At 38.6% G+C, this 283,122-nt stretch overlaps 7 protein-coding genes across 8 annotated transcripts; 4 read left to right on the top strand and 3 right to left on the bottom strand.

The window, feature by feature from the left end:
- Positions 1 to 1,007: 1,007 nt before the first annotated feature.
- On the bottom strand, positions 1,008 to 61,033 carry MEGF10 (multiple EGF like domains 10). Of its 2 annotated transcripts, XM_053473763.1 has the most exons (24): positions 60,827 to 61,033; positions 40,672 to 40,805; positions 39,345 to 39,446; positions 37,592 to 37,692; positions 32,887 to 32,979; positions 24,579 to 24,825; positions 23,898 to 24,018; positions 22,608 to 22,744; positions 21,016 to 21,228; positions 15,911 to 16,085; positions 14,575 to 14,695; positions 13,793 to 13,956; positions 13,403 to 13,505; positions 10,535 to 10,681; positions 9,973 to 10,107; positions 9,566 to 9,694; positions 9,008 to 9,136; positions 7,742 to 7,870; positions 6,801 to 6,929; positions 6,137 to 6,373; positions 5,519 to 5,646; positions 4,788 to 4,911; positions 3,591 to 3,797; positions 1,008 to 1,518 (listed from the first exon to the last, which is right to left on the bottom strand). In XM_053473763.1, the coding sequence occupies exons 2-24, from the start codon at positions 40,785 to 40,787 to the stop codon at positions 1,361 to 1,363; spliced, it is 3,345 nt and encodes a 1,114-aa protein (XP_053329738.1). In that variant the 5' UTR covers positions 40,788 to 40,805; positions 60,827 to 61,033; the 3' UTR covers positions 1,008 to 1,360. The 2 variants fall into 2 exon arrangements, with proteins under 2 accessions (XP_053329738.1, XP_053329746.1); XM_053473771.1 differs by lacking the exon at positions 60,827 to 61,033 and having other exon boundaries at positions 40,672 to 41,003.
- A 5,297-nt stretch (positions 61,034 to 66,330) lies between these two features.
- C1H5orf63 (chromosome 1 C5orf63 homolog) lies at positions 66,331 to 83,183 on the top strand. The gene is made up of 4 exons (XM_053457630.1): positions 66,331 to 66,367; positions 72,385 to 72,492; positions 74,785 to 74,841; positions 82,961 to 83,183. Exons 2-4 carry the CDS (start codon positions 72,385 to 72,387, stop codon positions 83,141 to 83,143), a joined length of 348 nt encoding a protein of 115 aa, XP_053313605.1. The 5' UTR covers positions 66,331 to 66,367; the 3' UTR covers positions 83,144 to 83,183.
- A 36,931-nt stretch (positions 83,184 to 120,114) lies between these two features.
- MARCHF3 (membrane associated ring-CH-type finger 3) lies at positions 120,115 to 206,854 on the top strand. The gene is made up of 5 exons (XM_053473856.1): positions 120,115 to 120,251; positions 171,612 to 171,852; positions 180,798 to 181,002; positions 204,893 to 205,102; positions 205,785 to 206,854. The coding sequence occupies exons 2-5, from the start codon at positions 171,668 to 171,670 to the stop codon at positions 205,941 to 205,943; spliced, it is 759 nt and encodes a 252-aa protein (XP_053329831.1). The 5' UTR covers positions 120,115 to 120,251; positions 171,612 to 171,667; the 3' UTR covers positions 205,944 to 206,854.
- A 4,177-nt stretch (positions 206,855 to 211,031) lies between these two features.
- On the bottom strand, positions 211,032 to 222,099 carry LMNB1 (lamin B1). Its single transcript, XM_053473784.1, has 11 exons — positions 221,694 to 222,099; positions 218,341 to 218,497; positions 215,169 to 215,294; positions 214,798 to 214,968; positions 213,685 to 213,810; positions 213,095 to 213,315; positions 212,608 to 212,833; positions 212,406 to 212,510; positions 212,132 to 212,251; positions 211,837 to 211,947; positions 211,032 to 211,619 (listed from the first exon to the last, which is right to left on the bottom strand). Exons 1-11 carry the CDS (start codon positions 222,050 to 222,052, stop codon positions 211,590 to 211,592), a joined length of 1,752 nt encoding a protein of 583 aa, XP_053329759.1. The 5' UTR covers positions 222,053 to 222,099; the 3' UTR covers positions 211,032 to 211,589.
- A 2,475-nt stretch (positions 222,100 to 224,574) lies between these two features.
- Positions 224,575 to 228,923, top strand: TEX43 (testis expressed 43). Its single transcript, XM_053473865.1, has 3 exons — positions 224,575 to 224,996; positions 226,193 to 226,301; positions 228,663 to 228,923. The coding sequence occupies exons 1-3, from the start codon at positions 224,881 to 224,883 to the stop codon at positions 228,882 to 228,884; spliced, it is 447 nt and encodes a 148-aa protein (XP_053329840.1). The 5' UTR covers positions 224,575 to 224,880; the 3' UTR covers positions 228,885 to 228,923.
- Positions 228,924 to 243,655: 14,732 nt separating this feature from the next.
- On the bottom strand, positions 243,656 to 250,590 carry PHAX (phosphorylated adaptor for RNA export). The gene is made up of 5 exons (XM_053473844.1): positions 250,439 to 250,590; positions 248,961 to 249,571; positions 246,242 to 246,362; positions 244,806 to 244,889; positions 243,656 to 244,045 (listed from the first exon to the last, which is right to left on the bottom strand). Exons 1-5 carry the CDS (start codon positions 250,553 to 250,555, stop codon positions 243,785 to 243,787), a joined length of 1,194 nt encoding a protein of 397 aa, XP_053329819.1. The 5' UTR covers positions 250,556 to 250,590; the 3' UTR covers positions 243,656 to 243,784.
- A 4,393-nt stretch (positions 250,591 to 254,983) lies between these two features.
- Positions 254,984 to 269,980, top strand: ALDH7A1 (aldehyde dehydrogenase 7 family member A1). The gene is made up of 18 exons (XM_053473796.1): positions 254,984 to 255,224; positions 258,187 to 258,240; positions 258,724 to 258,789; positions 259,422 to 259,502; positions 260,862 to 260,985; positions 261,351 to 261,483; positions 261,856 to 261,900; positions 263,761 to 263,838; positions 265,244 to 265,341; positions 265,537 to 265,578; positions 265,702 to 265,796; positions 266,404 to 266,488; positions 267,320 to 267,426; positions 267,636 to 267,752; positions 267,829 to 267,926; positions 268,522 to 268,595; positions 269,307 to 269,382; positions 269,867 to 269,980. The coding sequence occupies exons 1-18, from the start codon at positions 255,030 to 255,032 to the stop codon at positions 269,919 to 269,921; spliced, it is 1,623 nt and encodes a 540-aa protein (XP_053329771.1). The 5' UTR covers positions 254,984 to 255,029; the 3' UTR covers positions 269,922 to 269,980.
- The last annotated feature ends 13,142 nt before the right edge of the window (positions 269,981 to 283,122 follow it).

Consider the following 283,122-nt stretch of genomic DNA (forward strand, 5'->3'; position numbering starts at 1 on the left):
AGCATCAACTATTCTTTTACTAGGGGCACTTGAGATGGTATTCTAATTTTTCTCATCCCCCCCCTCTGGCAATTAAAGGGCTATTCTCACCACAACCACCTTTCAGTACACATCCACTCAACAAGCAATAAGAACAACAAAAAACCACATAATTTCTATACACAACAGTCACTGATATGCACCTAGCTTCCTAACAGACAAAAGAAATGAGGGAATCATGAAAAGCCTCACAAAGAGAATTTTGGCATCCTAAGAAATTGGGGGCTCACTGGCATGGTGGTCCCCTTCTTTACCAATTATTGCTCCATAAACTATTTTCTTTTTGATTACATTTCAACATCATTTAAAAAGAAAATTGCATTACCCAACAATGAAACTGATGTTATTTCCATTGAATTGGAATCTCAATTCTTTTTAGGCTATTAAATAGTAACCGAGAATACCATTGACAGTGGTCTCTGCCTCTTCTGCAGTGCCTGACTACAGAACCAAGAAGGGTACAAAAATCATCATCAGGCCTGGGTATTAATAACCAACTAGTCAATATTATTACATATATGCACATTCTTTTACAAATTGAAAATGTTTGACGGTGATAAAAGGAGGAAGAAAGAAATTCAAGGACAATCAGACGCACTTCTTTCAGGTGCTTGAGCTCGATGGGATTCACTGATGCCTAGCCAGAGAGATCCTCGATACAGCAGTAGGTCATTCTTGACTTCCAGAAGGCAAAATGCTTTATAAACATAACAAATTAAGCTGTACTATCAAACTGTCTAAAATGTCCCCAACCGCTTCCGCACAGTTCTGCGTATGTACAGATGTGAATGTATTGCATTAATACGGTGTTTGTAATTCTTGTTTAGTTATCTGGTAGAAATAAAATCAAAACCACAGGAATAGGTATACCCCTAGAATGCAATAACAGTCCTTTGCAGTCACATAAAAATCTCCTTGGTTTGTTCACCCACTCTAGACAACTAACTGGGTACGTGTTTTTTTAGGAATTTGGGTTTATCATCAAGAAAATTAATGGGAAAACGGATATCTCACACTTCAAGGTAAGTGTTATTGTGTTAAACATTTCAGTGACTGAGATTATGGCCACTAAAAAATAAAGCATAAAAAGGAGTATGTATATACTACATATTCAAGGGTCTCAATGGGTTTGGAGATTGTCTTCTTGAAAAAAGTCCACTTTTGCCCTCTGTCATTGGGCAAAGAACCTCTCTCCAAACACTCTGGTATAGTCAGTATAGAAACCAGTAGTCACCTCGATCATCCATTGAGTGAATTCCAGCATATCATTCCGTAGGAATCAGCTGAATATATGCTGTTCACTTTTTTTGGATTGCTCATGTCATTCGGCAGTGGAATCTTTATCCGTGGAGGAGCTGTCTCGGACAGGTAGCAAGTCATAGTGACATGGAATGTGACTGTTCTTTGGAAGGTCATAGAGATCCTGGCTGATTTTACCGTTGTTACCGAAAGCTCCTTGAACGACACTCACAGTGGGTTCTGCAAGAAGACAAAACGTATGAGTTGCTATTAACAAAATCGGTAAAATATCAATAGTAAAATGTTTTTCTAATAATGTAAGGCTGTATATATATATATATATATATATATAAATATATCATGCAGCTTGGCTTTACTCACATCTTGCAAAGACGGGGTTAACTGGGCTAATAGCATTTTGGAATACGTGACAAGCCCCATTCTGCACAGCAGGCAGAAAGTGCACTCATTATTTAGGCTAATTACAGAGGAAAGCCTGCCCATGTCTTGAATGTGTCCGTAATTAATTGAAAGTTCTCACACTCAGGTCTAGTCTTAAAGAAGCACACAGAAAGGTTACTGATGTTTTGGGAAATGGATGTGTGTTTTCTATTTTGCAAGCATCAATATGATCAATTCGGTTCATAAGTAGTAGATCGTTAACTTGATCCATCAAGCGCTGAGAGAAAATATACTAAGCCACAACTTTGAGCTCCAGAGGTTATTCTGAGGCAATTTATCAACCGTGGAGCCTTTTTAAGACCCCGACCAGTATATTCTTTTGTGATTCAAAATAATAATCCATACATCAAAATGGTTATTTTTTAATTTTTGATTCTAATTTGGAGAAATTCGGCATAAGCTTGCGCCAGTTGTTAAGAGAAAGGAAAAGAGAAAGAGTGGGCAAAAGACCGCAGCTATCCACTGAACAATGTCCCCTAATGTTCAGAAAAAGAAAAAAAAACAAATACAATATTTATCTGATGTGAGCAATGGTTCGCAGTACAGAAAGAGCAGGTACAGTCAACATAGTTTTAATAAAATAGTTTACAAACACTAACTACCTAACGCGTTTCGCCCAAATGTGAGTGTGTGGCAAATCCAGTGGGGTAAAAGAACAGTAACCTTGGCTAAAAAGAGGCCAGCACTAGTCCCTGAAAGGCAACCAATTTCTTTGCTGGTTGCAGAGGTATCTAATATCAAACTCATGTATTGTATAGCCTTGTGTCTTCCAAATCATCTTTATACCATGAGTTAAAGGTGCTCAATGAAGAGATGAGCCCTGATTGAAATGGGCCGTTATCGAGCTGCCATAGTCGGCAATCACTTCCGATGTAGCTGGAGAAAGTGTAGCAAGAAGCTCTCTCCCTGCTTATGACCCATTCCCAGGCTGTAATGGGCCTATAATATACAGTACTATACCTGCTCCTCTCTATTAATATCACACATAAGCATTCACATTCAGCCGCAGTCGTTTTACCATAAGTGTGGTAACACGCAAATAATTCACGCATTATACGTAGAAGACACCAGTAGTTTACGCCAAACGCCAATCTTATTGTGAAAACAAGTATGATAAAAGAAAAAAATAAATGAAGCAAAAGCTAAATTATAAAGCCCTTACACACACAGCAAAAGTGGTGTTTTTTTTCCTTACCGTTTGGGGAACCCTTTTTGAGAGTTAACAAGCTGCAATAAAACAATACAAAATATAACTGTACACAATAGTAAGTGCGGCCCAACGTTGTGTGCATGTATAACCATTTTTAGATGGGGAGAGTAGTCAGAGCTGGGAGAGACCCTGTTGTCAGCGTGAGTTGTTTTTAATTCCCAATCATTTTGAGATGTTTCATTTGACATGTTAATTTCGTTTCCTAGTATAAGAACATGGTGCTTTGGAACATAAAAGCTACATCATGTGTTGCCAGGATTGTGGGAGTTGTAGTCCACAGCAGCTAAAATGTCATTGGTCTACAACAATGTTTAGACGTGGATGGGTATTCCCAAGGGTATGTTTTCTGTAACATCCCTATGTGATATGATGTTAAGTAGAGGGAAGCTAGCCATCATCACATAATCCAGTTGGTTTAATCCATTGAGATACAAATTTAGACTATTTTATGAAAACCTTAGTAATTAGGGCACAGTTTTGTTTGTTTTAATCCGTTCAATCAGCATAGAGCCTAATGACACCTTTCAATTATAATAACGAGTCACTTGCCAATGATTGAACCCCCACATCAGCTAACGAATACTACAATATTCCGAACGGTCACATTTTGTTTTAGTTGACTTGCGTCTTAACCACTTACCAACTTCATAAACATTCTTGTTGGCCAAACTCGTATTACTGATCTCTGCATAGGCAGAATCTCTGCGAGCCGGAGACTTCATTTCCACATATCCGCACTCCGTGTTTTTTGGGAGAAGTACTGGGGGGTCCTTGATGGTAGCGTATGGATTTTCAGAACTACTTAATGAGCAAGTACTAACGCTGTATGATGAGTTTTTTAGTAACCCTGAAAATAAAAATAAAAACACATTGTTCACTTATTCTAGCACAAATTTTGTTATTCAGTTATATTGCATCTGTATGTTATATTTAGAAAGAGTAAGCTTACCTCCTAACCCAAGAATATGCAAAGAAAACTAAATAAGAAACTAAAGAACTAAATAACACAAACTAGCTTAAAGTTTTGATGATATATAATAGAGACTTCTTCTCAAAATTACATTCAATAAGGAGAAAAGGAAATAGCTCATCTTCTTGGGGTCTGCAGCAGAAAATGGCACTGGGCCTACAGAAAGAAATATAGGGTCAAATAAGCTTGCATGACCTCAGAAGTCTTTTTTTCCAGTGCAAACAAAAGACCTATGAGGTCCAGAAAGCTTATGTCTTTCTGTGTTGGCCAGTAAAATTTATCGCTTTCTCTTTGAAGGTGCTTTGCTTTTCGAAAACATTTCATTATCTTTACTTGCGCAGACAATATCCATACCTCACAAGCTATTCAATTGTCTCTTTGAGACCCAAATCCTTCTTTCCTCACCTGATGTTCCTTTTTTCTAGGATTTCTTTACCATGCCTCAGTACGTGGTTACCAAAAAGTCATAAAAGTCTTAGTAAAGCTACAAAGCACATTGGCCTTCTTCAAAATGTCATACCTTTATGGCATGAGTAATTGCTGTTTTGTGGAACACCTATCTTAACTGTTCTAGTAGACTGACCTACGTAACAACAACTTAGTTATTAACAAGATGTAGGTTTACACCATAGGTTAGTCCCCAGGCTCTTCTGCAGCAGACATCCCAAGTACCTTTTTATAATGCCACCAGGTACCTCTCTAGTGGACAATGTAATTTATGTCATTATATGAAGTATGGTTGGTAAAGGTTCACTCATAAGGTGGGCCTGAATAAATTATTCTCTCCACACGACTATCTAGATCTGTGGCTGGACTCAAATTCATTACTCACAACTCAAAAAAGTAGACAGCCATAAACATAATTACCATGCTCGTGGGGATATCCCCCTTGCTTCCAGCCTGCTGGTAGGGTACCGGTATAATCAATAGTGTGGGATCTCTTTCCCGGATCTATGTTTTTAAGATTCACAAAGAGCTGGCTGCTTTTTGACTGCATACAGAATGTAGGAAAGAAGAAAATGTTAATTTTTTTTTTTATCACACTAAATGTGAAAATAAAAGAACACATGAATTGTTAATTTCTGATGTTAACAGGGAACACCTATCCTAAAATCATGGTTAAGGGACGATATTCTGTTTTGTACACAGAAATAATTAGATGATGAAAAACTGGACAGTACTATAGAGTCTCTGGAGGACGGGGAAAACAATCTACTTAAGACCACAGTAGGATAACATCGAATAGGTCATACTGTATAATTGTGGAGCAGCGTCCATCCACCACCAGCAACCCAGCATTAAACACATGGTGCCCCTATTCAGCAGAGACCTTTGTCTTGCCATAGATTGCTATAATTTGCTTCTCTGTTATTACACAGCTTAATATAAATGTAAATATAAATGCAATATCACATTTATATAATGGTACTTTTCACAGTCAAGCAATGCAACAACCACAAGAACCTCTGATCCCTCATCAAAACAGGTGGCAGACAATGGATCTGCCTCCTTTTTTTCAGCGCTGGCCTAGGACAAATCGGCCCTGATAACCTCCTGAAACAAAGGTGCATGCAAAGCAATTTTATACATGATTTTACCTTTGAAACAATCATTCGATCCATGCTGTTGACGTGAGGCCCTGTTGTACATTGGGTCAATGTGTGATAGCTTGGGTTAGAAAAGTACTGACTGTTTGGGTTTCCGCCATTGCTGTGCGGAAGGGTATCTGAAAAGCAAAAATACAAAACACAAATTACAATACTGTGACTACACATTTTAAGCTTGATTTCAAGACGTGACTTAATTCATGTTAGATCTATCTGCTACGTTGGACCCCTTTATTTTATCAATTAGGCAATGTATATAAATACAAATATAATTTATGTCACAATATTAACGATTTTAGCTTTTGTCTCGTATACTTGCTTATTTATGCAATTTTATTCAAACAAGCAATATAAAAAAGCTAATTCAGGCAAGGTCCATTAAAATTGAACATTGTTGTCACTATTACACTTCCGTCTGAATGGACAGGGGATTCCTATTTAAGTTCCTTTACTTTTTTGTCTAACTTTGAGGAAGGGTAGGTCACATTCTAAATAATGTAATCAACAGTCCAATGAAAAAGTAGTAAAATAATAAATTGACGGAGGGATACATCTCACATGATGTCACATAAAACATGGATACAAATGGAAGACCCAAAGGCTTCTTACCAGCAATTGTATAGTCTGTACTCAGGACTCGCACCGCAGGAGCATAAGATACCACAGGCATCGCTGTCTCTTTGCCTTTTTGCTTGTGTCTATAGATGATGAAGAGTGCAAGCAGGAATAGGACAAGCAGGACCAAGATAATGATCCCAGCAATTGCACCAATCTGGTAAGAATCGGCAGGAATGGCAGTGCTAGTCCGGCTAAGGCTGTTTAAGTTTCCTACCACAATTGTTACGGCTACAAGGAAATACAAAAATGGGTTTAGGGAACAGGCACTGGATGCAAAGGGAACTGTCTGAGACATTTCAACTGAAACCGATCGACAATATTACTCGTTCTTACTCTCATAGTAACAGTGTGGCTATAGCGGTGATAGGTGTGACATTAATATTTCTAGGTAATCGTATTCACATTCACACTAGACTATCAATAATGCAACATTAGGTGTCCGTTTCATCATTACTAGTCATGTGGGCATGTGAGCTTTAATTGGCCAGGCTACTTTATGCTTCCATTGTGACCCTGGTGACACAGGAACTGGAACCGAATCACGTCCCAAGGAAATGTTCAGAGCAGAAACCGAGGACAGTGTCTTTTTTCTTTTTTTTTTAATTTTTTTCCAATTTGTGTTAGTTGTCAGCCTACATCAAACGCCAAATTGTACCTTGATCACATCTTGCACCTTTCCAACCGGGGTTACAGTAGCAGGTCCCTGTGATGTGGTCACATATGGAATTGTTAAGACAATCACACACTTGCCGACAGCCATATCCATAAGTTCCTGGGGTACATTCTGAAATAAAAAAGACAAATTCAGATATGTTCCATATTAATGGAACTTATTATATTTATCTTCTGTGGGTTTACTGCAGGGATATCTTGTCAAACTGACCTAATTTATTTTTGACTGGCTAGCTAAAATAAAAGATTAGGAAGGAGCAGTAGATGTAGCCTATCTGACACTGTCCCTCACAGAAGACTAAATTCTAGTGGGGTACCTAAAGGATCAGTACTGGGACCTAGACCTTTTTAATACTTTATTAGTGATATTACAGAAGGTCTTAAAGGTAAGGTATGCCTTTCTACAGACAATACTAAGGTCTAGTGGAATAAGCCAAATGGCTAATGATTTAACTAAGTTAGAAGAATTGTCTAGAGTGGGGCAATTGCAGATTAACACTAATATATGTAAAATCATGCATCTAGAATGTAAAAATCCAAAGGCAAAATATAGCATTTGGGGGTTCTGTCAGTGAGAACTGAAAAGATGGACTTATGTGTAATTATTTTGGAGAACTTAAAGCAGGCAATGCACAAAGCATAGGAAAAGGCAAGCAGGATGCCAAATCCAGAGAGTTCCCAGCTATGATGTATCCTTAAAAATGCTCTTAAAAAAAATCTTATGGATGTTTTACATTCACATTACATTCATTACATACATTACATTCACATTTAAGGTACTTAGAATGCACGTATGATTTGGCTTATAACTGCTCAGATATACTGTATATCCCACGAGTAACCAGCATGTACAAAGTAAATGAGGATTTATTGCTGGGTCCATAAGATTAAGGATAACATATAGTATGATGTTTGCATACTCACTCATTTCACAGTGCTTCCCCATGAATCCTGTGCGGCAGGTACACTGGCCACTAATATGATCGCAGTCAGCACCATTCTGGCACTGACATATTCGGGCACATTCTTTTCCAAAGTAACCTAAAGGACACCCTATGAAGAGTCAAGAAGGGGTCACCATTAGTTACCAAACTGCAAATACAGACAACTATGGGATGTTTCCAAGTCACGTTATTTAAATAGATTCGTAATTTATGTGGAGAAACATTACAGAATTCGGACACATGGAAGTGGAATCTTCTGACACATCTGAGATGGAATACCACCAATTTTCCATGAGATCTTTGTACCAAAGCTGGAAGCACTTTTCCTGGTTATTTTTTTTCATTTTTTATATAATTTTTTTCTTTCCCAATTTTGTAAACAGAATATGCAGATATATGTCTAATAAATCTATGCAACAGTATGTATTTTGTTATCATAGTAAACATTTATATTGTCCAATATTATAGATTATAATACTTTTTATAGATTAAACATTGTACTAATGTTGAAAATAAATGGTTTTATTTGAAGCAATATTAGCCAGATAAAGACCGTGTCCCCTCAGTACCTTAATTTCTAACTGACTTTTCATATGAATAATGAACCACTTCACCCAATACTGGCATCTTAACATACTTCTAGACAGTCTGCTTACAATCATGAACAAGCTTGGATTTTCCATTGAACAATGAGAACATATGCCTCCCAAGTGTCCCACTTTGCCTGAGGCAGTTCCAATTTTGCCACTGAGGTAGAGCTTGGTGGTACACATCCTGCGCATGCGCACAATTGTGAGCATTCACAGTACCGCTGCTAGTTTGAGTGTCATTGTACCTCCCAAGCTCTGGCCCCGATTCGCCAGGAGTAGAAGTATGATGGATCTGTTGGCTTCATCTAACAATATGTCCTGTTCTGATTATGTGTACTTTCCAACACCATTGAAGTTTTAGAATTTAGTGCTGATTGATTTTTTACATATAGCAGGGATCAGATAAGTTTATTCACTAAAGTGAGCTGAAACACTTCAACTCACCAACTTCATCATACAATAGAAAGGGCAGTTTGCCATCCAATAATGGTTAACTGATTTATTAAGGCTTTACACAGGGCTATCTTTACTCCTTTGCGTGTGTTTTAACACACCCACAATATCACAGCTTAGTGAATAAACTCCAGAAGTGAAAAGACCTTTAAAAGTATCTTGTCCAGAGTATGAACCATCCTACGGCTGCAATAAAAACTTACGTTGAGTACAGTAGAGTCCTGTCCAGCCAGGAGAACATTTGCACTCTCCATCATATGCGCTGCAGTGGGCTCCATTATGGCAGTTACAGGTGTGAATGCAGTTCGGCCCCCAATGGCCAGGAGGGCACGCTGAAACAAAGCAAGGAACTATTAGACTATGTTTCAGAATCATTTTGCAAATATAATACGAAATCAAATCCACAATGGAAAACGACAATAACAACCAAGGAACCCAAGTGAAAAGTTTCTGCTGATGGCTACACTCTTATTGGAATAGCATGTCAAATTACTTTCAGCAGATTTTAATAACCACGGAAATTCCAGCCATCAACTAAACTCCTTTGTGTTCTAATTTCTCGTTCCTCGTTAATTGCTTGCTATTCATTACTCCAAGTGACATCATCTTTTAGGCAGTACTAGTTTAATGATGTTTCTTCCTGTCACCAAGACAACACCAGACAAATACTGTTTGGTAATATGTCTTTTCTTGGCAAAATAGTCTTCCCGTCGTAAAGATTACAAAACATATATTTTAATATAAAAAAACAAAACACTTACGCTGTGAGCAATCGCTGCCAATCCAACCAGGGTAACACTGACAGGAGCCATCTATTGGGTTGCAGGTCCCATTATTGGTGCAAGTGCAAGTTCCAGCGCAGTTTTTCCCAAAGCGTCCACTGGGACAAACTAATTAGGGACATGGTATTATTGCATTTTATCTATACAGCCAACTGTTCTACCTCCTTAGGGCTAACATGCAAAAAGTATTTGGAAATACTAATTCTCTTATAGACTACCACGATACCGGAGATAGAACCCAATGATAGATTATTTCAGCTACTAAAATACAGGCCTTAAGACTGAAACAATAGCAGAGAGTGGGTTTATAACAACAGCCTTATGATCACATTTAGGTGTTTGCAAGGTTATTATTATTAATAACTCTCTGTAGTCAGTTTCCTTACCTTCATTGCAAAGTGACCCCATAAAGCCTGGCAGACAGTCACACTGGCCAGTGACATGATGGCATGGGCCATTGCTGTGGACACATTGAGGGCAAGCTTGGCTGCATCGATGACCATAGAACCCTTGGGAACACACTGAAAATACATATGGATAATCATTCTTTAGGGGTAATTCATTATTTATGCTGAATGGAATACTAATGCGCTCATAACAAATGAACCAATGTGTACCCTACAAAGGGTTTGGAAATCTGACCAATCTGACCATTCTTTACATTCAAAATGTCTTGTATTTAAGCTGTTGTATGTGTCACAGAAGCAAATCTTTGAGATGATTGCATTTGGTCATCTCCTCAATATACAAATGTAGTTGTACCTTACCTTGCCTTAGTAAGATAGGTATATATAAATGGATGCACTTGCCCCCTCTTCCCCCCAAAACATTCTAGCAGGGCCACCCTATTGTGCCCACCCCTGGTCCAGGGCTAATATTCTCCTCCCTACTACAGGAACAAATATTGTCGTTCAAAGATGGGATAATGGTGTACTAGTGGACGCTTACATCTTTGGCACGTAGTCCCTCGGTAGCCAGGAGCACATTCACAGACGCCATCATCTGGGGAGCAGGATGCTCCATTTTTACAGTTACAGGATAGTGAGCAGTTTGGTCCCCAGTGTCCTCCGGGACACACACTGTCACAATGCATACCTGTTAATATGACAAATTCATGTTATAATACAGAAAAATACAACACATCAGAAAAATCTTATATATTTACATATCATGTACTGAACATTGTATTGTTATCATTGTAACATGCTTCAAAGGTCATTCCATTTTTGTAATATAAAGGTTACCTAAATTGACATATAAATTATGCAGAAATGATGACACTAAGCTCTGTATTCACATCACGCTTTTAACCTCAAAATTGGCACCTTGCATAATCACTGCTGTGACCGGGGTGCAGTTGCCAGTTTAACTCAGTGAGATCCTAATACAGAAATTTAGCAATTAAGCAAACAAGAGAAACTGCTTAATTGTATCTGCCGAGTTTAGCCACTAGAACTTAGTAACTCGTCTTAATGAATACAATTCTTAAGAGCTAAAAAAAAAAAGGCAACATACCGACATTTAAGACACATCATATTTCTTCCCATGATATTGTGCAAAAAGTATAATATATATATAAGTTCCAAAAACTGAAGGACTATAGTAAGAGGAAGCCATTTTATTGACAATATTAACTGTAATGACATATATGAACTGCGTCACCATTAATTTCACCCAGATTCAGGTTTATATAGAATATCACAAGCAACCATATCTAGAATAATGAATTAATGAAATTACTTAAGCTGGCGTAGCTCGAGTGACTTCTAGTTTTCTAGTTATGTTATGTTTGCTTTAAGCTGCTTGAAAAATCTAAACGGATGGCCATAGAAACACTGCCAATTCCACTCGTCCACAGACATGAGAAATAGCACACCTTATTGGTGAGATTATTTAAACCCGACTCCCTCTTTAAAATCTTAAACCTAGTTTATAAATATATAAGCCTAGCTGTCCTGTTCTGGGATTTCTATTCAAGCAAGCAACTAATGCTGCCGTACCGTCTTCCGCAATATAAGCTGCTTTTCTTTTTACAGCTAAATTACTTCCTCTAGATAGACAGGGGTTAATTTCTAATTGGCACTGAGCAGATTACAGGTTAAGAACATAACAAATATAACAATACAGTGCCCACAAAAAGCTTGGAAATCCTGTCATCTGACCACCACAGAAGCTCATTCAAGGTCTCCCACCTGACCAGTAATACCTGAACAAGAAGAGGAACTAAAACCTAAACTTTTAATTGTTGATATCAACTTGCTTTTAAATATATTAATTTCAAATGGTGGTGCTTTTTAGCACTAGGGACAAGAACGGGGTAGAATGTAGATTGGACGACATAATGCCATATTCATAATATTAACAGTTAGCCTGCGCATCACATGCTAGCCAGCATCCCACATCGTATTGTGTCTCCTCCGCAATAGCAATCAAAGATGCCTGACAGCTGAATAGATCATTAGTTTCTTTTGTGTAAAAGAGAAATGTTGACAGATCCGCAAGTTTAGTAAATTACAGAAACCTGACAAAAAGCACAGAGTCTTTAAACATGTTTATTTATCGCATATACATCAATCTGCACGCAGGCGTCTTTCGCCTGTTATCTGAATTAAATTATTTCGGTAAGGTTTAGCTCCACTTCATCGAGAGGAAGGTTTTGTGACGAATTTTGGTCTGTTTTGATGTTGATAAGGAGATTGGTGCAGGAATGTTTTGCCAGGACTCGGGACAAAGAGGCCTTTGATGGTCAGCACAAGTTGCTAGGCAATTACTGAAGGCTCATGATAAAACTTCACTAAACAGCTCAAAAGAAATACTCATGTATTTAATGCCTGGCGCATTATTCCAGTGAACTTGTGTCATTATTATTTCCTCTCTATCCGGAGCTGAAGGAGTAAAACTTAAAGGGGAGCTCTCACCATTTTTATTACTAATATCACATTACAAACAAGTTAGAGAGTTGTGTTTTATAAGAATTCTAGTGTTCGCATAACATAATGGCTTAAGACAGCTGCATTTTTGTGATATATCTGTTTTTATGTCTGCTATCTTAGCCCAATATTCTAGAGAAACACACTAAGTCCTTAGTACGCTACCTTGCTGTAAACAACTGAATGTCATGGCCTTAATAACCCAAAGGGACCCTCTGACTCATAAAAGTCTATAGAGCAAGGGACTTTATTATTCTTGTCATCAACAACCTGTTTAGTGTGGTAGTTGTACAGCTATCTTATGACCACCTATAATGCTGACCTACATGGTGATTATTGGGGAAAAAAATAGATAAAATCCACTTTTCTTCCACGTTATAATACATTACTGAATATGGATTTATATTAGTTGCTCAAATAATAATATTAACCTTTTCACAGGACTTCCCTGTTAAAAAATGCTTACAGCCAGTAAATACATTTAAATAGATCCATAGATACGTTAAAGGGGATTAAAACAACCAAAATTGTTTTTGAGATCCCGTATGGAAGGAAGAAACAAGTACAACTAACATATCCCTTCCACTACATGTCCTGAAGATATCTCCCTTTCCTCACTCCACCCTTACAAAGGCTACCCAAAGTAATCATCAACAATCAGCAACTTAACAGCAGTAGAGCGATAACATAATTAGCAGGAATAATCATGCAAATCACAAGAAAAAACAACATTAAGATGGCTGCTTCCATCAAAATAACATCAAAATACGTTTATGTCCTTTTAGCATTGGCATGGATTAATGATGTCCTCCACAGCTGGCAGAAAGCTTCTATTGCTTTATCATGTAACTCTAACAAAGTTGGGAACCATAAAGCAAACACTTACCGGCCCAGCCTGCCAGGCATCGGCAGTAACCAGTAGCAGGGTGACAACCGTCGGCATGACTGCAGTCGCAGCGTTCAATGCAATTCATTCCATAGGTACCATCCTGGACAATAAATAGGTATACGTTAATCATGACAGCAGCAAACATTCGACCCATTTAGTCTGCCCATTTTTTCCTTTAAAGGCTGAAACCCCAATCAGTCCTTAGTCTTATCTTTAGATTTAGGAGCTTTATGCCTAGCCCATGTACATTCAAAAAAGTATAACATACCTGCAGTATCATGTACGGATATATTACTTCTTCCATAAAACACCCGATTAATGATTTTTATTATAGAATGACGTTCCCAAATTATCTCTCATAATGATATTAAATTAAGTTATTTTTACCTGGCAAGGAAGTTCACATTTGACCCCCCTCCAGCCAGGGGAGCAGGTACATGTCCCATCCAGTGCATTACAGGCTCCTCCGTTAAGGCACTGACACGTCAGATTACAGCCCAGACCCCAGTAACCTCTGGGGCAGTTAATGGAGCAATCTACGCCATGCCATCCTAGTCAAGGAGTGAGATAGGTTACACATTGTTTTTTTCATAAAAACTAGTTTTATCACTAAGTATTGGCTCCAGTAAAAACCTCTAATTTATTAAACTAATTTCAGTCATTTAAATATGAAATGCAATGAGTTAATCTTGTTCAATTTACAAAGTTAGATAAAATTATTCTAAAAGAAAAATTATATAAAAAAAGTATATAAATATTTTGTTGGCATAACATAAGCAGTTCTATATTTTAACAGGATATAATAAAAAAAAACAATATTTATAAAATAAATTAATTTATAAAGTTATTTATAAAAAATATTTATCAAACATTACACTGATAATAATAATAATAAAAATAATAAATAATAATACTAACTAATAAGGTGCAGTTCTCCTATGGGCAGTTTACCATAAAACATTTGACTAATCAGTCCCTGCTCAGCCAATCTGAGTCTTAACTGGGTGTTTCCGGTCATATTTTGTGAGTTTATATGTTACTTTCTTTGGAGATGATGTTCGGTCACACTTTATCTATGTGATATGTTTTTACATAGGGGATTGTACATACAAAACCTAATCATTTTGTAATGGAAAATATACTAGTCTAAATGAAAGTTCAAATCCTACCTGCTTTACAGGTGCAAGAACCATCCACCGCAGAGCAAACTGCATTGTTCTTACACACGCACACAGACGAACAGTTACTGCCATATGTCCCTAGTGGGCAAGGTTTGGCGCAATCCACACCCTGAAAATAATCAGTGTTTATGAGTTGATTAAAGTGAAAAGTAAGAGTATATGCACTGCCATTCAAAAGTTTGGGGTCACTAAGAAATGTCCTTGCTTTTGATAGAAAACCAAATTTTGTCTATTAAAATCTCATGAAATGTATCGGAAATACAGTGTAGATGTTGTAAATGACTATTGTAGCTCAAAATGGCAGATTTTTAATGGAACATCTCCATAGGCGTACAGAGGCCCTTTATCAACAACCATGACTCCTGTGTTCCAATGGCCAATTGTATCCCCTAATCCAAGTTTAAGTTTAAAAGGCTAATTGATCTTGATTCATAAGAGGTTGGGCAGACTTGATAGGCGAAATGGTTCTTATCTGCCGACACTTTATAGACACTCTATTAGAAAACCCCTTTGCAATTGTGTTACACAGCTAGAAATGTCTTTTTTTCCATGAGGACAGCTAAGTGACCACAAACCTTTGAACGATGTACATCTATACAGATCACTTATATACAGTTTTATATAAAACAGTTGCAGATTTTTTCTGTTAGTCTACATTTAGTTAAATTTTTTCTATGCAGAATCCTAGTGATTGACGATTTATCTTAGTAAATTTCAGAAAGCTACAAAAATAACAAAAAAATGAATAGAATTATGTCTTTAGTGATGACCAAGGCTTTACAGAGTCTTTGTATATATCTAACATTACAAGACTATATGTAAACACACAAAAATATTATCAAATATGTGAACAGGATTGTATTTTTCATTGGCTTAGCCATTTGTTACTAACTACGGTTAAAATCTGAACACTGAATAGTCTGGCACTATTTTCATTTTCTAAAATGATTATACATTTTTTAACAATTCACTGGTGCATCATCTACTTCATTGATTACATATTTATTGTATGTTTATGCTATATATTTTACTTTTGCATGGATATTGGCTTAGTAAATACAAAGCAACAGAAATGCAGCAGATAAAGAATACTTTCTAGGATCCAAGTTTTAGTTGCTTAGTCTAGGATAATAATAGTCACTTATGGGGCTTCTGTTTCAGTAATGAATTGGTTACGTTGGCCCCCTTTTTAGTGGATGATCAGCACATCTTTTAGCTTGTGATAGTCTAGCTCCAGTTATGATCCTCGCTTAGGATTCAGGCTATACCAACTAACCTATAAAACATAAGGATAGGAAATAAAAAGGCTTAAATCCTGATTTACCGTAAAACCCGGGGCACAGATGCATTTCCCAGTCACGCTATCACAGTCTGCCCCATTTTGGCAGCTGCAGACCTGCTGACAAGATTCTCCGTAGACGCCTGGAGAGCAGGTCTCGTTGCAGTATAGACCAGACCAGCCAGGCTTACAAGAACATTCTCCAGACATAGGATGACAGCTGAAAGGAGAGCATGAAAGAGATAAATGAACAAATGATTCAGAGTCTGCATATGACACCAAGGCTGAATTTATGTTTTCCCTAATCACTGTGCAAGGACAAAAGAAGTGGCCAAAGTATTGTCAAATTATCATACCTTTATAATCATTATAGCAACAATATTTCAAAGCTCAGAGGACTCAAATACGATACTGAATTAAAAGAGGCAATAATCATGGTCAATTTACAATCTACCAAGTTTCTGTGTGTGTGTGTGTCTGCCTGGTAAATCAAATGGTGTACTTTGTAGTAAAGAAGTGTACACTGTTCTCACACACCATCCAACTTTTAGAAGGTCTCAACTAGGTCTGTTGCTACCCTTCTGTGAGTTTATACTTCCCATATAGTGCATGGTAAAAATATATGTGTCCAGGAAAAAATGATTGATATGTCTGTCCTGGGCTGCTTTTGTGGTGGTTACTCTAGAAACAATGAAGAAGTAGCCTGGAATGGCAGACCACATCACATGTTAATGTGTGATATAGCCATGTGATAAGATTTAAGGAAAGCCTTGGTTATCTAGACATCCTGCATGGCTGAATCCCTTAGATTTCATGAGATCCATTCAGTCACCTAAGAAAAACTCCCCAAGTGCAGCTCTTCCTAAAACATATAATATGATGTTTAGGTGTCAATATCAGATAAACCCATAACTAGAAGGACCACTGTCATCTGCTGATAATGCATCTCTACCGGAAAAAAATCACCTAACCTGCTATCTCATTCTGTGTTTATCCAGCACTCATTCCCTTAAATGTGAAATTTATGAGAATAGCCTATTTTACTTTATGGAATGGTTTGTCTTTCTTTTCTGGTTTTGGTTTGTCATACTGTGTAAATAGGATTATATAAATAACTATAACAAGCTTTATAATTGTTGAAGAAATGCCCAACCCTCAAGCCTTCCTGTAGTCCTCAATAAATCAGGCTAATGCTTCCAACTTCTGTTAACCAGTGAAAAAGGTTGACCTTTGTATGGAAGTCCATAAACCTTCATCCCATACCTGGCAACCATCTGTTCCTACCTGCAACAGCAACTCCATTGAGACAACAGCCAAGGCAGCTGCTACGACTTACCAAACTGACATGGTCAGCTGTGCTAAGAGAGACATGTAAGAAGCCAACACAATAGGACCCTTGTACCAGTTTCTCTTGCAGAATCATTACACGCACTCCAACACAAGTTTAAAGAAGCAAACCAAATGTCCTGTCACTGAGAAGGTTGTTTTATGAGTGCTCTCTGTCATATTCCCCCAGTAAAGTCTTCATGTGGATATAGCAGAAAATTTAAACTGCATGAATGACCACAGGCAAAGAGCTCCATACACACCGTTATTTGTCCCCAAACTTAATAACATTGCCGAATATTCCAGACTTAGTACAAAACTGAACAGCCAAAAGCCCGACAATTCTGCTAAATGTAGTATAGTACCAGGTCTAACCTGGATACCATCACAAATCAGTCTTTCTGCCAAGATCAGATGAATTTTTACAAAGACTTTAAATGCATATATTTTTAAATGATAAAGACATAAAATAAAGAGTCATTACACAGTTTATGTGGACTCTGCATCTGCTCGTCTCACAGACTCCAGAACCTGAGGCTGTCTGACAAGTAAAATGTACCATGCAGTTGGGTTCGGTTCTGTACTGTGAGAATGCTTCTTAATCCTTATCAGATCCATTTACTAACCTAAGGAAGGGGCCAGGACGAAATACTAAATAGAGCAAATACATAATAATTTAGGGCTTACTGCCTTGTTAACATTTTTATCTCCAAAATTATTATTATTTTCTCACTGTCATGTGATCAATAACAACTCTGGATTAATAAAAAGTAACTCGTTATGTGAACTGAATGTCTCCTTATATTGACCTCATGGAAATACAGAAAAGTTGTTGCCACAACTAGATTTCTTCAATTTCATGTACAAAAAAAACAATATTCTAGCACACGTTATTAAAATGAAATGCAAACAAAACAAAAACATATTCACGAACGTCACAAAGAACGCCACTAAATGTCCTGAAAATAATCTGTATGACCGTATTCCTTTTGACCGTTTTAAAAATCAGAAGAAACGGAATCGCGCTCTTAATTTCAAGAAAATTGAGTTCCCTCTGGATTTATTGTCTAGCCAGCTTGCCGCCTCTTACAGCTGGCAAAGGCAGCAAAAGTGGGATGGGGTGATGCTTTGAGGTTTAACCCTTTGCCCTACTGAGTGTTACTCTTGGCCCTGAAGCTACTGAGTGAGAAATAATATATTTTGTTTCAATATAAACCATAGAAATAGAAAAAAATGATTTTTTTCCAGTAATTCTAAGTGCAAATTTGGTGTTTGAAGTACTTGCCAGTCTCTTTTTTAGAAACACCAAAGTAACAGTCATCCTGCTTACTTCCAACTAAGTCAATTAAACTTACATTTCAAATATTTCATATATGGTTGAAATTACAGCTCTAGATGTTGTGTCATCATTTTAAATACATAAATAAAAGTAATATATAAATACATAATCACTTTGTTTAGTGCAGGTTTAAATGTTTAAATCATGTTGAAAGAATAACTTGTAATACATAGCTTTATAGGGTATTCATTCTGGGTTTTTACATTGGAACACTTCATTATAATTTTATTTCGCTTTTCCATGTAAATCTTTTATTTCCACCCAAAAAAATGCAGGGAGGAAGTTTGTGATTATAAATTTTGGAGATTCCTCATATAACCATATTCCAAAATCAGTAGCTTCCGTACGAAATTACACATAATGCATTACATCAAATACCTTTTTGGGTAGGCTGTAAGTGTAATTAATACTGTACATAACTGGTGGTAGAACCTCAGACACTTTACCACTAGAAGTATTTGTGAAAGTGGTTTTCCAGCCATACTTAATATCCTTAATTACACAATGCGTTGGAACGTTGCAAGTGTGAGTATATTCAGCAATCCGACTAACAGAAGATAAAAAAAACAAGACCGACAGACCAATCTGGCGAGCTGTCACTACTGGCAGTGGGCATATGCATTTCAATGAACGCCATTCTTTTATTGACGCATCTCTGTTCACATCTCAGTGGGCGAGTTAGGTGAGATCAGATGGTCTTCTCAACTTGCCCATGATGCCCACTGATCACAAAAGCTGGACACTGATTTTTGGAGATTAGACAATATGGATCTTTGAATAAGACCCGTCATATGCATTAGTGACATATAGTAGTAGACCCAATACGTGCACATTGGCCCCTCTTACCACTGAGTCCTGATGCTTTATGTTTTTTCCACCCTACTTGACATAGCTCTAAACTAACATTGATACCAAGTGATTGTTTTGCATGTTACACCCTACCTCAACCCTAAAACAAAGCCCAGCTACTTTATTTGGCATGATAATTGAAGCGAATGCACTGAGATGGAAATCCAACAGTATAATACATTGTTATGACAGATCTGTCACAACTTCAGGCATACTACCAAACAGTTTTTTGTGAAGCATAACACACTTCATCCGACACATCTCTAAACCAGCACGGATAATTCCACACACTAAAATGCATTTGTCACTTAATTAAGGCACAATAGGCTCGTTATTCATGAGAATACACACTAAGTGTCAAAAAATGTAATTTCAGAATAAATCTAATAAACAACAGAAAAAACGAGCCGTAGAAAGCCTTTAATAATGTCTCCAAATTAATTTAACACTCAATTGACCATATGTGCCAGCCATATGCTCACTGAACGTGTTTATTCATAATTCCACACTTTGCTCTTTATGAACGGATGGAGGCATTTACTTTAAAAAGCAAATTTAACGGCACTAAGGATTTGGTTATGTAGTATTATTAAAGGTTCATGCCCAGTCTCAACATTATTATTTGTTATTGATGCACACTGGAGTCCATATTCCATGGACCGTGAAGAATTTTACTACATGCATTCTAGTTGAATGGCCCCACTGAAATCAAAGGGCATAGCAGCAGCCAATCATATGCATGCTAACTGAACATCAGAACAGGACTGCTACTGAGCATGTCCAGGGAGCATACTTAAGTATGCTTCCTGCTTTTAGTTGAGGTAACTGTGGGAGGAGTTAAATGATGCCTTTTAATTACCAAAATACCTTTTTTCCTCACTTTCCCAGATACTAAATGGTGCTGAAACATCTAACCATTTCGTGCTGGAGCTCAAGCGCCACGTGACTGAATCAACACCCATGGCATGACCGCTGCTTCCCATAATAAAGCAAAAAATGTATTACTTCTCATCCTGCAGGGACAGGCTTTTTCAAAAAAACCTCAGTGGCCTTACTTTGTATTGTGTTTGTTTTTTCATGCATAATATCTGGACGTTCAATTTTATTTTTTGAGGTGAACACTGCAGGGTTATTTTGTTTGAATTAGTCAGATCTATTCAAAGCTGAGATGAGCGAGCAGACCATTAACTCTTGTCCTCGCTATGATTAATCTCAGCTACTAAGTCAATAGTGCTAATGATTTTCACATCATGACAACTATTTACACCAAATTCCTTTTCTCCTAATTTTATGAATAAGACCAAGTCCTGGAAATGCTTTTAAAACTAAATGAATAAACAGGATTCAGAAAGAAAACATTTCCGCCTCCACTGAAATGAAACACTTTCCTGACTAAATATCCAACTATCTAACAGCTAATGCATTAAAAGAGAGTAAAACCAAAATGATTTTACTTAGAAACGGAGTATATTTTATGTGATTTTCATAACTGTTTTCAAGCTTAGAATTAAAACTAGACGTTACTCATACAGAATGTATAATACTGTTATAATATTATAATTATAATATTGTTTCTATTATTTATATTAAATACCGGCTTCCACATCCCATTCACTTTTGTCTCTTAATCACTCACCTCTGTGTGTTCTTGATATGACATGGGCACCTTTTATCACATTTCATCCCATAGAGCCCTTCCGGACACAGTCTTGTTTCACAATATTGTCCCGTATACCCAGGTTCACAGAGACATGCCCCGTTAATATGGTAACATTTCCCACCATTAACACACTGGCAGGTCTGTGCGCAGTTTATTCCATATGAGCCAACAGGACACTCATCTTGACACCTGGAAGTAGTTAAAAATACAAGGCATGTTACGCAGGCTTTCATATATTAACCCCAGAGGACAAGCATTGAGGAAGCCCTGTCTCGGTTTTATAATTATGAGTCTTGGTAAACTGAGACACTCTTTAAACCCCACGTTGTGTAGAACGTAAGTAATGTCAGATGAATATATCAGAATTGTGCAGCTTGTCTAAAAAAAAGGGGTCTATGATCTAACCATTTCAGAGAAATATAAGTAAGTTCCCCCGGTATACATCTAGACTTGGCAAGGATCCATGAGTGGCCCAAACTCTACCAAATGTAATGGATGTTTACTATAGATACCGTGTATAAACTTTGCCGCTTAGTATACAGACTACACCAGTATAGAATCTAAAAAGAATGTCTAGCTGATGTTACAAGCTAGAAGTAGGACTACAATGAAGTGGTTTGCTAAAGTATATTAAGTCTATGCTTTATTAAAAACAATGTGCAGCGCAGGAACCATATAAACACACTTGATAAAAAAAAGGCAAAAAATGAACTGATTGATACATATTTAATTAACAATTTACACATTGGCGATCAGCTGTCAAGAGCAATTTATTATCAGAAGCCCAGGCCTCAAGACGCCAAGTAAAGTGTGCAATAAATCAATGGCTTCACATAATTGAAACTTAATGTATCATAAAATAAACCTGGCGAACATACTCAAATCAAGTTTTCCCCTACTGGCCTATTTTTTTTTTTTAAAAAAAGTGTGCAATTCATTCTGGAGGGTTGATCTGACAATCTATTCTAATCATTCAATCACAATGTAGTGTTCCCTCAAAGGTGATCATTCTGGCACACTAGCACAAATTATTTGAGGGCTCCTTACCAGAAATGTTGCACATTGTTTAAAGATTTTCATACACAATAAATTCTCATTTTGTTTTACGCTCGATTGATCACATTTGAAAGGATGTTTATCAAATGTTTTAAAATACTTTTAACATGCTTTATAGATAGGGTGCAAAAATAACTATTATACATTTGTTAAGTGAAAAGGTTTGATAATTATTTAACTTGCAATATTTTAGAAGTCTAAAACTCTTTACAATAATTTATAACACTGTTATTGGCTATTGCTTACATTAAACACCAGCTCCACTCTCCCTTTAATAAGTCAAAAATACTAGGAATCTGTAAAGAAGAGCTTTCACAATGGTATAAAACTCACGTTTATGAAACGATAAAGGGAGGTTGCTTCATTCACAGGCTATTCCTTAAAACTGAATGTTAATCCTATGCTAAGGGTGTTTTTACAAAAGGCAATAAATACAATCTCCCATTCGGCTAGCACAAGACATTTTATTATATGCTAAAAGCAAGTCTTTCTGTCGTCTTTTGTGTTCTCACCGTTCTCCATTATATCCTGGGCTGCAATGGCATTGTCCTGTGGCAGAGTCACAAGTCCCACCGTTGTGACATTGGCATTCTTGAGTACAATTTCTCCCGTAGCGACCCTCGGGGCATGGCTGGCCACAGACTGTGCCCTAAATTGGAACAGAGTATGAGCATGTGTTTGGAAAGCTGAGTTGCTAGTTATTCTAAGCACCTGACACTATAACCTTTCAGCCAATATCTATACGGCAACAGCACAACACTGGTGTTTTAAAACATAAGATATATATCAGAATAACCATCTCAAATAACAAAAGAATAATAAACAGGCTCTCATTTTCAGTAATGATGAAAATTGTATCATAATTAGGAGATCATTCCCTCTAATCCATCCTTCAGTTGGAGGAAATGTCCTTTTCCCCAAAACACATACAAACTGAGAGTTATTGTTAACATCATATGACCCTGCTTCTAAGAGTTGTCCATCTCCATGAGACTGGGCAACATTGGCCCTTCATATACTTGAGTGAATATGGCAAACATATTTTCTCTGGTCTATTCTTGGTTAATAGACCATAGAAAATGTTCTATAGATCATCATTGTTCTGGGTATCATTCGGGCTAGTTGGAAAAAAACAATCTTTTAAACCACCTAGTGTGGCTTTCAGACTGATTCTGTGTCCTTAGCCCAAAGCAGGAACAAGTTGGCCTGAGTATAATGACATATGTTTGGCCCACCATATGCTCTGGGATCTTGAGTCTGTCTCATTGAAAGACTTTGACACATATATATATATATATATATATATATATATATAGTTATTCTTTGACACATATATATATATATATATGAAATCTGACTGCTGAGGAGTGCAGTCAGATTTCTTGTGTACTTATGTAAATATTTTGGGATTTTAGTATCAGGTGGTTGTGTAAGATCCAAATAGATACATAATAATGCGCTATTAATTTTAAAATATACCATCCTTTGATTTTTGTATCTGAGACGTAATAAACACAATTAAATACACTGTAAAAAAGACCATGAAAAGCACATATTTCAAAATGCCGCCTCCTAAGTTTTGGATTTAAATGCAATTATCCACTTCTCTGACATTACAAATCATTTCAAGGCCTTCCGGCAGTGAAGGGTCTTAGAAAGCACTCTGAACTATTGTGCCATCTAATTAATTACTATTTTTACAAAAGGTCATTGAGCATGATAGAAAAAGGGTATTGATTGAATTAGTTAATTATTTTTTATTGACTATAAACAAACTACCATAATTAGAGCATATGGCTTACCATCCACCCAGCAGGGCAGGAACATTCTCCAGTGACATGGTGACAAACGCCCCCATTCTGGCATGGACACCTTTCTTCACACTGGGAACCATGTTTTCCAGGGGGGCAGAGGTCTTCACAGCTAGAAGTATGTGAAAACATGATAAGCTTAATTATAATACAGTGCTATTTAGCTGGATCCATGCCATATTTGATATGCTGAGATGTCATAATTTATTTGCATGGGCAAGTTTGCACATGTGCTGTTTTTGTGTTAAGTCTGTTTTGTTATTTTCTAGTCCACTATGGAAGACTGATGTCATCAGTCCAGGGGCAGTTCACTTAATCCCTGGACCAACCATCATTACATTTAAAATAGTTACTAATTAATACTGTCCCTTTTCAATAATGAATCCAATCTACTCTGTCTGCCGTCAGTAGTTCACCGTTGCATTCCAAAATTATAAAAAGCCCTTACTTTATAGGATTTCCATTCTACGTGTCATCAATACCCAATTGCGATGGACACTGAGCTGACTATTGCGGCAAGCAAAGCTTTATTGGAACTTAGAACAAATTATGTTCTTGTTAAACAAAAAGTGCTGATAAGAATTATTCAGTTTTGTAGCATTCTATCTCACAATCTCACACTATACTCTCAGTGTAGCTCTGACATCGTATACGGTACATAGTGATACTTACAAAGCACCGGTGTAACCAGGAGGACATTTGCATTCTCCAGTCACGTGATCACATGTTGCTCCATTCTGACACTGGCATTTTTGCTGGCAATCGTTCCCATAAGTCCACTGGTCACAGCGTTCCTCGCAGCGCCATCCCTTGAATCCTGCAGCGCAGTGACAGGCGCCAGTAATGGGATTGCACAAGGCTCCATTTTTGCACTGACAGCGGCTACTGCAGTGAGGTCCCCAGTGATAAATATCACAAGCTGTATTAAAAAAGGATAGAATATAAAGTAATTAAGCTAATCAAAATTCCGCAGACCCCAACAGAAATTTGGATTTAAACCTTTTTAATCCAATACTGTCAAAATGTGGCACTGCTCGTACGTCTTTAGAAAAAAAGATCAATGCTTAATTTAAGAAACAAGGAGATGTGTTCCAAACAATTATAGTAAGTTTAGTATTAAACCACAGAATCCACACAAAGAGAATTGTTTCTACTACGTGCTTATTATCAATTAAAGTGATCAATTAAACTCTGAAAAAATGGATTTATCTGGTAAAATGCAGCTCTCAAGGAACTTTTTTCCTAGGGCTTTTTCACCACATATCATGGTTAATTGAAAACATAGCACCTCAACTCCATATTTAACCCAAATGCTTGAACCAACGTACCTCCTGAAATTAGTTCAACTGGGTTTAAGGAATTATCTAAGATTATGGTTCACTTTCCAACCAGATTGCTTTTCTAGTCCCCAGATTGTATTTTTTATGGACTTCTATATCATTGAAATCCTCACCTGGCTGCCTCCTAATGCAATCATTGAAGCAGTAGCCATTGAGATGTATGACATATAAAAACATTGGTGTTATTGACTAGAAATGGAGTTCTACTGAGCATGTGCAAGAAGCATATTGCGGTATGATCCCTGCTTTTTGTAGAGGCAGCTGGGGGAGGAGTTCCATGTTGGGCTGGACTACTCCTTTAATGACTTCACTTGCATGCTATCCTGTTGATGAACGTAAGGCTCTCTGGACAAATTACTTGTAATGTTATAATGAGCATGTAAGGTCTCACCTCTAAATGTGCTAAATATTTCTTTGCCAGGGACACTGTATCTGGGCTCTGACTCCAGCAATTAAAATGTTTGTGTTTCACTTGGAATGGGCATTAAACTCCAATAGAAAAATACATTTTTGCATTCAGTCATTTGGGCCGTGGAAAAAAAATGGACTGAATATCACACATGGAATAGCATCTAACTACAAGAGGAACATGACCCAAATGTTTTATAAGAGGTGCACCAAGCCAAGAAAAAGACAACACCCAACCAAGGAAAATATGACTTCTTAATAATGGAATTGTGCATGATGGCACAGCTGGCTCACATAATACAGCGATGAAAGATGTAACCTTTTGTAAATGTCACATTTGCAAAATTAGTCATTAAAAATAATTTAAGTTATTTGTGTTACGTCTATTTTATTTTCTAGTCTACTATGGAAGACTTTGGTCTACAAAAAAATTGAAGATTCTCTATTAGTATTTTTTCTAATTTTTATCTTTTTTCTATTTTATTGTTTAAAGCATTCTGGTGTGCTTAAGTATCACAAATCTTTAAATTTTCCAGCTTTGATCAGTCTTTCCTATTTTGGAGATAAAATCGATGATTCCAAAATGTCAAAGTTTGTCATTTATCTAATTATCAAGCTGAAACTTGATAATTTATTAAACAAATTATCAGCTATTTTTGCAAAAGAATGCATTGTTTGCTGCCTATTATTTTTTTTTCTGCTTTAAATTTAACTTTTACAACTTTTTTGTGATAAAGGGTCAGATGTTTAGATGGAATGTAAGGAAGTTTTAGTTTTCTGAGAAGATGGTAGATAAATGCAACAACCTCCCGGTGGTAGAGGCGAATACAGTAAGGGAATTTAAAAATGTATGGTATAGACATATGGATATCCTGAATCTGAGATGAGACCAAGGACTGATTAATGCTTGCTTCTTTACATCGAGAAATCAGGATCCTAGTGAAAAAAGGATCATTTCAAAATCGACTAGACAGCGGAGTTAATTTGATCCTTGTGCTAAATCAGTTTTTACAGGTCATGAAAAGCAGTATATATTCACGTTGCACAGCTGCATTTCTAGGACAGACAGATATTTTTGCGGACCTTCGTGACTTAATGGCTATGAAACCATCTTCCTTTAAACCGCTTGATTGATTCACATCAAAGCCACCACTTTAATTCCCTCTCATTCAATTTGCAACGACAGAATTCAAGACACAGGAAATCTCTTTCCGGCCAGCCCAGTTATAGGCATTAAAAGCCACCGCCAAGCAGAATAGTAAGTACTACGGTTTCAAGTAAAATATACAAAAAACATCAGTGGGAAGAAGATGAGTCAACTGTGGTTGCGTTTTTGTGAATGTACACAACCAGTATGGGTGTAGCATTTATTTGTACTGAACACCAACTGCATGGTTCAGCTACAGATGTTTACAGTCTTGTTCCAGGGTTTTGGAGACCCCTGAAGTCAGGTAATCATTATTTCAGGAACAACATGGTTTTAAATGCACAGATCTGTCAAAATATGTGTGATTTTTAATTATTTCCAATAAGTTCTAATATTCCCAAAGCTAAAATGACACACTTCTCATAAAATAATGGAATAAAGGCCGTAAATCCAAAAAGCAGCAGAAGCAGAACAGCTGTTTATCTGCATTAAAGGCTGGACTTAGGTTACATGGCGTCAGATGGAATCCACGCTGATTTGGGAGCAGAATCTGCTCAACAACTTCAAGTTCATAACAAGAAGACTGTTCCACGTGTACCTCTAACCTTATTCTCTAGCTAAAAGCCTATTTCATCAGTGGGCTCATTCAACCTCCTGGTGATTTAATATTCCCACAAGACATCTCCTGTTAACACTATGCTGAAAACACTCATAACTTCAATAGTCTGATTTAATACCGAAACATTTGCCATGCTCAGGGGCAGATCAAGATCAAGTGGGGCCCTGGGGAAACACAACCAAAAAATGCCTATAAAGATGGTCAACTACAAAATCAAATATATATATTTTATATATGATATTGATCATCAATATATTATATGTGGAAAGGAATGAAGAACTTCTGTTTTCTTGTTAAGAGTTTTTACATATTATGTCTAAATATCTAGACGTGTTGAAAATATGGGTGTACTATCATAGTATACCATTAAATTATTTCAGGAAAGTATATTGTTATGATGAAAATAAATGGTCGATTTGGAGTATTGTGAATTAAAGAGAAAATGAGTGGAACACGGAGTAGAGTATTGTTAAATAGTGGAAAAAATAATAAGGATAAAAAGAATAAATAACTAAAAATAGAGCGTTGGTTATCGTGGCAAACAATATAATCCACAGCATGACGTACCAAAGCTAATTACAAATGCTATGTGGTTAATTACAATCATGTAGTGTCCCCAGTACCATAGGGTATACATGCCAAAAGTCAGGGGCAATGTTCACAAAAGCAAGATCCAAGCACAACAAGAGCGACTTTTACTAGTGCTATCCATTAACCTCATCAATGCCAGAGCCATTGCACAGGGTTATAAAAATGGACTCTTGTATATATTGCGCAAGTTATTTTACCAAGACAGAAAAATATTATCGGCCCCACAGAAGCTAGTACAACTCGAAACACAGAGGAACACTAACAAATGTGTATTTGATTGAAAATCATTTGTTTTTCTGAGGTTCATTTACTTCGCTGTGGGTTTTCTAACCCCTATGGCAACTGTTCGCTCATGCACAATGTCCTGTCTGGAAGAAAGGATCCCTATTCAAGAGACTTGGCTATTTTGTCAATGCTTTTTGAGCCATGAAGGCTACATACAATAGAAATGTGCAGTGTTTTTTCTCACTCTCCCTTTGAAGGTCTAGGGTTCCTTGCCTTTAGAGTTCTCTCCAAAATCCTTTAATGTCAAGAACCACACTTTTCCTAAGGTAAAATATTATTCAGCTGCACATGTGTCGTTTTGTATTTTTTTGTATCCAGAACCGTATAATTGTAGTCTATCCTATTGGAATGTTAAAGATAACAAGCAAACTTTTTTGATAGAAGGTGGATTTGCAACATAAGATAAAAAAAAACTAGTATAACTGTCTCAGACAGGGTTTAAATACAATTCAGATAAATTCATGATAGGGATAGACAATTATAAATTATTTAAGTCATATAAAATAAATGATATAATTTATTTATAAATTATAAATAGACAAATAAAAGATCCTGAAAGTACAGTATATGATCCCCTAGAAACATTCTGCTGTTTGCGTAGCTTTTTTCGCCCAAGTGACGTCACTACAAAATATATGCACATAGATCAATCATATATTTTTCCAGTAAGGATAATAGCTTCCAGACTGCATAAGTAAGATAATGTATACACATGAGGTTTTACTGTGTATAAATGTACAACATGAAATGTATGTATGTGTAGTGACAAGATCCAGACTATGACAGCATAATTGGCCACCAAGACATGGCTTGGGTCACACTGGCAGCCATAGGCAATGGCAGCCAGTTGCTTAGAGGGCAGAAGGGACATGGCTAATATAGTTAAGTTAATTATGTACCCTCCAGTACTGTAGGAACTAAAAGAAAATTTTATACAGATGCAACACAGAGCATGTTAGATTCCTACTGTCTTGTTGACATCATTAGATACAATTCATCATTTCAACCAAAATCATCAATGTATTGTTGTTTACTTTAATACTTTATGGGAGAGCAATGAATGTTATGGAAATTAAAAAAAGATTGAGAGGCTGATGTGGGTGCAAATTTTATATCAGGATCATATGTCTACAAGGGTGCCTTTGATACACCAGGCCATGTCACAAAAGTTCTCTGTTTTGAATTTAAAGCCTAGTGGCCAACGTGGAGACATTCAGGCGGCACAGATCTGTAGGCAAGCCCTCAGCAAACTCATCAAGATGATCAAAGCAATGCCTCAACAGTGGAGTCAAACAGACTAAGCACTTTCCTTGTACTCAGCCTTGTAAGACCCTGGCGACTTAATGGACTGGCCATCAGGCATACCAAGCAAATGCCCAGTAAGCCGGTAGCCAACAGAATTTCTCATTTACCTTTCCCAGTCCCTCCATTTATTCAGAATGTGGCCACACACTGCACTAAAGTGTAGCTCGTAGCAACATGCAGGTGAGTTATTAACTCCTACCCAGGGATAGCGCTAGAGTTGAATGATTTCTTGTGACCAAGTTTTGTCCAATTCTACTTCAACAGTCACTTTAAATGAGCTTTCTATTAAACTCCATATGGTACAAGGAATCTAAATAGCGATAATCTCTCAATGGACTGCATGCAAACAATTCTCTAGTGTTTCCCGTTGGCAACAGCACTCTCACGGATCTGCCAAGGGAACAGGTGCTGAAGACCACAGCACCTCCACAAAGTGCCCTCAAACATTCAGGCTTCGCACTCCAAGTATAAATATGATTTAATGTGCAATAAAGCGCCGGTATACACGCATGAGAAAGAACATGCGTTTCTCTCATTAGACGGTGCTTACTCATAAGCTACTAGGCATCAACTATTCAAACTTAAACCTGCCCGTGCTCTGCCTACATTTAAATTTCAAGAAATTATGGTAATTAATGACTCTGCAAAACACACAGCGTTCACATAATTTAACATTGTTTTGGTTAGAAATTAATATTTCTAATCGTATTATGCTGACTTTTTAGGTCTGTTAAAACTTACACCACTTTCTGTTGTCTAATTGTTTTACTTTTGGGGACAGCTTGTCAGAGTGTTTACAAAACCCACAAGAAGGCACAATTCCTCGTCCAGCATTTGGCAGAGGGCACAGAATTTCCAGGTGTGGCCTAATTATAAGACCACAAATTGTTTTAAAATTCAATAAATTTTGTCTGGAGGGCATAATGAATTCTTGGGCCAGTCTGTTCTTCCTTCTGGCTGAAAGCCTGACCACAGTCAAGGACAGATGTCAAGGGCTCGGAACAGGGAAATAGTGCAACAAGAAAAGCTAAGTTAAACATTTAACTTTATCTCTAAGACATTATGCAGTTTTATAGAAGTATTGGCTAAACAAAGCACGCAGATTGCAGATTTTAGAATACTACTCTAAAGTAATATTTTATTTTCTTTCTGACATCACCGTTTGGCTTCAAATGCTAGACAAGAGTCAAAAACTTGCAATCTAATTCAATTTAATTAGCCAATAAATATACTTTTTTTTGCCAAATTACCTTTTAGTATAGCTTACAGTTAAACATATTCAGATTGTCATTATAAAACACAGAATACTGTATTATAGCTCTTATTTTATCTCAGTCCATTAAGATAAATGTATCCCAACCTTATTTTACTATACAGGAGTATACAAAAAAATTCTACGTTCATGAAACTCCCTGTAACTAAAAACAAACCCTCTTTTTATTATGACATCATTTTATATATACTCATCCCAGCTCTATCTCGACTGTATAAAAAGGTACAAAGTAGAACATATATTTCCAGCCTTTATTTCACGTCTACCTGGATATAACTCAAGCACTTACTGCACGGGAGAATAATTTTACAGAATAGCGCTCTAGAATAGCGTTAGCAACATATAGAAGGCTTTGATGTTTCATTTGTAAAGGATTTTGGCTTTCTGCTGCTGTTTGTTAACACAAACAAAAAGGACAGATCAATGTTTTAGTCTTGAGCGTCTCTACACCATGTTTTGCCAGTGATGCTGATCGTGTTTGATGGATGGGCTAACAGGGTAGCTGCGGGGTATAAGTGCAACCAGTCTGCTATCTAGTCAAATTACATTGACTTCGTTATTGTGTTTGCTCAATAAATCTTTATTGTACTAATTTAGTGTATAAGGATGTCAGTGCGTGCACCACAATAATAGCGCTTTATAATGGAAATCCTTATTTTGAAACCATGAATCATTCAGAAAAGACAACATATTATCACTTTTTAACCATTCAACATTTTAAGTGCTAATGATACAATGCACGCATTCCCCCTACATGGCACTCATTTAATTAACAGCGATTACACTGATCTACCCCAAAATAAACACGTCTTTTTTTACACAGTAAATGTGTATTGTAAATTTAGACTCGGAGTCTTCATCTAGAAGAAACAACTAGAAGAAACAACTAAAAAACAACAAAAAAAAGTATTTCTTTTTAAATAATTGTTACAGTATTTTGTCTTATCCGAATTGTATATCGTTGTAGTTGTTTCTCTGTTCATTTGGGTTCCCCCCCTACCCATCCACCCAATTCTACCTCATCTGCCCATCCCCCACTATTCCCAATTTATGGGGATTTTTTGGGTATGTGATAAACTTGCATCTGATAAATATTATAAAATACATGATTTCCCATTTCATTAGCAGTCGTGTCATTAGCAACAATTGCCATTACTGCCAGCATCAATGAGCACACTTTTGCCACAAAAAACCTCAGGGGCTGCTAAGTAAGTACAACGTACTGTGAATTAGATCCCTGCTATGAAGTTCTTCCCTATCTCCTTTCTCCTAACAAGCCAGCAGAGCCCTCTTCACCTTACTTAACAGTGTTATTCCATTTATTTAAGTTTGCTATGCCCTATGGACTATGTATAATGTATTCTCATTCACAGATAATAATAATAATAATAATAATAATAATAATAATACACAAACTAATTTATGTGCCCTTTCCTCTGGAATGCTCTCCCCGGCCTATCCGTCTTTCTCCGTGCCTTTATTCCTTCAAAAAATCCCTCAAGACCCACTTCTTTAAGGAGGCTTACAACATAGCACATTAACACCCTCCCATATTCCTTTACCTCACCTTTCCTAGTCCCTCTCCTGCAATACTTTTACTAGCGTGGCTGCTCCATCCCTAACAACGGCACTTTTACCTATTGACCCCAACTCCCTCTATTGTAAGATTGTAAGCTGGTTTCAGCAGAGCCCTCCTCACCTGTTGCTTCTGTAAGTCAATTTGTTATGTTATATACTACTTGTTATGTCCTGTCTACCCATTGTACAGCGCTACGGAATTTGATGGCGCTATATAAAACAACAAATAATAATGATACCGTAATAATAATAATAATAATAATCAATAGTTGAACCAAGCTGTACACATTCAACTGAAAAAAATAACTCTTGTCATGGAAAGCCATCATGATTACAGCAACAGCTACAAAACAGGCTATTTCTGTTTATTCTCAGACAGAACGGTCAAAACAGTAGAAGCATTTGGAGACAAGTAGCGGCAGCTGGATACTTACCACTGGAGCAGTTGGGTCCTCCCCATCCTGGCTCACACTGACAGGTGTTTGGAGCAATGCAACGGCCGTGGACACATTTTTCAGCACAGTGAGCTGTCACAGAGACATCAAAAAGAGTGTGGTAAGGAAAGCGCTTCTTGGTACAGCTGCCCCATGGGCTTAACTTTAATTCGTCAACATGTATATCAAGCACTGTAATATACTGGCCACGTCCTACACTTCATTTCTAGGTCTAGCAAATTTCCTTGAAGAACACCAAGAACTGGCTGGAAATCTCTGCAGGATTTGGCATGGTACATTTGTCAACACAGTGTTTTGTCATGTAATAATGGATCATTCAATTCAAGAAAACAGGAAAATGTAATTTCTTTACTGGAAAAATAAACACAAATATTTAATTTAATGTGTTTAAAGGTTCTGCTCCATTTATTAAAAACACCAATTGAGCTTTTCTCTCCACTTTATATGACAACAACCTATCAGTGCCTGATTTCTATCTCATCACAATTGAGCATTCCCTGAAAAATTATGAATGAGACAAAGTTGGATTTTGATTAAAGAGTTATTTCTGGAAGTTTGGACACTTGGCAGTACCATGAATGCTGCATGTTATTATAAAATTGTTACTTTTCATCAGAATGAGCAAAATAGCACCTTTAAGAACACAAGTATGCAACAACTGAAGCTATATTATATGTCTGTGTGATTTGGAAAGTATTGTATCCATTTACCCCATTTATAGTATTGTACAATAATTAACAGAGTCTATTTAATTATGGTGCTAGAAACCATATTATAAGAAAGCTGGATTGGAAAATAGGATAAGGAAAATATGTAATTTATTGCCCTATTCCTTATTGTCACAATCTCAAACTAGAGGGTCGGAGGCTTAGATGTAATGTAAGGGATGTAGGAAGGGAAGGTAGCAAGATAAAGTGGAACAGCTTTACCAGAAGTAGTGGAGACTACTACAGGGATAGACATACGGCTATCCTAAATCTAAGACGAGACCAAGGACTGATTAAGGTTTGAGTCTTTACAGCAGGAAAAATGTCCTCCCACTCCATAGTCATGACGTCATATCTTCAGTCCTTTCACTATGGAAGGCAAACCTACAGACTGATCCGCAGCTGATACTGATTACTTCGGAAAGGACGGATGACTTCGTAAAACGATGTACTAACTGAAGTGAGGTTGACCAATGTGTCCTACAAGATGCATTAAACTAATATCTTATGATATCAAACCCAAACTGCTACAATGGTGTATAAGTGGCAGTTTAACTTCAAGAGATAAGCCTGAGGATTCAGCTTTTATGAAATTCCCATACATCCAATTTATTATATTATAGATATAACTGTGGACAAAACAAAATATATATACAAATACAATATACAGTAAATGTAAATGCCGGGCAGAGAGGTGGTTCATTCTGTCCCTGTCTATTTGTTGTATTATCAGTACTTCCATAGTAATCTATAGGAGCATATGGAGATAGAACCTTATAAAATATATCCATTTATAGGTTTACAGAAAACTATACACTAAAACAGATCCCTTTTTTATCCTCATCTCCTAGATTAAGAACCTAACAAAGCGTGAAGCGTTGTGTTTGAACAGCTGCGAATGCCGTATTATTAACAATGCCACAGTCAGATTGAAGAAACATTTACTGAGAATTTGCTCTGAAACTGGAGCTGGAAATTTTGATCACCACATTAAGAGGAGTGATTTGCCTCATCTAACTCTCAAGGGTTAATCCTTAGCTTGTCTGTTACTATTACAATGTCTGAAGAAATGCTGACAAAGTCCTATTCTATCACCGGGGCCATGTAACATATTGTGTATTAGCTGCCAACATCAGCCTGGAGAAGGGTTATGAAGCAACAGCTGGTTAGAGACAGACTGAGACTGGTGCTTAAACATCTCATTTATTATGAGACTTACCTAATCACAGCTCATTAATTAAATAAAAAAAGTTGGATATATAAATTGTCTGCCATGGAGATTATATTATGCAACTTTGTACCTAAACTGCTGTATTTTATATGCATTCTTGGCTTGTGATTTCTTCTTATTCCACTAACATCATCATTGTCTTTGATATATAACCCAGTTCAACCATCATTTCAATCCTCCAGGCTGTCTCATCTACCCCATTTGTTCACATACATAGGAAGTTTGCCGCTTCTCCCCATCTATTTCTTTAAGTTCTGCAATTTTCCCCACCACCTTCTGGAAAGTAGTTTCCCAAATGACTCTTAGAGTACAACATTTTCATGGACATGCGAAGGAAAAGGAACTTGGTTATAACCCCCCAATCTCACCCAATTTTTCATCTATTTTGCCCTTGCAAGACTCCTGTCATACCTACAAAGCCTTCTGAGTTGTGGTAGATATAGTGGGGACTATTATAATTTTTTATAATTATCCTAAACCATTTTTATTAAAATCAGTTGTATAAAAAGGTAAACGTCAGCTAAAAAAACATTAAGAATTGATATAACTTCTCTGCCGATCCAAGATATACCCCCTGTGGATTTATTATATGGATTACATCTACTAAAGTATTTTACTAAAATATATTGTGAATTAAATCAGATTTGCTATATAAACAGGCTAACAAAAAAAAATAATATTTCTATACAAAATGTAAGTCATATATTACTAACACATATAATCTTTAACAGAAAATGTATAGCTATAGTAAATAATACACATCAAACAAATACATACCAGCTATAATTACAAAAATATCAAGTTACGTATTTTCTTTTGCAATTGAATGTGACCATTTTATAGAACTGCTAAGTAAATGTTTTCTAGACTGACATATTAAGCTTTGTCTGAATAAATTCTGTCTGGATACTGGCAGATTAGACCTTTTTTAGGATTGCTTTCTCAGGACATCTGTCCTTGTCAATCACACCATGTTCTTCAAAAAAAAATGTATTAGTGCCTCTTGGCATTTCTGAGATGATGGGATGTTGGGCCCATATATACTCAAGGTTTTTAAGTAAGTAGCTGTGTTTAAATCAAAAACTGTGTTTTTTTATTTTTTAACCAAGCAATGGCAAATGATGTAAAGAAACTTGCGGAATTAATGGCATTTACTCTGCTGACAACCACATCAGAAGATATGGACTTTTTTTAGCAGTGAGCAGGTAGTGTAGTGGAGTAGTGGGAAAGCTAGTAAGAGATACCGAGTTCAACATGGGCCACTAAAATTATACGTGCCTTTACTAACAAAACATAGCAGGAAGGACTTCCTAGAAGAACAAATGGAGAGGTTTTTGTTGGCTAGCGACTTATTTAGCAGAACTTGTCCAAAACAAAAACTCGGCTAGGTTCTAGTAAGTAGACGCTTACTAGAGCGCTAAAAAAGAAATGGAGCTTTGCATCTCCTTCACACTTATTAATATGGCAGATAAAAGTCTTCCAAATATAACAGTCATAAATCTGTCTTTGGTCATTTATTATAATTAAATAATTAATTGTTTAAAGCAACACATGCTACTTATGATAAATCAGAGGTATACAATAAAGGATATTCAAGAATCATATGGTCCAGTGGTCCATACAAGTCTTCTAAGTTCTCCAGGGCATTACCTACATTGAAGGATGATTCTTGCTAGTACCCATCACCCTTGTTTATTAATTTAAAGCCAATATATACACTTTAATGCAGAATCCTCCAATATGCGCTTGTCTTGTTCTCTGTCCTGTCCCCAACTACTAGCTTGTGGTAGATGTGTTCAGCTGAATAAATCGCGCGCTGTCTGCGACATGATTGTGTACGCCTTGCCAGTCAACATTCCTCATTGGGGAGGCTGCATGGGACACTTGAGTCCCTCTTTAAAACCAAGATTTGAAATCAAGAGCCAAACCCATGAAATTTGGCAGAAACATGTAGTCAATGAGTCATTGCGTGTTTCAAGGAAACCAGAAAACAAAACCAATAACCACAGTACAGTGCCTCACCCACTGGCACTAATGGGCAGTAATAACCACTGTAAATTGAGGAAACTAACAGAACCTCTTCCAGACCACAGAGTCCTTACGTTATCCTCATGAGCAATGAAACCTAACACGTTATTTATTTTTATTACTTTGGCATGATTCATCATTCTTTACACTGTTGCTATTTGTAAAGTATATAGTCTTCCTTAAGAGGTAAATAACCTATAACTCATTATATAATCACAGGGCATAGGGTTTCTATAAGGGAACATTATCAAGTTGGACGCAATGTAGGTGGTGCATGATTTTGTATCTGAAGATTTGTATTTGAAAAGATTTTCAGTTTCTTAATCTATTCTTTATAGTGTGAGAACAAAAGGAACTTAAGAAATTGTTAAGAATTCCAAGACATACAGTAAAATTAATAAAGGGCTAAGGTAGCAGATCCATGGCATATAAATATGGCTAATATGCAAACACCCCCCCAAACACTTTTTAAAAAAAAAACTTTAAAAAAAAAAAACTTAAAAAACCTAGGAATTTGCACCTGCAATTATCGACAAATGGTCAAACATGTGGTTTCAACCTTGAACAGATTTAATCTATAATATAAAGACTTTGAAATAAAGCTATATTATTGTTATTACTGCAGGTTGTGATTCTTATATAATCAAGAAAATTATAATGCTTAAATTTAGGAGTTATTTACAAAATGAAATATATATAAATGGAAAATTGTACTTACGAACACACATCTCTCTGCTTTCATAAAACCCAGGACAACACTGAGACTTTCGCCGATACATAGTTTTTTCTCCACGTCTGTATGCTGTACGATAACTGATTCTGTACAATAAAAACAGGAGTATTTTTGTGTTTATTACACAATAATTACAACATACAATATTTTTAAAACCCACTACAATTTGTTGTAGTTTTCATAGTTTTAATAAAACTCATGTATACATATATGTAGTCAAATAGTATACTCTAAAGGAGATATCAGTCATGCCATTCGGTGGCAATGCTTTACTTATTTAGCAACATGACCGGATGGCTTTTTTATGCTCATGTAGCATGTGGCTGTGCATATCAAGCAGGTGGAAAAAGAAATATTTTTCTTTATACCTCAAATACAGTATGGTATACAGTAATGTAGATTATGCGTGAAGAACACTTGTTTTCCTTTATTTTTGTTCTAAAAACTTCCTTTATCTGCAGACCTGGCGGCTGCCATTGTTGTCAGTCATGTGATATTTTTGGGACCCGCCAAAAAACTTGCGGGCGCGGGCGGTCTTGCTGGGGCTGCGGGCGGGAGCGGGCGGTCAGGCACTGTACCTGCGGGTCCCGGTAATCCCGCGCAGTCCGGCAAGGCTGCCTTCTTGCTGCTCCCTTACAGTGTCTCCTAGCTTGCTCCGCCCAGGAACAAAACGGAGTCACGTGATGTGACGTCACTTCCTGTGACTCTGCCTTGTTCCTGGGCGGAGCAAGAGAAGAGACGCCGTGAGGGAACAACTCGAGGGCAGCCGCGCGGGACTGCGTGGGAAATCAGGTAAGGAGGCGGGCATGATTGGCCACAAATGTGGCGGGAGCGGGCGAGAGCGGAACACCCACATTGTGGGAGCGGGCGGGAGCGGGATTAAAATCCGCGGGAGCGGGCTGGAGCGGGATTATAAAAGTAGTCCCGCGCAGGGCTCTACTACAAACACATACAAACGGCTAATATGCAGTCATTATACTGCTTTAAAACAGAAAACACTAAAATATTTTTTACAAACTCCTTATAATGTGTTACATGTAATGAAAAAAAAAACTACTGTGGGTTAATTTTTTTTTTTTTTTTAGAAATTGATTAAAATTTTCAAAGTTATACATATCAGTACATTCCTTCCATAATTGGCATTAGAAAAAGGAGAAATACATTTTCCATTTTACCATTTTGGGTTACCTTTTAAAGAAGTGGCAAATTGTAATTATCAAGTCAGAATTGCTGGTCAGCACACTTAAGACTTTTGTTAGCTGCCTCTGATGAAACTGATGGAAATAATGAGTGTGTGGGCTCAGGGGTAACTAACATAGCCTATATAGATTAATGAAATCATTACTAACACATCAATACATTATTAAAGTCTAGTCTCACATTTATCAGGGCAAAGATGGAACATTTTTTTCAACAATAATGCAAAATGTAGAATACTTTTGGAAAAAAATTAAGAATGCTTTTTGACAGACGTTTAAAATGCACACATTTGTATAAAATTTGCTTCAGTTTTGATTTGGCGGATACGATCCTCTAGTTTTACGCTCAACATAAAAGTTGGCTGTTAGCCTTATTTATGACATAACAAGCTAATTTAGTGGACTGCAATTCCCAAGAGGCTTCCATGATTGACAAAGAAATGACAAACAGGTCTTCTGTGTGTGGGAAAACGACATTTTCTGTGCCTCATCCGTGTATTTCAATTTAATTACCCAATTACCCAATTAATCAAACTCACCTGTGTCTGGTGCATTTAAACCAATTCAATATATCTGTGCAGCTGGTGTAGTAGATCTGGTCAAACGGGTGTGCATAGGATTCCTGTACTGTGACAGAATAGCTGAGAAAACATAATGGGAAAACATTAGCTAAATATGTTCACAGTTGACGTGCAGTGATCTTTTTCCAGTCTGTATACAGGCATCTATGGATAAAAGCCTTGTGTGTTTAGAAAAAAAATGGATTACGACGTAGAAAAGCTCTGCTAATTATTTCTCATGGTTTTCTGTTGAGTTTAAGCACAATTCTTGTTCAGATTAAGAGTGTAAAAAATATGTCCTAGAAAAAAGAGGGAAGAGCTCCCATTAAACTGAGTAGCCAATTCTTGTTGGCACTATATAAATAAAACATAATAATAATAATAATAATAATAATAATCATAATAATGCCATGCATGCTAGCTATACATCAGTGTATAGATAACATACATGTGATTGGCTGCTTATACTTCTATTGATTTCAATGGGAGCTTAGCTCCCATTGACTAGAATGTATGTTCTACTGAGCATGTGCAAAAAGTGAACACACACATGCTCTCTGCTCTCAGTAGAAGCAGCTGGGGGAGGAGTTACATAAAACAGAAGTCCAATATTCTAACTCTAGTAGCTAAACAACGCCTGCACCGATTTGCATGCAGTAAAATGCATTGGAGTCTATGCAAAATTGTACATGTACATGACATGAGCACTTTGCACCTAGTTATGTTTGTTCTCTCTGTTTCCACTCAGCCTGAAGAATTTACTAACTGTGCAGATCATTTGGATTTTCTTTTCAATTTTTGTCTAAGAAAATAGCTTACATTTTTTTCCCAGCTACAGTTTCACGAGGTTTTGCAGAGAACCACCCACTTGAAAATAATATAATACAGATTTTGACAGTAAAGATTATTTTATAGATTATAGGAGAACTTGAAACAAGTGTTATATTCCCACAGGTAATAAAGTTCAACCTGACCACTGGCAATGGATAGAGTACAGGGAAACGATGACCTAACACATGTTTGTATTTACTCACATTGTCACTCACATCAAACCAAGGGAATGTGCTAAACAGGTGGGAACTCAGAGACCATTCCCATACATTATTTATGGGTGGGACAATTGTGTTTGTTTTTTTTATGTGCTAACTTTAACTTTTATTTAGTAGATGGCTTTAAATCTAGCCATTATAAAAACAAAATGTGAAAGTATAAACAGGGGGGAACTTTATTTTTTATAATAATTTTAATTTCCCACAGTATTTTGTATATAACACAAAGATTTGATGTATGTTGTCAGAATTCCTACCTTTCCCAGTGACTGCACACATTTGGGTCCTCTAGATTCAGAGATGCCGCCATCCCAAGCCATTGGTAGACAATCAGTGGGAACAGGCCAAAGCCACAAAATGCTTTAGCCATCATGTTCAATTAAGCAGCCAGCTAGAAAGAACAATACATTTAATTGAGTTTAATTGTATATTAAACAAATTAGTATTTGTTGATACATTGAATACAGTAATGCTCAAACTGAACAATTTAAACTTGGTTTGTTAAGACACCATCTGGATGTTAAGCATAAGCATCTAATATAACTTACAACAGCCTTCACCCATCTGGAAACAAATGCAACACTATATATTAATGTGCAGTGGCTGCTTTTAGTCATTAATTCCAATTAAGTTAACAGTCATTGTGATTTGATCAATGATAATGTTTGGAGGTTAAAGGACCACACATGATGGAGAGAGAAAATGCAGAGTTCTCGCTTAATCAGCATTTCTCCTTGATGGGGGGCCCGCAAAAAACAATTCACCCTGCTCCCCACTAGGTAATATTAATACTACTTAATATTGTTTATTTGGCTCAAATATATGTTACTGTTTTATCTTATGTTACCAGAGACCTGTAACTGAACAAGTTGGGGACAGGACTCAGTGAAGTAGAGGAAGGGAGAGTACAGTGTGTGTGTACGTGTGTTATAATTGATTTATAATCAAGGTCATCTTTTATCCAGACCTAAGATCCACGGTACTGCCGCTCAGCCAACTAAGCCCTCACTCACTCACACAGTTGCACATTCTCACTCACTCTCTCATGCACTCTCAAACTGTGTCACTGTCTCATCCACTCTCCCACACTCGCTCTCAAACTCTCTTTCAATGTCTCCATATGTTCCTCCTCTACTGATTTTGTGTCTCGGTCTACTTTTACGCAGCTCTGCTTCTTCTCTTGACTCTTCTTGATCTTCTGTCTTCGATTTTCTTTCTTTGTTCACTTGTCCCTGGTTACCCAGTTACTTCTGCAAATGGGCAGAGGCTCAGTTGGAGGAGGAGGTAGGGAGACATTGACAGAGAGCATGAGAGAGTGTGAGGGAGAGACTAAAAGTGTGAGTGAGAGTGTGAGAGCAACAGAAGTAAAAACAGTGGTTTTAATTTCTATTATTTTTCTTTCCTTAAAATCTAAAATTTGAGGGTCATCAGGCTATAATCAGGGTCATCTTATAGTCGAGCAAATACTGTATATATATATATATAGCGTTAGAATAAGTGGGTGTGGGTTAGTATATTTGAATATGAGTGTATGGTATGTGTGTTACTTTATGTCATTAGCATAAGTGTGTATATCCACATATAGTGTTAGAGTGTGTATTGGCGTATAGGATTAGCATGTCTGTGCATGATCGTATGGTGTTAGCATGCGTGTGTTAGTGCGTGTTACTGTACATGTTTGTAAGCATATGATATGAGCATGTTGTGTCTGCTACTGTGTGGTGTTAGGGTGTGTAGGTGTATGTCAGTGTATGATGTTAAAATGAGTTTGTGTGTAAGCGTATGGTGTTTTGTGTCAGGGGTGAGTTTAGGGTTAGTGGTACCTCGAAGAAGAAGAAGAGAAGCAGGAGAAATAATGTGTATGTATGTATGCTTGTAAGTGTACGGTGTGAGAGCGAGTTTGTGTTTTAGTATCTATATATGCCTATTAGTTAGGGTGGCCCCTGCTATCATAAAGTGAGCTTCTAGGAGGATCTTATGGGAATGATAGTCTATAGTCAGCTGCTGTGAGACAGGTTGCACGCTCTTATTCTAGATCATAAACTAAAGATAGCAATGTCATCTCCCTCCATCTTTAGTATGTGTGCAATTTATAAATAACTGATAATAGTAATAATGCCAGTGACACCCATAGCTGTCCTAGTTACATTATCTTATTCATATGCTGATTAGTCTGCAAGATCTTCACAGCAGGGACCTTTAACTCCAATGGCACATTTGCATTGTGCACCCAGATGCTTTTTGTTTCTTAGAATATTTCTAAAAAAGTTCATGAGTAAAGCCAAGATAAAATGCACACAGATTTTGATATGTTTTGTACAGTAGGTTACAGTTACGATATGACAAACATTGGTTGTGTTATTCTCAGAAAATGTGTCTACCTGACAATGAAAATGCTCATTATTTTTGGTTCAAAAATAAACTCGGGAGCATATATTATGAAAAAAGTGAAAAATCTTAATATTTATTATATAAAAGGCTGCGTTTATAGGCCAGATATAATTCATTTTCTATTATCACCAGGATATGTATAAGCAGAGCCAGCCTTAGGCGTTGTGGCGCCCTGTGCGGACTACTCCTCTGGCGCCCCCCCTCACTACCCCCCCTAACTACCCCCCCCTCTATGCCCCCCTTCAAACTACCCCCCTCAAACTACCCCTCCCCTCTGCCCCTTCAAACTACCCCTCCTCTGCCCCTTCAAGCTATACCCCCCTCTGCCCCTTCAAGCTACCCCCCTCAAACTACCCCTCCCCTCTGCCCCTACAAACTACCCCCCTCTGCCCCTTCAAAATACCCCTCCTCTGCCCCTTCAAGCTACACCCCCCCTCTGCCCCTTCAAACTACCCCTCCCCTCTGCCCCTTCAAGCTACACCCCCCTCTGCCCCTTCAAACTACCCCCCTCAAACTACCCCTCCCCTCTGCCCCTTCAAACTACCCCCCCCTCTGCCCCTTCAAACTACCCCTTCTCTGCCCCTTCAAACTACCCCTCCTCTGCCCCTTCAAACTACCCCTCCTCTGCCCCTTCAAGCTACACCCCCCTCTGCCCCTTCAAACTACCCCCACTTACCTTGTTGCCGGAGTCCTGCGGTGAGAGCGGGAGGTGAGAGTCCGGCGCTCAACATGAGATGCCGGCACGGAGTCACGGAGAGTGAGGGGCGCCGAGCGGTTGCTGAGAACTTCACGAGCAACCGCTCGTCGCCCCTGCCCGGGACTTAGATTAAAGCATCGTTTTTTAATTGTTTTTTTTTAAAACGTTATTTAACATGAAACGATGTTTTAAGTTAAGTCCCGGGCAGGTGCCCCTGCTACCATGGCGCCCTGTGCAGTTGCACAGGTCGCACACCCCTAAGGCCGGCCCTGTGTATAAGGTGTCTGTGGAATACTTTATATTGCCTCTACAGTTCTAATGCATTTGCAAATAAATTCTTTAAAAATTCTACAATGTGATTTCCTGTATTCTTTCCCCCCATTCTGTCTCTCATAGTTGAAGTGTACCTATGGTGAAAATTACAGGCCTCTCTTATCTTTTTACGTGGGAGAACTTGCACAATTGGTGGCTGACTAAATACTTTTTTGCCCCACTGTATTAGTATGTAGTGTTGTATATACGTATTGGTTTGAGAGAGGAGAAGTATATACAACATGTAGTTGGTCCTCCCTTTGCAGCGATAACAGCTTCCACTCTTCTGAAAAGGCTTGAAATATGTAATCTAAATTTTGTTGTGATATGTTCCAGTATCTACATGACTGGTAATTGACAGTTTTTCATGGTTTTACAATGGAAAATTAACATTTCTGTCATCAGCCCCCTGGTGAAATATTTGATTGCATTTAAAAAAAATCAGATGAGTTATTAAAATTTTAAAATGCTTTCACCAATAATATCAGATATAAGGCAGTAGAATGCTGTGTTGTCATGAGCCTAATTAACTTATTCTGGAATGCAGGAATGGAGACTAAAAATGATACTATTTAAAAAATTGCAAGCAATATAGGTTTTATATATTTGAAACATCAGAGTTACTGGAATGTGACAAAGTCTGTAGAATGAACTGCTAATGAAGGGCCATCTGTTTTATTCCTTATCGACAATTTAAAATAAAGTTCTAGATAAGTTTTACAACAAAATCAGAAAACTTTTATTTTACAAACATCTCACAATAAACTGGTCATTTTAAGAAGACAATAAAAAATAAGGGCTCAATAACAAGAGGAACCTCAGCACAACCTTTGCAGAAGATAATATCTAAAATTTAACTGAGCCATTTAAATCTCTGTCACTTAAAGTCTAGAAGTCTGTACTCCTCTTTTATTGGCAGAGTAGATTTTTAAGGTCACAACAGACTAACCTTTTTGGCCCTGGTTAGCAAGGGCTTTTGAAGGCCACTGCTGTATTGCTATGCACAATATGGCTAATGCCTGACTGTGGAAATATTGTTGACCAGCCATAAATAACACACTGACTCAAGAACTGGATACAAATTGGCCACACAATTACTTAAGTGTAACATTTGTTGCAAAACACCAGAGGCATGCTAATAAACCAGTTAAATAACATTGGTTTTATAGCTATGACCTGGCAGTATTGACCACAACATCTGGTCCTTCTGGATCTCTACCAAGTTGAGGGACGTGACGCTTTTCTGTTGCCCACTATGTGCGGTTTGGCAAGACTAGTCCATGCACTGCTGTGACAAATGATATCCAAATATACATACACAAGGTAAGAAGTGTGCAGGACACTATCCATAAATTACACTTATTGAAAAGGGTTAGACACTAAACTCAGCAGATGAACCCCACACCACAACCTACTGGAATCTATAGGCACCCTAAATAAAAAAGTCTGTCTGACACTCTTCAAGATGCCGCAACACCTCCACAATGGGTTACTTCCTCTAACCCGCACTGAAAGTTATAGTTATACTTTCCGCAAAACTCATGTAAGAATGTAAACCACTCAGTGGTACAGTAATGAACAAAATGCAGTCTCCTCACATGGATACGATGAAAGTTAGTTCTGCCAATTAACCAGAAAAAATTATATTTTACAAAAATAAACATCACCTCCATAGTTCACTGCTGTAATATGTTTTAAAGAGGTCTAAACAGCTTGGGGTCTGAAACCTAATGATTTGAACCCACTGGATTTAGGAACCATAAAAATCCTTTGGAGAATCGTGTCCGGTTGCAGATGTTTGTTGATGCCTTGCACGAAGCATGATTGCTATGTAATTGTAACTAGTATAAGGCAATTAACAAGGCCTTCACTGAAATATTATTTTGCATTTGACTTATTTGTAACACCTGCTATATGCCACTTGACATTGATTGCTTTAAATGCCGACTGTCACCAAACAAAAGCTCCGTTATGGAGAAAGACTGTGACAAATGTACAAGTACTAACATTAGCTGCTCTAGGCGTTTATTTCCACACCAATCTTTTTATCTGGTACATCCAATGGGCGTATGAATTTGTGGATATCCAAGGGTTTCCACACCAGATTTTGGGTAACAAAGAGAATGGTGTCAGGTTTATTCCATCACCGAGACCTCCGCCCACATAGTTCAGCAAGAGCAACTGTGTTCTTATGTAACGGACACCACGGAAAAAGAACACTTTCTCTTGTTTACACAGAAGTTCTCTGCGTGAGACAATGCTTTTCATACTGTCTAAGATGGAGAGCTCCCATATCTCCGCACAAAGCAACTGGAATAGAGGTTATTATCCCCTTTATGACAATTTTTGAAAAATTAGGTCATTTGGAAACTAATACGTGATTCCTATCCAATTAGTCACAGATAAACGGGATCGCAGATCAGTCAGTTAGATTTCTGGGTTAGTGTCCCCATCATGACCGTGCAATAAAAATATATTTAAAAGGTGTGCATTCATTCTCTGCCCGATTCATAAGTAGCACATTCATTTTTAAGGTGGGCGATGTGCCAATAGGGTTCTGATGTAAATATATTGTATTGTAAAATAGATTTTCTGGGATCCTTATATAAAATGATTGGGTAACCTGTGGAAAATCCAGAGCTAACTCTAAAAAAACTAAAATCTAAAGTCAGATAACCCCATCACACTAACAGACATACACAACTGAGGGTTAAGCCAATCTAAAATGTAAAAAGTGTTTCCTTTGTGGACCGATGGACTAGCAGATAAAGGTCTATGCAGGTAGAAGGGATATGAAATCATAACCTCATTACTCAGCATCAGCAGTCAAAGCAAAAGAGTAAAAGAGCTTAGTTATGGACAAGGCTTGCCCAAGGGTTACGAGCTTCCTTGGCAATTTACTGCTTTTATGCACCATTTTCTGACCATGATACAATAGTGCTTGTCTCTGGTTTTGTGGCCCAACTTAATCATACTTTTGCAAAATTAATTCTATTTGGAATGTTAGTGCCTGATGTTATTTTATTCCATAACTGCTGACAACAAGTGATACCTCATCTCCAGGCCACAAACCAGATATAGTGTGCCGTTTGCTATGTTTTGTTTTACATCGTAAATACCAAGGGTGTACTGAGAAATATTTTGCTCTACGTCTTATTGTTCAGGCTACCACAATACTAAAGTCACAACATTGAAATATTGAAATTTTGATGTTAAAGTCACAATATACAGTTAACTAATAATATACTGCCACATCTAGTACCTCCGTTAATGTGATGGAACCTGTCACCTAACACCGTCTACATTGATTAGTAGAGCCAAAAAATACACATAACATACAATTCACAACATATTATCTTCTGTGATTCAGGCAGCCTGCAAAGAGGTTGAATGAAAGGGAGCACCGTTCCGCAATATAGGACACTGAGATATACAATCATATAAGGGCATTATGTACTTCGTAGCCCTACAAGGAAGCTAACCATGCCATAGGGGCACAGATCTTTAGCCCCTCCAATACAGACCCCCAAGATAAATACAAGATGAGGAAAGGAGTTTCTTTAGCAAGTATAATGGGGCTTGTAATAACTGGCTCTACCCAAGTACCAGCTACGATTTACTACATTAAAAACATGAGCATAAATATTCTCCTCTGTCATAAGGAGATGATCAAGAAAACTTCCAGAAATTCTGAGGGACAAAAGGTATCTCAACTTCAAGGAGGAGACATTAGGATCTACCAGGAAATATGGGTGTGTGAGAAAACTGTTGAATCAAATGTATTATTTCTAACAATTGCACAAAGCAAAATTAAAATGGAATATGCAAGTCATTGTAGGTCATTAGTGTTGGAACACAGCACTAGAATTACAATAAAATCTCATTATAAAAGGACATCCAGCAACAATCCTTGTTGAAGCTGCTCCTATTGCGCATATTGGACAACAAGCTGTTCTCCTGCCTCTTGGAATCCCAGTTAGTAAGAAGTTTGCTGTTACTTCAGCAGACCAATAACCTCAGAGACTGTTTTTCATGAAAGATACATCAGCTCCTCTATAGTTAATTAGATGTGTCTTAAATCTGCACCGTTCAGCTAAAATGAAACAAAGTTGACTATATCCCGAAGAAACCGAGATGCTAATTTTACATGTCAAGATAAATAACGGTGAACAGTTTGGGTTGTTCTGTTTTCCTTTATTATCATTCTAGGCTTTCTGTAGCTTGTCATATTACAATTCCTGCCATAATCCTAAATACGGGATCACGTCTGCCTGTCTGTATTTAATGATAAATGATAGATAGATAGATAGATAGATAGATAGATAGATAGATAGAAAGAAAGAAAGAAATCTTAAAGGTCGAATTCACCTGTACCGTCCAGTACTGCACGTTTCACATGCGGTTGATTAGCACATATAAAGATATGTAAATATAACATTTTAGATTTCCAGTAACTGGACACAAAGCCCACTAAAACATCTACTAATCTTCTTTCATGTTTTTTTTCCTCTCAGATACTTACATGGCTGTATACAGCCTCTTAAAAGCCTGACTCACAGTTGGCTTGGAAAGTAAAAAGGGATGCTTCTAACCCAATTCAAATCTTAAAGCCATTTCAAAGACAACAGACGCTTTGAAGAAATATTCGGCACATTAAACATGACCAAAAGCCACTTCAAATCAAAAGGGACTTCTTCCTTGGTTCAGCTGTCTTTGCCACAAATTCCATTAACACAGAGGTTCTAGTTCTAACAGAATAATTGATACAGGTATTCAGACACTTGGCAACACTTAAGTAATTAATTCCGATAGTACTAAATAGCACAATCCATGAACCTCTTGGTATTTATGTGTACATTTGTGCATTTATTTAAATTTTCCCCATATTTCCATATATCTGACTTGACATTGCTAGTACTTTAGAATGGCCCATTGTCATTCTTTATGTTAAAACCATCCTTAATTTTAAAATATGTGCCTAGGATATCCAGTGCTGGATATAGATGCACTAAGTTGCTAATACACAGCTTTCCAGTTTCTACCAATTCCCTGATTGTATACCAAATAACATGGAAACAATTGCAATGCCCGCAAATCCAAAAAAAAAACAACTCACACTTGAAGCAGCCAATCAGTGGCAGCAGAGCTTTCTGCACATGAGGGTCTCAATAGAAACCCACCCGAAAAATTCACAGAACCAGCACCAGAGTTGTCTGGACGTCCGAACACATCTACCGAACTGGAAATAGATGGGGAGTCCGGGAAAATGCATTGGGGAAATTTTGCAGAACCCCCACATACATCGGTAAGGGGAGCGCCATGTAAATTTAAAGGGACTTTCCAGCTATTATATGCATTAAAGGGCGCATGATGGCTGGAATGAGCAATTGACCTCTTTTCCAGGCTGTTTCTATACTGTAGCTTTCAGTATATCTATCCAGACTATGATGGCTTCAAGGAGGAACATCCATACTTGGCCTAACTGAATGGATGATTAATCTAGAAATAATGTAATTGGAAGCCTCAAGCTATGTACTTACCAGTATGTACAAGAAAATCTATGAGCCCTAAAGAGTATATTTTTCTTGCAGCTATAACACATACAAAGAAAGAGTGTGCCAGCCACCTAGGGGATCACAGACAAAGGGACATCATTCATGGCTTGCTGTCATGAAAAGTGTCAAAAAAGTGTGATCCTAGGAGGACATAGAGAAATGTTTACTTAAATCCTTTAATATTTACTTCAATGTTTATACCCCTTTGCTCTGAACAGTTGTCATTGGCAAACAGCATCCGAGGAGAAAAGCGAAGATTAAATGATCAAGTTTCTCTTTATTTCATAACAAGCCCTACAACAGCTGCCTCTACTGGTTTTAAGCAACTGTTCCTTATGTGGACAACAAGCTTTCTGTATAAGTGAAAAGCTGACGTGGGTCATCTGCAAATGGCGCGGGCAAAAATCACTGGAAAAGGGCCGTTCAGTACAATGGACCATTAATCGTTTTGCATGAACGGTCTGTAATGAAACTGCTTATTTGCTGGCACCTCATACTTTAAAGATTGTCTCAGCCTATTAGAATATTATATAACGGGTTAATATGCTAATCTTTAGTGAATAGTTTTTTGTTATATACACCCTTACTCGCCGCCATTACTAAACTTGCATTTACATATGCTTAGATTGTTGGTCTGTTTTAAGATATTCACGGGTTTGGGGTTTTTTTTCTTGTGTTTTTTTACAAGGCACTTGTTAGCAAGGAAAAAAAAAAAAAGAAAATGTGAAAGATCACCTATATTAAAAGAAAACACCAGTTTTAAGGGGCTTGAAGGCTGGACGTGCAGGAATCCCACAAGCCTGTTATTTTTAAGCAGCTTTTACCAGCAATTAACTAACTTTTGCATTAAAAAAAGAGGAAGAAAACGCTTAAGTAACTGGTAGTTAAAAAAAGAAAAGACAAACAAGCAGTAACCATTTTACACAAGGGGTCGGTGCCGACAGAATATAATTATATGGATAATTAAAATCCACTGCAGTAATTATTGTACTCAGAGGCATAATGAACATTCTTTCCTGCAGAGCTCTCCCAAGCATCCTTTGCACCATGACTTGAATAGAGCAGAGCTGTCTTCCTCCACCCTGTTTGGCACAGCGCAGGATCAAGCTGTTTTTAAGAAACGGAAAAGAAAAGTTGCCCTTGCTTGAGTTTTGGCTGAAGGAATACGTAAGGGTGTCTAACTGAGCTCCATGCCCCGTAAAAAGAAAATGTTACATTCTTAACTTATTTTGTATATGGCCAGTGAGCTTTAATGTCCGCTGTGAACGGTGGAAGGATGGTTGTTTTGTCCCAAGCCTTCCACACCATCTGCGAGTTATCAAAACTTAAGCCTCTTTAGTTTGTCACCCACGTCAGAAAATACCGTAACCTGGAGGAATGCATGGGAATGATGGCCGTGGAAAAATGACTTGCACGCAAAAAAAAATGATCATGTGCTGATAATCTTTAAAAGGCTCTGTAATTATAAATGTAATAAATAAAGCATGCTAAAAAGCAACTCATGGCAAACAACTACAGTAAATTATTAGGTACCCACTAAGAAATAAGGTATTTTTGGTCTTTAATTATGGGGTTAAATCAGTGGCGACTCTAGAAACAATATATAGGGGGGGCACACAAGATACCACAGTCAAACTGGGGGGGCATTAATAATTTCCACCATTAAATCATACCACTGAAAAAACACACATATACATATATATATATATATTAATTGCCAAAAGTAATGTGCTATGGAATGATACTTTTGTTATTGGACAATACAATACTTGATCATTCAACATGGGAAGCCTGAAGCCACAATTTAGTACAACTAATCCTTGAAATCCTTTAAACAACACAATACCTTAACTTTTGCACTAAATGATTTCAGGGCCTAATATTAGATCCTGCTGCCGATGTATATATATATTATCCCCTGCTGCCGATAGATATATATATATATATTACCCCCTGCTGCCCAAATATATTAATATTACCCCAGTTGCCGATATATATATTAATATTAGTCCCTGCTGTCGATATATATATAAATATTAGACCCTGCTGCTGATAGCAGGTATAGATCAACACATTAACACACAAACCCAGCTTTGCATGTATAGATCAATTGAAATTCACTTGTGATCTCAGCACCGAAGGTATATATCAAATAAACAGAATCAGACATACAAATGCTGTATTTGCAGGTATACAATAATAATAATATATGAAACGTAGCATCGCAGGTATAGATCAAATAAATACATGGAAACAGCATTGCAGGTATTAATCAACTGAACAAGACATACAAACCCTGTATTTGCAGGTATACATAAATAATGTATGGAAACATAGCATAGCAGATATGGATCTACAGAATAACACAGAAACCCAGCTTTGCAGGTAAAGATCAATTGGAATTCACATAAAAACACGGCATTAATAGTATATTTAAAACCCCCTAAATTACAGGGATAGATCACAGGTTGCACACCCAGATAACACACATACGATTTGCCATCTTTTTCCCATATACACCCTGCCTGTGCCATCTTGGTCCCCAAGGCTCAAACATCCTGCTAGTGCCATCTTTGCCCTTCCACAATTATACATCTATGATACGCACAATCACATTAACTCATGCTCTCCCTCATTCAGACAAATCATCCACATATTAACGCATGCTCTTCCTCATTCAGACAATTCATCCACATATTAACTCATGTTCTCCCTCATTCAGACAAATCATCCACATATTAACTCATGCTCTCCCTCATTCAGACAATTCATCCACATATTAACGCATGCTCTCCCTCATTCAGACAATTCATCCATTTTAAGAAACTACACCCCTTGGAGCTTCAAATGAGGGGCTACATGTATTTCTAGGACAAAAGTTGAGTGCACAAATAATGATGGAATATGTCGCTTTGGCTAGAAAATATGTTTTTTTCTATCCATAGCGACATGTTCATTTGTGTCTTGCGCACTCCAGGTGTGTACTAGAAACACATGCAGCCCCTCATTTGATGCGCCAAGGCGTGTAGTTCTTGCAAATGTGTACTTTTTGTGCCATAATTCAACTTCCTACGTGAGCAGTAATGCTATGTCAAGGCTTCAACCCTAATTACTGATCATTCACACGCCTTTCATATCTCCATTCACTCGCAGAAGCACACACCATACTTTAAATACATTCACTCACAGACGCACACACCATTCTTTCCCCTTACAATCCCAAAGAAATGATGGTAAAGGGAGAAAAAAAAATCACTTTTACAGCAAAAATATGTTTTGCAGTAAAAATGCAAGGCGCTCCAGCGATGAGATGGTTACTCACGTACCGCACAGGCTAAATGGCTGATTTTAATAATATTTGCAGTTCATCAGGATTTCAAAAATTGCCTCCCTCTACCGTTGGCTAAATTTAACCCCATGATCAAAGGGATCATAGGATTAAAAATTAGTATCGGCCATTTTTAAAAAGGGAATGTGACTTTTTATAGCTATATGATCGCTGTGGTAACATTGGCTACCACAGTGATCATTTAGCTAGAATACTTAAACTTTTTTTTTTTTTTAAAGTTAAACTACTTTATGTTTAAATAATTTAATTTGGGGGTCTCTAGGCAATTTTGATCTTTTTTATCTGCCTTTAGAGACCCCCAAATCATTTATTTTTCATTTTTTTAACTTAATATTTTTTATTATTTATTATTTTACAAGCTATATACCGTTGGAAAGGCGAGGCGATTACCTTTCCAATGGTATATGTTGGGGGTATGTAGCTGCTTAGATGCCTGAGATACAGGCATCTAAGCAGCATGCCCCCATACCTCTTTAACTGACAATTGTCAGTTGTTAATAAAGTTGCGCGGTGACGTCATCGCGTCATTGCGCGAGATGTCACCGGGAAGATCGGGTGGCTCCGGTGATGCCCTTCAGTTTGAGGGGCAGATCACCGGGGTAGGTGGTGATGGAGGCCCACAGACCTCCATCAAGGTAAGGTAGTGCTAGTGACGGCATGGTGCCGTCGTTAGCACCTGACTGGGACTGCTAGCGACGGCACCATGCCGTCGTTAGCAGTCAAGGGGTTACAAATTCAGCGGGGGGGCAACAGGGGGGGCAAGGAATAACCTAGGGGGGGCAATTGCCCCCCCTTGCCCCCCTGTAGCGACGCCACTGGGTTAAATATAGCAGCATAAATCCAACGGATCCATTTTATCAAATCTTGTAGCTAATAGGTCATTTTTCACATGGGAGATCTGCTGTAGGATACCTTCTGTGTTCCAAATGACAAACAAACCACAAGCTCCATAATAATTCAGATGTTTTACATTCATAAGCCACTGGCAATGCCTAATTCAATAATGTATTCTAGGCCAGTGAAGCGGTTATATTATTTGTGAACTATAACTCCCATGATCCTTCTCCGATGTGTGCCAAGCCAACTTAATGGTCAGAACTGCCACATCACCTACAGACTGGTATCCATAAGGCTTTTCATGGACAATGGAAAATTATTGCTGTTATTATTTTCTGCTGTAAACTAAGGTTTTGTCATATATGCTCCACTCTTCAGCTTTCCACAATGGGGCTTCATTCTGGTATTTTAAGATAAATGCAGATATTGGCACATTATCCGTGCAATGTCACCAGTGAAAATATATTAAATAATTTAATCATTAATTGAATACGGTAATTAATGAACGTTATAATAAATGTAATAATTAATAATTGAAATCCAGCCCTATTAAGTGGACTAGTGGTCAAGGGGTATTTAGTACCATGTATCTACTAAGCCACTAGTAAAATAAATTCTAATATTGTCAGGTAGAATAAAATTATTATATTTCATAGACTGGCTGATAATTGAAGAAATGTTGACAATATGAAGTTGTCGTAAATTTGTATTAATCTGGGACTTGATAGACTGAAATAGCAGAACCTCACTGCTTATTTACTGTATTAAGCCATCAGTCTTGACCTAAAAAGCAAGTAGGTCTATGGCAACGTATTAGCCTCCTGAGGAATACCACTTTCTCTTTTGCCAGCCACCCATACATAATGCACCCTTTGTATGTGTATCACATGAATAGTATTGTGCTACCGTTATTAGCACTTTAAGCACAGGGTGGAAGGAATGCTTTTAAGGAATGTATTTGTTCTTTATGATGGTCATAGTAGGCATTGCATTAATAAGCCTTGTAGTACGGAGGGCCAGATGCGCATTTCAGTGTCTACATATAATTTCATTACAAAACCTAGAAAGTCAGACACACATCCAAGTAGAGATCTGTAATAACTAGCCTGAAACTGAAACTGATGCGTAATTAATTCAATTCTGATTAAGCAAGTATCCACAAAGTTTATGGTAAACATAATCGTTTTTAATCAAATAGCACTTAAGACCATTAACCAGTTACACAGGGATAACTAATGGATACAGGCTGACCTGAAGATGACCAATATTTTAAAAGGCCATTTTTTTGCATCTCTAAAAACGTAATATGCAGCTCATTAAACTTGTCATTGGAAGTGGGGGACTTCTCTTGTAACTTTACCAATTATGAAGCATGGACATGTGTGCAGGTATGCTAATGCCTAATGATACCGGATATACACAGGACGTCTTCTTAAGGGCCATCACATGAATCCATGGCAGTATTGTATGAATGAATGGAAACAATATGGCTGTAAAGTTCTAAATGTTTTGTTATGTTTATAATTTACTCAGAGGTATCTGATTGAATAGAAAAAAGTGAAAGGGTTGTTTGACAGATTTAACAAAAATATCAGATTGATGTTTTTGTTCACACTTTATTGTTTATTGCTTATGCAATGTATGAGTGTGGCCTCTCATACCATGGTGGTATACTCGTTCCATATTAATGCTGCACTTCCTATAGTATTATGTGTGGTATGAGACTTACACTACTCATTGCTATAGAAAAGCAGATCAAAAACTATACTAGGACTTAGTCCAGGACTGAAAAGTTGGACCTATTGCTTGGTCACAGCCAAACATGTGCTTTACCACTAGACTGTATCAGTACATCAATTAGTTTTAACAGTAGGTACCAAACCTCCAAATGCTGTAAATGCTTTAAGGATGTGTTACACAATTTAACTTTCTAATCTAGCTTTCTGTGCCAGACAAAAGCAGTCACTAATCCGTTTAGGGGTTTCCTACCATGTAACATATCCAAATAATATATCTGAAAAGGATGGATCCCCTTCTTATATTACCTAAAACATAATATGGCATTGCATATAGCATAATATACCTACATCCAAAGTCAGGACAAACAAGAGACTTCACAGTCAGCTCCGCTTCTAGCTCTTTCCTCCAATGTAGGGAGAGAGTGTGATAGAGGCTCTGCTCTTTTGCGGAAGTTCGCCAGGAGGCCATGTCGGCAGAGAAGCAGATGAAAAAAGAAGACACAAGGCAGACGAACAAGAAAAATGCAGGATAAAAAGTGAAGCTGCACGGCAAGGACACCGGGACACAGAGTTGGTCAGCGGAGATGGTAGGGAGACATTAAGAAAGTGCGTGAGAGAAAGTGAATTAGAGTATAACACAACGTGAATGAGAGTGTGAGAAAGTGTGAAACAGCATGAAAGAGTGAATGAGGGTGAGCGACAATTCATTTTGTTTCTGAATGTAAAATGACCTCTGATATTCATCCGCACTGAAAGGGACCAAAAAGGAATTGAAAATGTTGTAGGAATTGTTTTTGGTCCATTTGCACAAGTTTACTGGGTACTCAAAAGGTGAAGGAATTCAAACGGGGTGAGGAATCAAACAGCAAAGCCTGAAAGCAGACTGTAGGTTGTGACACCAGAGAGCAGGATAATCAGAGGCCAAGACTAGACTAGACAATGTAAATGCAAGCTCAATACTAAGAAACCACATAACGGTAACAGGAATTGGTTGCATTATATCAAGTCAGATGGAAGTGACGTGTGAGCCTCAAATGCACCTGGGCAACTGGAAGTCATCAAGACGTCATCAGGAAGCCAGGTGATGGCATCAACCAATGTGTGCACCAGGGTGCTCTGAGTTCCACATGGATAAAACATTGAGTGATTATCATGTGGGGAAGGTTTAATAACTGAAAAAAGCTTTTAAGAAGCTTTTTCTTCTCCTTCGACAACAAAAAATCAACCAGCATTCTCCAAAATGGTCAGCAGTAGGTTGGTTACCATGAAACCTTCCCCTAAAAATCTGGTGCTGTGTGCATATGCTTAATTTACCTGCCGGGAAATCTCGGTCTGCTGTCAACATTAAAAATTATGGCTTATTATGCTAAACTAAGTTATAAAATGCAGAATATTCATCAAGGTAAGAGGAACAGAAATTTCAAAGGCAAAGTGAGAAAATTTTCAAACATCATTTATTTCCACAGCTTTCTCATCCGTGTAATTTCGAAGCTTGTTTTCTCTTTTTCAGTCTTTACATCTGACAGAAAGGCTGATCTCACTTATACTCTTTCAATGTGCCCCCTGACAAAGCAACTTTAAACTCACTTAGATGAGCCTACCATGCCCGGTTGCGTTTAAATGTCATGCTTCTGTAATTTTAAATGCAAAAATAGTGTGCGAGGCCTAGCCTCGGAAATCATGACTAATTTACTTGTAAAATGATCTAGATGGGGGAAGCATGATAGACTTCCCAATTATTAAATTCCATTTACTTCCAAAATTGAAAAGAACGACATTCTTTTGCAATTACATGCCAAGTAAATCAAGAGATTTGGCTGCTGACGTTTCCGTGCTAGAAAGTAACCATATATCTTCATGTATGAAAAACTGAATGCATAATACTGATTTATGCTTGTTTAGTTAAATACCACCAATACAAACTGTGACAGAGAGGATGTAGACTTATCATTAGAATATATTTTTTCAGTTACAGGGCAACATCTTCCACCGTATAAATATTGGGAGATGAATGAATGTCATTCTTTCGACTTTTATACCTACACAATGCTATCTCAGTTACCTAGAATAAATGTTTTGAACTTCTGATCATACATAGAACGATAGTGTCCAGCTTAAATGGATTTAAGCATGTGTTACATGGATGTTAAACGACTACAATGTAAATGTAAAGCACAAAAAGTGACCTATACATTATGCCAAATAAAATGTAAGTAAAAAGTAAATATTAAGAGAAGGGATTTTACATGTATGCCGTTCTTTATTTCTGGCAAACGAATTGCTAAAATGGAACATATTTGCACCTTTTACCACGTATCTGCCCATTTGACCATATTCAACCGTATTCCTGGAGCTGTAAACCTTGTTCTAATGGTGTTGACAAGCTTAGTCGATAGTACACTTTGCTTGTATAAACTTGTACACATTGTTTTTCAACCTTGTTTAAATACAATGTTACTTATAAAAATTACTCAGAATCAATAATTGACTCCTGAATCTGCCAAGACATTTAGGGGCCAACAAAAGAAGCGCCATCATTTTCCCTGAGCTTTATTGGATTATTTTTTGGATCTGATGCTTGCCAATGCCACAATAACTGAAAAAATGAATATGTGGTGTAGAGTGAGATACATGGATATTGCCAAGAAAATAAGGTATGGCTGCTGATACGAGTAGGTTATACATTCATTTGTATACTGGGCTCTCTACTCTCAAGAAAACAACCTCCAAGAACAAAGCAAAGCACTCATATATCATGAGTACTGGTGATGGCTGGCTAGAATGTTACGGTTCTGAATTACCAAGTCACAATTTGTCTATTTCATACACAACGTATTAGCATGCAAATGATGACAATACTGGCTAAAAATCACAATATAAACATTTTTCCTGGTTTCTCCTTATACATACTCTTGTGATTTATCCTACCAATGCAAAAACCTTAATCTAGACCAGATGTGGCACTGTCGGTATCCCTATAAAGAGAAGGACCAGCATGCGTGTATGAAGGAGGGTGACCTCCCTGCCACATCTCACCATTGTACAGTAAGAAAACTTTCCATTGGTATTCGATTAGCCATAATTGAAGAGTTTGGTTTACTAAATCTTGCCAATAGCTCAAAACTTAGTAGTATATAAAACCGCCAATATAGTTTCCCAAACCACTCTTAAGTATGACAGATGTATAGCTTCTCATTTGTTTTTCAGAGTAACTAGACCCAGCCCTTAAAGCAGTGCTTATGATATACATCATTGCCCTGCAAAATGCATTTTCTATTAGAGTCTTTGTTAAAAAGTAGATCTTATAATGTGATTCAGATGCTAACTGATGAGAAATAGCTTCACAAACCAGCTGTTCTAAGCAAATATTGTCATCTCATATTTGTGTTGCTTGGAAAGAGCTTTGTAATGATGAGACATATGAGCCTTTTCAGAGCCCTGGTTATTGTAAAAGGTAAAGGCTGGTGTCATTTAAATAAGGTCCTTTGATTTTTTTTCTGCACTCAAATAAAACAGTTCCACTTCAAAACAAAGGGTAAGGCACTATGGTAAGGCTTAACAAGAATCACATGCTAATTAAATGCAGGGCTAAATTAATGTCCTGATCCCCAAAGTAGACAAAGAAAACAAGTGTTCCTTACAACCCCCTACAAAATATTCAGTCCCAAAATACTGGATTAGAATATGACAATGACCATCTTGTTAGCTCCAGCTCTCCTGGCCACTGAGATTTATCTCAGCAACATTCCTCAGAACCATGGGCCCTGGTGATCTTGAATTTAAGTATTCAGTTTGAACACTGCTTGGTGGGGTCTGGCAGCATTTCCGATTCGGGTGACTTGTATCTGAGAAGAACTAGCTTGTGGTGAGCCAAGAGGGAATTTAGGGAGCCATCAGTTTACACAATCTTTTGCAACAGCAAAGTTGTTTTCATGGGTTTTTAAAATTATTTATGGAGTGATTTTGGTAACTTACAAGTTAACAACATAACACTTTGGAAAATTAAAATGACATCACAGACAAGTTTGGACATATCAATTTTTTGCACACCTATATAACCCACAAGCAGGCCAAACATGAATATTAGAAATTAGCTAACCTTATAAATGCAATCATAATCGTATTCCCTTTGAAACTAATATTTGCTTATGTATGTATGCAATCTAGGGCTTTTCAAGTGGTTACATCACTCTGTCTTGACAAAGACCTGACAGTCCCCATAATTTTATAGGATAAAGAAATGAAAGCTGACCTGGAAGTTTACCTTCTGGGCCTGGTTTATCTGAGTAAGACTTTGTAAAGCACTCCACAAAAAACTTAGTTTTAATTGTTTAAATGCCCCTTTCCCCTCCTCTCTAACCTAGACATTTACATTTGACTCAATTACATCTCTTCTAAGCATTAAGTGTTTTGTTTTTTTTTAAATCAACAACATGGCACTAATTACACTATTAATGTTTTCTACACCTGCCTGAGCACAGTGGGTGTCTTTAAATGATTTTCCATGTCTTTCCTGAAGAGTTCTCAGGTTTTTGGCATGAGAAAGTGTGTCCTGCTTCTGACTCAGTATGTGTTTCTGATGTCATCTCCAGCTGCTACCCAACAGGTGTAAACATAAACAAATCCAGTCCATAACCACTCCATCTTCTCCACTGAGCACTAAAGTTTTTAGAACTATTCCAAAAGTGCATAGCCCATACAAAATACAGAAAAAAAAAGCTGTATGATCAACTGCTGAGCTTGGGGACCCTCTATTCTCCTACCTTAACCCATTCCATGTCAGATGTATGACACATACTTTAAAAAGCTCTCTGGCATTGAACTGGTTAACTCAGAAGACAGTAGAATTATTAGCACATTGTTTAATAAACACAGATTTGATTAAACTATGCACCAACCTCTAGGTAGCCAAAACTGGAAATAATTGAGTATTTGTTTTTCTCTAATTCTAAACTTCTGCAATTTTAACTTCCCAAAGTCTTTTTTTCATTATTAATATATATTGTTAATATACACACACCTTGGTCATTCAAACAAGTACACTCATTGCAGAAAAGCATTGTTATAATCTGTAACAAGTTAAAGATACTTCTCATACTTCTCATATATATATATATATATATATATATATATATATATATATATATATATATGAAATGTGTTACGTTAAATTGGTTAATTTAGGGTTCTATGAATTAACATTGCATTTCAGTACATATGCCATAATATTTCATAATCAGATTATTCCCATCTGATGTGAAATATATTTATGCTTACAATATTATTCTAAATATCTTGTACACAACTTTGCCAAGATTCCACAGAAATTGTCTTAATGAACTATTAAATATGCAATTCAAACAACATATAACTGAGCATGATAGGAACTGTAGTCTACTGGATTTGGCTGATCTACATAGTGGTGCAGTTTTCCAAAATAAGGCATTTGTGCACAGTCCCATAATCACCCCATTTACATCATTTATACAGACTACTTTTTGATCACTTTGTTCTTGCCATAAAGAATCTTACCTCAATCTGGAACAGTGAAACTTCACTGGATCAGGAAAATCCTACTGGAACTGTAGTTGTAAAATGCATTAACCCTTCAGCAAAACCAGTAGGAAATGTGGTGGAAAAAATAAAGAAGAATAAGAAGATTGGATGTGTTGTGTTGCTGCTGCTCAGAGAGGAACTTGTGAGATCCTGTCCCTTGGCTGTACTGGGGCAGACTCCAGGGTTCAGCCTCACAGGGCACTGTGTGTGTGAGAGAGAGTGTTTTTTGGTGAGAGCTCCAGTGCCTGTTGTCATTTCTCATCACAGCCCCATTCAAAAGCTGTGAGACTGAAGGAGGAGGTGGAGTTACAATGAATTCTTCACAGGCTGCTTCATAGGTTTCTATTGTCAATTCTTGTGTGACCACTGATGGACTCTGGGGTCACCAAGAATGAGACACTTCTTCTGAATAGTGGACACATACACATTCTAGCAGGACGGTGCACTCAAAGGATACTTGTGTATTTTAACTAGTGCTTTGGTTAATACCCAAATGCTCACACAAACCTAAAGTTCTTAAGATAAGAATCCTTCAGAATAATGGTCTATTTTCTACCTTCTATAAGAGACACTAACTTTTTAGGTTTTTGTCCTTTTTTATGTGTCATTGTGCTTTTATCTTATATATATATATATCTTAATTGTAAGCCTTTTACCTTTTGTTTCTGTAAGTCCTAATTGTTCTGTGATGCTTTACTGATTGTGTGTCTTTACAGTACCCTCAGTGCTTCCAACCAAATCCCGCAATGTACAAACTTTCTTTACCATGTACCCCACAATTTAAATGTTTAGTCAATAATAACATGGAATTAAATGTGGCCCATGAAAACAAATTCCAAATCGGGCACTCAATGCAGGCTGAGAAACACATCAATGCATGCTAAATTCCCATTCAGTGCACTTTTTTTTTTTATTCCTGTGTCTCCCTCTCATCAGGAAAAAAGAAAAAAAACAAGGTTTTGTAATGCCTGTCACCAGAATACGGCATTAGAGAGCATCATTGTTCACAATGGTTTACAGAGATTAGTAATAAGGCGATAAAGTATAACTCAGCAATGGGAGCGAGAAACAACAGAATCAGTAAGAATTAGGATAGATTAGTGCTGGCATGGGGTGAAGTGGATTATTATCATTAGGTATTACTAAAGTGGCAGCTAGTTTTGTAGAGAGATCTGGAGATCAGTAATTTAAGGAGTGATTAAGGACTGTGAACTGGGTATTACAAAAAAAAAAGCCCAACATTGAAACATATTTTGAAATTGGGCCTAGGTAAAACCTACCAAATTACATTAGACAAATAGGCCCATTGTTCAGCACTGCGGAATATGATGGCGCCATGTAAAACAATAAATAATAATAATAAACAAATGCCATTGAATAGATTTCCTCAAGTCTTGCAAACCTTGTTCGTTGCATGTCAAATATGTACACATTTACTTGCAAATATACAGCAAGCTATGTATTACTCTAGTAATACGCATCATTCTCAAAAACAAATCTCCATTGTATACTTTGTCCAGACTTTTTAAGTACACATCAAATTCCCATCTCTCCCTTGCAAATTACATCCCAGAACGGTCGTTCTAGTGTCACCTGCTGGCTGTATGCAGTACTGCAAGCCCTGCGTTTTTCATAAATAAATGTAAATGCAATTTTAGTAACAGATCACCTTTATGTATGAACATATCGCTATCTTGTAACATTTCAAATTACCAATTTAGTTTTAGAATTGCGGTTAAGGCAGAACTTTAATAAGATAAGTTATGTGACTTTGTGATTTAGGGATACCTATTTATACACGTGTAGTAAAACGCAATTATAGCATAGGTACACAATTTAGATGATAAACACTCTTCCCGATGCTTGTGTACGTGCTATTGTTACACTTAGAGCTGTAAAACACTGTAATACACTGAGAAAATATTCTAAACTCCTAAAACAAAGGGATTTGGGTCCTAAAGAGGGTCATTTTAGAGATATACTTTATTACGCAAAACTGCACAAAGATCACCTAATCTAACAGCTTAATCTGAGTGATCTTGCAATATTTATCTCCTCAGTATGCCAGCAAAACATCTTTGTAACAAAGGAAGGGTTATTTCAGGCCCTCTGGCACATGGGCAAATGCCAGGGGGGCTGCTGGCCAACAGTGCCCCATACTCATCTGTTCTGCTGCTCCGGCAGCTGCACTGTGAGGCCACCGACTACACACTACGTGAGCATAAAAACATAACATGCAGCCACACATATCCAGCCTTCGGCCGCACTTATGTCATCAGGTGGCCGCAGGCCTTAAAGTGCCAGGGTCGCCTCCTCATCACCAGTCTGTTCCTGGTTAATAGACAAAATAGATCCATACATATAAAAAGTAAACAGAGAAAGCTCAATTATACCCTTATTCATCATGAATTTATATACGGCTATCTGAGGGTTCATCTGCTAAGATATCATCATTGCTTCCGGGCTATCAGTATTCACCAGAGTGCCTGAAAATATACCCTAGACCTATACAAGGTAAATGAAACACAAAAGAACATTTATCTGTTTACATAGTTTATGTGGTTTTATGTGTGTTGTTCTTTATATCTTCAGGTTCTTCTTATTGATTACTGACAATATGGTTTCCTGGGACTCCATATTGCTACAAACAGTCTTCCTGTGAGAAGTATACCTCTCATACCTGCTGCAGCTTTGGATGGATCCTCTCTTATATAGTTTATTTTTTATTTTTTTGTTATCATGAAATATACAGTTGGCAGATCCAGTTGAACTATTTTAACAGAATCTAAAAGAACTAGAAATTTACTAAGCCCTGAACTATGTGGTTTATTCACAGAACAGTTGTAGGTGACATCAATAGGTCCCAACAAATGGCCAGAGGGGTATAGATGGAGGTGTCATAGGGAGCAAGGCTTTAACAGGACTTTTCGTGTGACTTGTGACCTGCTGCTGGTTAGCAGTTATTCATGTAACTGATTCAGATATTTAAAACAGAAGAATATATATTGTATATTTTATGTAAACAATAACAACTGAACACATTTCTCCTATTTCAGGTGTAGAACTGTGTTTTTTATGGATGCAGAACATGATGAGAATCTCTTAACCAGCAATAATTCTAAACTCCTAGAAAAGAGCTTAAGTTTGAAGACAAACACTCTGTGGTTGGCCTTGAATCACACAAACTCATTGTATAGCAACAGTCACTCCTACCATGTTCAGATGGTCATTGTCCACCTGGGAATTCTGACACTGTCTATATCTGATGTATGTCCCTTTATGTGACATGTATTAATTCTCAGTTACCAGGTATAGATTTTAATGTTAGTTTGCTGACAAAGCACTTTCATGATACGAAAATATAAACATAGCTAAATGGGCACTCTTTAATATTTAAGTGAGAGAACACAATAGTGAGTTAAATAACAATCAAACTTCCAGAACATAATGGCGCACTCTCAGAGGGAGTTACGTGCGGTAAAAGCAGGAAAGGCTCTGGACAAGGTAAGGCTTTGTTTTGCTGTGTCCTGAGTGAGGTGTAAGGACTGATGTGTGTGTGTGTGGCGTGAGGTGTGATGTGTGCTATGTGAGAGAGTGAGGTATGATGGAGTGAGTATGTTTTAGTGCAACTGTGTAAAAGAAGGTGTATATGTGTAAGCGTGTGTAAGGGGTTGGTGTTATAGTGAGTGTGTGTAAGTGTGTGTGCAAGTGTGTAAGTTAGTTACTCTGAGGGCAAGTGGCCATTCAGCTGTACCTGGCTGTCTTGATAGAGAGTGCAAACCCACCCCTGTTAATTACATATCTATGCAATTTCTTTACACAATACTGTAGGACTGTGGACCAAGATATATTCATACCCAGCAAACATTCTGGGCTCCTACAAAAGAAGGACATCAATGGAGGAGTGAAGGACAGAGTCCCAAAGTGAGACTCTAATTCTTTAAGAGAGACACTTGGGAGGTATTCATAATATAATTCTGAAGACAATTGGGGTCCCCTGGACCCACAGACCATGGTTTGAGTGCCACTGTAATTGTCCACTGGAGCTTCTACATGTTAAAGTTAAACGCTAGCAGCGGAGCTAGTCCACATTTAGTATTCATACCCCTTTTAGTGATCAAATAAAAGCTTTGTAGAACTATAATGATTTCATCCAGACAGTCTTCTATTGAAACCCTTGGGTCCCATACATGTTTATGAATTGAGGTGGGAAGCACATGCCCATTTTATCACATGCTTTATAGGCAACTCACTCTAGATAATCTTTAGAGAAAAACACTGCAATAGAACAAATTACTTGTGGCAGGAGGAGGAGTAATTTGTTCTGCCCTAACTTTCCCAGCAGTTTATTTGTTTCTGATCACCCCCTGGCACACAGGAGTCAGCCAGGTAATTAAGAGGATGTTTGAATGTTGAGGTAGCTGTCCCTTGCACCCTGTGGTAAAGATGGCTCCTTTGTAATGGCCTTCTGTTCACATAATATTGAGATAAAGTCAATATTTCTCTTAAATACTGTTGTGCATACTTACCGTGGCAGATATTCACAATAGTGAAATCCTAAAGCCAGTGCTATCAAGTCTTTACTCCTCTCAGTGTGTCATTAAGCGGTGCAAATTATTTACGGCTGCAGCATCCATTTTAGTGCCGGTGGGCTTTCCGGACAGGGCAAGGAGGCTTATGTTTCGGTCCGCCTGATGTAGATTCACGTTACAGGGCATGGTTACCTGATCCATTTCCCCACACATAGACCATTAAGCAGCACTTTAAGGGAGGAAGTTGGGGTGCTTAGGGGCCCCCATTGTAAGTCTCACATAGGGGCACAGTTCCCCCAATTTCAGTTGCCCCTTCCCCCAGCCCACCCCTGTTTGGCTGAACACATCTCACTGCTCATGACATACTAACCTCCAGTCAGCTCCAGCTTTGTCTTGGTAAACAATGCGGGTGGGGGTCTTTTCACCCCACTGTGGGCATTCGCAGCAAGCAGTCTCATTGCTTTTCCTGCCATTGATTGGTTGCTTCAAGCATGGAGCTTTGGACCACAAAGGATGAGGATGGCGGCAGCAGCAGCAGCAGGGGTACACCTTATAGTTCAGGTAAGTGCTTTTTTCTATTTTTTTTTTTCATTTTGAGTGTATTTTAATATGCATTCTTCTTTCAATGGGTTATCAGGGACATATTGCTGTCCCTTTAACTTAGGCTGTCACAAATAAGTAAAAACTATAGTTGCCCTTATGTCTTGGCATTTCAGGGTGTATGGGTACAGTGTATTTTTGTCAAGCTATGACCACAGTTGGTTCTTAGGCTTAAAGGCACCGTTTTTTTATTGACCCATGAAGCTTCACCTTATGTTAAAGAAGAATTTTAACGTTTCAAGCTTAACAATGTCAGAATGCTGTCAAAAGTCAGTGTGTGTTGTTTACTTTTGGTACACTAGAGGGCAGTATAACTCTGTTTCATTCATATGGCAGGAAGTGCTTTCCCTACTTGTTCTGTGGCTACTTCCTGTAAAGAGACACGGTGGGTGCATCAGTGCAGTGTGGTGTCTTTCCTCTGTTGCTATGTTAGCTCTAGATTGTGCGGGACTTTTAATTGTTTGTGCTGCTGGTTACATGTACAGATTGCATTCATTGGGGAGCAGATAATTAATTTAAAATACTACTAGTACTGCTTAAGAAACGTATCTATATTCTTAGTGGAGGTCTTATTATTGTATTCTGAAATAAATTAATTGTTGTATTGCTCTTTGGGCATTCTGGAGGCTGCGCTGATGCGTCTTTAAGATTATTTACTCCTGGAGAGGGGGTGCACATATAGTATGTTGTATCTGACAGGTACCCTGAATAGTTTAACCCCTTAAGGACAATGGGCGGTCCCTAAACCCATTGAAAACAATGCATTTTGAGCCTGTACATGTACGGGCTTTGTCATTAAGGGGTTAAATGCATGTAGCAAATTAGTTTACATTATTACTAATGTTTACTTTACTAGTCATTAGTCTAGTCAGCTGTGAAGAAACTGAACAACTTTTTATAGCGTGAAGTTTGTTTAAAAAGGTGACCCCCCCATTTGCAATAATCAGAAATAATTTTTTTTTCATGCCCCAGCTTTGTGTCATCTTCAAGTGTATTGAGTCCAAAAGTTGTAGATTAGAGCTGTAGCATTGCTGTTATACAGGCCGGGGTATATGGGTTCCTACATTTTTCTTTGTTAGAATATATATATATAATATATATATATATATCGTGTATGTGTTAGTTGTCCTTGAGGACTGATTGAACATGTTATTAATGAGATTCCAGGTATATATAAAAAACAATTGGTGGGTGGACTAAGCAATATATGGCTGTATAGAGAGACGAAATTACCAAAGTTGTGTTATTTGAATGATATTCGCTGCGTATGCCTAGAAATCTTGCTTGTTTTGTACTTGAGGGTTAACCACTAGTTATCATTTGGGGTTCTCAAATTATCTTCATGGCTCTGTGCACAGGAAAGTAGTGGGCAGAGCATGATGCAACTTTATTTTTTAAATTATTTTGATGCGTTTTGTATTTTAATATTAGAAACGCTGTGTTTATATGTATGCATATGATTTCAAAAGAAATAGCTGCTTGTCCTGAAAGCCCATTATGTATACCAAAACGAGGAGCAGGAAAATGAAGGTTAAAGAAAAATAGCTTTGCCCTTTAATGGCGTGAGAAGCACTGCTCTTATGTACAACTTCCATTATGTTGTTACTCCCAAAAATGTAATAACAAAAAGGAATTGAAAAAACATATTTCACATCGAAGTTTTATTACTAGTCTGGACCAATATCTGAATATTAATTCTTGCTTTATCTGGTATTACTTGACAAGGCAGGATGTGTTTACAGTAAAGCAGGTGCATTTTCCCTTCACTAAATCTCCTTAACTTCAAGGTTACAGCCATCTGAATCCAACATGTCTGTGCCATCGCCATGTGCCAATCAGTCTGGCTCAGCTCCACTTGAATCGACACCTTCATCTCTAATAGGCTCTGTGCTTTTGAAGTGTGTTACTCTCTGCCTTTTGCTGCTTTGTCCTAACCAAAGGAGCAGGTTTAGAGATGTTAAAAGCTAATCTTTCTAACAGCTCACACAGGCTGATTTTAATAGGCCTGCTAGCAAGAAAATACACGCTTCAGCGACTGTTTCTGCTCTGATTTATACTTCTAAGCCAGTTCATGAGGGGGCGCGCATCTGAGCTACTGTGATGCCTTAAACGCATTGAATTAATAGAAAGTGCAACGACGCAGTTGATGCAATGATATTGACTCTTGTGCTGTATTTTTACCTTGTCATTCCTGTGATTGCTTGCTTGCAGAGTAACGTGTGCATTCAAATCGTATGTCAAAGAGAACACTTGCAACTTAAAAGTTGCTCACCAGGCCATTTGGTTTAATTGTTATGCTTGTAGGCCACCAGTCTACAATTGGCAGCAAACGTTCTTTCGCAAGGACAACTGTGCCAACGCTTTTGTTTTTTCGAGGATCTGTGGCGCAAAGTGTGTACTTTACCTAAATCAAGCAATGTACTCTGAGTACTGAGTGCTAATCCCAGGAACCATTTGTACGTAGACTTTTTGGGTAGTTAGATTTGAGTATTCTTTGTCAGATAAACAATTACTGGGGATTCTGTCACGCTACACTCACTGGCCAGTTCATTAGGTACACCTTGCTAGTACTGGGTTGGACCCCATTTTGCCTTCAGAACTGCCTTCATTCTTCATGGCATACTTTCCACAAAGTGCTGGAAACATCCCTCAGAGATTTTGGGTCATATGGCATCACGCAGTTGGGGCAGATGTGTCGACTGCACATCCATGATGCAAATCTCCTGTTTCACCACATCCCAAAGGTGCTCTAATGGATTGAGATCTGGTGACTGTGGAGGCCATTGGAGTAGCATGAACTCATTGTCACGTTCAAGAAACCAGTTTGAGATGTGAGCTTTGTGACATGTTGCATTATCCTGCTGGAAGTAGCCATCAGAAGATGGGTACACTGTGGTCATAATGGGATAGACATGGTCAGCGACAATACTCAGGTAGGCTGTCGCGTGTAAACAATGCTCAATTGGTACTAAGGGGCCCAAAATGCGCCAAGATAAGGTCCCCCACACCATTACACCCCCAGCCTGAACCATTGATACAAGTCCGATTTTGGTGAGCCTGTGTGAATTGTAGCCTCCGTTTCCTGTTCTTAGCTGACCGGAGTGGCACCCGGTGTGGTCTTCTGCTGCTGTAGCCCATCTGCTTCAAGGTTTGACGTGTTGTACGTTCAGAGATGGTATTCTGCATACCTTAGTTGTAACGAATGGTTATTTGAGTTACTGATTCCTTTCTGCCAATTCTCCTCTGACCTCTGACATCAAGGCATTTTTGTTCACACAACTGTCGCTAACTGGATATTTTCTCTTTTTCGGACCATTCTCTGTAAACCCTAGAGATGGTTGTGCGTGAAAATTCCAGTAGATCAGCAGTTTCTGAAATACTCAGACCAGCCTGTTTGGCACCAACAACCACGCCATGTTCAAAATCACTTGAGGTCACGTTCAAGTTGTCTTGACCACTGTCATGTGATTGGCTGATTAGCTATTTGTGTTCACAAGCAATTGAACAGGTGTACCTAATAAAGTGGCCAGTGACTGTATATGGCCATATATTGCTTAGCCCACCACTACATAATATGACCGAATAGCATGCGGTAAATATTTGCTTTGTTCTTTGTACTTATTGGTCACTATTACTCTAGTAGCAACCTGGAATCTGAATATGTATGCTGAGTATGTTTATTTTTTTTAGGTTGTTCGCTCTCTTTTCTTTATATTGGGGTTTTTTGTGCATATTTGCAGCTTCTTACCGAACCCTAGGGTTAAGCAGCCCCACTTGCCATACATGTGCCTCATTAATGGTGTCCAGAGAAGGCTTTAAATTCCATGAGAGTCTCACTGGATTAAAAATGCATAAAACCTGCTTAATAGAGCAGTCAGTCATAAGAAAAAAATAGGATGGCATTTAAATCAAAGGGGTCAGCAGCATCATTTATAAACTATGAAGGTGCTAATGAAAATTGTGCAATTACAATAACTAAAGTAGATAATGAGAAACAGCCAATGAAAGCCAGCCAAACCTCACAAGAAATGTAAATACATTAATGATAAAAAAAATAAAATGAAAGAATTAAACTGGTGGCCCTTTAAAGTCTGAAACTGGTTAGCGAAGATAAGGAAAAGGCAGAAGTTTTAAGTCATGTTTTTGCTGCTGTGTATACCAATGAAGAACCAGTGCCCGCAGGTTTGCAAAGTACTGCTACAAAAAACTTGTAGAAGTCATGTGACTGGCTGACATAGGACAAGATTGTAAAACTGCTAAATGAAGTCAAAATAGATAAAGGCCCACGGCCCGGCTACTTAGGGTACTGAGCCAAGAAATAGGCAGACAATTGCGCTGAGGTATGGTGCCAAAAGACTGGCGTGAGCCTACCAAGGGATAATATTTAGGAATACCTTTCATCCAAAAACATCATGCGTAAGGGTCAGCCATGTGTTATGGAGGATTGATTGTGTCAGACTAACTTAATTGGATTATATGAAGAGGTTAGGAACAATATAGACTAGGGTCTTTGAGCAGATACAACGTTGTTAATGGAAAATTCTCCAAATGGACAAAAATAGTATGTGGGGTTTCTCTGGGTTATGTCCTAGGCTTACTGTTTAATATCATTATTAATAGTGTTCTAGTGGGTATTGAAAGCCCTGTGACAGTGTTTGTAGATGACACAAACTTAGTTAAGATGATACTGTCTGAATTAGATGTTATTTCCCTGCAAGTATGTTTGATCAAATTGGAGGACTCTTGACATACTCTGTTATGCATTTTTGTTCCTTTGGGAAAATAAATAAATGTGTGAATTGTACCTTAAATGCGTTTTAGTGAAATTATTAAATGAGAAGGACTGGGGAAGATGTAGAAAAAGAGGTGTTGACTCACGAGAGGAAGATATAAGTCAGAGGTAAGACCCCCACCGTGAATATGCAGTGCATGTCTGGGCGCGTGTTCTTAAGAAGGACTTTATGGCGCTTGAAAAAGTTAAGAGGAATGGAACAACTTGGTTATGAAGAAAGGTTAGAGAAGTTGAATTTGTTTGAATTAGAAAAAAGGCGTCTTAGGGTTACGACAAAATTTTACAAATATATAGAAGAACAAAACCAGCCCTTCTATGATGCCCTGTTCGTTAATAGGACTGTGTAAAGAACAGAGGTAGTAATCCATTCAGATTCCAGATAAGAATTTCCATCTAAAGCAGCGTAAAGGGTTCTTTACAGTAAGAACAAAGTAGAATTCACTACCCAGGGATGCTGTGCTAGATGATTGTTTATCCCTTTTGAAGCACAATTGGAAACGCTTCAATATGGGGGGTTTTTTTTGCCTTGTGAATCAACAGCAAGGTTGAAATATATGGATCTTTTTTCAACCTGAGTTACTATTTTGCTCAGATGTATCTTCTGTGTTGCACACTATGTAAAATAAATTGGTTGAAGGATATAAAGTATGCAAGCTAAATACTAATTGGAACAAAAGCATTTCCAGTATAATTCAGTGAAGCGTGACACTGATGTGTAAATGTATCATCGACACACCAAACTAATTCAATGCAAAGCTTGGTTGCTGATACTGATGTTAAAGGATTTTAATTCGATGAGGCGTAAGTTTAGGTCTTAATTGCAGTGAGTTATACCACTGGATTTCCCATTCTTTACTTTGCTTTAGGAAGAGCCAAACTCATTGGATGTGTTCTGCAGGAAGGGCAAAGTTGGACCTGCATCATGTATAATCTAAACACTTGAATATTTTGGAATTTTTCACATGTTTTTTTTTCCTGTGCTTTATGCAAAATCCTATTTTCTTTTTGTGCAGGACAAACCACCCACCACTGTTCAAGTAGATTATCAAATCTGTAATAATGTTGTTCTTAATTTCTATTGAATTCCAGAGATTTTATATATATATATATATATATTCGAGTTTACGTTCACAGAAAAGATCTATCTTGATGTCGATGTTTCTAAACTTGTGAATAGGACACATTTTCCAAAATGATTGGTTAAAAGTGGCCTTATCTCTACAGCAGCCAATGGAATGTTCCAGTCATCCCATACATTCCACTAGTTGCTATGGTGATAAGACCACTTTTAAAACTTTGCCCCTATGCAATATATCTATGTCCCATTCAGTAAGAAGATACATAACGCAACTGTACTCTGTTCATTAAAAATGAATAAGTACAAACTTTGGTCCCACAGAATCATTACTGCAACCAAACCTTTATCAAGGTAAATTGTTAAAATTAGAGCAATTACTATGGAAACCAATGTATTCATTCTTACAAATTTGCAGGTGATGAAGACATCTAGCCACTTCTCTCTTGCAGTTCTATCCAAATTGTATTTTAGAAGAAATCCAGTTCTTTAGGTGAACACAATACACTAACGAGTATTCTTTATTCACTGGCAGATGCTCCCATTGAGATGTTGGCAAAGTGCGAAATCATCACCGTTTCGAGTGTTAAAACGCTATTTTGTATCTCAAAAGGCAAAGCCGGTGCTCACGCTTTTTACAAAGGTAATACCATAAATAAAGCTGCAACTCTTTGTGGCCCGTGTGCAGTTGGTTCAATGTATGAAACACTGTGTTGTCCAAATGTTTAGAAACACAACAGCAATATAAATGTACCAAACAGGAGAATATATTTTAGCAACATCATACTTATCGATACTTTAATAAAATGGGAGAATCATGCTAAATTCTCCAAAGTATACACATTTATTTTTGGATCAAGATTTTCTGCAGTGCAATAGCCACAGCGAAGATAATGGAATTTGGCACGGTTTTGCCATAAAGGTGCCAGATACCATGTACAAAAAAGACCATTTTTTTAAGTGGTTTTATCATATCTGGAACAGAAGTATATTTGAAGGCTGGTAATTCTGTTAATACGTACATTCATTATTCAGTATCATCCCTCTGCAAGTGTGATTTTAGGCATTGTGCTTATTTTATGTTTGCAGGTCATTGAGGAATCGCCCCAGTGTCATATGATTTGTCTTTCACGTTCACTAAAGGGAAATTCTAGCCATCATACGCACTTTGGTCCCTTTAAGTTTATGTGGTGTCCCCAATGCAAATGCATGTACTCCTTTTTATGCTGTAGAAAGTACTTTCATATGTGTTCACTGTTGGACCCTGGAATATCCCTTTAACCCTTAAAGTTAGCTTTATTTGTAGGACACAACTTAAAACCATAATGCATATGTATAACATATATACTTTTATTGCTCTCATGAGGGGAACGCCGGTGATACCCATTGTACAGCGCTATGGAATTTGATGGCGCTATATAAAACAATTAATACATAATAATTAGTGTGCGTTAACTGTAGTTAATCAGAGAATGTTTGTTTATTTTATTCAGTAAAGCACAAACTTCTGTAACATTTTTGTACACTTGTCATATATCTACACATAACAATCTGGCCCTCCATTTGTAGGCATTCTAAACTTCCAGTGACTTATAACTATAATGGGCCGTAATCAGTTGGAAACAAATCCGCTTCATTTCTGTCTGAGATTGAATTTTAAATAAGCAGAAGAGAATTGGCAGGGTGTGATAACGTAGTATTAGATGAGAAATGGAGTTTGCTATGCTGGCAATCTCTTTATACATCTATGAATATTTGTTTTTGTTCTAAAACACTTTAAATCTCTGGATGATAAACGCAGTACTACAAAATGTTATCAAGTTTCAGCAATCAAATGCTCACATGTTTTCAGGGAAACAAGGCCCTAAAAATAATGGACTGGGACAAATATTCAATCTCTTAAAGCAAGAGTACTAGAGTACTGATACTAGTACTGATTCCTGCTGCAACAACATCCTACCTTAGATAGACGAGAGATTAGGGAGCATCAGACCAGAGTATAGCAGATCATTCATGGTATAGATAGACATTTTTATATTAACTGTCGAGAAAATTCTGCATTCGGGGCATGTTTTCTTAATACAGCACAGGAGCCCAGTGCTCTGGATGCATTGACTAGCTTTTTCACCTTCAACTCTGAGGCAGCATCAAATGAAGGATACATAAGGGATGCAACAGCAAATTATGGGTGGGAATACTAATCTCAGCAAGGAGGGTTACTGGTAAATCAAACACGGCTGATGTACTGAATAGTGAAACATATTAGGAATTAGTACAGTAATAAGATGGTCCATACTTTGAAAAGTGGTCCATTTGCCATAACAGCCAGTGCACGGTTGATTCACCATTCCATTGAATGTTATGGTGAGAACACCACCTTTCTTGCTTTGCACAAGAATCTTTTTATATTCATAACCGCAAATGTCCATCATAACAAGCAGCTGGAGATGTAGTCTAGTACCACAGAGGTCACATTGTCCAGGCAATATTTCCAATTTGGCCTGCCCATACATCTATGCTACCCCTTTGACTCTTGGCTGCTGCTTTGAGCTCCTGACTCATGTCTAAAAGGAAGTCCCCCAAAAAGTTTTTTTGGGGAGGTCAGAAGATTCGTTTTAGTTTTTTTAATGGAAACCGCGAATGTAAAATATATAAGTGTCTATAGTATAATGTCCACAGCAGCTTTTTAATTTCAGTAGTGGCCCGCATATATGGTATATGCTTGTTACTAACTTACATGTGCGATTGTCAGTTTGCTGTTTGAACATGGTGTACAACAGTTTGTGTTCCAGTGATTAACCTTTGTGTGTTATTCTACCCAGTTACATCTTGAAAATATGCAATTGGTTCCTTGTACCACGATTAAAAGAGACATACAGAAATCATAGTAAAAGTTGTTTGTGCCTTTACAAAAATAACTTTTTTTAAATTGCAGAATCCATGTCCACTTTGCGATGAAGCTAAAGAAACACTTTTACCTTATATGAACAGGGTAAAGTATTAATATAGTCTATTCTATCTAATTTGTCTGTTGCAACTAACTCCTCCTTGGCGGTAAGGTGTCTATCTATCCATCTGTCTTCACATGTATATTCTGATGCATTATATAGAGCCATCCATGTGTGTCATTAATACTCTGGATTTCATTGCTGAATGACATCTCCAAGGACAATGTCTTTTAACCAGACAATGAGCCATTCCAGTCAACCATATGTATTTTTAACATTAAATTATAAAGTACTTATATCCAATATGTTTTCGGGGTAATTTATAAAAATGCGGCTGGAGCAGAAATTAGATTACTGTTCTATTAATTTCTTTGTTACAAAACGTTCTGAAAAGCCGCAGTCATGTCCCTAATCACAGAGGGTTTAACTTCTACCCCATTCCCTAATGATGACGAATTAGTCAAGTCATGTATCTTATTAACACAAGCAAAATGTTTACGTGCAGGAGCAACAGTTGGTCATATGGAGCTGGTCTAACCCATATGTTATGTCAGATTCCATGAACATGTTGTGATCTGCAATCATGGGTAAACAAGGGAGAGGTGTTCTTACAAAATAAGATTAAAAACATTTCATTTCAAAAGAGGTGGTAATCCAAGGCTACAAGCTCTTTGTGGCATGGTTCATGTTTCCTTTAATGAATGGTTTAATAGAGCACTGTTGGAATTTGGTAATACTGAACCTGATAACTGAAAACAAATTGCTTTCCAGACACATTTCCTAATATTTCCTAATCATATTTAGTTCTTATTGCAGACACTTTGTTTAAGATTCTGGGATGGTTCAAATTTCTGTGACTAAGTCATATTTTTCATGCAGTTGTAAACCGTGAGAGTAATGCAATGCTTTAATGGAATCTCTGAGGTCACAGTGAATTAATGATAATGATTTGTTAAGTTTGTGTATGAGTCACAAAGAGCAGCTATGGTTACTAAGGTTATCTTTGCTTTAAGAAATGTACTATAAAGTAATCTAAATGTATCCCTTTCTGTTGGAACTAAGGTTTGTACTTAAAGGGTCAGTCATGCCCTCTTTTCCACTGTTTGCTTTGCAGATGGCTACCTTTCAGCTAAACAAGCAGTGTTTCACTCAGATGTGGAACCCGTTTACTTTACTAAGCAGCTGCTTCCTCTCTCTTCTGGTTGACCACATTGAGACTTCAGTTTTTGCTGAAAATGTGAAAAAAGGACAAACCATCCTTTAAACATAAATAATCATTAAAACTTACCATGGTGCCATTTTAACAATGGGCTATTTTAAAATTTCTGTGGTGATTGTGTTTAGTTTAAATTTTCTTCTTTCTCAGTCTACCCACACAAGTTCTATATCGGGGGGGGGGCTTTCAGGACAAGAAGAGTTTTCGTATAGATACCATTATTTTAAACATATTTTTTGCAAGTTATAGGGCAATAAATACAAAAAGCATATTGCTATTTCAAAACCATTGTTTTTCAAATCTGGTCATCCTGCAGCCATGTCCTATTTTTGAAGTTGACCAATTCAATTTACCTCTATCAAACTATATATTTTTGAAAACTAGACACTCCATGGTGGTATTTTAACACTTTTCAGGCACTAATTCCACCACCAGCCTTTGTCAAAATTTGTGATAGTAATTTTTTTTATACATTTTATTTACCTTTGCAGACAGGAGGCACATGTTCAATAAATACACATGTATACAAAGGTTGAAATAAAAAGTTACAAAGTTTAAGTCAAAGAATTGTCAAAATGTTACAAACAGTAATATTCCGGACATGAATACAACAGAGCAAAGGTAAAATACCTACAGTTCCAGTAACAGTAGGTACAGCACACAAGATAAAAAAAAGAGACGAGCAATCATTACGGGAAGCAGAAGATTCCTTATGGACAAAAGAAAATGGGAGAGTATTCCCAGGGACTACTTCAGACCCGGTAAGGGATGATTGCCTAGTAGTATCCTGCGAGAAAACCAGCTAGTGTTGAAACATGCGAAGTAGAGAACCACGGATGGACGCGTGTGAATGTACGAGGAATGTATGAGGACCATCTAGTGCGCCCTGGTTACCTTATGTATAGAAGACTCCATCCAGTCCATCTGGAAAATGTAATTGCCTTCTTCCCTACCGCCGCTACAATTATAAGAAGGGACTGTTCTTAGGCCGTTAAAGGACTTGTGTCAGTAGTAGGATAGTAATTTTGACAAAGGCTGGTGGTAAAAGTAATTCATTTAACTTAAACTTTAAATTAAACAACATTTTTTAATTTAAAATTTATTTTTATTTAGTTATAAATAAAGTATTTATAGAAATTATTTAATTTTACATGAAAAAATAAACCCCAGAAAAATGCACAGGTAGAAAAAAAGTGCTGTTGTGCAAGATCACTGCCTATGCAGTGATCAATGGTAAGAAAGGGGTTAAAAGCCCTTCTTTGCCAGTGAATATGCCAAAAGAAGATGCTTGGATGGTACTGATGTACCAACACCCTCTGAGCGACCGAAGCGCTCATTGCTTGCTTGTGAAGCTCTTGCCAGGAGAAGGGCGGTGCCATATTGTAAGACGGCATATCTTTCAAATACGATGGTGCAATGCTGCTGAAGAGTGTTTAAGAAGAGATCAGCGATCGCCTACTTAACTCACACAGTGTTGCTAAAATGCCTCGTTAATCGTTTCCAAAGCTTTTCAGCAGCAGCACACCGACATATTTGAAACACATGTCTTTCTATAGGGCGAATGTGATCACATGGCGCCCCTACGTTTTTTTTTTCTTATTGATCACTTGCTAAAGTTACTTAATCCCATGATGTGGCAGGGACGTCGATAATCATTGACTGTTTTTCTGTGACATGCCTGGCATGGTAATTGCCATTAAGAGGTTAATAGATATTATTTAAGGCATATTACTCGAACTTTGTGAAGACTTGTGCTTAGCAGAGCTTGCAGTCAGTTAAAGAGGCTGTTCCACTCAACACATGTATTGCACTCTCTAATACGTTATTAGCAGTTCTGACATTTTATTCCTTAAACTGAAAAACACAGAAGCTTTTCCAGTTACTATGGCAATGCCTATTAGTATCCTTTGTGCCGTGTGACATAAAGCCTTTCCGGCAATAAGCAGAAAAAGACAAGATATATTGCTAGCAAATGTATTTTTGCCTATGTGTCTTAACAGCACAGAGGTGTAAATACCTGCTGTGCTGCGGGGTGACTTGTAGGTGTATCTACAAAGCCGCTAAATACTTTAATTCTTTTATTATCTGAGATCAGCAGCACCTTTTATTTTGCAAATCTGCTAACTAGTATGAAAGTACATTTACATTTTCACAATATAAAACCAATATTTGTTCAGGATTGATTCTTGGTAACACTAGCTAGCTTTGTCTACATTGTTTATAAAACCATAGGATATAGTCACACCTCTGCTACGTAAGTGCAGGTCCAACATGGAAGTCCATCCTGCATATTAAGCTCTAATTAAGGTAATGTTGATGACATTTTGATGGACTACTAAAGCTACTGATATACTACTATATTGTGTCCAAGATAAAATGGGACATGAATATAAATAGCAAATAAATGCACAAAAATCTCAGGCCGTTGTCTGTCTAAATTTGTCAATTTTAATGGTGGCCGCCAATAAATGTGTTCCCCTGGATACTGCATATTTTTCTACAAAACAGTGATTTGGGTTTACTGTCTTGTAATTCCACAGTTATAGATTTAGTAAGTTTGGACTTGGGCATCTTCATAAATAGAAAGACCTCCATGCTTTTGTTCCATGATATGTTATATGCCTTTACCACAAGATGTCTCTGCTTTGGTTCATCAGGGAAACAATACACTAATTTTTGATGTAATAAGCCCTGTAAAGAGCTAATAATAAATATTGCCAATAACCTACATATAAACTCCACCTCTATGAAAGATGTTACCAGTAGTCATTTGCTGTATGTGGTTTAGCAGTAGATTATTCTTGCCTGTTTACGTTTCACATTTAGTCTTAATCCAACAAACAATTAATCAAGGTGTGTAAAAGAGAATTAGCTCATCTGTATTGATCACCATCTGGAGCATGTTAGGAGGATGGCTAATGTGTCATATGCTGCTTGTGTGTGTTATTAACCACTAAGATGGTTCAGCTACATAGACACAGTATAATGGATTTTCTTAGTCGTTAAACCATCTCAATGACTGACTACCTAGCTGTACAACGGGTATGTAATGGGTTTTAGCTTAAAAGAAAGGCGCTGAAGTGAGTAATGCAACTTCTTTTCAACCTCATTACACAGTGGAACAGGCCAAGGAGGGTCACATCTGGTGGGACATGTACCTCTCAGGTAAATCACCTGACTTTCCTATGATAGAAAGTGCAGGAGGAGTGCACCACAAACATACCGTAGCTGTCATATCTAGTAGTCATTTGCAGGCCACATGTGCCAGGGACCTGGATGTAGTACCTTTTTTTTAAAAAAAAAAATGAACTAAAACTGTATTGTATTACTACACTCTGTGTTAAGTACCATGAATTTCTGCTGATGTAGACAACTTAAAACTCATATCATTGCTGGGACTACAGACAAGTGTTGCTCACTTCTTTAAAAATGGCTGCCGTCATGACAGCAACCCATTGGTCAGGGGCATACCTAGAGTATTTGGCACCCAGAGCGGGTCCTGTATGTGGCACCCCCCCAGACACGCAAAAATTAATGTTGGCAAGAATATTTATTTCACAAATTTTTTACTGGAAAAAAATAGAAATCTGGACAAATTAATTAAATTATTAAAATAAATAACATTTACTGAACGGATATGGTACAGCATAATTTTCACCACTATACACTGAGCCAGACTGTGATGGTAGTGCAGCATAACCCCTATTAATATACACTAAGGCAGACAATGACGTGGTAGGCCTCTGCCCTTAAAACAGCCTGCCTGTGCCATCCGCTGCCCCTTTAGCAGCCTGCCTGTGCCACCGCTGCTCCTTTAGCAGCCTGCCTGTTCCACCACTTCCCCTGAAACGGCCTGCCTGGGCCAAGTCTGCCCCCTGAAACGGCCTGCCTGGGCCAAGTCTGCCCCCTGAAACGGCCTGCCTGGGCCAAGTCTGCCCCCTGAAATGGCCTGCCTGGGCCAAGTCTGCCCCCTGAAACAGCCTGCCTCGTCCCCCTTTAGGTACGCTACTGCCATTGAGGGAGATGGGTGTCAAGAATTTATTAAATAGATATTAGTATATTCAAATTGTTAAACTTTACTTGAAAAAAGTGTAAAGGCTATAAAATAGTGGTGTTATATTATGTTCCTCTTTAAATCTCCAGTAAAAAAAAATTAGCATGACATTAAAGTGATTTCACACCGACATAGATCCTAAACGCTAACGTACTGAATTTTTGCAGACACACACATGGTCAGGGAGACATAACAAAAATTCTGAGGAAGTTTTTATTTATTTCAATAAAATAGATCTGTATGAAGTCATTTTCTGCAATATATTATATAACGCTAATATAACCATGCTTGGGAGATTTGATCTCCAAAGTAATCTAAGCTCGTATTTGTTCTAACATTACCAAGAAGATAGATGGCAAGCAGTAGAATGTACGAGAACGGTTTACTTGATAAGTATACATATTTCAGCTTCACCTAGACCATGAAGAAAAGTACGGTTAATCTGTAGTACTGTTAACTACTGATCTGTGATTTATGACTAAAGAATAAGCACATCAAGGATTATCACACATTGTAGCAAATATAAAACAGGCAGGATAATTCTTTTTTTTCTAAATCTGGAAGATCCAAGGATTTTCTCTACCTTTGTCCTACCATCATCCTCCTTTTTAGTTTGGGGGTGGTAGATAAATGGAACAGCCTTCAAAAGTGGTAGCGGCTAATAGAGTGAGTGGATTTAAATATGCGTGTGATAGGCAAAAAGCCATCCTGAATGGAAGACCAGACCAAGGACTGATTAAGGTTAAGGTTCGAGTCTTTACATCAGGAAATATGGGAAAACAAGATGTACCGAATGGTTCTTATCTGCCATCAAATTCTGCTTCAATTAATTAGACTAATATACATGGACATTGGTGCAGAATGACCAGATGTTAAAATGAAAAGCAAATGTGGCCTTTTAGCCCCCAAACACTATGCATGGTATCACTGTAGCCAGGAGATTTTGGCGGACACATATTGAATTGTTTGGCAGCATTTGAAATACTTTGGGGTGTCTGATTTTCAAAAATATATGGTTTGGTCGAGGTAAATTGAACTTCAAAAATAGGACATGACTGCATGATGAACAGATTTGAAAAACAATGTTTTTGAAATAGCAAAAGCTGTACTTTTTGCCCTATAACTTGCAAAAAGGATATGTTTAAAATAATGGTATCTATATAAAAGCCCTTGTCCTGAAAAAGAAATATAGAACTTGTGTGGGTACACTTAATGAAAAGAAAATTGCACATCTAACACAGAAATCTTTAAACAGCCCATTGGCACGAAAGGTCAAAGATGTCCCAAATAGAAGATGGGGCAGCATTATCAGATTTGGGAAAAAAAAGTTTTGAAATAGCAAAATGCTATGTGGACATAGTGCCCTATAACTTTAAGAAAAAAAAAACGAACTTTGGGTATTTCTAATTTCATTAGCTTTTGTAGATAAGTAAAAGATTTTTTAAATAAACGTGAGAACAAAAGCTTTTTTAAAAAAAAATCACCATATCTTTTTTTTTATATAGGAAATTAGATATGATAAACAAATGGTATCTAAAGAGGCACTTCTTGTTACTATATAAAACTTGTGTGGGTACACTAAACGAGCGAGAAGAAAACCACAGCTAAACATGAGCACCGCAAAAATGTTAGCCTTGATCATGAAGGGTACAAAAAGAATAAAACAGCCTGGTCCTTATCATTTATTAGATATCAGTACCACAGTGGGGTTGCTTTGTGACACAGTTATCAAACTGATTTGAGATTGTCCTATATTTTAATGGCTGGCTGTCCATCAAACCTATAGTCTCAAGTCAACAGTACTAGAAACCTTTCAGCTTGATACCCTGACAGAGACTGGCAGGGTCATCCTAGGCCCATGATTTATGTCCTACTAGGGATCTGAACCTTATGCTAAAGCAGTTGACTTTAACACAAGTTGAACTTCTCCATTTTACCTCTCTTCGTTTGCTCACTCTAAAGACCTCCCTGGTAAGGGTTACTTCTTTTGACAGATATTCACCGTTTTGTTTTGTTTTGTTTTTTGTCTTGACATGCTACATGAACTTTTTGCTTTGGCCAAAATACAAAACTAAAACCTGGAAATGTGTTCTTTGTTAAATATGGCTACATTTCACATCAAAGGAAACTAAAAACTCTTAGCTGAAGAAGAGTCAGGTTATGGCTTTTTATGCATCTCTCTATTGTTGTGTTCTTGGAATGCTAAATGAAATATTTAGGAACTCTGTACTTTCTATGTATAGCTACTCATGTTCTTATGCATTATGGAACATTTAAAAGTGTTTCACATCTCACTTTACATTTGAGTTATCTAGCTACAGAAAGTTCAAACTTGGTGGAAGAATATTTCTGACCTTCATGTAACTCTTTTCCCCCTAAATTGAGAATCAGTTGTAATCATTTGTATCGTGGGGAGAAATAAGGGACCTTTCAGAACCAGGAAAAAATGTATGGTATGTAAATGTTTATCGTACAAATTTTAAATTATGGGTTGACTTCTCAAAAACTTGAACATGATTTGAGAACGTTTTATGAAATGTATTACTACTACTTCACTATGCCAGTGGACCAAATAAACTACTAGAACTACAGACTACTCACAAAAAAATACCAATCCTAGAATGTCGACATCAAATACAGATTACCTAATGAACAGTTTGCTATTTGAGCACATTTTGTTATGACTATTTTAACACCATTGGCATAAGGCCAAGCTAGATATAAGATAAGGCCAGGTACTAAGGAACGTACCCAGAGGTTGGGCAGACTGTATGGGCCTAATGGTTCTTATCTGCCGTCACTTTCTGTGCTTCTTAACTTGCATGTCTCGCTTTTGTTCCCTGCCCTAAACACAGTCCCATGTCTTTGATAAATTAATATTTTTCTGTTTTAGTTTGTTTTAGAGCAAGTTGACATAACTCTTCCAGAGAACGCAGCCTGGTATGAAAGATATAAAAACGACATTCCGGTTTTTCATCTTAATGGCCAGTTTCTTATGATGCACAGAGTAAACGTGAAGAAGCTAGAAAGGAATCTTCAGAAATTGGAAAATGAATATGGAACGATGACGGATTAAGTGAAGCTATGTTCTATGTAAAATAAAGAATCAAATCTTTCATGATTCTCATTGGTTTATTATATACACACTGTAACTGGTATAACCATAGCAGGAAAGCGATCTTTGAAGTCATCCTAGTTTTGCATTTCACTGAATTCTGTTTAATTTAGTTCTGGTGCTAAGAATCCCTTAGTCGTAGAAAGAAGGTTGTGTTTTCCCCCCATTATTTTATGAGCACCTCTTAAAATATCAATATTCCACTGATGCAATTGATATATGGCCTGCCCAACGTAAAGGTTGGCTGACTAGATTTTGAAACAATAGAATTATGTTTCTAATATTTAGTAAGGATTTTTATTATTTAAGTTTTAGTCACGCATTTTAGAGAATGTGCTTATCATGGCTGCCACATTCAAAGAGTCCCATTGCTCATCTTTCATACACTATAAATTCCACCTACTGTCATGTAAACAGATTGACCTTTAGCTGATATGATTTAATATTTCATCTCTGAGGTACCAACCAGGCATTTAATCTGAACATTAAATATGTGTTACTTTGGAATATGTTGGTTTAAATCTATATGTAAATGTTTAAATTTTAACCCATTAATGCCCTTAGGATGTAGTATTACATACTAAATCATCCACTCTACCCTTAGTACACCTCCTTGCTACCTTACACCTTGCATTTCCCCGCTGGTACTAGGGAAAACAATTAATTTCCATTGGTGCTCAAGTCTACTTTGTACCCCTCCCACTAGAAATACAAAAATCAAAAAGTTTTAAAATAAATAACATAACCTAGGCTAGTATGTTTGGGAACTTTTTGCTCCCATCCAAAACATTAAAAAAAATATATATATATATTCATGCTGAACATATTTTTTTTAATAGGGGCACCTAACCTATAGAAAGAAATTGATAGTAAAATTGAAAAAAAAGTTTTTTTAAAATATATAAATACTAAATTAAATGTATAAAATGGCTTTAAAAAGTCCTATCTGGCCTTGGAAAAAGTATATGCTAAACATGAAAAATGAATGATCAAACATTTTAAAAATGGCAAAAAAAGTTCTGGTCAGTAGGAAACCCCTGGTCATGAATGGGAGAAGGATATTCTTTTCATTACCTCAATAGGCACCATATTTACCCTGGAATCTCTGGTTTTACATCATCCATTCATTCTGTAATGTGCTCTGGAGAAGACAGGGTAGTGCACTGGATAGTGTGCAAAATATGATTTAGGCTTTTTTTATTACTAGGCAATTCTGACTACATTTTCATTTCATTTTTGCCGTATGTTTTTGGGCAAGTAATTTTGTTTCCTGACTCTTAGGCTTGGATGATATTCTGGGACATTTTTGGATTCGAGAACAATATGGGGAGGGGCTTCCAAAAAAAAGGAGTTCCCTGACACCTTCTGGACTAACCTCTCACCTACAGCAGCAGGTTAAGGAACAGTTCCACACTTGGTGCTCCACTGCAGGACCACCAAATACAGCAGCACTGCACCAATGGATACACACATCCAGCAGAAAGCTATGGGACTCAATTTCTCCAAAAATTGGTTAATTGATCCCTAAGAGCAAAGAAGGTTATATGGCAGTAGTAGCTGGGTACTGGGAGTAGGTTGACACTGGCACATATCCAGCCCACAGGACACTACATTTTTCCCAAAATTAGAAAAACATTTATCACTCAGAGGGCATTGAGGCACAGGGCAGACCAGGCACCGGCAGACACACATCCTATTACCCATATTAGAAAAAATAAGAATTGATTCCTAAGAGCAAGTAAGGTGAGAGAAAAGCAGCAGCAGTAGTAGTAGTAGGGCACTGGGCCTTGGCAAGCAACCATTGGTAGATGACAGGCACATGCAGCCCTTTGGAGCAGGACTGAATATCCCAAATATTATAGAAATTTAAAAAGGTTCCCCCAGAGTAAGGACAGTAAAAGTAAGGAGCAGCCAGACACTGGTAGGCACATGCATCCCCATGGAACAGACCTGGATTTTCTTCAAAATTATAGAAATAAATAGGTTCCCCTATAATAAGGATGGTGAAAGAGTAGTAGCAGTAGTAGAAGTAGGTCACTGGGCCTGTGCAGGAAATAGGCACATGCAGAACTGTATTTCCTCTATTACCGTATTTGCTCGATTATAAGACGACCCTTATTATAAGACGACCCCACAAAATCAAAATATTAATTTAGGAAAAAAACAAAAAGCCTGAATATAAGACGACCCTATAGGAAAAAAGTTTTACTAGTAAATATTAATTCATGTAAACTAATTTTCATATTTAATTAAAGCTATGATTGAGAAAAATATTTTTATTTATTTTTTTATTTCCTTTTATTTGCCCCCCCCCAGTTATGCACATCTGCCCCCAGGCTTGCCACTCTTCCCCCAGAAATTCCTTATACCCCCCTATTTGCCACTCTGCCCCATGGTGTGCCTTTTAACCCTCTATATGCCACTCTGCCTTCAGAAATGCCTTATACCCTCCTATATGCCCCTCTGCCCCATGATATGCCTTTTAACCCCCTATATGCCCCTCTGCCCCATGATATGCCTTATACCCCTATATGCCACTCTGGCATATAGGGGGTTAAAAGGCATATCATGGGGCTGAGTGGCATATAGGGGGTTAAAATGCATTTCTGGAGATATATATATATACTGCTAACAGCAATTACACTCCTATCAAGCCAAGGCAGCCAGTACATGCTGGAACCTGGGGATGTTAGAAGTGTGATTACAGCCTCCCTATGCCATGCTACCCACCCCCACCCCCCTTACACATCGATGCTATCACACACACACTCATTCACAAACATTTAAATACTCATTCATTCCATTAATCACACATACACACACGCTCAAACCCCCCCACTCCCCCACCCCCTTACCTGAACTGCAGATCTCTCACTCGCAGACTTCTGCAGGGGCCCGGCTGTGCCAGCAACTTCTCTGGTCCCGCCCCTAGAGGAAGGAGGGGGGAGGTAGAGTTATGTGAGGACTGTGCTAGCTTCCTGTTTCCTGCTGCTAATAGCAGAGACGCTGCTCGTGATCAAAGCCCGGTAAGCAGCACGGCCGAAGCAGAACGAGGTCTGATTAGAAGACGACCTCGATTATAAGACGAGGGGTATTTTTCAGAGCATTTTCAGAGCAAATTACGGTACATATTATACATACACTATGAAAACCAAAAATGTTTAGGTATGTCCCCTTCAACTAGATATACCGTATTTGCTCTATTATAAGACGACCCCCCAAAATCTGAATATGAAAAAAGAAAAAGCCTGAATATAAGACGAAAAAAGGAAAAAAGTTTTACCAGTAAATGTTAATTCATGTAAACTATGAAATTTTTTTTTGGCTTGTCACTCTGCCCCACAAATGCCTTATACTCCCTATATGCCACTGTGTCCCATGATATGCCTTTTAACCCTCTAAATGCCACTGTGCCCCATGATATGCCTTTTGACCCCCTATGTGCCACTCTGCCTCCAGAATTGCCTTATATCCCTATATGCCACTCTGGCATTTAGGGGGTTAAAAGGCATATTATGGGGCAGAGTGGCATATAGGGAGGTATAAGGCATTTCAGGAGGCAGAGTGGCGTATAGAGGGTTTAAAGGCATTTCTGGAGGCAGAGTGGCATTAAGGGGGTTAAAAGGCATTTCACAGAGCACTCTGCCTCCAGAAATGCCTTATGCCCCCCATTTAACACTCCCCCTCCCTCCTCCAAACTTACTGGAGCTTCTGGGGCCCCGGTGCGTAGTCCGGGCAGCGTGTAGAGCTCTACGCGATTCGCGTGCACAACTTCCGCTGTAGCCGGGAGGAGGTGCGGTTAGCAGCAGGGGTTGTCTGCGTCCATCGCGCAGACCTTCCCCGGCTGTCAGAGATCACGGGGAACTCTGATCTCTGACAGCCGGGTAAGGTCTGTCTGATGGACGCAGACAATCCCCGCTGCTAACCGCACCTCCTCCCGGCTGCAACGGAAGTTGTCTACGCGAATCGCGTAGAGCTCTACATGCTGCCCGGACTAAGCACCGGGTACTCAGAAGTACCGGTAAGTGGGGGGCAGGAGGATTCAGGTCCCCTGCATCACTGCGGGTGATCAGGATCTTAGTGTCATAGTCAGACCTAGTTGAGGTCTGATTATAAGACGACCCCGATTATAAGAGCATTTGCTCTGGAAAAAAACTTAGAATCGAGCAAATACGGTATGTCTATGTATTTGAATGTGATTTCCCTGTTGGTGTAATGGTCAGGTGTCCCAATACTTTTGTCCGTGTAGTGTATTAAGCCTGGTTTTGTCACCGATATTTAATAATGAAAAATAATATGATATGGTAGATGGATATTAAAAAAAAAATCCCCAAAGTTTGGCTAGTAGAGTAAATGGTTAACTTAAAGACAGTCACACTGTGGCCAAGGTCAGTGAAATGCCTATTTTTGTCATGAATATTTATCAAGATGAAGAAGAAGAATATATGACAAGATAGATAGATAATAGAAAATATTTTGTTTTGCCCTAAAATAAATTGGTAAAAAATGTCTGATGTAGTCCCTGTAAGTGGTATATACAGTAAATTATATACATATACTCTGGTAATACACTACGGCTTGTTCAATCCACCCAACACCATATTTTCCTGCACTAAAATAAACTATTAACTATCAGTATTGTATATGAGCAATGAGCATCAATCTCAGCCTCTGCTAAGCTAACTGTCTCACATGCCAACTCCCATTAGCTGTTAAAATCGTATATATCCAGTGCTTGTCCCTTCCCCTTGTAAATGCTGATTGGCCAGAGTGAAAAAAGTAAGGATGAACTCCCGCAGGTTTTTGGACCCATCAATCACAGCCATAACCATCAATGAGACCACCTCTTTTTTTGTTTTGATTACTTCTACCCATATCGCACAGTCCCCTCCCATTTTACCTCACCAAGGAGCGCCAAAATGGCTTGTAATGGCGGCGGCTACAAATGGTAAAGAAATGTTAGCACTTTTGCAATTTGTTTTCAGCAATTTCATCAGGGATCTCCCTCATTTTCAGAGGTTTGAACGAATGCAAGAAACAAGCTATATTTGTAAAAAAAAACAAACAAAAAAAACCCCACAAAATAAGTTTCCGAATGCACAAGTATTTACTTTTTAATAATGGGAGTTATGCTGTCTCGCTTGCTAGATAATGGTGTGCGTTATACTGTACCACTGGCTCAATATTGATGGGAGTTATGCAGTACAACAATCAGGGTCTGGCTCAATATACAGTAATGGGATTTATGCTGCATCATATGTATGTCTGGCTAACTATATGCTGTGTGCACCTTACTCATGCCTTGACCAGCACAGAATGTGAATACATGACTGGATTTGGGGAAATTTGTTTTACAGTTCTAATATCATTAATTTCCTTGCTATTTATCAACTCTCCTTAAAATCTGTAAAAATATAGTGAATGAGGGGGGAATTGTCTGTTCTTGCCTCTGGTGCAAAAGCAGCTAGCTATGACTCAGACTGATATATAACAAGCACTAACTCATGTTGCATATGAACTTCAGCCGACAACTTTTTATGATGTGCGGTCGTTGCGGAGAAATTACATACAAATAGTTACCCCCATCATTCTTTATCTAGAGATTCTGTATAGACAGTTTTATCCAACAGGTATAAAAATGATCACTGTTTTAACCACCTGTGCCACAAAGGTCAAGCCAGAAAGTGGTGGCTGTTTTAAATAGTACCGTATTTGCTCGATTATAAGACGAGGTTTTTTTCAGAGCAAATGCTCTGAAAAATACCCCTCGTCTTATAATCGAGGTCGTCTTCTAATCAGACCTCAAAATGTCCTCTGGGGCCAGGCTGCTTACCGGGCTTTGGTCGCGAGCAGCAGGAGAACAAGAAGCTAGCAGCGTGTCACATAACTCTGCCTCCCCCCTCCTTCCTCTGGGGGCGGGGCCAGAGAAGTTGCACGCACAGCCGGGCCCCTGCAGAAGTCTTCGAGTGGGAGATCTGCAGTTCAGGTAAGGGGGTGGGTTTTTGTGATTAATGTGTGAAGTATGTGTGATTAATGGAATGAATGAGTATTTAAATGTTTGTGAATGAGTCTGTGTTAGTATGGATGTGTAAGGGTGGTGGTGGAGGCTGTACTCACACTCCTATCATCCTCAGGTTCCAGCATGTACTGGCTGCCTTGGCTTGATAGGAGTGTGATTGCTGTTAGCAGATATATATATATCTCCAGAAATGCCTTTTAACCCCCTATATGCCACTGTGCCATATAGGGGATTAAAAGGCATATCATGGGGCAGAGTGGCATATAGGAAGGTATAAGACATTTCTGGAGGCAGAGTGGCATATAGAGGGTTAAAAGGCACATCATGGGGCAGAGTGGCAAATAGGGGGTATAAGGCATTTCTGGGGGCAGAGTGGCAACCCTGGGGGCAGATGTGCATAACTGGGGGGGCAAAATATATTTTTCTCAATCATGGCTTTTATTAAATATGAAAATATTGTTTACATTAATTAATATTTACTAGTAAAACTTTTTTTTCCTATAGGGTAGTCTTATATTCAGGCTTTTTGTTTTTTTCCTAAATTAATATTTATATTTTGGGGGGTCGTCTTATAATCAGGGTCATCTTATAATCGAGCAAATACGGTATTTGCTCTGCATGTCCTCTGGATGCCCTCTGGAGGGCTGTAACTCTCATGTGTCCACAGACAAGTTTTTCATTAGTATAAGACAGTAGAGATTAGTCTAGTACCTGTTTTATATTTAATTATTGTGCTATTACAGGATCTTGAACAATTCTTTACCAAAAAATTTGCTATCATGACATTTATACTATACTAAATATCCAGACTATCCGATCTATTGGTAATCATGACATCTTATCTATTGGTAATCAATATTTCATGCTAATCCTCCCTGTGCTAAGTAACCCTTTTTTGAGAGAGATCAGATTTCAAACCCTTACACTTACGGTGAAATCTATTAACGAGATGTAGCATTTCCCAGTGCTAGATGATTCCTTTTGAATTAATGTTGCTCAATAATTGCTTTAACAATTTCTGTGTGTTTTTCTAGCTAGAATCATATCTCATATCATTGCTATTATGCATCAGCAAATATAAATATCCTAACAGTGAAGCACCAAAGAGTGAGTGGAGGTTTGCTAAGAGTTCTGACCCGAAAGAAAAACTATATTTCCTTATCATACCCATAGATGGGCTCGGAAGGGATGGATCTTCTATCTCTTGAGGTTAAGCTTTGTGTCTGGTGAGAATTGATAGCGGTGGAGTGGGTGTTAGTGCTTTGGTTGCATATAATTAGATACAAAATGCCTCCAAACAACCATTAATATTACCTAGTATTAAACTTGTGCATTTGGATTTGTGCAAATTGCAAATTTAATGTAATTTGCCGTTTTCGTCACTTCATATGAATCTCCAAAAACAAGCCAGATCTACCCCTCACAAAACGGACCAAAAAAAGCAAAGAGCTCCAAATTTTTGTCGGAAATCCGCAGGCTCTGTCACACCCACTCTCATCCACATTCACTGACGCTCCTGCACATTCACTCTGTCTCACGTTCTCTGAATGTCTCCCTACCTTCTCTGCTGACCACTTCCATTTGCATATCTCACATCTTCTCCCTTGGACGGATGATCGAGGGAGAGGACATCATTGGAAGCTCTGCCTTTTTGCCCTAATATAACCTTGTGTGACCTCCTGCCAAAATGGCGGGGCTTCTGGTGACAGCCTTTCTCACACCGGAAGCTCTACAGTTTTTGGCAGAAGTCCGCTGGGAGGTTATGTCCATGGAGATGCAGATGAAGAAAGAATAGAAAGGAGAGAAGAGAGGAGAACAAGAAGACGCGAGACACAGAAGCGGACCTGGGAGTCATGGAAGCGGAAGTGGTCAGGAGAGATGGTTGGGTGACACTCAGAGAGCCTGAGAGACAGAATAAATGAAAATGAGAGCGTGAGAGCCTGAGAGAGTGAGAGCCTGAGAGAGTGAGCGGGAGTAAATGTGGGCACCGGACAACAAGTTTCCAAACTTAAAATGTTCCCAATTTTTCATCCAAATCAAATGGGGAGGAAATGAAATTCATTTTCGGAAAACCAATGGGCCAAAAACAAACAGAAGAATTTGTCCAAATCGTTTTTGGTCCATTTGCCCATGTCTACCTAGTATGCTTCTTTACTGTGTACTAGTAAATAGCATTATGACCACCATGGTCCATTAAGGCACCGTATCACTGTGCCAGTAATTTGTGTGTGCAGAATTTCACATTCATTCATTACATCCTACAATTTTCTCTCTACTGTAATTGTAATCATAATTGTAGGCTACATGAGGCAGATAGACAAGAAATAGGCCAATTTAAATATTTTGAAATCAGAGATATACATTTGCCAAATGACACAGTGTGTACATATAAGAAGAAATGGATGAAAGTACAGACGGGAGCTGGTGGAAAGCCCACAATGAAGTATTTTTATCTTTCATCACATTAATTAATAAATATGTGTAATATTTTTCACTCACGTTGCAGCTCTTAGGGGCTAAATAAATTGTTTGCTGCAAACCAAATCCTCAGGTCTTTTGGAGGTGGTTTTGTTGCTAGGAGACAAACACCTGTTGTTCGATATTAGCATAGTGATACTATCTAACAAGGGTATAAACACAATAGTTGGAACAGTATTTGAAAGAAAACATTCACAGAAAATAGGATCAATCATGATTTAACTCTAAAGCACTATTGTGCTACAGGAAATTTAAATCTAATCATTTGAGAAGTACGTTTACAGTGGTGTAAACCTAAACAAAATACGTGACTATGGTTTTCTAGCTTTAACTATACCCTACCACCAGGTTAATAGGTATTTTAGTGACAATATGTCCAGCTAGTGGGGACAGACTGAGAATAAAAACCTGCTCTGGAAATACTTGAACACTGTTCCAAAATTTCAAATTTTAGTGACATTATGGTGCAGATGATCCAAAAATGTTTTTTTTTATATTTGGTCCCCATAATAAATAGCCCAGAACCATAAATAAGACGTATTGTTGTACAAATGTATATGACACGTTTGTATGTACTTATCATATTTCACTATGAACATTTGTAATTTGCTACTGTGGCTACCAGAAAAAAGTAATTGTAGAACTAAAACTATGGAGGTCAAGATAAGATACAACGGTGGATTAAAGCTCATATGCATTGGAAGACACTGGTGCTGGAATTCTATGCCCAATGATAACTACAACCTTTCTGTTTGTAACAGGCTGTAAATGAATTGATGTCGAACTGCGCCACAGAAACTGGGACAAGATAGGTTAATCTTTTATGCATTTTAAGCAATTCCTGACATAGGGAAAATGGTTAGAACAGCAAGTTCTTGTCAGAGTGATTATAAAAGGCCACCCTTCTGTGCTGGGTCTTATCAGAAGAAATTGCCTATGGAGATGGTGATAACATTGAGGCCAAGCAAGCTGACTGATACCATCTTGAGCTGACAACTGAAAATTCCTGAAAATAATTTTAGCCAAAGTCATATCAGTGCTGAAAACATACTTATTGGAGGTAAATATACACTACACCATATATACACTATGCCTGCACCTGTCTGATCAAGTTTCCCACTAAGAAAATAGAATCATATAAAATCCATCGTAGTATTATAGTGGGGGGGGGGTTAATGAAAATGTAGGCCCGCCTTTCTTAACAAAAGAAAAAGGAGATGATATTACAGGTTCATCCCCTATTAATAATATGCTCTCCAAAACTAGCAATCCAGATATGATATTTGTGATGATGCGTGATGTCATCATCACAGCAGAGTATGACAAGGTTAAAATTCATCCAATATAAGCTTCTAATTACAAGGCATTTTCTACCTGTAGGTATACTATCACGTGCTTTTATAGAACATCGAATCGCAATGCTTAGTTCTCTGTGCTATTTTTATAATAAGCAAATTCTGCACATCAGATTAGAAATGTTTTTGTTTGTACCGGTATGCTAAATGCATATGCCTACTTGTCTAGCCAAATGCCTACATTTTATATTTTCATTAAAACAGAACAACGGTTTTGAAAGAAATAGGTAGCTTAGTAAATTTCAAAGTATTCAAGGAGATAACAGCCTTTCATATCACCAGCTAATAAACAGTATGAATATTCACGACATATGAATACATTGTACTTTGCTGCAGTGGTGTATAAAAAAACCTGGGTAACTTCCCCAAAACTTCAAACAAGAATTACTTATATTTGGAAATCGATATTAATGGCAACATTGAAGGTTACATATATAAATGGTTTTCTATTTAGCCACAAAATTATTAATTTTATTGGCTATGGGAAATGCATGGGAATTTTTTTCACAGATAAAATCCTCGAACTGCCAGAACCTCTGCATTTCCCAGTTTTTGGGAAATGTTAATTTTGTTATGTTTCTTTTGGTGTTGTAAGACTTTTTTCAGTATTAAGGTATCACAGCTTTGGTCCCAGTTTATTGCATTCCCGCAAGTCACCTGAATTCAATTTAGGTCTTATTCCAGGGTAATTTGATTTGCCTATTCTTTAATGGAATAAGAATATAAGAAAATGAGGACATGTATTAAGACTTTTAAGTACAATGAAATTTAATGAAATACAAGAAGAAGCAACACCATCTCCCATAGGTAGGCACCTTCAAGCTTTATGATCGACTTTCAACTAAATGTCATGTATGGAAACATACCTTACCAATCCATTGTATCTCCAAAGCCAAACCTCCACAATATCTTGCTATGGATGATGCCAATATTACTCTGATATTTTCCATTGCTTGCTTACATAGACTATATGGAAGAACTTGACTGGCCCGCACAGAGCCCTGACCTCAACCCCATTGAACACCTTTCGGCCTTCTCGTCCATCAGTGTCTGACCTCACAAATCCATAGTGGATGAATGGGCACAAAGTGTCACAGAAACACTCCAAAATCTTGTGGAAATCCTTCCCATAAGACTTGAAGCTGTTATACCTGAAAAGGGGGGAGACTTCATATCAATGTCTATGTATTTAGAATGCAAGGTCATAAAAGTCGCTGTTGGTGTAAAGGTCAGTTGTCCCAATACTTTTGACCATATAGTGTATGTCCTCACGATATCCACCACAGCGGTTAACTGTTCCAACTTCAGGATAAATGGAAGGTACAACTTGAGGACTGCACTGAGCTTAAACCATACCCGGGAACTCTTAAGAATTCTATACTGCAGCTTCAATCCAGAACTAGGACAGGACAAATCCTAGTTGTCTCTTTTTGAGATTAGGTTGATAAAATAGGCACTGAGTATAATTGAGAGGGGGACATAAAAACAACCTAGTAGACAACTGAAAAAACTGAAGCAAAGTAGTAAATTGATGGCTGCATTTCACACTTTTTACTGTGTTTATATTGTAAAGATAGATAAAGTTGGGACCGCTTTTTAGGAATGATCCCTCAAACTCTTTCTGTGCCAGAAGGAAGCCACAATTTTAATGCCGCATTCTATTTAATCCTGTAAATGCCTGCAAGGCTGTGTAGAAAGAGTTTGCATGCATGCGTGGGTGAAAAATACAGCTAGGCACTATGAGGTTTAAGAGTCTGTCTAGGACCAATAAAGACAGAAAATTATAACCCAGTCTAATCTGTATTTATATATTCACAGCTATGCTGAAAATGTGATTACTGGAGGGGTTAGTGCAATGCACAGTAACTAATGCATGCTAATTAGATAATACAATTTTGTATTATAAAATGATATATAAATATACATATATATATACACCGGTGTGTGTGTGTGTGTGTGTGTATATATATATATATATATATATATATATATATATATATATATATATATATATATATATATATATAGTATGTGTGTATATTATAATTTATATGATAATTTTAAAGATTCAAGTTTTCAAAAAAAGTATTAGCCCAACATAAGTCCTTCTGTAAATATAAGCTCTTTGAATATGCTTTACAATTTTATTTAGTTTTAAAAAGGGTTCCTGGAAGGAGCTATACATTTTTTTTCAAGAATTAACTGTTCAGGTTAAAGCCCTAAAGAAATATAACTTTGTACCTCATTTTTATGGAGTGTAGTTTATATCTTGCCAACTGGCAAACCTCTAGCTGTCGACAACAACGTAAATTCAAAAATTTCAGTTGTGAAATGGTGAAATGGCCAGGCTTCTGTCAAGATTCTAAATAGATGTATATAAATGTATGACAAATGATTGTGTCGAAAGTGTAATCGCATTTTATTTTATCATGAGCTAGATATTTGTTCTTATTGCCTGTTGCAGGCCATTTACCTAATCTCTTGGATTTATGGGGCATTCCCATAACAATATGTTTTCCATATGGCGATTATGTGAGTGGAACCTGATAGTCCACTTTTCTAGATGTTCTTCACAAGCTTAACTGCAGAAGTGAATGGGTGTTTAGGAGAGTGAGGTCAATGTATTATCAGGGATGTAGCACCCTGGACTAGAGGACTGCATTGGGAGGCGGGTCCCGGGCGGTCTTGCTGGGGTTGCGGGCGGGAGCGGGCGGTCAGGCACTGTACCTGCGGGTCCCGGTAATCCCGCCCAGCCCTGCAAGGCTGCCTTCTCGCTGCTCCCTTACAGTGTCTCCTCTCTTGCTCTGCCCAGGAACAAAACAGAGTCACATGATGTGACATCACGCCCCGTGATTCAGCCTTGTTCCTGGGCGGAGCAAAAGAAGAGATGCTGTGAGGAAGCAACTCAAGGACAGCCGCGCGGGACTGCATGGGATATCTGCAGTTCAGGTAAGGAGATGGGCTTAATTGGCCACAAATGTGGGGGGAGCAGGCGGAATTGGCCACAAATGTGACGAGAGCGGCCGGGAGTGGAACACCCATATTGCGGGAGCGGGCGAGATTGGTCAAAAAATCTGCGGAACGGGATTAAAAAAACAGTCCCGCGCAGGGCTCTACCCTGGACACAGGCTATATGGTTGCCCCATACTATTCAAACAGAATATCTGTGATGTACTCAGCGAGCAGAAATGTGATGTCATATTATCTCAACCAATGTCCACACGTCATGGCAGCATCCTGACATCACACAATGTACATAATATGGGAACTCTCATGGATTTTTACACCAGTCTCAAAGTCAAAGGGTGGATGGTCACATTCTTAAGGTTACAGTCTGGAGTGGACACCTTCCAGTTTAATTATATCTGAACTTCCCAATTAGTGTATAACACATACACACAAAAAATAACTAGTAATACCGCTTTTTTGTAACATCCAGCTTATAAAACAAAGTGCTGCGCAGTCTAGATCCATATAACTTTTAAACTCTTCTTTTGTGTCTCTTTTTTATCACTAAAATTTGGCTGAATGTTAGTGTTCCCTCTATTATTAAAAATGCTCTATATTACACTGAAAAAATGTAAATACAGTATCTATTTTTTTTTATAGTCAATTAATATTATATTTCTTATCTGTCGGAGCCACTTTCATTACTGAGATATATGGCTATGTTTCCTGGTTTATGTGTATCAAGGAGATGATGATTTATAAAATCATGGAAAGGCTACCTCAACAAAGAATTGTCCTACGAAGTAATAGCTTACTTTCCTTTAGTAAATACCTACCTTTGTAACTGTTAGATTTAAAAGCAATTCTTTCATTTTCAAACACACTTGTGTGTCTCATGCGTCATACTACATTATTAGTATCCAATGCATTACAATACACTATCACGTAAAAGGTTTATATCTCTTATTGCAAAATGCTAAACCGAGGACTGCTGTTTATACATACCTGCCAATAATGAAAGATAGTAGAGGCTTTGCTAAACGTATTTATGAATGATAACCCAGTATACATAAAATACAGTTGAGTTTTATTTACATGATCTGAGCTGATAGGAGATATGAAGAGATGCACTCCACAGGACAGTGGTATAATCCAGGAAATTAAACTTGATTTAATCACAAGTATGACACATGCCTTATGATAAGATGCTAGGGTTTACCAAATTACGTTCCCCGCCCATTCGATTCGGACAAAAATCGAGGCATTTTTAATTTGAAAACAAAATTTGTCGCACGCTGCCCACATTCACTCTCACTCATTCTCATTCACTCTCTCACACTCTCATTCTCGTTCATTCTGTCTCTAACTTTCTCTAAATGTTTCCCTACGTTCTCTGCTGACAGGTTCTGAATCTTTCGTTCTTCATCCTCCATCTTCTCTGTTTCATCTTCTCTCTTTTATCTTCTATCTTTGTCTATATCTGTGCGGACATAACCTGGCGCAAACTTCTGCCAAAATGAAAATAAATAATTATATATGCTATATGGCCAAATGTATGTGGGAACCTAACCATCATACCTACACTACCACTCAAAAGTCTGAGGTCACGTGGATTAATAAACCCAATGTGCCATTGGAGCACATAGCCCGTGCAAATGAGAAAAAAAGCCAACATTATTTAGGTATTTGTCTGACTTTTGGAAACACCTAATATTTTCATCTATTTTGGTAGTTAGGAGGCTAAATATGAAAGATGCACATAGCTGTTTTCAAAAAATGTGATATACTGGGAGTTGGGCCCCAATAGCAACTAGAAAAGCAAAACTGCTGAACAAAAGTATATATTTTTTGAAAGTTGACAACCCAAGGGGCACAAACGTTATATAAAAATGGAGCATTTCAGTACATTTCTTTTACTAGGTACGTGCAATTACTGAAATATGATTATGATTTGTATTCAGCAACTCCCACCGAGTACAGCAATACAACACATGCATTGGTAGGAGATATGTTTTTGATGTTGCAGGTTAAAAATTGGAACATGCGCATTACAGTTTTCCAACATAGAATTTTGACAGATCATTTTTGCTTGGCCCATGTTTCATTTGAGTCACAGTAGAGGTCCCATATTTCTATGCACAGGGAATTTGATTAGGCATATTGGCCTGTTCCATGCCGCTTATTCCACACTAACATCGTTAGAAAAGATTGCAACGTGTTTTTTTCTGTGTGGATATTCATCCGCATCTTCTGAGTACAGCAATATCCCACATGCATGGGTAAGTCATGTTTCACATGCCAGGCACATTTTGGGATAGATGCTTCACATTGGGCTACCTGGAACAAAGAAAGAAAAACACCAGAAACCCATTTCTTACTTCTCCTGAGCATGTAGATATTAGATACCACGTATGTGAGGTACGTGAGCATTTCATGGTCACCCCAAAATCAAGCAAGTGCAAAGAGATTTTTTTATAGTCAGAAACAGGGAGGTGCACCTCATTCTTTTTGGTGGTAAAACCCCTAAACATCAAAATAATCCCATAAACTATATTTTCTCTGAAAGCACATCCCCTGAGGATTTCAAAGACACTCCCAACAGGAGTCTGAGTTTTTTTCTTCTACCTTTTCACATTTCTTGTAGGTATCAAGATAATTTTTTTTCCTGTACACACATTTTTGCTGAAGTTCCTTCCCTGGGTTTTGGGGCAATTTTTAAAATCATTTTTGGTGTGACTCCTTCCCTGTGTTTGGAGTAATTTTTTTCCATTTTTGTTTTGGTGTCTTTCCTTCCCTGGGTTTAGGTGCATTTTTCAATATTGGTTTTGGGTGTAAACTTCCCTGGGTTTAAGGCTAATTTTCCAAGTGTGGTTTAATCCATTCCTTGGATTTATATTCCTATATATTCACAAATGCAGTGCTAAGGCTGCCAGTAAGATTTCAGTATCTATATGCATCATCAATAGTAAACCAGCCAAACAAACTCAATATTTTAATCTCTCTGTCTGGGTTCATATTCCATCTATTCTTAGAAGCTATCGGGAAAACAGTATTTTATATTACAAAACTAGCCATTCGTGAAAAGAATTAATCAAGTCACTTTGATTACCAGTCTCCTTAGAAGTCTCTCTAATGTACAAAACTAAGATGTAACTGATCAGTGGAGAATTACAGATTAGTCATATCATAGGCTGTTATGTATTAACCAACAAGGAATTATTTCTAGAAAAAAAAAAAGAACACCAAGCAAATTCACTCCAGTTCCTGGCATTAGCTCTTACAATGAAGTGTACATTCAATCTATATACCGTATTTGCTTAAATATAAGGCAATATCCCTCATCTTATAATCGATGTCATTTTATAATCCAACCTCAAATAGAGGTCTGACTATAAGACAAAGATCCAGATCCTGCAGCGATGCAGGTGACATGGATCATTCTCTCTGGCAGTCAGTGAACGCGCGATGCGCGCAGACAACCTCCACTAGGGCTTCTTTGACCGAGTGCCGGCGTGACATGACCTCCCGGTGCTCCATCATAGAAGCCACAGCGGAAGTGCCGGCCAGCAGCAATGGAGGTTGTCTGTGCGCATCATGCAGACGTTCACCGGCTGCCCAAAAGGATGATCCCCGCAATGCTGCAGGGGACCTGGATCCTCCTCTCTTCCAGCCGGTGAAAGGTCATGTCACGCCAGTGCTCAGTCATAGAAGCCCCGGCAGAAGTGCCGGGTAGCAGCGGAAGTTGTCTACGTACATCGTGCAGACATTCGCACGCTGCCCCCACTAGACACCAAGGAGTCTGAAGCATGGGGGTGGCAGAGTGGCATATAGGGGGGCATAAAGCATATCTGGGGGGCAGAGTGGCATATAGGTATATATTGTATAAGACATATGGGGTGCAGAATGGCATATAGGGGGGTACAAGGCATAACTTGGGGGCAGATGTGCATAACTCGGGGGCAGGTTGGCAAATAAAAGGAAATAAAAACAAGAAATGCATTTTTCTCAATCATAGTTTTTATAAAATATGAAAAAATTGTTTACATATGAATTACTATTTACTAGTAAAACTTTATTTTCATTTAGTGTAGTCTTATATTTAGGCTTTTTCTTTTTTTCCTAAATTTATATTCAGATTTTGGGGGGTCATCTTATAACAGAGCAAATACGGAACAATGTCCACAAATTGAACAATGACATAAAACAAATTGCTATAGCATTAAAAACGCATAACAGGAAAATTATTGGGTTTTTTGTTATAAATAATACATCTGTGTGTGGACCATCTTGTGACTACAAGATGGCAACCTTTAGCTTTTGGTGGGCAAATACTTCTAGCATACTCAGCCTGCAATTCCGAATGAGAACAAAGAATATAAGAAAAAAAGTGAAAAATAAATAAATAAAAACACATGTAAGAAGGTCCCCAAACACCTCATATTCATGTGTAAGGAAGATCTTTGGCTCTTCTAACAGAGCTGAAGATAAACTGGGTCTAACCAGTCTAACCTATTCTATGGAAGAAATAGTAAGCAAAATATGTATGAAAAATATACATTTTTATTTTTTCCCCAGATTTATAAATAACTGCATGAGAAGCAGTGAAAGTGAAACCATAGTGAAAAAGCTGAAAACATATAAAAATAAGCATTTGACATTAAATGGTTAAAGAACTAGTTTGACAAATAACAGGTTAAAACATTGTTTTTAAAACGTTATACATACTGCACACTCTTAGACTTCACAAGTTCACGTGTCTCTGAATCAGTTGATATTTAACAGGCATGTTTAATTTTAGTTTCTTTTTAGGAACCGTACATTGCTTGCATTCCTTCCACTTGTTCCAATTTCCTGGATTTATGAATTTTAATGTTCTCCTAACATCTGTGTCCCTTTTCCATATTTAAATTTGTTAAGAAGGTTGACAACTATTCTTATGCTTTGGGTTTTAACATATATTTTAATGACATATAAATCAAAGATATAGAACATTTTATTGCCCTATGAAAAAAAATTCCCCACTCTTCAGCTCAATATTGCCTATCAATATTCAATGAAGAACTTAATATATAAATCATTCATGTAAAGCAATTCAACAATCTGAGCAAGTTTAGTTAAATAGTAGCCCAAAGTAGTTTTACTTTCAACCATGATTTTTTTTTTTTAACTTCAGTCATATATGAACTGGAATTACGATGTACTGCTACAAACCGGTAAACCAGTTTTGTTGAATGAGCTGCATCGTTAATTAAATAAATAGCAAATGTGTGGCAGAAATTGTACCTCTTGGAACTGAACTTGTCCTGTATTTTTCTTAAATTAGGTTCTAAAAATTAATAGCGACACCAAGATTTTTCAGATCTTGTCACATGTGGATAAATCCGCATGTCAATCATTGTGAGTTATGCTTGCTGTGCAGTATTGGAAATGCATATCTCCCAAGTGTCCATCATTAGGACTCAGTCACTCTTCCCTCCCCTGGTGTCCCTCTTGCCTAGGATCAGGCTTAGGGTGGCAGCGCCTCTGTCACATAACACCACCAATACTCAATGGGCCTCGATAGCTTCATTCTTTAAAAATTGGGTGCCTGGTTACAAAGTCATATCCCAACGGCCAGACGTAAGACCGACAAGTTGCGCTGCCCTATGAAAGCTCCAAAGGTAAACACATCGCTGCCTTGGCGTTCAGGGTGTCTATCACAATGTTCTACAGGCCTAAAAATCACGATGTGTATATAAACAGTCCAAAAAAAGGTTTATTGGCCAAACTGCGTAACCACAGCACGTTATTCTTCTTTTAAATACATTACTCTATTAGATAACCAACTATCAGCTGGTCTAAACAGCCATATAAAAGGTCTTAGTAGGACCTTGCCTCCAGGTATATCACCTAAAACAAAAGTGTTCTTAGGCTATTTGATTTGTTGTAAGATGTTGAGCTGGTTCTATTATGTCGACGACTGAAAACACATATGCGGTAGACTAGACTATGATGTATTGGGTACAGATGGAGGCTGTGACTGTGTTGTAAATCCATACCTTTATTTAGAAAAAGAAAAAAACATGACCGCAGTGTTGTTTAAGCTTAGCAAGTAGAAAAAAAAATCCAGAACAGACTTACAACTGTAGGTACAGAGCTCAAAAATATCAGATTAAATATTACATAAAATCGTAGGACATAATAAACAAACACAATACAGTTTATGTATAAAAAAAGAGATTTTCATGCATAGACTGAAATGTGGTTTTTTCACCCTAGCAACCAATCATATGCTTCTGCTTTTTGGTTACTATAGTTATAAGGCTACTTTTTTAAAACCGTCCACCAGAATCACTTTTTACACATAAACTCCACTGTGTGGCACTTCAAAGCAGTGGGCACTGGCTTAGGTAAGGGTTGAAATTCCCATAAGTGGTCTAAATGTTGAATACCTGCAAAGTACCTAGAACATGGAAATACAGTTGGCAATTTGCTAAAATTACATGAAAAGCAATTTAATTAACGGGGGTAGTTCATTTAACTGTATGTGTCCTGGTCCGCTACATGATTGTAAAGTGTCCATCAGTGGTCCTGGACTGTCCCACACAGCTATCATGCAGCTATAATTCAAATAGCCCCCCATCTGCTGCGCTATAAAATGTATTAAAATGTGTTTAAATAGCTTCATCATCATAAGTCATAATATTTGCTTTACTTTGCAGTGAGGACTGTGGTTTACATTGAAATGCAGGTTAATCAGCAGAATGTGGGTACAGTGTTTATTTCTTAGGCAGCATGTTTCACACACAGCAAATAAGTGTGACCCTAGTCACAACGGGTTTGCAGGCTGTGTCTGTCTATACCTCATCAACAATCAACAACCGTAGCTGCCTGCCAGCACTTAAGCTGAGAAGATGTCTCCCTTCCTTGTGTCATTTAGGGGAAAGTCATGGCTCCATATCCTGGTGCCGTGCCTCAGAAGGGCACATGTGTCAAAAGAATATATGATGGGCAAAGTCAGCTACAAGCCAATTAAGCAGTGAATCACTGCCCAGTTGCCCCCAGTAATGTACCAATTGGGCCTTGACCACACCCAAGGTCTTCTGTTCTAGATCTAGTTCAGAATAAGCTGCTGTCAACAATGTCTGCCTAAAAGTTTTCCCCTGCTCCCTACTTTGTATCCCAGAATCTATACATGTCAATAGCTATAACCATAATGGCAGAATGTGCCACACCTAGGAATTTCCCAGGGTAAGCTACCCAGAGCTCTTTCTCTTCTTGTATGTGATAATATGGCTTTGATGGCCAGATCTGCAGGGCCAGACAACATCTGGCTTATCGGCTGTTGAAGACTACATTTCCCATGCTGTTCTAGGTTGCCTATCCAACCAGCAAAGGTTTTTATTATTCACAGATTGATGATCAGCAAAACAATGTTATAAACCTTTTACACCATCTCTTCAGTTAAAAAAGAAGTACCTATTAGTACAAAATATTTGTTTTCTGGAGCACAGGAAATTCTATAAATCATGTTGAGCCATTTTCTGATACAGACTTAGGTATCTTTTGAAAGTGTCAGAAAAGTATGGAAAAGAAATGCATCTACTGTGAACCACAGCTTCATAAATGTCCGGGGGATTGCTTACCATCTGTTAAATGAAAGGCTATTCATAACATCAGACATTATCTCATCTTTTATTGCAGTAACGGTACTGTGCTCACTGAAGAAGCTAATCTGCTTGTCTTGTTGTGACAGATATATAGAGCGGGCTTAGTTGGGATGAACAACTCAAAGATGTATTTTATTTTATTTGTATTGTTCTGTAAATTCATAGACTTGCCAGGGAAAGAAACAGAGTTCACTTTCTACCAGTGGTCAAGCTTTGCTTGTTGAGTCACGTGTGAGAGGATCTGCACTCAACCACCAAGTACAAGAAGTTATTTTGTGGCTCCATATGGACATGAGTGGGGAATCTGCTACCAAAGACAAAATGTTTTAGGCATCCTGACTCAGCTTGGCTCACACTAAACCTTTTTTAAGGAATCTGTCTGTGATCAGTTGAAACTTTAGGTGGCATTGTAAGGTTCTACCATATCTGCAACGCTTCCAGCCTATAGTTATAGCGGCATTAAACAACTTGTTGCAAACATAAATATGAGTTATCCTTTTTCTATTCCACACAGCAAATACCCCACCTGTTATCAATGTGTTAGAGAGCTGTGCAATGCATTGGTTCTGAACTGGTTACACACAGGTCTATTAAGGTCCTTGCAATTAATTTCTCACTTCAGATTGAATTTAGCTTTTACACAAGCTGGTTATAATTTCACGAGCCATGAACATTCTGTACAAAATTATATAACCTCGTGCCCCACAACTGTCTGCTAATAATAATTATGCTTACATGAAATGATTACAAAAAATTGCTTCTCGGATAACCATTCATGCATGAGTTGGTAGATTGTCTTTGAAGCTAGGAAAATAGTTTGTCAACAGATTTCATTACAAAGAAGACACCAGCATTATCCATCCACGCAACCTTCTGTATAATGATTTTATATTTAACATTCCCATCCCATCAATAATTACTCAAAATTTGTTTGCAAATTTTTTTTTCAGTATAAAAAGTTCTTGGATGCGAATACTAAGGGGGCAATCCTAAATTCAGGGCCCAGGGAGGCTTGGAATGGGCATAAAGCTATCTTGAATCTTAAACAAGACCAAGGACTCTTGATCTGAGTCTTACATCATGAAAAATGGGCAGACTAGATGGGGCGAATGGAACTTACCAGCCATCTTGCTCTTGCCTAAGGGGAACCCAGATTGAGTAGGAAAGGAGCAATAGTCCATTAGCAAGCCATCCATTTACACCGTGGATGACTTGCTAACATTGGTGTGTCCTTAAGGAGGGACAGAGGGGGATATTATCTCTGATGCTTCGGTGCTGGCATGCAGTGAGGTCTGTAGATCCTATGATGCTCCAGTCTCTGGAAGCAGTGAGGTTTCCATTGGTAAACTGTAAGCTGTTTATAAAACTATGAAATTTGGCCTTGCCTCCCATGGGAAAAATGTGTCCAGAACCCAAGAACTCAAAGGGTTAAATATATTGCAGTAGCGAAAAGAGCAATCTTTCCAAATAACAGCAGGTATCACTTTCATTCAAACATAAGCCTCTTCTGCTGTATGCATTTATTGTAATACAGACATATTATACATAAATGGAAGGGAAATTTTCTGACATTTTACAACATTAAGATAATTTGATATGACCAGAATGTTATTTGATCAATTGAGCAATTTTTCTCACAATGTAATTATCTGCCTAGTATTTAGCTTTCCTGTTTGCGTTCTTTGATATAAAAAATGTCAACGCATGTTTTAACATTTGGCGTTCTTCTATAATAGTGAGTGTTATCCAGTGCTCAGAGCCCATTGATGATAGTTTGGGTGAATATATTTAAAATACCTTTAGTATTATTAGTAAAACAAGGAAACCATGAATTTCCAATAAAAACATTGGCTAAAAGTAAATTAACTCCATAACAAAACAAGGAATGATCAAACACTTTATCTCATCTTAAATGTCATGGAATTATATTTTGTATATATCTTGAGAAGAATCTCTATTTTGTACTGAATTTGTAGCAATCACTATGGAAACCAATGGATTTTTATGTTTAGGCGTTTGCCTAGAAACTGTTATAAAAAATATTTCCCAATTTTAGCTAACTGATTCCAATGGTCTAACTGTTGAATTTCATAGAAGGTCCACATGGTGATGTTAATTTAGAAGGTTTGTCTTTAATGATTGTTACCATACAAGAGACTTTCTAAGGACCTGGTGGTCTGTATACATGAAAAAAACAATACTGTTGCAAAGTTGCACCATAGTGACCAATAGGTCTCAAGGTTGCCACCAGGTAGCTGTGATTGAGGTCTGTGCTGCAAACTCATAGACCTCAATATTAGCCTTGCCTGGGAGATCTCTGAGAAATTAGGGATTTAAAGAAGGATGAAAGAAATGGAAGTGAAGGCATTGGGGCCCAAAGGTGGACACTTGGGAAGTGTGCCTTAGAACTGGTAATACTAAATAATGGCTGGTAATCTCAAAACAAACAACCTATATATGTTTTTGTAATGCAGACATTACCGATTTTTCTCTCCTGGAGTTCAATAACCTGTTACCATACTGCATCCTTCTTGATGAGAGCTTCAATTAAACGGAGCAGGAGAACTTATAAGCGGCGTACTGATTTACTACGTGTTAGTAATGAGTTTAATGTGATATTCATTAACTAAGCAGGCAGTAATAAATTTAACATTTTAATATTTACAAACAGACAGCCCAAGAGACATATTATATACCTGATAGAAATCTTCTTTGGGTTTTTCTGATCCTGTTTAGGATGTGTGTATACTTACATGAAAGGGTAATTTCATTATTGTGTATTGATATGTTATATCTTATTTAGTCTACACACAGGGGAGCACTTTGTGTACTTATTTTTCTAATTAAATGCAGCCAGATCGCCTTTAATTATGTTTAGCATCCTTGGGTTTTGTTTTGCTAATTATATTGTAGAATTGGATACCAATTAAGCTGTAATTATAATAAAGTGCTGTTGGAAGGCAGAATGTTCAGCCAGCCACACAGTTTTAAAAGCACAGTGCCTACAAAATGATACCGCGACCACCATTATTATGAACTGTGACAATGGTCAATGGAATCTCCGGGCCTCTGTCATCTCATTTACATGTCGTTGTGTCATGGACTTTGAGTCATGCTTTTGGCAGTATTGAATTACAATATTCAAGTAATACCAAGTATTTCACTAATCTATCACTGACACAGTAACATTATCACACTTTCAGCCTTCATCTTCTTAAATATAACAGCTCTTTTAAAGGGGATACATTTTTTTACTGTCTAAACCCAGCAGTCAAGGACCTTCTTGAGCACCCATTACGAAGGGAGGACACATCCACCATTTTTTTGCAGGTGATTTCACATGTCACTGACCAGTACATGTAAAATGTTGTCTCCTGTAGTATTTAAGATATAAAAACTCCCAGAAGCAAATACATTAATAAAAGATAGAAACGGTAGAATAGCATGTTTACATGTACAGGTCAGCAATATGTCAAAATGATATGTGTCTTTGTAAGAAATTGCTGGTGTGGTCCCTCTCCCACCATTAACAGCCCTATTCCCACAGAGGCAGGGAGTTTTGAGAGCGTAAGCTCGGAGATCAGATGTGTATCCAAATGGCATATACTTATCACTCCTATCACTAATCAATGCATTTAGCTATATTTCCACCACCAGTTAGCCAATCAATAAACCAACTGCCATATCCCTCAATTTATGTGTGCACACATATAGACTTTAGCTACAATGCTGTGGGAAATATATTTTTAACCAGAAAAACTCACAATTCATTAGGGTTAAGTATAAAAGCAGATCCTGATGGAAAGATAGAAAAGTGGTCTTATGACCATAGCAAGCAACTTAACTGTTTTAAACATTGATTAGACCAGTCTTGCAGGATCCTTTTTAATACAAAACTCAGTTGTATCTGTTTTTAATTGGATGGACCCCATATCTCTTAAACAGTTTTAGAATAAGATTATACGCTATTATACGCACTTTTATTGTACATTGCAAACTGTGACAATAGCCTGACAAGACTAGGATAGGAGCTGATTTTGTACGGTAACGACTCTTGTTATACAACAATCATAAATAATTTATACAAGCAAAGGGACAACGCTGGTATTATCATCATTGCATACCAACCATGCAAAATGTATAAATACAATTCTTATTTATTTATAATAAGCAGACATTTTACTGCAGGTAATATACCATGGTAAAGAAGTTAGTGTTTAAGAGATTTAGGACTGAGAGCTTCTGCCAGGTAAGGGTTCCCATAAGAGATTGCAATGCCATTTGACCAGCTCCAATCATCACTTATTAGTGTGTGCTGTCGCCTGGGCAGACAGCTCATTCAAATACAAAATATGTGCACAAATGAGGCAGCTTGTCTGCATGCATAATAACGAGTGCATTAGGGCGGCTCTCAGTCCCAGGTGAGAATGCTGTTGGCTGCGTGGCACATTGCTTGCATTATAAACTAATAAGTGGGAGTCTTAAAGTCTGTGCTCTAGACATGAGGTAGACAGTTCAGTTTTTTTGGTTGTCTACCTTAATGGTACCTAATATATATTGTTATATTATTAAATTAGTATGAGCATTGTTTATATCGGTAACATTAAAAGAAATAAAAGTAAATAAATGTGATAAAACAGGGTAATGATTGCTGAGGAGATGAAGGTCAATGCAACCCCTTTTCTGACCCTAGGAAATGTTGCAATGTTATCAAAGTATCCCAATACTAAAGCCCTTCTGGCTTGTCAGGTATAGCAGCAATGGAATATGGTGAAATATATTTATATATATATATATATATATATATATATGTATGTATATTACACACACACATTATGAAGGGCCCTGTATTCAAGAGCAGGGAAGAGGCACACACTAAGAAGTCAGCATCAGAAGGCGAGGAAAGGTCTAGATTTACTAGGTCCCTATAAATTTTAATGATGTCCCCAATGCAAATGCAGAATCACCCATATGCATTGCCCCTTCTCCTGCTGTTTGATTTCATCTTTAATGAATGTATAAATGTATATTAAAGTATTTACAAAGCACTTTAATGTACATTATTTGTTTAAAAGGTTGCCTGAGACACGGGAGTGTCCATTTAAGAAAACCGTTGTGGAAATGCTACTTTTCACTTATGTGAGGTTTGTTCTCTCAGAGACAGAAATGTAAATTACTGGCACTTTAAGAAAAAATATACATTACAGATTTATAAACTTAAGCAATATTCCCTGAGGATTTCCTTAGACCCATGAAGAGACCCAAGTATCTGCTTGATCCTTGATCCCTTGATCTTAGACCCAGAGCAATCATTTGGGCCCCCCACATGCAATCTACAGATTAGGAGGAGTCAGTGTGGTCGACCCTCCACAGGATAGGGGAGGAGCGCGATACTATTTAGATCGCATAGAATGAATAGTGAATAGTGCAGCAGGTCCGGCGAGTGACCCGCAACAGACGTGTGAGTCGTAACCAGGGCAGGCTTTAGTTGTCCAGATTCCTATGTGCCACACCTCTTTTCCTGCCTCAGAGATATATCAAACAAACAACACATAGAAACACAGCATTGCAGGTATAGATCAAATGAATAAGGCATACCAAGCCAGTGGAAATAAGGAACTACAAAACATTTGGTGGCTCTTTTTTTTACGAATAACAACAACAGAGGCTCATCTTTATTTCAATTAAATATATAGTGTACTCAAATGCATATATGGTGGTCCTTTGTCAAATTAACTACTAGGTGGATTAAAATGTTCGTAATTTGGTCAGATATACTGGGTAAATTGATTACTCCTTCCCCTCAGAGATCTCTACTACACATAAGTATGGGTAAAATGGTTAAGAGAGAATACACCCTAGTGACACATTTCTTCCTAGCTATGAACCTGGTGATAGCCAGGAAATGGAAACAACATACAGTGATTTTCTGGGGACACATTAGAAATCAGATAAATACTCAGTGTTTAATGGAAAAAGGGTACTATGTTAATAAACGTAACTGATTGATCACAGGAAAATTTGAGCCCCATGGTTGAATAGTAAGCATGCTACTCACTTTACTATGCCTAGTAATTCAATTGGAATGAAAAATAAATATGTAGAAAAATAAACTATACAATGTGTTATGAACTGTATTGGTCTCATAGTTTCAGCTTTCCAAATGTAATCTCTTTGAGTGACTGTAACCTCTTGTGTCCTATAAATAAAACCAGTACTTTAGAATATACTTTTCTCATCCCTGATCAACCATATGTAAAGCTGGTGCCAGTAACTAATTTATCACTTGGATCACAAAAATATTTTGAAAAATGTATTACGATTTGGAGTGATTCCAGGAATGACTTAATTTTATCTTAAAATACATAATTATGAATTTCAATTTAAAAACATCCCCTGTATATTTGTAACTGCAATAATGAGCTGTCGTATTGTTTTATTAAATAAGCTTTCCACAAAGCTTGTTACTTAACACAGTCTGCTGTGTCATAGGGTCATCTGTCATTACAGCAGCAGATATTCTAGACTCACTGGGGAGCTACTTTCTCCATGTTCAGGACATCAGGCCAGCCATCTATCTCTCTTTCTTCAGTTCACTATGCAGGACCAGACTATACACAGCACACTAATAGCTGACAAAAAGAAGTTTGTTGACATTTTGGTACCTCCTGCATCTCCGCTGTGCTGCCAATTATTTTCAAACTTGACACGGTTAGATTGATTTAGGTGAACGACCGTGATGGGCTACTGTGCCGATTTGCATCTAAGAAATAGGCATGTTTGTTACCTAGACATAGTGCTGGGACCAATCTAAAAACAGGAACATACCATTGAAGGTAGCATCCAGCCATCATATGCGCTTAAATTGATATGGTAACTGAGACATCCCTTTAAATTTACATGATGCCCCCCTTGCAAATGCATGATCTACACAACCCCCCCATATCAAAAAACTTCCATATGCATTGATTGTTTTGGGGGTTCCCAGGTACATTTGAGTATCAATCTCTGCTTCACAGGCGCCCGTTTGTCAGTGAAACTGGTGTTTTATGTAGAACTTCAATGTTACTATAAATGGTTGTTTCTTTAAAGCTAAAAGGCGATAAGCTAGAGGAACAAGCTGATGTTTCTGACTGAGCCGTCTGGCTGATCCACCTGTTGCTGAATAATTACATTCTTTTTAGAATACGTTGTTTAGAAAGCCGAACAATAGCTTCAAGAATTACTGAGTAACTGCTCCTCCAAAACTAATTATTGGACAATTGTCTATATGAGGGGAGGATGATGGTGGCTACAGAGGAATGTGCTTTCTGCTAGACATTTCTGGTTACTGTACCTTTAAAACAAAATAATTGCCCCCTCCCCCCACAAACAGGCATTTGTTGGAAACATCTGTAGGTAAAGTCTTAACATATACAACCTAAAAATGCCCCCCCCAAAAATGTCAAAAATAAACCTTCTCTGTATCTGCAATACTTGGGAAATCTATCCAGATTAAGTAGTGACATCACTCTATGACTATATGCAATTCAATGATAAAATGTAATCATATATGCTGGCATTTTACAGTTCATAGGCTAGTAAATAACATAGGTACAAAAAAAAAGATTTGCTCAAGGTTAAACAACACCATTTGAATATGTGCAGGAATGATATGTCTGACCCTAAAAATGTGTATATTATGATTTTTAGGTTACACAGCTAGGAAATAGAATGATCATTGTGATTAGACAGAATTGTAATAAGAAAATGTATCCAGTTAAAATTGGTTTGAGTGTTAAATATCTTGGTTGCCATTTATAACTCACATATTCAGCAGATACGCATATATTGTATATGCTTATTTGCACCCGTTCAATACTTGCTTATGCATCACTAAGTTTAAACCCATGCACAGATTTGGTAAATAACTCAATATATTAACTTTGAAGAAGCACTGTTCGTGTCTTTGGCAAACAAGTCATATTGTTGTCAGATAAGGTTGCCAGCATCTCTGACTTGGTTGGGATAACATAGCTGTTACAATTTATGTGACTGTTGAAACTATGTATTGCCTACATAGCATAACAAGGTCAATGCGTTACTATTATGACCTAACTGGATTGGGGTTGTTTTGATGGATCGTAAAAGGGGCCGAGTAGTGTCCGATGAAGCCCCAACAAGAAACAAATCATATTAAGGTACTTTGTAGATATAACAAGTAAAGCACTTACTTTTAGAGAAGCTGCAGTGCACCACCCTCTCTGTGATCCAGCTTTCACATCATTCTGGCTGTTTGAGGCAGCCAATCAACAGCAGGAAATCAATGAAATAACTTTCAGTGCATGTGCATGGGCTTCTTGTGAGGCCCACTGGAACTCTTGGGCAAGCCATCATTGGAGCTGGCTGGTAGTGAGCATATCCCGCCTGCAGTTGAGAAGCAGGAAATGTGTTCAGTCAAAGTATGTAGTAGTAAGTCTGTGTGTGTTCGTTTGTGTATGCGTGTTAGTGTTACTTATGCGGGCAACCACTTGGCTTTTCTTGCCCCCTGGGCTGGCAGCTGGCAGCCTTACCTTGGAAGTTGGTAACAGGAGGTGTTTTGGATGAGTTCTTACAGGTGTCCAAATCTAATTAAATGCTACACCAGAAGGGCTCAAATCCTTCATTACACATATTTAAAAAATTCATATATGATGTGTTAAAATGATAATTAGAGCAACTTTATATGTGTTATTGACTGTCGTCAAGTTTATTTCTTTTGACAATTCTACCAAAATCAAACATTACAATGGTGCAGAACTTTGAGGCACAATGGGGGACACTAAGCTGAGATCTATCACAGAATGTGTGAATGACAAGCCTTTTAATAGTAGGCCTTGTCTGACTATATGAACTGAGGATTTATTTATGATAACATGCGTTTTATTAGCATAGGATACAGATTCCAAGGAGCATCACAAATAGAGTGAAACTCCTTCCCGATCTTTAACTCATCTTCTGGGGAAGGCACGGGTTGCCACCGGTTAGTACTGTGACGGGACCGACCTGTACCGACCTGGGTACCCCTGCCGAACGTTGCTTCCTCCACCCCATGGCCACCAGGACACCAGCGATTAACCCCTGACCAGCGTTAGACAGTGCCAGCGCACAGAGAGAAGGGGCTGCCTTACCACTGTGGCTAGCCGAAGCTGAGCTACACAGTGGGGCTATTGTCATGAAAAGGACAAAAAGTGATCATAGCAGAAGGCACAGCTTTTCAGGAACCTCAGCAGCACTGTAGTATACAGAAGTATAGCAATACAGTGCTCTACCACCCTGATAAGGGCAGCGCCGAGGCTTAACTCAATAACAGGACAGGACTCATAGTGAGGTAAAACAGGGACTCTTTATTTGGGAAACACACGGGCTTATATACAGTCCAACACAGGAAAAATGCCATAAACCATGTACATATAACCCTGCCCTTCCCAGACAGTTCGGCGCCACACTGAGCCACTGAGGCCCGCAATGTCTGTAAAGCTTTCAGCCGTTAATCGGGGTGATCCCGAAGGAGCGGCGGCGATCCCGGGGTACCAATAGATAGCTTGGGGTCCTGAGGATATCCTGTCGAAAAAGCGGCGTGATCGGTCCCAGGGACCCTGAGCGGCAGCACTTCAAAGTTCCGCCGGGACGAGCCGCGAGGTAGCCGGGCTCTCCTGGAAGTCCCGTCGGCCAGAAATCCACAAGCGGCTCCCTCCCCGGACCACCCCTGGTTGGCACCCCCACCACTGGGGTATCTCCATATGATAGTGCTGTGGTCAGGCCAATTTGTTATACAGGGTTAAAAGTCTGGGGGCAGGACATGGGACACATGGATAGGGTAGGACATGAAGGAGAACACAGTATACACAAATAAACACCACATATATGGGGAAAGTACATAAATCACCAATACTAAATATACCCACACATTTTAACCCCGGATGGTCACAACCACTACTTCAGACGGCACCGATTAACCCGGGGCCGTCACAAGTACATTTACTGACAACAAGTAAAAAGCAGTTTAAATTGCGCTTCTGTAAAAAAAATAATTTTGTCTTTCTGAAAAATAAGGTGTTTTCATGTTTAAAGTTTTCATTTAATTAACTTTTAGAACCATCACACTTTTCTCCTTGTAGTAAAACTGTGATTATGCCTGTTCTTGAGGTGTTAAATTATTACAGATAACTGTCTCTCCACACCTTCTGCCTTTATGCATATATTGTAAGGTTGCATTGGATATAATTTGCATGTTTTAACATGACTACTAGTATGTAGTGAAGTTATTATTGTTAACTTGCATTTCACATTATAGCCAGATTAACCATGAAATTACTTGAATTCAGCAAGGAGGTTGAGATAATGTACACCTGCCTTGAAAAACCAATGGGACACTATATGGGTAAAAATCTGTACTGTACATTGATCAGCTATATTATCTAAAGACTGTGCAAGGCAACTTACTAAGTCTGTCCACATCCGTTTAAACCATAACTTTGTCTGTAGTTTACCAGCTATTTAATCTGCAAGAGCCCATAATGTTGCACTTGGGAACGCACAATGCAATGCAACTTCTCCACACTTTGCTTGGGCAACTCACGTAGGTATTCACTGTGACGGGATGCCCTGTACCCCGACTGGGTACTCCTGCCAAACTGTACTTCTTCCTGCCAGGAAATACGAACCTTGCCCAATAAAAAAGTAAACTGCGTTGAAGCACATGATGGACACTTGAGACACCAGAATGGCACAATGTTTATACTGTTTTAACGCACTTTGATACTGGGTAAAAACCTCATGCATAGCTCTTACACCTGCTCCACAGCTGTTGATATATGTGTTATGGCAAACAATATGTGTGTTATCCTCACTGCATAACCATGTGGTGAGAATGTATGTGTTATAGCAAACCCCCAGTGTTAGAGGTAAAAGAGTTTGTTTGTCTCACTGCACAATATAATAATGTGAATGGAATAGTGATATTTGTGTCATATGGCTGCGTATACTAGTTTGTGAGTGTGGTTAAGAGTGGTCAGTGTGTTTGAGTGTTTCAGTCAGGCCCGGACTGGCCATCGGGCACACCGGGCATTTGCCCGGTGGGCCGGGCCACGGCAGGGCCGCATTGATTTAGGGGCTGATGGAGCTGCAGCTCCAGGCCCCTACCCTACCTACGGCCGCATTAACGCAGGGCATAAGGGGCACCTGCCCCTTAAGCCCGCCGCAACTGCGACCGGGTCCGCCACACCAAGGCCGGCCTTACGGGTCTGCGGCCGCACAGGGTTTAAATTAAAACATCGGGGTTTTTTTTTACTTTATTTAACATCCTCCATGTTAAATAAAGTTTTTTTTTAACTTTATTTAACATGGAGGATGTTAAATAAAGTTGAAAAAAAACCCCGATGTTTTAATTTAAACCCTGTGCGGCCGCAGACCCCTAAGGCCGGCCCTGCTGGGGGCTTCCCGGCCCCTTAGAGCAGGACCGGCCTTTGGGGTGTGCGACCGCACAGGGCGTCACACTCTAGGGGGCGGTCCGCACCGGGTGCCGCTCATCAGGGGGTGCCAACTTGCGGCACCCGGCACCCCTCCAGAGACGGACAGTAATGTCCGCCGCTGGAGGAGCAGGCTCGCAAGGGAGCGGTATCGGAGGTCTTTAACAGACCACCGGCTCCCTTGAGTGATTTTAAGCCGGGTTCAACCCGGCTTAAAATCATTCAAGGGAGCTGGAGGTCTGTTAAAGACCTCCGATACCGCTCCCTTGTGAACTGCGCGGCAACAGCTGCTGTGCGCCGGGGTTTGTTGTCAGATCCCGGCGCACAACACTGAAGCCGCGCCCACCGCTGTCCGTGCCCTCTGAGCCGGAAGAAGACAGAGAAGACAGAAGAACTGAAGAAGAGGAGGAAAAGGAGCTGTAAGGAGAAAAGAGGAAAGGTAGGAACATATTCAGTGAGAGTGGATTAGTATATATGTGTGGATTGGTATATATGTGTGGATTGGTATATATGTGTGGATTGGTATATATGTGTGTATTGGTGTATGTGTGTGGATTGGTATACGTGTGGATTGGTATACGTGTGGATTGGTATACGTGTGGATTGGTGTATACGTGTGGATTGGTGTATATGTGTGGATTGGTGTATATGTGTGGATTGGTGTATATGTGTGGATTAGTATATATGTGTGGATTGGTGTACGTGTGGATTGGTATACGTGTAGATTGGTATACGTGTGGATTGGTATATGTGTGTGGATTGGTATATGTGTGTGGATTGGTATACGTGTGGATTGGTATATATGTGTGGATTGGTGTATGTGTGTGGATTGGTATACGTGTGGATTGGTATACGTGTGGATTGGTATACGTGTGGATTGGTATACGTGTGGATTGGTATACGTGTGGATTGGTGTATATGTGTGGATTGGTGTATATGTGTGGATTGGTGTATATGTGTGGATTAGTATATATGTGTGGATCGGTGTACGTGTGGATCGGTGTACGTGTGGATCGGTGTACGTGTGGATTGGTAAGTGTGTGAGAGTGATGGGTGTTATGCTGTACCATTTCCAATGTCTTTTTCATGATCTAATTATGCTCTAAAAGTACATCATAACTCCCATCACTCTATACTGTTCCATACAGTGGCAGAGCTGGGAGGCAGAGGCCTTGCACCCCCACCGCAGGACTCCTGAAAGGTAAGTGAACTTCAAAGAGGGAGAGGGTAGATAGTTAGGAGGGGGTAGATAGGGAGAAGGGCGTGAGACGGGGGAAAGGGGGTAGATAGGGAGAAGGGAGTGAGAAGGGGTAGATAGGGGAGAAGGGAGTGAGAAGGGGTAGATGGGGCAGAAGGGAGTGAGAAGGGGTAGATAGGGCAATCATACTCCTATCATGCCAAGTCTGCGAGTACATCCTGGAATCTGGGTATGCCTGGGCATGATAGGAATGTGATTGCTGTTAATCATATATATATATATAATATTGTTATTTAATTGGTTTGTCCTATTTTGGTGTGTTACGTACTTTAAATAAAAGTGTTAGATTTTTTTATGGTGTGGGGAGGTCATATTCGGTTTCGGACAGGTAAATGCTGCATTTTCGGTTTCAGTCCAGAATTCGTTTCGGTGCATCCCTACTACTAAGCCAGACAATGAAGTGGTGGGCCTACACCACATCAATGTTTGGCGTAGTATATAGTGATTGGGGTTATGCTGCACTATTGTCAATGTCTGGCTCAATGTATTGTGATAGGGATTACGCTGTACCACTGTCAATGTGTGCCTCAGTATATAATGATAGGTGTTATGCTGTACCACCGTCATTGTCTGCCTCAGTATATAGTGGTAGGTGTTATGCTGTACCACCGTCAATTTCTGCCTCGGTATATAGTGCTAAGTATTATGCTGTACCACCGTCAATGTCTGCCTCAGTATATAATGATAACAGTGAGAAGAGGCAGAGGTGGTAGATAGGGAGAGGAGTAGTCCGCACAGGGCGCCAGAACACCTAAGGCCGGCTCTGCCTTAGAGTGGCGGACTCGGTTGCAGTTGCGGCGGGCTTAAGGGGCTCTGCCTTAATGCGGCCATATAGGCCCAGTCAGTCCGGTCCTGACTGGGCCTATTTTAAGGTAGGAGCCTGGAGCTGCAGCTCCATCAGCCCCTAAGTCAATCCTGCCCTGCCACAGGCACGGTCGCAGTTGCTGCTTGCTCTGTCAACAAGGTAAGTAGGGTGAGGGAGGGGGCTGCAGTGAGAAGGGGCAGAGGGGGGTTAGGTAGTGAGAAAGGGGGAAAGGAGATAGATAGAGGCGGTACATATTGAGAAGTGGGGAAGGGGGTTACATAGTGAAAAGGGGGAACATAGTGAGAAGGGGCAGATAAGATGATGAGAGGGGGTAGTGTGAATGCGTATGAGAATGAATGAATAAATGTGTGGATGAATTGTGTGAATGCGTATGACAATGAATGAATTCATGTGAGGATGAATTGTGTGAATGATTTGTGAGACTGCATTAATGAATGTGTTAATGATTTGTGTGAATGATTAAATGCAAAGATGGTACATGAAGGGTGGGCTTTAACAATAAATAAATAAATAAATAAATAAATATGGGCTGCTCAGGCTTAAATGCCCGGGCCTATTTTTTGTCCCAGTCCGGGCCTGGAACTTTCAGTCATGTGATGGTGATCAGTGTGTGTTTCCACTAGTGAAGAGTGGAAAGTATAGGTTTCTCTCTGTGGAGCTGAATGTGCATTAGTGGGTCAGTCTCAAAACATTCTCCCATGTAAAGCGAATTTCAGGTCCTGGTAAAATGGCAGCTATGATCAGTAAAGCAAACTTATTGCACGAAGAATGGTGTTAGAAACAAGTCCTATAGTTGCAAGGTGGAGACCCCATGGATGGATCCTGATGCCATGTGTTCTCTAGGTAAGCAACACACACGTACCCAGCCAACCACATGTGATTTATCATACCAGACCACCTTCTTCCATTGCTTCATGGTCCAGTTCTCTTTCTCATGTGCCTATTATAGGCACTTTCAGCAGTGGACCGTAGTCAGCATGGGCATCCAGCATTAAGTTTTTCAGCAATTTGAGCTACAGTAGCTCACCTGTTGGATTTGACCACACAGGCCAGCCTTCATTCCCCATGTGCATCAAAAGCCAGGGCCGCCAATGACCCTGTTGCAGGTGCATCCTTCCTTGGACCACTTTTGATAGGAACTGACCACTGCAGAATGGGGACACCCCACAAGTTTTGGAGATGCTCTGACCCAGTTGTCAAGCAATCACAATTTGGCCCTTGTTAAAGTTGCTCAGATCCTTACACTTGCCAATTTTTCCTGTTTCTATAAACTTTGAGGATGAAATGTTCACTAGCTGCCTAATATATCCCACCCACTGACAGGTCCATGATAACCAGATTATCAGTGTTATTTTACTTCTCAGTTATATATTTATATATATATATATATACACACAGTGGTGTGTTGCAATGGCCCAGTCAAAGTCCAAACCTCAACCCAATTGAGCTGTGCATAAATGAAAGCCTGCAAATCTCAATGAACTGAACCAATGTTGTAAAGAAGAATGGACCAAAATGCCCTCACAACGATGTGAGAAAATGGTTACTTCAAGTTACTGCTGCTAAAGGTGGTTCTACACAGTATTGAATCATAAGGTGTACTAAGTTTTCACCCATTGCTTCTTCATGTTGGCTTTATTTTTGTTGAATAAATCATGACATGGTGTAATATGTCATGTGCTGTTGTTCATCCGAGGTTGTATTTACCTAATACTTAGACCATCTAAGGAACAGAAAATTGTTATTACCAGGGCCCTCCTCCCCTGTTGTCTCTGTTAGTCAATTTGTTATGTTACATGCTACTTGTTATGTCCTGTCTACCGACTATACAGCGCTACGGAATTTGAGGGCGCAATATAAAACAATAAATAATAATAATGATATGTAAAACCATAGAATTTAATGAGGGTGTACTTTACATTACACACTGGTTCTACGGTAAAGTACACATACTGTAAATACACACACATCCATAGGCAAACTCAAATACAAACACTACAAACGCTCTCTATGTGCAAGCTGCCACACTGTTGCGTCACTACCTCAGTGGGGGTCAATTAATGCACATTATGTACTGTACCTTCCTGCTTGCCCCTGAGGCCAAGCTGAAAGGCAGTTTTTTTTCGACCCCTCCGTTGTGTGGAATAGGTAACGTTCCCCACATATTTTGCCAATTCTCTTGATATGAATGGGACAATCTCCACATGTGGAACGGCCAGGCTTCATATTAGGTGGGACATAATGTGATGTCAACCTTAATATGACCAGAGTGTGACATCAACAAGGCATGTAAAAACGGCTTTTTATGTTACGTTATTTTTTATTTGCGTGGAATGTAAAAATAGTTCGACCCAAGAAAAGTGTTTCAGGGCCCAAACTCCTTAAACTGGCCTTAGGGCAGTAACTAAAACTGCAAAAGGTATACCTGTTACGCATTATTTTTTTTAGTAAAGGGAGGTAATTGCCTGTACATATTTCTAATAAAATAAATAAGACCCAAGTTTTAATATCAGGACGCAAGCGCTACATGAATGCCTAATGCAGTGCTGAAATACAACGAGAAAAAGGCGGTAACGATTCAGTTAGCTCCTCAGCGTTTGTAGCAGAAGCTCTGTGTAACAAGCATTGTGTCCAGCAGAGGGCGCGTTCTCTCGGCGCCTAACACAGCGAATACCTCAAGTTCACACATCGGAGCTCGCATCACTTTTCCCTCTACCCTGCGGTCTTGAATGAATCCCTGCTTGGACACCGCCCCCTCGCTCTAACATCACTGGCTGCCTTTGTTATTGTCTCACGCAGGCTAGCCCCAGCATTTGTCCGTGAAGCTGTCAATCACAGCTCTTGCACCGCCTCCCTTCCCAGCAGGTCAATGAATTGACAGAGCTCAGAGCTCAGGCAGCTGTGAGAGCAGGGAGTGAATGTGTAACACAGGACCCGCTGCTGCATCTTCTGCATCTCAGCACTTCTTGCTACTTAAGCCACAAGGAATTAAGCTTTCCTTGAGATCCTTACTCCTCCTGTCATTGACATGTCCTAATTCACCAGGGTGAGTTAACAATATGGTTTTTGTTCTGAAGTGCACTGATCTGTATACAATGCTAACCATTTATCAAGCACCTTGTATGTACATATTCTATTTGTATATTTATTTTATCTATCTAATCTATCATCATCATCATAGTCACCTACCGATCATTTGTGTGTTTGTCTTTATTTAATGTTTAATGTTTTTAAATAAGTAATATATATATATATATATATATATATATATATATATATATATACATACAATGAGTGGGCTTAGTAAGTTGACATATATAAATTAACTCTTTCATTTTCTGACAGTTTTGTATAGTATTTTTCTGTAGATAGTACAGCTATCCTTAGACATGTGAAAGGTAATCTTGAACTTCCCCCCTTGTCTTCTAGCTAAAGGTGGGGGTGCTTGCATTTGTTAGTGTCTGACTCTCCTTCTCTTGTCTGGGGTTGTGCCTGTCTTTAAACTTTACGATGTCTTTAGCTCCTCCAGCTCAGCTAATGCAGATTCCTTGCTGCTGTTTTTACAACCCAAGCAGTCAACCCCATCTGTTAAAACACAACATTCAGCAGAGAAGGGAAAAGGAAAAGGGACAAGGGAAACACTCTGAAGTGCCTTTGACTTTGAACGCCTTCTGTCTTCTAGTGTGATGTGTAAATGGATTACACATTTTCATTAGGTTGTTTCAGATGATGACATTGTTTCTGTTGGAAAGGAAGTACATTGTCGTGTATTGTCGAAAATATTAAATTCCACTTTTCCTGAGCTTCCTCAGGATATTCTGGCAAAGAGATCAGTAAAATAGTCTTTCGCTCAGTATTACTTTTTACGCAAATTATTGCGTTCCTTTTAATGCGTGTGCTGCAAATGTGGGGCAGAAAATTTTCTGTGCGTCATAAGAAACCATCTTAGATATATGTTCTAATTCCTTTGTGTCTGTGTAATGATCATTGTGTATGTTTGCGTGTGCATATATTGCATTATATTATACCTACTGTATGACAGGGTATCATCATCCAAACTCTGCTGGTTCTTGACTGAGCCACCTGCAATGCAATGACATTCCCTGTGGCTGGCTGAACAAATGGAAGCTGATGTTCTATAATAGTTTAGGTGTTCAGGAAACAGAAAGACCCCCCCCACACACACACAAATGTAGAGGCCACAACAATGGAGATTACTAGTCTTGAACTTCAGAGGGGCAATTAGCTCGGTTTTACATACTGGCCTTGACACAGATGTGGCTGCTGTTAAACCCATTCTGCTATCTAGAGTTAACTGCTTCAAAGCCAGTGGGGGTGGATATTGTGAGCCCTTTGGCAATTAACAAGTTAACTCTAAATGCAATAACCGTCCCTTTGGCACTGGCACATATGTAGCATTGTTCCCGTGGTCAGGCACTTTAGATCAGAATTTAGTTGTGTTCAGAATGGTAGCCCAGCCAACTGCTGGAGAGACTTAGACTTAGAGACCTAAACGGTTTGCTGTCTGTCTGTCTATCTATCTATCTATCTATCTATCTATCTATCTATCTATCTATCTATCTATCTATCCATCTACCTATCGATACAGATTGAGGAATCAGCAGGACATTTCCTTGTTGAGTATGGTGATTCTGCAGCACTTTGCACCAGATTATTCTTTAACTTCCATACATTACCCCTTTGGACACAGGCCCCTGGGTTTGTAATAAACACAATTTATCAGAATGCTGTAGATTAAATTAGACTGATCTATATCTCCCCAAATATTTAGCAGGGATGCGGTATAAAAAAAACCATTGCTGTGGAAATCAATGTAATGTAGAGCTGGCATTAATTGTTAGTACAGTGTACGAGACACTTTATCCCTCCTTGATAAATGATTTGTACAGAGTGAAACGTGCAAGCCTGATGCTGTCATCTATCTTATTACCTGCTCTGGCTATTTTGTGTCACACGGATAATTGGCTGGAAAATATTCCCTAATACTCAGAGATAAGCCGTACCCCATGCAGATACAGTTCACTGGTCGCTTGTTTCCAAGCTGCAGCTTGTCATAAACCACATTATATCCAAGCTGTCGGCGCTAATATTATACCAGGAGACTAGCCATATAAATCAGAGCTGGCTGAGATTGATGGGAAGCTTTGGTTGTACGTACCTGATATTGGTCATGTGATCAAGTGCATACAAATACCCTTATCTATGAGTAAGTATAGAACGTCACACATTAAGCCTTGGATCATAACATCTCCTCCCTTTAAAATCCAGGACCTGCCAAGGAGTAGTGCAGACCTTATTTACAAAACGGCTGAAGCGATTTCACCTGCTGTCATGCTGGATAAAAACAATTTTATTTTTGATAGGTTGATACATTTCACCGAATGTGTCATTATCAGCTAACACTAATAGGTTTACTACTAATAATGGCACATTTGGTAAAACCTGCTGTAGGTGGCACACCATAATGTCATCGTTAATTAATTCTCCGACGGCAGTTCCATAGTTTAGTTTTCTTGCAGATCCTTTGGACAACAGTGGACTGATTATTGGGTAACATTGGCAGCTTTTGTCTTTGCATCTTGGCAAGGTCGGTGTGAATTCCTTCTGGTGGGAATTCGGCCAAAGTGACCTTACTGATGTGCAGTAGACTGAAGCAATAGCACAGCAGCCCAGTGCTCGCTATTAATGAATAGATCCCATAGAGTGTGCAAGCAGCAATCTAGACTTTGTGTATAATCAGCCATATACATTAACGATTTCACGAAAGCCCCAAACCAGACTTGTTTGCCCATCTGCTGCTAGGGTTTAGGAGTGCTGTGCATCTTGGTGTTTCTTTTGTACCGTTCCAAGTCTTTTTTGTAGTTATGGTTCAGGGCCAAGCAGCCCATAACACTCCAGCTGTTGTTGACCTCCCACTCTCTCGCCATAAGGCTTGCTGTGGAATTTAAGAGCCGTGGTTGAGTGGCAGCAGCAGAGCCGCAGATATAAGTAATTCCATGTCTCCCCTCTTCTTTTATATCTGTATCTTTCAAACTTATCTTATCAACCAGACTCAGTTCTATGCAAATAAAAAAAACATATTATGTCTCTTTTGGAATGGTATAGCATATTCTTATTGTAAAATGGTACTTACCAGGCACTCTTTAAATGGGATCTGTAACTTTTCTGTATCCTGCATTTTGTTGTTCAATGCACTTAAATAACATAAGTCCTTCTTGCACAGATTTCAGTGTAGTTTACTGCATGCAAATAGGTGCACGCTTTCCTAAATTATTGGAGCCTGTGTATATTTTCCACCCCCTTCTAATAAATGTAGAGTATGTTTCTTGTACATGCGCTGTAGCACTCCCATTGACTTCAAACTGAGTACTGCAGAACATGTGCAGGAATTGTACTTAAGTATGCTTCCTGATTTCAGTTGAGGCAGCTGATATCCATTATAGAGTATGCCGTGTTCACATATTCTGTTTTAAATATAAAATACTTGTTTAGAGAATGTAGAAATATCCTTTTTTAGGATTGGCATCTGTATCTTTTATAGAACAAACACATTTTCCAAGCTTGGTGGGAGCTCAATTGATTTACAAGTGTAGTCAATGTTATGATGTTAGCTGGCATATGTTAGCACAACACTCTTCTTGTGCCAGCGGGTGCCACATGCATTAGCAACTCATTAGGCTCCGGAGTAAAAAGGGCAGCTTTTGCAAAATATAATGCGTCATGGGGCTTATTCACCATGCATGTCGCAATGTAAGGATGTTTTACGTCACTGAGGAGGTGGTAGATAAGTGGAACAGTCTCACACCGGAAGTGGTAAAGGCATGTGATAAACATATAGGTTTTCTTGAATATAAGACAAGACCAAGGACTGATTTAAAGTTTAAGTCTTTACAGGAGGCTAGAAGCGCCAAATGGTTCTTGATTATTGAATTAAATATAATTTTACTTGACTCACTCCTGAAAATAGCCTACATAATATAGTATATAGTAAATATGGTCATTACCGCCTAAGTGTGTTTGTTTTTAAACATAGTTTCCTTTTATTTCTGAAATGTGCATGTCACAATGACCGTGGATTCCGGACCAAACAAAAACTGACATACCTGCTATTATAAATTGGCCAACATTAATATGCTATTTGTAATAAGGAAAATACGATTCCCTTTAAGCCAAGCTGCTCCTTTGTTTTGGATACCGGTAACACCAAAGCAGGTTAACAATGGAATATTGCCCAGGCCATTCCTTGTGTGGGTGTTTAAGAGAGCAATAAAGGTGATGATTACATTTTAAATGACACTTGCCAAATGCCTGATCGGAAATAGCACAATTATAATCAAAGGCATCACTAGGGAAAGTCTCTTAGCGTTTGTTGGCGTCCTTTCATACATTGGGAGAATCATATCGACAGAATTATAGTCTGAATCATTCGCACGAGCTAAAGTAATACATTTGCACTTCAACATAGGAACACATTTCTTTACCCGTATCTTATTTTGGGGAAATAAATGTTTTTTTTTCCGATGAAGGTTAAGTTGATGACATCAGCTCCCCCCCCCAGGACATATATGTACTTCGCGTGTCTGGCAAAGCAATGCCCTAGAGCAGTGATGGGCAACCTTTTTGGCGTGGTGTGTCAAAAATCGGCAAAAAATCGAGCATAACTCGCATGGTGTGTCACTTCGACAAAAAAACATAATTTTGCGCAATTTATAGTTTAAACTACAAAAATGTATAATTGCAATATATAATTGTATTTAATAAACCAAAAACAAATTATTTAACATACCTGCTTAGTAACTTCTTTGTTCATCAGTCGATTTCGTATGTTGCCCTTGATATTATTGAACTTGTTTGGGGTGCCGTGAACCAGGGCTGTGGAGTCGGCTGCTTCCAGCTCCACCTCCTCATCAACATGCCGCTCCAGCCCGCCCCTGCTTTGAATGTTCCTAGTGACGTGAGGGCGAAGATTATGAATATTCATAGCGGGGGCGGGCCGGAGCGGCATGCTGATGAGGACGTGGAGCTGGAAGCAGCAGACTCCACAGCCCTGCCGTGAACTGAGATAAGTGAGGGGGAGGGCGAATTCTTTAACTAACCTGCCTATTGTGGGTGGGGGAGATCACACGTCCCGCTCCCCCCCGTTCCTCCAGCACAGATTCTTTCATCCTCGGCGGCCGTGCAGGAGCCGAGGATGAATCGCATGAAATCCTGTGCGTGTCACCCCAAATGGCTACGCGTGTCAGCACTGACACGCGTGTCATAGGTTCGCCATCACTGCCCTAGAGGATGTATAACAGAGTAACTGATTCCCTTCTGTCATTACATGCATGTTTTGGCAGGCAGTACTTTACATACACTGATCAGCAACATTCGAAAATGATATGTGTGCTTTAAAAAAGGCCAACGTGGTCATTCCAGTGAGGAATAACGGTTATCCTAGACTGAGAGCACTATTATATTAGGAACAAACCCCTTAGTAATAAGACCTCTTAACAAGACTCTGGCTGACACGTATGACAAGTTGTCAATAGATTATTATTAACACTGATCCCTGGTAGTGCTGGAATATTGAATCATAATGAATCCTTACAGTGTAGCTCACGGTTACTTGGTGATATTAGTAACATTTTTTATTTAAGATATTGAAGTGGGAATCATATTACATTTGTCCTTAATAAAAAATATAATATTTAAAAAGAAGCATTAACCTAGAGGTTAATATGCATCAGATGTATCATAAGAAGTAATACTAACAATAGGCTTGATTCAATGATCCGACTAAACTGTAGAATGATTTGATTTTTTATCATTCCAATAACATTTTATAAAAGCCGAACTGTCAAAAGCAATTACCATACTAACCAGCCATGGCCATTCCATAAACAAAAACCATAGACTGATAACATCAAAGGGAAACTTTGAACACAATTTGTTAGCATGGGCGATTGCCACAGCAGAAGTTCATTATTGCCAATGTTGTGTAGAGAGCTTTCATGTTTGCTGATGTTGATTAACCTCTGCATTAAATTATTGTATTCATTTTGTTTTTGCTGCTAACATATTTAATAACTAATATGGTTCATTTCTAAAAAAAAATATATATTAAATCTATGTGAAAGTGAATATACATGATTGGACAAGACGTCATCTGTACTGAAGTGAATTTGCGTGGTAAAGTATGTCTATGTAACTCCTTCAGTGGCATAGAATTCAGCATAGTAGATTCTTTTTATTTGCTGTCGGTGTCAGAAGGGCATTACATTTCTTTCTATGTGGGTCCATTTAAATTGCACTATTTTTTGGAGTCTTTAGTTTTATTGGACCAACATAGGAAAAGTATTAAGTTACACAAGATTTTGGATCTTCTGAGGTCTCTTCTTTAGACAAAATGCCAGCAAATATCCTGCACATTGTGCTGAATCGGTTAGTAGTAGTTGTTTTCTCATTTGTCGTCTAGAATCAACTGTTATTTGGGACAATGGATTATTCATGGCTGTCCACCAAAACTATTAGTATTAAGGCAGCAAAATGTGTAAAATAACACTACATTTAAAATTAGAAAAAAAACAATGTACATATGTTGTTTTTTGCTATGCTGTTGAAACATCCGCTCCGAATTCCACCATTTCTTTTTACATAGCTAATAGCACCAATTTTGTATAAAATGAGTCATCTGCTCAAGAAACCCAGACATGTAGGAGTATTGCTCTGTATGGTATTGTGTCCCAGTTACTAATTAGCTGTTTTGAGAAAAAAAATATAGATCAAAACCATTTCGCTTTCTGCTAACTGCGCCAGTCCTTATAACAATATTATGTTCCCTCAGCACAAAAGAGAACTTCCTAGTTGTTATTCTGTCAGCAGTCTATTCTGATAATGTGAGGTTAATGTACACTTTATATGCATATTATAATGTTAGATGATTGTCTTCTCTGATGCTATTTTTTTTTCTCCCAATGAAAAGAAATAGTAAAAAGAATTTGTAATACTTAAGACACAAGCTAATTTGATATACCATTTCTATTAGGGGTATGTTTTCAGAGCAAATTGCCCAAAACATCAGGGTTAATCAATATTAATGTGTTATGCGTAGCCTGAGCTGTCCCTCTGGTTTCTTGAGCCCCCGACAGACTATGTTTCAGGTGCTTCCTTCATGTAGTACTTGTTTGGGCTGGAGAGAATGTGATAGTGGCCTGTCCACCAGTTTCATTCACTTGCTGGTCACCAAGATCTGCTGTATAATAAGGCTTGCTCTGTATGTAGACTGTTTAACAGGTTGAAAAGTGGCTCCAGAGAATAGCATATGCCTTTTTAAACTCTTAATTATTGAGGCAGGGCTGTGGGGAAGTTGGCAGGAGTAGACTTGGATTGTTCTGGTATGGTGTATTTGGGATGCTGTCATCTGCAAATCCCTTGCTAACAAACAAATCTCTAAGTGACTTCTCTTGGCCTGCAAGGACTTTAGGGAGCTACTAAGAACCTCTCTTTCTTTTTAGTATGTTTAAGCTTCTGTTTATCTACATATATATATATATATATATATATATATATATATATATATATGTGTGTGTGTGTGTGTGTGTGTGTTAAGCTTCCTCCTGGATTGGTCTATGATGACCTGCCCTGTTTCAGCAACAATGACCATAAGGTCATAAGAAATGACTTTTCACTCTGTGCCTAATCTAACAGTTTCTAGTGAACAACCCTTTACTTTTTTATAGGAAAAGTCATTTTCTGTTGGTCTGATTTTGTATTAGTAATTTGACACTAAATTTCTATATAGGAACTTCAGACCCAGGAGAAAGGAAACCAGTAAACACAATATTACTGTTCATTTTCATAACCTTTAATGCTAGCGTCTCTGGTTTAATTTAATCTGTGTGTAACTATTGGGCTGTGTTCCAGATTTTGCTTTTGTTATCTAACACGTCTTGTGTAGCACATTGTGTGCATGTGATACATGAATCATTCTCTCCCTGACAGTTCAGGCTCGCAGCTCTCTGATTCCGGTGTTATCTGAAATAAATGTGACTTAAGACTGATCAATTTACAAGTGGCTGTGTGGAAATCCGATAATGCAAGAGTCCAACCAAGTGGGAGGCAGTGGAATGGAGATTCCCAATCTCTGTAAAAATATACTAGCAAAAACATATCAGAAAAACCCACAAGGTCTCATAATCAAATATGTGACACAGGACTGCTCTAAGCCCAACATCTAGCCCAACACGAAGAAATTAATCCACAATTGTCACTGTGTGCTAAAAATGTACACAAAACTGTTATCAATATTTCCTACAGGGAAGAAATGAGAGTGTATTAATCTACATTTTTGTCCCTCCCCATTAACGACTTTGGATCTTGGTTTTAGCTATTATGGGTGTACTGGTTATCACCCAGTAGCCTGTATAATGGTTATCCATTGATTTTTAGGTAGGGTTATTCATCCAATATCAAATAGCCAGCAATTAGTTAGTTCCTACTACTTAGTTTTGCCTATGGATTTTTTGAAAAATTACCCTATTTTTTATTGTTTTAGTACCTATGTATGTATATACATAGACAAATGTACTTAGCACTCACAATATACTAAAGTGGAGAAACAATAAGTGCAATCATATAGTAAGCACAACGATCACTTTGTTACCATATGGCTGTTGTTGGTTATCCCTTTTATCTCTGCACTTACTGTTCTAGGCAGTGGTATTATTTCATGGGTTAACAGCAATTGAATGTATTGTATTTTCAAAAGGTTTCATACAGTGTTACCCATTCATTGGCAGGAGATGAACTAGCCGGTGAATTGCGTGAATTCCTTTGGCAATCAGAGATTTGAGTGTTGCATTGTGTGTGATTTTGGCCACCACAGAAACGCATTAGAAGGTACTCAGAAACAATGTGGTCTCGCCTTCTCTAAAAATAAATCTGTCGAGTCCATTAACCTAGGTTAAAAATGCCATTGATTTCCTGTGGGCATTTTCCATTTGGATGAATGCAAAATAATGCACTGTTTCATTAATAGACGTCACAATTCTCTCGCATGATTCTGTGATAGGTATTTTCAGATTAAGACTGTAAAAGGCCTCTCTATTACTCTGTATGGCTGACTTGTTTTAAGTGATTTAAGCTGTGAATGGAAGTTAGATGGAATTTTGGATGTAGATTTCAGGCATTGTTCCGCTTTCTAAAGATTATAATTATTGTAAGGTATTTGCCTGGCTGTAGTTAAAAAATATCTGTACATAGAAGACGCAAGTTATGAATAAGCAGGGCTTGAAATACATTATCCAATACAATGAAAGTTCTGCCTCCATCAGAGTTACAAATAAGTAACAGAGCCCCACTGATGCACATGTGCATTGACAAGTCTTTGACACATTGATGCAAACTCACGATCGTGACTCTCACCTAGACTGCCACAAGCACAAAATGACCACTCTTAACCACACAGACCAGTTTCACTGAGCACAGGCATACAGACCACTCTCCGCCACACTAATGTACCCTCTAACACACATACCGTTCTCAGAGAAGCATTGGATGCGTGTCGTGGTCATTGTACTTGAGTACACTTTCTACTTCAGTGGTATCTGGCAGGGGCAGGAGGAAAATTAGACAGAATTTTCAGATCCTAGCTGAAGTAGCATATATTAACCAGATTCTAAAATGGGCTCCAATATACCTTTTTAGAAATTTGGTGATAAGAGGTACTCCTTTTTTATTTCACAGCATGCCAAGTGTAGAGGATTTTGTGAATTTGCCTAGTTCACATTCAACTTTGAACATGAAGTTATGAACCTCTCATTACAAACCACGGATCATTCTTTGGATCTCGGCAGTAGTGTCTTCAGAATAGATACACAAGACGGGTGGTTAGAAAATCAATGGCAGAATATTTTTCAGGAGCAAAAATAACTTCGTACCGCTTACTGTGGATTGTGGTGCAATATCTTTACTGCCTGTCCAAATATTATCTCTAAATGATTTTGCATAAAATTGTAGTTTGAACAAATTAAAGCTGGACTTGAATATTTATGCTTGTTTTATTGACTATTGTATTATTTAACTTGTGCAGAAGTTATGCCATTCTTTATAATCACTGCTTACTAAATTGTTGAAAATAAAGGACAATGACCATCTTTATAAAGTAATGATGTCATTTTTGTGCATATGATGGCTGGAGTGTCCCTTTAAAAGCTTTAGAGGCTTCTGGGTGCCTTCTCTGTTTGCCTTGCAGGTGCGCAGACAGCTGGCACTCTTGAAAACATTTACATTGTACATTTTACTCTGCGACACCTAATAGATTCTATAAGATGCCTCTCGTCATGTGTCTACATTGATTAATGGAATACATGGCAACCAGGAGACAAAACACGGGGTACAAATTGACTACGCTATTAATGAGATGGTAGTTAAGGTAAACAAGCACTACTGTGCAGCTGTCCAACCGGCCAAGACTAGACTCAGTTTATTTTAGGGCAGACCCAGGCAGCAAATACAGTTTTTGTTTTTCATGGTGCCCGAAGCAAAGCATTTATCATATGGAGTGAAATGATTCATATTTCAGCACAAGATGGGTTAAATCTCTATACGCTTACAAAAATGTGCTGACTAAAGGAACATGGTGGGAACAGCAAGTTCTTATCAAAGAAGGCAGTGAAAGACCACCCTTCAGTGGTTAGCTTTTGTTAGCCCTGAGTGTTATCTTGTCCAGGTCACGGCTCAGTAAGAAGCTGATGGCCACAGTATTGAGATGACATCTCTCACCCTGTATCACTGGGATATTGCAGCGTCAGTAGTACTAGGCACGTTTTATATTACAAACCAGCAAAAAACGAAAATTGCAAGACAGGCAGAAGATGCTGGGCGTTGAATTGAATGCCTTGTCAGTAAGGATCTTGTAGACACCCTTGAGATACTACTAGGGATAGTGTTTTAACTCATGTTACTATGGAACATCTTCCCTGAAGTCTTCACACTCTTCTATAGCATTACTTTATAGTATTAAATTGCATTGTATCCAGCTGTGTTTCTAAATCTGTAAATTAAATGCATAGCACCATATATTAGGGAGTTGATCATCTAAAACAAATGATGTATCTAGCATCCAATGTTGATGTTATGAGACCGATATACTTCCGTTTTTATTAGTATCACCATAAACCGTAATACCCAGTAAAACTTAATTTGAAAATTAAGATATTATGAAATACATTTCAAGTTAACACTTATAATTTAAAGATGAATCCACATCTGCTTTGGCAAATGACATGTGAGCAAAAACAGAATTGTTAGCGTATCAGGGAAGTTAAAGTATGTCCTTAAAAGGTAAAATTGATTGTGTATTATCAGTGACATATACATTTATCTTTGCATGTTTAAACCTATGTTTGACTGGCGTGTGGTTTCTGTTCGGTCTGGTAAATATTTGAATTTGTGAATTTTTAGTCGTCTTTTTTCCTGAAAACAGTAGCTATATATGGTAAAAAAACACAGATTACGTTTGTAGTAGAAGTAGATTTCTGCTACTCTGAATTTCCAGGAGCAACAGTAGACCTTCCTATAGAACTGAATCATTCAGAAGTTCTTTCATTATAATATATATATATATATTGTATAGCCCTATCATAATCCACAGCACTGTACAATTAACTATTATTTGTGTAAAACGTTTTTTTTTTTAATGTGGAATGAACTATTCCATATTTTAAAAACTTCCTTTGTGATTCTTAATAAAAGTGATATTAATCTTTTTAACCCATTTGTACAGTTGTTATTTTGGGTAATAATAAACTATATTGTCTGCCTTAGTGCCAAGCACTTCCAACTTCCTGCTCCCTCTCTTTCCAACAGTACTGGTGCCGGGGGTGTCCATAACAAGCTGTCGTATCCTCTCTGTCGGAAGCAGGGATCTGACAGTATGTAAGGACACTGCAGGCTGATTAACAATATAAAATATACATAATGCAAATCATTGCAGGGGTAAAGGCATCATCGGTACAATCAATTCATAATGTCAGACATACTATACCGCAATTGACATGCAGTGCAAACTCAAATTTACAGTAAACTCGGATTCCAGTGATGGCAGTGAAATGGCACTGCTACAGTAATAGCAGTGTACAATTACATTTCCAGACATGAGACATATGATTTGACACATTGGAAGTAGACCTGGTGAAATCGGGTGATGTGACGTGGGTAGGAATGGGGTCTGAGTTTGAGGCAAGGTGCGAGAGGCGGTTGGGGGTTGGAGAGGCAAATGGGCCAGGAAGGGAGTCAGAGTAGTTCTCCTTCTCTAGACTGTCCATAAGAGAGTTGTCCTTCAGTAGGCTGTGGATGAGCCTGCGGCGGTTCACAACTGAACTGAAACCTGCAGTCTTGGACTGAAACACTTTGTTCCTCAAATGCTAAAGGTAACGTGTAAACCTTACTTTTCTTATGTTAAGTCATTTTCTTAAGGGTTAAAAACAGTTTAATGTTGCTTAAAAGGGTATGTTACAAAAGCTGATCCTTGTGTCCAATTGTTATTTTTATTAAAACCCCCAGATTCATGAAGCACAAAAAACATAAATTCTCCTATTTTGCATACACATTTGATTTTTTGATGTTTATTAGTAGACTAAACATTTTGTTTTAATAAACAATTCTCCAATGTCTCAATAGTATGGTATCATTTACAATATTATAGCAGTGTTGCAAACAAGACATAAGATCATAATCATCAAAACAAGTAGATATACACGCCAAATATAGAAATGCTAGGGAATGTAATTAAAACTAGAAAAAGCAGTAAAAATAGTTTCCAAAAAAACTATGCTAACAATGGAAGTAGGGCGGTATATAGCTAATGCAGAGAGCCACTGAAATCATCACCCACTTTGGGGCAATGCCTCTTTTCAAGGAACTGAATAGTCTGCCGGTATAATTTTAGCTTATTGTTACATAGAAACATATCATTTCATAATAACCACTTGGCTCATCTAGTCTGCCTATTTTTCCAGTTGTAAAAACGTAGACATTTATCAGTTCTTCGTCATGCCTCAGATTCAGGGTAGCTTTATGGCTATCCCATGCATTTTAAAATTACGTCACTGTATTAGCCTCTAACCCCTCTGCTGGGAGGTTGTTACCTACCACTCCCTCCGTAAAATAAAACCTTGTTACATTACATCTAAACCTCTGACCATTTAGTTTTAGATGGTGGCCTCTTGTTCTAACATTTCCCATCCTTTGAAATAATACCTTTTTAAGTATTTAAATATTTATCATCTCTCTTCTCTCCTCCAAACTGAGCTCCCTTACTCCTGATATTGTTGGCTTGCAATGTTGACTTCACACATTCATACTTTTTAGCGTTCTCCATACTGTGATATGAAACAAGGACCAAGAACCCATGGCTTTTGTGCCACCTTGGTGACCGTCATGGGAACAGTACTCCAGTGCGATGATAGTTATTGTTTGTGCTTGATATTATTGGGGCGATGATAGCTGTAGTCAGCACAGAGCTAAATGGTTAGAATTTACAGTCTTATGTGAATTTGCCTTTACCGGTAATTTGACCGCATCCAAAATATTTTATACATCGTTCATCAAGATCCACTTTGAATGAGGAGATCTGGTCTGGCTGTTTCCCCAAAGTGACAACATGTAATATTTGTAATATTGCAGGTTTTGATGGTATATTGATGTTGACGACCGAAAAAAGAAATTATAATTTACATAAATAAATGTGAAGTCCTAGTAGTGTAATTGAGTTACTTAAGAAATGTAAGTACACCCAAGCTTAATTATTTAAAATGGTGTTTCCTCTTGGAGAATTGTTAAATGCATACAAAGCATGACTGTTTTTTTTAATGCTTTCAGACAAGTTATTCAAAGAGCTTTGGTATATGAAATTGCATTTAATTATAAAGTGTAGTGGGTGTATAGTGTCTGGTTCTTTTTTTGGTTTTAAAATAATCTTTCTTCTGAAAGATGTTTGGAACAGGTAAACTATCCCGTTTAAACCATACAGTACCTGGCAGGGGTAGGCAGCAATAGGCTTTTTCAGCAGGACTTTAACTAAATGCCCTGTCAGCATTTATGGCTTTAACAAGCGTTGTCTTTAAGACTGGTGACCATGTAAGGATATTTTGACCACCACACGTGCCAGGTCTTCTGAATGGGGCGCCAGCTGACCTTTAAGGAAGCCGGAGAGGCGAGATTAGTATTATTGTACTGCTACACCACACAACAGATGCTAACTAAGAACTAACTGATGGTATGATTAAAAACAATATATTGGCAGTTCTCCTCCTTTGTTAATTATTACATTTTTGTGTTTGTCAGAGTCATTTAAATACACAATTAGACACTAGATACTAGAAACTGGACTATAATGTCAAATGTAAATTACGGGCTGACAAGGTGAGATTTTCATCAGTGGAAGCTCGTATAGCAATACATGACCAGTTGGTAAGAAGGATTTTATAGTACTTAATATAACATAATTCTCTGAATATACACTCTATTGAATAAAGTCTTTAGGAAAATCTCCATAGCATTGTCCTATTTGAAACTGGTTTCCAAAACCAGTATTATATGGAGCAACCAGGATTCCTAATTTTAGAGGAACTAAATTTAATCTGCTAAGTATGGCTCTGGAGCAAACAGATTGAGATGATGTCTTCACAAGATGGAACATATTAAATGGACTATCTTTAAAATGTCAAATTACTTCACACCAAATCTAATGTCACAAAAAGCTGTTATAAGGACAGTTAAGTGTAAGTTTTGAATTGTATTGAATTTCAAACAAATAGAGCATTACTGGTGATCACAGCAACATGATGGAAGAATTCCAATCACTCTGAGATGACATATTCTACTGTTATGTGCATAGACCTTGCCCAGCTAGTGGAGAAATAGCAACAGAAGCACCGAGAAGAATCTCTCTGGAGCACAGAAGAAGCCAGACAAGATAGTGGCGTAACAGAGTCCTTTATTATTGTCCTGGTTGAGTTTCCAACAGTCTTGGTGATATTTTGACTTTTAATCTAGTGTTTGTCACTTCTAATTCTGTATCATTCTTTGGAGAGCGAAAAGTAATAAAAACCCAACCAGGTTTGCAGAAGTCCAATTGAAATAGAAAATGGAAAACTGATTGGATTACAGACCAGGGAAATGTGTGTAAATGGTTCCAAGTATATAAATTATAAAGATGCGGTTAAAGGCAGAAGCAGTCATTGGGAATAATTTTTACTTATGGTTAGTACTTCAGTTAAAATCAAAACCACAGCATTATTTCCATCAAATAGAGCTCAGAGCAAACATGAGAAGTTAAAACCAAATAGGCAAATTCCATCTGTTTAGGTTATTTGAATTACAGAATATGGGATTATCTTTTTGGACAGATGAGATGTATGTCCACGTAGCTTTATAGTCTTAGATTTTTGTTTAATAACAGAGCTTAGCAGCCCTTAACAGCCCAATAACAGCCCTTGACCAACCGGTCTTAAAAAATAACTTTAAATCAGAAGTCCCATGGGGGAAAATACATATAAAATACTTAATGCATACAATAGCTGCATGATCCATGCATTGTGTTTGTGTTGTCTGTTTTGCAAATGCATAGGATGAGTCTTACTTTATTCTAATAAACTTCCTTTAGCTGCAGATCTGGAGGCTGCCATTGTTGTCAGTCATGTGATATTCTGGGTAACCTTTCCCACTCAATTCCCACTCAAACACCATTCTGAGTTGATTCTTTAAGGCATTTCTAATGCCGTTCCTCTGAACTTGATTGAGCTATTCTATTGTTTATCACAAGCACTATTCTAAGGAGTTAAGCATTTCCGAGGAGCAGAGTTGTTTTAGTTACGGTTGTTGTTGACTGAACTACCACTTTATGTAAATAGACAAGTTGGTATGTTTTCCATTGGCAATTGGAACAAGAAAGTCAGTTTCAATTGAATTGTCTTGAAATAAGTTGAGTTTTCAGTCAAATTGACTTTCGTGAATATGCTACTTACGTCATTCAGTCCACAACACTTGCATGGGGCCTCCAGAACTTGACTCAACTCCTTTCAACTCAACCTTTGGGGAATATACAAAAAAAAATTAGCTAGACTAATGTTTAGGTGTTAAAGATTACCTTAGTCTGTTAATAAATACCAGTGCAACAAAAGCATTAAAGGGGATGATGGCAAAGTTAGTGACTTTAGATATTAAATACAATAATTAGACCACAATATGAAACTAATTTCATGAAGCGGAAATTTCCATTTATAGCCTCTTCATTTATAGAAGTAGTAATTACATACTTTTCACAAAGTCTTTTGCAGTTTGCATGAACTAGGATGTCAAATTGAAAAGTTAAAAACAGAAGCTATCCATATTGTGAAATAAGAAAAAGGAAGTTGGATGGCTTCGGAGTGTTTTACACATTGCCAGCATTCTGCCCATACAAATGTTAAATCAAGGCCAGACATCTCTAGTCTTCAAAGTGCATCTGTCCCTTCTTGCTTAAAATTTAGAGTACATGTAACCTTATCAAGAGGTGATAATGCTTTGTAATAATAAATGAAGCATAATAATAAAATGATATAAAGGTTATATCTTTATTCAGGCCACTGGAATTGCAGTACATTTAACAGAATACTTTGACAAATGGATAAAAAGGAACAATGTGAAAATCCTATACATAAACCTTAATAGAAATCTACTGTAGAAACATAGAATTTGACGGCAGATAAGAACCGTTCAGCCCATCTAGTCTGCCCATTTTTTGCTCATGTAAAGACTCATACCTTAATCAGTCCTTTGTCTTGTCATAGATTTAGGATAGCTTTATGCCCATGCCATGCATGTTTCTATTCCCTCACTATATTAGCCTCTAATCCTTCTGTTGGGATGCTGTTTCATTTATCTACAACCCTCTCAGTAAAACAAAACTACCTTACATTATATCTAAGAATATTTGGTAAGGTCCCACTTTACCATACCATAGTCTTAATCAGAACTTAGGTTTTATATTGTTTATAATTATTATTTCAACTCTCCACAACCAAAGAGGCATTATAAGAATAGAGAATACATTTAATTTGGTTATTTATATCAAAGAAGTGAGATATATGAGTGAATACATTTTGCCACATCAAAATATATGGCAAGGTCAATATTAAATGTCTACAGTGGAAACCGCCATTTCAAGGATTTACTACCAAGCAATAATAAATTTCTGCAAGCAAAAGTTTTGACACATTTAATAAATAAACCACATGCAGGATTTTGACAGTTTATTTAATCTCAGGAAGGAGGTTAAATCAAGTGGCTTTTTTATTATTGTGTTTTGGGCCAAGACTTACATTTCCATCAAATTTCACAGCTTTTTAAATGTATTGTTCTTTTGTTTTTTGTTTGTTTTGTTTTTTACTTAAACTTATCAGCTATTTAAAAGCAGCATTTATTATTATTTATTTTTTTACTTCAAGTAGATTCAGCTTTCATGACCATCTATGATATTGTAAACCAGCAGGTGGTCTGGCTCAGCTTCAGATCATGCCATGATTCTGTCAATGGGCTCACCAATTTTATACTTTATGAAAGTACTTACTGATATGGTTTTTGGGCGACATATGAATGCTTGATTCTCCTATAAGTAGTCAATATCGAGTGTTTAGCCATGTAGAAAAAATAACTTTAGAGTGCTCCATGAAATCAAGTTTCCCTGTACTCTAAAAAAGGACGATAGTAACTACAATAGCTACAATATAATTGTAAGGAATACTTCAACATCTAGAATCCTGCAGGGTCAGTACTCTTAGGATTCATTCAGTCCAGGGTAATCCAGTGTAAATGTATCAAGCTACCTGGGTTAAAGACAAGATACAAGCAAAGCATGACATTTCCTTCTGCCATTGGGTCCTCACAACATTCTTCTGGATGCACATGGGGATCTGGGTTATTAACCCCTTAATGACAAAGCCCGTACATGTACGGGCTCAAAATGCATTGTTTCCAATGGGTTTAGGGACCGCCCATTGTCCTTAAGGGGTTAAAGGTGTAAGTGGCTTAGTTTGCCTACTCCCTTGATTGAGCAGTGCCTAATTTGGCTCCCGATGTCTTGTACCATGAATCAGTTGACTATCCCACCCCTACTTTTATAATTTACTTTAGTAGCTCAATATTGAAAAGCAAAACCTCTAATAAAAATCATTTCAAGTAACTGATTTGAATCTGCAGAGCTGCCTACTCTTTAAGGTTTAAATCTCAATGTTATCTCATTTATTTATTTATTTATTTATTATATTGAAGGGATATTCATGCCTATATCTGATATTAAAGGTGACCCCAATTCTAAATGATGTTGCTGTTAACACAGTTAATCAACCCTGATGCATTGTGTATTCCAAGCTACAGGTTTAAAATAGAACAGTTCTGGAACTACACCTAGTAAAATAGAACCTCCCCAAGTTGAATGACTTAACAAGGAAATTGGTGTTGCGTATCAGATGAAACAAGCTATTAATGTAATTATGTTATTAAAGAAGCATCATTAAAGCAGAATTATGGTATTTCCTTTGAACATAGATTACTGTGTGGGCCACTGGAATGATTCCAGTATTCTTTACGTCATGTGCTATAGTTTTAACTGGTAGCAAACGGAGGAGAAATGAGAAGCTGGAAATTCCAATGTGACCACCGAAACAAAAGGAGGCATTCCGCATTGTATGAGTAGCTCATAGTACCTTCAAAAACAGGAAAAGTATTATTCCTGTGTGTTTGGAGAAGAATTTTTGATTGTAGCCAAATTTTCAAGAATGAGGCGGAAATAGTATAATCCCTCTAAAATCTTTGGTTACAATGTAAATACCAGATGGTAAAAATCAGACAGTTACCAATATTGTACCTTGAAACATTTGTTTTATTAGCTTGACAGAGCAACCCCCTACATTGAAATCAATATTAGTATTTAACCCCCTAAGGACAATGGGCGGTCCCTAAACCCATTTAAAACAATGCATTTTTGAGCCCGTACATGTACAGGCTTTGTTATTAAGGGGTTAAAATATAGAAACACTAATCTTAAGGTGTTTTCATTTCAAAAAAATTTAGCACAGTGTTTCATATTTCTTTCATCCGAAATGATTCATTTTACTGCTAGTTGTACCTATGGTAACCTCACAGTACATTTTATTTTTATTTATAAGGGGCCTCTACAGAAAAAAAGTTAACGAAGGAACTACTAGGAGAAACAAAATTAGAAACCTGCTAGTGCTGGCTAGCGGATTTTTTATTGCGTCTGATGTCATTAGGATTTTACCATAACACAAGGACACCACCAGAGTTTAACCCACACAGCAGCTGAAGACATGAGTTCTAAGTCACAAAGATCCATGCAGATAATTCTTCTAGCAGGGAAGAACCAGTGTTCTGGTTGTGGAACTTGCTTCTGTTTGCGTCACCAATTGTTCCATTGTTTCTAGACCTGTTTATTATGTTTATTTTGGTAGTTTTCTTCTATGTCCTCAAACTTGCTTCCTTTTTAAAATGGAACGGGAAACATAAAAGGGAACATGAAAAGTAACATTTAAAATCATACCTAAGAAAGTGTAGTGTTTGCCTCTTAGTCTCCGTTTTTTGTAGACCAATCTCAAGCTCACAGGATAAGTGGACTGATTTTCAGGATCATACAGTCTGGAGCTGGTATCTTAATATTCTAGTTCTGATTTTGTATCTGAGCATTCAAATGATTGGTTTTCTTACTTGCATATCAAAATTGAAATCCCTAGTTGAATATAAACTAGAATCCAGAGTATCTTTACTTGCAGTTGCTTGCGATACTTAGTGCATCACTACATAGAATCTTTTTTAAGGACTATAAAAGAGTTAGGATTTGAAGGGTCTCGGAGTCAGCTCATTTAGAAAGATTCCTGGTATGTCTATAAAGGAGAAGCAAAGTTCCATTCAAAACAATTATCTGTTGAGGTGAATGGGTTTGGCCATTGTAGACAGCAGGACTGCATGTTTAAAGTAATAGGAGAAAAAAAAAACACATTATAACAAGAAAAATCAATTATTACTGCTGCAATTCTAACTATAACCAGTCTCGAGTACAGATTGTAATCTTAATAACAAGGTAGCGTTAAAACTAATCTGACCGAAATGGATTTTGTTGAGCATGCACAATCATGTGTTATTGCACAATCATGTTTTTTTTAGAATGACACAAAGGGTCGTCGTCTTTGCTGGTTTGGAAAGCAATTTTCTGTTCTGGTGTAAGGTTGAGTATTAGGAACAATGCTTCCAAAATATGCTTTTTAGTTAACTCATTTTTCTTTTCATATAACTAATATATATATTATTGGGTAATATTTGCAAAAAAATATCAAATATTCTTTCACCATAAACCATTGTAAATGGCATGTTAGGCAATACTGATACAACATTTTAAACACATTAATTGTATGAATGCACAACAATAAAATCTATGGTTATGAATGATGTAGAATTAACAATTTCTTAGTCCTTTACCTATTAATCAAGATTTTATTCTATATCATAAATCTGAAGCGGCAAAGCAGGGCACATGTATCTTCACACTCCATATCCTGTGTAATTCTGATGGAATATTTTTGGAGAATGACTTGATGATTGTTCGTTAAGACACGACTCTATTAACATATTTATCAGGCAGGCTTTGTCTTGGTCATAATTCACATGGAGTGACAAAGCTGGTCGAGGCAGTTGGCTCAAGTGCTTGCTTGACTTGCCCAGAGTTGCTTTTTCTTTAACATGTATTGTGGAAAACAAAAATTTCATTTTATACAGTACATATCTGTTGAGATATCTTGAAGTGATATCAGATGAAAATGATTAACAAAGACAGTGTTCTAGAATTAATAACCTACCACTAATGAACAAACACAATAGGGAATACTCATTAGGGATATCTGAATCCATCACTGTCTGCTGTCTATTCTGCTTTTAATGTACTATTAGAATAAAACATACAACATAACATATATATATATATATATTTATATAAATATATATATATATATATTGCAGATGGTGTTGCTTTGCTGTCGCTAATAACATGCTTGTGCCATTGATATCTGTTTATTTTTCCATGTGTTAGACCTTCTGGTCCATTTGATCACAGCTCTCTTGGCTGCTTCAAATAAGAAATTCTTCCATCCACAGCCAAGAAAAGAATCCAAGATGAATCTCGGCCAGTCAGCAGTCAGTGTTCTGTTAGTTTACTCTGTTCCTACAGTTACACTTTGGGCACGGGAAGCAAATGATTAGGTTTCAACACTGGGTTACTTTACCTTATGCAAAAAAAAAAAAGAAACAACCGTGTGTGAAAGTCACATGTTAAAGCAGTGCTGAAATTATCTTAGTTTGCTTTGTTTGTATGTTGACATTGTGAGATGTATATGTCTTGCTTTTCATTTTATCTACTGATATGGTTGTATTGATTTTATTCCATGTGAACATTCATTGAAGTATAATCCCAAGCATTATAGTACCAACGGAGGCATTCCTCTTTAAAGATGGATACTCACTTGGACAGAATAATATAATGTTATTGTGAAGTGGCTTTGTCACAGATGTAAATTTCATGTGAAAGAATTGGTCAACTTTATTTTTAGGAATGAATGTATATATGAATGTAGGGAGTGGCAATAGATCAGCCAACTGGAAAGTGAACCAAGTGGTGTTTCTAACAGAAGAAAGGCCTCCAAGCAAACCTTGGTTACTTCCCTGACTCCCTAGAGGAAATATCATATTATTGGCAATTTTAATGTGTGCAGAATACAATTAAACACGTAATTTTAACGCATCATACGGCAGATCTAATATATCATAATAATCAGCCCTTGCCCCGTAGGTGTCTGTTATCTACACCAGTTGCAACAATGCTGGGATACATTTCCTGTCTCTTCTGTTGAAGAGATGGTTGAAGTACAACACTTTCATTGCAAATATGTTATTAACTGACACATCATGTGTTAATAAATGTTGGAGTTTATATATATATAATATATATATTTCCACTGTATGTGTGCATACTTAAAGTAACATTCATATAGCTTCTTTACATCAACTCCGTATGAGATTAGAGAATGAAATCGTCATTAAAACATCTAATTACTGTTTGATTTGCACGTGACACTTTGGAGCCCACTGATTTTATTGTGTAGCCTTGCTGGCACTTCCACTGTGGTAATTGAGAGCGTGGTAGAGGAACTGATTGCAACAGTGTTAGTTTGTAAGGTAAGCCAAGCTCCCACACAGCATAGTCTTTCAATTGGTACTTGGACAAGTGTCAGAGGACCAACATTTTTAAAGTAATTCTGGAAGCTGTGTTGTAGGATTTTGCTTGTTGTTTTTTTATGAATTTGGTACCTATTTGGATTTCCAAGTATTTTAAAAATGCTAATTTTCTTCTGATTTCATGCTTTGTACCCAGAACAGTCCAGCAAAACTCTAATGTTGATGGCAATATTGGTAGCCATGTACTTTATCTCAATGTTCCCCAACTACCTACCAATCAGTCATACTTTTCACCTTCTGTTTCCTATACAATATATTTACTTACTGATGATGGCTGAAAATCATAAACGTTCGTCCTCCATGCAGAATTAACATACATAGTCATTAATTCTGTGCTTCTGTGAAATCTATTAATGTACAGGTGAAAATTAGTAATTCATGTGAAAAGTGCAAAAAATGTAGGCGGTAACACCTAATGTGTTATTTTAATTAGATGTACAACTTCCACCTGATTCCACTTTATTTAGTACTTTATTTCTATATGGATTAGACTACCAGATATTAAAATATCATATAATGTTTTATTAAAAAGGATGCAAAGTGCTTCAGCCACTTTGACATTAAATGCCAAGAATAAGTTGAGGACATAATTGATTCTGATTAATGAAAAAAACTGGCAATATTAATTAACCTGTCATGAAGACACTTCTAGCATCGCATAATGACTCTAGTTTTAATGCCAAACCCTGGGTCTCAAGGTCAGGCATGGTTAAGCCGTCATTATCAATTAAGGGTATATTTAGGGGAGGAAGAGCGTCTTGAGTTACAAGCAGGTAAAAGAAATTGGAAATATTTCCACAATGGGTGAACCTAGACAAAGCAATTTAACATCTCTGTCTAGAAACCACTTAATAAGAATTATTCCATTCTGTAGAAAAAAAAACTTAAAAAAAATATTAAGTTCCATTTTCCTTTATTGGAAGAATGTTGGTCCTGTAAATGACCACAAAATATTGCCAAGTTGTCCACTTCTGTATAGGAGAAATTTAAAATGTGTTATTAGACACTGTAAGGGTATATAAATTAGACCCAACTGAAATACTATTTAACTGGTTTAGGGTTGTACACTACCTTAGGAAGTTTCCAATGAGAGGTCATTAAGAGAGGTAGAGGTACGGATAATTCATTGCATGCATGTATTGTGTAAATAGAGGTAGTTTTGTAGAGAATCAACGTGGTTGTCTCCCAGAAGCCATATGTCTTTTATAGATTTGCAATGTGAAGACACCTTGTAGAAAGCATTAAAAGGTGAAGATGTGATATTGTTGGGGGGAGGTGGATGATATTTAAATACAGAATGGATGATTACAGAAGTTTAAATATAGCCTTGTCCCATGAGAGTGTACATGCTGTGGACTTCATCTCCCATCATGTGCCGGCGGTCTTTGATGTCCTCAGTAGCTGGACAATGTGAGGTTCTACAAACAAAGCTGTATCAGTTCTGTGTAGAATATCGGCCAGTGTTTGTTTTTACCTTATGTTCTGCCTGCTGCTGCAAAACATTATGTTCTTCCTGCTGCTTTTTAAGTCAGCACATAAAGGTTTTTAATTTTCTCCTGTGACACAAAAACTGTTTATTTTTATCTAATGAAAAACTACTACGGACTGCCATGGGATTGGAAACCTAGCTGTGATTCTCAAGACAGCAGGATCGGTTGCAAGGTGGCAAGATGTTTTATTAGCTATAGCACAGGTGCATATGTCTGGAAGCACTTTCCTTCTTTGTATCAAAATCTCTGCACCCCCTCCCACATGATGCATTTGTTTTTTCTCCTTCAGTCCCTGTTTGCACTTCATGAGATGAGATTTTAAACCATGACAGACAGCCATCTCCATCCAAGTGCTGTCGTTTCATGATATCCCTTTTATCTATATAGGTGGTAGGTATGCAAGGATTTTTGGACACCCAGTTTAAGCAAAGAATGCTGAATCAGAATGATTGAATTAGATTAATTATCTCTTGTTTAAAGATGAATATGCTTCTTTGGTCTGTTTGTGGTCCTTGAAGCTTGGAGATTTTACACCTTGATCCAGGGGTTACAAAGTACATGTTGCATGTGAATGTGTATATAGAGCGACAAAAGGGTCTAATATTATTATTATTAAACTACAAGAGTTTGTAAGTTGGCAAGCTTACATCGGAACTCTCCAAAAAATCACACAAGCGCATTGCAGATTTATTAACTTTTAAGTTGCTTGTTGCAAATGCTTGTTGAACCATAAGATGATAACACTTCTTGAACTGAAGATCCTAGTTCTAGCTGAATTACTCTGTCTTAAGGCCAAATAGTCATAAGATCTTATTATGCACTATACCAATGATGATTGTAACATTTCTTCACTGGGCCATGAGATAATCTTCTTAAACTGAGGACCCTAGTTTCTAAACACAGTTGGGAGTAACTGTAATATTTTGACCATACAATCAGTTTCACAAAATTTTAAGGACATTATTGCTTGTTGCTACACATACCCTACCCATTTCTCCACACGGCTTTCATATTGGGTATTTTTTTCCCCTTTGAGACACCCAAGTTTTCAGTAATCCGCTGACATACAAGCACATCCATTTTACTATTTGAGTGATACCATTTCTGTGTCTAGTAGGGCGCTATCAATTATCAACTCGGTCAGTTGGTAACACTTTCTTACTCCTGCAGTTTTGGTCTCTCGGGTTTCAATGTACAGGTGAGACTTCTGGAACTTATCAGGAGCTTTTCCTACAACTGATATAAAAGTTTTTAACTCCCTGTCTGGGGCTACAGAAATGAAAATTTTCGGGACAAGGCATAAAAAAAAATGAAAAATGGTAGAGTTCAATGAATACTAAAATCTTGTAACATAAAGTTACTGTAATGCAGAGCTTTATGTTTATAATATAAAACGGTAATTTTTACATAGTAAAACTCACATTAATTAGAAAGTAAGTGCAGAAATTAAAAAGTGCGCAAGAAGTAAAAATTCCAGTTTTCAAATTAAGCACATTTCAAAATATATATAACATTTTCATTACAAGGAATTAACCTTTTATTGTTGTCGATTAATCACAGAACCAGTATTTTTTTTTTCAAAACTAAATGGGAGAACATTCACTTTCTTCCACCACATTCTTCGCAATTTTCAAGCAATTAAAATAATTTTACATTCCGCATAGATGTTTAGGTCATCTCAAAATATGAATACATTAAGTCCACTCTAAAATGAATTACAAGAGATACAGATGCTGATGTGTATGAAACTGCATTTTGTGTAGAACCTTTTAAAGTGTACAGGTTATTAGCGATTGCTTTTCTTTGGCATACGTGACAATGCTTATGAGACAGGGTACGGTCCAGCCATGGATTGTTCTTTGTTTCTATGAGTCCTACAATTGCGCACTCTTTTCTGTTGTTCCTTAGGCCATCATATCCCCAAACCCTGGCATTTGTTAGAGGTTAAAATCACACACTTAGTGTCTCCAGTCTTAAGCACTCAGGGTAAATAAGCAGATCCTCCAGGATTCATATTTAAAAGCGGACTCTTTGGTATTTTACACTGACGTAATGAAAACGGAAGTGTGGTTTTCTTAAGAATTTTATAGCCTGAATGCCTTTATATGCAGAAGAAACAACAAATACTCTCTATACCAACATATCCAACCTTTGGTTTTCTATACTGCCCGCGAATTATAGTTTGAGTTCCCTTGCAATTTCTAATGCATCTGTTTAGACTGTCATGTACCATCTAACTTAATTTAACTCATCTTGGGCTCAAATACTACAGGAGAGTAAAATCATTGCACTGCACAAAACACAAAATGCATCTTCTCATTGCTCTCTGGTGGCACATATGCACCAAAGTATATCTTTCTATTATTTAACTAATACAAAAAAACTCCTTATGGGATAATAGTGTATAGTGTGTTCTTTTTCTCCTTTCTCACTTGAGATATATATATATATAGTTTACTGGTTACTTCTCCTTACTTTTACATCTTTGAAAAATGAAATCTTGGTTAAATTTGAAGATGAAATATTGGCCACAAGAGATGATCAGAAAATCTCCATTGCCAACAGTGAGGATTTGTCTCTATAAGTGAGTCTGGCTTGTCCCTTTGGAGTTTTTAGAGTATTCCTGTTAAGCTGCTGACAGCACGCTCCTATCTTATTAGTTGATATTATTTCACAGGCAGGTTTGATTCCTTGAGTGTGATTGCAGAAGACAGCCTAGCAGAGGCACATAACGTGCAGACGATCTGCCATCTGTGAAAGATCTGAGGATTTTTAAGGCTGGCTGAGCGCTTTATTGGTATTTCTCTGTCTGTCAACTTTTATATTTAATATGCAGTTTTGTTCCGTTAAGGGTTGGTATTTACTCAAATGCCATATTTCTAAACAGCAGGTAATCGCTGTTACATGGTTTCAGCTCTGTCAATATTTGCAAGATGTAGCAATGCACTAAGTCTTCCAAAATGTAGAGGCTGGTAATAGAGGACTGAATCTGAACTTAACACATATTTTGTTGGTATAAGCGTTAATGTTCATTAAATTGAAGACGAGTAGGTTAAGTATGAGCAACTTGAAGGATGTAGTTAAATAATTATGAAAATATTTTTCTTGTCATCGAACTGTGTATGCTTTCATGGTTGTTATATGTAGAGTCCACCTTGTACTTATCAAAGGAATTGAGTTATTGTTTTTTGAGTTGAGGAAAAAACAAGAATGAAAAGTATTTCAATTATTCCTGGCCATGTTCCATTTTTTGTTGCAGGGTTTGCAGGAAAGAAAAAAAATCCTAATTAACTCACAGAGTTGTTAAAAACAATTTGTTACCCGAAGCTTTACTTGACACAGAGTGTAGCAGCTTTCCTGTCGCGGGGAATATTTGTAACGGTGAGCTGCCCAAAATGCCATAAAGTATGAATCAGCTTAAAAGCCATAGAATGGAAGGTAGAGGTAAGGCTGGACTTGATATATGTAGTTTGTTGTTACAGTTTTCTAAGCTCTTTAGTTTCTTCTTCTTTAAGTCTAAGACTTAGAAGTAGAGTACTTTGAGGTCAGGGAGAGTAGGCTTGCTGCCAGCAGCCATTCTTGGAAACTTCCTTTAGATAGCCAACAATGCAGGGGACCTCAGCACTAGCCTTCTGCTAGCAAAAACAATACATGTAAAAGAATCCTTGTTGGCTTGCACTTCAAACTATTCTGAATGCCGCGTGCCACCCCTATACAGCACAGTTTGATAGAGGTTTAGCCAGCTTTATTTTAATGAATTTATAGCTTAACTTAATTGATTCCCTTTGGTCATATTTAATGCCGGAGGTAAATCCATCAAGTAATTGAATAGCAATACCGGCTATGATGGGGAAGGAAAAAATAGGTTTCAATATTCAATAGTGAGATAACCTGTTATATCTGCTACATGAAGAAAATAAGCCTTTGCAATATTTTTTATAAATTAAAATGAGATGGGACTGGGGGAATAGCACAGTTGGGCAAGATGGGAAGTTTCTATGCCTTATCTAGCATATGGAGGAGGATCTCAGGCTGTGTGTGACTTCAACAAATGCAACGTGAGCAAGTTCAAGAGCCTACACAGTTTCCTAAGATGAAAATCTACGGTCTTTGTTTGCATGAGTTTGAGCCTGCTGAACAGCTCTGGAGCGAACAACCCCCCCCCAACAGAAGTATTGCATGTTAAGCTCTACATTTGAAACTTCCATTAAAGTGGAAAACATTGCACAGTTAACTGGAAGGAGTTCTTCTTGGAGTGAAGAGAGCTGTTAATTGGATACATGCCAATTGACATGTTCTCCACCAGTAACACAAATAAGATTTTTACCTTTAGACAGCTATAAGGTGGAAAAAAATAATGATACCCCCTACCCTGAACTCCCTCCCCAATAGAAAAATCTAAAACAAATAGACATGTGAGTTTCTTTAAAATAATGTATTATACATTTTAACGTCCATAAAAATGGATACATAAGCTTCTGTGGACTACAGATCGCTCTGCCATAAAGAGGATCTGGGTGGGTGATGGAGTTATTGGTAGGATTGGTTTTAGGACTGAAGAGGAAAACAGACAGGCATTGCTGTTCCCAGCTGCAGATAGCTGTCTGCCTTAGCCTTTCTCTTTGCCACCATCTGTAGACACTACCTTTGGGGCACCAAAAATTATAATAAAATTATAATAAAGCAGGCAGGTACAAGCAGAATGCCGGTAGGGTCTGCAGCAGGTACAGACTGCAGAGGGGGTCTGTAACAAGGCACCAGGGCATAATCCAGAAGAGAAGTCAAAATCCAGGTGATCCAAATCAAACACAGTACAAAGGGGCAAATCTTTGTATGTTCATAGACCCTCCATTTTCAGTTTCGGTTCGACTCTTATTTATTGTATTCGGCCTATTGTTGACAACCAGTGAACAGGCAATGTCATGACTGTAGTAATCCGAGTGATCTATTGATGCATGCTATAGCAATACATATCTCGATAGAGCAAAATATTGATTCATTACAGCTATGAGACATTTATTTGCATGTGTCCTTTCTGCTCTCATCATTAACTATAAGAGCCTGAACTATTTCTGATTATTAACAAGAGCATGATGCTCGACGCAAAAACTCAGTTGTAATCTTTTAATGCTAATGAAGATGCTGTATGCGCATTTTTAATCTTTTGGTCCCAATTTTGACACTCTATTCCGCTGTCCCACCGAGCATTGTTTGCAGGTAGAGATCTATTAGTAGTGTTTAGGAAATGTGACCCCCTTGTTGACATAATATTAATAAGTTAGAGCAGCACTAATAAAATAGCTTCAAATGTACATTTGCATTTAATTGCTTGAAAAAATAGAAGGAATATTTCAAGTGTGACATTTTAACAACATCATAATTGCTTAGGAAAAAAGGAAAACTGTGATTCTGCCACACATACAAATGAAGGATGCAGCCTTGTATAGTAGCATGGATACCGAAATCGAGAGAATGGCCCATAGAGGCAGTTCATCCATCCAAAAAGCATGTAGATGAACAGCTTTCATCTCTAAGCCATAGGCATGCAGACGGTGGGAACTGAGGGAACTTTTTTGCCGTAATGAAATTAATGAATTAAAAAAAAAAAATAATACATGACTGTTTGTTTTGGGAAAATAAATTAAAAAATATCGGTTCGTGCAGCCAAACCTTTTCATTTAACAATTTTTGGGTAGTTAAGACATTTTCTCCAAAGGTTGAGAGAAGGAGTCCGATGCAGCAGGTTTCCAGGCTTTTAGATACCATAGGTGTTAGTTTAGTTATGTACTAGGTAGGATAAAGCTTTGTGATGTACTTTTCTACGAATCCACCGATTATTTCCACAAGCCTTACCAGGGACAACCACAGAAATTGGCATCCACAGAAATATTTCCAAGAAATTGGGGGAATTTAAGCATTATCCAATTGGCAGGGCAAAGGCAGAATAGTGTATTGAATTCCCAATGGGGGATATAAGGGCCCCTTCTTTTTAATGCCTAGGGCATCTGATGCCCTTGTATGAACACCTTGCATCCCCCTTCTGGGAGTTCTCCTGACTTTTCCTAGAGGATCCAGTGATCGTAGCTGATTTCCAGTCTCCAAGGCAAATAGAATCATTTTATCTTCTAGCCAGGATTGAGCCTTCTGCCTACTGCCTTTCTTTTTCTCCCCACTTTCTGTAGGATTGCACTCATTTTCATTATCTTAACCACACCTTTGGATGTGAAGAACCTTTGGAGAGGTTTTCTGTTAATGCCTTAGTTTTTCAAAGTCTGATGAAAAGTAATACTCAGCTTAATGCCTACTTTTTTCTTGATGGAATGTCCTGGACTGTTTGTAGTTTTCTTTCTTAGCTGCCCAAGTTACTTTTCTCTTTATGTTTCTTATATCCACGTCAATCAAATAGTGTAAAAATTAATGTTACGCAGGTTTTCCAACAAAACAGCAGATATGACAGGTGATAAAGCACTCTTAAAACCAATGGGAATAATAGATTCACTATTTAATTGAACATATAAAAAACAATTGATATAATATACAATTTGCAAAACAAATACACAAATGCCAGTGTCCTGACACGTTTTGCCCTCAATGGGCTTCTTCAGAGGATTTTTAGAGCTGGCTTAATAATATGGGCACTGTAACCTTTAAGGCCTGCTTTGCTGAGTATAAACGATATAGTATGGCTGGATTCAGTATAGTGCAGCTGCATTTAATTCAAAACTGTGTCTATCCCTCACCAAATTCGATTCTATTTGAAATGTGGGGCATTCACAGACGTCTACCCGCTACCCAGATTGCAGAGTCATCAAAGAACGCAGACCAATACACTGTTGAATAGATTGAGATGTTATATTAGTTGTCAGCTATGCATACCTCCTAAGCCTTGGACATGTAAAACTTACTATAAACATGAATTAAAAGAAACTCCAAACTTGAGATTGACAGTGGGTGATTGCAGATGTGTGCTAGAGCTGGAGGTCTACTAGATGTCCAGACTGGACTGTGATTTCCCACACCATCTGTTCAGACCCTCATTCATTCCTACTCATTACCATACTTGCTCTAGCAGGGAAAAAGCAATCTATGATCTGTGTCCTGTGTCCTCGTTGGATTGCTTCGGATGTGGATGCCTGATCACACTCTTTTGCTTGTCCATCAGGAGTAGAAATTTAGAACTTAATTTTCAGCTCCATCTTCTTCAGTCTGATTTTTTTTTTACCATGGCTGGACACCTAATTAACCCATAACTTTTCCTCACTTTTATTTAGTAAGGAATTTAGTTAATCCCTAGGTGTATTAAATCAAGTCTTCTTAAAATGCTAAATATGGCAGGTAAGCAGTCACAGCAAACAAGAGAGTAGCACATAAGATGTTCTAGGATTAACTAAATGGGATATATAAAAAATAAGTAAACAAGCCGAGGGAAAAAAGTAAAGGAAAGCTGAAGATGCAAACGAGAGAATGGCAGGGGAACAATAAGCAGATATATCAGATGTCCTTGTATTGTCAAAACAAGCTGATTGCACTTCGCTGTTATATCAGGACCATGAATTCCTTTTTTGGGAATCTACAAGTCTCAATACTGACTATGAATATAGCCGTCCTCAGAAGGCCTCATTCTGCGATTTTGTTTTTCTTGATTTGGAAAAGAGAAAACGTAGTGCTTAGAGCGAAGGTGAATAAAGCCATATATCTTTCCTGAATGGCATTTCAATTTTCTGTTTAAACCAACCACAATGCAATTAGCCTTTAATGATAGGATGTATGTTTTATCCAATAAATGTATCATTATGGATGACCACTTTACCTATGTGTATTTCTTTTTCCACCCACACATTATATGGTGTTAACACATTCACTGCCCGGGATAGTTGGCGGCTGTTGTGTTCATATTGTTTTACTGTGTTTATGCACTATATTCACAGTTATTTTTGTAAGTGCAATAAAAACGCCGTAACATCATGCCAAAATGTCCCCTATTCATATTTTATCATGGGCTTTTTGGAATGGAACGTTTTCTTGCTTTATTAATAGGAATTATAAATATGATGCTTATATTAAGAGAAGGTGAAAATGACAAAATAAATTTTTTTTAAAGCACAAATTCTAAATGAATGTGATGGACGTATATTTCTCTACCCAATTACTTTGCACATTTCATATAAAATTGTTAGTTGAAAGAAATGTTACACAGAATCACAATCCGCCTGAATGTTCCAATGATAATAATTTAACGCATTGAGTGCTCGGGGTCCATACACATTTTACCTCCTGGGAAACCCGTCAGGGATGATGGAGAAAGCTGCCAATAGGCACAGCAGTTCTGTATGAAGTACCTTTATGAAGAATAGTGATCGAAAAAAGCTGTAGTATAAAATATAGCACTACGGCAGAACCATATAGAAAGGAGTAAAAGAAACATTTGTTTTGACAACATGTAACGTCATCCGCTCTCCTCATTTCTCAACCAGTTTAATCTCTGTCAGGAGATTTTATTTCTTCCAAATAAGGAAATATCGATTCAGGGGATCTTGGCAAACACAAATTTGAGAAATTAAATTGTTGCACAATTAAAGTGATGAAGCTTGGAGTACAGCTTATTCTTCCAATCCACTTCCAATCCACTGTAACCAGGGGTTACATTGTATTCCTCCATTGTTGCTCAACCCAGAAAACCTAGAACAACATAGGACTGCCTGTTACTTTTGAGTACATGTATTTGTTTCATGATCACATACGGAGACCCCCAGGTTTTGTCTAGGGTCTCAGAGCTCTTATTGCAATTTCACGGTGAAAGAGCCGATACCCGAGGCTAGCTCTCTAAAGTTGGCAATGGGTAAATAAGTTTGTCTTATCATTTACCATGAACGTTCAAAGAATTAGATTTTAGATAGTTGAGAGCTGTCGCCTAGCAATTCCTCTAAATTCCTCTAAAACCACTACACATTGGTTTGACTCTGAATGGTATAACCTTTACCACATATTTGTATGCAGAGTTTAGGTCTGTAGGTGTTAAGCCCTGTTGTAGATGCTGATAAGAGAATTAATATTTGAAGGGTGCCAGAGCCAGCTTCCTGTGGCTTCCAATATGGTTGCTGTAGGAGCAGATGTCACCCTGTGATAGCGTATTGTTTCCCCCCCAAGATCATTGCAAGATGTTTAAGAGTTGGTATTGAGTAATGACACAGAGCTTGCAAGCTGTTATGTATGTATGTTGCAGTCTTTTCTAAACAGCTTTGTTTGAAAGCTTTTTTTTTGACAAGATGAGATTAATCTCTACAAATAAATAGAAGATAGGTGCCAAAGTAGACTCATTTTCACATTCCTGATACAGATCTGTAGCTTCTCATTCTTTGTTGGCTCACCATCTATGTGCTTACGGCACTCTTTGATCTGTAAACTCAGATTGACAGGTCTTTCCACCTTGGCTGCGTTCTTTCTTTATGTACATCAATCTCTGTATGCACTGTTTCTTGTGGTCAGATCTCTGCCAACTCTTTTCTCCCTGCCCCCATTTGCTTTGTCGTTCTTCATCTCTGCCTGGCTTGTTTGTGTGCTGAGGGTCTTTTCTCTCTTTAATTTGCCAGTATGTATTCTTAGTGAACTCATTTATTATAGCGCTTCCTCCCCTGTTTCCTCAAATGCCTCATTGCCCGCTCCATGTTGTTTGTGTTGCTCTACGATGTATGTGCTGTTGGCCTGTTCCTCTGTGTGCATAGATGATGATCTCCTTGCTGTTCTGGGCTGTCCTTTTTTATCTTGTTCGATCTAATCGTTTTCTCTTGCTACCTGCTTTTTTTCTCCATGAGCACAGACCACTCTCATCTATCTCCTTTATCTTGCTGTAAAGAGAATGCAGTTAGCTCTTTCCACTACCTTGCATTCACATTTGACATTATCTTTTCTACCAGTTAAATGTTATCCTAAGTGTGCAACAGATGTGAAATCTCCCGGGTTCCTTCATAGAAATGTTGTGTGATATTGAAACATAACACCAATAATACCAACTCAGTGATTGGATTCTTAGCATCAATTAAAAAATAATTGTTCAAAAACATTCAAATTTCCACTCGAAACAACAAAAACACAATTAATTTGTGAAAGAATATTGGTTAAATTAAGAAGAACCTCCCATGCTGTATCAGGGTGTCCAACATCGATATTAGGTTACAAATCTAATTATCATCTGCTCTTTTAAAAACCTTATGTATGAATAATAATTAGTTAAATAAATATGCGTTTGTGGGATAGGAAGGTTAAAATGAGTAAGTGACTCTTGGATTATTTAATACTATGGGACTATAGTTGTTTATTATTCGGAAAGGGATATCTCTGAGATGGTCAGGAGCAGAGTTCTGTCAATCGGTGTTTACTCAGAGGCAGTCCATCAGTCACAAGCTAGACAGTGTTTGGATTATAAAGCTCTTTATTTATATAAAAAAGAACTTCTGGTGATTAAATCAATCCAGCAGCCCTAATGAAGTGTTTTTGGATAGCTGTTTAAGGAACTTTTCAATAACCAGAACACAAGTATGAGTAGAATACAAATAACACCCACGATGTTTGGTCAGAGTTTGTTTTTAGGGACACTATGCTTTGGTAGATTGCCAAAATGTAAAGTATGAGTAGTTTGAGGGCAATGTATTTCAAGGTGCATGGGGTTAAGGAAAGTGGAGAGAGAAGACAGGAAAGCCAAAACTACACTTCTTCATCTTTTCCCATTGTAAGCTCTTGTTCTAATTTGAAAGTGTAGTTTTGCTTTGACCTTTGTCCATATGAAATCTGTGTGCAATGACTGTAATAGTATTTCCACACTCATACCAATGTTTTCTTCATAGAAACATAGAATTTGGTCCATCAAATCTATCCTTTTTTCCTGTTCTACCTTTTCACTCAATACCAATTAATAGTCCTGTAAGGTCACCCTCAGGTTCTCAGTGCCCAGCTCTAGCCGTATGAGGAATGAACTCCATGTAAACAGATGAATACGGCTCTGCCTTCTGCGCTGAGTACCGAAACATTTTGTCATTATCTGAGGTGATACTGAATTGTAACTGTGACTGTGTATAACCTTCAGTGACATCCGTGAAAACAGTGGTGAGTTCTGGCTGCACGTTTGGGTTTATTCTATCTGCATTCAACTGATCTGGTTGAAGACCTACTAGCATGATTTAGTACATTTTATTTCAGCCGCACAGGAATCTGCTGGAGACTGATCATTGGAAATAAATGTAACTTTATTTCAGGCATGGAAGTGATTTCTGTTAGCCTTCCTTATGTTTGTATTGTGCCTTTTGATTACTTCTGGCATGCAGTGGGATTGTTAGTTGTTTGATCTCACCTTTGGTTTGCATTTTTTTATGCAAAAATGTATGCTGAATGTTACTCATTTGACCATTATACCTGTAGTATGGTGGGCCGTGCAATTCATTTTAGCGTTTTGTGATAAAACTTGAAAGAGAATAAATTCCAGTGCAGCCGAACTCCCTTGAAAACTGATGATTATGGTGTGATGGAGACACTGCTATTGCACTCTCTAGAAAACATTATAGAGAGTATACTTTAAGCTTGTTCCATTACAGCTCATAGCCATTGATCGCTTTCATAGAACAAATCATTGGTCATTTGGCTCTTCTCTTCAAATAAGTTCATCCCACAATTAAAAGTATTTTTGCTTGGTATTAGTGAAAGCCCGTATTACAAAGGTTCCTTACCCAGTCGTCAAGGCACATCCCATAGTCCAGTGTGCCTATTCCTAAATTATTATTAATAATATTATTATTGATTTATACAGCACCATCATATTCTGCAAAATAACATAAAGGGCTACAACTGCTAAAAGGATAGATAGTTGATCCAGGGAGTAATCTGATTGCCGCTATGGAATCAAGAAGGAATTTTTTTTTGCCTTCTTTTGGATCAACTTTAGAACTAGGTTTGTGTGAAAGGCTGAATGGACTGAAGTCTTTTTTTCAACCTACTATACTATAACTAACATTGTACAACGGGCCTTTGCATTTTAATTGGTTGGAAATCATTGCCCCAAGAGCATATAACAGGTTAATTCTACATTTGATATGTTGTATTTGGTGTATTTAACCATGTACTGATCTGAGCAGCGATGGATAGTGTAAAACAAGTAATTTCTACTATAGAGAGAAAAAACAATAACTGTGGCAATAAATATACATCACATCTCATTGGCATGCACCATTGACACAAAATCCATGTCAGTTTTAAGAAAGGAAACTTATTGTTAGCCGAGGCAGGCTCTTATCTGTTGGAAACATCATACAAGCTTTAGGCAAGTGAAAGCAACACTTGGGATTTCTGCCAGTTTGAAAAATTAAATGAGTGTTTAATTTTGCATAATTAAATCAGAAATCCTAAAAAAAAAAGTAGACAAAAACTGAATGATAAATTAGGCTTGTGCAGTTTAAGTTGGTAAATATATTTTAAGTCTACAGAGAAATAATGTTAAGCCTCCTAGAGACTGCCTAATATTTATTTACTTTTTAAGGACATTTTAAGTAATTTATTAGATATTTAATTATGTGCCAATTTGGGGCTATTTAATGTAAAATTAAAGTGAAATGCCCATTTAATACGCACATGTTTAAATGCTCATTAAAGAGGCATTGAGCGGGACGTAAGAGTGGCTTTACAAAAGTGTCCATAATTTCACTAAACGCAGATTTTGAACCATATTTGATTAAATATAGAAACATAGAATTTGAGCACAGGTAAGAAATTATTTGGTCCATCTTGTCTGCCCATGCTTAGTAAGTATTCATACATAACAGTTATTATAGTTATTACCTTTACAGTGTATCATGAGATCTGTAGTTCAATACCTTAATGTCCACGCATTGAAAATCTATACATTTATTCTTTAGCATTCATACAGTTTTTGTCTTTCTAATTCTGTAAGCTCTGGTTAGTAAATGTTTATCTGCACTAACATTATTTACTTGATTACTTTGATTCTAACGCATGATTAGGCATCACCACTCACTTATCATATTGTACTTTTTCTAGTATATTAAAAAGATCTCTACCCTAAGGTGAATTTGTTTTATTCGCTATATGACTTGTCTTCTGAGTCTAAAAAAATGACCCCAATATGCAAAGTATGTGGTATCAGCAAACGGCAGTGTTGACAACCTCATTTTCACTATTTATGGCTTACTTTTTGTACAAACATAAATCCGCTCCTAGGAAATAATTGCCTGTGAAACAAGCTAATCCTTTAAAAGCTAGGAAAGCCAATATCCCATCGCAGTGAACCACACTATGAGACCTAATGGACATATTTTGGACATTTCTAAATCAGCTGACCCTGAAATTCTGAAAATATGAACCTTTTAATAGCCCATCGTGACGATTGACCTGAACCAAATGGCTCCAATTCCAGTCCTCATGGAAACCTTGACGTTTCATTATTTAAAAGTACACTTAATTGAGTCACCTGCATTCACGCGGGTATATGAACCATAACATACTGGAAGCACCCATTTGGGAGTCTTAGAAATGATTGCGGCAGTATACAAAAGGAGTCAGCTCCAGACTGCGTGACCTTGAGATTTTGGCCCTTCACCTTGAGACCCTGAAATCGGAGCAAAAACCCTGAGACCTAGGGTCAAAACAGTGAAACTGACTATTCCAATATATATATATATATATATATATATATATATATATATACATATACTGTATTTGCTCGATTATAAGACGAGGTTTTTTTCAGAGCAAATGCTCTGAAAAATACCCCTCGTCTTCTAATCGGGGTCGTCTTCTAATCAGACCTCAAATAGAGGTCTGATTAGGAGACTGAGATCCAGATCCCCCGCACCGCTGCAGGGGACCTGGATCCTCCTGTCTCACCCGACCCCCCCCCCCATCATACACACACTTACCGGTGCTTCCTTGCTTCCTCTGTGTTGCCGGGGCAGCGGGTTGACGTCTACACGATCCGCGTAGACAACGTCCGCTGCAGCCGGAAGGAGGTGTGGCTAGCAGCGGGGGTTGTCTGCGTCCGTCGCATAGACCTTCCCCGACTGTCAGAGATCAGAGAGCTGATCTCTGACAGCCGGGGAAAGTATACGCGACGGACGCATACAAACCCCCGCTGCTAGCCACACCTCCTTCCGGCTGCAGCAGAAGGCGACGTCAACCCGCTGCCCCGGCTGGAAGCACCGGTAAGAGAGGGGGGAGAGCGGGGGAAGGGGGATGAGAGAGTGTGTGTGTGTGTGTGTGTGTGTGTGTGTGTTAGTTAGTTAAATGGGGGTATAGGGTGTGTGTGTGTGTTAAATGGGGGCATAGGGCATTTCTGGAGTGGCGTTAAGGGGGCATTTAATAGAGCACTCTGCCTCCTGAAATGCCTTATACCTCCCTATATGCCACTCTGCCCCATAATATGACTTTTAACCCCCTAAATGGCAGAGTGGCATATAGGGGTATAAGGCATTTCTGGAGGCAGAGTGCTCTATACAATGCCTTTTAACTCCCTTAATGCCACTATGCCTCCTGGAATGCCTTATACCTCCCTATATGCCACTCTGCCCCATAATATGCATTTTAACCCCCTAAATGCCAGAATGGGATATAGGGGTATAAGGCATTTCTGGAGGCAGAGTGGCACATAGGGGGTCAAAAGGCATACCATGGGGCACAGTGGCATATAGAGGGTTAAAAGGCATATCATGGGCCACAGTGCCATATTGGAGTGGCAAGCCTGGGGGCAGATGTGCGTAACAGGGGGGCAGGTTGGAAAATACAAGAAATAAAAACAAAAAAAATCTTTTTCTCAATCATAGCTTTTATTAAAAAAAATAGTTTACATGAATTAACATTTACTGGGAAAACTTTTTTCCTTTGGGGTCGTCTTATATTCAGGCTTTTTCTTTTTTTCTTAAGTTAATATTCAGATTTTGGGGGGTCGTCTTATAATCAGGGTCGTCTTATAATCGAGCAAATACGGTATATATCAACTTTTATTACACTGCAATGTGTAATATTGGACTAAATTATTTACACACCTAATTATATCCAAATACAATGGCGCACGGTACAATTCTGGGTTAATTAGTAACATTAGTAAATATATCTGTGCTCGTTATCCATCTTTGCTCATAATATTTCTAGAAATGTTTTATTTTTCATTTAAAAATAAAAAAATAAATATATGATTGTAATGATTATGATGGTTATTTTTTTCAATTTTTTTTCTAATATTTTTTGTTTAAATAGCAAAAAAAGCACTAATGAATGTTTCTCCATGGCGTTACCATTGCTAATGTAGATTGGAAATGAAAGATTCAAAACTAAAATTGGGGTAGATGTTATGCGTCTCTCGATTTATATATTCCAAAGCAACGCTGGTTGTTTTGATCATTCCATAAATCTTGCAAACTGCTATGAATCGATGAAACATATATAGTACTGGCCATGTCCTAAAGAGCCTTCATTCTTTAAATAAAATTGTTTTGTTGAGGCAGTCTAGTAATTTCATGGCTTCATGTATACATTTGCCAAGTATCCAGGTAAACATTGTGCTAAGGCTATTTACATCTTGCACTTGGCCGTCGAACTCGTTTTGACTGCGGCCTCGGATTTGGAGCACTCTAGTTCTTTATTTAGACACAAGGCAGGCATTAGCAGCCTGTTCAGTTTGTTAGCAATTGTTTTGATCTGTAGCCATGACTCGGGATACACATTGCAGCATAAATAAATAAATTTAAACATCCTCAGCACTTTCTCTGTGCCAAAAAAGAAATAGAATAAATTCTACTATTGAGAACTCCTCTTATAGGAATGTTCCAATTATAAGATCTTGTGGGTTTTTTTTGTTTCTTTGCTAGATTTAGGATCCCTTATCTGGTAAGGAGTAAAGAAGTGTTGAAGACACCAAGATGATGACTACTGGATGTGCAGTGTCATGTTTTGGCATTCACTAAAGCTTATTTATAAGGAACCTTCTCTGTTTCTCCATGTGAAATCTGTTTATGTGTAACTAGCAAACAAATCTTAAATTGTATTGCGGCTTTAGCCATACTTTAAGGATTAATCAATTAGCAAATGACAGCTGAACGTTTACATTTTTTCCTAGCAATCTGGCCATAGTTAAATAATTATTGTATTAATATTGTATATCAGAATTATTTTATACATTTTTTATGGTAATGTACCTATTTTTGGTGTTCACACCAAGGACACTTCCACCAGTTGGTGACCAACTAACATATTGCCTCTGAGTTTGTTGGCTCTGGGATGCTAGGTGCCCAGCGAGGGTCTCTTGACGTTATGTGGCACTGCAGAATGAAAGCCAGTGCGTCAAGACAATGGAAAGTAAGCTGTAATTGAGTATGTGTGTGAGTGTTTGTAAGATAAAAGGTTATATGATGGGCTGATATAAATAGGTGACGCTAGGTTATATGTGCCCCACTGGTCTCCCTTCTCCTGTTTATGGGAAAGGTTTGGGTGTTCAGCAGTACTAGGAATGTTGTATTTCTCTAATACTGTTTTAAAGTTTAAAAAAGTGTTAAATTTCGCAGTGTAGATGGAACAGTGCCTTTTATACCCAGCTGTTACATGAGTTTATTTCCTTACGGCTTTCTTTTATTAATTGCATCATACAGGCAATCGTTTACTTGTCATTTATAGATGCAGTGGAGCTTGGCTTTAATATTTTTGTGTTGTAGAATAACATAAATTGGTGGTTGAAAGGAACAGGCGTTTCGTATATACTGTAGTCGCATACATTTGGTAAGACTTTCTCTGCCTCTTACTTCGCATAAATCAGAATAGCTGCGGGATTTACATTTCTGCAAAAATGAAATGTCGTACTGGTTAGACTTAAAACGACTTCAATGTAATTGAATTAACCTGCGTGATATCGCTTCTCGAGTTCTAGCCATAATTTGTTTTTATTTTATTTTTATAACTATGTACATATATTTTAGTTTTATACGTAAAATGCCTAGTAGTGTTTTGTCACAATGTAACTGGAGGAGGATTTCGGCAGCATGGCCAGATGATAACCCAAAATGAAGTACCGGAGGTGGTCAAGTTAACAGGTGTGGGTCTAGGCAGGCAGAAGACAGGCAGAGGTTTGGAAACGGATCAATCAATCAACAAAAACACCAGGTGATCAGACGAGATACCCCAAAAGATTAGCACTGAGGGAGCCCTTAGCATGGTTTAAATAGAAGAGAATTTGCTCCAAAAAGTCACGTTATGACATATGCGTTATTAGCGGCAAATGTTGCTTGTTGTGGTGGCTGCACTATTCTCGCATGGCATTTCATGCGGGTGCGACAGACATTACATATTCTTATTATTTTGTGTTTTTTTTTTTTTTTTTAAATTCAATGTACATTTTCTCGTTTGAATTCCTCAACTGTTTTTTTTAACAAGTCAATACACTCTTTTATAACCTCACGTGCAAGTGGTTTTGCCTGCAGTGTTTAAACATTTCCAGGACCTAGTTGAAAGAGAAATGAATGATGTGTTTCATTGGGTGTACTTCTTACATCCTGCTGTGCATCATTTTACTGCTAATCCTTCCTCAATGCCAGGAAACACACAGCGCTATCACCGTATTTCCTTGCGTTTTGTATTGTCCCAGAGCAAGAGAAAAGCTACAAAAGAATCAGGAATCAGACAAACTTGGCTGAGCTCTGTATTTTTTTTATATGCATACCTTCAGTTACTATTGTACACATCTGTAGTTCGGAACATACAATACCGGAAAATATTTTCATGTTTCCATGTCCGAAAGGAGATCAAGAAGCCACCTTGATGAGCGATTGATGTGAAATGACGCAGATAAGCTGGACCCTTGGCCACGAACGCCATAGAATGTACGCTAGCCGTAAAGAACAATGTGTTTGAGTTAGCATTACAGAAGCTATAGACCTGTGTTAGCCATAGGAAGCAAGAAAATACATTAGGTAAAGGTGAGACCTTTATTGACTTACTGACGTAGAATGAGTTTGCACGCTTTCAAGACTATCTACGCCTCTTATATGGTATGGTATATATTATAACCAAATTTGCATTACAAAAGCATAATACATAGGTGCTTAATTTAGATTTTTACAATAAGCCACTCTGAGAACCAGGGGACTGTGCAAGGCATGTTTCTGCGATTCTGAAGGATATCACTAATAGTGAAATATAGGGCTGCAACTAACGATTATTTTAATAATCGATTAATCGGCCGATTATTTTTTCGATTAATCGATTAATCGGATAAAAAAAACAATATGCAAATTTTTCGTTTATTTAAAAGAATTTAATGAACTGGATGTTAAAAAACAACTTAAAATTTACATTAACATTCGTATTTTGTTATGTTGTCAAAATACAACAAGTTTGCACCCAGCGCACAAGTTTGCATTGTGCCCCCACCCCTTTGCACTGTGCCCCCACCCTCACTCTGCCCTGCATCCCCACCCCCACTCTGCCCTGCACCCAGTCTCACAGCCTGCCCTGCACCCAGTCTCACAGCCTGCCCTGCATCCCCACTCTGCCCTGCACCCAGTCTCACACCCTGCCCTGCACCCAGTCTCACACCCTGCCCTGCCCTGCACCCAGTCTCACAGCCTGCCCTGCACCCAGTCTCACAGCCTGCCCTGCACCCAGTCTCACAGCCTGCCCTGCATCCCCACTCTGCTCTGCACCCAGTCTCACACCCTGCCCTGCCCCCCCACCCCCACTCTACTCTGCACCCAGTCTCACACCCTGCCCTGCATCCCAACCCCCACTCTGCTCTGCACCCAGTCTGCCACCCTGCCCTCCCACCCCCACTCTGACCTGCATCCAGTCTCCTGGCCCCACTCTGCCCTGCACTCACATCCTGCCCTGCATCCCCTGCCCCCCCACCCCCTGTGCCGCGGACCCCCCACCCCCTGTGCCGCGGACCCCCCACCCCCTGTGCCGCGGACCCCCCACTGTGCAGCGCACCCCCCCCCACTGTGCAGCGCACCCCCCCCCACTCTGCAGCGCACCCCCCCACTCACTGTGCAGCGCACCCCCCCACTCACTGTGCAGCGCACCCCCCCACTCACTCTGCCGCGCACCCACACACACACTCTGCCGCGCGCACACACGCACACACGCACACACGCACACACGCACACACACACACACACACACACACACACACTCTGCCGCGCACCCAGTCTCGCACATAAACATTCGCACAGACAATAGACATAAAGAGTACTTACCTCCGCTACGAACTTGTTCCACTTCCAACTTGATAGTAGACGCGCGTCACATCCGTCGTCACGTAGCTTGAAGAAGGCGGAGACTGCAGAGCGTGGAGCAGAAGCGGGGAACGCTGGCGGAGGTAAGTAAAAGGAGCCTAGTGCTCCAACGACGAATCGATCACTCGATTAATCGATAACGGAAATCGTTATCGATGATTTCCGTTATCGATTATTATCGATTTTATCGATTCGTTGTTTCAGCTCTAGTGAAATACACATTGGGCTCAGCTTTACATTGGCTTCAGGCATTTGACTATAACAAAAAAAAAGAATCTATTGAAATGGACTGATTATACATGCGCGTTAGCATGTGTCGGCTCAATATAAGAGTTAAACTCCAATTGGATTTGACTGCTGTGTTTTCATATCATGTTCAATAGGAGAGAAGGCCTGCAGTTTGTCTGCTTTGTTATGGACAACGGTGATTAACAAAAACCTGGTGTAATTACCATAGCGACAACTAGAATTTCCATGATAATTGCTCCCATTTTTAAAACTTTGTACCAAGACTTCCTTGAAATGCAACACTGGTGCACATCTACAGTTCTTGAAGGCTACAAACAGGCCACCGTGTATCGATATTAACATCCTTATTTTTAGGCAAGAAGGCTATGAAGTCAGGTGTAGCGTACCCATGATATATTACTGTCATTGTATCATCATCATTATTATCTTTTTAGCTTTTTTCTTTTTAATATATATATACATTTCCAATTCTAAATCCCAACAGGAGCTGTAAATTTTGCATTGTACTAAAATCACTTTCCATGCAGCTGTTGGTGTGCACGACACAAGAATTACTTTCCATGAATATACAAACCAGAACTCTGTGCTGTAGAGAAAAATAAATGATGTATTTTGCAGGACATTTCTCTAATATCCTGTTTTGTGTCACAATAACGTTCCCACAATGGCAGGAAACAAAACAACATGATTGCAACGTGTGTAGGATGTCCACATATGGCTCCGGTTTCATATTGCGGCACATGCCGACCCCCTAATCAGGTTGCACAATGGGCGCATTGGCTGTACAAATCCTAAAGAGCACTGCAGGCAGATGTGTCCTACCGGTGATGGTGGTTACTGCTATACTAAAAATCCGAGGGTGTCTACAGTCGGCAAATGGCCTTTTTTAATGAATGACATAAAGACCTCATTCCACTGTTTTTTGTAGTTCTATGAAATGTAAAAACTCCAGTGCTACTATGTTCATGCTGGTAAAAATGCCCTGTAGACTTTTATGCTGTGTTTACCTTCTGTGCAGCTTTGGTATCCCCTTGGCCTTCACTCTGCTGGTGTAAAGCTGTGCATTGGGGGGTCCAAGGCCAGAAAAATATTGAACGGAAAGGGTTCCTCTAGTCTGATTAGAACAGACACTCACTTTCCCAACCCCACACCTATTTTTTATGCAAGAGATGTGCTCAGCCAAGCACATCAACGGACACATGATATACCTACTGCTTGACAAATGTTGTTTGGGGAGGTCTAACAAGACCCCCTGTGCATATGCGCAGAAAACGTTCCCATTCATTTCAATGGCAGGGCTTTCCTGCCACTGATCAGTCATAAGAGTTGGTGTAGTAGGGAACTGCAGCTCTACAGCTGCAACGTCAGGTATTTTTTCAACCTTTTATACAATGCGGTTACAATGCAAAGTACTCGTAAAGTATTTTGATATGCATTCTTTTTTGGTAAAGCTGTCAAGTAGTTAAATTGTTTCTTTAATAAAGACATTTTAGAATCTTTTATGTATAGTACCGTATACGACGTTATTGGACAGCAATTAATGTCATCCTTGGGCAACCGATTGTGACATTGGAAGGCCTAGGCCGGTTAACATGGTTGAAGGTATGCATGGCCAAATAGCATCACCAGCTGTTGTTGTGCACCTTGTACTGTTTTTCCCCTTGGGGCTCAATTTAGTCCAGATCCGACTGAGCATTACGGAATATACCGTATTTGCTCGATTATAAGACGACCCTGATTATAAGACGACCCCCCAAAATCTGAATATTAACTTAGGAAAAAAAGAAAAAGCCTGAATATAAGACGACCCTAAAGGAAAAAAGTTTTACCAGTAAATGTTAATTCATGTAAACTATTTTTTTTAATAAAAGCTATGATTGAGAAAAATATTTTTTTTTTGTTTTTATTTCTTGTATTTTCCAACCTGTCCCCCAGTTACGCACATCTGCCCCCAGGCTTGCCACACCAATATGGCACTGTGGCCCATGGTATGCCTTTTGACCCCCTATGTGCCACTCTGCCTCCAGAAATGCCTTATACCCCTATATCCCATTCTGGCATTTAGGGGGTTAAAATGCATATTATGGGGCAGAGTGGCATATAGGGAGGTATAAGGCATTCCAGGAGGCAGAGTGGCATTAAGGGAGTTAAAAGGCATTATATAGAGCACTCTGCCTCCAGAAATGCCTTATACCCCTATATGCCACTCTGGCATTTAGGGGGTTAAAAGGCATATTATGGGGCAGAGTGGCATATAGGGAGGTATAAGGCATTTCAGGAGGCAGAGTGCACTATTAAATGCCCCCTTAACGCCACTCTGCCTCCTGAAATGCCTTATACCTCCCTATATGCCACTCTGCCCCATAATATGCCTTTTAACCCCCTAAGTGCCAGAGTGGCATATAGGGGTGTAAGGCATTCCAGAAATGCCCTACACACACACACACACACACACACACACACACACACACACACACACACACTTACTTACTTACTTACTTACCGGTGCTTCCAATTTCCTGCTGTATTGCCGGGGCAGCGGGTTGACGTCTCATTCCGCGGCAGCCGGAAGGAGGTAGAGTTGGCAGCGGGGGTTTGTATGCGTCCGTCGCAAATACCTTCCCCGGCTGTCAGAGATCAGGAACTCTGGAACTCTAATCTCTGACAGTCGGGGAAGGTATTTGCGACGGACGCATACAAACCCCCGCTGCCAACTTCACCTCCGGAAGCACCGGTAAGTGTGGGGGGGGCGACGACAGGAGGATCCAGGTCCCCTGCAGCGGTGCGGGGGATCTGGATCTTAGTCTCCAAATCAGACCTCTATTTGAGGTCTGATTAGAAGACGACCCCGATTATAAGACGAGGGGTATTTTTCAGAGCATTTGCTCTGAAAAAAACCTCGTCTTATAATCGAGCAAATACGGTACTTCAAAGTCTCATTAACAATTTAATGCTTTTTAGTAACTGATATCACCCCCAGAACAAGATAGATGCCACTGGATTGTTATTAATTTGTGCAAGTGACATAAAGTTGATTTCTAAATGGTTATTTGAGAAGCTCCCCAATACATCTTATTCTCCATTTTGCCATATTGATTGATTGCTGTTGCTTTAAGGTCTGCTATTTTCGTTATTTTTTATAGATTGCTTCTTTATATATTAACACCATTGTATTTTCTATTAACTAGATTATTTGCTATATTTCATCATGTGGAATGAAATCATTCAAACAGATCCCATTAAGAAAAAAATACCAGACTCAGAGATATACAGTAACAATATCATATAGTAAGGTAATAAAGGGAATTGGGCATTTCATATTTCGTTGTTGGTTTAATTACGTTTGCAACTTTTACTTTACTGTACACATAATTCTGAAAGATTTATGGATAATACCTTGAAACATGGATCACATTTTCATACATATTGGGTACAGCTGCTCTTGTTTAACCCCTTAATGACAATTGCCGGTCCTGGCACGGCACGGAAAAGCATGTGCTTTACGACAATTGACGTGCCAGGACCGGCACGTCTTTAAACGGGTGCAGAAAGCGATCTACTATCGCTTTCTGCACCCAAAAAGCGTTGCTGAATGCCTCGACCTCGAGGCATTCAGCAACGCCGCGATCGGCACGAAGGGGCCATCTCTGGCCCCTCCACGGGGCGTCAACATCCGCCATACTTTGTATGGCGGCGGACGCCCGTTTTAAAAGCGTTTAGGAGGCGATCGACGATCGCCTCCTAAACTTAAATGGTGTCGCTGGAATGCCTCGATCAGGAGGCATCCAGCGACACCAAACACTAACCTTTTGATGGGCTGTGACCGCTCCGGAGAGCGGTCACAGCCGCAGCTGCCGGCAATCTTCGCCATCAAGGAAGATGGCCGCCGTCCTGTAACAGGAACCACAAATTTTAAAAGTTTGCTAGATGGTCCAGACCATCTAGAGAACTTTGGCTCCACTTGCAGGTTGAATACAGGTACTGCATTCACCATGCAAGTCAATGGAGCCCAGCTTTCTAATCACAGTGTGATTAGTAAAAATAAATTAAAAAATAAAATAAAATTAATAATAATTAGAAAAAAATAGTAAAAAAACAGTAAAATGTAAAAATCATTTCCCACTGATGTCACTATCAGGGGAACCTCCAAGTTGAAAAAAAATGTTACTTTTTTTTTTAAAAAAAAATAATAAGAAAAAAAAAATATATATATTAAAAATATATTTTTGTGAGCAAGTCCTAAAATTAGCATATTAGCTTAAAACAATTCTCGCATGGAAAGAGTTAAAATACTGGCATATTAAATGCCCGTGGGGCGTCTACTTTTAAAAAATGTATGATTTGATGGGGTAAATTGAATGGGCCAGGTTCAACAACGTCCCAATTAACACGGGGGGAAGGATGGCCACACATCTAATTTCCAATTAGAAAAATGCACACGTACCAAATGTGGCCTTTTAGTTCCCCCAAAAAATGACACACCCATGCATGTGGGGTATCACTGCACTCAGGAGATGTTGCTGAACACATTATGGGGTGTCGTGTGACAGCGGCATATACCAGGAGCTGTAAATTCATACATAAAGTAGGTGTGTGTGGGAAAAATACACACACAAAAATATTACTGCAAACTTTGAAAAAATGCTGGTGGTAAAATGTGTGCATGCAAAGAGTTAAATACCAGCATTTAAAATACCCTGTGGTGTCTAGTTTTGAAAAATATATGGTTTTGTTGGGCACACTGAAATGGCCTGGCTCAAAGATGTACCAAATAGGGCATGGGCAGTGGATCCCAAATGCCAAAGTTCAACATTGAAAAAAGCGCATGCCCCAAATGTGGCCCTTTTGCCCCAAAACAGCCAGGCAAAATCATTCATGTGAGGTATCGCTGTACTCAGGAGATGTTGCTGAACACATATTGGGGTGTTTTGTGATAGTGACATATACGAGAACATTTTAATTCATACCTGAATTAAAATGTGTGTGGAAAACCAAATGCAAACAAATGACTACCACAAAGTTTGACAAAGACTGGTGGTAGATATGGTGCATGGAAAGAGTTAAAATACTAGCATTTGAAATACCCTGGGGTGTCTAGTTTTCAAAAATATATGGGTTTATTGGGCACACTGAAATGGCCCGGCTCAAAGATGTACCAAATAGGGCATGGGCAGTGGATCCCCAAATGCCAAAGTTCAACATTGAAAAGTGCGCATGCCCCAAATGTGGCCCTTTTGCCCCCAAACAGCCAGGCAAAATCATTCATGTGGGGTATCGCTGCGCTCAGGAGATGTTGCTGAACACATATTGGGGTGTTTTGTGATAGTGACATAAACGAGAACATTTTAATTCATACCTGAAGTAAAATGTGTATGACAAAACAAATGCAAAAAAATGACTACCATAAAGTTTGACAAAGACTGGTGGTAGATATGGTGCATGGAAAGAGTTAAAATACTAGCATTTGGAATACCCTGGGCTGTCTAGTTTTCAAAAATATATGACTTGATGGGGTAAATTGCATTGGCCGGGTTCAAAGATACCCGAAATGGCACATGGGGGGAAGAATTACCAGATTTGGAAAAAATGGCTTTGAAATAGCAAAACGCTACCTGTACTTATTGCCCCATAATGGGTAGAAAAAAGCAAAAAAACATAAAAACATTGGGTATTTCTAAACTCAGGACAAATAGTAGAATCTATTTAGCGGGTTTTTTCATTACCTTTTATAGATGAGTAAAAGATTTTTCAACTAAAAGTTAGAAACAGTCATTTTTTTTCTAAATTTTTCACCATATTTTATAATTTTTTTAATAGTAAATAATATGATACAATCAAAACAATGTCATCTAAAGAAAGCCCTTCTTGTCCTGAAAAAAACAATATCTAATGTGTGTGGGTTCAGTAAACGGGAAAGAAGAAAATTACACCTAAACACAAGCAGCGCAGAAATGTTAAAAAGGCCATTGTCACAAAGGGTACAAAAAGTAAAATCAGCCTTTGTCTCGAAGGGGTTAAAAGCTCTTTTTTCGAGCTTTGAACATCCTTACCGGCTGGCAGATTAAAAACTTGCCCTTTTCTATTCATGTTGTATAATAAAAGTGGAAGGGACAATACATACAATGTGGTTTAGCTGTGTGGCATTCTACATTATGCATGTTTAGTACACAGGGAGAAGTGAATGTTCAAACAGATGTGTTGAATGACATAGTAGGTATTTTCAGATATTGTTTGAAGACCCAAACAACACATTTTTATGTTTATTTTTTTCAATAAAGACAAATTAAGTGCACATACCTACGAATCAAGGTTGACGTTTGTATATGGATTTATAGTGATTTTAATGAAATCTCTTTTATTTGATTGAAGAGTATTTTGGATGTTAAGCTGCATTCCAGGAGAAGTGCGGTGTGCTGAATATAATACGACTGGTGCCCTAGTTATTATATAATAAAGCATTGTAACAAGAGTGGATCCTTGAGTTAAAAGCTTGAACTTAGATTGGCAGGGTATGAATTTTTCATCCATGGATTTTTTTGGATCATCAGAAAAAACAGAGCTTACAGCTGGTATCACATCTTGGCTTGGTTTTCAGAATTGGAATACATTACCTATAGATACATATTTGTAAAAAAAATGGGGAATTTCTCATGCAAAGTAGTCTCCTACTACCTGAAATCTATTTTACCTGAAATCTAATTTACAGTCCGTTGTGACGCTCAACAAGCAGGTGAACTTGGGAGGAGCACAGCTAGGAAAACACATAAAAATGCTGGAGTTATCATTTTGTCCATATAGCTGTATTTAGAGTGGTTAAGACAATGTGCATTATATGAAGACATGTTCATTTACCTTAATTACGTGATTGGCGTAGTTGCCAACTTTTTAGTCACTCTTGTCCTTTGAGGTCATCTGTTGGCAAAACAGTTGGAAAGCACATTATAATCTGCTTCCGTAGTACTTACTGATCTAGCCTTTATTTTGCACGTGAAAAGCCTCTTTACCATGAAACATGAGCCCCTGTTGGATCACCAATTTGGAGGAACAACCTAATTGTGACAATTAGCTAACTATGAACCAGTACCTACAGTAACCGTGAAAGGAAAACATTGTTCAAGTCATTCAGAATCAAGAATAAACAATTTGTGACTCTTCATCGACTGTTAATAACAATTCCCATGAACCTCAGTCAGCCAAGAGGATGGCTGCACAACATGAAAATCACTGGTGGAAAATGGGAGGTTCCATGATGATGATGATAATGATGATGATGATGATGATGATTGGGATAACAGTTGTAGACATGACTTTTATAGCATTTACCACGGAAATCACGTGTAAAAAAAAAGAGCCAAAGGTTACACATCCCTGATTGGAATAGTAGCTTTGTTCTGCAACTTGCATTATAACCATCCAGACACGAGGCATTAATAAAATCATAGCCCAAAGCATCCGGGTTTTTATATCCATTTGTAGATTCGTTAAGGCTCTTTTGCATTAATTTAGTTCTTTAAGCGGTCAGTCTGCTTCGCAGTCCCTGTTGTGTTGAAGATAATTTACAACGGTTAGAACTGTTTGCAGTTGCTTATGTGTGACTCGGTTTGACACAAGGCCTAAGTGTCAATACATGGGTCATTGAGGAGAGACAGCAGTATGTGGCTGGTCACACATGACGGAGAGTAGGGAGCAGTTATCATTTCTTTTTTTCAGTTTCAGCAGACATCAGCAGAGCCTTGAATTTTGCATTGTTCCCCTTATTTAAAGTATTTAAAGGGTTATTACACATTTTATTTTACGTCTTTGCGAGTGTATAAAGCTATTCCGTTTCTTTTATAGGATGAATGCAACTGTTTTATCGCAAGTGTATGTTCCGCACATTAGAACTTTTCCAGCTGCAAGGCTTTCGCCAACATGTGTTAAAGCCTATTAGAACCAAAGGCTGCTTGCCCTCTGTTTTCAGAACTATTACACAAAGTGTACAATGTAATCCATGTGCCACACCATTAGCAAGTCAAAGCCTAACGCTTTTTTCCCCCCCGTCTCTTGCAGATGGAAGCACGCTACGTATACAGAAGCCATTAGCACCATAATTGCTGTCTGTCACTATGACAACCAGCCGCTGCAGTCACCTTCCTGAGGTCTTACCAGACTGTACAAGCGCTCTCCCCTCTGGAAAGACGGTGGAAGATTGTACCAGTCTTGTGAATGGGCAGCCACAGTATGTCATGCAAGTTTCAGCAAAAGACGGTCAACTGCTGTCAACTGTAGTACGGACTCTAACCACTCAGAGGTACCGCAAAAACTGTGTTTACTTCATTGTTAACCATTTAATTTCTGCATTAACAGCCTCAGGAAGAACACAACCAGAGGAACAACAGGCATATCGACATAGTTCTCACATTGTTTGTGTGTGTAGTCATTTTTTTAAAAGCTAATTTGCATACTTGAAGAAGAGAATCCTTGTAGTAGTTTGAAGGAAAAAAATGGAGAGACTTATTTCAACAAAGGGGATTTTTTAATCATGTTATCGTAATTTCCAACATAAAGAAGACAAGTGTGTAAAGTACAAGGTTGATTAAAAACCAATTGAGTAGTTTTAAATATTAATCAGACAGATATTAAGTCTGACCTCAAAATGTGGGATATTAACTAGTGACAGTACTGGTATCAGACTAAAAGCAAGTCTGGCATGAACACATTTAAGTTTGGTTTCTGAGGTACAGACTGAATGAATAAAAGTTCTAACTGTTACCAGTATTGACTTATCTTATTGACATCTAATTTTCTTAATACTTAGAGTACTAAGTTATAATCTTACTGGGTCCAGACACACCTCTAGGTCATAATCTTGATGTATGGCCAAACTGGACTGTTTGCTGGGTCAATTATCACAATCCCTTGTCCATCCGAGAATCAGATGGCAGGGTTTTACCTTGGCCCTATAACCTCCACGGTTTATTTCATTACACCTCCACCCTGCCCCTTTGGCAATCACCACCCCCATTGGTTAATATTTTTTTATATATATATATTTAAATCTTTTACTATTATTTTTATCTGTGCAGGGAAGAGTGGCTCCCATTTCACCTTGCACCCCCCTGGGAATGTTCCAAATCACCCTCTCTCTCCTGCACTTGAGCATATGCATGTTGAGAGTGATTTACTGCAAATGGAAGATGGCTTTAGAGAGTTTGCATCTGCAGATGATTCTAATTTATAGCCAACATACATGCATTTGCAGCTTGGTGAATAGATCCAGTGAGGTAAAACTACAACTGTCCCGCAAACTCCATCTTTCTCATCAATTTCTCCTTATATAAAGAATGCCCTATCGCGTAATAGGGGATTCCCTGCTGATGCCCACCGGAAGGCCACTGGAGTACAGGAGATCTCTGATTGCTCCCCCTGCTTGCGATCAGCAATGCAAATTAGTGGAGCCGTGCTTGCTGATCACAGTGTGATCAGTGCAGGAGAGATCGCAGGGAAGAGATGGAGAAACAATATTTCTCCTTCTTTCCATAAAGGGAAAGTAAATTAAAAGTGTTGTTTTTTTAAAGAAATGAAAAATATTTTTTTACACTGATAATGGTACAAAAAATAAATAACAATAATAATAATAATCAGTAAAAACCCCTGACATCCCATTGCTCTAGCACTACAGTATAATAAAAGTATAATACATTCACTACACCAAATCCCTTAAGCTTGAAGTATTAAAATACCTATAGGGTACTATGTAAGGGATAGATGTGGGCTATGTCTGTAATCAGGGAAAATTGGGTAATTGTTCATCAGTGGCTCCTACTGTGTAGAAGAAATTCTAAGCAAACTTACAAAAAAAAATATATATTTTTTTATATGGTAAAAAAAAATTTTGCATGCTTCTATGATTTCAAATGAAAGCCATATTTTTTCTGAAAAACAAATTAATTTGTGTGGTTACATCAAACACAGAAAAGGGAAATCTTGATTAAACCGACATATGGTAAAAAAAAATTGCAAAAAAGTACAGTCTTTGGGGAACTAAAAACCTTCCCAATTGAAGAGTTAAAGCCTCAAACACTAATCACTGCCTGCCCCTAGTGACAGGTCCAGTAGAAAATCCCTCTAAAATTAAAAATTAACCTGAGTAATACTTTACATTTTTAGCATGTTCCTACATTTGAAGAGAATTTTGAAAGTACTTCCCTACATCCTGTATATTGGAATGTTCTTCCCATTGTAGACTTGCTTTTGGTAGCAAACAATCAGCAACACCAATTGATAGCTGTAAATTATTTCCCGCACACAGGATGCAGGGTCAGGAAATAAACTCCCCAAGGAAAGGCGGCTCTATATTTTATTATATTTGAATGAATTTATGCTTCCTTAATGTTCCCTCGTTAACAGTATTTATTTTATGCAAGATATACAGTATTATGTAAATATACTCTGCTCAAGTGTCATTGATACCGCTCCTTGGACGGAGGGCTGCTTAGAAGCTCATTGTCTATACAGGTGTTTTGTACTGTAGCTGTTTGCTTGCATTCTGTTTACAAAGATGATCTTTTCTGATGCTGCTTGCACAATAAATATTCATAAAAGAACGTTTCTTTGACATATGTTTTTATATAATGTTTAGCGGAGGTACGGCTGGGGTTTTGTTTGGATGCCTTTATTATTTGTACATAAATTACATTAATATTTGCATGGTCATTGTCTCATGAGCATATGACCAAATGTACAAATAAAAAGGCCGGAGTGTGGTATAAGAATGAGTGTTTGCAGGCAACAGTGAAGCATGTTTGGGACTACATTTGTGCAAGCGAGTTGGGGATTTGGTCACAAAGATACTTATCCAACATGCAAAACCATCAGGGAGGCATCTGATTGGCCCCAGATTTATTCTGCAACAGGACAACGACCCCAAGCATACAGTCAAAGAGTAAAGAAGGGTGGTCACACCAAATATTGATTTGATTTAGATTTTGCTTCTGCTCTCTTACTTTGCAATCGTTTAATGTCCTGCTGGCTGTGTTTTAATGTCAGTTCCAATAAATTACTTCTATCAACACATTCCCTCATGCCAAAAAGCAAATATTTTTCTCTCTGCAAGTCTTGAAAGTCTTCTCTCTGCATAGATGTCAAATAACCTTAGAGGCTTTGCTGATATCTGTGTGTGTGCGTGGCAAATCAGTAAGAAGATATTATTTTAATGCAGCAAAGTATTTAGGTTGGCCTCAATTCTAAATGACATGCCTCCAACCAACCATGACTTCTTAAGTGAAAAAAAACAGCATTAATGGAAGTGCAGCACCATGCCAGCCAAATAATTCAGAAATGCTGTTTAAAATGAACATGGCCTCCCACTAGAGGTATAGTAGACCCATTCTTCTAATGCAAGATTTCATATCTTTATACAGGTAGGAGCTGTTTCTTTTTTAAAAGATCCGTGAATGATGGGGAAAACTATCTGTCTATCTGTGACAAATAATTATTATTATATATTTAAGTAATACTTAATGCTTGTGATGGGGAATACAGACTGGGTAGTTGGATTCTGCATTATTATTAAATAGCATTGCTAAGGCAAGTATAGATAAATAACAGGATTGACTAATTAAAATGGCCTGGATATATAATAATTTATTTTTTGTTTTACAGGAGATTTGTGCTTCCATTTTTCTAAATTGTAACAAAATGTGAGCCATCCCAGCAATCCTTAGTTAATTAAACAATTCTTAATTCAAAATAAAATCTTTATTTTACAATTTTCTTAATTGTACAAAGTATGTGTTTTTATAAAACAATGTCCTTTAAGGCTGATATAAAGTTTATTTTATAGGGCTTTACTGTAACTGTTCAACTCATGGGATCAAATATTGTGTACCTCTCTGGTGGGTAGAAAATGTTGGTTGTATTCTGCAGAAATATAAAGGTTTCACAAACACTGTAGCTAATAAAACCTCAATGGGAATTGCATCTAATCATCTTGCCTTATTCTGTCCCTCTATGTTGTTGTAACATTGACATATATTAAGTAAATGGCATAAAAGAGTAGAATAGAGCGTCTTTTAAATTGGGAATGAGTTCCATTGAAATTATTGTGCTACTCCAGATTAATTAAAAAAATACATGGGTACATTTCCTTGATAAAGAGTGTCGTAATACACTGCTTTATATTTAGCTATTTCTACTTCTTCTTAAAGGTATCTATGTTGTGATCTCTCTTGACCACCCATTACATAAATTGACTATCGTTATCAATATGAAACACTTACTCTGTTGCAGCAGAAACCATTTTTACACTGGTTTCAAAGGGTTTATAAAATCAGATACACACATTTTGTGGAATGATATCTGAAAAACAATCATATATTGGCTTTTCTGGAAATACTGTTCTTATTTTTGATACATTTAATAGTAATAAAGATGCAGTTAGTTACTAGCAGTTAGTATTTATGGTCTTAATTGGACACCTCCACCATCATAGCTGAGTGTTCCCTTTAAATTTACATGATGTATCCCTTGCAAATTTCTCGGGAATTCCTCCATATTCATTTGCTCCTTTACTCTTCCCCGGTGTTTCCACTGCAGTAGATGTATTGTGCTGAACATATGTCATGATATACCTTCAAATCCACCGATGGTTATTATTATTTATATTTCACAAACAAGCTAACCATGGCTTCTAACATCTTATGGTTGGCACTTGCATTTTTGTAATGTACAGTGCCCCCTCTCTTCAGGGTGTGACTGTGATAAGGGGGTGGAGCTAGCCACATTTAGGGGCAGGGCTAACCCAATAGGGACTATGTAGGGAGTGGGTGGGACCTTGGTGGGGAATGGGTTTGACCAAACAGTGTTCTCTTGCCTGCTGATTAATGGTAGCCTGTGGGGTATGACAATCCATTGTTCTTAATGGACAAATACCCAACTGGATAATGAAAAAAATAGCCATGATTTTTTTTAATCGCCTTTAAATTTCTCACAGATGTGTCCATTCCTTCCACACATTGAAACTGCTATCTGTCTCATATATACAGGAAATTCTTTAATGTGAGACAACTTTTCTGTGCCCGTAATCCCATGCGTCTGTGGAAATCATTTTATATTTTTTTTTTGACTGAGGATTTGTGCCTTCACTGTGCCCATAAAATAAGTGATCTCATACAGCAGATATTTTGAAGATAATCTTAGGAGTTCCATAGATTGACCTTGAATATGGTAATCAAAGCACTTTTTTAGTTCCCAGAATATGCAACCCACTTTAGGCTAATGTATCTCATTATAAGGTTCTTAAACTCAGTTTTGTTTATTTTGTTGCCCTTTCTAATCCCGTAATATATTTTCGATGACCTGCTGCCCAGAACTGTAATTTAAATTCACAGAGAAGTCTTATTAAATTTCTATGCATCCTAATGTAAGTGTTGAGTGTATAGCTAAGTGGGGAAGCAGATGTGTTTGTTTCTGATTTCTACAAAATTTGGAAGGTTTGTTTATTTTAGCTTTCACTCATGAACTGTCACTTATCCCTATTCACCTACTGGTATTTAATAAATGTCTCATCTTAAATTCATTATATTACTTAATATGTACTTTCATGTCGTGCCCTCACCGTAATTCACATTACAGTGTCAGACATTCAGTTATGAAAGCAGAAGTTGGGAACGTTTAGAAAAAAAACAGAAATCATATGCCATGTTCTTTGGGAGAACATATATATGTATGTATATATATATATATATGTATATGTATATATATATATACTTCCAGCACATAACACAAATGCAAAGTGGCTCCAAGACCTGAGTGCAGAACACAGCAAGCTCTAAGAACGGGAACCAGTCACCATCACAGTAGCAAACATCCAGCAGCTAGTCAATAACATGAAGAGTCATGGGCCATACCTACTAGCTGAAGAAACTGACAGCAGTACATCAATGCCTGGCAGCATAGATGAACCACGTGCAAGCAACAGGCTCCCACCCAGACTGGCTAACACAAGGAAGGACAGTGCTGACCATGAAAGATAACACCCTCTAACTACCGACCAATAACTTACCAACGCACATGGAAAGTCATGTCAGGCATCACATGGGCCAGCTCAGAAGGACATTGGGAACAACATTAACAGCTCCAAGCACCTGTTGCAAATAGACAGAGCAGTTGCCCAAGACCCAAAGTCTTGAGCCAGCCTGGATTGACATTTGGAAAGCCTACAACTCAATGCCACACACATGGTCAGCAGGACACTAAGGACCTTCCTCAAGAACTCAATGGGAGTCTGGAAGACAACACTGGAAGGCAACTCAAGACGGCTAGCACAAGTGACCATTATGTGTGGCATATACCAAGGTGAGGCACTGTCCCCGCTGCTGTTCTCCATAGGCTTGGACCCCCTCAGCCAGCTTAATCAAAAGGACTGGATACAGGTACAAGTTCAGGAGTAGAACTTCTGACAGCCACCTCCTCTCCATGGATGACATCAAGCTGTATGAAAAGAGTGAACACGACATCACTGATCCACCTGGTACAGATTTACATTGAAGACTTTGTAGATATATAGTTAGGTGTTTGGTATGATTATTTAATCATACACCTAACAGGTGCTCATGATCATCAATCTATCATGTATTTTAAAACACAAACACTAACAGAAACCGTTGTGTAGGAGGAATAAAAAAGCCATAGTCATTAATAAGATTGGGTTGCTGAAGACAGTTTAATGTCAGAAGTTATACACTATGGCAAGACTGTGCTCCGCAACAAGACACAAGGTAGTTATACTGCATCAGTAATGCCTCTTCCAGGTGGGAAATTTCAAGGCAGACAGGGGTTTCTAGATTTTCTATCCAAGCTTTTTTGAAGAAGCACAAATAAATGGGCAATGTTGTGGACCGTAGATGCAGCGGTTGGCCAAGAAAACTTAGTGCAGCAAATTAAGGACACATCATGTTTACTTCCCTTTGCAATCTGAAGATGTCCAGCATGGCCCTGGTACACCCACCTACTGTCCAGTGAAGTCTGGTCAATTAGTAAATATTGTTGAAAACTAACCCCTTTTAAAAATGTGTGTGCATGTATGGGCACAATATGTTGCCATATCCTGTTTTGTAGTTAGAGGATGCCCTATGTATAGAAGTATTATTTATAGTAATTTCCTTGTAATGCTATTTTCAGTAAAAAAAAAAAAAAAGTAATTAATATCATTGCTCATTTCATAGATATTTATTATTTATAGGTCTTTAGTCTCCTAATGGCGGCACTGGTGCTGTTATTTATCTACAAAGGATTCTCTTGTTAATTTCTAATACATGTCTAATCTGTAACTCTCCACTGATCAATAATATCTTGGTTTTTATAAATAGAAAGATAATAATCAAAATAATTTAATACTAAAGGATAGGTTAATTACTTATACTTATCAATATATGAATCCAGTAAATATTAATTTCATTTTCCATAGTTAAGATGTTTATAAATAATATTCTATAGTTTTCATAATGGAAAGTTTGAGGGTTCTATATGCTATTGCTGAGTTCATACCTAGGGTTTTTGGTACGAGTAAATGGCGGAAGAACTGAATGGAGAATGGTATTTCAAACAGACCTAAGGTAGACCCAAAGGATTAGACAGGATGTCGGTGCAGGAAATCACTAAAATCACAAAAATGGGTGAGGTTATAGTTGTGTGAAAATGTAATATGCCAGATGTGAATTTGAAGGTCCCTGTAGCAAGATCAACAAGAAGTGGGAGCTTCCTGGATTCTTAGTGGTGATGCCGCTTAAACAATTGGGACAGGCTTTACAGTAGGTAATGGAGATAGTCAGATCGTAGTTGAAGGTGAAAGTTGAGGGTCCAGAGAAAATAAATCTACACTGCTGACGCAGTGGAGGAGTGTAACCAGACACAACAATTGTTTTTAGGGAATCCAGCTTATCACACAGGGAAAACTGTTTACGTGATCATGGTAGCAGGTGAGACGCTGCAGCTAACTATACTTAATTGAGCACATATATGAAATAAGGGCACATAATAAGATCTACCTAAAAAAACTATGTTCCCAAAAATCTATTTGAAGAACGCAAATTTTATTTTCATTCTCCACGCAAAAGCAATTTACCCAAATTGGTAGATAAATTAATTACTTAATAAATAGTTTTTTCAACTAACCCGAAAATGTAATTACATAAATGCAATTATTTTTTGGAATTGTGCCTACATACTAGCTCTATTACTTTAAACAGTTATTGTATTGTAGTGGGATGAAGATGGGATATTGTGTTTTTATAGTTACATTTAGATTTAAGGTTTTTTTATAATTTTGTTTTTTGAAAGTGGTGTAGACACCATTTTTTTTAAGATGTGTGTCTTAGATGCTGCTAGATCAGTTACATTGTTTTTATTTTTGGATTATGCCAACGAATCCAGACAGCCAGGAGAACAAAATAAGTATGCTTTATTCTGAGTACGTGGTAGAAAAGTGGAACATCCTCCCAGAAGAAGTAAGGAGGTTAATACAGTCAGGCAATTTAAACATGTGCGATTTAAACATAAGATTATCCTGAATTAAACTAAAACAAGACTAAGGTTTGAGGCCGTTACAGCAAAAAATAACAAGCAGACAAGATGGACCAAATGGTTCTTAACTGTGTCAAATTCTGTGTGTCTATATGTGTATACGGGCGGTAGTACTGTAAGTACACCCATATATCCTTATGTGTTATGAAAAGGAATCAAAATTTTAACTGTATATTTGATTGTTTGTACTTTCTTTTGTTTGTACTTTGTATGGAAGCCGTAACTAACGATCTTAGCTCCGGGCCAAGGCCAGTGTTATCAGCTTTGCAGTGTATAACCTTTTCATGGAGAGTACATATATCATTCATACTTACAAGATAGAGGTAGTGGAGTCAACTCAGTTATGTTATAATGCAAACCTCTGATACCTTGATTTTTCTGGCTGGCTTGTTACAGTCTAATTACAGTTGGGTCTGCATCAACTGGTAGGTCTCCAGTTGGACAACTTTTCTTTAGACTTAAGTGAGTCATGTCCTACCTAATTGAGATGCTTTGTTGCCAAGTTATTTATATTCAATCCTGATCTACTCTCTCAGTTTACTGTGGAAGGCACCAGGATACATTCTTCATAAATAATTCCAGCTTCCAAGTTAAGTTCTTCTAATGTTCCTGTTGTCTCTCTGTCTGTCTTGGTATTGCAAAATGATTTTCATTTATTATTCTTGTTTTTAGTACCTTCAATGACCGTCCAATGTGCAGGATATGCCATGAAGGAAGTACCCAAGAGGACCTTCTCTCACCTTGTGAATGTACCGGGACTCTAGGGACAATACACCGCAGCTGCCTGGAGCACTGGCTTTCATCCTCCAACACCAGCTACTGTGAACTCTGTCATTTCCGGTTTTCTGTGGAACGTAAACCTAGACCATTAGTTGAGGTCAGTCAATAATCCTCATCAATTGAATTGTTCCATAATGTATGTTACTTTCCCAAGATACCTATCCTTTAATGTCACCAATTACTTATTAAAAGGCTGGATACATCATCAAATCACAAAGGAGGGCTTTATTTTAAAGAGAATCTATTAATCTGGTTAAGAGATTTGAGTAGGATTACCACTGATCATACGGTCTCTACTGATTTAGATTCCATCTTCATGATTTAGATTCCTCCAGGCCATGCCTTAGACAGCATTTCTAAACACAGGGACAATTCGTAGAGGTTGTGTTGGGAAATTCTTGAGGATATGATGTATGGGACACAAGCTGCTTTGATAATGACACTGAAAAAACAGTGTATTAATAATTTTAAAACTTTGTGAAATCTAGTAGAAACCAGAAAATCTGAGTAATACCAATTGGGGGTAGATAATACTTTATACCATATGATTTTCATTTAATTGAAAGGCGTATGAAAAAAGTGTAACTCAAATTTGAGTTGTGTTGCAATATTTTCATTGTTTTTTTTTTTTAGAACGATTGTTGTTTTACTTTAATATTACTTTAATATTAACTCTATTATTTTTAAATGAAAACTAAAAATGCGGAAATCTATGGATTATATTTGTATATTTTTTGATGTTATTTGTATGCATCATACCGACCTTTAGCTGGCTTATTAGCAAGTTAATTCAGCTCACATATTGTGCCATATAGTCCCACACTGCATTATTTAGTATTTTCAGCATGGCGTTATAAATCTTATCAAAGTATTACAATTCTTTGTTCCTGGACCATTCCATTGGTTGCTATAGTGATACAACTACTTTTTAATGTTTATACCAGAATACTTTTTTATTCATAAGTCCCTATATCTTTGTATTATTATACGGTACAAATACAACGTACAGTAGAAACATACAGTATATTCCATATTTCCTTTTGCTTTCCTTATCTTTTGAATTTGAAAGGCAAATTACTAGATCATTTCCTCTGCTTTAATCCGCCCTGAACCCATACTTTATTTTCCTTTTTTCATAATCTTCAGAGATGATATTTTCATGTTATTGGTTTCATGTTCCTCTAAGAGTTACAGCAAGGCAGCCAGAATTAGAATGTATATTCATCTGCGGTTCCTTGGATGCAAGAAATTTGCTAGATTAAAGTTGAGACTGGGTAAATCACATCATTATAATTTTTTTATCCTGCTTGTCCTGATTATTCATGTCATCTGACTTGTCTAGTATAAGAAATAACAATTTGTTCCTAGTTTAATGGCATGAAAATTAACACCTTCTTTGCTGAAGGAAACCATTGAATAGGTCAGATTACAGTGCAGGCCAAATTCAATCTAGTATTGATTGGGACATGAAAAGCTCATCTATCAGCTGCGGTCTGGTGACATTTGAAGCAGATATTTGCTTATTTGGTAATGTGTATCAGCCAGTTAAAAATGGAAAAAGAAAGGCACATAAAATGCAAAAGCAAGATCATTTTATTGTAGTTTATTCTGATAAGGATTTTTTTTATATACTTTAGTGCAAAAAATAAAAAACATGTTACTTACCAAAAAGACCCCCAAAACAAGCAATTTTAGGATAGAATAGAAAATGTGAGCATTGGTTTTTAAGATCAGTTCTATGTAAAAGATATTTATGTAAAAGAATTAAAATCATATCATGGATCAGGTTTTAACTTTTCCCGTTATCATTTTGTATTTAAAATTATCAGTCCATAAATAATTTAATGCTGGTAAAAATAAAGCTATCCTCTAGATTGTAAGCTTGCAAGCAGGGCCCTCATTACTTAATGTATCGGTTTGTTTCAGTCTTTCTATTCTAGTCTCATCATTCGCCTTGAATAGATGTATTTTAAAAAGTGCTGCATAAATATATTAATGATATATACATAATATTAATGATAATAACAATAATTTATGTGTCAGGAGGCTTGCAGGCTAGGGCGGGCTATTGGCATTCTGTTGAGTGTGGATGGCCAGCCAGGGAATCTAGTAACAGTGATGGATTACCCATCAGGAAAACTAAGCCTGTGCTAAGGGCTTCCAAGGCCTTATGGGACCAAGTGCTCTAATGGATAATCTCCCAGTATGCCACCACAAAGCAGTAGCAGCAATTTGTATGTTACTGCAGCTGGGAAGAAGGTCCTCGGCGGGGTGACCTCCACTTTAAAACTGCAGTGTGAGTGTTTGTACTGATGTACCTTGGAGCTCCAGAGAGTTTATTCCAGCGCAGTCTAGTAAAACAATAGCAAAACAATACAATCGCAGACTAAACAGAGAGTGTGTGTCATGTCCAAGTGTCGCAAGCACTAATGTGCCTAATGGTACAAATACTGAACTACCAGCCTTTCTTCATATGGATGTAATAAGCATTGCCAAATTTTTAAAAGAACAAAATATTAGTAATAATGTTCAAGGGCTTTGCAGCCAAAGTGCCACGCATCCAACCCGCCACCCTTCCATCATTTGGGCACCTTTACGCTCCAGTACTGAAGAGGTTAACAAGGCGCAGTCCAGTATGGGCGAAGTTTGCACGCACAGAAAATACAGAGGTTGCTAATGGTTTCTGTACTGTCTGTGCTTTTGATCAGTTACAATGAGTCTGCTGTATTTCCTTTATCCGTAACAGTGCTCGGTGTGAGCTGTTATATTGTATCTGTCTGTGAGGAGCCTTTGAGGCGCTGTAAAGCCGGTCAGGGTATCCAATACGATTAAACAGACTAATACCGGTACATAAGAAGAAAACAGCCCTGTTCTCGTGAGTTTACATTATATATACTATACATAGTCACAATTTTCACACCTGCAACAATTGTACTCGGAACCGGAATATGCACTTCCCGGTCCTATTGAACCGACATTCAAGAAATAGGCTGCGTAGAAACCTATATGTGTGTGAATGCTTTTGTTGTTTCGGACTTCTGATAACGCACCTTTGTGAACACGGCTCGCTGTTTGTAAAGAAAATATTACCCGTCTACTTGGATGAAAGCATCTTATAAAATGTATAAACGCTCAGCTCCCAGATTATTTGTTTTGGGGGTTTTTTGAGTAAAGAAATCTTCTTTTTAGAACTAAATCCCCTAAATGCTAAGATGGGAAAATAATTACAGTTATGCCTGAACTATGAATGTCGTGTACAAAGGGCTAGATGCCAGTCTCATCTAGTTGGGTTCTGCCTCCCTCTTGCCAGATCTAAGAATGAAGAGGTTTGAGCGCGTAGAAGTTCGTGGAGGTGCTTGTAATCATTAGCAGGCATTTCCATTCCCAATTATTTTTACCCACATCCAATGTGAAAACATTGAGTCAGATCCACATGTCGGGCTTCTACATTTGTTCTACATTTGTAGAACTTACAGCAGATCGGTTCCGGGGTCCGAATACCCTGTGTCCATGGCGTTTGTCTGATCTACCCTAAAATGGATGGTGGATCAGCGCATCTGCATTCTGTGATGTGCTCTCGGCTGACACTGAAAAATGTAAAGTGCCTCTTATAATAAATATAGTGCGGTCCCCACTAGTTCTTGGAGATTTAGAGCAAAGATAAATGAATTGTGATTCGATCTCAAGGTTCTCACAAGTGCAATTTACTTTCTATTTTCAAAGCAGGGATTTTAATTGGGTAGTTTTGAGGCTGCAATAAAGCATTCATATGATAGCCTAGACAGCTTCCTAAATATTTCAAAGCATTTGAGGGTTTTGTCAAATGAAGTGTTATCTACAGGAATATGCATAGATGGATGTGCTATTGATCGGCTTCTTCTGGACCCGGCTTCAGTGTCTGCGGTCATGTTCTCCCAGCATCCGCAAACCGTGTCACCAAAATATTGTTCTTTAAAATTACATGTTGGGTTGGAGAACCACTATTTCTGGTTCCAAGCTTGCTAACTAAATGGTTTACTTGGCGTCTAAAACCTGCCCCCACCCACATTTAAGATATTCATTTATTCTTTGTATTAGAAGAGGCCAGCTGTAGTCATGAGGGTCCATCTTGTTAAGGTATACCTGCCTAGCTGATATGCAGAATATGCTGGTGGAATATGTTTTTAGTGTTTTGATATTTTAATTTCACCATTCTTAGTCTGGAGCTATCACATATCTGAAAAAAAGCAAATATTTATATATATATATATTTATATGAAAATGATTGTCAAGCGAACCCATCAGCAAAGTAAAATAGATTTTCTGTTTTATCATAAATGTCACATTTGCACAAAAGAATCTATCATTTCGAAATACGTCTGTGTTGGTCTTTGACGCAGTAATATAGTTTTATTTGGGATTATTTCTTTCTGTCTCATTTTGTCATGCCGTTGTTATGACGGATAATAGTACCGACTTCATGCTAACGTTGTCCAATTATTTATTTTTCTTTTGAGAAAGCTAAATGTAGGCTGGATTGGAGGTGGCAATAGGAATATGCTGGGGTAAAGAGAAAAATAAGGTATTTTGGGACGGCCTTTGGCTTATGTTCTAAAATAAAAAAAAATATACAGGGCTTATGTATCGCCTTGGGTTTGACCTATGGTGCCAGCCTGTATTGAAGGCCATCTAGAATATGAAATGTATCTTTATTCTCTCAAGGGACGCTGATAATATTGAGAATTTGAGACAGCTCCCTGACCTTTAAGTATATAAATGAATGTTAAGTCCATTAGCTGAAACTGGATGTCTCTTACCTTTTTATGCCAGAAATGATTTTCTATTAGAATTATTAAACTCTTTGTTTTGCATATTTGCGCAGATTGTCTATCACTGGTACAATGTGCTGAATTATGTAGCTGGTCCAACAATTGTTATTTTCAGTTAGGACATTTTTATGGCTCTCTTGTGATCCTAGGACACTATAATTTGACCAGTCACCTGTACAGCTTTTAGTATAATTAAATGTATTTCTCAAAGTCCGAAAACTACCATTTTGCATTTTAATCAACGGTCTTAGAGAAATTTAGCTTAAAAGTTCAATGCCGTATGGGGAAGACCTGTACAAATAATAATTTATCTGCCCTAAGCTTACCTCCTTGATGCCCCTTGTAAGGCTTGCAGTTACCGAACTAAATTGAGAAGTAATAATCATTAAGAGCCAGTGATAAATAGCCAAGGTTGTCACCATGCAAATAAGGTGAATTAGAAAGACTTATAAAGTAGTTGGGATGGTGAGACACACAGTCTTGTAAATGAAATATCCATTTAGATGTAATGTAAGGAAGATTTACTTACCGGAAAGAGTAGTAGGTAAACGGAACAGCATATCATCAGAAGTGGTAGAGGCCAATACAGAGAGGGAATTTAAACATGCTCTATTGGCATAAAGTTATCGAATCTTAGACTGATTAAAGTCTTTACATCGGGAACATGGGCAGACTAGATGGGCTGGGTGGTTCTTACCTATTGTCAATGTTTCTATGTTTAAAACATTGATTATTACCTTGTTATTTAACCAGACATGTCAACCTAATATAGTCCGTCGCAAAGCTTTTATCGCATTAACTCCAATGGTGGTGGTTAAGTGATTCTAACCAATTCTTTAGAAAACCACTACTTGTCAGAGACTGATGGGCAGACACTCCTACTTTGAATATTCAGTTTGAATATTTTATTTAATTGTAATGTATATCAAAACAAACACTCATTATAGCATAAATCAAGTTGTTTTAATCTCGTAGATTTACATTCCTATCCCCCACTAAAGTTTAGGGTCCTATGAAGCCCACGGCTGCCTCTGTGCTAGTCTGCTGGGCTTTTTTTTCTACGGCGTGATGAAGACCGTAGACGATTTAGATTTAATCCAAACCTTCACATCCAATGTGTTTTTTTCCCCCCAAGATCCTTAAAACAAACAGTTTGCTCCACTAATCCCTGTTTAAGCAGCATTTCTTCCTTCTTTGCTGATGGATTCAGCAGTAAATGCCTCTTTCCTGCTAAGAAAGGGCTTAACGGCTCTGCAGGGTGTTTCACATAGAAATGCTCTGCAGGGCACTGGGAGTGCTGGGGGGATTTATTTATTTATTTATTTTTACAATAAAATACATTCCGGCAAATAAAAATGCCACAACTGTTCCTTTGAGAGTTACACCACGCAGGCAGCGCTGGGCAGCGGCAGATTAAAGGATTGGGACTGAATCATTACAATTCAAGGAACAAAACAGGAGTAATAATAGTAATATGTTGATACCCAGCTGACACATTTACAACCAAGCAATTTTATTTGGAGAATAAAATGCTGTTTTCTTATAGACTATCCATCCCATGGATCTATTTATCAAGCACATCAATTGTCTAACAAAATCCAATATTAAGCACGTGAAAACAAATGTACTTTTGAGTCAAGGACTTTTGTGGCCAGTATGGCTGTAAAATAAGTGTAACTTTATGGCTTGCTTTTTGTTTACTTTCTTGTGTTCTGTTTTTTTTCCAGATATGTTGCTTATTATATATTTAATATTGAATTTGTCATGGTTTCAGTAGATGTATAGTCGTTTATTTAAGCTACCTATAGTTTTTGTTCTCCAATCAGTGTATATGGAGGTTCTCAGTTTTACCGTATGGAAGCTGAGGCTTCCTAAACCCATCAGCAACTTAACAAGAGGGCAGAGATAACATAAGGTGGGTAAAGAGTCATGCAGACCGTGAGAACAAAACGTTATGATAGTTGGATCCATGGTGTCATCGATTGCATAGGTTTATATTAAGTCTGTGTTCATTCCTCTTGCTGGTTCTTTGTACGGATCATGAATTTCCAACGTTGGTAGAGTGGACAGAGCTCATTCCCCCGACCTCCCATACACCCAAAGCTGTTAAGCAGCTTGCCGCACTTAACAAACCGAGACTATGGCCTATGATGCGTTTTATCTCATTTCTGTTTTACTTTTCTATTCTTTGTGCATGTACTGTTGGACTTGGAACATAAGACTGATTGATGAAGATGATTCATGTTTTTCACTTCATACAACTAATCCAATCATTTTATGGGAGGCACTGCACTTTTATTGCAGGGTGGCTATTTTTAGTATTTACAGGAACATAAAAAAGCTCTCACATGAACAATATGGGTGTGTAGCCTGTGATGGATAATCCTATATTCATTTCCCTTCTAGTGCGGTCCAGACGTATGTCATGGGTTAGGGCAGATTGACTGGTCGCATGATGTGGTTGGTCGGGGTCAGCTCAAGGGGAATCACTTCTTCCCTGAGAATTGGGAAACAAAATACCGTATTTGCTCGATTATAAGACGAGGTTTTTTCCAGAGCAAATGCTCTGAAAAATACCCCTCGTCTTATAATCGGGGTCGTCTTCTCAGACCCCCCAAAAAATGTCTGCTGGGGCCATGCTGCTTACCGGTCGCGAGCAGCGTCTCTTCTGTTAGAAGCAGGAGGACAGGAAGCTTGCAGCGTCCTCACAGAGCTCTATCTCCCCCTCCCTCCTCTGGGGGCGGGGCCAGAGAAGTTGCTCTACAGCCGGTCCCCTGCAGAGTGCAGAAGTCTTCGAGTGAGAGATCTGCAGTTCAGGTAAGGGGGTGGGGGAGGGTTTTTGGGTAAGTATGTGTGATTAATGTGTGTTTAATGTGTGAAGTATGTGTGATTAATGGAATGAATGAGTATTTAAATGTGTTTGTGTGTGATAGCATGGATGTGTAAGGGGGGTGGGGGTTGTAGCATGGCATAGGGAGGCTGTAATCCCACTACTATCATCCCCAGGTTCCAGCATGTACTGGCTGCCTTGGCTTGATAGGAGTGTGATTGCTGTTAGCAGTTTGATATATATATCAAACTGCTAACAGCAATCACACTCCTATCAAGCCAAGGCAGCCAGTACATGCTGGGTTAAAAGGCATATCATGGGGCTGAGTGGCATATAGGGGGTTAAAATGCATTTCTGGACCTCCAGAAATGCATTTTAACCCCCTATATGCCACTCAGCCCCATGATATGCCTATATACCTCCAGAAATGCATTTTAACCCCCTATATGCCACTCAGCCCCATGATATGCCTTTTAACCCCCTATATGCCAGAGTGGCATATAGGGGTATAAGGCATATCATGGGGCAGAGTGGCAAATAGGGGGGTATAAAGCATTTCTGGGGGCAGAGTGGCATAACTGGGGGGGGCAGGTTGGCAAATAAAAGGAAATTTAAAAAATATATTTTTCTCAATCATAGCTTTTATTAAACATGAAAAAATAATTTACATGAATTAATATTTACTGGTAAAACTTTTTTCCTATAGGGTCGTCTTATATTCAGGCTTTTTGTTTTTTTCCTAAATTAATATTTTGATTTTGGGGGGTCGTCTTATAATCGGGGTCGTCTTATAATCGAGCAAATACGGTAATTTCTGGCCAATAACTCGGAAATGCTGTGTTCCCAAAACACCAGGTATCAATCACATAGAAGTGGTAAGCACCCAAAATCAGCATGCCAGAAGGTGCCCCCTGTGGGTTATGAACTGTAAGTATATAATTATTTATATATCACAGTGCATGTCTTAGAACAATACTATTATTATACTCCAGACAAGATAACCGTAATGTGCCTTCCAGCTGTAGCCTGATTTATAAAAGGTCCTTGTCTGTCATGCTGATGTGTTCAGCAGAACATCTGACATCTTCATAATATTGATGACCGAAATTAAATAGGGTTATCTTTTGCGTATTTGTAGATCTTTTATTAAAAGCCAAGCTGCTTACAAAAATCATTCAGTAGGAACTGATCAGGTGCACAAGATAGCATAAAATCAAATAGACAGATAAAATTACTGCAGACTTATGCCTTAAGACATGTTGGGACATGGAACAAAATCACCGAGCTTTTGTTGGACTATAGTTACCATCACCGTCAGACAGCCGTGATTCTGATCAGTGTTAGGATTCATAAACTAGTTACTATTTTCGTCTAATGCACATGGGCAGCACTTTCAAGGAGCAAGAAGAGGCAACTGCCCCAGGTGTTGCAAAGAGAGGGGCTCAGTTGAGCTGCCCGGCGGCAGTGTGCCTGCTCCTCAATCTGCTTCTAGAAACAGCTAGCATTGTTGCAGGTGCCAAGAGCCATAGTTCCAACTCTGCTAACCTATACAGAGTTTTTGTCACAACTAATACCTGAGAATCAGGGCCGGCCCGACAATGGAGCCGAGTGGGGCAACTGCTCCAGATAATAGGGAGGGAGGGAGAGGAAGGGTAGATAATGGGGGGAGGGGGCACATTTTAACCTTGGTCTTGTCTCAATCGTATGTCAGTGCCTCCCATTCTGTCACTTTGCAATTAAATGTTCCAGGCAAAAATCCGGACGTGATTAAAGAATGGTTTCTGGCAAAAGTATAAATATTCAAAAGTACAAGGAATGATGCTTCTAATGATACATTTAATCACAAACATGTTAAAGTCTGCACAATAATTGGAACAACACCTTTAAGGATTTAGGCCATGTTCACAAATGTGATGGGATATCAGGCTGTAGCAATTATGTAATACCTTCTAATGAATTCAGCAATAAACTTTATAACTTTGTGGGAACATAAAATATATATATATATATATATATATATATGAAAAAAACATTGTTATTTACATTTGATATTGGCATTACAATATAGCATTTGAAATAATTGGTAGGCTAAGTGGATTTTATGGAGTCTGTTTAAATTCTAGTCCCCAATACATGCAAGCAAAAAAAACAATGGAAATATGTTAATTGCAATCTGGTCATGTTTTATAATTTGCAGAATTCAAAACAAAACAGGAGAAGTAAATAAATCATCTGTTAATAATTAGGAAAATCACCAAAAATAGAAGCTGATGCAAGCAGGCATTTGCATTTTTAACTGTAAAACAAGTTAACAAATATTTTTGTGTCTGAAAATTGTTCCATAAACAGGAAAACAGTCTATTTATTCAAGCCGTGGACAGTTCCAGAATTCCTTTTCCTAAAAAAAAAAGCACATGCATTTTAATCCTCGAACTGCAGCTTTGTGCATCAGAATTCCATCCTCCCCAGTCCACTCGCTTTCCAACCACTCTGTGAAGGAATGATACCCACGGCAGACATTGCGAAGTCCCAGTATGTATAATTTTCCCCAGAGACGTAACTAGAAACCATAGGGCCCCGGAGCATACATTTCCTTGCAGCTTCCCAACTTCACTAAGCAACATGTACCACCTTTGCCCCCAAACAGTATGTGTGCCATCCTAACCCCAAACAGTTTATCTGTGCCATCTTTGCCCCGAAACAGCTTGTCTGTCCCATCATTACCCGTTCCCCCCTCCAACATACACTCTGACAAACATATGTAAACATATTTACACATGCTAACACACACACTTATACTAACACACACACTCATTGTAACACACATTCCCTCTCACACCACTTACACATCAATGCTCACACGCTCAGACACAGACTTACACATAGACATTCATGCTCACACACATTTACACATAGACATTTATACGTAGACATCCATGCCCACTTACACCTATGCAAAGACATCCACGCTCACATACACTTATACATAGACATTCATGCCCATATACACCAATACGCAGACATCCATGCTCACACACACTTTTACATAGACATTCATGCTCAAACACACTTATACACATTCATGCTCACATGCAAACATCTCCTGCAGCTTTGGTTCTGCTGCTCCCACAATGTGCGTGTAGCTTCAGTTTCACCACGGAGTCAAGTGATGTGATGCCTCGGTTTTATATGGTCTTGCTGTGCTATAAATCAATGTATATTTAAAACAGTTTACATGGCTTACTACATATGCATCACATGCTGTGAGTACGTCGTATAAAGAATATAGCACTACTGAATTACTATTATTATTATCTCTAATTTATATTGCGCCAACAATTTATGTAGCACTTAATAGAATCTGCTGTGCTATATAAATAAATGTTATATAATAAGTCTTATGCATTTTTAGGATTCAGATATACTTATCCTTCCCTGCAAAGACTTGGGGGAATTATATAATTGTATATAATCCTACTAAAAATAAATAGGATATAAAAATTGTGCTTGGATGTGGTTTATATGGAATAGAGACGGGAGATTTTATGGTACATTTTATATCCATAGTCTGGTACGGTATAAGCCATATGGCGACTACTCTTAGATACCCTGAGGTTGAACTAATTTTTCATATATTTTGCCTCAGAGGTATGCAAATTTCATTTTGATTTTAACTAGACTTTATTGAGCTTTAAAGAAATTACCCCTTAGATCAGTAATTACAGAATGGAAAACAAGGTTACAAATCACAGTCAGGGTGCGTGGCTTAATTAAATGTGTAATACAATAGAACCTATGTTTTTATTTCATAAAGGACCTTACAAAATGCAGAGAAAGCTGCATGCATCCCATAGGTTGCCCATTAGATAACAAAGCGGGCTGTGGATAAAAATTATTCTGCTCTTGCTTGCTGCTCCACTTTTTTGTTCTGTCAATAAGACACAGTACCCAATAAGAGCGTACGTCATTTATCACTCTCTGACCCTAAAGTATCAGGACAATTTTAATCCCCAGTCCATCCCTGACTTTAGCAGCAACTTTATATGAAATGGGTTAAGTGTATGTAAACGTATAGGATTAATCTTTGCGGTTTAGCCTAAAAAGAATTGTATTACTATCAGATGTGGGCATTATCTGTCAACAACTGTTCCTCATTTCCAGCGATGCCATATGGACTGCTGGAAGGCTTCTCAATTTCCTGGCTTTCTAGAATTGTTTAAAATAAGTATTTGTGGAATTCCATGAGATTGAAATAAAAGTCATGCTAGAGGCATACACAATATGGTAATATAAATTGTATTTGTATTCCCTAACCAGCATATGCCAGTTATACAAACACAGAAAATGTGTGTGTTTCTTCTGGTCTACACTTCGGAAAACTTGTTGCTGTTGGGGATATTATTATTGGGGATAGACAGTAAATATAGTATTATCATTGTGATGGTACACTTCTGAATAAAAGAATAATGCTGTTGAAGTCATTGAGGATGAGGATAGCATTATTAGCCGCGCCGTGTGGGAGCTCACCATACATTTATTTTAATTACTGGAAAGTAGTCAAGAAGCACAAGGGATTACTTACGAGAGTTTTTCAAAAGCATTGCCTCGATTGTGAGCGTTGTTGTAGGTTTTGGTCCCACATGCACTAATGCCTGATACACGCCGTTGTCCACACATTCATCTCTGGCTGGATTGCAATAGAAAATGCTGATGTGCTTTGAACTACCTTGTTTGGTTGTCCCTACAATCTTCCTGAAAATCAGAACTGGCATTGTCATTAGATTTCATTTTGTAGATGTTCCACAGCACTATACAATGGATTGTTTTTACAGGGACAGTTTAGTAGTAAAGTACTCAGTGGGCACTTAAGATGCATTCTTCCAAAATTAAAAGAATATAAAAACACAGCACTTACGAGAGCTTGCGAAGTTGCAGTCTTGCTGCCGCATCTGCCAGCCTCTTCCATGGTCCGACGTTTCTTGCCACTGATTGGCTGTTTGAAGCAGTCAATCATCGACAGGAAAGCGCCCCCATTGAAATCAGTGGCAGCATTTTTGACACAAGGGTCTGAAAGCAGCATTGTCCAAGCAGCACTGGAGCTTACTGGAGATGAGTATATCAGGTGCAGAGACTTTACAGAATACCACCAAACATTTTCAAAACAACAGCTATCTTGCATTGAAGTGCATATGATGGCTGAAGAAATCATAATGTTCAAAAATAGAAGCTTATTTTTGTAACATGCTTGTTATGTAGCAGGATTCTACTTTGTCCCACCTAGAGAGTCAGTAGGTAGGAATTGCAGACCTTTGAGGAGTTCCAATCTAATGTCAGAGACAAGCTGAGTTTCTTACTGGATGGAGTAGCTTTAGAACAAGCTTACAACCGGCAAGAAACTCCCGTATCTCACGTATCCTGAAACTGGTCAGGACCCAGGATAAATATGCATAGCATTTTCTTCCCAGGAACGGATGGAGGACTTCAAAACATTAGTATTAACGGGTGTTATGTTACAATGAGTGAAGATTTTGAGTTTTATGTACCTGTAATTAATAATTTAAACAGCAGACTGGATGTTACTTTGTGAGACTCGGCTGCAAGACCAGATTTCACAGCCATTGGTTTCTTTTACTTTCCAGCTGCTCTTATCCTCTCGGTTAAGCCTGCAGCTTTATTGACTGAACCTGCAAAATCTATAAAAGTGAATCTTTCGTGAAATAATGCCTTTTTTAACAGTTGCGCATTACAGAAAAAACACCAGTATTTTTTTTAATCCGTTTATAGAGGAGTAATGATTGTAGCTATTGGTATGTGGCATTAAAGGAGATGACTTGTATTGTCACTTTGTTGCTGTCCATCTATAAAGTACTTTTAAGTATTAGAACATTCATGGTATATTTTTCTTGGTTAACATAAAAATATTTTTTTTTACACAATGTTGTATAATATACACCCACTTTAGTAGTGTTCTAAAATAAGCAAGTATTTTAAGTGAGATTTTATAGTATAGATGTCCACCCCTAATATGTTTTGCACAATGAACATGACTTACCTAGAATGCTATACTATATACTATATTCCAGGTGTCCAAATTAGAACAGATGTGCTAGAGGTGTGACAAGAGGTGGGGAGGGGTGGAAAATGGGGGGATCTGATGCCAGAAGTAGTACATACATACTCTTACCCTCTCCTCACCCCCATACCTCACTCGCAGTTTTCTTTCTGGTCTGTGCAAGAAGCCTTGCTTTTACTGTAGGATCACGTAGCGCGGTGTTACATGACCCTGCTGCATTTCTGCCTCTTACCCCTCTGCGTTCCTGTGCCTTACGTGACCCGCTGCGCTCTGGGCCTTTGTGAACATTTATACCCTGGTCCAGCTCCCGTGCTAAAGAGGACCTCTTGTAGATCCAGGGCATCAGTGGAGTACACAAGGGACAGTAAGTGTCTTTTACTAATGCTTATAGTTATAAATGTCATGAGGCCTATGTGCCAAGATGTGAAGAGCAGCATTTAACAAATCTCAGGTGACAAATAACAATTAAACATGAATATTTTAAATGTCAATTAAATATAGACTGTTCCGCAATCTTTCTATGTGAAACACTCTGTATAGGCTCCTGGCTCCAACCCTTTCAGATTCATGGAACAGTGTTCATAGAGTACTAACCTATTCCGAATGAATAGGTACTAGAAAGGTTAATTTTGAGAAGCCTAATGCTAGGGAAGAATGCATTGGGAGATTTTGATACAGGATACTCTTTCGCCATATAATATTTTTATAGTTTCAACAAAGATTTAGAAACAATAATGATTCAGTGGGGCAGACCGTTAATCACTCATGTTACTCATGTGCTCTTCTGACACAAACAGGTGCAGAGAGTTGGTAAAACGTTCAGAATGGGAACTCATACTCTTACTAATGCGACAGGATTCTGTAAAAAAGCAGGAAGGAAAAGGAGACAGTGTCTTGTTTCCCGAATCAGTCTGAGTAGACAGTGAATAGAATTTTCTGTATTACAACCAAAAATTACAAGGTAATTTCCCAGAAGCAAGTGGTCACTGATGAAATACAGACAGTGAGTGCTTTAACATGGTGTTGGTTGATAAAACCCCATCTTCAGCATAGGGTTTTGTTGTCATATGGGCTATTGTTTTCAGGATATGTAAAACGGTTTTGGGTGCAGGCCAACCCTGTAGATCTGATACCAAAGTACAGACACACTGTTCATATGTTTACATTTGGACATCTTCAGTATACATGGCCAAAGTATGAAACCTGCTGTTGCCCATGTTTAAGTGAGGTCAAAGTAATTTACTCAAACAGCAGATAAGAACCATTCTGTCCACCTAGTCTGCCTGTTTTTCCTGTTTTAAAGACCTTAATTAGTCTTTGGTCTAATGCCCAAATTGCTTCACTGCATTCACATCTACCATTTATGCTGGGAGGCTGTCCAAGTTGTATGAAATAAACTTACAGTACTGTGCAAAACTTTTAGCAGGTGTGAAAAATTGCTGTTTTGAAGGAAAAGGGTGGTCACAATAAACTAATGTGATTTAGCTTTTTCTTCTGTTCGCTCACTTTCTCTTTTGTTAAATGATAAAAAGAAACTATTAACATGTTTAATTTTGAAAGGATTCTTACACCTGCCTAGTTTTCCTGATAGCTTCTATCTTGCAAACTGTTTACCGTTTTAGTAGCCGTGCTCTGAACCCTCTCCAAAACGTCCATATGGGGTTTCCAGAGCTGTTTACAACGCACTAGGTGAGATCTCTAAATTGGCAGAACCACCTCTCTCTTCCTGCTACTAAACCCAGATATACAACCCATCACCCTGCTTGTTTCGTCCACCCCCCCCCGACACTTTGTTGTGTTGCCTACTTCCCTTTAAGCGCTGGGGACTAATCACTCAAAGGGTAAAGCTGCCCATGTTAAGCTATCTTTAGACTCCCGTGCATCTGGTATGTCTTTGTTTTACCTTTTAAACCAGTCTACACATTTCTAGACCTAGTTTTTATCCCCTCTAGAAAATCAGATTAAAAAGTATCAATTCAAATTTTGGATTCCAGATTCAATCACTCAGGTGAGGTTGTTTCAACTGATCGATATGTAGCCTTATACCACTCACAGTTTTCACAACCCATGCTTTTTTCACCCCTGTTAACCCTAATTAATGTTTAGCTGGATCATTGTATCTGGCCCATTACATGTATGCTCAATTATATATTATATATTATTGGAACATTTTTGACATGACTGGCTATTTACGTGTCATCTAACAACCAGCTCTGCGGAAAATCAGCGCATTTTACCTTGATGGCCCATTTACCTGTTTAAAGGCTAGTGTGCCATTGTCCCAATCACTGGCCTTCCCATTTGCAAATAAAGCATTTGGTTTTAAAATGCTAAGTTCTGGGTTGTTGGGAAAAAAGAAATGGACTTTCAGCCAGCCACAATCACCTTTCCTCTCCAAATAATCTTTAAGCTAACACCAGGGGCCCACATAGATATACTGTACTGGCCCCGAGAGGAAATACTTATCGGTAAATTGTTTATGTAGAAATAGCATTGCGTTTGCAAAGATGGGAAATCACTCTCAGTGAAAGCTGTGCCAGCAGAGATAAAGCCTTTATTAGATTAAACCGCTTTCTGCTTATATTACTTTGGTTAATATGTGACTCACTGGGTGCAAGTAATTTCACTAAAGAGATAGGTATTTAATATATCTGCTTACAAGGGGTTTCAATACTTTAGAGATGATAGTAGATGAAAATAGGTTTTGTTTTCGCTTAACAAAAAAACCAGTGCTCAGGAGTGAGAGCTGAAAATAAAAGATATTTTGACGGCCTAGCACGGACTGTAAGCCTTAATTAATGTGCAGTTATCAGATTATATGCTTGGAATATGAATTTCTCTGAGGTCTGCAAACGTCACCAGTGCCCAGACAATACTATAACAACTCAGGGCCGTAAGATTGCAGATTTAATCATGAATAAAACCTATCCAGCTTTTGAGCCGGACAAAATCAGGCCGTGACAAGTATTTTATTGTTCTTACTCTTGTACAGGTTTTGAATGGACTTGTTAAGGCTAAGCTAAGTAAAAAAATATTTTCAGTTAGACATTAGTTTATTCACTTACCACAAGCAGTATTGTGGTTACAGGGAGCCTAGGATGAAATAGAATCAGATAATTTGGTGGCATATAAGAACCATTTGGCCCTTACAAGGGTAACATCTCAGGTATTATCCGGACGAATTCAATGAAACCTGAGGAATTCATTAAAACCAACCTAATTTAAGATTTAGTAAGAAAGGCCCCTAATAACGTCTTAGTCCCAAACTCATCAATATCCCCAACGTTTTTAAATGTAATAAGAGAAAAGTCCCCTACCTCCTCAGGGATGTCTTAACGTATCCACTAGCATGACCATGTCCACACGTGATACCACTAGCATGCCTGGAGATAAGAAACTCGGTTCTACTACTTAACCCAGGCAAGGACAGTTTTGTCAGCAAAAATGGGTCCAATAACAATTGTGTGAGATCCTGAAAACATGAACTGTTGATAAATACTTCCCCATTGTACTATGCTATGAAAACTGTTGGTGTGTGTTAAAATAATGATAATAAGTTGTGTAATGCCATCTGTTTGCACTTTTTTGGTGTCTATGTTTCTTTTAACATTATTTAATGAATAAGGTGATTTTTTCACAATAAAAAGAAAAATATGTCACACCAGCTGCAACTTCCCTCTGGTGTCTCACCCAGCAAATGAAAACTCATATAAAAACAAAGGTGATGGTGTGCATAATACACCTTACGTGTAAATTAATATTAAGAAATGGCACTTTTAATCTTTCACATAATATTCACTCGAAAAATAAACAAACATAAAATTGAGTGCGATATGTTTAAAAAATGAATAATATGCAATAATATGGCCACTTACTCTATGCAGAGCAGCTTACTGCTCAAAAAATCCACCGGAAAATAAGGCCCTTAGGGTAACTGTATTTCTTCATCCAGTAGGACATTGCTGAGGTCAGTCACTGATGTTGGATGAGAAGGCCTGGCTCCGTTCCAGTTCATCCCAAAGGTGTTCAGTAGGGTTGAGGTCAGGGCTCTGTGCAGGACAGTCAAGTTCTTCCACACCAAACTTATCCAACCATAGCTTTATGGACCTTGCTTTGTGCACTGGGGCACAGTCATGCTGGAATAGAAAAGAGCCTTCCCCAAACTGTTCCCACAAAGTTGAAAGTATAGCATTGTCCAAAATGTCTTGGTACGTCCCCTTCAGCAAACCAAGACATTGTACTTAATAGATAAAGTGTAGATATTTAACTTCAAAGTGGGTTCTTAAACATATTGCGCACTATTTTATTTTTGTTTCTTTTTCATGTTTATACTTTAACTATTATGTGAAAGATTTAAGGTGCCATTTTTTTTTAATATTCAATTACAGATAAGTTGTATTAAGTGCATAATCCACTTTGTTTTTTTTTTATATATATATATTTCAAAATAGGCTGCTTTTTTTAGGTCCACATACAGTTTACTGTTCACTGGATGTGGGTCAGGTTGTAGCTGGCAACATAACAGACCACAGAATGGCAAAACATTTACCCTTTTGCAATATGTTTATTTAATACTCTGATTCAGTGCATTGTTACACAATAAATTTAGCAGGTTGTAATATTGTTTGTAATATTAGTTTTAGGAAACGACGCATAGTTTTTCCTGTTGCTTAACGTCCTGTATTACAATGTCTTTCTTTGTAAACAACGGCCTTACCAAGAAAGGCTTAGTATTCTTATAATTGATTATGAAACTATGCTTGTTATAGCCGTTTGTCACCCTCCCTAATATATATTGTGATGCATTTTTTTTATATACATAACATACTTTATTTGCTTTTGTACCTTCAACTCCCTCTAAATACAGGTCCACATGCAGCAGTTTTCCGATTGTCTACTATTCCTATCAAGCGGAGGAGAAGCAAAGCCAAACCCCCTCCCACCACAACACACAAACACACACTCTACCTCTTTTTTTCTCAGACACTCTCGCACTAACACACACACACACACTCTCACACACAGGCACTGGCCTGCCTTGTGTTCTAACAAGCAACGTTATTGGACCCCAATGCTCTCCTGGAGCAGCCCTGGTCCCAATATTGCCCATAGAGGGCCTAAAACAGCAAATAGGCTGCAAATCTTGCAGTTGGATCCCAGCATCCGACTGACGAGGACCGTGCATTCTTTGCACAGGGATCTTTTGATGATAGGAAACATTTTCAGAATATGGGATATATTCATAAGTCAATAGTTGTTCTGTGTTAATGTGTAAATGATTGCCCCCCCCTACATAATAAGAATATGGGATAAAGTCACATATGTTTGTGATCCAAGTTAATTTTGTATATTTCCTCCAAATAAATTTAACAAAAAACTCCAGGCTTGAATATGTTTATTTACTGTAGTGTCAACATGAATCCCAACTTGAAAACAGTCCATTTGGGGCTATTTACAGAAAGATGACTACACAGAGAAATTTTGGATATACAAATATGGAAATGTTTTCTTTTTTTTTTTACATAATTTTCTTTCTTTCTATTTAAAGTAAGAAAAAATTTAAAGTAATTTAAAGTAAGAAAAAATGTATTTTTCCGCAACACTCTTTATTTCCGTATGTGGCTCACATCAGACATGATTTCTCAGGAGACAAGGTTACTTCTCCATGCTGAGGGGTAGATAACATTGTAAAAGGAGATACAAAAAAAAAAAAGGTTTTTCTTGGTATACATTGGCGTGGCAGACTATAGTAGCACAGGAGTTGAGGGAGAATCCAGGCAAACTCCAGCGTTTCCAGCGCGGTAATAATTGATAATAGGAATTACTGTCATTTGATATTATTTTATTCTGATACAAGGTCACGACAGCGCAGTTCTGCTGACTTTCACAGAATTATAGTATTCAAAGCTTTGGTACGTATTTACTAAACTTAGCTGTGTTATACTCTGTTCAGAGCGGGATCAGAACTTGTTTATAGTGCAGAAATCATTTTAAAAGTAAATCAGAGTGACTTCAGTAATCAGAACACTTCATCCCGATTAGGTTTTCAAAGCTTTACAGATTCACTGTGGTGGCAGAGAGTATAATTGAGAAAACTAATCTGCTTAGAATGTATCATTCGATACGTTTAGCTATATGATTGATAATTCTAACAAGCATGCAAGTTGCTATGCAGGATACTGCTGTACTGTTTAACCCTTTGTTTTTAGAAAGGCAAGCTCTAATCATAGAGGGCTTTGCTTTCTGTGTGAGCTTCCTTTAAGGTCCCCACATAAATTCATAATGGATCCTTTGTTAGAGGGTACATCATGAATTAAGTGAGGAACTTAAAAAGGCTGTAATGCAGGGGTCGACAAATTTGGTTTGGATCTCGGAGATTTCTTCGCCAATCATGTTTTTCTTCTTTGTAATCTTTGTACCCACACATGCTCCATACACACAACACCATACACTCATAAACACACTCTAACACTAAATGCTGACATACACATTCATGCTAATACCATACTGTAACATAAACAACACCGTACACGCCAGCACTGCACTCTTATACACATGCATGTACTGGCTAACACTATACACACGCAAACAATATTGACACATACACACTGAATCTAGCACTACAATACGGTAGACGTTGAGTTTGCCCTGCATGATGCATAGTTTAATCAGTGACGTAAACATTAAGGGGCCATCAAACCATTCTTGGCATGGAAGCTAACTGGGGTTGGCCTTTCATAATGAAATGTAAAATCAAGAAGAGTAAACAGCTGACAATTTTCTTGCCAGCTCCCTCTTTAGTGAACATACCAAGTTAGTCCCTTTGTTTGAACTCTGTCCGTAAGTAATGATGGCAGCGGTAGACAGCACAAGAGCTTGGGTAATTTCCTACCACTGAGAAGAAAATATATTAATGCCTCTGAATGCAATGTTCACATCATTAGTTATCAACTGGTTGTTAAGCCCTTGGCTGATCACTTCATCTGTTCGCGAACAAGTCTGTTGCATTTATAGAGTCACAAAATGTATATTTGTACGCTCCCTCCTTTTATAATTGATGGTTTATTGTGATTTACACTATTTTAGAATAGTTTAAATGTGCTGATATATATATATAGATATATATATATACTATGTCTTGTTCTGGGGTTGATATTGGATTACAAATGTAAGCATTTCTGTGGCGGATGCCGACTTGAAAACCGGCTAAAAGCTTACAAATGGTATGATAATTTTTTCTGGAATTATACGGAAATAAATCAGATTAATTGTTCTCCAGTCCCATTCCAAATCGTATTATTACAAAACAGCCAAGATCAGTAATTGCAACTAAATGTTATATTGTCTATAAATCTGTAAAGCATTCAGTAATCTGCGTGATAAATTATCAGCACCTTCCGATCTATGACAGTAGTTTTACATTTAATAAGTCAATGACTGCCAGATTTTAGCTAAATATGGCTTCTTTATTAAGATATGACATTCATACATGGGTTGCAGGGAAATTACAAAACATGTGCAAGATTCATTATTGTAAGAATTTCTTTTTCGGTTGCATGCTGTGCCACGGAGGTATCTCTTAATAGCTTGGGTAGGTTTGCTGTGAACGTAGAGACTTTCGGGCCGGGAATGATATCATGTCCCAGTTGACCTTTACAGTACAGTTAGACTCGAGATTTCTACTTCATGTATGTTGAACGTGAACAGATCATAAAATTGCTTCTATGCTGGGCGACCACATCCAAAACTTGATATTGATATATGGGCCCATACCATACTCTATTCATTTTACATTGACACAAAGATATAGCAATATAAAAAAATTTTTAAAGCCGTATCTAGATTTTTGAAATATATTGGATATGGAGGACTGAAAATTGTGTTAAATGGATCACTTGAAATCTTGTCAGATTTGTCAATGATATCCTAAATGCGCTGATGTATAAATAAGTTTTGCCCTTGGTATGCATTGTTCTTATTACTGTATCATTTCTTGTTAATTTGTCTTTTGCCAATGACGAGATGAGCTTTGAGGGATTCCTGCACTTAATTTCCGTGCCTTTCTCTTAATTAAAGAACTCCAATTTGGGAGATAGTAATGACTTTACTTGCTGTTACAGCTCTAATGAGCTTCTTTACTGTTATAATTAGAAATAAAATGTTCTGCTTTTCTTCTCTTTAGGACTTAGAATAATATTCTGAATCCTCTCCATTTATCGGCAAAAACTTTTACTTTTCTTAGCCACTACTTTTGGCATGACAGTTTCATTAAATACTTCTGATATCCAGTCATTTAATGGCAAACTAGCTATACAGGTCAATATGTGCGAGAATAAAGCTTTGGGTCTATGAGGTCTGTAGGCCAAGTCTTGTGTTTAGGTATCTAAAACTTTATGCAACGTAGTTGAACTTGAGATGAACTCAGCTGTTTTCACTCAGCGAAGTCACTTTGTGCAGAGTTGCTCTTCTGAGTTGATTGTAATTGAGTCTGCAGAGCTCTCCATGTGAACTCGGTTAGTAATCGCAGAGAGCAGGTTAGTGGAGAGTTCAGCCCAAGTTCAGTTGCTGATGGCGCGGGGTGTTTTTCTCCAATGGTACGTGTGTAGCGCATGCAGCTTAATGAGTCATTCAGTATTTCTAACAAATTGTTGTGTGTTATTTAAAGCTCACACCTGTGCATTTTGAGGTTATCCCCAAAATCTGCACTGTTGGGGACCAGCGATAAGGAGAACAGAATGCTAGGGCTTGTGTTTTGAGTCACCTGGGAAATCTCAGTGTCTGATCCTGAGTCTCAGGGTTTTTACCCGAATCTCTGGGTCTCAGGGTAATGGAGCAGATTCTCAGGGTCCTTCTGACTCCTTCCTAGTCATTACTGTGACCATATCTAAGACTCCCAATTGATACATTTGCTACAAGCATATATATATATATATATATATATATATATATTGATATGCCTACTTTTCATGATTGGAGCCATTTCGTTTAACACATTTGGGAAGTCACTATTTAGAATGTAAACTATTTAGTGAAGGGTTAATATTTCAAGATTCTCAGGGTCAGCTCATTTAAAAAGTTCCCAGGTATGGTTATGAGTCTCTTTCACTAGGTATTATAATGGTTTTGTGCCATCACATATGGGCACATGGCTGAACGGGCAATTGGTGGGGCTCAGACAGACGCATACATCTGACCGTTTATCCTTTTTGCTTGCTTTGTCTGGATATTGTTATGTAGAAGACAAACTTATTGTCAAGTGACTTCTTCAACTAACAGCTTCGCCACCCTGGTCAACATCCAAATAAATGAATACAGAGAATTTTAACTACTCCAAAACTGATGTGACTTTTTTGTCTGTGTGGGACAGGTTGACTTGTCAACTTATATCGGTCTTTATTAAGCCCTACTTCAGGCTTGAAAAACATCTTCTGCCATGTGCCAAAGAGACACAAATAAATTGTAACATATGATGATTTTGAGCATGTTCCCATTTTCTTTATTTGTTCAAAACCAATCATCCATGCTTCCTATAGTGCGCCTCCTAACGTATAAAGAAATGTGGATTGCAAAATTATGGGAAAACATACATTCAGTAAAATAAATGGAAATTGAATTATCATTTTTTTGAAGAATAAAATAACACTTTATTTTTAAGCGATACTGTTATAAAAAGATTGTGGGGGTTGCTCTTTAAAATTTCTAAATCAATTGCGTTATACGTAGAGACGCTGCATGCAGATTCATGGTAATAGAGACATCTGGTGGTCGGATCACATAATGCATGTTTGTGTTTTTGTGATTGTGTGAAGCCAGCAAAAACACGATTATGTCATTATGAGCATGCCTAAAAAAAACACTTCTTCTATGAATTCATGCGCACATGCCTGCTGCTTCATATATAGTTTTGAGAATAGCACTGGCCTGGAATTGCATGAGCTGGATTATGCGTGTATAAACACCGATAAATCCATTTAAATATGGTATAACATACAAAAGTTTTTTGTTTGTTTTGTTTTAAGTGAAATTGTATGCTATATATTTGAATAGTGGACAAACCAATTATTTCTCTACAAAAAGCCCATTCACAATGGCCAAGAGTACGTCTGCGTGATTTATTATGTTGACCACACTCCTTTTGAACTAGTAGCCTTTTGTCTTTATTTTATGTCTGCCTAAAAAAGTAAAAATAGTTCTACATGTATTCTGGATTCTACATGGTTGTTTCTGCTTATTTATTAAACCCAAGTACTTACACGCAATTGTTGTCTCTTTGCAGTGGCTGCGAAACCCAGGCCCACAACATGAGAAAAGGACTCTGTTTGGAGACATGGTGTGCTTCTTATTCATTACTCCACTGGCCACCATATCCGGATGGCTTTGCCTTCGAGGAGCTGTTGATCATCTGCACTTCAGTAGCCGACTAGAAGCTGTTGGACTCATTGCACTAACAGTTGCACTCTTTACTATTTACCTCTTTTGGACACTTGTAAGTACTGCTGTTATTTTGTTTTTCAAAAACGATGACCTAGTGCTAAATGGTTACATTTTAGAATCCATGACTTGATGGCTGGTTTGTATTCCATGTTTATTTTTTTGCCTCTGATTGCCTTCTCCTGCTTGGAACTTAAAATACAGCTCTATGAGCTATTGGTAACAATTGGTACAAACAAGTTTTTACCTACCTCTATCCTTGTGGGGAATCCATCCCTGGATGAATTAGGAGGAAAAGGAGCCTGCCAAAAAACAGCACATGCAATGTCAAATATGGCAATGAGGAAATAAATTCTACCTTACAGAAAAGACAGTGGGTAAAGGGAAGCATCAAGTAGAAGTAGTACAAGCAAACAAGGAAAAAGGAATTCTGGGAAAGCGAAAGAATGAATATATCAAAAGTCACTGAAAAAGGGCAGACTAGATGGACAAATTACTTCTTTTTTTCATTACTATCAATGTAAATGTCTAAATTTGCATTAATGGGAACAGGGATTACATTAATTCTATGAACATTTTTCTTAATGCAGTTTTGTATAATAAGATATAAACCATCACTTTAGATGTGCTTTTGGGGTAAAACGGTTGCATTCTAATTAAGGATAATTATTTCTAATTTTTATTTTGGTAAAATACTAATTATAACCTACACGTTTTCTTTTTTTTAATCCCTGCAGGTGTCATTTAGATACCACTGTAGACTATACAATGAATGGCGTCGGACCAATCAAAGGGTTCTTCTCGTCATCCCAAAATCAGTCAATCTACCATCCAATCAGCAGTCTTTATTAGGCCTGCATTCATTTAAAAGGAACTCGAAAGAAACTATTGTGTGACATGAGAAAATGATGGACTCTTCTCGCAGCCACATGCACTGTAGCACCATCTCTAACTTCTGTCTGTCGTACTTAATTCAAAGACTGTTATCTCTCTGCTGGATATATATATATTACTGAATGGAGCCTCGATGGCCAGTTATTATTTAGGCATCAATTACCGCAGTTATATTTGTTCTAATGCGCCAAACCACTTTATTTAGCCAAATGGCACATCTCATACACATACATAGTAATTCTGCCATCTTTTTTACCTTTTCATTGCAAAAAAAAAAAAGTTATCAAATAATAGACTGTTTTTTTAACTCTGTGTTAACTTGCATAGTATTTGCTACGGTGACAACCAACAGTCCAAAATGTTGCAGCTCACTTTCAAAGTAATGGCATTATCAGAGTTTAGCACAATGGTTTGAAACTCGCATACATTCTTAATATCAAAATATGCAGACATTTTTTTTGTTTTTCTTTTGTTTTTGGAACGTTTTGTAAAAACATCTTGTTTGACATATTTTTCAATTAAACTTGCGTAAAGATGGGTTTTTCCCAACCCCTGCAAGGATTGAATCGTCGTTCTGAGGAGGAAACATTTTGGAATATGCAAAAGAGAACATTAAGCAACTTCATCTCCTTTAATCATTTTCTTTTCATCAGCGTATGGGAGGTTTGGACTTTACTCCTGGAGAGAACTGTACTTTAAATCTCATTGTTCCTTTGATGTCATTCACCTATTGAACCTTTCATTTCTGGAGTACTTGAGATCTGGACATTTGCCACCACCAGTGACTGGAAGAAAATATACTCATGTATGAGTTAAAATATTGAACATTTTTGAAAACTATTTCAGATATACAAATTGCATTATGTATTATTATAAAAATGTGCATTATTTAAATATTAAATACTACACAAGCTTTTGTGTAAGTCTTTTTTTTATATATATATTTTTCTGTATAAAACCACTTTTTCTGCTGGTGGAATTATCTGATGCTTTGGGCATTAGAGTATCACTAGTATCAGAGGTAAGCATCTATTTTCCTGTAGTCAGCAATGATTGTGATTCAAGATAAATGAGCAGGTCATGCCGGGGCTGAGTCCGACAACCTTCATGACATTCGCCTGCCAGATTCCAAAGAAGGAAGGGAGGAGGCAGTAGAGCGGCCGACTTGCCTCCAGCTTGTGTATTCTTCCTACAAAAAACAAGCAGAAACCTGGTTCTCACCCACAGCAGAGCAACCATGTCCAACTCAGACTACAGTTGGTTCAGAATTAGCCTTGGTTTAAAATGATTGCAGTCAATATGAAAAGTATTATATTTTCAGATATCCCCCCACAACTCATCCATCTGTGAGTACATTATTATATAGTAGGGTGATCACATGGCTCTTCTTACCGGGAGGCTTATAAGCAGCTCTGCAGAATACATTTTCTCTATGTCCACAGTTAAAGAAGGAATCTGATAGGCTTTTGGTATATTGATTTATAATATTATAATTATTACACACAACAGTTTGAACAAATTATTTAATATGCAGACTACTGGTTCTAGAACACCTGTATCTGTGTCCGAATTTTAAACAGTGTCAGCCGAGAGCTTTAATAGAAGCCTGGCAAATGAAATGTCTCAACTGAGGATATTTGCTGAAAATTAATTCAGTGCTGTATACAGTAAAGTACATTAGCACTACATTAAAACGTTGTTTGTTCCGCTAAACTTCCTTTATCTGCAGGCCTGAAAGTTGCCATTGTTGTCTGCTCAAATGTCACACTGTGCTGACCTGCACAGCAAAATCCAGTGTCAGGCTGGGTGATTAAGACTGAGGAATCTTCTTGTTTACCAGAAGCAGTGTGGTAAGAAGTCAGTGTGTTTGCAGGCCCTAGTAGAATAGGCTGATACTAGAGCTAGACTATGAATGGCTAATTAGCAGCAGTGTGGAAATACTGTATTTTGGATTATGTAAAAAAAAAAAAACAGTACACTTTGGAAAATTATTTTTTAATCCTATACTAGTAAGACAAAAATGTGATGGTCAAAGGTGAGTCAAGGTGCTGAGTTCGCTACAGTATAAGACATCATCGAGCTTTAACTAAGTCAGAGCATACCCAGCCAATACCAACGATATATATTCATGCTGAAACCTGTTCTTCATTTTCAACAAAAAGACAACTGTTCAGTTACTTGAAACCAAAGTGTTTGCAAGGGTGACACAGAACATACTATTGTTTTAAAGAGACGCAATCCAGGGTTGCAACTGTTACAGTAGCAGATGCTTGATCCTGTGGCGTCAGCTTTCACCCGTACAGCTGCTGACTTCTGATACACATCAGCCCCCATCAACCTGTCAACTGCACAAGCACCTGCTCGATAGAGCTGTCAATACATCTTAACTTTTTCAGCGTTCTCCATATGAAATATTGTTCTTCCTTAACATAAAGTACAGTTCTGTGTACAGTAGTGTGACAAACTGACAAAAACTTGGGTTTTAACTTATTTTGTTCCAATAAAAGTCCTTTAACTGCAGGTCTGGAGGCTGTTATCAGCCGTGATATTTGGATGACTCCCTGCTCAACCACCAACACTGCACCAATTCTTTAATGAAGTCTCTTTCTCCATAGACTTTCATTAGTTAGTGGTATTATATTGTTCACCCCAGGCAATATGATGAGTCAAGTTGTTTGTCTAGTAGATTGGGCCAAGATAACATAGTACAATGGCTAATATGCAGCAGTCTAAAAAATTCTGCAGACTCCTCTCCTATGCATTTACCCCTTTCCACACGCTCCCCGCTAAATGCCTTGCAGATGTTTGGCCAAAATCATCTTCTTGTATATACTCACTTCCCTCAAGCTTAAAACTTGTGCCAAAAAGCCCATTGGGACGTAGTTACGTCTTGACTTTGTTGCAGTGGTAGGGACATCTTACCAATGCTACACAGATCGGGCTGTTTGTTAACAGCCTGTACTCTCCCTTGCCCTGCCGACAATGCTGGGCTCTCCCATTGCGCCACCTGCTGGCTGGTCACATCGTGATCGGCACAAACTGATCAGGAGGAGAGGAAGAAAAAGTTTCTCCCCCTTCCAAAAATGTTTTCATTAAAAAAAAAAAAAAAAAGGGGGGGGACGAAATATAAATGAAATAAAAAATTAAATTGGGATGTCACAATATCAATGGCATAAAAAATACATGAGAAATTCCCAAAGCAACCTCAAGCCATACTCCACTGGAAACAAACATACATTAAAATAAAATGTTGAAAAATGTAATATGGGATAAAATATAAAGCATACAACTTCTATGATTTTAAAAGGTGGTCCTACTTCTGAACAAAATGATGTATAATGTGTGCAGGTTCATCAAATATGGTAGTAATGACAAAAAATAATTTGACCCTTATGAAAACATCCGGGACTGTAGTGCTCAGAGTATTTTAATACACTCTTCTATAGCGAGGGTGTCAGGACACTAAACGGTTCTGTTTAAATCATGTATCAAAAAGTATTGTTAAATGTTTAGTTGTCCTGTGACATCAACAACGAAGGCAGGCACATGGAGATTTGTTTTATGACTGTCTAGCGTGATCACGCCAGGATTACTTTAGCGTCTTCCAGAGTGTCTAGATCTGCGTGTTTCGCCTTGTCTCTTTTCAACACCCAAAGGTGTTCAACCGGGTTGAGGTCCAGTGAAAGGCATCACTTTAGTTTTGGGGGTTAAAATACACCAGGCACGGCTCCAGCGTGGTTTTAGAATGGTTGACCTTTGTTAAATGAATCCTCTTCCTCTCGATTTTAAGCCTGAAGGGACAGCATGGCCCTGCAGCAAACATTGGTACTCCTTTTTGGTTGAAGTGATCTTGTACCAACCTCAGAATAAGTAAACCATCCCCCACAACCCATTTCCTACAGCATATTTCATTATGAGTTAAACAGATTACGGCCACCTCCTCACACAGACAGGAATTGTAACCAAGTATCATACTTTGATAATTCAGTAAACATGTTTTTGCAGTCTATTACTGTGAATTTTCTGTATTGTTTGCACTACGCTAAATGTTTACACTTGTTTGACAATAAAGTCGTTTCGAACACACTATTCTCCAACAGATCAAAAAATTAGGCTGTTAATGTATTCCGGAATAATAAGTATTCACTACAATAATTTACCACTTTGTAATAAATTATTTTAAAAAAAACAAAAACATTGTGGTACTATACAAACCTTTGCACCCATGTGTATAAATACAGATACTTTGGGTTAAAAAAAATAAAATAAAAGCACCTTATGGATAAATGAGTGGCCTGAATTTGAAGACCGCTTGAGTTGTCATATTTACACCCTGAACACTTGTAAATCCCTGAACAGATGTTTCAGTAAAATGGTGCCTTGTCTCTATTTCCACATCTTGCAGCCAATAAAAATACCAAAAGCTTGGAAACATCGGACTGATGGCGGAGGAAACCAGCAGCCATTGCTTCGCATGACAATGAAGTCTTGCCGGACGGATACGGCATAAACTGCATGCATTTAAACATTCATTCCATGCGGTGTCATGACATCTAAGCGCTTTGCTGCAAAATATATACCTAAGATGTGTAGATACGCTGTCAGATACAAATCTTACGACTATGGAAGATGGTTTAAATATCTTATTACATTGAACGTGGTTACACCGATCTCGAATTTATCATAAAAAAAAATCAAATTGAATGCTTCAGAGTCTCCATGAAAAGCAGAAATTTCAACTATTCTCTGGATAGATTGTGACCAACCTGTAATCACGAGTATAAACATTAACATAAACACATTCTCCTATTAATTCATTAATCTTCGGAAAACGAGTGAACCGACCTTGCAAGCTTAAGAGCATATAGGCCACCTCATCCATTCAGATTTAAGTCTATATAATGTTACTGTAGTTAATACTTAAACTTGACTTGCTATGTTAATTAAAGCTTGTGTGAGATACGACAAATCCCAATAGTGACGCATATTCACCACCGATACTAGAACAGAGCTAGCAGCGTAACCTTTGTGTAGGTGAGGATTCTTGCATGCGGTATCTTGGTTTCAACATCACAGCCAGGACACACCAGTAAAAACCATAATTTTATTTTATTCTGTAAACCATGGTTTCAGTCTTTAAAATTTGCTACATTACCCACCCACCACACTAACCTAAAAAGTTCAGTAAAACAGTTGCATTTTCACAAAATACAAATAAAACCTTATAAAACAAAAAAGGGTTATTTCTTCAAAGTTCAATTTCAATGTTCTGGAGTTGTAATAGAAAATATGTTCAGTACAAAATCAGGAAGCAAATTCCCCGAGTGAACAGTGCCTCTGCTCAGTCATGTGTGACGGACAGGTGACAAGATAAAAAACTAAAAATCTAAAATCTGACGCTTGTTCAGGAATATCACACTCCTGGGATTAGTCACTCAGAGAAAAACAGCGCACAAAACTAGTCATTTCACATTTCCAAAAAAGGTCACAGATCTTTCACTAGTACAAATGGTCCTTTGTGTTATTTAATGTAAAAAAGAAAATAAGGCCATGGTTGGCATCATGGAAGTTGAACACCAATACAAAAATAGGCCATGCTTCCTGAAGGCTCAGATCTCGTAAGATGGTACTTGCTTGAAGTTTGATTTTTACATGATGGCACAGCCTCTATCAGCTCCCTGGAAAAAAGAAAAGATACTCGACTGCTGGGACATTTCCAAATTTACAAATAACCCTTGTTATGGAAGTAAAAGCTAGCAAGTTACAGCTGGGTGGTATACTGGTAAAGCCTACTGCATACAGAAGGCAGAAAAGATTTACCACAAACTGGCCATAGTAAAACTATAAGTCTGGAGAGGCACAAAAAGCATTTTGTATATATAAATGCCAAAGTACCTTTTTAGATGGAACAGGCTCTTCCAGCTCCTCCAAAATCTCCTCCTCCAGCACCTCCTCCTCCTCTTCTGGTATAGTGGTGGTATACACCGTTTTTCTTTGAGCGACCTCCTATGAAAAGAACGAGTCAATAGTTAAGACCTACAGGGTGGATTACAGTTAAAGCCAAGTCTGTCCCTGAAAGCATGAACGGGCCTTATTTCAGTGTTCCTGCATAAGAAGTGGGCCATGCCATGTGTGAAGGCATGCAGATGGGTTTTAGGACATGCTGCACAATTGAGAACGTTACACATACCTCTCCCTGAGGATTGTTCAGGATTACTTTCACATCTTCACCAGTTCCCCAAGAGTTCTGGTTCTTCCAGAGAAGATCAGATGGTGGACTTGCAGGAACTCCAGCATTTGCAGCCCAGATCTAGTTGAGATAATCAAAAAAATTCAAGTTACTCCTATCTTAAAGGACATTAAGGCCATTATTTTATGTTACAGGAATTGTCAAGTAGGTAACTGCTAAACTCAGAACCACAAGTTTTCAGTATGCTTGTGGACGATAGCGCATTTGTACTTACCGTTACGGTCTGGCCGGCTTTGAGCACATATCTTGAGGTAAACTTGTAAGTTGCTGATGTTTCTCCAATTACTTTAGTCATCTCCCATCCTCCTAGTGGTTGATCCTGTACATAAAATCACAATTTTCAATTAATGAAACTACCCCACTACCAAGTGAACTACAGCTACAGAGTAGGTAAGGGTAGTGAGACTATTTCTGACCTGCTCAGAGTTATTTTTGAGCCTGATAAATTTGCCATCAATATCCAGTTCCTCAAAGCAGACATTGCCAGTTGCAGAAGCAGAATGGGCGATGGTTACACTGCTGCTGGCCTCAGACTCCTCAACATCAATTCTCTTCCTTTTGCCTCTAGTGGTGCGGACACTGCGGCTCGATGAGGCTCGAGACACTGTCACACGGGAAGTTGGGCTTGGAGATAGGTTCAGTCTGAAAAATGCACAAATTAAAATTTTTTTTTTTTTTTTTATTGAGAGTGAAGTCTGGCATATGTGACACTAAAGTTATCAATAAAGGGTTACTGTGCTCCAAGAACAAGCAGATAAAGAGGGAATGAAATGACGGCTAGAAAACATCCAAGCAAGAGGGACAGGAATGTAAAGTACAACTAAGCCTGAATGCAAGCAACAATACTAGATACACAGCTCTACAAAGGACAGGGCTTACATACAAAACCACATCTGATTTTACCTCTCCTCTTCTCCTTCCAGCAGCTTCCTATAGGCACTGATTTCCATGTCGAGGGCCAGCTTCACATCCAGAAGTTGCTCGTAGTCACTGAGCTGCTGTTGCATTTGATCTCTTATCTCAGCCATCTCCCTCTCTCTTTCTGCCAGCATTCTTCGGCTATTGTCCCTTTCCTTCGACAGCATTTCCTCGAGCTCTTGTATCCGATCATACCATGCCCTAGACTATCAAGAACAAGAGAAACATTGTTACTGCAGCCCAGAAAGAGAAGGTTTACAAGGAGACACCTTCAGTTTGGCAGAAGACATGGAAGCAGTTCAGCACTTTAATCAGCTCCGTGCTCCGCAATCAGCATATATTGAGATTCTCTGGATCTGACAAGTCGTCCACATTAAGCCGCCTTTAGCTTCTGGGCCAGGTGCAGACACCTCTAACTTAATTTCTATAAACATGCATCCATGTTTTACTACAAGGGACACTGCTGCCGAATTTGAATTATACACGAAGCCCCATAAGTTTACTTCTCATGGGGACATCAAATGTATCTACAGCTTGTTTTGATTTCTAAGACAAAACACGGATCCGGTCCTTACCTCTTTTTGCAGTTCTGAGAGTTGGGAAGTAAGGTTCTCAATGCGCAGGCGGCTTTCCATAAGTTCCTCACGCGAGCTGTTTGCAGACGAACTGCTCATCTCCTGACACAGGCGAGCGTTCTCCAACTGAAAGGTAGAAGGTATTTTAGCCAAAAAGAAAACAGATCATCCAAAAAAAGAGGAAGCGCACCATACGCGGAAATTTCACAAAACATACAATTTCTGTGCGTAGTTTTGAAATGCCATTTCCTATGGAAATTAGTCACAGAACACTGCAGTTACCCTGCACATGTCTATGGGAAAAGATCAGACACATCAGAGTTGACAGCAGATAAGACCCATTCAGCCCTTCTAGTTTGCTCTTTTTTCCCTCATGTAAAGACAAACCTGAATAAGTCATATCTTAGATTCAAAATAACAGTCTATCCCGTGCATGTAGATTCAGTAAAGGGAAACTTCCTTACATTAAATTTAAGCCTCTGACTAAACGCTTTTAAACTACGGCCTCTTGTTTCTTCTCTAAAATAAAGGCATTGAGCAGATTGCAGTTGGAAGCATTTACATGCTTTTATCACCTCTCCCCTCCACCAATTAGGGATATGATTCCAAGTATCTTATCCTGCAAGTCTGTATTTTAGTAGTTCTGAACTCTCTCCAACTTGTCAATATGCCTTCAGAACGGTACACAACACTTACAATTTACACAGAGTACCCAAAATACTATGTTCTGCCTTGGGATGTTATGTCCTAGATGCAATATTTTATATCAGACTGCAGCGGCCAGGCAACCATTTTTTAATCATTTGCCCTTTCCCCCACATGGAAGATCTACTCTGTTGCATATGTTTCTGTTATCTGCACCCTTAGGAGTCTTTGTAACACTGCCGATATTGAAAAGTACAGGTCCCAATACAGATCCTTGAGGTATCCTACTAGTAACAAGAGCTTCCACTGATTTTACACCGTTAACTACAACCTGTATTCTGTCACTCTACCATGGCCTTCTCCATTAAGCTATTTAAACATCTAAATACAACATAAATTATAGAGTTAAAGGAAACTTGTGTAGGTCTTTGCCCATAATACTCATCTCAGCAGATTTAATTTTCCTACCTTAGCATGGTAGGTGTTCTCCAATTCTTCTTTGTACAGGCTAACTTGCTCATCATGCTGAACTCTCATCTCAGTGAGTGCTTGAGCAAGCTTGTGTTCATACTCTACTTGGCGACCAGAATCCACCTCAACCAAGCGGGTCTCATGTCGTCGCCTGGTTTCTTTTATTTCCTGGAGGAAGAAAAACAAAATATTAAGAATGTGAGCAAGTTTAAAGTGGTAAATGGATTGCTTATGAGCAGGAAGCAAATGCACCAGATGCTCTATCTGCTTAAAACTGGAAGTTTATCAAGTTCATCATTGCAGATCATTAGTCAAGTCTACTTGACTTGCAATTCATCTTGGATAAAGTTTGATGTTCAAACGATTACCTCTTCGTAGATGTTTTTGCGGAAATCAAGCTCTTCTGTAAGAGACTGGCAACGATTTTCAAGCTCAACTTTTGCCAGAGTTTCTTCACCAAGCTGTTTCCTTGCCAGAGCCAGAGTGGCTTCAACCTAATAAGTAAAATACAATTTTAAAGATCTGGCAACAAATAGAATGGCAATGTGATCATAGGATACAGTAGTTGCAGTACATTGGTTTGACTTGCCCATTTGTATAGATATACACAAATATATTAAGCCCAAATACATTAACTTGGTGGGAACATTAAAAGCAACCGTTTACACAATGTGACCAGTGACATAATTAGGGCTGCAACAACTAATCGATAACTATTTTCATTATCGATTAATCGAATCAGTTTTTATCGATTATAAAGAGGTTTTTTTCCCCCCCAGAGCAAACGCTCTGAAAAACTCTCCTTATATAAGCCGACCTCAAACAGAGATAGGATTATAACACTAGAATCCAGATCCCCCGCAACGCTGCAGGGGACCTGGACTCCCCTCACTGTCAGCCGCTGGGTGTCCGTGCGATGCGCACAGACAACTTCCGCCTCTCCACTCCAGTGGCATATCTGGGGTAGGCAGAGTGGTGAATCAGGGAGTATAATGAATTTCAGGGTGGTGCAGGGCATTTATGGGGAGCAGAGTGGCATATCAGGGTGCACAGTGGCATATAGGGAGGTATAAGGCATAAATGGGGGCGAGTGGCATATCGATATTAGGCATATCAGGGGGTTCAGTTGCATATCACTGGCATATGAGTATAAGGCATATCTGGGGGCACAGTGGAATCTGGCATATAGGAGGTATAAGGCATATCTGGGGCAGAGTGGCAAGCTGGGGGTCAGATGTGGATAACTGGAGCAGTTTGGTAAATAAAATATAAACAAGGTCTTATTAAATATTAAAAATAGTTAACATGAATTAATATTTACTAATAACTTTGTATTAAAACCTAGTTTGAGAAACACTGTTTGGGTTCTTGTAGCTTATTATGTCAGTAAAATAAGGTGAATAGAGAAATGCCATTGTGATAAAGAGACGAAAGTGTAAATTGTAAGTTTTTTCTTATTTTAAATTAAAAAAACTTGCATTTTTTTTTATCCGATCGAAAAAATAATCGGCCAACTAATAGATTATTAAAATAATCGTTAGTTGCAGCTCTAGACATAATTCATAGGGTTAAATTGGTGTCGCACTTTTGGTTTCTATAGATTACAAGCAGAATACCAAAACAATAGGAAACTGCTGGAAAAAGGGGGGGGTCCAACAAATTTGGTTTGAACCTAGGAGCCAGCTTTATATTCCTTCACCAATTATGGTTTTATTTTCCTGGCTATTGGGGTTTGTCAAGCCTTGCCATACACTAACATGTATTTACACAGGCTAATAAACAGTGTATAAAACACCAGCGTGCTCAAACACTAACCTTACCGTAACACATGCAGACATACTACACTCATGTACACACATGCCAACAACATACACATTCATGTAGGGCTGCAACTAACGATTTTAATAATCGATTAGTTGGCCGATTATTTTTTCGATTAATCGATTAATCGGATAAAAAAAATGAATGTAAATTTTTCATTTATTTAAAATAATTTAATAAACAAATGATGTTAAATACAAACAGCAGAATAACTTTGATAATACATTTCTTGTCTTTATTTCCCAACCAGCCCCCCAATATATGCACATTTGAGCCCAGGCTTGCTACGCTGCCTCCCAGACATGCCATGCTGCCCCCCCCCACATATGCCACGCTGCCTCCCACAGCACTCCACGCTGCCTCCCACATCTGCCACTCCACGCTGCCTCCCACATCTGCCACTCCACGCTGCCTCCCACATCTGCCACTCCACGCTGCCTCCCACATCTGCCACTCCACGCTGCCTCCCACATCTGCCACTGTGCCTGATGCGCCTTATATCCCCTGATACCCCACTCCATCCTCCCCAGACATGCCACCCTGCCTCCCAGACATGCCACTCCTCTACCCCCAGATATGCCACTCTACCCCCAGATATGCCTTATACACCCTGATACACCACTCCGTCCTCCCCAGACATGCCACACTGCCCTCCCCACATATGCCTTATATACTGTATATGCCTTATACCCCCAGATATGTCACTTCACTGCCCCCAGGATTTAGATTCCCCTAAATTAACCCTAAACTCCCCATTAACCATAACTGCCCCTAAATTAACCCTTAACACCCCCTTAACCACAGCATCCCCTAAATTAACCCTAAAGACCCCATCAACCACAGCATCCCCTAAATTAACCCTAAACACACCATTAACCACAACTGCCTCAAATTAACCCCAAACACCCCATTAACCACAGCTGCTCCTAAATTAACCCTAAACACCCCATTAACCACAGCTGCTCCTAAATTAACCCTAAACACCCCACTAACCATAACTGCCCCTAAATTAACCCCCACCTCCCCTAACTTTCAGTAGCCCAAATATATATATATATATATATATATATATATATATATATATATAACATACATATATATATACACACACATACACAATATATATATATATATATATAATATATATATATACACACACACACACAATATATATATATAATATATATACACACACACACACACACAGTTAGATGAGTGTCACAGCCATGTGGTTCTGGCCTGGAGAAGGAAGGGGCGGGGCCAGTTGTCACAGTGATTACAGGGAGGGGGAGTAAGTAGGAGCTGCTGCTGTGAGACGGTGAGTCAGACTAAACGGATTATATAATGAGGGGGATTTTTCAGAGCGTTTGCTCTGAAAAAACCCTCATTTTATAATCGATTCAACTAATCGATAATGAAATTCGTTGCCAACGAATTTCATTATCGATTTTATCGATTAGTTGTTGCAGCCCTACATTCATGCCTATGTCATACTGTAACAACCACCAAACACGCTAGCGCCACACTACAACACTGGGCAGATACACGCTAAATCTGACACTACAATACAATAGACATACTGACTGGAATTACACATGTACACCGACTGACTACAGTATTCACTCTGATTAGAGTCAGTGTGTATGTGTTTAGCACTACTCACCTTATTTCAAAATGCATTATAAGCAATCCTCTGAGCCTAGAGTTGAGGTTTCTTACCTGAGCTAGTTCTGCTTTCAGGTCATCCACTTCCATCGCCAGCGATTTATTTTCACTCTGTACAGTGAAAATTGCTGCATCTTTGGAGCTGAGAAGAGCTTCAAGTTCTTTAATCCTGGCTTGTGCTGAATGAAGATCACCTTCTTTCTTTGAGTAACTGTTTAGAAGAATTACATTGTGAAAGCAGAAAGCAATCTGATCACCTGTAATGATATACAAGGTAACTGTTCCTAAACAGATTTTGTGAATGTAAACTGGCGTCATTTGTATCATACATATGGCCTCAGTTAAGCCCCAAATACAGTGATGGTCACTTCAAATAGTAAATCAGGCAGCGTACTGAGTGGGAGATGTTTGCAGTATCTTGGTGCTTTAACACATACTAGGGACATATTTTGCCGATCACAGAAGAACAGTGCGAGTCTTCAATGCAGTATTAAAAATTCCCCAAAATAATTTAACCTTTTATGGCATGATAAAGCTTATGGTACAATCCCAACAAGATTGTAACACCTAAATATCCACACAATTTTGAAGGGGGTTAAGAAAAACCTAGTTAAACTACCAAGTACGTTCTTACAACAGCTCATTTGAGAAGGCCTAAACACCATCAGAAATGGCCAAGCCGCTTTCCATAGCTTCGCAGGTGATGCATGTATGAAGTGTACAGCATGCAGTCATCAACAGTGCTGCAAGAAGAACTTTAGGTTGTCTAGCATGCTCTGGGGAGGGGGAAGGAAAAAGTCATACATAGGAGAGCTTCTGTAGCCTCTGACCAGCTTTTCTGATTTTAGTTATGTGAACAGTTTTGTCTAGGAACAGAAGAAAATACGAAGAAAACAGAAGACCTTTGGCTGAGTGCACATAAAAGTGTACTTAATAGTCCGGAAAGATGTATTTTCATGGCGTGGCATATAGTGCAAAAATAAGGCTGCCTGAGGCACGACAGAAAGGTTACAGAGTTTCCTTATGAAAGAACAATTCCCAACAGGAATTCCCATGTTCTAAAGCAAATTCTTAAAGATACCATTAACAGAGTCCACCTTACAGTGCTGGCCTAGTTCAGAGTAACCAGAAGACCCAACAAAACTCAACTCCTGGTGTATCAGTATTCACTCGATACATAAACTTACTAGAAAACGCAACTCCGAAAGCGACTAAACACTTTGCACAATTGACAGACTCCAAACAGTCACTTGGTGATCACAGAGAGTCGGTGCCGAGATTTCTGTTTCACCAAATGGGGCAGACAGCACGTCAGATGTAACACATGTAAGCCTCATTACACACATTCCTTGCCAATGACTGCAGGCTCGCCGTACATCGGACAGCGGCACAGGAAACAGTCGTCCATTCATCGCAGACTACTGCGTGTCACATGCAGGGCCGGCTACAAAGAACAAAGCCAGCAACATCCAGCCTACAACGCTCATCTGGTAAGAGTAAGCAGGACGCAAATTGAGGATAAATGGGTTAAAATGCCAAATGTTAAAAAGGTATGAAGACTGTTACAATCAGGCATCCTAAACCAGCACATCACTCAGGTTTAAGGTTGGCGCAAAAAAAAAAAAAAAAAAATCTTTGCTCAAGAAAGCATGAATGTCTGCGGGCAAGTATATGCAAATAAGCATTAGAGTGAAACAGGCATTGTTATCGTGGTCAGGCAAAACAGGTAGAATCAGGGCCAATATCTGCAGAAAGGCTAATCGATGCAGAAACGCTGGAGTTTGAGGAGATCACATTACTAACCGGTCTCATTCCAGCAGCAGCTGCCGCAAGTCCCCTGACCCCGCAGCGTTACGCTGAAGAGGCAACATATACAGGCTGTCATTAATGTCACCCGTCAGCAAACGGAGCCAGGTATGCAGCACCGGCACACCTGTTCTGTGTAAATCTGGCCTTCTCAGTTCCATCCCCAGTTACAAATGATTAACCCCATATGTGGGAATATTCATGTATAACTTAAAAAAACACTAAAAAGAAACCAAACGTGGCACTTTAGAAAACTTTTGCGGTACTTGAAGGCACACAAGACAAATCTCTTGCATGGGAGAGATTACCGTTCCTGCAAGTATTCCCATTTTATGAATCCATTCGCAATCGTGAGTTCACCATCAGATAACACTGGGGCTAAGTTCTATCAGTAAAGCGACAAGGGAATGTATACAGTATATGTGAGTAGAATAGAATTCAATCTGTTTCTATTCACCTGAATCAGGCAAACAAGCAGTGCTAAAGGGGTTAACTGGGGACACTGTCTGGCCATCTGTCACTACACAGGAAATCGTATGAATGGGAGGTAGTGACCGAATTGTCACAACCCACAGGTCCACGGATCAAATTGGCACATATTTAGTTACGCCGAGTTACAGGTCATAGTATGGGATATATATTTTTTTTTTTTTTATAACGCTGCCATTTTTCAAACAAAGCTTAATGACAAACGCAAAAACATAAATGTTAAGTGCTAACGCCGCCAGCCAAGGTCATCACAATGACCCACAAACTGAACTAGTTAAATACAGGGGATCGCCGCCTTTCTGTATTCCCACATGCGTATCTAGAGGGTTCCTGGTACAAATACATGTACAGATTGGGCGTTAACTGTTTTTAGCGCCAAAACTGCATTATTAGCAGGAAATGGGGAGGGCGCGATGATTGAAGGTTCGGTACTGATCAGGAGAGCAATGAACGGGCAGGGGGAGGAGCCAGCAACGCCCAGAACGCTACACTGACAGGACAGGGGCTTCCCTGCTTCTATACCGAACAAGAGCAGCCACGAGCCGCAGATAACGCGGTTGGAAAGCAGTCGCCATACTCCAGTATAGAAGGGTAATGTGAACGGATACGCACACTCTAGCCCTTCAACACTGCACCGTGTTTAGCCCATTTGGTCTTATAGTCGAGACACATCTATCCCGCGCCTTTTCATTCTCACACCGTTATAACCTCTACCCCTCCAAGTGAGCCCACATACAATACGGTGTAAGCACCGATCAAGGACGCCGCTTGATCCTAAACAATTCGCAGCGTGCTGTGAGCCCCGAGCTTCCTCTCCAATCAATGACGTGGGGGATGGGCGTTTACTACAACCACACGCTTAATCGAGATCGCGCTATAGAGGAGCTCATTGATTTTTCATAGATAAGTTTCCTCTTAAACGGACAGTCCATCTAGCTGCCTTGTATCAGACAGTCTGTTAGAACCGCGCGTTACATGCTACTATAATAAGAGCCCCCAGTATGGTTATCCCACTACAGACTGCCAGCCCCATCCGCCGAGAAACCGGCCATGACCGTCACTGTGCAGCCCTTTTGTATAAATGAACAGAAAGTAAGGGTCCCAGTACTGACCTATGAAGGAGCTGATCATGGTCCCCCTTGAGCTTGCCCAAATCGATTTGCAGTTTGGCTCTCTCCCGAGCGGTGTCGTCCAGTGACCTCCGTGCATCCGCTAGCTCGGTCTCATACAGCTCCTTGAGGCCGGTCACCTCCCGGCTCCGCACCTCCTCTCGCTCGGTGACCTGCAGCTGCAGGACGCTGTTCTCGCTCTCCAGGCTCCTCACTTTGTCTATATAGACGGCCAGGCGGTCATTGAGGTGCCGCAGGTCTTCTTTCTCCTGCAAGCGGGTGATGCGTGTAGGGCTGAGCGGGGTGCTCATGCTGCTACGCCGGCTGGACTGCCTGGTAGCAACAGGGGTAGAGGTCGCCATTACTAGCCTACGGATAAATGTTCAGCTCGCTACACTATAACTAACCCGCAAGCGATACTATGGAACGCCTACCTACAGCACGTGACAAAAAACAAAAACGCTACAATAAAACTTTAAGCAACCTCACCATAAAGCAAGAGGAGCCGAAAACGCAGAAAAACGATTTATAAAATAAAAACTTAACGAAAACCTAGCTTAAAATGCCCAGCAAACCGTATAGACCCTCAAGAAATCACTCAACCCGAGTGGCTGAAGGAAAAACAATCCCGTATAAAAGCGTAATAAAACCAGTCTGTGGAAGCACACTGTATCGCCAACTGCGCTCCCCACGCCAGGATCAGCGCAAGTGAAGAGGCTTGGCCTCAATATGGCGCCAGAATGCGCACGTGATTCCCCGCGGCCAATAGGCGTGCGATACTCCCCCTCTGCCTGTGCCTGAGACTAAATTCAAACTGGAGATACGAGTACATAGAGAGTGGGGGAGGTGTGTGCGGGTGCGCCTCAAACACAATGGGAAAGCGGTGACAGAGATCTCAACGCTAAGCCGTATTTGTGTCCGCTAGGCTTTTATTACGTTACATTTATTTATATAGCGACAGCAGATTCCGTAGCGCTGTTAAAAGTAAAATAATCTGAAATCACACACAATAACAAACTGGTACATAAGGAGAAAAGGGCCCTGCTCTTGTCTAGTGGGTGACAAACATTAAAAACCAACACCATGGTTGTGATATGTTACATCCTCTATGGGTTTGGGTTGAAAATTAAATGCAGAATGAAGTTAAAAGTTGCATTTTATTCTGGAATGGGTATGCCCTTCTATACAAAGGGTGATATTGAAAAAGCAAAGCCTGAAAATGTTTTATCTGGACTTTTGCATTTATTTAAGTAATGCTACAAGCCTTGCTGTTTTTTACACGTAAACATAAAGTGCAAATGATCTATAATTCCAAAAAAGGATAAAAATCCAAGTAGTTACCAGCAAATAGAACCTGCTTGCGTTTATATAAACATTCCATTTGTTTACATTTATCTCCTTAAATAGTTTTTTCTTATTACATCATATTTCTCCTAAACAATTTAACCATTACATATAACACCTATTTAAAGTGTGAAGGAATATTCCTGTATGGTATTCTTTTATATATATATAATGCCTCCTTTACAATAATGTATATAAGGCCAGGGGGGATGGTGCAGAAGCAGGTGAGGAAGGAGAACAGCTAACCAAAACTACCCCCTGCATAGAGGCCATAAGCCTGCTCTGGCAGCAATCAAATGTGATATTTGGAGCCACTTGGGCCGATCTTCTGAGATCCTACACAGGCCTATCACTACCCGATGCGCTAATAAGAATGTGTGCTTATACCAGACTTTATACTTTCCAACAAGATTTAGCCAACTACATCCACGTCATCAGGTGACGAAGCCCATATTCCACAACAGCATGACTTCCACCAAGAGAAGTCTTCAGGATATGAAAACTAATCACACATGTTATGGAAGCTTAATAAAGTTTAGTACATGCAGTCTAAACAATCACATATTTAAGGAAAGATGTCTCACTGACACAATAGTGAAAGTTTGTTCCCCCTTCTCCCAATACATTAGGATTGCAGATATCTTCTTTATGAGGTACAAAGGTAAACAAAATCTGACATAACTGCTTCTATAAATCATACCATTCGTTTTTGTTGGGTGCTTCAAAGTTGTAAGAAGCCATAAGGAATCTCTAAAACAAGCAATATATGAGTGTATTAAATAGCTTTAATTACTATATTATGCTGTAACGAGATAGATCTTAAATGGGAGACCCCAAGGGGAAAAAATCTCTCCTTCTAGTGCTGTCAGGGGTGTAACAGGGGATTCCGCAGCCTGGGGCCCCTGTCCAGTGGGGGTTCCCAGTGCCAGAGCCACCATGCCCACCCTTATGACATCTTATTTTGGCGCTCAGATGCAGTTAGCTTGTGAGGACCACAAGTGGTCTTCCCATCCTGTTGGCTCAAAGTTGTGTGTGTCTGTATCAGTTTGTAGGTATGTGTGTAAGTATGTTCTTATGTTAATATAGGATGTTAGTGTGTGCGTAAAGGATGGGGTTAAGTTCCTAAGCTGTGAACTGTGATTATGATTTTACTATTGTACTTTCAATAAAGGAAGAATTGTACGATCATTTGGGTCCGGCCTTGACATACTTCTCTGGATTGTTTTTGGCAACCTTTTGAGAGTTTGTATCATTGCCATTATGTGATTATAGCAGTAGGATAATCCCTGCCTCTCCAGAGACTTTTTGAATAGAGCATGAGCGTGTTCTATAGTCTGCATGACCACATCCACTGTAAGGCTTCTGCCTAATTTTCTTGTGAATTTAATAAAAAAAAGATAACATTGTTAAAACAGAGAGAAACATAGTACTAGCCTACATCTGTAATGTTTAGGCATCACCATGAAGGTGTGAAACTTCCGAACATGCTGGTTGATCATAGTAACAGTAACTAAGCCAAGGCAGGAACTGCCCAAAGCAAACACAGAGGAACTGCATAGCAGATTGCACAGGAGACAGAGCGAGTGCACAACCTCCAGCGAGGGACTGCTGAAGACACATCAACACAAAATAGAGACGAGGGGAAAATAACAAAATTAGGACGACTGGGCCTGTTTATAACTAGATTAGGCAAACCATAGACGGCTGAGTTTGAAGCAGGTGAAGCTGGCAAATGTGTTAGAATGTGTTGGAATTAAATAATGTTATGGTCGTGGAGGTTATCTCACAAATGACTTGCTGACACCACAAACAAAGCACAAGAAATTCCACTGAAAATCGAGTAAAAATGGAGAGACTACAGTCATCAGAAGTCAACCTGCACCATGATCACAGAGAACTAAGAGATACCAACCAAGAACATCTAACTATGAAGAACGTAGGAACAGTCACTGACATCAAAGGGTAAATGAGATTGTGTGGCACAGAGTGCATTTACATTACATATAATTTAAAGGTGCTGTTCTTCTTAGACAAAACATAAATTGCACTCTCCAGTATGTTATACATAAAAACCCTAGCAGATCTATGCCTATATACACCCCTTTTAATGTTTATTCTACAGACATTTTTATAAAGTTTTTTTTTCACTTTGCCAATAATCAGTAATTGCTTTCCTGACACATGACAATAAGTTTTCCCAGCAAAAAACAAACAAACAATTGAATAAAACAATCATCCTGTGAGAAGTATTCAACCTTCTGCATTCCACAGGGTAGGTGGAACAGGACCTTAAATATCTGGTTATTTACTGTGGTCTATTTTAGCCTTTTCAAACAAAGCCACAACTTGAAACAGAATAATGTATAAATCCTGTAGAAATCCTTAGTAAATATAATCTCATGATCCTGTTACATACAAATTTGCACTTTTATTTTTTCAGCTTTATATTTCTACCTATTCCTGACACAGGATTTATGATTTCAAGAAGCTGATCTGCTATATAAAAAGTCCAAGAAGCATTGTTGAGGGCGTTGATCTAAAATCTAGCTGTTTGTAATGGCCCATAGTAGATCCGAAAGCATGTACACACTGCTTATGGGCTGATAGAGGTCATAGGACAGACAGGGGTGACAGGCTCTTCTTGAGTGAAATATAATCCATACCACTGAACTGAGCGGTATGCAAAATGTAACTGCCCACCTGCTGCTACTATATGCCTGCCCTATACTTACTCAGCCAAGAGAAGCAGAGCAATGAAAAAATGATGGATTTGGGGAGTAAGTATGTTTTTTTCCAAAACCAAAGCCTTGCTTGATCCAGGAATACTAACCAGGATACTAACCATTGTCTGGCAAGGTGGCTTGAAGCTACTCTCACTTAAATACTGTTTTCAAACAGTTTTTGGTGGCGTTTTAGTTTCAACTTTACATATTAGCAGTTTACCCTTCTTGACCTTTTTCTATGCTACTACTTCTAATGAATATGTTTTGGACTGGAACATGGTGCCCATTAAATGTGTTTTAGGTCATGGTATTACTGGTTAGGCTCACCCTCAGGCTGAAAGTAACTATCCTTGGCTTGTTTAAGGTCATTAAGACTGTGCTACCCTGCTTTTGGTTTTAAGGTAACTAAACTGTTATCTCACCCCTCTTCAATAGATTATCTCACGCACATTATGCCGAGTTCTCCAGGAAGCATCCATTCTTCCCCAAGCATTATGTTATGCCTTGGAAACAAGACATGGTCAACAGAAAGCTTATTTTAAAGGTGAGTTAGCGAGGCATTAAATGCACCCTTAGGTATTTGAGACACAACCAACTGGCTGGCATTAGAGAAGGGAAATATTACACATTCAGAAATTAAGCAAACATTCACAATATTCCTTCGTACTTCAAAATAATTGATGGAAATTACAAGCACCTAACCCAGAGCAAACATTTAAACTAATTTTTAACACTATTTAATAGTAATTAATATACTAAGTCACAGTTTCCTATATAGTTAAGTAAATAATTATTTGATCCCCTCCTGATTTTATATGTTTGCCCACTGACAAAGACATGATCAGTCTATAATTTTAATAGTGGGTTTATTTGAACAGTGAGAGACAGAATAGCAACAAAACAATTCAGAATAACACATTTCAAATAACTTATAAATTGAGTTTTACTCAGTGAAATAGGTATTTCACCCCTTTACAAATCAGGATTTAGTACTTGGTGGCAAAACCCTTGTTGGCAATCACAGAGGTCAGATGTTTCTTGTAGTTGGCCACCAGGTTTGCATCAATCTCAGGAGGGATTTTGTCCCACCAGTCTTTGCAGATCCTCTACAAATCATTAAGGTTTGGAGGCTGACGTTCGGGATTAAGGATTTTCATTTTCTATGGGATTAAGGTCTGGAGACACATCCAAGACCTTAATGTGCTTAATGTGATTGAGCCACACCTTTGTTGCCTTGGCCGTGTGTTTTGGGTCACTGTCATGCTGGAATACCCATCCACTACCCATTGTCAATGCCTTGGCTGAGGGAAGGAGGTTCCCACCCAAGAATTGACGGTACATGGCCCCATCCATCGTCCCTTTGATGCGGGGAAGTTGTCTTTTCCCTATAGCAGAAAAACACCCCCAAAGCATAATGTTTCCACCTCGATATTTGACGGTAGGGATGGTGTTCTTGGGGTCAAAGGCAGCATCCAAACACAACGAGTTAAGTTGATGCCAAATAGCTCGATTTTGGTCACTTTCACCCAGTTCTCCTCTGGCAAACTTCAGACGGGCCTATACATGTGCTTTCTTGAGCAGGAGGACCTTGCGGGCACTGCAGCATTTCAGTCCTTCACGGCGTAGTATGTTACCAATTGTTTTCTTGGTGACTATGGTCCCAGCTGCCTTCAAGATCATTGACAAGATCCTCCCGTGTAGTTCCGGGCTGATTCCTCAGCATTCTCATGATCATTGAAACTCCACGAGGAGAGATCTTGCATGGAGCCCCAGACCGAGGGAGATTGACGGTTATTTTGTGTTTCTTCCATTTGTGAATAATCGCACCAACTGTTGTCACCTTCTCACCAAGCTGCTTGGCGATGGTCTTGTAGCCCATTCCAGCCTTGTTAGATCTACCATCTTGTCCCTGACATCCTTGGACAGCTCTTTGGTCTTAGCCATGGTGGAGAGTTTGGAATCTGATTGATTGCTTCTGTGGACAGGTGTCTTTTATACAATTAACAAACTGAGATTAGGAGCACTCCCTATAAGAGAGTGCTCCTAATCTCAGCTTGTTACCTGTATAAAAGACACCTGGTAGCCAGACATCTTGCTGATTGATAGGGGATCAAATACTTATTTCACTGAGTAAAATGCAAATCAATTTATAACTTATTTGAAACGCGTTATTCTCATACCTGGGAGCTTCTGGGCTCCGGCTACCCGGAGCCTTCCCTTTGCGGGGCGCGGCCAGGTCCCGCTGACGTCGGTGAGCGGTCCCACTGACATTAATGGGAGTTCCCGCTGATGTCGGAGGCGTTCCCACTGACTTTGGGGGCATTCCCGCTGACGGCAGCAGGAAACACTCCCATTTAAAAAATGGGCGGGGAGCGGGGCGTGTCAAGACGTCACTTGCATTATATAATTTCAAATTCTATTAAAAAAATATTTTACAAGCAATAGAATTATGCTTATATCACTTCCGTTATGTGTGACCAAATCTCCCAAAACAAAATAGGAAAACTGTACATAGTATACAGTGACACAATTGAAGGGCTCATATTTATTTTCCAGTAACTATATAATAGTTGTGTTATAGAAATAAATATTGTATTTATTTCTGGAAGGATAAAATAATTATCCCCATTGATGTCCCTTCCAATCATCCTGCTTGTCTCTGTCTAATTCATTTGGTGACAGCACTACTCTATTGTCGATTTTGCATTGTAGGGTAATAAACTTTCACAGTTTCAGACTTCATTAAAAATGAATTGTCTCTTGATCCACGGGTTTTCAAACACAATTACCAAGCTGAATATATTGATGTGTATGTGTTGATGTTGCCATGCCAACCAGAGGATTAGGAATTATTGCTCTGAATTATTACTTTTCTGAAAAAGAATAACAGGTGTGTCTCCTGCAGCATGCAGAAGCAGCTGGAGTGTACAGAGGTGCTTGTGAAGATTCTCTGTTCGTGGAGAACAAAGAAAGGCTGTGCCATGGAGAAGAGAGGAAAGCCATCATGGAAAAGCTAAAAATCCCACCACAACCAGAGATGAGGACATTTCCATTGCACTCCCCTCTATCCCGGTATCAGAGTTACATTATCAACCAGAAATCCAGAACTCTAGGACCATCTTGCTAATAAAACAAGCTGACACAATTTGATATCTATTCATTATCCAGACTACCTGCATTCAAATATCAGGGATATCCACCTTAACTATTTGCTTAAGAGAAAAATGTAACATCCAAACTGCAACATCACCACACTCTGCATCCGGATCAGAACCAACCACATAAGAAACCTATCTACCCTACTTACAAATATGCTAGGTGATGAGAGGCATTCTGGATTGTGGATGATAATGTCTGATACTACACAGAGTTCCAGCAACTTTCATGTTAGCAATTTCTTAAGAATCTGTATGTGAGAACTTTACCATTATTTTTTTTTGTAGGAGGGAGAAATGGAATAATGAGCCTTATTTGTTATTGTTTAGTAAATGCAGATCTGCACAGTGCTGCTCTGTACTGCTACAGCAAAACCATACAGCCACACAAACACATGCTAACACTATACACTAACGCCGCACAGTAACATAAGAAAAACCATATGCTCACGCATGCTAACGCCACACTTTAATACACATACATGCACACTATCCAACACCATACACTAACTTCCACACACTCTATACATATAGATACACACTGACTCTAACATGATATGTATCACTACTGTTTAAAACGTCTGTGCTTGTGAAAAACATATGTTGACAATTAAAATATCAACAAATGGATCAGAAATACAGTGTACATTGTTAATGTTTTAAGCAGGTATGTTAAGGCGAGTTTGTTTTAGCAAAATGTGTGTGTGTGATTGTGTAGTTATGTTAGTGTGAAAGTGTAAGTGTGTATGTTAGTGTGTATGACTGTGTAAGTATGTAAATGTGTGTGTTAGTGCGTATGTTGTGTAAGTGGGGAGGCTTACACAAGTGGCTTTCCTGCCCCCCCAGTCCAGAAGGTCCCAGCTCTTCCCTGCTCCCATCATCTGTGTAGCTCACCTCTCACAGAGCCCTGCTTAACACAGGGTCATGCAAATACGCATTAGGTGACCCTGACGGGTGCCATGGTTATTGGGTGCCTATGGCACCTGCCCTAGCACAATTCTGTGAAGTATTTACATCAATTAATAGTTGAAGTTCATTTTATAACTGATAATGATTTTTTAAAACTTACCACTTAACTGTGACATCACCTCTGCTAATGTCACCAACTCTCCTTAATCTTTGCAATATCACACAAATCAGTCGCATCCCCTATTATTATTATTATTATTTGTTTTACCAAGCTTTACCCTAGTCATATGCTGCACACATGTTGAAATCTTTTCATTACTTTGTTACGCATCGAAGCTTCCAAATGTTCGCAAATCACTACAGTATTTAAATATTCGTCTATATGCAACAGTCTACAATATGCTTTAGAAAAATGCCAATATTAAATTAGATGATCACCAATCCATTACAACCTTTAAAGGAAACAAGCATATTCTGCAGGCAAAGACTATTTTAGAACAGAGTAACTCTATACAGACCAAGTATTTCAGCAAAATATAGTCAGAGAAATCGGATCAGGCTATGGGAACTCACTAACCAAAAAAAAGAACATTTTTCTTATACAGGAAGGGCTGTTCATCATCTGTCTGTTTATCCTTTTTTTGGCTTATCCTCCAGAATTTCAGTTATTTCTTTCAATATCAAAATGCCAACCACTCAGTTGCTTCCAATCATCTGTTCACTGATACATTTGTAAATAAACAGAACAAATTATCTAAAACAATACTCACAAAATATCTTACCTTTCAAGACCTGGTAATACATTTTTAAAAATGTACTATTACACTCCCAAGATTTTTTATCATATAAATTAGGTTATATACAACAGCATGAATATTTTTATCTATATATACAGGTTGAATTAGACCATTAGGGATGTAGTGGTAATATTACCCTATACATTAACTTGCACACTATTCCATACGCCTCTATAAGGAAGGTGAATTGAATTAATTGAAGTATGCAACTCTCTTGGGGCAATTCGGAGAAGAGAGCCAAGATTAACAAATTTCTTAGGCAGAGCCTGATTTCTAGGTATGTTGTAGTAGCGAAGGAATGTTCGGAATTTACTGACTCCATTCCTTCTGCTATCGTTAACTCGTTCACTATATTGCTGAAGCAGTTTTCAAGAGCTCTGAGCAAAAACCGCTACAGTTTTAGGATTTATGAATGTGTAAAATACTCATTATTGTCATTTTTAACAGTGTCTTTTGGAGTGTTGAGATGAAATATTTTCTCATTGACATAACTGTGCATTTTAAAAGTCCAATCCGGGTGTGTTTCTCCTGCATAATTAAATCAGAATTGTTCCAGCTCTAAATCTAACTAAATACATTTGTTTGTGCTTTATTTTGCCATCAGTGTAATTGATCAGTGGTTCCTAGTGCTTTGTAGTTAGCATTTTAGTAGTGTTGGGGTACGATAAGTGCAGTCAAATACAATATAAAGTACAGTAAAGGACAAAGCCTTTTATATGTTACTTTATGTCTTTCTTACCATCCCATATTAAACTTGTACAGTGTAGTAGAATATGTTAGTGTTTAATTAATAAAAGTTGATAATAATGGTAATGATATTAATAGTAATAGTTTTGCATGGAGTCCAGGCAGCGTTGCGAGCACTAGGGTCATACACAGGATTAACCTCAGTTATTGCTCGTGACTATGCTCCAACTGAGTTTTTTGATGTATAACTGCGTGATTTGAATGATGCTTGAAGTTGCCAGCCTACTTCTGTATAATTATTTTCAACATATTGAAAGAAACATGCTACAACTGTGGCCCTCATAGACACATTTTGCTGTAGGTCTGACCAGTTAACACCCTGTCCAGAAATTCTGCAGTTATATGTTACCACCTGCCTAAGCTCTGCGGTACGGCCTTGTTATTAGATGTCTCAGTTATTAGTCCCTTTAGGATTTTTGAAGAGCAGGTTAGACAGCACTCTCCAAAACAAAAAAGTATTTCCCTGGGGCAGAGGCTGCTGCTTGAAGAAGCCAATCAGGGCAGGAAAGCGCTCCTATTAAAATCAACTTGAGTGCTTTCTGTGTAGGTTCGCAGAGCCACTGCTGCTCCTGGAGTATATTACAGACATGGAGATGTGTTTAGCTGCGGGCGGGGAAAAAGGAAAATACATGAAGGAGATTCTCCCAGTGAATTTGCGAAAGGGAAACTGAAAATGTAAAGGGCCAACACACCTATCATATGCATTACAACGCATTTGATAGCTGATAAAAGTATGCTTATGTATGTATAGAATATTTCTATGTATGTATTTAGAATATTTAGCTACATCAATAAAACCACAGGAGATAAGAAGCACTAGGACCAAGTTATTTAGTCTGCCCATGTTTTCATGCCATAAAATATATATGTATTTATTAATTGCAGCTACATAAGCTTATGTCTAGTTAGATCAGGATATTACTGATACACATTACAATGGAATAAAGGTATATTTCAGGACAGGCTTGGTCATTTTAAAATATCCCCTTAAGGAAACTAGCACACAAACAACTAACCTAACAGCTTAGTGAATATACCTAGGGCTTAGTATAGGGGTTGCTAAGTAGATAATGATAGTGTAAGGTAGTGTTAGGGTTAAATTGCAGTTATTGTGTAGTGTTAGTGATAGGGATGATGATCAGATTAGGTTACCGCCTCTTGATCGATGAGACTGATTAATGATCAGTGACCTAAAGGGCCAGTAAACAGTCGTCACATGGCATTTCATTAGGTTAAAAAAGGTTTTAATTAAATATATATTGTTACTTGTAAGTGAGAGGTTGAGGCCATTGATTAGTGTGTCCAATCAATAATCAATGACCGAAAGTGATTAGCAGTAGTTTAAAATGCAATGGAGTGTAATGGACAGCAATTGACCTAAAAGCACTTTTGACTCTCAGGTCATTGCTGCTGCAGAATTTTGATAAAGCAAATATTCCATACTAAATTGTTGCTCACTAGTAAGCAATTGAACTTCTAGCACACATAATCAAGTAAAGAGGCAATAACCCGTCAACCACATGTATGCATTTAGCGTATGTAACTATGAAACACAAAACAATGCTATCAAATCAATTTCAAATGTCTGGATATTGAATCAGACAGCCAACACAAATGAAAATAATTGACCAATTAGGTTCAGTTAATGTAACATTTCGGCTCAGTTAAGGTAAGCCATATAAATGCGTCCATATCCCAATAATATTAACTGAAAATGAAACTAAATAAACCAAAACCCTGAACGTTATCATTAGCAAAATCAATGGGAGAACTTGCATATGCTTATTGTGGAAACCCCCTGGAAATCTCATATGAACCACCACTGGACCTGGCTGGGGGCAAGCATTTGCAGATGTTCGCTGTTAAGCAGGAGATGCGTTTTATGGAACGCATTTTCTCCAAAGTAAGTGACTGTATGAAAGTATAAGGTTGTGCTCAGTTATCATATGCGTGAAAGTGCACATGATGGCAGGGGTGTACCTTCAATAGTTCCTGTACTAGACTACTTTAAATAGTATAGCTTCAGAGTACATTAAAAACTATAAACAAGCATAAAGTATAGAGTCACTTTCTCAGCTTTTACTTTATTTTTGTAAGCATAATCAAACCAATCATATGATTACCACACTCTATGTACCGTATTGGCTCGGATATAGGCCGCCCCCGTATATAGGCCGCACCCTAAAAGTTTGGTGCTTTTTTAAAGAAAAAAAGTTTTTTTTCTTTAAAAAAGCACCAAAAAGCATGCTGCCACTCTGTTCTCTCCCCCCCCGAGATATGCTGCCACTCTGTCCCTCCCCCCCCGAGATATGCTGCCACTCTGTCCCTCCCCCCGAGATATGCTGCCACTCTGTCCCCCCCTCGAGATACGCTGCCACTCTGTCCCCCCCCTCGAGATACGCTGCCACTCTGTCCCCCCCCCTCGAGATACGCTGCCACTCTGTCCCCCCCCTCGAGATACGCTGCCACTCTGTCCTCCCTGTGATATGCTGCCACTCTGTCCTCCCCCCGACTTACCAGAGCAGACTCCCGGGTGTCTTACGGGGCCGGAGGGGGACATCTATGCAAAACGTGTATACAACTCCCGGTGCCGGCACTCAGCGGAAGTGCCGGCACCGGAAGTTGTATACGCGTATTGCGTAGATGTCTTCCGCCAGCCCTGCAAGACACCCGGGAGTCTGCCCAGGTAAGTCGGGGGGGGGGTTAGAATGCATCGTGCGCACGTTCACCGGCAACGGCGCATCGCCGCTGCCGGTGAACGTCCGTGCGATGCGCTTAGACAACCTCCCGTGCCGGTACTCCCCCCCGTGGAAAGTGCCGGCAGGGGAGGCTGTCTGAGCGTATCAGACAGTAGGATACAGGTCCCCTGCACCGCAGCGGGGGATCTGTATCCTAACCCCGCTGCCTGCCCGGCGCCCGGGACTGCATGTCCCGGGCGTCGGGCGCTAGACCCCGAATATAGGCCGCACCCCCACTTTAAAGACTTAAAGTGGGGGAAAAAAGTGCGGCCTATATTCGGGCCAATACGGTAATTTTCAGAGATAAAACCAAAACTTGAATAAGGTAGTAAAAAGACAAGAACATGCTAGTAACAAGCAATGTATAGCAATGTAGTATACACTAAAAATATATAGACGAAAAACTTCCAAAAGAGTTTTTGGTCATCTGTTTTAACTTTTACTGTGCCAGCAGATGTATAGTTTTTAAGACCCGAGTCACTTACTTCTGAGGAAGTTCTGAATTTGTTGGCTTACTAGGTGTCACTAGTGTCACAAACAATGTCAGATCAAGACCTTCTAGGGCCCTTAGGCATACATACAAGTACACATATATACATAAAGGTGCACACATATGCATACACGCATATATGTTTATATATATATACATACACAGTGTGTATATGGCAGTGGTTCCAGCACAGCCATTAAGGCACACTGACTGAGCAGGATTTAATAACCACCACATTCTATTCCAATAATTAATTTTAAGATTCATTAAATCTGGACAAATTGTGTGCCTTTAGGACTAAGTTGGGAACCCCTGAATTAGGGCACTAGAAGGATGCCAAAGTTCAGGGGGTGCACTAGAAGGCTGTAATATCACAGATGTGAGCAGAACCTTACCTTTTGTGTTTGCATTATACATTATCAGTAGAGCAGAAATGTATCTGTGTATCATGAAACTTAAGTGCACAGAGCTTCGCACAATATACACACACCTTTCTTTTTATTTGAACTGGAGTGCATTGGAATCTACATGTCCTTGTATAACCCCTTCTGTGCAAATAATTGCAACCGTTTGTAATTATCTTACATGTAACATATATTCTCTTTTCTGTATGATGCCTCATATTATCAACTCCCATAATGCCCCCAAATAATAACACCCAATAATTTTATAGAGATCTGATATAGGCTACCTTTGCAGATGTGAGCCCCTGTTCTGCTAATCGCAAGCGAATTACATGTACTAGAAACACAATGAGCAAGTGGATTACAGTTTACACTGATTTCTTCATAGATAATTTGGATAACCTAGACATACATTTGTGTTAAATGGTATTTGGAGATTATATTGGTGCTTTTTAAACACATATATACATTGATGAGACGATAGAGCCCGACAGGGCAGGTGTCTATTGGCGGCTGGACCCTCAGTACACCCTCCTGCAGCTCCTCAGGCTGTTGCTCAAGAAACTGAGGATCCGTTTGTAAAAGGTGCAGATTTCCTGCTTGCCCTTGCCAGGCTGATGATCTTTCCTCAGATGAAGGGGAATTCAGTGTGTTGTTGACACAGAGGATGATTTCATCTCCTCTCAGGAAGAAGAGTTTTCTGACAATCACATTCCCCTGGATGACAAGGCTATTGCACAACTTATCTCGGTGGTGAAGGCTTCTTTTTATATTCATGATCCTGTTCCAGAGCTACCTTCATCTCAATCTTTTTTCTGATCTTCATAGCCAGAAGCCTACATTCCCCTTTCACAAGACCAAGGATATTTTTACTTCAGCGTGGCAATGTTTCAAGGTCCCAAGCTCCTAAATTAGATGCGGCCGTGGTACGAGTGGCTAGACATACGTTCCTTCCTATGATGCAGCTTCTTTCAGAGACCCGTTGGAAATGAAGATGGATTTCCAGATGATTTGATCCGTCTGCTCTAGGAACGGGTGCTCTGTCCAAACCCTTGGGATTTCAGTGTGGGTTACATTTTTCCTCCGATACCATGATACCTTTCACTCTCAGGAAGAGAGTTGCAGAAGTAATTTTTAAAATTCTGTTCTGGCCCAGATGCCCTTGGTTCTTGAGTTTATCAGTGGGAACCCCTTGGGCGCTTCCTCTTTCAAATTCCCTTCTGTCTCAAGGCCCAGTACATACGGCTCCGGAATTCCTATGGTTGATGGTCTGGTGACTAAAAGTAAATCCTTGTTAGCCAAAGGGTTCTCATCCTTTGTGGTTGATACCCTTTTCCACTTATTACAGGATCTAGTGGGCATTTTTTGAATGGGCCACGAGTCGAGTGGTTTCTCGGTTCCTTGAAGGTCCAGGTTTTTGCTATTTGTGGTTTCACAGGGGTAAGATGGACATTGGATCCAGATGACCTCCAGATTTTTCAAGGTCACCCTCTAAATCAGACCTCCCTTTTAGCGGAGGTCTTCTGTTTGTTCTTCAGGCCTTCTCCTCTTAGAGCGGCTAGAGGATGCTTCTTTGTCCCTACTCACTCTGAAGACTCGTCTCCTTGTGGGAATCACCTCAGCTAGTAGGGTCTCCGAAATTCAGTCCTTTTCATAGCAGGAGCCTTACCTTATTTTCCAGCAAGACAGGGTGATTCTAAGACCTATGGTTAGATTTCCACAAGAACCAGGAAATTATTCTACCTTCCTTTTTCCTGACCCTTCCAATGATGATGATATCAAACTTCATTTACTGGATCTGGTCAGATGCCTCAATACTTGCATAAAGGAGATGCAGGCACTTCCTCCACTTTTAGTCGATAGTTGGTTTTGGCAATCTCTAAATCTCTTTAGGATTGAGTGCTCATTCTGCCAGGGCTTTGTCATCATCCTGGACAGCAGCGGCACATGTGTCCTCTGAATTAATTTGTAGGGCTGCTTCCTGGTCCTCTGGGCCCACCTTTGTGAGGCATTAAAAACAAAATGTTCATGCAGACTCTGAAGCACAATTTGGGAGTTCTGGAGGTGGCTGCTCATCTTTAATTTTCCTCTCCTTCAAAAATGCCCAGGACTCACTTGTTCTTTTCTGATTGCTTGGGCGTTACCCATATGTCATACCAGGGCCAGCATGACATATGGGTAACTAAAAACTATGGAGCAGAGTGGGGCAGTTGCCCCAGGCGGCACTTTTAAAGAGGCAGCAGTTTGCCACCCCAAGAAATGCTTTTGGACACAGCAGCCCACATCAAGCTATTATTAGATTGCCTGGAGTCTGCGGACCTAATGCACGCTGCGCTGCACAAAGCATCTTCTTCTCTGTGATTGGAGGTCAGCTCTTGCGTAGCAGCATGTGTGTGAGTTTCCCGGAGAGCGTGGTGACGTCAGGCGTCACGTGGGGGGGGGGTGATTACAGTAAATATTGACTATATTTTCCCTTTTCAGAAAATATACTGTAATTTTAAGGAAGTGTCTTTGAAATGATGCATTAATTCTAGTAATATCTAATATCCAATCTAATTAAATGCCTTACCTTTTCATTTTCCTTTTTATTTTGTCTTCCTATGGCAAAACCTGTGCAGTAAGAATAGAAATTCATACATCATATTTTTATGTATAACGATTTTGGTAAAAACTGGTAAAAGTGGAGCAATTAGCAGCAACATCACTGTGGTTGCTATGGTGATTGCTCCACCGACCCACAATTGGCATTTAAACACTTAAAATGAATTGGGAAAAAAATATAAACAAGGCTAAATGTCTTGCAACCAGGTTTCCTGGTTGCAAGAAAATAGCATAGGATCATGCGAAGGTGGGAAACAATTCATAAAGTTACTATTTGACTTTTATATAACATAAATAATAACATATAACATATATATGGCTTACAATATATATACTGTATATATTTATATATACATATCCTATGCATCATCAGACATCAATCTCAGCTTAAATGAGAAAAATGTTTACTGATTATTGAAAACAATAATACTAATTGCCATACAAAATACACATACTATAGCTATTTTAAGTAATAAATTCAGCTATACTGTTATATATTTTATGTCAGTGTATGTGGATATATATTCTGGTAGTAATGATTTTACACCTATATCCAGAAACAAATTCGCACTTGTTTTACCTCAGAAGCACTTTTATACATGATATGTGTGTGTGTATATATATATATATATATATATATATATATATATATATATATATATATATATTAGGTCAGTAATGTGATAAAACATGTTGAAGTAAATAATATATGCAATTACAGTTAGGATGTATCAGCTTTGGATATAAATCTGTTTTAAAATGATTACCTGGACACAACACAAAATAACAGTTGGTTTTGTATTGCTTAATTTTGAATTCCTAAAGGTCAGTTTTTGAATTTATGTATCTTTATTGTACATAGAGCAAGAGTACATACACTACCTAAACAATGTTACATCTTTCCTTTTCAGTAGTCTTTTTCTTTTTTTAACATATTTTCCATGTATGTCTTACATAATGAGCATTTTTGGTCATGGAAGAAGTCTTTTGTTTCCTAGGGCCTGGGCTACTGCTTGCCTCTTTACCTCTTGTGCATGCTGTTTACTGTACGTGCAGCCAGGGTTTGTCTCTGTTAAGGAATATCCACGCTCATACTTAGAGGACAAAATTAAGGCTCATTTAAGGCACCAGACTGGCGCTTGGGACCCCTAGCTATGGGATCTGGAGCTATATCGCTGCTAGAATGTATGCTGCTAAGCAATATATGGTGCCTTTGCTCAACCTTTTAGGATTCAGTTTAACCATAACCTAAAAAATAATTCACGGTTCATAATTATTGTATACATCATGGGGCTACTCGTCCATAGATATTGATGATGTCAGAAGAGATTTAGGCCTGGTTGTAGGCCCGTGGCAGCTCTTGGTAGTAGGATCAACAGCTGCTTTTATCTCAAGGCCAAGCAAGTTAAGGTTATGTTTATCTGTCGTAATGGGAGTCTGTAAAAAAGGTGAGGTATTATTGTAAAGTAGTTAATATATGTTATCTAATGAGTCAACCAATACTGTTTACTAATTCTAAGATTTCCCTATAGGTCCATGTTGGATTTTTTGTATCAATTCCCCAGTAACCTTTTTTTTGTAAGCACTTTGGATTAATAATAGTAAATCTGCTCTGCTTTGGATTTTTGAGAAATAGCCACACCTTGTTGTGAAATACCTGGTTGTAAGACAGCATTTAAATCAGCTTAAAAAAATGTTTGCAGACTGAGAAGCTTAACAAGTTGTGTAAAGTTGTGCAAGATTTACTATCACGCCTTTTTTTTTCTTCATGCTTTTTTTAAGTACCGTAGTAATTTTAGACAATAAAACGTTCAAGAGTTCACCAACAGACGCATCATTTGTGTACTACGTATCTCCCATGGATGGGACTTGTTTGTCCAGCACACTCCACACATGCTCGATTGGACTGAGATCTGGGGGATCTGGAGGCCAAGTCAAAACCTTGAACTTGTTGTTGTGTTCCTCAAACCATTCCGGAACCATTTTTGTTTTGTGGCAGGGCACACTATCCTGCTGAAAGAGGCCAATGCTATCAAGGAATACCGTGTCCATGAAAGGGTGTACATGGTCTGCTACAATGCGGGTAGGTGGTATGTGTCAAAGTAACATCCACATGAAAGGCAGGACTCAAGGTTTCCCAGCAGAACATTGCATCTGCCAGCTTGCCATCTTCCCATACAGCATCTTGGCGCCATGAGTTCTCCAGGTAAGCGTTGCACACTCAACCGGCTATGCACATGATGTAAAATAAAACATGATTCATCAGACCTGGACACCTTCTTCCATTGCTCGTGGTCCAGTTCTTATGCTCGCATGCCCATTGTAGCCTCTGTTGGCAGTGGACACCCCACAAAAACTGCAGTTTTGGAGATGCTCTGACCCAGTTGTCTAGCTATCACAAGTTGGCCCCTGTCAAAGTCACGCGGATCCTTACGCTTGTCTATTTTTCTTATAAACAGCTTTGATTTTACCCATTTAAACCCTTATTTAAACTATTCATACATTGGGGGGAAAGCTACATTATTCCCCAATATGTACCAAATAAAGTAATGAAAACTAAATAATTTTCTTAAAAAAATACTCCTTAGTAAAAATGCAGGTGATGGCACATAACATATTGCATCATAAGGACATGTAGGGGGTCTATTCACTAAAGGGAGAGTTGACAGGAGAGTTATTTTTCAGCTACTTGAAGGGCTAACATTGCCAAACTTCTCCTGCAGGAAGAGCTTGGCTGGCCTGGATAATGTAAACCAAAATGTTGTATTGTAATTATGTGTTTAACCCTTCAGCAAAAAAGCAAAAATGCCAGGACTGGAACGGGGCCAGTAGAATGACTCTTGGGAAATCTTCTCACTTGAACTAGGAATTATGCATGGTAAGCTCAACCATTTTTTTAGGGAAAACATTTTGGCACGGTCTTGTAATGACTCCAGTTTTAGTCGATATATCTCCAAGAGACTGCAATCTGCTCTAACCCTCATGGGATAGTAGCCCCTGCGTGTACCACTTCTCAATGTCTCAATGGGCTGGTTACAAGGAAGACCATTGATCTCTCCAATTTACCTAATTGACACTATGGAAGACTGTGCCAGCAGCTTTCCTAGAACTCATTAAAAGGATTTATGTGTCTTTAAGACCCAGATCACATAGACATGACGTCATACCTTGGCAGTGGAAAGGGATGGATAGGACGCTGTCCTGGGTCAGGCCTAGGCCAGTGTCTAAGGTAAATACACTGTTGCTAAGAATAGAAAACTTTTTTTTTATACTTTTCTCCAAATCCCATGCTCAAATGTCATTTAGTGCAAACCAGTTTTAATGAACTGCGCTGCTTTAGGGCACTATTTAAATGTACGTTACTGACTTGACTTAGCTTGTTTAAGAATGTCTTTCTAGAAACCTGTACAAAACAAATAGATACTGGGAAGGATTCAAGGGTAAGAGTGCATTGTTTATTTTGTAGTCAGGAGATATGCACGTGCACACACATACATATATGTATATATATATACATACATACACACATATACATACACACACACACACACACACATATATATATATATATATATATATATATATAATGCCTCACGACAGGGGCGACCAAATGTTAGTTACAGAAACTTGTGTAACCTTTGTATAGCCTGCCTGCAGTCATATTTCTCTAAGTGTACAAACGTGTTTGTGAAAGTTTTTTCAGATAAATCAAATCAGCCACTTAATTCAAAATCTGTCTTGCTACCTGGTTTTGCAGACTCTCACTGTCTTGGTGTCACCCTTGACCCTGAACTCTCGTTCACCCCCCCATTCAGTCTCTCTCTAAAAACTGCCGTCAAAAACATTGCCCGCATCCGTCCCTTCCTAATAGAGGACGCCACTAAGCCTCTTTGCCCATGCCCTCATTATGTCTCCCGCCTTGAATATTGTAACTCTTGTAATGTCTTAGCTGGTCTCCCTTGCCCCTTTCACCCCTCTACAATCCACCACGAATGCTGCTGCCAGACTTATCTTCCTCTCCCCACTGTCAGTCTGTGCACTTCACAGCGGTTCCCCTTCCTCACTCATCTCTAATAAACTCCTCACCGGTCTCGCCGCTCATCCAATGATCTCCTTCTATCCTCTCCTCTGATTTCTGGCTCTCATGCACGCTTACGAGATTTCTCAAGGGCTGCCCGTATCCTCTGGAATGCTCTCCCCCGGTCTATCCGTTGTTCTCCATGCCTTTTATTCCTTCAAAAATCCCGCAAGACCCACTTCTTTAAGGACACTTCCAACATAGCACATTAACACCCTCCCATATTCCTTTACCTCACCTTTCCTAGTCTCTCTTTCCGCAATACTTTTACTAGCGTGGCTGCACCATCCCTTACACTGGCACTTTTACCTATTGACCTTAACTCTCTCTAGATTGTAAGCTCTTTTGAGCAGGGCCCTCCTCGCCTGTTGTCTCTGTTCGTCAGATTGTTATGTTATATATTACATGTTATGTCTACATACAGCGCTATGGAATCTGGTGGCGCTATATAAAATAAATAATTGCAGAGCGAGACATTGGAGGAGAAAAAAATTAACAACTCGTTCATCAAGCCGTTAAAAAAGGTTGAAGGTTCATTTCCTGCAGATCTTTGGAGTACACAGCATTTTTTCAATGCTTTAAATTAGCGATACTTTTATTAGTAGTTTGCACTGATACAATGTAAAGATCTAGTTTATTTGGAAAGAGACCTAACACAATGACAGAGTATTCGTAGTAGTTTGAAATGCAGCTTTGGCTAAGCGCTGCAGCAAGGTTACAATTGCTTGTACTTTTTAATGAAGTGAGATTTGTATTCAAACATGTGCATAACATATAACACTGAGCTGGACTCTGAAGCCAAGGTAGCAATGGAAAATAGGGGCATGCATGCCTGCGATGTGGTGCTTCATTTAGGCCTGAGGAGATTAACTCCTGCCAGCTGAACACGTGTCTGACATTAATGCTGGCACAGATCTGGGAACTAGTTTAGCGCAAAGGGAGTTGCAGGCTACTAGAACGTAGATTAGTAATATCATGAAGTAGATTGTCTTGCCCAATGGCTGAAACACATCTAAAGAGTGTAATTACAAGTATTTTGCAAAGAGCAATTTTAGTTATACAAATTCAAAATAATATTTTAGCAAAGAATCTACTAGTGAACCTTTAGAGTACTCCGCGTTACCACCCGATTCCGATACCTCAGTATTTCCACGAAGAAACACTCTGCAGACCAAATGAGGCAAACCCACAAACTTCACCTTATTGTAAGTTATATAAAAACAAAAAAATAATTAAACATTTTTTCCTCTAAAGGAGAACGCCATTTTATTGATTTGTTTCCAGCTGAATGAAATTTAATGCGTTTGCTAGACATTAGTTCTCTCTATATTACATAATGGAGAGACAGTTTGTCAGTATATTTGTGTGTCTATTAGTAAACCAATGAAAAGTCACAACTAATCCAGAGATGAACTTGCTTCAGTTCTGGTGGAGAAAGGTGACTTAAATGAACACATGATATGATAAAGACTGATCTTCCAGCATTAAATCATTTCAATATTCACATGAAGCGCATGCTATAAATATATTGCATGCCTGATAACAGGGAAACTTTAATGGAAGGCAAACTTCCTTCTTGTTCCAACGTGCACATTAACAGCAGAGCATGTGTGTATGAATGTATATTAATCCTTTTGAAATCAGTAGAATACTAAGGAACAATCAGGCCAGCAAGTGCTCTTCAGTATTCTTTGAAGTTACTCACTTTAATTTCTTTGGTCATGACAAACGCAAAGCAAATTTACAAAAAAAAAAAAAAAAACAAGAAAAAACTCATGCGTGCTTGTGAAATTATACAATCAATGGGAGAAAAAAAAAATTAAGTTTAATTGGGGAAAATTATAAGAAAGAAAAAACTTGCTCTATTTTTGTACATTTTTCTACGTTTGCCCCAACATGTAGAAATCTGTTTTGTATGAAAAGTATGAAAATATCTACGTAAATTAATACAGTGCGCAAATGAAAAGGCATCAGATGGCAAGAGTCGAACACAGATTTATATGAAAACAGAATCTAGTTCTGATAAACAGTAAGAGTCCTAGTTCCTTAGTTTCTCCTTTTAAGTTACCGAATGAAACTGCCATATTTGCAGTGTTCAACAAGTTGTGTTAAAAAGTCTCCAGGTCGTGGGTATTATCAATCTCAATTGCATCTTCTGTATCAGCTTTCATCTCAGCGTGTTCATCATCTAGGGAAGCCAATGCTTCATTGGTGTCACTCGCAAATGTTTCTCTGGAAGCATCATCATGCTCTTGGAAATTCAGACCTTTGATGGCTTCCTTCATCTTCTTCGCAATCACGTGCCGCCTCCTCTTTTTTGCTGCCTTTTTAACCTCAGATTCCTTCTGGTTTTCTTCACAAAATATTTCCTTATAATAAAAAAAAGTTAAAATAAATCAACCTAATCACGTATAAAACCAACTATGCTATAGGCTGGTATTAATAGTAAGCCACCAGCCACGAGAAGAAAAAAGATAGGGAGAGAAATCTACTTATCACGCCAAAGCTCTGTGTACACAACATATACATAGTTTATTTAAAACTAAAATGGATCAAAGTATTTAGTAACCCTGTCATTCAGGATTTTCAGCGCAAACCTAAGCCAACAAACATTTACAGAGGCAAAGCATTAAAAACAATGCATAATAAGCAAAAAGAAGTCCAGTGGACATAAAGATGAAGAGGCTGCTAGCAGTATACCCCATTTGGAGTGCCGCGGCAACTCTACAGAAACAAAAACTTGGGTATTTTAATGGAAAGATCACTTGTAAGCGAATATTTGAACGGTTTACATTAAAATACAATGTACTACTAGAGATGAATAAAGCCAAAATCTTAAATTTTTTTTTTTAAAACAAACAAAAAACAGCAAAACCCAACTAGGGTCAGTGAGAACTAGGTCAAGGACACTGAAGTACATTCAGATATCTTCAAATGAAGAGGCAAACTGTTTATTGATAAAAGCCAATGCAGCAGAGCTAGTTTTACGGGTTCAGCATATTGGAGAACTTTGAACAGGTGCGTTGATGGATATTTAGCAAAAGTGAAAGTATTTAGACCAAGTTAGCATAAATATATGACATGGTTAACTATCACATGTGTGTGAATTGTGTGTTAAGCTGCATTTACCTTGACTTGCTCGGATGTAATGCTTGGGGTGTTCTTCAATAGGTTGAAATAAACGCCACCTGGTGTACGCCTTCTGCTCCCATTCTGAGGACATACGGGAAAGCAAGGATTAAAGACAAAACTATTTATAACTGTAGGCTCTACAGTGAGATTTAGTTTAAAATATTGTATTAATACATAGTTGATTGATAAAAGAGAATGGAGAGAAGAAAAAAAAAAAGGAAAAGTGAAACAAAGATCAGCAGCACACGTTTACTTGCGTGATGTTTTTAATTAATGTTAACAGGATTTTAAGATAAGGAAGATTACACGTGCCTAGCACTACCGACAATTATTTAGACTACGAATATGCTGCATTTTACCAGTAGATCATAGACCCTGAAATGGTGTTATCCTCACCTTCATTCCTTCAATGTCCAAATATTAACATGAGTATGTTTACCAAGTAGTTATTCCAAATAAAATGCAGCATCCTCTAAATGAGGCCAAGTTCATTTTACATTGTAAAACATTTACAGCGGACCTGTTGAATTTAGTCACATAGTTTCAAGTCTACTAGAACTGCCTATCTTCCTCCATGCATAACAATCATTTACCAACCTTGAATCCCATTAGTTTGCAAAGGACATGTAACACAAATTAGCATTACATGGAAAAATATAATTCTACTTTCCAAGACGAATTACCATATTGGCTTGAATATAGGCCGCACCCTAAAAGTTTGGTGCCCCCATGGGAAGTCCCAGCAAGGGAAATTGTTAAAGCACATCGTGCAGACATGCCGGCAGTGGAGGTGGTTTACGCGATGCGCTTAGACAATCTCCTGTGCTGGCACCCCCCCCTGTAGAAAGTGCTGGCAGGGGAAGCTGTCTCAGCGTATCGGAGAGTAGGATGCAGATCCCCTGCAGCGCTGCGGGAGATCTGTATCCTAACCCTGCTGCCTGCCCAGTGCCCGGAACTGCATGTCCCAGGTGGGCAATAAGAATTGCACATTCCTGCGCTAAACCCCAATTATAGGCTGCACCCCCGCTTTAAAGACCTAAAGTGGGGGGAAAAGTGTGGCCTATATTCGGGCAAATACTGTATACGACATGGATAAGCTTATACAATGCGTGGAAGGAGAGACAACAAACCATTCATGCATATACAACACAAAAGGACATATAGGATGTCAAACCACCAAGGGACATACATCACTTTTACTTAGCAAGTGTTTCACTTTATTCACAGATTAATTTGTGTAATCTTTACAATGGCAGCATGCCATGTAAGGCATAAAATGAACACCACAAGCAAACACCTCACTATTTCATTGCAGGAGAGGGGATTCATTAGCATATAAGATGACTTTTATTGATGTCAGCTTATATGTTAAACCATCCACATATTTCTATTGAGATGCATAACCACCAAACAAGATTATTAATGTCTCTCACCATAATGAAGAGCCCACCGTTCTGTTCCACCTCGGCAGTCTCAATGAGCAGCTCAATTGCCTTCTTTGTTCCAATTGATTTCACAACACGCTTTATTAGATCTTTCTTGGGTTCTCGAAGCCTACAGGTAACAAAAATAATTCAGGTAACTATTGAATCATTTACAATGTAAATAATTATGTCCCCTCCAGCTTATAAATCTAATTTTTTTATTTGAAAAACAGATTTCTATAATTTGGCAAATCTATCACAGAATATTAATAAAGATTATGTTGTATTATGAACAACAACTTTAAAATGCATCTGTTTTTTATCTTGAATCTGTTAAATATAGCATAATAGATAAGGGTTCAAATAGCACCCGAGGTGCGTGCTTCTTTGGTGCCGCATTCTGTGCTCCGAAGAGGCAGCAGAAGCCCAATACGAAACTGGGTCCCCACAAGGGGAACCCAGACAAATTCCTTCCCCCCCCCATGGGAGGGTTGGATCTTGGGACTCTCCCCGAAGGGTGAGACCCCATTGCCGTGGGGCACTCCCGTTAGGAAGTAACCCCCTTTAGGCTTCACCACCAGAAGGTAGTGTCCGAAAACAAAAGTGCCAAATCGTAAAACAAAAGGTGAACGTGGCCTTGCATAAGGTTTGGTGACCGTGAAAATCCAAATCAAATAATTAATTGGCACACGTGCTTTCACACATTGTGATGTATAAATAATAAGAATAAATAAGGGCAGGCCATAGTTCAAATAGCGAAAAGAAAAGATGTCGGTGCGCTAAGCTAGTCTCAGGCTCAAATAATACAAATGTATAATATGAGGCCTACCAAACAGTGTGAGCATGCTGCAAATACAGTGTGTTGGCTGTACAATGTATACAAAAAACAAAATACTGTCTGCGCTTTTCACCCTAATAAAGTTGGGAACAAATATATAAACATAACATAAATGAGAGGTTTTGGTTATATGAATTGGCCAAAGCATAATTAAGCTCACCCGCCACGTCAAGGCACACTCTCAATAGGGTGAGAACCTACTCTCACCTCCTACATAGTGGGCACACAAAGCAGTTTATACTGCTACCAAAACCTTATGTTTTTCATAGTTCAAATAGCACCTGTACCAGATGAGCAGGCAACTTGGGGGCTCCACCAACCTGAAACTGTTATGAAAGCACTGATGCCAGCTATAACACCAGATCCATTCACTTGTGAGGAATCAAATAATTTCTAGGCCTGGGTGGAATTTGAAAACTATCATTTTTAAATAGCCATTAAACCAGACAAATCCCGTGTGCCAGGTTGCCATGGCGACCCAAACGTAATATCTGGTGCCTGGGAGGCATGTCTGGCTGCGACTCGCCTCCCGGCTGCTCTCAAAGTTGCATACATGAAGCAGAACATATCAGCGAATGCAGCAGGGAACATTGTTGCACACGCTAACCCCCCTCTTGCCTGTCTGCATGGCACGTTAGCTCTCCGCTGCTGTCTTACGGGCATTCGGGACTTTTCCCAGCAACCCTTTAAGACATGACAGTGTCCGTGCTGCATCTGCTAATATGTTTTACTTCATGCTCTAAGTAAAGTTATTACATTTTGAAGTACATCATTACATTTGAAACCTTTATTTTAGGTCTCAGTCGGGCCGGGAGGCAGATCAGCAGAGGAACGGCACCGAGAGCAGCCGGCGAGCCGCAGGCAGGAGGGCTGAGCATCGGCACAAAGTACCAGGAGCGAGAGGGCAATTAGTTGTAAAGTTCAGGCAAAGTCCATCCCAGACCCCTGCCCCAGTGATTACACATGGGCATATCAGATTTAACATGGAAAGGGTTAATTCTGCCAGTTTGTTAACCCACTGCGATCTGAGCAGATTAAAATCTTATTTTATTTGCACCGTGGCACTATGGAATGCTTGCTGGGGTATTTATCGTGTGTGTGGCTCATTTTGGAGATTTTAATATATTTGACAATACCTGCTCATTCACCATTTAAATGCCAGGCCCCGGAAGGGTTAATGCCCCAAAGTACTTTTAAGATTGTGCCTTTAAATACCATCCCCAAACATTGTTGGGTTCAGGGGAGAATATCTGATGTTTCATTAATTTATACTCACACATTTGTAATCACACATCCAATATTTAACAGTACAAGGGGTTAAGTAATAATGTGTGACATTTAGCTGTTAATTTTGATATTAATACCAGAGGAATATTATATTTTCACAGCAAAGGTATGAACAATTTAACATTTCTTTTTAATAGTCAAATCACTGTTTGTTTTAAAGTTTCCCCCTTATATCAGTTAATCATTAAACTATAAATAAATAAATAAAACCGCCTCCTTCATTTTTTGGCTGGCTCCTAACCAAATTTGTCAAAAAAGCAGAATAACAATGAAACACAGAGATAGGACAATGATGGCATGTACAATTAAAGACAAAATTAACCCCTTTAGTCCCCTAAAGACATACTGGTACACCGTAAAAACCCATGCTCAGAAGCCCCTTAGGACACAATGGTACATTGCGACTTTTATGCAGCGGTGGGGACATCTTCCTGCTGCTACAATGGACACCCGGCAGTCTTTTGATTCTTGGTTTCTAATATTTTCTACAGATTCTTATTTGGTATTTTAGAAAACATTTTATGTAATTAGATATATTCTCAAAATTTGAAATGTGCTTAATCATAACCTTTAGTTTTCAACAAATAATAAAGTATAACTCACCTATATGCAATTTCATCTGAAACTTTATCCTCTGGGTCACCCATTGTTATTTCATATCTCCCTTTATAGTTCATTTCTAATCTCTCGCCCAGCCTCTCTTTCACTGGCCGTTTTCTCGTTACGTGTCCGTTCTCTTCTTTAGGTAAAGACGTCTTATCATCCTGCATGTACTCATCCAGTTCTTTATCGAGTTTTAATTTTTCCTCTTTGTTTTTATCCATCATTCTCTTTGCTAGCATATAATTATAAGTCTCTGACTGCCTGCTCATATCTAACTGGCCTTCCATGTCAATGACACAAAGTTCAGTGGCTACTGCCTCTTGTGCCTGCTCATGGAGCACAGTGCCCCACACATTAAATTTGGCGGCTCCTGTGCCTAACTGTCTTGGCTGCTGGTTGATTGGAGCTAAAGGAGGGGTCGGCTTGGATGCGCCAAGTGGGGGGTGAGAAGATTTTTGACGCTTTCGTTTCCACGGAGATCCATCATCGTCATCAGAGTCAGACAAGCTGTCATCACTGGAGTCCAGACCTTTGACAGAACGGTAGTGGATACTGGCAGCTTGAGAAGTGTTTGGTCTGAAACGTACCGAAGAACCGATGCCACCCAGTCTCTAGGGGAGAAAAATACACACATTTAATATGCTCGGTTTCCTTTAAAATTGCCTATTTATGTGCTTCTCAATCTTTAAACAGTACAAAGTAATGAATGATCAGGGTACTGTGTCATATCATACCAATGTGAAATTCGGGGTCTATTCACTAAATTGAGTTAAGATGAAATGTTCCAACTCACAAGCTGACTTGTGCAAATTAACTACTCTAAGTGGGTTTATAAAGTTTCTGTATAACACCATAACCCGTTACAAAACAAGTGGCTCTACAAATAATCTGCTAATAAAGCATATCACTTTGTCAGAAATAGACATGTCTGCTTTTTACAACAGTGATATGTGAACCATAGGTACGCAGATGATACCTGCAATACTGATGGGCTTATTCCCATGATAACGTGTTTCATGTAAAATATATATATATATATACACACACACACACATAAAAAAAAGATAGCGAATTAAATATTTTATTGATATGCGCATGCTTTGCATTATTGGTGGATATTTTATTACTGTTTGAATGCACATGAGCGCTGAACATTTAAAGCAGAAGTGCTGTGAATATATATATATATATATATATACACACACACACATACATACACACACATATTCTCAACTGCATAGCTGTACTGAGAACACGCTGCAGCTTCAGAGCGGGAGTAGCGTGTGCATTCTTTTCTGAGGAGCGATTTCTAGTTGAAGCTCACTAACGATTTTGATACATCCTTCACCGTCTGTTAGTCACAATCCACATCCCTTGGATTTAGTAACTTTGGCGCATTGCTAACATTTGTGGTCCCTTGTCTGTATCAGCTTTAGGAGATGTTACGGATATAATCGTTTCATTTGCGTCAGTTGTACCTGATTTTGAAACATGTCTCCCGGCCCGGCCACGTTCATGTCGGTGTCGGAGCCGCTGAGCTCACCGTCCTCCACATTTTCATCTTCCATCATTCCTCTAGCAGTTTCCAACGCCATGACACCTTACCGGAATCGGAAACACAACATTATTCCCAGGTCAACCGGAATCTGGACAGACAATGCCAGGGGTAGTTCGATGGATCGAGCGGGAGCGGAAGTGGGCGGGTCGTAGGCGTTTCCGCGCGCAATGCTGCCATATAAATGCTGTGACAGACGTCAGACGTTGCTTGTAATATGAAGTAGCCACGTTGGGTGTTCGCAAAGTTAACGTGATGATGTAGAGTGAGTCCATGAAAGCCATCGGCACGTGTATAGCTTTTAAATGCTAGAAGAAAAAATAAAGTTGCCTCGTGGGTGACCCACGCCGTTTACAGAATACTTCGTTAGCCGTCGCTCACACTCGTGTATGTCACATGATAGTAACCAGAATGTATGCAGCAGAATGTGGGATGTATATATCCCGAGAGGAGTAGTTCGGGGCAGCACTGTGTACAGCAGGCACCTGCCAGACCTGGGGCTCAGGTGGGTATCTAAGGCTTCTTGGTGGACCCTTGGAAGTTATCTTTTAGTTATAGATTGTCACAGAGCTTGTTGCAATAAATATATAACAAATTACCTACTGATTCGGTTGGTATTCTATCCCTAGCGTATTTTTCTACAAAATTAGTGCTTAAGTCAATGCAGATTTCACACCTGCCCCATGACGTTTTCAGAGACTTTAGCAGCCTATACTTTCTGATGTCTATGTCCTAGAAAAATGTCCGATTTGGCCCGAGCAGAGAAGACCGTGGGCATGCGCACAGCCAGCAGCCGTATTTGGGGCTCTTACCTCATCGGCCACAACATTTCTGGGAAGGTACGTGTTCACCTATATGTTTCCCCAGCAATGTGGGGGTGTTTGCTCTATAAAGTGATGCCACTTCTCAGTGACAGAAACAGCTTTCTTTTCTATCTGTGTAGCCAATTTTTATTAGCAGTTATGTTAGCAGGATTTTTATTACAACATTGTCTGTACCTTTTACAGTATTTTAATTGAAAAAAAACTACCCATTGTATAGCTCTATGAATACTGTATGATGGCGCTATGTAAAATAATATGTAATAATGACATTTTGGAATATTGTTTACTTCCATGCTATAATAGGGATTCAGGAACAAATCATTCTGGTTGACATTGACCCTGGTTTTCCTTTTTTTTTTTCTAGGAGCCCAGAATGCTTGAAGTGGATCCAACTGTTTTACATGTGTATTTAAAATATGTTTCAACCAAGTTCCACTTTAATAGGCAGTCTGTTGTCAATGATACACCTACTATAGAAGAATGCAAGTACTTTAAAATGCGTTCTTCCAAAATGGGGTGGAAAAACCCACAATACAGAACGTGCAGCCATGCTGCAAAATCTTTATTCTGCCATGATACGAAATTTCCCGTCAACGATTGGCCGCTTAAGCTGTCAATCAGTGGCAGTAAAGTACATCCAATGAAGTTATGGGAAGTTTTAGCTTAGGTAACCAATCAGTGGCAGGAAAATGGGCCCATTGAAATCAATAGGAAGACTATACATGTGTACTGGATTCCAAACAGACCCCCCACAAACAGCGCAGAGACTGGAATAAGTTGGTTGGACCACGGATAAGGAAGACAGACGCTTTGCTGTGGCTACTACATCAATTGTGTGATTATATATAATATACTGTAATTTGGTTTTTGTCTTGGACAGGAATATGAGTGTGAGACTCGCTGCTGCTCTGCCTGACAATCTTCATCAACTGAAACACCAAGCAGATGTTTGTATAGAAGGTGGGGTCCATCTCTTGCTCAACTGTATCAAAAGAAATGAACCATGACAACTCATCTCCACCACAATTATGTTTTATTCCAGCGTACAGTGGCTGCTAGGACCCTAGCTGCTAGGTTTTCTTATTTTTATCACAATGGGAATGCTTTTTTTTTCTTCTTCACAATGTTACACTGGTTGCATGGACGATTTACACTCACTGCAAACACACCCTGGCAACACAGGTCCAGCTCAATGAAGTTTATTGAATTATGCCACAAAGGCAAAAACAACTTGAAGTTTTTACATCTATTGGCATCCCTGAATATTAACTAGGTTCCAAGTGAAATAACATCACAAATGTATTATGTAAATACAAATATTTATAAATAAATCGATACATGCAGTGTGTCAAATTAAAAATATATGTTTGAAGGAAAGCTCCAAACCCCAATAAACTAAAAACATGTTAAAGATACCATCTGGTCATCCTAGGCTAAATTTTCTAGTTTAATTGCACGATAATCTTGTTTATATGCACTCCCTGTCCACTTTATTAAGGATACCTTGCCAGTACCAGGTTGGACCCCTTTTGCCTTCAGAACTGCCTTCATTCTTTGTGGCATACTTTCTACAAAGGTGCTGGAAACATTGCTCAGAGATTTTGGTCCATATGGACATGATTGCATCACGCAGTTGCTGCATATTTGTCAGCTGCACGTCCATAATGTGAATCTCCTGTTCCACAACAACCCAAAGGTGCTCTATTGGATCAAGATCTGGTGACTGTAGAGGCATTTGGAGTACAGTGAACTCATTGTCATGTTCAAGAAACCAGTTTCAGATGATGTAAGCTTTGTAATGCAAACAATGCTCAATTGGTACTAAGGGGCCCAAAGTGTGCCAAGAAAATGTCCCCCACACCATTACACCACCACTAGCCTGATACAAGGCAGGATGGCTCCATGCTTTCATGTTCTTCACGACAAATTCTGACCCTGCCATCTGAATGTTGCAGCCTAGAATCCAGACTCATCAGACCAGGCAACGTACCTTGGTTGTAACGAGGGGTTATTTGAGCTACCGTTGCCTTTCTGTCATCTAGAACCAGTCTGCCCATTCTCCTCTGACATCAACAAGGCGTTTTCTGACCAGTCTGTAAACCCCCAGAGATGGTTGTGTGAAAATCCCAGTAGATTGGCAGTTTCTGAAATACTCAGACCAGCCCGTCTAGCACCAACAACCACGCCTCGCTCAAAGTCACAAAAAGCCTCTTTCCACCCCATTCTGATGCTCAGTTTGAACTTCAGCAAGTTGTCTTGAACGCATGCCTACATGCATTGAGTTGCTGCCATGTGATTGGCTGATCAGCTATTTGTGTTAATGAGCAATTGAACAGGTGTACCTAATAAAGTGGCCAGTGAGTGTATTTTATCTTTTATTTCTTAATATTTGGTTGTATACTCATGCACACCTTGCATAAATTCCACTTTAGTGAATGCAAAGTGGTACGTGCATTTTTTTTTCTTTTTTATTCGAGTTTTGTCTGGATGTCTCTAATCTTTCTCCTGTGCATGCATGTGTTTATGAATCATACTTAATTACACCGCCTTCACGTGTACTGTAATGCTTTTCGGCTCATAGACGCAAGCAGATTTGCTACAGTGTATCTAAACATGCTTTGTCTTTTCAACACAGGCAGGCAGGGGGAGAAGGGGAGACCCACGTCTAATTTACTACTCCATTAGAAAAACACCCATCCAAATCTGTGCAAAGTGGATTTGTAGCATACTCGGGCTATCACCGCTTACTGTCTAATAAGAAATATTGCGTCTTGCTGCCCCATAGCCTTGCTTTTCGTTAATTTACACCAAATGTTTAACATTTGTGAATTGGTGTAAAATTGCAATTGTTGTAATGAAACACTGGGTTGCTTACTGTGGGGTGACCTGATGGGACCTTTAACAGGGGGCATGTTTTTATATATCGCACAGTAACATAAAATGTTAAAGGGACCACGTTGGCCATGTTTTCAGGACACACATGTTTTACTCATTTAACCATCTATAGACCATTGCCAACCATATGGCAGGGAGTCAGTTACTCATTTCTCCATCTCACACTCTGCAGGGCAGCACTTTGCACACTGCTGGTCAGCAATACATGAAACTGATGTGTTTTAAAGATACACACTTTTCTGTTTTACTTATTGAGTTATATTTTATAAACATCTTTTCACTGCTGTATTGTTATGTAGAACAATAAACCGATGCATTACGCATTGTTGTGATTCAGAGTCGTTGGGTATTTATGAATAACTAAAAAATACAAAAAGCTGCAGAAACAGGTGTGTAAAGTAGTAGGTAACCATCAAACATATCCCGATCAGCTGCTTGAATTCCGGTTCATACATACATGCTAACTGATGTTCCTCTACATGATTGTGTGCAGGACTGTGTTCCCACGCGTGGATATACCTCGCGTGGGTAGTCTGTGATGGGTAATGCAGCAGGTGGCAGTAACCATTCCTGCAGGGGTTTGTTAGCAGAGCTGAATCAGTCGCACTCAACGCTACCCACAGACAGCCTGAGACTGTGTGGGCTGAGCCCTCTCCCGTCCAATGAGATGCACTGAAAGCTGGAGGTGGGGCTGCTGAGCCCTCTCCCGTCCACTCACATGCACTGAAAGCTGGAGGTGGGGCTCCCGAGACCCTTTTCTATTAGCCGAGCTGGATCTGCCAGGCTGACTTCACCATGCTGCGGCTAACCTTTCAACTATCGAGACATTTTGTACTGAAGAAGAAGAGCTTTTCTTCTTCCTGCTGGAGGCAAACTGCTGCAATGTCTTCTCTCCTAATTAACCAGCCCCAGTACTCCTGGCTGAAAGAGCTGGGTCTGAAGGAGGAGAATGAGGGCGTTTACAATGGGACATGGGGAGGAAGAGGAGAGGTAGGTTTGCACAGTCCCATTACCAATTGCCCCAAGTGTTTTTGGGGAGGATGCTTCTTAAAAACTGATATCCACTGCTGGATGATGCAGGCTGCTTTTTATACACTGATTACTTTATTTTATATACCAAGACTTGGAGCTTTTATAAGGGGCTCCCCTGTGCTATATAGTATTTACTTTGGCACCAGTGAGCTCCCTGGATTATTGTTCTAGGCTCCCCGCAGATCTCTGGATTATTGCTGTAGAGTAATAAACATGTAATGTCAAATAAAAGCATTATTTGGCCCACCTAGGCATGGCATGTGCATACATGTTCCTGGGTGCTGCAACCTCTGAAGTGGGATTCACCCAGTGTGGTACAAATGACCTTGTCTAAACCTCCTAGTTTGGGTAAATTGGCAATGTACTCAAAACCCTTTGGGCTACGGTAACCCAATAATGGCTATCATTTACTGGTAATATTGTTGATTTAAAAACTAGAACTAACATTTACTCTCATTTGATTAAAACCAAGTCACTTCAGATTCAGTGCTTAAAATAGCACTAGTGCTGATCTATCTACAGAATATTAGTTAGCTCTCAATATTTATTTAAGAATCTGGCCCAGTGTCTCTATGTAAACTATTATGTGCTGCTAATGCAGAAATGGCCCTAAATAATTTGACACGCATGTCGCCGCGCTAAACATGGCCTTTTGCAGACAGCTGTGCCATGTGGATGGTGAGTAGGAACAGTGACAGTGCCTCTGCTGATATAGATGGCTGCCCAGCAGTATCAGGTGATTTAGTGAGCCATTAACTTGTATTTCACAATTTTAGAGACACCCTTAAAATGAATTGACTAGTGATAGATCCCTAGAGCCTAATAGGAAACCATGAATGCATAGTAAAAAATAATGTACGGTATATGGACATATCTCAGCACCCGGGGTTTATCCTATATGTCGCACCCCAACTTTAAAATGTAAAAACACTTAAAAAAAAAAGTAATTTTTGCAAGAATATTTTTTTTTTCACACAAATTGGTGAATGGTATGTCAACTGAAAAAAAACACGCTATTCTGAAATGCATATGGATTTATAACCTCTGCTTTGGAGCCTCCATTTTTGCAAATTGATCAATGACTTCATCAAAGCTATGTTCATGTTTACTATATAGTGAGCCAGACACAGATGGTGGTGCAGCATAACTCCCATCACGCTCTCTTCTGTCTTTGTCTTCTGAATTAGGATGATGGACATAGCTTCAGTGCTGAGGGTGGGATATGACATCATGTCCTGCGCTCAGCATCAGAAGCTGGCACGCATTGCTAGGGAGAAGAATATTGAGGTCTGTGTGAACAGATCTCCCACTCCGTTGATTTTGGGTCATTAGAGCAAAATCCATGATCTCCCCAACCTGCCCTGCTCCTCCATTGGAGGGGGTGTACACCTGGCCCTAGTGGCACATGGGACAGTCCCAGCACGCCCAGTGAATTTTCTGCCGTGCTATATCTGTCTAGGTCTAATGTAAAGGGAAAGCATTTAGGAGTAACAGCTCAGCCACAAATTGGTAGACCCAACACACTCAGATTGGGGCTGCCAAGTGCTGAAACACTTACCCTGTTCTTTGTAGCATCACTCGCTACAGAGTTCCAAAATTGCCTCTGGAAGCAACATCTGCTTATCGGGAGCTTTGTATTATTGCCATGGATTTGTAATGGGATGTCCACATAGAGATGGATCATATCGCGATCAACTGGTGTGGTGGCTTGACACGATCCAGTAGTTGGCTTCAGTGGGATGGGTCATCAACAGAGGCTGTTGGGTTAGTCCATTGACCTGATTTGAATTTGCCTTTTCATGCGCTCTGAGAATGTTTGACGCACCAGCAAACTCCTTGCACGCATGCATATACTTTTACATGTACGCAATTTCTCACCCATACGCATTGGTGTATAGCGATATATAATCCCATACTGACACTCTCGCTTACACATACATTTCACTTATACATCTCTTGTTTGCGTGGACTTCATGCATTCATACTGAGAATATTGTACAGGGACCGTTCATGGTCCTAGGATGAAGTTGCCTGGGACATAGGACAGATCCATTGATTCTGGGGCTATCTCAGGCAATCTGAGCTATATGTTCATCCTAGTAACACAGTTTATCAATGAAATACCCTTGCTGTTTAATGTGCACCATCTGGCACGTTTTCCATGACAATTGCCTGTTCTTCTACCTCGGAGGTTACCTGTCCTGTTAAATACTTCACATTGAAAGAATAGCCAGGGAGATATCAAATTTACTCCTGTTAATAAATAGGAAAAAGTTACTTTCAAGAAGCAAAATATAAAAAGGAAATCTGAAAGATGTATACTGTTTAAATTCATATATAAATACACAGTATGATGGTATGTATGGAAATAATTTACACTATATTACATAGATTATGTTTTTTATGTTAAAATAACTTGTGTCCTATGTCTGACTTTGTAGCGCTTTCAGCATATAAATGTAATCTTTCAATCAAAAATTGTTTGCAAATGTGTCCTACTTTGAATGTCATAATATTCTCTGCTAGGGTTTAAGCAAATATTTAATTGTTTGATAAATTATTTGGCTAACAATTTCCTTAGTCACCCTTTAAACAAAATCTAACCTCTAATTGTTAATGACCTGGGTTGTATTTAATACATGGTCTCTGTATTATATCATGCATGATCATATCATGGGAGAACGAGTGTTCTAGATTATGTAGTATACGGTAAGTGGTCTTAACACCATAGCAATTAATGGAAGGGATCGTATTCAGCCACCAAAGCAATACTCGCGGTACTAAATGTCTTTATAACCAAACCTTTTGAGTTTTGCTGGGTATATTCGCGTCAATTAAAGACTTCCCAATGTATTGGTCAATGGACGGTAATGGCAAGTAAACATTTTTAAACACTTATCTTATTTTTTTTTGTGCCCAGGTTGTGACATCGTACTGCCCAGCAAATAATATGCCAATTGCCAGAGTTAAGCAGGTAAGTGCTGAATCTTGTGTCTTGCCGTTTGCAAATTGATCTGTCCTCAATTTATAGCTGGGTTGATTTTGTTATAAACAGGACTGGCTCCATGTTTCCCACATTCTTTCCTGCATATGTTGGGCAACTAACAACAACTTTATGGCAGCACCCACTGCCAGCTCAGCTCCTTATGCAGACACTTAGTTTGTCTCTGTCCTAGGGCCATCCTTGTAGGTTATTCCATTAACTGGTTACAATAAAATAATAAAAAAAAATCACGTCCCAGTTTTTATTATCTAATCAGGGGGTGACACATCGCTGGCAAAAACATAGTTCAAGGATGCTAATGGTTATGTATCTGGATTTTAATAAACCAGACAGATACGCGTGAACCCAACGATCATTGAAAACTCTATATCCTTCATCTTCGTGTGTGTGTGTGTGTATGTGTTTTTTTTTCTTTTTTTTCTGTAATTTTCCTAATATTCATCTGTTATGCAGGCCACTCTTGAAGAATATAACGAAACGGTTGAAAAGGCAAAACAAGCATGGCAGATCTGGGCAGATGTGAGTATACTTGCATTTCAGATGAACTAGTGGTCATTAATAAAGTGCATAAAATAGCGATTCTGTAATCTTATCGCTATCGCAAACAGGGCTGCCATCAGGGGGTACAATCGGTACCCTGCCCTCCCATGTACCTCTAATTGGCTGAAAATACTAGTTATCACCTGTTCCATCCTTTCATTGGCGAAAGAGCACAGGGCGGGACAGTAGGAGGAGCATGTGCATTCTAGGCATAAGGTGTGCTTATGGGAGGATCATAAGGCGGAGGGATGGGTGGAACATGGGCAGAGCAATGGGAGGGGCATGGGGACCCATGCTTTATATCTTTATTGTGCCCCGAGATTTCAGATGGTGGTCCAATGAGCAATAAAATGTATTTGCTGTTCCACCAGAATATTTTGTCTTCTACATAACGTCGATGTAGGTTAATGGCAGTTTTTCAACTAAAGTAGTTGCACTATACTGGTATTGTTTAGCTAAATATTCCCTTTTATTTCTAAGTAAGTGTAACCAGGACAAAATCCAGACTGCATGCCTTTCAGGATTTCGGTGGTGTTTGTTAATTATATCTTGAATTGCATTGTTTTTTGTTGAATTTTGAGTTCTTCTTGTTTTTCTTCTTATTATGAAAGATTCCTGCCCCCAAGCGTGGTGAAATAGTCAGACAAATTGGTGATGCTCTGCGTAAAAAGATTAAGCTTCTAGGACACCTGGTATGTATTTTTTTGCTCATTCCCTGAATAAAACAGTTAATCCAGACAGAAACCAGCAAACCTTCTTCTTCTGCTTTTCCAATTATTCCAGTTCATTAGAGAAAACAATTCAGGCTGGTTCTGAACACATGTAAAATTGGATGTTACCTACTCAAAGTTTAAACAAACAAACAAAAAACAGCAGTGTGAGAGGATTAAATTGGAAATCTATTTCAGTTCAGTTTGTAGAACTGACTGTAAGCATGAATCCTTATCCAATGTAAAGTGGCAGATATCAATAAAAAAAATACATATAATGCGCATCACTATCGGTTACATAGATATGTCCGCAAAACACTATGCATCACAAAATAAAAAAGGATATAAGTAGGAAGAAAAACTGGGCACGTAGAGTAACAGTTCCTGAGATCTGGGGTCCTTTTAAACCAACGGTCCAAAATTGGAACATTTTATCTTAAAGCATTCTACTAGTTGACTTTGGGACAGTAAATGTAGAGACCAGGGTGGGACACTACTGACACCTAGTGGCTGCTGCCTGGATACACATAGGAGTAAATGTGAACATTATATTACTGATAGTGTATTGCGGATGCACTTTCCTTAAGGTGCACCTGTTACCATACATTGCTGGTAAATGTATTGGCAAAACAAAAACATAAGATTTTTCCAGTTTATCTCTAAAATGTGATAGCCGGCATAAAATAAATGGTAGAAATGTGGGCTGAGAGCATGAATGTGCTTTTTGTGAATATCAGAGGACTGGAGGCAGCTTTAGTTGTGGTGTCATCATTAAGTGTTTAGTAAGATTGCTGCTTTTCTCCGGACCATGATTTCTGTTAGTGTATGAAATCAGTGTGAAGTAATGCTACAATATGCCACCACTTTTTTTTTTTTTTTTTTTTTTTTTTTACAAGCTCCATTAGCTATGCTCCAGCGACTAAGGTTATTAAATAAGTGGCAGCAGAAAGAGTTTACTATTAAATCACCCCTTATTGTGTCAACAGCAAAGTTTCTCATATTGCAAACACAATTTTATTGCTAATCTTAATTTATTTTCCTTTTAAGTAGCCAATATGGCCATTTGCTGAAATTTCTTTCTGCGGCAAAATAATTTATGAACATTATTACACGTCCTGTTCAATGTGTATACTGTTACCTACAAAATACATATATATGTAGGGGGTTGTATGGAGTCTTTTATATTGCAAGGTCTTTTCTAATTCCTGTGACACTGATGCTTTTCACCTGAAATGGTAGCATAAAGTGCAATAAATGTTAAGTAATCTCACATTGCTTGATATATATATACACACACATATACACACACACACATTTAAAAACATTTTCCCTTATATCTAGGAATCTTTGGAAATGGGAAAGATTTTAGTTGAAGGCGTTGGAGAAGTTCAGGAATATGTTGATGTTTGTGACTATGCTGTTGGCCTTTCTCGTATTATCGGAGGACCTATATTGCCTTCTGAGAGTAAGTGTCTTGCCAAAAGATTGTATTTTTTTGAATGTTTCTGTAACTAGTAAATCAAATAAGATACAAAAGAGAATGTATTAAATTAAAAACTGACTCCTTATTTTGTTCACTTTTTTTAAAAATTCAATCTACATAGTAATTGTTGTAGATTTGACACAAATGTAAAATATGGTATGTAATTTAGTCCCCTTAATAAAATATGTTCATGTAAAAAGGGAACTCTAGATGTGCCAAGATTGTTGAAATGAAAAGTATGGATGAGGCCATATAACTATGTAATACTCAAGAACTACACGTTTGGATCAATGCATTTTCTAGAAGCTAATGTTTCTGTACTTGATTCTTTTTTCTTTTTCTTTAAGGACCTGGGCATGCGTTGATTGAGCAGTGGAATCCAGTGGGTTTGGTGGGGATTATCACAGCCTTCAATTTCCCTGTAGCTGTATATGGCTGGAACAATGCACTTGCCCTTATATGTGGAAATGTATGTTTATGGTAAGGAATGATAAAATTAACCTTGGTAGTATAACAATGCTTATGTGTGGCCTACTGTCTACGAAAGGTACATAACTTCTTGTAGAGCCCAGTAGTATCCTGTGTTGAGTGGTGTGTGTGTTCTTTATTTTTTATATTTTTTTCCGGACCGTTATTATTTTTTGGCACTTTTCTGCCCAGTTTTGCGTGCATGGGGACCATGGGTAGGTCGGATACCCTCTCCCTGCATCCAGCCACATCTCCCAACAAGGGTTCATGCATGTCAGAAAAAGGATGTTGTGGAACAAGTGTTAACTTTTTAAGTGTGTGTTAAAGATGATGAATGTCTGCTTTTATTGCCATAAAATATAATGCATTCCTATCATTTTACAGGAAAGGAGCACCAACCACATCCCTTACTAGTGTAGCTGTCACGAAGTAAGTTACAATACTGATTTTATCGATCAAATAGGTTATATTTTAACATCCCTTTTTATTGAGTAGATTAAGTGCTTAGTCTTGGAATATAATCTTGAAAAAGTGGTACATCAAGGTTTACCCTGAGTGTTTGTTTTATAAGCACCTTTCCTATATCACCACCCGTGCCTTATGGTTGAAATAGAAGTGTGTGCACAGATTTTTTTTTTTTTTTTGGTCGCTGTGACCTGGGTTACTATGTTGTAGTGGGTGTAAACAGCGGTTTATTTATACCACGGCGGATTTAATGTGTTCATTTAACTCAGCTGGTCAGCTATCTTGTAACAAAATGATATCTCAAGCTATAGGTTTTAACACTATACCATAAGATGAGAGTCGATGCCCACGAGCCTGCTCCTTTTTCTGATTTCAGGTAGCATTTGGAAATTGTTTGTAAGAGCATGCCAAAATCTTCTTTCCAGAATGGGAAGCAGTGTTGGGAGGGAAAGGTAGCTTTCTCACCAGAAGCTATGTTTCAGGCACTGGTGTACTCCTATATGTGGACACTTGGCCACTGGTCAGATATGAGCGTTTACATGCCACTTCTCTGCTCGGTATCCCCCACATTCAGCCTCTTTCTGTAGTACATTTTCTAACATTTATTTTTCAACCACTTATTAAATGGTTTCCCCATTCTTCAAAAGTTTTTTGCTGTTAAATTAAACTGTTTCTACACTGGAGCTGCGTTGGTAGAACTACTGATTAAAGATCCGTTTTCTATACTAAAATATAGTTTTTCATGGTATATTCAATGTAATAAAACTGCCCAATCACCTCCTGTCTCAACCATTTTGTGGCCCTAACGAGCAGCTCAGAGTAAGATGAAGACTGAAATTAGCATGAGAAATGTTGTTTTCGTGTTGAACTGCGGAGGTGTAAATTGGATTAAACAGCAGTTGTCATGTGGACACTACGCAAGCTACACAATTAATTAAAAACTAGCCTTGGCAATAAGGCGCGTGCGAGCTGAAGGCACGTCTTCATCATTTTTATTGATGACGTTCAAAGGATGCGTTCAGTGTCTTGTTTGGGGAAACGTATTTAGATGGTTTCATTCACGCACAAGGCAGCAGACTTTGTACCTCTTCCTTTTGTCCTGTTGAGGTATTTTTTGGCTTCAGATTTTTGTACTGTGTGAAGAAAATGACTTGTGTGAAGAAATTTGACAGCACTTTTTTATTTTTTTTTTATTTTATCATCACTTCCTTATATCTGGATGTCTATTCTATCTAGTACCTCTCCGTTTTGAACAGTAAATCTCAGATCTTTTGGGGCAAATCCTATTCGACCGTACACTGCTATGGTCTGCTGCTTTTGTTTCTCATGCTCTGTGCAGTTTATCCTCAGATAAATTATTTAAAGGGACAGCAAATGTCTTAGCAGAATATTTTTGAAACTCGTTTTTAATATAATACTTTTTTTTTTTTTTTTTTTTAAATATATTTGCTTCAGACCTGATGAAGAAAAGATAACTCTTGAAAGCTTGTCTTTGTTAGTCAAATAAAAAAGGTATCAAAGCATACCGCAATACTTTTTGAACATCCTGTCCACTGGACTAATACGGCAAAACCCATTTACATTTTTTTATATATATATATATATATAATTTTTTTTTCTTAGTAGGCAGATGTGTGAGTTTTATCTGTGTCAAATCCTGTAGATAGATACTGAGACACCTAAGGAAGTTATATTGGAACAAACTGAATTCAACCGAAGTGTCCGTCAGTAATAGACTTGAATTCCATTGTGTGGTGCTCTAGAAGAAGGCTAATGCCGCGTATGTTAAATACGTTTTAATCCAATTTGCCTTTTTATTTCCAGAATAGTTGCGCAGGTTTTAGAAGATAACAAGTTGCCTGGTGCCATTTGCTCATTGACGTGTGGTGGTGCTGACATTGGGTGAGTCCATCTGGGAATAACAAAGTTCGTTCACTAATGTTGGAGTTGGCAGGAAAACCGTGGTTTAAACTTCCTTAATTCACTAAAGCCTTAGGAAGAGCCATCTCTGGCGAATGTATAAGAAGAGGTTTCTGGTGGCAATAAAGGGTTTTGTCTTTTTTGGGGGGCTCCATTGATCTGTGTGGTTTAACATCTGGACAGGGACTGAGTTGCACAGCATGGTTTTATATTTTAGAAAGGCTGATACAATGGATGGATAATTAGATCAGTCTTTTAGGACAAATACATATTTTAAATATGTTCTGCTAAAGGCAGCCAAATATTGCATTGGGGTTGGCCTTAAAATGTAAAGTCAGTGAGATGAAACTATAATTCTCCTGTCAACTCCATATGTGGCGAATAAGCCCTGATTTATGTTTTCTTGCTTGTACTTGTTTTCTTAAATGTAAATACTCAACAGTTTAATTTGTGTAAAAGAAGGATAATAGAGATGAAAAAATTGTAGAACCTAGAAAATGAACAAAAGTGATGGCTACACTTATCCTGAGAAAGTGAAGAAACATAGCTCTCATAAGCTGAAGAGATGGTTTGAAATAACACGCAACTATTCAATAACAGCTGCTTATACCATGTGGCATGGCTAGAGATTAACTTATATGGGGTGATGCCCTGGTCCTGACCCATGGCAGCCTTCAGCCCTCTCACCCTTTGGACTTACCACCTCACATGGAGCCTCTTTCCAGTGCCATGAACCCTCTGTGCGGAGCTCTATGACATGACCTCTTGCTGAGGAAGAGGTTTTAAGGAAAGTGTGTCCCAGCTTAGAAGAGATATCTGTATTGTTATCAGGCAGTTTATCTCTGATCTTCCAAACTGGCCCAGTGAGCTGCAGATGTGCCCCTGCTAATGTGGCACTGGGGCTGCTGCTTACTGGACCTAGTTGGCCTAGCCTAGTCTATGCTGTTGGCTTCAGCCCTGGGAACGTATAAATGTGGCTGTCTAAGATCAAGATGAATCAATATTGGCTGATTTGTTTTTCTCTCTGGGGGCCACTTTCATGAAGATTTGATAAAACCATAAATAGTTAATTTTGCCAAAGTTATAACCTGAAATCACTTCTTGTATCCATCTTTTTCCCCATAGTTCTGATGGTTAGCATTAGCTCTGCAAAATAAGGTGGGAATTGCCTCTCAAATGTCACAAATAATGGGTATATGATATTGTCACAGACTCCTGGTATCAAGGAACATTTTGCATTAATTTGGCATCTACATGGCTCAGAAAAACTGCAGATTACATACAGAAAAATAAGCTTTTTTTTTTGGAAATGCTTTGCATGCTGCATTATTCTGCCTTTCTTTAGGCTGATCCTTAAACATTGATCAATTGCATTCAAAATTTCTAGCAACGCCATAGCCAAAGACGAGCGCGTGGACCTTGTGTCGTTTACTGGAAGCACTAATGTGGGGAAACAAGTTGCACTTAAAGTTCAAGAAAGGTTTGGTGAGTTAAACTTTTGAATTATTGATCTGCCTATAAACTATTATGTTAACCTCTTATAATCATAATTCATTAGAGGTTTTGGTTAGAAATCAACATTTCTATCTTGAAATTTGCATAACAAGGGGTAAAGGCTGATTCAAGTTCATATGTAGATTATCTGGAGTTTCTATAAGGTTATTTTATTCTTAATTTCAGGAAGGAAACTGCTGGAACTTGGTGGAAATAATGCAATTATTGGTAAGGTTGTCATATATTTCAGTATCCCTCAACTGCTCTTCAGGCGTTACATGATTATTATAGAAATTATTGGACACTGAAACCATAATGCTGTAAATAAACTTATATGCTTTACATCTGCAGTGTTTGACGATGCCGATCTCAATCTCGTGACCCCATCTGTTCTATTTGCTGCTGTGGGCACTGCAGGTCAGAGATGTACGTCAGCCAGACGGCTGGTGAGAATATTTTCAGGCCCTAATATTTTGGGAAACGATAAGCTTTGCTAACACTTCTGATTTATGTGTGTGTGAAAAATTAAAGGGGGGGATTTAGAGGAGAATAGTTTTAGCGCATTGACTCCAATATTTATTATGGAGGTTCAACTCCAACGAGGTTCTACTGTAGGAAGAGCCTAAATATGGGCCAAAAAAGGATTCAGACAAACTGTTTGGTTAGTTTTTGGCCAGTCTGTTTTTGTGTAACAAATTCCATTCCTTGCTCATTTGGTTCAGATAAAAACCAGGAGCCAAATTTATTGCCCAGTGCCCACACTCTCATTCTCGTACACTCTCTGCCTTCTGCTTCCACATCTTCTATCTTCGCACATGTCTCCACAGACATAACCCGGACCCAAAATATTGGCGCTTCGGGTGACGCTCTCTCCCCTGATTATCCAAACTTCACGAGGATCTTTTTCAGTACCCACCTGGAGAGCTTGTTTACCTTTTAGTTAAGCCTATATAACTCTAAAGTACGCTTTCATCGGAGCATATAAGATGTATCTTTATTTTTTAATATTGCTTGGTCAAACTTTATAAAATTTCCCTTTTCTCTTCTCTTTAGTTTTTACATGAAAGCATTCACGATGAGATAGTGGACAAGTTGGCCAAAGCCTATGCACAAGTACGCATTGGAGATCCATGGGAATGTAGGTTACATTTTTGGGGATTCTTTTGTTTAGTGTACTGAAATTTTGTGTTAAATTGTAATAATGTAGATTCTATACATTACATTTTACAAATTAAATGTGTGGTATCCCTTCTTTATTGACAAACCATAAAAATATTAACAGTTGTAAACATGTAGTCTTTTATTCTTAATCATATCCTAAAACTTTGGTAGGGAAGAACCGTTCGACTCATTGAGTCTCCCTGTTTTTTCATGATCCAACAACGTTTTTTTTTGTCCTTTGGTCTCAACAAGTGTCAAAATTGAAAAAAGAAAAATAATAAAAATATTCTTTTGGGAGGTTAAGTAAAGCTTTTAAGTGATGGAGGCCTTAATATAGTGCTGCTCCATAGGTCTATACTGTACACTTATATTGATAACATAAACGGTACGTTTGGGTTTTATTCTGAGTCTCCGCACTGCTTTATCATTGTTTCGGTCAGTATCTTCAATCTCTGGGCCTAGAAGCATTCTTTTAATCATACCTACCCCTCCAAATTCTATGTAACCTCACTCCCCTGATCAGTCACACCAACGATCAATATATTACAATTCATCAGTTACATTTTGTACAAAAAGGTACCTGTTTATCTTTAGGGCATTTATTTTGCTCTGGAAATGGTGTTATACTAATACATTTATTGGAAATGCAATAAAATAGATAATATCAAAGCATTGTATTTCCAGCAATTTAGTAATTCTTAACATTTTACTATTTATGTACCTTTATCGGTGAACAGTGCCATGAGTGTTCATTCCTTGTAGCACTAAAAGGGTTAATTGTCGAAGTATTACTTGCTTATCTTTACAGCTGATACACTGTGTGGACCTCTGCACACTAAAGAAGCCGTGGAAATGTTCCTTTCCGCTATTGAACAAGCAAAATGCGAAGGAGGTAAAGTGGTCTGCGGTGGGAAGGTATGTATCAAAGAATTTCAATGAATGGCAAAAATAAAATATTTGTGGTTTTATTTTAATAAACTATCCCTTTTAAAACATGTTCCTTATCTGTAAGCTTTTTTTTTTTTTTTTACTCATCTAAAAAGAGCTATTGATGGGTATATGGACTTCCTTGAATAATGCAGTGTTTTATTAAATCCTTATTTAATTCATTATATTGATTCCAGGTGATTGATCGTCCAGGAAATTTTGTTGAGCCAACCATCATGACAGGACTTGCCCATAATTCACCAATTGTCCACAAGGAGACTTTTGCCCCAGTACTTTACATAATAAAATTTAAGGTAACTACTTGTTCTTTAAACACATCAAATGCCAAAGACAAATGAAGAGTGTTAATGGTGTTGTCTTCTTCTGCAGACTGAGGAAGAGGCTTTTGCCTGGAATAATGAGGTTAAACAGGGCCTTTCAAGTAGTGTCTTCACAAAGGATCTTGGGAGAATATTCCGCTGGCTTGGGTAAAGTATTTATCTAAATATCTCATATGTACTTGTAGTAATTTAGATTTTATGATGGAATGGGGCATCAAAGCTATGGCTATAGTTACATGGTTTACTTGTCTGTAGCAAAAGACCCTTTATGGACCTAATGGTCTCTCATTCAGTTTGGGTGCTTAACCCAGACCAGTTTTAGCAGTGTAGTGCAGGCAGGGCATCACTGGGTTCATTACCTTCACTGAATATTTGGAGGGGGGTAGGAAGGGTAAGATGCCACTTTTTTGACACAAAAACTGCATTCAGACTAGGCCTGGTCATAAAGGCTAGGTTCAGGGGGCATCAACCTCTCTGCTGCATAACCGGAACCAAATCCAATCCAATTGCCCTATTGGACAATCAGACTGCCTGTAGTGCCGCAGCTCGGTGGCTAGCATCGCTGATCTCCCCAACCAACTGATTGAAAAGAGAGAACAAAAACAAACTGCAAAGTTAAAATCTCACAGCTGCTTGTGTTTTCCATATCCAGAGAGGAAAATTCCACTGATGACTGTTACCAGTTATTATTGCATGGTTTTATTCAATATAACGTTTTTTTTTTAATCTTTACATCCACTAGACCAAAGGGTTCCGATTGTGGCGTGGTGAATGTCAACATTCCCACTAGTGGAGCAGAGATTGGTGGAGCCTTTGGTATGTATCCATATTAATATTATTTGTTGTGCTACGGGTTGTAATGAAAATATCTTGAGTTTTGCAAAAATGGTCTGTATATATATATATATATATGTGTGTGTGTGTGTGTTTAATTTTAACAAAATCTGTCTCCTTAATTTTGTACAAATGTCCCAAAACTAGGAGAGACCTACAAGAAACAAACGAAAACTAAGCAAAGAGCTCTCACCCGCTTTTACTCTCTCATGCTCACCCTCAATGTCTCTATTCCTTCTCCACTGACCGCTTCAGTGTCCAGGTTTCCTTATCCGCAGCTCCACTGCCTCTTGTTCTTCTGTATTCTTTCTCGGTCTGCTTCTCCCTGCTGTCCACTCAATTAGCCTGGCCTTCTGGAGCGGTTCTCCGCACACATCCTGTCCCCTGATTGGAGGAATAGTAATAGAGGCTGTCCCCATAAGGGCACCTGGCCTCCACCTTTTTGCAGAACTACTTCAAGAACCCAACATAATGCAGATGGATGTGCAGATTCTGGAGTCTGCATTTTGGCCTCTTGAAGTACCTCTGCAAAAGGGTGAAGCGATGTTTAGTGGAAGTGAAGAGGAATATGGGGAAAATACTGTCAACGTTTTAATGACCAACACATAAGCTGTGTCTATATGTATATATATGTGTGTGTTAGTGTTTTTATAGTGCTCAAATTTCATTGCAAATATCTTTTTCTTTTTATAGGGGGAGAAAAGCACACAGGTGGAGGAAGGGAGTCTGGCAGCGATTCCTGGAAACATTACATGAGAAGATCCACTTGGTTAGTAAAATTAGTAGGGCACATAAGTCCCACTTTTATAATGATTATGCTCCCACAAGACCACCTTCTAGCATCACTTACAGTAAATTTAATGTAACAGAGTATCTAAGGTTGGGGGGGGAAGACCTTAAGTAGTTTTAAGTAATCCTTAGTAGTTTTTCCCAGGGAGATACTATTTTAAGATATATGGTGCATTGTTATCTTTTCCATAATGAATAACTTTACACTTGTCTGTATTGAACTTCATTTGCCACTTGTCTGCCACTCCTCCTGTGGGGAAGCAACATCATGTTTAAACTGTATTATGCTACCTAATTTTGCATCATCCGCAAACATTGAGACATGGGATTCCAGTGCTTCAATTTTTTTTTTTTTTTTTTAACTTTAGTGGCCGAGTTCGCATTTGTCCATTAAATATATACTCCGATAATTCCGAATTGGTTTTCTTACCATTTTTTTTTTTTTTTCCCCTTTTCCTCTCCAGTACCATTAATTACAGCAAGGATTTGCCTCTGGCTCAAGGCATTAAATTCCAGTGAACTGCCATAAGAAGATAATCTGACCGATAACGTCTCAAGACCAACATTACTACAATGCGCTTACAGAAAATAAATCTTCATGTAAACCTTACTTTGCTTAGACAGTGCTTTCCACATATAAACCCAACAAGAGAGAATATTCTTTGCTGCTCAGGCTGAATCCCATACTTCTGGACAAGATATTTCAGAAACACCTTAATTTCTGAAAAAATGTATTTAAAGTTAAATGGCAATTTACCATTAACAAAAAAAAAAAAAAAAAGCTGGCAACAAACTGAATGGAATGTACTTTGTTGTAGAAAAAATGTATTTTGTGATACGTTGTGTTTTTCTTAAGTAAAAATTTCTACAATAGTTTTGTGATCCTTATGTTTGTACAGCGTATTTTAGATCACACGGTTGATAGTTTTAAGGAAGACCATGTCACATAAGGTTTTCCTTTGGATGTAACTCTACATCTAGAAGAAACTGCATATTGTAAAACGACTTGGAATGTTCTCTGTTGGTGGTATTTGTAAAATTAATATAGAAACCAACATCGCATTCACTCTTGCTCCTACACATAAACATACAACCTGACTCACAATTGCTTGCCTTGCCCTAACATACAAACTAACATACAAACACTTTCAAAAGACTCTCTCCTTACTGCAGAGTGTCTAGATATTACGTCATATGCCGATGCTCCGCAGTGAGTTTGGACACGCCCTCGCAGAACTGCCAGCGTGTAATGCTGGAACATGAGATATCCCGGTCCTCAGCAGTGAGGTCGGGCACACTGCCTGTTAGAGGGAGATCAATGATCTCATACAGGCCCTGTTTCTCTAGCAGTGAGTGGACCAGCCCCCTGTAGAGCAGGCATCCTAAGCTATCTTAGTCCTAGGCTGGTGCCTACCTTGCCTTATACGTAATGCTGGCCCTGACTCTGCTCTGTCGGCAGAAGCCATCATAGCAAGCGTTGGTACACAGTCACTCAAGGAATACTTGATCATGTGATCAGACATTCCCTTGCAGTAGGTGTCACTACTGACACCCACCGGAAGTTCATGTGAGGACAAGAGAGCATCAGCTGGGCTTTCTAGACCCTGCTGGCTGATCGCAATTATTGCAATCGACAATGCAGGGCTGGGCTATGGAACAAAAAAAAAAAGTTACAAACGTACAAAATCCCTACCCTCAATCTCCGTAAGCAATAGTGTTTAAAACTATATAATATGGGGTAATATGTAAAGCATGGATATGGCCCTCTGGAACATAAAATATGTATATGGGGCAAGACTATAATCAGGTGATGTTGCGTAACATAAATTGGGTCAGTATTCAGCGGTGGCACTTACAGTATGGAAGAAAATTTACAAAAATGACGGTTCAAAATGCTTTTCAAATATAATCGCTAAAAAAAAAGTTCCAAGTAATTGTCCCAAAATCTTGGTTTAAATCTATGTCCATACCTGGAGAAGAGAACTGGCCCTTTATTTGATTGTTTCCTTTGTATGACTTCTTGAAAACAATAGAAACATCCTGGACCTTCTGACCAGTTGTTGTTTGCTCTTGCTGAACATTTATTTCACCACCACTGTTGAAACAATTGGACACTGAAATGTGATTTTTCATTTCAAACTCAAATCAGAAGGTGATATGTCGTCTTGTTCCTTTTTCTCTGTGTAGATGTACTGTTACGTTGATATTCTCCTCATGCACTAGGTATGGGAGCGGAGAATTGGCTAACTTAGAAACTATAGCAGGATTTCTATCCTTACTTTGTCTACAGCTGAGAGTAGTCCTGGTGGTTGCATTTCGAGTATTACGGAAGGAATAACAAATTATATATTCTTCCCTCAAATTGTTTCGCAATTTGCACATTTTTATCAGTGCGACCATTTTCTATGTGGATAATGAAGGCTACACGTTGTGTTTGTATAAAGGACTACTCCTGGAATTCCACAGATGAAAACTGAGAATTTTTATCAGATGTCATGCCTGGCTCGTATGGAATTCAGAGCATTCACAGCAGAAATGGCTTTTTTGTCTCGAATAATTTCTAAATACGTATGGTAAGAATCAAGATATTTGTTTTGATTAAATGTAAATACATTCACCACAACTATTTATATATTATGGATGACCTAAAAGTTATTCATCTGGACAGTAAAGTATAAGCGCTGCGTAAATTGTTTGCGCTATATAAATAAAAGATAATTAATAATAAACTGCAGCTGCCACGCTCTTGACCATTCTTCTAATTTACTTGTCATTTCACATTTGAGTTGTTACATCCAGAATGTCTACTCTGTTGCAGACATTTGTATCATCTGCAAAAAGACATACCATGCCATTAAGACCTTTTGTAATTAATAAAAAAAACCCACCAGCGATCGTCCAACTGTCCCACGTCTTTGGTCATGTAACCAATTTGATCTCCCTTTAGCCTCTCCTCTCCTCTCCCTCTCTCTCTCTAGTGGCTATGTGTCTAGTGTTCCTGAAAGTTTCAGAGTCATCAGCAGTCACCTTGAAGCCTGATATGCTTTTACCCCTTTTTGGGGATTCTGAACATTCCGAGTTCAGTGTCGTTGTGTGACAGTGGGGTTGAAGAAGTTCTCCTGTGGCCACACAGCACCACCAATTGTTCTACAGTATGGGGGTCACTCTGTCTGACTCAGCACTGCAGATCTATTGGTAGGCTTCTCAGAAAGATCCATCACCAATGACTCCTTAATTTAGGGTTGTTGATCTCTGATAAGGTGCATTAAATTCAAACATTTACAGTTAAATTCCTGATCAGAAGAAGTCCAAGCATGAAATCTTTGGGGATGGGTAGCTGCAGTCACCTCAAGGCAGGCCATGATCTTCTCTTTTTTATCTTATTGTAGTCGCTGACGTGGTCTGGCTCATGGGAAGTCTTCAGAAATGGCTCAATAAGAATGGCCTATTCAGCCAGTGACTGGCCATCCTCTTTCAGCAGTTCTTTCAAATAGCAATAGATAGGCCTTCACATCATCTGCAGCTAACATTTTCTAAAGGTAATGGCTTACTTGCACAAATCTGGGGAATTGCTGTTCTTCAGTCTTGGCAGGTACATTTTGCCTCATTACATACTCTTTAGAGCTGCAATGTGATCCTACTGGAGATAAATTGCCATCTCGTTAATGGCATTGGTCTCAGGATTCCTTTGGTTATATTCCTGCGTCACATCTGTGGAGTGTAGCAAGACTAACTCCCTCCATAGTCTCAAATGACTTCAACCAAATACAGACTCTTTAGCTATCTTGAGCACTGACTATTTTTGTTTGCAGTTCCAAACATTGCATATAGACCAAATAAGTTTTGAGTAAAATCTAACACGATCGCATAACTCTGTAGCTATCGACATTTGCAGCATACCCATTTCAACCTGAAGAGGTCACCTTATGACTGCAGATGTTCAGTGTTACATACACAACTTTTAAAGGTGAGATATCTACCATAGACTTATATCAAGCAAACCTAAAATTAGCTTCACATTTTAAGTAGAACTGCAAGCAAATGTTTAATTCTACAGAGGTAAATGACATAAACAGAAGTCTGATGCCTACATTATCAGCAGAAACTACCATGTGCAAAGAAACTGTAGGAAATGATCTAAATGTAACAGTACATTTTCTTTTTCTATAGTGTAAAACTTTAATAGTTTTGGGGACACCTAAACCATTCCACTTGTAGGCACTTAAAGATTCTGAGGATAGGGTGGCAATGTCACAGAAGGATCACACACACATTTATTTAATAAACAATTCGGACACATTTTTAGTTTTTTGGCCGATTCGTTTTTAGGCAACAATATCAGTTTCCTGCCCATTCAATATGGATGGAAATTGGGTAATTTTGAATTTGCGAACAAAATTCATGTCTAACGCCCACATTTACTCTCAAACTCTCTTACACTCTCATTTTCGTTCATTCTCTCTCTCTCTCGTGCTCTCTAAATGACTCCTTCTCTCTGTCAACCACTTCCGTGTCTCGCAGCTTCTTGTTCTGCATCTTCTCCTCGTCCGCATCTCTGAGGACATAACCTCCCCATGAACTTCCACCGAAATGGCAAAGTATTCAGTGATGTCCTCTTCCCTTCCAATCCTCTAATCCAATCTATTTTGGTGGAAGTTCACACAAGGTTATCGTAGTGCAAAACGCTGGAGCTTCCGGTAACATCCTCTCCCCGATTCTCCAGTGGGGGCAGAGGATGTCACCGGAAGCTCATACATTTTCAAGGAAGTTTTCTCCAGGAGGCTATGTCCACGGAGGTGCAGAAGAGGAGAGAGAAAGCGAAGAGAGAGGACCAAGAAGATGCGAGACACGGTAGCGGACCTGCAAGACACGTAAGTGGTTGGCAGAGAATATGGGAGAGTGTGTGAATGAGAGACCCAGCTAACTATGGATGAAAAATCTTAGCTATGCATGTGTGTATGTTTGGAATATCCAGTGTTGTCAGTATTGAGAGCCAACAGCGAATTTGTTACCACAATCAATTCTTTAAACTGACGTTTTTGTAATTCTATTTAGTGAATGTCCTGCTTGGGGTACACTATAGAATATGAAAAAAATCTGTGGAAGTATATATTTGGGGGAGACACTGGACATGGATGAGGAAAAAGCTGAAGGGCATAAGTTAAGGGAGAGCGAGAGAATAAAATGGTCAAGGTTTAAGTGAGATAGAGGAGAAGAAATGCAGAAAAGGATGACACGGCAATGTATTTTGCTTGCACATGCCGTGGCAACATATACGACATGCTAGGTTGTCCCTTCCATAAGTAGAAGAGAAAACAAAATGCTTCTATAAAAGCCATTTTTATGGCAAAGCAACAACTCAGAGTTAACCATATACAAGTCTTGCCAGTTGGAATGGAGAAAATGATCATCCAGCCTAGGGCTGGAACAGTCACCCTTCTTAGGTATTTGCCTGTGATCTAAAATAAAATAATCCTAATATAAGGGCGATGTCGCACAACATTTAAAAAAAAAAAAAAAAAAAATTCAGTTGACCAACTAAAGAATTTCAAGAACATGTACAACATAAACATTAAACCCACATTAGAGAAGATCCTCCATGAACTTGGCAACACATCGCCTATCTTCAAAATGATAAGCTTCCCCCGACTACTATACCCCATACAATCACCCCTTCTAATGAAACATAAAGACAAAAAACTTTTACACGCTTCACTATCCCAATTTCTCTGGAACAACAAAAGGGCCAAAATCGCACTAATCAAATTGCAGCAAACCACCCACCATGGAGGCCTAAACCTCCCAAATTTAAGGGAAAATCATTTAGCAGCTTTATACAGACAAGCCATAGACTGGATCTCTGGAAACCATGACAACCATTGATCAGGACCTTTCCCCACATCTCTCTAAATACCCTGTTACATACACCGGTGACCTTCCAAAAGAGGCAAGAGCAAACTCACTGCTATATATAGTATAATCCAAGCATGGCAACTAATCAGACCACAACTAAAGTTATCTGTGACGGTTCCTAGAGTCACCTACCCCTCAGTTAATGTTATCCAGCGACATGAAGCCCTTTTGTGTGTTATTATTAAAAAAAAATGTATTGCCTTACTTCCTAACCGTTTGCACACGGCACACTAAGGTCTGGGAGATAATCTTTTCAAGACAATGTGTATTCCTTACGTTAGTGGCATCTGTATCCTTTTGTATTGTTCATCCCTTTACTGCCCCTGTTGTCTCTGGGAGGCAGATTAAGGGGGCGGTTTGTATCCCAGTATCTTGTTTTATGTTAATGTGTGTTTTGCTGGATATATCCAGCCGTCTGTATCTAAAATAAATCAATTTTCCTCTTGTTGTACCTAAAGACTAATCTTATCTGGTTATTTGGGTACCGGATAGCGATATCCCTTTACTTTGCTTGGGGATATTGCGGGGGTTTATTGTACTGAAGGGAGAAGTCGCTCTTGGCGGAGAGGGACAACCTGAGGTCCCTGGTCGGTCTGTCACATTATCCTTCCAACAATCAAAACTTTTTTATCTTTCTTGAAAAACCCATCATTCCAAAATGGCCAAGCAGGACACCCATTCACACGACCTTTTTGAATCAAAACACAAAGACCATCTTATCCATTGAACAACTTAGAGATACATACCCAGACTTGAATATCACACAATTCTCATACACACAAGCAAAGCATTTTGTCCACTCTCAAATACGTTTCAAGAGGGATGATTGGGAAAACCACTTAGACTACCTTTCATTACCAACTTCCTGGGTCCACCCATCAACATCTAATCTTGTCTTGGTTAACAGCACAATGTACAAAAGAAAGTGCCGCCGCATCTTTCTTCCTCACCTGGCTACCATACATTAACTCACTCCCCATCCAAACATGTACGTGAGTGAAACACACATTCCAATACACAACCCGGTACATGATAGGATTACTAAGACAAAACCCGATCCCACTGACCTAACAGATCATTCACATCTAAATGACCACTACTGCCTACGTGCGCATCACAGGCTCCACAACTCAACTGACTGCTTCAGGCCAGCTTGGACGCCGGACAACCAGACATCCAAGCCTACCACATTCAAATGGACTCCATCGTTCTCAAAATTCCCCTAATCCGGTTTGTCCAATACAATCCTTACCCTATCCACAATTGCCAAATAATTTGCACCCCTCCAAACCTGGCAGGCCATGATAGTATACCACATCAATATTATACCAGGGAACAATGACCACATCTTCCACATATCAGCCTTTTATAGCCAAAAACGTTGCTCTGTTAAATCACGCAGAGATGATTCCCCTCATGAGGCATCCCTTGTACACTAACAGGTCCTGCTATGGCATTAACTGAACTGAGCCACAGCAAACCCAGCTGACTGCCACCTGCCCACCTCACTGCTCTGCTTGAAGCCCAGAAGACAATGAGTGCCCCATGATTCAGACCACACACAAGGAGAAACCTGTAACGCAGACAATATCCAAAACATACAACGTAACAAAATCCTCAACGCTCCTTAACCTGGTGAGGCCTCACATATGTACTAAAATGTGATGACCCCCACTGCCCTATTCTCCTGATGACAGAGTCCTCAAGTCCCCACCTAGCCACATCAATAGATGCGCCAATCCGGAAGGAGTGGGTGCCAAAGTCATCTTCAGGTAAACCAGCTGATAAGGGATCTTTGAAAAATGGCTTTGAACTGATAAACCTACAGGGTGTAAAGTTTCTTACAAGAATATTGTGATCAATGTTTTGTTCCACAGAATAAAATGAAACTTTTTCATTAAAAAAAAAGTTTGCAGTAGCAAATGTTTTGATTCCATTATGTCTAATGTATTTCATTTATAAGGGCCTTTTAACACTTTTGCTTTCTGGCATTTATAAATTGTCTACGGTGACGCAGTTTGGAATCAACTAGGACCGCAATCTGACCCTATTTAACTGCTAATTGTTTTTGTTACTTAAATGTGTTAATTTACAATATGTTACCTGCTAGTTTAAACTATAAACTGCTTTATTTGCATTACGCACATCACTAAACAAGAGTTATCTATAACAAAACCACAAGGCAGAAACAAAAAGAAAAAAATTTGAAGGGGATATTTTAAGATCATAGCATTGGGTGGAGTAAGCCATAATGACATTTTTTGTTACACAAAGCCATTTACGTCACTTCGTACGCACAATAATCTGCAAGACTTCTAATGCCTCGACGTTTTCATTACAAATATTTTAAGGTCGTCATCTCACCCTTTCCTGTAAGAGGCAACACAATAGCTCTAATTGTTACTTAGAACACCACGGAAACAGCACTTTTTGAGATCTTCTCAGTAAAAGGTGATCAGTCATGCCAAACCTCCTAAGTCTCCTACAATGCATTGTGGCCTAGGCTGACAGGTTCCCCCAATGTGCTACTTCTTAATGGGCATGGAGATCTCTGGTCTCTCCATCTGGCCATTTACACTATGGAGGACTGTGCACAGACTGCATTCAAATCACTGCATGCCTTTACGAGTGTTGGGATATTACATCATTTCCTGGCGCTCCACAGCGACGATGGCGGCCATGGACAGTCCTGATTTTTGAGGCAATGGGGATCAGATCAGCTGACCTGCTCTGGGGACTGTAAAATCAATAGAACTCTGTACTGTTGAGGCACAGCCCTCCATCACAGCTCCCACATGGCTCCTTTACATTGCTCGGCAGCTGCAAGGTTGCCGTTTGGGTAATTTGGTCAACTGGTGCTGCCGCTAGCCCTGCCCCACCATCTAATTTGGACAACTGAAATGTTGGAGAATATGGTCAAGCTAAGGGGTGACTTGATTATATTATATGCCACAATTTGCAAAGCAGCTTGTTAATATATGTTAGCAAAGAAACATGTAATTTAAAATTTTGCTGCAATTGAGTTAATGTGACTTTTCCAAGCTTCATGCTTTTTACTGCAACTCATAATAGTCACAAACATAATAAATCCTTACAACCTCATGTCTGCTACATATATGCTTAAAATACTGTAAACGTAGGTGGTTACATACAACATTAGATGCTTGCAATCACTTATTGTGCTTTCCCAAAAGCTTGGTGTAGTACACTTGTGTGATGAAGCATATCAGTGATCTGGGCTAGGTGAACACAATTCTCCTATGGCACCCACTAGCTTCTGATATATTAATACTTGCAGAGCCAAGACAAAGAAGGTGTGTATATTTATTTTGGCAATATTTATGCTTTAGGTGAAGCTAAATGCAGCACCATTAATAAATACCTCAATGGATCGTTTGTCTTTCCTGTGGCCGGTTTTAAACCAAGTAGCATATAGGCGCATGTACGGAAACTCTTGGCTAATATTATAATTTCATGAACTAATGCTCTTTAGTAAGCCAAGAGTAGTCATGGTTCTCACCTAGCAGCATGGATTAATAAATATTACATATGCATACACTGCTGATGCCATTGAGAGCATAAAGGCTCAGCAGGTATTATGTTAATTAATTACATAATTACATTAATTACATGACTAGTATTAGCTAAAAACAAAACAAGAACATTGCAATAGGATGCCAACAGAGATACTCACACACAGTTCCTGGTGAAAACATTTACTGCTTAAAACCATTTCTTGGGCAGCATGATATTATAAATAATAAAGGTAAAATTAATAATTTTGGAGTTACACAGAATAATACAGCTGAGAAAAAAAACAATGCTTTTTATCCGTTTTTTTTTTCTTGTCCTTAACTAGCAACATCTCTAAAAACATTTCCTGGTCATGGTCTTATCCATAAAACCTGGGGTCAGATAACCCTCATGAATAATTAGACCCGCAGCAGCGCCTCTGCTCAATGGTCCAGTTGTAAGAGTGGGCTGTGCATTAATGCTACAGATGAGCAGGCACAGCACTTCTTAAGACACTGTGCCCCGTCATATCCTAGCAATCGGCAATGGGGGTAATAGGCATAGAGGGGGCAGCGTTCACACCTTATCCTCAATGCCTCTGCCAGACTTAGCTATCTCACCCGACGCGCTGCATCTGCTGCACCTCTCTGCGAGTCCTTCCACTGGCTCCCCATCCATAGCAGAATTCAATTTAAATGACTCACTCTATCCTACAAAGCTCTCACTAACACCGCTCCCCCTACCTATCCTTCCTCATCAGCAAATATACTCCAGCCCACCCTCTAAGATCCAACAATAACCTGCTCCTTGCATCTTCACTTATCACCTCCTCCCACACCCGCCTACAGGACTTCTCTCGCGCAGCACCAACCCTCTGGAACCTTCCCTGTGCTGTCCGCATCCCACCAACTCTACCCTCCTTCAAACGCTCCCTAAAAACTTTTCCCTTCAGGGAAGCCTACCACTGACATATGCATCAAAACTTCTCTCTCACCCACTTACAACCCTTATCTCACCCTACATTACCATCATTCCCTACCACAGTCCTCACCTCCTGTTTCTCACCCCTTATCCACCTATATTGTAAATTCTTGCAGGAACAGGGCCCCTCATTCCTCTTGTATATGTATGTCAATTGTACCTGTCATTATCTGTAACCTTTTCACCTTGTACAGCGCTGCGGAATCTGTCGGCGCCTTAGAAATAAAGAATAATCTATTTTGTCTTGCCTCTTCTTCTTCGCTTCTCGTTAGTCCCGATCGGAGTAATGGGGGAATAGTTGTCCCCGTAGGGCATGAAATGTCATAAAAGTGAATAAGCGTAGAAAAAAAAGGAAAAAAAAGAAAAAGCTAATGTGATATAATTCCATTTTAGACATTTGTAGAAATAGAACAGACAAAGTTGGTTAAAATGAAATCCGAATGCGCAACTCAAGTACTGAATATTAATGGAGAAATTCATGTGTACCATGGTCCTTTTATGCTGACATGTCTAATGACCAGATTATTTGTGACTAAGGTTACAACAGTTATACATCTACATCATGTTATGTTACAATTGTGCTGACATTTACCGATATAAAATACATTCCTACAGAATCAACCCTCAGAAAGACATAGCTGCTACTTTAAAAATAAAAAAAATTAAAAGGAGATTCAACTAATGAAACTTGAAGTCCACTCCAGAAGCATCTGAGACCTATCATTTACCATATTCTCTCTTGGCACAGAGTTGTATACAGCTCTTGCATTATAGACTAGCTGTTTTGAAGTTGCTGCTCTAATTGTTAGAGTAACTGCTAAAAATAATGCAATATAAGTAGGCTGAAAGGGTATGTGTTATTTTAAACTTTTTTTTTTTTAACTACTGAAAAGCAGATGGTTAGAAACTCACCTTAGCACTGAACGAATACATTAACACAAACTACCGTGTTTCCCCGAAAGTAAGACAGTGTCTTACTTTCTTTTTATCCCTAAAAGCCCCACTATGTCTTACTTTCGGGGTATGTCTTATATTGGGAAAAAATTGAGAGTGATGGGAGTTATGATGTACTTTTAGAGCATAATTAGATCATGAAAAAGACATTGGAAATGGTACAGCATAACACCCATCACTCTCACACACTTACCAATCAACACACCTACCAATCCACACGTATACCAATCCACACACATATACACCAATCCACACGTATACACAAATCCACACACATATACACTAATCCACACACATATACCAATCCACACACATACACCAATCCACACACACATATACACCAATCCACACACACATATACACCAATCCACTCTCACTTAATGCTTTCCTACCTTTCCTTTCTTCTTTCAGCTTCTTTTCCTCCTCTTCGCTCCTCTTCTTCAGTTCTTGTCTCCTTCCGGGTCAGAGGGCACGGACAGCGGTGGGCGCGGCTTCAGTGTTGTGCGCCGGGATCTGACAAGAAACCCCGGCGCACAACAGCTGTTGCCGCGCAGATCACAAGGGAGCGGTATCGGAGGTCATTAACAGACCTCCGGCTCCCTTGAGTGATTTTAAGCCGGGTTGAACCCGGCTTAAAATCACTCAAGGGAGCCGGAGGTCTGTTAAAGACCTCCGATACCGCTCCCTTGCGAGCCTGCTCCTCCAGCGGCGGACATTACTGTCCGTCTCTGGAGGGGTGCCGGGTGCCGCAGGTTGGCACCCCCTGGAGTGTGGCGCCCTGTGCGGTCGCACACCCCAAAGGTCGGCCCTGCTCTAAGGGGCCGGCCTTAGGGGTCTGCGGCCGCACAGGGTTTAAATAAAAACATCGGGGGTTTTTTTCAACTTTATTTAACATCCTCCATGTTAAATAAAGTTAAAAAAACTTTATTTAACATCCTCCATGTTAAATAAAGTTTTTTTTAACTTTATTTAACATGGAGGATGTTAAATAAAGTTAAAAAAAACCCCCGATGTTTTAATTTAAATCCTGTGCGGCCGCAGACACGTAAGGCCGGCCTTGGTGGGGACTTCCCGGCCCCTTAGAGTGGCGGACCTGGCCAATCCCCCGTGTTTCCCCGAAAGTAAGACATATGTCTTACTTTCGGGGTACGGCTTATATTAGCCGACCCCTCTGAAACTCCCGATACGTCTTACAATCGGGGGTGTCTTACTATCGGGGAAACACGGTAGCATGTTACATAGACACTTCCACCCAGTCTAAACACTTTATACTCAGCATGCAGACCTTTGTTCCAGTGCTTGCTCAGGGTGTGCGTTGCATTGGGGTGAACGCCAAGGTTTTACAACATATCCCAGAACACTGAAGCAGCGATCTGTAGGAGCAGATCTTGCGCTTTCTTCATTTTGGGCCAATTTGTGGAGACCATGGATCTCCCCAAACGGCCCTGCTCCTCCATCCGCCAATTAATGCACCATAGTCAACTGTCTTCACTTGTAAAAGGGTCTATCAGGTGAAATATTGATCAAGTAACAAGCACTTATTTTTGCAAACATGAAGGATATAAGACTCAAATCAGGTAGTTATAAATCTATCTGAACAGATAACGTGAACAATGACAAAGCAAAATAAGCTACACTTTACACGCACAACATATTAATGGTTAAGATTTTCTTTAGGTGAACAAAAAAAAAAAACCCTACACACCATTGACAAAATTTCATTGAGCCAAGGAAAAAAAAAAAAAATTTAAGATCATAGCTACTTAACAAATACCGACACTGGTTAAGCAGCATTTACTGTAAGTCTTGGGTAATTGTTGAAAGATTAGAATACACAATCTTTACACAAAAACGAGGAAGCGGCTCCTTCATAACCCCCAGACACACAATTCATGCTTCAGAGGGTATAAAACAGACGAATTCTCTCCTGCAAAATTAATGTCCTTTGTACAAAACCTGTTCGGTTTCATTTCTTAAGCAGCACACGTCTGAAATAGAAGGTGTGGTGTAGAATTCATACATATTTGTAGCATCAAAATCAGCAAAATGTATGTCCTGATCCTCATACAGGAATACACGATTCAGTAAGAACAGTGTTACAGCTTAGACCGTGTTCCGTGAATGCAAAGCAGGCATCAGTTCAGTATCTGTGGATTGTACACACACCATGCAAAACAAGATATATCTTTTATTTTAAACAGTCTATTCCAATTTGCATAAAGTCTCTTTATATATATATAAACATAGGTCATAGCAAAAAAACAAGCACCAAAAGGCATATGTTTATTTAACATTTCGATATGACAAACATTTCATAGAAATGGTTAAAAAAGGGCTGTTTGCATATACACAAGATCGC

The sequence above is a fragment of the Spea bombifrons genome, chromosome 1 (genome assembly GCF_027358695.1).
Source record: "Spea bombifrons isolate aSpeBom1 chromosome 1, aSpeBom1.2.pri, whole genome shotgun sequence".
NCBI lineage: Eukaryota > Metazoa > Chordata > Amphibia > Anura > Pelobatidae > Spea > Spea bombifrons.

Excerpts from the sequence above, each read along its gene's own strand:
- ALDH7A1 (XM_053473796.1), top strand. The coding sequence starts at position 255,030 with ATGCTGCGGCTAACCTTTCAACTATCGAGACATTTTGTACTGAAGAAG. Across the intron at positions 258,790-259,421 it reads CATGGCAGATCTGGGCAGAT|ATTCCTGCCCCCAAGCGTGG; the intron begins GTGAGTATACTT and ends TTATTATGAAAG. Across the intron at positions 269,383-269,866 it reads TACATGAGAAGATCCACTTG|TACCATTAATTACAGCAAGG; the intron begins GTTAGTAAAATT and ends TTTCCTCTCCAG.
- MARCHF3 (XM_053473856.1), top strand. The coding sequence starts at position 171,668 with ATGACAACCAGCCGCTGCAGTCACCTTCCTGAGGTCTTACCAGACTGT. Across the intron at positions 171,853-180,797 it reads CGGACTCTAACCACTCAGAG|TACCTTCAATGACCGTCCAA; the intron begins GTACCGCAAAAA and ends TCTTGTTTTTAG. Across the intron at positions 181,003-204,892 it reads AACCTAGACCATTAGTTGAG|TGGCTGCGAAACCCAGGCCC; the intron begins GTCAGTCAATAA and ends GTCTCTTTGCAG.
- PHAX (XM_053473844.1), bottom strand. The coding sequence starts at position 250,555 with ATGGCGTTGGAAACTGCTAGAGGAATGATGGAAGATGAAAATGTGGAG. Across the intron at positions 249,572-250,438 it reads GAGACATGTTTCAAAATCAG|AGACTGGGTGGCATCGGTTC; the intron begins GTACAACTGACG and ends TTTCTCCCCTAG. Across the intron at positions 244,046-244,805 it reads TTACATCCGAGCAAGTCAAG|GAAATATTTTGTGAAGAAAA; the intron begins GTAAATGCAGCT and ends TTTTATTATAAG.
- TEX43 (XM_053473865.1), top strand. The coding sequence starts at position 224,881 with ATGGAGAGACTACAGTCATCAGAAGTCAACCTGCACCATGATCACAGA. Across the intron at positions 224,997-226,192 it reads ACAGTCACTGACATCAAAGG|ATTATCTCACGCACATTATG; the intron begins GTAAATGAGATT and ends CCTCTTCAATAG. Across the intron at positions 226,302-228,662 it reads ACAGAAAGCTTATTTTAAAG|CATGCAGAAGCAGCTGGAGT; the intron begins GTGAGTTAGCGA and ends TGTCTCCTGCAG.
- C1H5orf63 (XM_053457630.1), top strand. The coding sequence starts at position 72,385 with ATGCTCCCATTGAGATGTTGGCAAAGTGCGAAATCATCACCGTTTCGA. Across the intron at positions 72,493-74,784 it reads TGCTCACGCTTTTTACAAAG|AATCCATGTCCACTTTGCGA; the intron begins GTAATACCATAA and ends TTTAAATTGCAG. Across the intron at positions 74,842-82,960 it reads TTTTACCTTATATGAACAGG|TTTGTTTTAGAGCAAGTTGA; the intron begins GTAAAGTATTAA and ends TTTCTGTTTTAG.
- LMNB1 (XM_053473784.1), bottom strand. The coding sequence starts at position 222,052 with ATGGCGACCTCTACCCCTGTTGCTACCAGGCAGTCCAGCCGGCGTAGC. Across the intron at positions 213,811-214,797 it reads AGAACACCTACCATGCTAAG|TTGGAGAACGCTCGCCTGTG; the intron begins GTAGGAAAATTA and ends TCTACCTTTCAG. Across the intron at positions 212,511-212,607 it reads TCAAAAATAACTCTGAGCAG|GATCAACCACTAGGAGGATG; the intron begins GTCAGAAATAGT and ends TTTTATGTACAG.
- MEGF10 (XM_053473763.1), bottom strand. The coding sequence starts at position 40,787 with ATGATGGCTAAAGCATTTTGTGGCTTTGGCCTGTTCCCACTGATTGTC. Across the intron at positions 10,108-10,534 it reads AGGGACTACGTGCCAAAGAT|TGTGTTCCCAAGGGTTCTAT; the intron begins GTAAGCGTCCAC and ends ATGTATTTTCAG. Across the intron at positions 6,930-7,741 it reads GGGGAAGCACTGTGAAATGA|AATGTACCCCAGGAACTTAT; the intron begins GTGAGTATGCAA and ends TTTTTATTTCAG.